General features: G+C 56.1%; 15 protein-coding genes and 5 long non-coding RNA genes across 43 annotated transcripts; 12 read left to right on the top strand and 8 right to left on the bottom strand.

The window, feature by feature from the left end:
* Positions 1-12,932: 12,932 nt before the first annotated feature.
* MAP3K14 (mitogen-activated protein kinase kinase kinase 14) lies at positions 12,933-41,265 on the top strand. Of its 3 annotated transcripts, XR_014685500.1 has the most exons (17): positions 12,933-13,017; positions 19,610-19,882; positions 20,459-20,528; positions 22,406-22,616; positions 22,739-23,347; positions 24,361-24,498; positions 26,899-27,028; positions 27,735-27,866; positions 28,281-28,385; positions 29,101-29,264; positions 29,647-29,797; positions 30,474-30,824; positions 31,956-32,062; positions 33,430-33,574; positions 34,164-34,264; positions 35,144-35,526; positions 35,745-35,881. XR_014685500.1 is itself a non-coding variant. In XM_084496122.1 (16 exons), the coding sequence occupies exons 2-16, from the start codon at positions 19,630-19,632 to the stop codon at positions 35,907-35,909; spliced, it is 2,832 nt and encodes a 943-aa protein (XP_084352248.1). In that variant the 5' UTR covers positions 12,933-13,017; positions 19,610-19,629; the 3' UTR covers positions 35,910-41,265. The 3 variants fall into 3 exon arrangements, 2 of the variants coding, with proteins under 2 accessions (XP_084352248.1, XP_084352249.1); XM_084496122.1 differs by lacking the exon at positions 35,144-35,526 and having other exon boundaries at positions 35,745-41,265; XM_084496123.1 differs by lacking the exons at positions 12,933-13,017; positions 35,144-35,526 and adding an exon at positions 13,853-13,872 and having other exon boundaries at positions 35,745-41,265.
* Positions 40,612-61,063, bottom strand: FMNL1 (formin like 1). Its single transcript, XM_084496121.1, has 26 exons — positions 60,713-61,063; positions 52,868-52,951; positions 52,462-52,545; positions 52,305-52,378; positions 51,802-51,885; positions 51,403-51,543; positions 49,807-49,915; positions 49,443-49,519; positions 49,274-49,367; positions 48,861-48,935; positions 48,412-48,522; positions 48,146-48,295; positions 47,934-48,035; positions 47,593-47,812; positions 47,063-47,380; positions 46,815-46,936; positions 46,024-46,226; positions 45,662-45,896; positions 45,490-45,558; positions 45,238-45,318; positions 44,637-44,766; positions 44,362-44,525; positions 43,997-44,098; positions 43,594-43,692; positions 43,249-43,372; positions 40,612-42,194 (listed from the first exon to the last, which is right to left on the bottom strand). Exons 1-26 carry the CDS (start codon positions 60,881-60,883, stop codon positions 42,091-42,093), a joined length of 3,327 nt encoding a protein of 1,108 aa, XP_084352247.1. The 5' UTR covers positions 60,884-61,063; the 3' UTR covers positions 40,612-42,090.
* An 8,550-nt stretch (positions 61,064-69,613) lies between these two features.
* LOC311423132 (myosin light chain kinase, smooth muscle-like) lies at positions 69,614-73,800 on the bottom strand. Its single transcript, XM_084496777.1, has 11 exons — positions 73,769-73,800; positions 73,271-73,362; positions 72,635-72,729; positions 72,181-72,268; positions 71,876-72,079; positions 71,437-71,654; positions 71,099-71,222; positions 70,870-71,022; positions 70,559-70,679; positions 70,378-70,468; positions 69,614-69,999 (listed from the first exon to the last, which is right to left on the bottom strand). The coding sequence occupies exons 3-11, from the start codon at positions 72,648-72,650 to the stop codon at positions 69,833-69,835; spliced, it is 1,182 nt and encodes a 393-aa protein (XP_084352903.1). The 5' UTR covers positions 72,651-72,729; positions 73,271-73,362; positions 73,769-73,800; the 3' UTR covers positions 69,614-69,832.
* A 3,727-nt stretch (positions 73,801-77,527) lies between these two features.
* LOC311423133 lies at positions 77,528-78,759 on the top strand. The gene is made up of 2 exons (XR_014685585.1): positions 77,528-77,567; positions 78,252-78,759. It is a non-coding gene; the product is annotated as an uncharacterized lncRNA (long non-coding RNA).
* A 5,700-nt stretch (positions 78,760-84,459) lies between these two features.
* On the bottom strand, positions 84,460-85,895 carry HEXIM1 (HEXIM P-TEFb complex subunit 1). Its single transcript, XM_084496779.1, has one exon. It carries the CDS (start codon positions 85,749-85,751, stop codon positions 84,837-84,839), a length of 915 nt encoding a protein of 304 aa, XP_084352905.1. The 5' UTR covers positions 85,752-85,895; the 3' UTR covers positions 84,460-84,836.
* A 1,024-nt stretch (positions 85,896-86,919) lies between these two features.
* Positions 86,920-94,867, bottom strand: ACBD4 (acyl-CoA binding domain containing 4). The gene is made up of 10 exons (XM_084496778.1): positions 94,716-94,867; positions 94,492-94,612; positions 94,309-94,393; positions 94,117-94,237; positions 91,718-91,831; positions 90,408-90,514; positions 89,685-89,844; positions 88,189-88,367; positions 87,790-87,834; positions 86,920-87,437 (listed from the first exon to the last, which is right to left on the bottom strand). Exons 1-10 carry the CDS (start codon positions 94,783-94,785, stop codon positions 87,327-87,329), a joined length of 1,113 nt encoding a protein of 370 aa, XP_084352904.1. The 5' UTR covers positions 94,786-94,867; the 3' UTR covers positions 86,920-87,326.
* A 4,219-nt stretch (positions 94,868-99,086) lies between these two features.
* On the top strand, positions 99,087-110,382 carry PLCD3 (phospholipase C delta 3). 5 transcript variants are annotated; one of them, XM_084496783.1, is made up of 16 exons: positions 99,087-99,258; positions 100,988-101,146; positions 102,127-102,355; positions 102,447-102,576; positions 103,074-103,299; positions 104,162-104,363; positions 104,446-104,590; positions 104,689-104,841; positions 104,914-105,099; positions 105,180-105,206; positions 105,717-105,876; positions 106,340-106,456; positions 106,555-106,703; positions 107,073-107,208; positions 107,941-108,090; positions 108,172-110,382. In XM_084496783.1, the coding sequence occupies exons 1-16, from the start codon at positions 99,156-99,158 to the stop codon at positions 108,258-108,260; spliced, it is 2,361 nt and encodes a 786-aa protein (XP_084352909.1). In that variant the 5' UTR covers positions 99,087-99,155; the 3' UTR covers positions 108,261-110,382. The 5 variants fall into 5 exon arrangements, with proteins under 5 accessions (XP_084352909.1, XP_084352910.1, XP_084352907.1 ...); XM_084496781.1 differs by lacking the exon at positions 99,087-99,258 and adding an exon at positions 99,707-100,219 and having other exon boundaries at positions 104,917-105,099; XM_084496780.1 differs by lacking the exon at positions 99,087-99,258 and adding an exon at positions 99,709-100,219.
* Positions 110,383-110,557: 175 nt separating this feature from the next.
* Positions 110,558-128,517, bottom strand: NMT1 (N-myristoyltransferase 1). Its single transcript, XM_084496791.1, has 12 exons — positions 128,338-128,517; positions 121,433-121,544; positions 120,090-120,234; positions 117,641-117,759; positions 116,864-116,955; positions 116,068-116,184; positions 115,447-115,617; positions 114,914-115,022; positions 113,759-113,929; positions 113,356-113,523; positions 112,711-112,848; positions 110,558-110,890 (listed from the first exon to the last, which is right to left on the bottom strand). Exons 1-12 carry the CDS (start codon positions 128,463-128,465, stop codon positions 110,870-110,872), a joined length of 1,491 nt encoding a protein of 496 aa, XP_084352917.1. The 5' UTR covers positions 128,466-128,517; the 3' UTR covers positions 110,558-110,869.
* LOC311423140 lies at positions 121,555-127,449 on the top strand. Its single transcript, XR_014685592.1, has 2 exons — positions 121,555-126,086; positions 126,305-127,449. It is a non-coding gene; the product is annotated as an uncharacterized lncRNA (long non-coding RNA).
* Positions 128,077-136,931, top strand: DCAKD (dephospho-CoA kinase domain containing). 6 transcript variants are annotated; one of them, XM_084496797.1, is made up of 5 exons: positions 128,077-128,342; positions 131,030-131,147; positions 133,010-133,213; positions 135,292-135,379; positions 135,892-136,931. In XM_084496797.1, exons 2-5 carry the CDS (start codon positions 131,036-131,038, stop codon positions 136,175-136,177), a joined length of 690 nt encoding a protein of 229 aa, XP_084352923.1. In that variant the 5' UTR covers positions 128,077-128,342; positions 131,030-131,035; the 3' UTR covers positions 136,178-136,931. The 6 variants fall into 6 exon arrangements, with proteins under 6 accessions (XP_084352923.1, XP_084352919.1, XP_084352921.1 ...); XM_084496793.1 differs by lacking the exon at positions 128,077-128,342 and adding an exon at positions 128,660-128,895; XM_084496795.1 differs by lacking the exon at positions 128,077-128,342 and adding an exon at positions 129,302-129,385.
* A 7,791-nt stretch (positions 136,932-144,722) lies between these two features.
* C1QL1 (complement C1q like 1) lies at positions 144,723-151,650 on the top strand. Of its 2 annotated transcripts, none has more exons than XM_084496799.1 (2): positions 144,723-145,491; positions 150,901-151,650. In XM_084496799.1, exons 1-2 carry the CDS (start codon positions 144,928-144,930, stop codon positions 151,078-151,080), a joined length of 744 nt encoding a protein of 247 aa, XP_084352925.1. In that variant the 5' UTR covers positions 144,723-144,927; the 3' UTR covers positions 151,081-151,650. The 2 variants fall into 2 exon arrangements, with proteins under 2 accessions (XP_084352925.1, XP_084352924.1); XM_084496798.1 differs by lacking the exon at positions 150,901-151,650 and adding an exon at positions 147,149-147,557 and having other exon boundaries at positions 144,792-145,491.
* An 837-nt stretch (positions 151,651-152,487) lies between these two features.
* On the top strand, positions 152,488-163,888 carry KIF18B (kinesin family member 18B). Of its 2 annotated transcripts, none has more exons than XM_084496134.1 (16): positions 152,488-152,678; positions 153,122-153,473; positions 155,067-155,224; positions 155,710-155,814; positions 156,072-156,182; positions 157,693-157,890; positions 158,125-158,301; positions 158,649-158,723; positions 158,918-159,030; positions 159,342-159,462; positions 159,716-159,831; positions 160,633-160,829; positions 161,612-162,182; positions 162,878-162,973; positions 163,150-163,241; positions 163,458-163,888. In XM_084496134.1, exons 2-16 carry the CDS (start codon positions 153,158-153,160, stop codon positions 163,568-163,570), a joined length of 2,559 nt encoding a protein of 852 aa, XP_084352260.1. In that variant the 5' UTR covers positions 152,488-152,678; positions 153,122-153,157; the 3' UTR covers positions 163,571-163,888. The 2 variants fall into 2 exon arrangements, with proteins under 2 accessions (XP_084352260.1, XP_084352259.1); XM_084496133.1 differs by having other exon boundaries at positions 152,488-152,674.
* Positions 163,889-166,978: 3,090 nt separating this feature from the next.
* Positions 166,979-172,672, top strand: GFAP (glial fibrillary acidic protein; the record flags this gene model as incomplete). The annotated part of the gene is made up of 9 exons (XM_084496776.1): positions 166,979-167,442; positions 168,046-168,106; positions 168,310-168,405; positions 168,495-168,656; positions 169,304-169,429; positions 169,622-169,842; positions 170,016-170,059; positions 170,653-170,738; positions 171,102-172,672. 9 exons carry the CDS (start codon positions 166,979-166,981, stop codon positions 171,141-171,143), a joined length of 1,302 nt encoding a protein of 433 aa, XP_084352902.1. The 3' UTR covers positions 171,144-172,672.
* Positions 171,837-173,687, bottom strand: LOC311423131. Its single transcript, XR_014685584.1, has 2 exons — positions 173,446-173,687; positions 171,837-173,124 (listed from the first exon to the last, which is right to left on the bottom strand). It is a non-coding gene; the product is annotated as an uncharacterized lncRNA (long non-coding RNA).
* Positions 173,688-174,212: 525 nt separating this feature from the next.
* FAM187A (family with sequence similarity 187 member A) lies at positions 174,213-176,314 on the bottom strand (the record flags this gene model as incomplete). Its single annotated transcript, XM_084496039.1, has 1 exon — positions 174,213-176,314. The coding sequence occupies exon 1, from the start codon at positions 175,458-175,460 to the stop codon at positions 174,213-174,215; it is 1,248 nt and encodes a 415-aa protein (XP_084352165.1). The 5' UTR covers positions 175,461-176,314.
* Positions 176,315-177,529: 1,215 nt separating this feature from the next.
* DNAAF19 (dynein axonemal assembly factor 19) lies at positions 177,530-183,108 on the bottom strand. 6 transcript variants are annotated; one of them, XM_084496804.1, is made up of 4 exons: positions 183,085-183,108; positions 182,086-182,351; positions 180,086-180,218; positions 177,530-178,188 (listed from the first exon to the last, which is right to left on the bottom strand). In XM_084496804.1, the coding sequence occupies exons 2-4, from the start codon at positions 182,226-182,228 to the stop codon at positions 177,721-177,723; spliced, it is 744 nt and encodes a 247-aa protein (XP_084352930.1). In that variant the 5' UTR covers positions 182,229-182,351; positions 183,085-183,108; the 3' UTR covers positions 177,530-177,720. The 6 variants fall into 6 exon arrangements, with proteins under 6 accessions (XP_084352930.1, XP_084352928.1, XP_084352927.1 ...); XM_084496802.1 differs by lacking the exon at positions 183,085-183,108 and adding an exon at positions 182,877-182,942; XM_084496801.1 differs by lacking the exon at positions 183,085-183,108 and adding an exon at positions 182,868-182,940.
* On the top strand, positions 183,064-205,068 carry EFTUD2 (elongation factor Tu GTP binding domain containing 2). The gene is made up of 28 exons (XM_084496800.1): positions 183,064-183,194; positions 183,470-183,575; positions 184,480-184,645; positions 185,080-185,158; positions 187,401-187,476; positions 187,748-187,813; positions 188,028-188,063; positions 188,954-189,044; positions 190,167-190,249; positions 190,734-190,900; positions 191,975-192,099; positions 193,769-193,832; positions 194,209-194,299; positions 194,704-194,839; positions 195,117-195,244; positions 196,254-196,447; positions 196,796-196,907; positions 197,122-197,262; positions 197,797-197,898; positions 198,741-198,823; positions 199,962-200,048; positions 200,329-200,455; positions 200,916-201,003; positions 201,505-201,623; positions 202,126-202,220; positions 202,462-202,615; positions 203,609-203,716; positions 204,342-205,068. Exons 2-28 carry the CDS (start codon positions 183,471-183,473, stop codon positions 204,435-204,437), a joined length of 2,919 nt encoding a protein of 972 aa, XP_084352926.1. The 5' UTR covers positions 183,064-183,194; position 183,470; the 3' UTR covers positions 204,438-205,068.
* A 3,202-nt stretch (positions 205,069-208,270) lies between these two features.
* GJC1 (gap junction protein gamma 1) lies at positions 208,271-235,511 on the top strand. Of its 6 annotated transcripts, none has more exons than XM_084496013.1 (5): positions 208,271-208,358; positions 226,965-227,078; positions 227,856-227,971; positions 230,938-231,013; positions 231,149-235,511. In XM_084496013.1, the coding sequence occupies exon 5, from the start codon at positions 231,168-231,170 to the stop codon at positions 232,347-232,349; it is 1,182 nt and encodes a 393-aa protein (XP_084352139.1). In that variant the 5' UTR covers positions 208,271-208,358; positions 226,965-227,078; positions 227,856-227,971; positions 230,938-231,013; positions 231,149-231,167; the 3' UTR covers positions 232,350-235,511. The 6 variants fall into 6 exon arrangements, with proteins under 6 accessions (XP_084352139.1, XP_084352135.1, XP_084352136.1 ...); XM_084496012.1 differs by lacking the exon at positions 208,271-208,358 and adding an exon at positions 210,017-210,207; XM_084496009.1 differs by lacking the exon at positions 227,856-227,971.
* Positions 210,954-212,797, top strand: LOC311423126. The gene is made up of 3 exons (XR_014685582.1): positions 210,954-211,042; positions 211,666-211,908; positions 212,583-212,797. It is a non-coding gene; the product is annotated as an uncharacterized lncRNA (long non-coding RNA).
* Positions 213,926-216,899, top strand: LOC311423127. The gene is made up of 3 exons (XR_014685583.1): positions 213,926-214,810; positions 215,392-215,882; positions 216,412-216,899. It is a non-coding gene; the product is annotated as an uncharacterized lncRNA (long non-coding RNA).
* Positions 235,512-246,562: the final 11,051 nt, after the last annotated feature.

A 246,562-nucleotide genomic window follows, 5' to 3' on the forward strand; every position in this document is an offset into this window, starting at 1 on the left:
CTATTTTTCTTAAGAAAAGCATTCTTAAGAATTTCTTTCCTTTTTTTTTTTTTTTTTTTTTTTTTTCAGAAGTGACTTTTTAAAGGTGTGCATTCATGTTAAAAAAGAGGAACCTATTTCTCATCTTCACAGGCTAGAAGCTGCTTTCCATCTAATATGAGAATTGTTGCTGTTATTTATAATAATTCTTTGATTGGTTAAGACATGTCTAAGCCTGTGTATATGGAGAACAGAATTAGGCTCCCATCTAAACTTGGCAATGCAACAACTTTTCCCCATGATGTCTGTTGCAAGAGCATCTTGGGATCTTGTTGATGAATAAGGCTCTTTTTGCATCTGGTGTTACACGAGCCAGAACAAAGTTTGCCTCTGAGTTAAATAATTTACAGCGTAACATGACACAAGACAGGGATATGATATAATGTTAAGTTTATCTTCTGCTGCACTTCCATGCTGTGGCAAGACCCATTTATTTTAATGCAGGAATTACTGTGGGAGATGGTCAAGCCTGCAGCTCAGACAGACACTTGATTTGATTTTAGGACATCACTGATGGAGTGGTTCAAATGGTTCCAGTGAACCTTTCCCGCTCTTTGTGATAGCCTGAATTTGCCTCCTTTCTCCTCCTGGCTGCTGGCACTCATCATCCTTTCATTTGTTAAACTAAATAACTCTCTAACTTCAGAATATTTGTAGGAGATTGTGATCAAGTCACTCCTTGAACTATTCTTAGTTAAACAAACTCAATACAGCATTGCTTTCATATCTGGTCAGTGGGTTTGTCATACTGCCAATCATTCTTGTAAAGTTTTCTGAACCTTTTCGAATTTGTCTTTTGAAGTGGCAGCACGAGAATCGTACCCTCATTCCCAAACCTTGTGACCAGGTCTGGATAGATCCTTGCTGATTGCAGTGGGTGAGGCTCAAGCTATTTAAAGCATTTGGCAGTAACAGAAGTTCACTTCACATGTTCATCACCAAACATACCCTGGCTGCTTTCTCAGTCCCAAGACTGCCGGCCGCCCTGCAGAACAACCTGCCTTTTTCTATCCGAACAGTGCAGCGACCGGAACTCAGAGACTCGGAGGAAGCCCAGGCCACATGCATGCTACTGTCTGGAAAGCTCTTGGTGACTGCATTTCCTTTTCCTCCAGAACTTCCTTCCCATCTGATCAACAGAAAAGGATGCATGTGTCAGAAAAGGACCGGATCTATCAGCCTGACCCCAGCTGCACCGGGCATTTCTGTTCCACCCCTTGCCTACACGGTGGGATTTGCATCCAGGAAGACAGAGAGCCTCATATCTTGCAAAGGACAGGATAGAAAAGTAAGTTACAGCGACCTCCAGAGTGAGAGAGGGGTTCTCTAAAGCTCGGCTTAAGTCCTGGCAAGTCCAGTTGGTTTACAGGAATTAACCAAATACAAACACTGCCTCCAAACTTTGCCTGTAGGATTGCATGGATAAATCTGGGGCACTTTCATTGAGATTGATGGAATTTAATCTACAGTTCCACTTCTCCATGCTACAGACCAGCAACATTTGCTGTGGGGGCTTCGCCCACTTTTGAAATACTAGTCTTGGAAAAAGGATTCCCAGAGCCCCACGTGGTAACAGTAATCATCTAGGATACTGTAAAGCATCCAATTTGCAGTTGTTGATTTATTTCTCATTTCAGTAAGTGACCAATGAATTCAAATAGCCTTAAGATGACTGATGGTTTCCCTATGGGGAAACAATTGTATGACAAAAGACACCCCCTATGGGAAAAAGAGGTTAGACTAATCGGAAGGATATGGATTTAGGACAACATGAACAGTGTGAGAAGGGGTTGGTTTGACCCGTAATACTGTGTCCACTGAGAGTGTGAATTTGTTTGCCTGGAGATCCTGCAGACCCACCACTGGGTTTCTTGTTGCATTTTTCAAACACTGGACTGTTTTGTTACTCTTGCTACTGGATTCCTCAAGTGAATAGCACACTCTGTTAACACGAGTGCCTCAATGATGCAAAACCCAGTAACAGAAGTGTGCAACTTCAACCGTGTATATGCACTGTAAGAAACCAACAACTGATACTTCAGTTAAAGTCTAGAGGCTAAGTGTTTTGTGTGGGCTGGAATGCTGTAACTTTAACCCTTTAGGCAGTTCTCCACATACACGACTGGCCCCATGCTTCCTCTGGAAAAAATGACAGGTTATGGAACCACCATTTCTGGTGAAATCTTGCAACAAGCACACTTTGATCTTTTGCACCATTAACATCACAGTCAGGCATGTGTTGAGCAGTGCTCCAAAGAGCAAGTGAAGGAACAATTGCCTGAAATTTTGCGAAAACTACGGTGCTGCACCCACCTCGCAGGTACTGATCATGCTGAAATGTGCCCGGGATATATGGAAAATGGTCACTTGTGGAGGGAGAAGTGCTGATTCCTACAAAACTGGAGGCTTGTTAGGGGACAAATTGCCTGGCTCCAGCAGAGTACAGCCACCTTTGCTGCTACGTGACTCACGGGGCCAGGCAAAACAGTGCCGGATAGCCTGGTTGTGGGGGCTGAGTGTGTCAGACCACAGCCCGTGCCATCTCTCTCTGGGTGGAGGCAGCACCACGGCACTGCAGATGCAGAGCTCCCGGCCTGAACAAGGAGCACGAGGCTCTGCAGGGTTCTCCTGGGTTTCCCTTGGCCCCACCAACTCCCTGCCTCCCACGGCCAAACAGCAGCAGGACCTCAGGTGTGGGAGATAGCTCCGTGTTGCCTTTGGCACCCAGCTGGCATGACATCTGTCCAGTTGACGTATTGCACGTGAAGACTTCCTGCATAAAATCTCTGACCTGCAGCATGCTTTAACAGCTCTTGTAATTTTGCAACAGATTAGCGCATAATTAAAGCATCTCATGTATCTTTCTGTAAGATTAATGTCTGGTTCAAAAGTCTGATTGAATTTTTATCCTGTTTAAATTTATATAGTTTTTTACAGTTTGCTTTAATTTGATTAGAAATTCCAGTCCCTGACATTTTTTGCTTTATCATAATTTCATAAGTAAAGGCAGAGCCAGCTGCTTGCCACTTGTTGCTTAAGGAAGAAAGTATTTCTTGTGGGAAACATACCTGTGTAAAGACCTACTTTGTGTTATGCCCCTGTTCAAACTTGTTTTCTGTTTAATGAGGATACTGCCTAATTATTGCCACCTGAACTTCCATGGTGGAAGAGCAGAGGAAGAGGCAGTGTCTGGTTCCTCCTGCAGGTACACGGAGAATGCCCCATGGACCAGCACAGGAGCTAAAGGATCCTCCCAGGGAACAAAACCACAGAGTCCGTATCTGTCACCACAGACATACAGTGCCTACGCTTTCCCAGTCTATTTTGTAAAGGCCCTTCTTGTGTTAGGAAAGCAAAGATAGTCTGGGTGTTGCTTTTGCATGTTTTGCCAGGTCCTAATATTAGCTGTGGTTTGCCTGCCTACAATAAACCCTGATTGATCTGTATGTAAATATTTAGCTAGTCTCCCCCCTACATCTAGCTGTCAAGCCTGGTGAAAGAAATCTCTCTCCTTTTTCGGTATTTTGTTTCAAGAGGAGGAATGTCATCTTCTTGTATGGTCTTGTACATGAGATGACTTCAGACATGTTTGCACCCTGTTTCATGCCCAGCTCTGGGCCCTGGCTGCCTGCTCACCCCAAGGACAAGCCATGCAGAAGGAAACCCAGGTGCATTTCCCTCTGGCTGCCTTTGCACAGTAGCAGGGATGAGGATCATGCCAAGCTGGACTCCCTCTACCAAGACCATCCTTATCCTAGAAAGTTAAAAATGAAAGGAATCACGAAGTGGGAATTAAAGCCCTCAGATTTGTGAAGTTTATTTTAACTTATTGGTATGCCTTTCACTGGGAAATAAAGGTCTCAATGAATAGAAATAAGATGATGAATATATGAGATCAGCAGAGCTGTGGGGGAGGACATCAAGATGGGACTGGGCAGAGAGGAGCTAGGTGAGAGGCCGCAGACATCAGGGAAGGGAGAGAATACCAAGAGTAAAAAAAAAAAATAAAAATAAAGCACTGGAGAGCAGATGTCTCTGGCTGCACTGTGGCTGACCGCCTTTGCTTTTCTCAATGTTTTCTGTTTCTTGGTAGCTCTTCCCACCACATATGAGAAATATGACAAAATATGCAAACACTTCCACTATTTTCTCATATTTCCAATTTGAGAAAGTTAGTAACACATTAGAATTACAACTAGTCATTTTGCTAATTTGTACTAGACCAGTACTGAATAGAAACAGGGAAGTTCCTGTGGTGGGTGGCAGAGGCATTGGGTCAGGATCATGGCCTGAAGCAGTACGAGAGCACTGGTTGAGGTCCCAGGCTGTAGCAGCCATGTGAACAAACCTGCTGGAAGGACACCCAGCTCCTGCTTGGGCTGGGGGGAGGCACAGACATGGAGCTACGTCCACATCCTCGGGCAGGGGGACGGCCACGCTCACTTGCCCCTTTGTGAAAATGGAGCGGAAGTTGCCACACAGCAGGGAGCAGCTGCTGGTTTTTAATTCAGACCATCTGAATGCCTGTAAGAGGAATGAGCTTATTGACTGCTCGGGATTTCTGAAGGTTCAAGTGGAGGACAAGGGCTGGGATCGCGTGGGACATTCCAGAAAGGAGACTGCAGAACAGCCGCCGACAGCTGAGCCTCCCCCAGGTCTCCCTGTCCTGACACCACCCTCTTGGGATTTCCTCCTTGCCCTTGTACCACATCCTAGATCTGCTCCTGTCACAGGAAGCCCATCCATGCTCACTCACGTGGCCTGTCAGTCTCTGTGAGATGGCTCTGAATGGTCCAGCTTCCCGTAAGGCAGAAAAAGGGCTTCATGACCACAGCACAAGACCACGCACAGGCAGGAGAACCCTGAGAGCCTTGCTGACACAGACCTCATTGAGAGGCAGGATATTTCATAATGAGACTCCATATTATGTCATTCAACAGCAATTTAAGACTTCGAATGCCTGAAACAGAGGTTCAGGCTCAGACCTGTGCTATTTGTCCATTTAAACGTTTGCTCCAAAACCTTTGGTCCTTAAAGCAGTGTCTTGTAACATCAACAGCAGACGTGCTCCCAAGTCCTTGGACCCAGAGTAAGCCCTTAACCTTCCCCAAGGCCTGGGGGAGACAGCCACATTCAGGCTGTCAGGAAAAGAAACCGCTGTGCACAACAGGAAGAGGCCTCTCTGGTCATGGCACCCATGGCATACCACATCAGGCAGCACACACGTGCCCTGCCTTCTAGGGGCAGCCCGGGCCTGATGTCCACCTCCCTCTGTCCCTCAGAGGAGGCTTTGCTCCAGGTAACATACTGACCCTACACACCCTGACCCTTAATAAAGCGCATAATCTACTTAGCATCACTTGGCTTCACTGCCCAGCTGAGAACAGCCACAATTTGCTGTCAAAATCTCTGCCAAGATGGAGGAGCACAGGTGCAATGTGCACTTCTTGCTCTACATACTGAGGAAACAGCACAACGAACATGGAAGTGGTCATTTATAGACCATTGCATTTTGGGGAGGAAGAATATTGGGTTGTGCCCAAGAATATTCAGTTGTGCCCAGTGACAGGATGAGAGGCAACAGGCACAAACCGAAGCACAAGAGGTTCTGGCTCAATATGAGGGGCACTTCTTTACCAGGAGGGTGACAGAGCACTGGGACAGGTTGCCCAGAGAGGTTGTGCAGTCTCCTTCTCTGTAGATATTCAAAACCCGCCTGGATGCCATCCTGTGAAAGGTGCTCTCAGTGATCCTGCTTGGCCAGGGGTTGGACCAGGTGACCCTCGGAGGTCCCTTCCAACCCTGCCCATTCTGTGATGCCGTGTAATATATACAGCAACCACTTTGAAACCCAAATAAAACGCCCAAGTAAGCCAAGTCATCAGCCATCAGTCCGTGGGCTCTGGACAAAACCTATCTAGATTAACTCTTGTAAATGAACACGCTGGTATCTAGACTGCCCCATCTGGGGCCTGTGGCAAAAGCATGCCAGCAGATATACCAACACAGAAATGATGCTATGAAAGGTGAAACTGCAAAAGAGCACTGCAAAGTGCTGTAATGCTGCAGTGAAAGGTAAGCCACCAGATCGCTTGGCTGAAATGTAAAGACAGGTTTCCAAACTTTTCCAGCAGTCATGCTTGCAACAAGCTGCATGTTGTTTTGGAGTGACCTGCACACCACGGCCCAGACACCAAGCAGAGTCAGTGTGGCTTTTGGAATCTGCATGACACTTCTTTGCTTGGGAGTACACAGCATTACTTGCCAGGGTTCTAATAATAATTACTAGCATTTTATCTGCATTGTGTAACAGTGAAATTATAGTGGGGTGTAAGAAGACTGGCTATCTAATAACAAAGTGCTCTTTATATGCAAAGCAAAACCTGCACAGGAAACATCAGCTTCAGCTCCTCCTTCTGCTGAAATTCTTCACTTGGTTACTGATCTCGTCACATTATCGAAGACAAAGATTCCAGTCAAACCAGTCTGGAAACCCTGAACATTCTTCCCATTAAAGAAGTACTGGATATGTAGAACTAAGTTCTAAATGAATAAAATTTATCTGAGATACATTTTTGACAAACTTGTCAAAAGTTTGACAAACTTGTCAAAAACTTTTACAAGAATCTACAAGAAGCTGAATTACAGCAGCTCCCTCTGAGGAAGCTGCTGCTCCTGTTGGGTTGAGCAGTTAAAGCAGAGTACTCAGCTACGAGCAGTGCTGCTGATCTCACCACCTCTTAGAACTGATGAGCTAGTTCTCTCAAGGCTATATAAAAATATTTTTTTAAAGAAGCAATATTTTTCATTTACTACTTAACCCTCTGTTTAAAAAACACACAAATACTGTAATATTCTTACAAACATTTTGTGCTTATTTTCCAATACACCCTCAGACATCTGAGGTGCTGTAAGGCTTAAGCAAGTAGCATCTCTCCTTCTGATGCAATCCGTGACTCTCAAAAAAGAAAAAAGATTTTTAGGGAGCTGAGTTTGGAAACCCTTTAAGTGCCCTGCCAAGAATTTAAGTACTCATCACTTCAATGTAAGTCCTGTAATCTGCAAGAAGAACGGTTGAGTGTCCCTGAACTGAGCAGCCAAAAAATTGAAACTCCCAGATCAGGGGCTGCTTTTAATAATCTTAGCTTTATCTTTCTAGTGCTCATTTCCTCTTTTTATACACTAGAAATAGTGCCTCTGCTGAAGAATCTGACAAAGATAGAGTTTCACGAAAGCTGTTTTATGGAGTGCTGAAATCCTTGGATGACCTTCACAGCAGAAGGTAAAATCAATGTTTACTTGATCCTCCTAACTATAAGTGAACAAACAACAGCTCGCCCCAGCTCTACTCCATATGCACCCAACTCAGATCGAGAGCTCATTCTGAACAGGACACACAGCTGTTAAAATGCTGACATGCATTTCCTGACAATAGACCAGAGCCAAAAAGCAGAACTTGTTCAGAAAGACAAGCAATTTGATCATATTTTGGCAGAGATAAGAGGAAGCCATACAGAAGCGTATTCCCTGCAGGGGCCAAACTCCGATTAATTGGAACTGCTTAGTATTCAAAAGAGCTGATGAAAAACTCAGGAAAAGACTTCAATGCATTTCAAATTTCTCACTTACACAAGCCATTCAACTGGAAGGAATTACATCAACATAGCGTAACTGAGATCAGAATCAGACCCATCCTACAAAAGGCTTATGTTTGTTTTCACATCTCCCACCCAAATGAAATAAGCAGAATGGCTTTTTTCCAACATTAGGTTTAATTTCTGTGACCCTCTTCTGCAAATTCTAACACTGGAGAAACAGTCATATGCCAGCATTCTGTAAGCAAAGACTTGTAAAACCCCGGGCCCCTTTTCCCTCGGAGGTACAGCTGCTGTGCTAGACTGCTTTGCTAATCTTGCTCAAGTCTGGCTGTGATACATGGCTTACTTGGAGTTATGTTATACAAGAGCATGAGATAAGTTACCCATTACTTTTTAATTCTACTAATCTAGGCATCTTCATCTCTTTCTCAATAAGCAATATTACAGACCTGCTGCTGATTATTCTTATGTATAGGATATTTATAAGACACTGTATCAGCTCCTGAGCACTTCTGTCTGTGGTACACCCAACCAAGACAGAGCCTCAGTGAGTTTCTCATGTGTATGTACATGCAGCATGAAGGACAGAAAAAGCTCTCAGTTACTTCACCTGGGACTGAAACTACAAAGCCAAGAAATTTGCCAAGGATCATAGAGCAGTGGCAGAACTGGAAATTAAAGCATACTACCTTAAGCACCTCTTTTGGTTTGGGGAGGAACATGCTTTGAGATTTTTTGATAGAAGCGCACTGTAGACATATAAAGCATTGTTATTCCTAAAACAGCATCTTTTGGTACATGATATCCAAAGAGTTTAAAGAAGTGAATTTTTCCACATATAAGTGCAATAATTCTAGGTACAACTGCACTCCCATTCAGCCCACCAGCTCATAGGCTGCAACATGACTGTACCCTGCAGAAGAGGAGCGCTCCTCGCCTTGTTTTTAATCCAAGAGAGCTCAAGGGTTAAGGCCTGGAATATGCAAGTTACAAAGCATGCTGTGCCTCATGTGTGGGAGTAAATGTCATATCCCACTGCACAGGGTATTTATAGAACAGCACTATTTGGGAAGTGAAACTTTTCAAGTTTTAGACCAGTTGCTTCAGGTTTAAGTTCTGAAGATCAAAACAGCTGAGAACCCCATTTCACACATTCTGCTCTTCAGTTGGCTCTGGACACTGCAACGAAACACGTGGAGCCTGAATCTGGTCACCTTTCGTTTAAAGGCTCGGATCTCTCCCACTTGCACTAGAGGACCATTTGCCTGAATCCTGCAGCTGACACATCAAACTTGGGGCCCCACAGGAGGACAGAGCACTGCTTTGTCAGGACTACCTCACTACCTGGTGAAGGAGCCGTTTCCATGCAGGAAGAAACGGTCCCAGTCCCAGAAGGGTCAGCCTCAGGGCTCCTGGGGGATGCTGTTCTGGCAGCCCAGCTTGGGGGACACCCCATCCCCTCCAGCTATTCCACATGGGTGCTCCAGCACGGCTGCCCACAGCTGGGTGACAGACTTCAGAGATGGAAGCAGGGGATCCTTATTTCAAGGAGTGACCTGGAACCAACAACAGCTGCTCTGGAAAAGCCAGCAGTAACCTAAGGCAACAGCTCCCATACCTCCTGTGCTGTGAGCTCAGCAGCACCCTAACTCCTAGAAAGGGACTGGGATGAGATAATGAAAGGGACTGGGATGAGATAACAGGGAGGGTGAGGAAGGTCAAGTGGTCAGAATTCTTTGTTAAAATGGTGATGGGCCACAGGGACTGCAGGGTGAGGCGGAAGCTCAGTCAAGGTGGTATGAGCCAAGTCCCCTTGAACTGCCAGCAGCCTGCCTGGTTCGAATTCTTGCCCAACTCCCCATTTGTCACACGCTGCTCTTGGCTCACACATATGCAGCCAGCACCAAACTTGGAAGGAGGGACTGAAAATTCCAAGTTAAAATCTTTTTTTGATCAGTGGTCCCTGGGTAGTTCACTATAATCAAGCCAGGCAGGAACAAAAAGGCCTTCTGTGAAACTGTCTGTGCTCTCTGAGCTGGAACTGTAATCACAGCACATGTGCTGAGAAGCAGGGCTCAGCATTATTGGGTCACCCAAAGGAAGGGCTATGTGTATCTTGCACCAACTATTAAAGTAGCCATTTGAATTAACCCTCCAAACTGAGGAACTAATACACCCTGAGCAACATACATAAATAGGAACAGAGTTATATTTGCATTCGCTCTATTTGTACTCACTCTGATAACTGCTTGTGGGTTTTATTGCCGCAATAGAAACCAGAGCTTGATTGTACTTGTCCCTCTAAGTAAGGAAAGGACAGAGCAGAGGTCAGGCGGCCACTGCCTGTCTCTCAGTCTTGCCTCCACCAGCTGAGAGGTTTCTGCTTCGGTGGGTCCGACGCGCTGTGCTCCCATCCCACCCCAAGCACACTTATTCTGTTGGAGAGTTGTCAGGAGAGCTCTGATAGATCAGTACGTGCTCATGTTTCTTCCAGTTAATGGGACTCTTCACATCTTCAAGCTATTACTGCATGTCATGAATGCTGCTTGCTTACTAGAGCAGTCATTATTACATTATTTACACTTTGTTCATGCTTTCAAGACATTCTTTATAGCTTCAAGGGTTACAAACTTCTCTGCCAGTAAGCTGTTTGATACCATTGATTCATTTCACATAACTTAACCACAAGACAAAAGCAGCAATCTGGGCTTTAGCTTGAACCTGGGCTTGTTATGAGTGCCACATGTGCTCCTCAAACTCTCATTACTACATACCTCCTGCCCACCATCTTCAGATAGCAGTTTCCATTTAAGTTACATTTTGTAAGTGTGGCTTGTTCAAAAAAAAAAAAATCATAAAGTGACTATTCAGGTCCATTGTACTGTCAAAAGATCTTTTTATATATTTTTTTCCCATTGTACTGTCAAAAGATCTTTTTATATTTTTTTTTCTTTCCATTGTGATAAAAATGTCAAGGTCATAAATACCTCAGAACACATCATTGTATCACCTCAGCTACTCCAGCAAAAATAGCCTTGCAAATATCCCCTCAGATTTTTCAAAGGCAGAACTTTTATCAAATTACTTCAACTTCTGAAGAGCATTGCCATATTAAAATTTTTTCTAATTCTTCATCTTGACCAACTGACACAACACATTTTTCTTATGCTCTTAACATCTGGAAAAGATGTGACTAGTCACTAGCACAACTCTCTGCAACTCTTTCCTTGCTTGAGGTTTTCCTAGTGCTTGGATGCAAAGATGATTTTTTACTCAGGGGACATTGGACTGGGTGGATCCGGTTCTGTGACTAGAGCACGTAGTGTAAGGAACACAGGAAAACACAGCCCTATCCCTGCAGCTCCGTTTTCTCCATACACCCCACGCAGAGCTGACTACAGCTCAGTTCCTCCAGGAAGGACTGAAAGCCACCTGCAATTGCTGGCTGCTTCCTTGAGAAAACAGACCTGACACCATCCCCACTTCCAGTGCTTTCTGTTTCAATTTTAATCATTTCCAGAAGTATTGCAGTAGTATGCAGAATTGCCTCTTGACTATTAAGAGACCATGTTTGATAACAGCCTGCTGTGACTCTGGTTTTGTACTGTAACTGGGCAACAAGGGATTGTTTCTCAATACTGTTTTGCCCTTTTTCCTTAGTAAAGGGCTCTCATGATGGAAAAGCTCTCTCCAAACTATGTGACATGTCTGAGCAAGAGGCACCTGTATTGATCCAGTACATACTGAGGGTGAGGGATTTGGGGTTGCACTCTTGAAAGTTTCAAGACTGCTCAGAGCACTATCACACAAAACCTATTTGCTGCTACCATGAGCTATCCTTCTGCATGGGGCAAAGCACGCTGTATGTCATACAAGGAGGCCAAATCCTGCAGAACTAAGCAAATATATTACTATTTTTGAGAGGTCCAAAATTATTACCTTTATTTTCTGTGGCCCCCAGCCCCCCAAAACAAAGAACAGAAGTTACCCAAAGTGACCCTTACCATCAAAGCAAAGAATAATGCTGCTTATACAGGTTAGCATTGAGTGTAAACTATCAGAATCACAGGGTCACTCAGGTTGGAAAAGACCTCTAAGTTCATCTAGTCCAACCTTTAACTTGGTGCAAATAAGTCCACTGCTAAACCATGCTACATCTACACATTTCTTGAAGACGTCCAGGGATGGTGACTCAACCTCTTCCCTAGGCAGCCTGTTCCAATGCTGCACAACGCTTTCAGGAAGGAAATTTCCCCTAATAGCCAACCCAAATCTCCCCTGGCACAACTTGAGGTCATTCCCCCTCATCTTACCACTTCATAAAATTGATGTCTCTCACAGCACAGTTTGGGTTGGAAAGGGCCTTAAAGCCCACCCAGTGCCACCCCCTGCCATGGGCAGGGCCCTATCCCACCAGCCCTGGCTGCCCCCAGCCCCATCCAGCCTCACCTCAGGCACCTCCAGGGACAGTGCACACACGATTAAACAAACCTAAGATTATCACAAGCTCAAAGCACTGAGAAATAGCACGCTCACAGCAGCTCTGCTGCCAGACGGTGACCCCCCTCCTCACAGACCTTCTCCTAGCACCTAACGGGCAGGAGCCAACAAAGCCTTAGGGTAACAAAGGAGCCAACAGCTCCCTCAGCCAAGCATAACGAGGGATTTTACCACATAAGCAATCCCCCTGACAGCCAGCCCACCTTAGGGCAGCCCCGACCTCCGCACCCCACAGCCGCACCCAGAGCTGGGACCGGGGCAGGAGAACACCACTTACTGAGGTCCGTTAAACAAAAATAGCAATAATAAAAAACGACAGCCAGCGGCACCCCCTCTCCAAAGCCAAAGGGCACAAGGAGAACCCGCTGCCAGCAGCCCCTCCCCGAGCGGCAGAGCGACCCCCTCAGCGCCCACCCGCCCCCTCCGCGGCCCGGGGCCGTTTAACGGTCACTGGGCGCACGCGCACCCTCCTCTCCCTCCCCACCCTCCGCCCCATTCCCATGGCGCATGCGCACCGCGCATCTTCCCCCCCTCCCCGTGTAGCCCGCCCTCCCCAAGCCCCGCGCACGCGCAGCGCTGCACCGGCCCGAGGAAGCTGTGGGCGGGGCCGCTTTGCAGGAAGCCCCGCCCACTTCTGGGAAACCCGAGCCGCCCCCGGCCTCCCCGCCAAGCCGGGCTGGGGGCGTGGCCGGCGGGAGGCGGCGGGCGGTGGTTGGGCGCGGGAGGGCGGGGGCGGGAGCGGGGGCGCCGTCACGCGGGCGAGGGGAGCGCCGATTGGTTGGCGCCGCGGGGGGGGTGGAGCCGCAAGCCGGCCGCGCCTGTCAGTGTGCGGGAGCCGCCGACGGGGACGGAGGGACTACGGCGGGCCCCGCGCTCCGCGGTAGGTTGCCGGGGGAGGGAGCGGGGTGGCGCTGGGCGCTGCTCGGGGCCGGCTGGTGGCGGGGGCAGCGACCCTGGAAGCAGCCCCGGCAGGGCGTGGGGCACCGAGTCCGGAGCTCCCCGGTGCCCCCTGTTCTGCCGGGGCTGCTCCCGGTTCGGCAAAATGAGGCCCGGTCCCTTAAACCCCGGGGCTGGATAAAAAGGGAATTACCCGCCCCTTGGCCCTTTTTTGGGGCAGGAGGTTCTGGTGCTGCTCTGCTGATGAATCGGTCGCCGCTGTGGTTGAGCTCGGTGCTTCCTGTCTGCCTGCTGGGGACGCGCGGGGGGCAGCACCCAGCAGCCCCCGAATTTCTTTCACGAGGTGTTTATTCGTGCTCCTTCACGGGCAAGAGCTTGCACCTTCTGGGCCGTGACAGTAGCGATAAGAGCAACCGGGCCGGACTTTGAAATGCGTGTCTGTAGCGCGCCGCTTTATTGCCTTTTAACCACGTTAAAATCTGTTATTGGCACTGCCACCAGATTCCTCTGCAATGAGTCATTTGCTATTAACTATTAAATTTTAACTGTTAAAAGAGAGACCGAACCTTCGCACAGCATGCTGTGAAGAAGCGATATAACAAGGGAGCCTGTGGCAAACAAAAAACCTGAAGGATTTGCAGGGCCTGACCCGGCATCGCTGGGCTTAGCGAGCTCTGCCGCTGTCCTGAATCTTGTTTCAGCGCTCACAGCGGTAACAGGCAGAGCTGAGCCCTTGCTGTGGCAGTGATGTGGTCCCTAATTATCCCTCTGGCTGCTAACGGGAAGGAGCCAAGCGTGACCGTGCTGTCCCTGTAACTCGCCTCCTGCAACTTTTGAGGTCGGTGGCAAGCACCAGGCAAACCTGGGAGAGCGGCAGGCTCCGAGGAAAAGGGACGTCGGTCTGCAGAGGGTCTGGAGGTGCTGGGGAAGAGGGGGTGTGAGGGAACCACGCCGTCAGGAGGGTGTGTGGGGGACCAGACGGAGGCCTCGGCACGTGGGGCTTGGAGCTGTAGGAAGCCGGGCTTTGCTCGTCATGTTTCAGCAGCATCGGAGCACAGGGCACTGAAGAGGACAGAGCACGTCTTGTCGGAAAGGTGCTTCTTGCACGCTGTAGTTAAGATGGAATTTTGCTCAGGATGGGCAATTAGAATTTGCTGTGGTCAGTTCCTACTTCTACTTTATCATATGATAATAGTTAAATTCACAGGACTGATTGTAAATTAGGATTGCATAGAAATGCTTCTATGCTAAATTTGACGAAGCTTTGGGTTTTTGTTTTTTTGCTTAACATTTCGTCAATGGTGCCTTACATAGCACTACAATTATAGCCTTACATGACGTTTTTATAAATGTGCATTGAAAATTTCAAGCCACAAAGCAATTATAATTGTAATAACTAGTAAAAACCTGGACCTGCTGACTCGGGCAGAATTGATTTTAATATATGTCTGTGGTTAGTGCTGGAGGTTGTCCATCTAGGTGCTTCGTATACCTTCTTGCTGTAATTTAGGAAATAGCTTCACTCCACAAGTGGGTCTTCAAAACCAGGCTGTTGTTAAACGGTGTCCTGAGTCTGCCAGGCCAGAGTTCGTTCGGATGCTTTCTGTAAGACTTGTTTGCAAAGCAGCTTGGAAAAATTGGGCACCTTGAATGAATGAGAATGCAGTGATGTTTATAAACTCTGGGTAAATGGTGTTATTCTTATCTTTGTTTAAGAGCATGGAAAGAATTGTTAAGGGGTGAGCTGTTCTCAAGCTTGTACTCGAGGAAATGAAGATAGATGTGTTTAGATACTTACAGAAATTCTGCTGATGGTTAAACCCAGTCAAATATTTTTCCTGCAGACTTTGGAACCAAACTATTGCAATATACTACTGTCTGGCAACTAAAAAGAAGTCGAGGCTCATTATCGTGCTGTTTACAGTAAGCAATATAAATGGCTGAAACGGGATTTTGAAATATTTACTATCCAACCACTTTAAAGAATATGTTGACATATTTATTATCGTTTGTAACATAACTTAAACGTAACGCTGATAGTGAAATCCTTCAGACCGAGAGTTCTGCGGTGGTTTGGCTTTACCTGGTGGCCTTCAGGTGCAGGTGTATGCTGCAGCACCTGGCAGCACGTGGGACACCGAGAGGAACCAGGCAGGTTGTCTGGAAGCCTGCTGGACAGGCAAAAAGATAACGCTGTGTAGAGCAAGAGAAGGGAAAGGCTGTGAGCATCCTGGAATAGTAACTGCTGCTCTGACTCACCAGCAGTTTAATCAGCCAGACGCTCTATTTATTTTTACTTTGGAACTCTTAAATACTTGAAGTAAGTCTTTTCCTCTTAAACATATTACCTTACAGTGGCATTAAGTGTGTTTTAAGATAGGGGTGTGTGTTGATTACTACAACTTTTTTCTTTTAGTCCCTTCTGAGACAAATTGAAACCTCTCCCTTGCTGACAGCACTGAGCTTGTTTAAATAACAACCCCAGGCCCATGCTACAATAATATGCCTTAAACTGACACAGCCAAAAACGGAACTGTCTTAATTTCAGTTCCATCTGAAACGTGGCAGGCAAGGAAGCTCATCTGCAGCATCCGAGAAGAGACAGACAGCAGCGAGGAGGCAAGAACGAATGGAAGTGGTACCTCGGGTGCAAGAGTGTTGTGTGTGTTTCCATTCCTTAGGTCCCAAACCAGATCTTTAGCGTGATTGATTTATTAACAAGCGTCATCTATTCTTCTTTTTTCCCCAGTGAAAACTGTTTTTTGGTAAGGCGCGATGTCTTTGACTGATGATTTTGTAGCTAATACTCCAGACGGATCTTTTTGGTTGCAGACTTGGCTCGCTCTTGACTAACCATAGCTCCACCAGCAGGTATTGGGACTTGCAGGTCCCCGTGTGGTGCATGCTTTTTCTTTTCAGTTGCTCTTCCCTGCTCTAGTGATACATGAATTCCTTGCTCTACCTTGCTGTTGCTTTGTGGTAGTGGTCAGCAATGCAACGTGATTTAAAATGCTAGTTGTGTTGTTTTAATAAACCAATAGCAACTGCAAAAGAGAGGATTAGCCTAAGTTAATATATTGTTCATCAAACTCTTCTCAGTAAGGAAGTGGGAAACCTCACTGAGACAACTTGATTTTTTTTTAAAACTAAATGTCAATGTGAAACTGCTGCTGAACGTTCACACTCAGACTAGGAGAAGAAATCTACGTACTTAGAAGCTGACCTATGAGGTCTAATGCATATTTTAAAGCTCTTTCCCAAGTTCTTCTTAAAACTATAACAAAATGTTAACCGAAATTCTCCAAAAAGCTGTTGGCAAGGAAGATTTGACTGATGCAGACCAAGCAGGATTGCGTATTATGGTGTGCTGCAGGGTGCTTTAGAGTTGAAGAGGTATTTGTGTTATTTTTTTTTCACCTGTGAGTCTTTCTATGTAGAGCGTAACTTCATGAAACACAGAAATGTACTTTTAAGGTCCCTGCTACAAACAGCTTCCAGCAGAAAGGCCAGTCTTGAGATGGAGGAGCCAAAGAGGGTGAATGGGGACTTGGTTATGGACAGGCAGGGGAGGGAGGAGACTTTAAAGGAGCAGAAAATGTATGGTTCTCTCGTGCATTAATATTGCTGAGTGTCTCCTTCGTTCTGAGTCCGTATAGGCCTTGGGTGGCCTTAGCCAGGACACCAGTTTCTCACAGGCAGTGCTGGAGGGAGGAGTTGCCGCTGCCATCGGGCTGGTGCCTCCACAACACAACTGATACCGTGTTTGGCTTTCATTCTGTAAAAATGCACTTTCTTTTTTACAGCAGTGAGAACTGACATTAGTTAATGAGATGCGAGCTTAAATCTTAGTGAAGTTAAGGAGCAAGGGGCCTATCAGACAGCTAGCAAAAGCCCTTTGTGGGCTGGGGGCGTAGCATGCACGTTTATCTGCTGTATCATTACCTGACTTCTCCTTTCTTTTCTCCTTGAAAATAACGAGCCCGTACACATGTCTAGGAAGGAAGGAAGTTGGGGATATTGAAAACAAAAGTCACAGTTGAGTCTCAGTGACTTGGATGAGTGAGACGAGGCCTTGAAAACCAGAGAGGCAATTCTGGGGCACGAGGCAGCGGCGACCCCCCAGCCCGGCAGCGAGGCTCCTGGTGCTGCACATCTGTAGCCCGTACAGGAAACCCTGCTCATCCTGGGTGGTGGCGAGTTCACAGGCAGCCGAAACCACAGCTCCAGCGTGTCTCTTGTTGGGCAAATCCTGTTCTTAATGGTCTTGCTGAGGAACCTCGGTACCCGCTCGCTGCATTGAAAGCTCCTGCCTGGAGCTGCACTGTGCAGAGCTACACCTGTGGGGCTGGGCGCGGGGACCGAGTGCCCATGTCCAAATTGTTGGGGCTTATCTCTGCGGGTTGCACAGCGATGAGTCTCGCCTGTTTGGTTCTGAATATGTAGCTCCGAGAGAAGTTATGCTTCAATAACTATTTAAAAGTTCTGGTTTGGTTTTCATCCCAACTTCTGCCAAGTGTGCTGTGCTGTACGTACCATCAGAACAGTTGGGTTTTTGGTCCTTGCAGGGTCCTGCAGACTGTATGGCAATGGTTAAACTGGGCTGGGCGTGCAGCTTCTGTGCCTACACAGGCTTGCAGACCTGAGTCACACATTAAACTGTCTGAGCACCGGCTGTTGCTTACACTAGCTACCTCCTATTTTTTTTTAGTCGTTGGGTGAGCTATGTACTTTGTTGACTTCAATCTCAGTGAAGTTTCCTTGTTATTCTTTTCCATTTCAGAGGGTGGCAAGGACTTACAATTTTGTTTCTCCCCTCCCTCTGCTGTCTTTTAACTAAGCTGAGGAGTGATTTGGAGGATTACAGGTTTTCAGAGATGGGGATGGGTTTGCACTGCGATCTTTGAAGGTCCTTGAAGGTGAGGGGAGGTTAAGGAGGGACAGAGTTAATGCAAATCAGGAGAGAGTGAGTGTAAAAATAGCTCTGAACTTGTCAGTTTGCTCACTGGTGGCTTGGTTAGTCATCTGGCAGGCTGGCTTTCTGCTGCTCCAAGGGATTATTTTACAGCACTGAGATTTGACATAATTTCTGTAGAGAAGAGGGAGAGGGATGGGTGTAATGAGTGGGATACTGTCATCAGCACTTCTTTTGCACAGCAGCTGTTCTCTGTTTAGCCGCTGAATGTGGTCATTGTTGACTTTCCTTGTATACCTGCCAGGTTGTTAGGTGACTCATTTACAAATCACACCAAGGTTTGTGCACTTGGCTCCCAGGCCATTCCCTTCCCCTTCCCTCGGTGGCCCTGTAGGCACTGAGCTCCCGCTGGTGCTGCATTTGTCACCGTCCAGTGACAAAGAGCTTGTCTGGGTGAATGTCTTGTTGCCCCAGGCAGCTATTCAGGGGAAAAAGGGGAAAGAAAAAAAAAAAAGACAAGAAACTCTGTGGTGTAGATTTAAACTGAGGAGCCTCAAAGACCTGCTCCTGTAATAGTTCTGTGATCTTGTTTTGGTTGGCCTTTGTTCAAAAGTCCCTGCTTCTCATCTCATATTGGGTTTGTGGTAGTTAACACCTGTTAAGGTTTCTGAATTTCCATGGGTTGTTTAATGATGGAAATAGTCATTTTAAGATTTTACACTTGAACCGTGGGAGAACAGAAGAAGGAAGCAACCTGGGTGGTTAAGGGGTGATCAAGCATGCTCTGGTTTCTGGGTTAAACTCTGGTTTCTGGGTTAAAAGAAAGCTGCTATGGCTTAGCTTTTCCAGAATCCAGCTTGGGGGTAGCGGGGGCCAAACCAAAGCTGTGTTTGTGCTCCCTGCTCAGCCCCCTCCCTGCCGTGCTGCTCAGCTATGGAGCTGCTCCCTGCCAGCATCTTCTCCAGCACCGACTCACGTTGGTCCAACAGGCTGCAAGAGCCTTTCTTTTCTCAGACTCGTTTGTGGTTGACCAAGGATTTCAGAAGTTATTGGCAATTAAGGGGAAGGAAGGTGGAGAGGGAGGAGTTGTGTACGGGCAGGCTCGTTGCCTAACCTTTTTCATTGGAAGGAAAAATGGGAAATGGATTCCAGGGCAACTGAGTACAAGGAGGAAAGCAATTAACAGGATTTTATGACCATTTTGTGTGCTGCTAGGGCTTATTGTAATTTCTCCTAGTACACTCTAGGAGAAAATCTCCCATGTCTTTGCTTCTTTTTTTTTTTTTTTTTTTTTAATGTATATTCTTCCTGTTTAGTGATACAAGAGTTCCCTCTACTATATGGTTTCATAGTTTGCATTTAAGCTGAGGGAATATACCAAAAAATAAACTTCCCTTTGAAGCTTGTATAGCCTCAAGTACTGAAAATAACATTGACTCTTCAGATCTTCAGTGGTACAAGTCAGGGATGGAGCACTGGCAGTCTTGGGTTCATTTTCGGTTCTGTGCTCAGAGGTTGGACAGGACCTTGGTTTGGTCTGCATTGTGTGTTAATTCGATACCTGCAGCAGGCTCCTGTTTCTCTTGAACCTGAAGCTGCTTCTGCCTGTGAAGTTAATAATTTTGACAAGTGTTTTGCTTTGTTTCTTTTTGTTCTCTACCAGTGACTCTCTGAACCTGTGAAATGGCAGTGATGGGAATTACGTGCCAAGGAGCTCCTGATCCAACTGTCAAGCATAAGAAGGAGCTCACAGCTACAAAGGGACTGAACAAGACAGTGAGTGAAAAGCAAAGTAGTGTTTGCAAAGTAGAAGATTCGAAGAAGGGCATCTTTCATAGTCAGTGGAAAATCCTGAATGATGTAATCACCAAAGGAACAGCAAAAGAAGAAACAGAAGGAGGCTGTGCATCAATTTCTATTATTGCCCAAGCAGAATGTAAGTAGCAGGGAGGTTTGCTGTTCATTGAGAAAAAGGAATGTGTAACGCGGTGTGAGATTTCACTCGCTTTGCACTCCTGGAGAGTTGAGCTGAAATCTATTTGTAATCCCATATGGGGTGGAGTTGATGACACATCCCAGTCTCTATTTAGGAAGCTCATGAAATCTCTTAATAATGTAGCAGCATCCACTGAATAAAGCAGAAAGACCAGCATGTGGCCATTGCACCTAGCTTTGTTGACTAGAAATCTATGTCCTTCATTTGTTCTTGGCTGACTTCTGAAGGGTGTTCTTAAAAAAATAATAATAATAAAATAAATAAATAATTAATAATAATAATAAAGGCTTTTGGGTTGGAAATAGCTGGGGGTCAGGAGATCACAATGCTGGGGAGCTATATCATTCCAGGGAAGAAGGGATGTACTGCAGGCAATGTGGCACGCCTGTGTGATGATTTGTATAGATCACTGTTTGGTTTAGCAAGTTGGGAAAGGTGTTTCTTAGTTCGGTAGTTAACAGAAGAGGGCTTGCATGATACTGAAGATGTGTGATGATCCTGTTTTCTTTCACACAGGTGAAAACAGTCAGGAATTCAGCCCCACTTTATCAGAGAGATCTTTTATTGCTCATACTAAACGTTACAGGTGAGAGATCTCTTAACGTGAACACCCACCTTCACTGTTGTGTGTGTTACCTTGTCCAAATCACACTGGCTCTGTGTGCTTTCATTTATGTTTCTAAAAGAGACCCTATCTGGATTGGCTTTAGTGTCTGAGGCTTGGGAGGAGCATGTCTTTCCTGAAGCGTCTTCCTCAAAGCCTTTCTTTATATATTTGAAGAAAATATAAGTTTAAGCACAAACTACTCAAAAAGCCTTGCAGTGTCTCATTGTCAATGCCAGCTGGTTTACTGGCCTTTGTAGTTTTCTGCCACTTTATCCAGGTTCTCAAATTTGTTTTGAAATCATGGAGTGTTTTTTGAGGTTCATGGGCTTGAAGTAGAAGGATTCAAGGGACAGTTTTGGTCTTTTTTTAACTGAACAGCACTGATGCTTTTGAAACTTCGTTACACCATCCTCTTTAAAAAGTTGTGGGAAGATTAGACTACTGCTGGGAGTTTTCATAAGAAAAAGGAACTGCTGCTTTTCTGGGGAGGATAAACAAAAGAGGATGAGAGAAGAGCTTTTGCTTAGTAACAGCATCAGCAACGGAGTTTTGAAGAGAAGCTGAAACAGATAAAAGGGGAGTAACCATTGCAAGAGAAAAATGGAGGTCTCTGGGACTTGCTTGTCTGAAGTCATCTGGGCATGAGCTGCCTTTTCTTCCATATGTGCCTATTAGGGCACAAGCTGTAGCTTTATTAAGCCCCAGCGCTCTCTTAAGTGGGTAACTGGGATATAGAATTAGGTTCTGCCTGTTCTCTGGAAGTTTTCAGACGCTGAATCTGACCTTGTGGTTTGACACATGGTTTGACACAGCACACTGACTTTGACGTTGTCCCACGAACCATCTGAAAAAATGCAGTGTGAACCATTTCTTAGGGGTTTGATGTGGAATGCACATCATGAGTATGTTCAGGTTCAAGGCAATGTGGTAATATCAGCACCCAGGCCTCTGGTTATGGGATCTGTTACCATTCAGTGGTGCGCTGAGACAATAGAAAAGATGGAGAGAGCAATGGTGGCTGTGAGCTGCATTGCTGTTTAATAAAAACAAATGAATATACCACATGGATTAAAAGAACAATAATAATTTCTTCATTTGGAGATCAAATATCCTGTTTTCTCTTACAACTCAATTAAAAAAAAATCCAACTACCATGATTGCTATTGAATAACTGTGGGCATATTTTCCTTCTGAGAACTGCATCTATTTGTATTAGCCCTCAGCTGTTATTCTGACCAGTGCTGTTTTATACACACACGTGCACACATAATGCTAGAAATGTTATTGTAGTATTATAATAATTAAGTTTTACATGCTAGAGTTTTCTAGCTTCTTGTAGCTGTTCCATTTTAGTGCCCTTCATCACCCTTTTTCTCTGCTGCAAAACCTATTTTTCTTTCAAATAGAGAAGACATTTATATTATGAGCACTTTTGTTCATTTTAACAAATATTTAAATATTATGTTTATACTTAATCTCTGTGTTCACTATAAAACATACACATAAACTGTCTCAGAGCAACCTGGAGACATTCGGTGCTTTTTGCTGTCTACTTTGCCCCTTAGTCTTGCTGTTCCTTGCAGAATTTGCAAAAACTGTGAGCCTTAATGCTTTGCTTCCATCCCCACAGCCCGTATTTCTTCCTTGCAATGCCAGATATACTACTGTGCCTTGATTCTGAAGTTACAATTGCTACATATTAGAAGGCAAGAAGCTATGTTACAGTTCTCTATTCTTGACATCTCAGAAGGCAGAATTGCTATTTCTTGTTCTTGTTCCATCGGTCGTAATTGTTAACTGAGGGTGTGCTTTCACCATCAGATCTAAGAGACTTCATGCATTTTGGTTTCCAATAGCCGCTCAGACAGTCTTGATCAAATCCCCAACAATGTGGCCCACGCAACAGAGGGGAAAATGGCACCTACCTGTTGGAGAGGGAGGCATCGTGGTAAAACAAGAAAGAAACGTCACAAGAAACGATCCAAGCTGAAAATACAAACAGTGGCTGCTGGCAGGCGAGGTCCCAGAACTCCAGAACAAGAGAGCTGCACCCCAATTCCAGTCCAGGTGAGAATCCTTAGACCTTCCTCTTGCAGGGGTGGGACCCCTGCGAGCTCCTAAAAATTCTTCTTTGAATTTTGGGTAGCTATAATGAGTTTACTCCTCAGCTGTTGTGGTTTGTTTTCTAGGAGGATGAAACACACCAAAGTACTCTTCTCAGAAACAATTTTTGGTTGTCAGAACTTAACAAGGATTTGATTTATGATCCGCTGCCATTTGAGAAACCTGAGAAAGTTCTGTCCACAGGCAAACTCCATTTACCAAAGAGCCAATACAAAACAGAACTGCACAAGCTGATAAGCCCTGTTCAGTGCCTTAATCACGTGTGGAAACTGCACTATCAAAGGGACAGTGTTCCACAGCCTGAAACTCTCCATCCCCTTCCATACAACATAATACCCCCTCATTTCCCACATCTGGACAGTCCTCTCCATCACATGAAACTGAATGCTCTGGAGACATATTTCCATGGCAATCTCAACTATCAAGACAGTGAGCATCGCTTATCTGGGCTAAACTTGGAATATAGTTTCCCCAACTGCGTCAACCAGTCCATGCAAAACAGTTCGGACAAGATTTCTGTGGAAGAATACTTGGTAGACGCCTTGAAGGGGAGTGTGAGTCTCGGTGAACCACAAAATTTAGCCAGCCTAGCCAAGACGTGGAGAGGAGGCGGTCTGGACCTGAAGGAACAATTTCAAAGAGCAGATGAAAACGAAGGCGTGCTACTTACTGAGGTGATCTTCTGATCCTACATACTAGTGTTGTGGTAGGCAGAGTTTCTCTTGGGCTTCAGAAGAGAGAGAACCTACATCCATGTATTGGCTTCTGTAACATGACCATGTTTTCTGTGTGGGTATTGATATGGTTGAACACTGTCAGTTAGAGGTAGATGCGACCTTGTTATTTGAAGGACATAAAGCCCTGTCTTACATTGGTGTCTCTGATTTGTTTTCTCATTCACAAAATATGCATGCTTATTTATGAGAAGTATTTCTGTGCATAGTCAGTCTTCAAAAACATCTTCTCTGTCTGTGAAAGAATCCAGTCCACTGAGGTGAACAGACAGCAATATTTTATTGGCTATAGTTTACCTGGATTGTGACACAGACAGAAAAATGTACCATGGACCTATAGATTGCCAAAAGCGTGTCTGCTGCCTGTGGTGGTAAACCAGTAAGTTACCCACTATCCCTTGCCAAACACAGGACATGAGCACTACAAATGCATGAAAATCTTACAGACATGATTTATCTCTTACAAGTTCAGATCTTAGCCAGCTCCTTAAACTCCTATTAGAGCACTCTTCACTGGAATCAGTGATGACCCTATCAGTACAGTCAATGGAGTTCAGGGTGTTACTTACCTGCCTGAAAATGTTTACGTTGAGATGTAAAGCACAATCTCAGTCAAGTGAATATAAAAAAGGTGTAGCTCAAACACAGATGCCTCAATTTAGTCAGATTAACCTTGTTTTGTTTGTAGAATTTATCTTCATCTTCACAGTCTTGCAGGTGAAGGGAATAGTTTGGAGCTCCAAAACTATCCAAACACGGGTGGTCTTTCTTTATGACAAAGGTGAATAGTCATTTAGGTGAAATAGGGCACACACAAAAATCTGTCAGGTCCTCCCATATTGTGTCATCTCAAGCCAGTGGCAGAAGTAATTTTATTCACGGATTTTTAAAGAGTTAGGGTATTATGTGTTTCCTTGCTTGCTTCATCTTGTTTTCTGATTTTTATCCCCTAGAAACTAAAGCCAGTGGATTACGAGTACCGAGAAGAAGTTCATTGGACCAAGTGTCATGGTTCCTTGGGCATTGGTTCTTTTGGAGAAGTATACAAAATAGAGGACAAACAGACAGGATTTCAGTGTGCTGCCAAAAAGGTAATCTATGTGTGAGAAAGGGGGGGTTGTCTGATATAAGGAGACATAGGAGATGTGTACTGGATGTTAGGAAGAGTTTCTTCACAGAAGGGATCGTTAGGCATTGAACAGGCTGCCCAGGGAAGTGGTGGAGTTGCCATCCCTGGAGCTATTTAAGAAACATGTGGGTGTAGCGCTTAGGGATGTGGTCTGGCAGGGGACTTGGTAGTGTTACATGGCTTGGAGGATTGTACCTGAAAATATTAAGGGTCTTTTCCAACCTAAATGATTCCATAATTCTGTAAAGAGCAAGTGTCTTCTAATTCCACAGACTGTACAGTCACAGTGCAGTGGTTATGTCCAAGGGAAAGCTTCAAGGTGGTGGCATGGAGAGAAGCAGCAGACAGAGGTGTGCATAGTAGGGCAAGCTTAGCAATAAGAAATAGGCTTATTTGGCTTCCAAGTGTGATAAAGGTATCTTGGTTTTTGCACTAAGACAGGCCAAAAGAGTAGAGATTTCAGGAAGATCTTAAGTGTGTTCTTAGTGTCTGCAGATGGAAAAAAACCAGCTCCGAGTTGCATGCTTGTCTAACTATTCCCATCTTAAAACACACCCAGTATAAATGGAGACATGGCAGGTGTTTCTCTGTTGGCAACAGACTGAAGTAGGAAAAAGATCAGACAGTTGATAGGTACTCAAAAAGGAGAGAGCTTTCTCCTGTTCAGGGACTGTCATACCCAACACTGGCATGTTGTAAGGAGGTGATTCTGTTACAGGTGCAGCAAGGATATGTGTTTTTCCAGGAGTTGGCATAATAATCTATTGTACACCAAGTCATATGTCACTGTCGTATGATGCGTGATGTGTGTGTAACTTGAATGAGGGTATTGATTTGTAGGCGGCCATGGGGTGCCTCAGAGGTGAAAGCAGAGTTATAATGGAAGTAGCTGATGAGAACGCAAACTACTTAACTTGAACTTAACACTTGAACAGTTTTATCACCTCTGTAGAACTGTTTCTCACATTACTCCAATAGAAAACTTTGAAAAGTGTGTGGGAAGTGAGTACGAAAATGTTATGTGAGAAAAGAATTGGAACTTGTATTTTTCAGTTTTAAAATGTTCGCTTTTTTTTTTTGTTTACACTGGCATCAACTTGATGTATTGCCTGGTGGAAATACAGAAGTGGCAAGACTAAGCCAGCTTGTCCAGGTTTTTAACCATTTCATTTTTCAGGTGGATAGAAACAAACATATTTAAAGCAAGTAGAAAATTATTTCTTGTTCTTCATCTTTATACTTTACATGTGGAATTTTGTGGTACCATGACCAGTTTTTTTTCTGACAGTATGTAACTACTGAGTTTTATTATCCATCATGCAATTACGCTGTCTCAAGAGAACTAGCTGTTAGTAGTGGGGTCTGTTTTCAGGAAGGAGAGGTGGTAGTGCTGAAAAGAAATGTATGAAGGTAGGAGATTCTTAAGTCTTTCTAAATGGCAATTACTTTTTTAATTCCTAGAGGATTTCAAAGGGTACTTCTGTAGATAAGAAGTGTCTTCTCAGGCCAAACTCTTAACCAGTGAGTTCTAATGTGCAAGTTGAACATTAAACTATGGTGTATTTCATTTCACATAAGTAATTGTCTGGAATTACTGCTGTCTGCCCTTGTCAGAAGGGGACTACCTGACCTTCTTTCACCATACTTGGTGTTGCAAGCACCTGCTCTCAATTGTTGAGATTAAAGCAAACTGGCTATAGCTGGATTGCTGACAGTGAAGAAACATGATACATCTTTTTCCCACCAAAATCGTAATGACTCATGTTTTCCTTCTTAGCAAATTTTTGGTTTATTTTATTTGGCCAAACTCAGTGAATGTTTTTTCTTTAACCATTTTTCTGTGCAGGCTGAACACCACTAAAAAGGTGGTAGTGTATATCACTGCTTCAGGCATATTTCATATTCTCTCATATTTCACAGGAGCTGTGTCTGCCAAGTACTGCACCATCCTTAGAATTTTTTTTTTCTTCTTTCAGATCTCATGAAAGCAGAATGCTTAAGTTGTCAGTATTATCTTCTTAACTGAGACAGAAATTACCTTCCTCCTGAAGATTGCATGTAATCTGTAACCAAAAGCCAGAGGAATTGCAAGCTGGCATCTTTTTTTATTATTACTTTATTATTTTATTTTTTTGATAAATCTTCACTTGGACACTGAGGATTTAGGGACTCCCTTTGTCCTTGTTCAGAGTTGATCTGTGTGTTGCCACTTAACTGCTGTACCCACCGATTTCTGAAACCAAAAGCTGTCTGTGAGTTTCTGCTGCTAGGCAGTGCAGGGCTCTCTGACGCAGGCACTGGGGAGGGACAAGTCTGTCAGGATGTGTCATGAAATTTGTTTGGTGTTTCTTTGTCACTCCAGGTACAAGTTGAACACTTCCGTGCAGAGGAGTTGACAACGTGTGCTGCGATAACCAGTCCTAAAGTTGTCCCCTTGTATGGAGCTGTGAAGGAAGGACCTTGGGTGACCATCTTCATGAAGCTGATGGAGGGTGAGAAAGGAACAGCCACAGTGGGAGCGTCACTGTAGCTGTCAAATGCAGGGGACATTGATCTTCTCTTCCTCCTGCCCCAATTTTAAATTCTGTTAATTCTCCGGTGTATCTAAGTGTTCCTAGCATTAACTCCTGAGTGGGTTGGGATAGGTTTCTGTTACCCCTGCTGGTGTCTTTTTTTGGGGGGAGTCATTTCTAGTCCAGCCCCTCTTCCTTTCAAGATGCGTATCTCTCAAACACCAGCTGTAAATTCTCACTAAACCACATAGTTGGTGCTGTTTTTTGCTTTCACTTTTATTTGCATGGCACCATGTAAAGAACGTTGGACTAGAACAGGAGATGCTCTATAAGCAAATATAGATGGTTCCATGTTGCCCAAGGCTCCTTTTTCCAGCCAGGCCCATGGTAAGCACAGCCTGTGAAGGATGGCTGATGATCAGGAGCACCTAGAAGTGTCTGATCACAGAGTAGTTGATTTTAACACGAAGCACTACTGTTAAACTGATGCTAAGCAAAAGGATTCATGAAAGAGGCTGGTATCCACAGGCAGTAAGACCTCTGGGTATGAACAAAAGGAATAAACCCATGCGTGTAAGACAAGGGCTGTCAGGCCTGGCAGTTTTCATTTCTCCGTCAGAAACAAGGAATGTTGATGATGCTGAGAAGAACTTAACAGATACGGACTCTATGGATTCCTTTCTAGGTGGCTCACTAGGTCAGCTAATTAAGCAGAATGGCTGCCTGCCAGAGGACAGAGCCCTCAGTTATTTGGGCCAAGCATTAGAAGGCTTGGAGTATCTTCATGCTCAGAACATTCTCCATGGAGATGTAAAAGGTAGGATGCTATTTAAGGTATCTTGTTCTTCCCTTTTTCTTACAAGGTGCAAAGGGCTTGGAAATTGAGTTACTGTGAGTGTCTAAAGTTTATTTACTACATTTTCAGCTCTGCATTTGAGATTGGAGCTTAACTTAGTTCTATACAGCTGGGCTTATTGTGATATTTGTCACCTCTTTCTGTTGTCCAGTTGGTCTGACAGGCTGTTTGCCCAGGCCACTTCATCAGTGGGATAGAGGATAACTTGGATAATTAGAGTTGTGTATGTGCTTGAGCCAGTGACACTCCATAGGAATAACAGACCTTGGTTTGGGCTCAAAAAAGTACCTCTGTGGGCTTTAGGCTTTGTATTGTGGCCACTCAGAGGAGGAAAAAAAAAAAGGAACTGACCAGTTAAAAACCTCTCGTTGGCAGCGGAAAATGTGCTTTTGTCTGATGATGGAAGCAGGGCTCTTCTGTGTGATTTTGGTCACTCTGCTCACCTTCATCCAGATGGCTTGGGAAAGTGCTTGGTCACAGGTAAGGTTTTTCTGGTGTGATTCTAAAGAATTGCCCTGCTGACTCATTCTTTCTTTTTGAGCATTCATGCTTGGCTAATCTGCAGGCAACCGTATTTTCCAGACTTAACATTTATTGACTCTACTGTGAAGTATGTCACTGACAGCTAAAAGGAATTTAGGTTTGGAATTCAGTCCTTATCTTCAAGTCTATAAGGTTGTTGTGTTTATGTTGTTGTTAGTATTATATTTTTATTGAAAATTAAGTCAACCTACCCCCTTCAGCATTTTGTCCCTGCTGGACATCACATCCAAATTTACACGACAAGTCAGAGTTAGATTTTTAACTTCATTAAACAGCTGGGGAAGAATCCTGACCTCCACCAAAGGAAAAAATAATTGCTGACTTCTGGCAGTGAAACTTTACTTTGCTTCTTAATGCATCTGTTGGAAGAGATGGATATATTTTCTAATGCTGAGTTCACCAATGGCATTTGCCTCCCAAAAATGCTAGGAAGGGAAGTTTAATACATACATCTGCGTATAAGGGATGAGACTAATGGGGGCATGTAGCTCTTGAACAGCTGACAGGAGTGCTTGATGCTGCTTTTTGGGTGAAGCTGACTTGTTTCTCACTTTAACTGAAAAGACAAGGAGGCTGCCTTAGGCTTCACAGCAGTTGCACTGGAACAATTGTTTAGTTTACGTGCAGTGAATTTTCATTTAAATGGTTTTAGGGAACTATGTGCCTGGCACAGAAACTCACATGGCTCCAGAGGTGGTCATGGGAAAACGCTGCGACTCCAAAGTGGATGTCTGGAGCAGTTGCTGTATGATGCTGCACATGCTTAATGGGTGTCACCCTTGGACCCAATATTACAATCATCCTCTCTGTCTGAAAGTAAGTAATTCAAAATATGTCGAGTAAAAGGTACTTAGGCCTGTAAAATCCCATTATAATTAACTAAACAGCAGTCATTTTAGGAAGTCTCTCTGAGAGACAGTTCTAAGATGATGCTAACCTTGCTATGGCAGTTAATAATTTCTTACTCCATTTAGACTGTTGCATATTATACATTCTAGAGCTCTTTCTTTCCTATTCTGCTCATGACTTCGGTGTGAATTTTGAGTCATTCTACTCTAAAAAAAAAAAAAATATACTGCTCAGGCCTCTCATGCAATGGTAATTTCAGTTGGAAGCTCTCTGAGGATGGGAAGAACCTTTCTGAAATCAAATGAAGCCTCTCCGGTCTAGCCTCTTTCACTTCCTGTTTGTTTCACAGATAGCTAAAGAGCCACCTCCTCTGAGGGAAATTCCACCTTCCTGCAACCCTCTCACTGCTGAAATTATTAAAATGGGTCTGGAGAAAGAGCCTGTTCAGCGAGCATCTGCATCTGAACTGAAAACCAAGACCAGTGTTGCACTTGAAGAAGGTAGAAATGTCCCATATATAAAGCTTCTTTCACATGCTGGTAAAGTGACCGGTTGTGTTAGAGTGGTCCTGTAGGGACATATCAGTGTGTTTTACCGATGTATTCTGGTGTCTGTTCAACATATCACTTGCACAGGCTTCAGCACTGATGTACATTTTGGGGTTGATAGCTTTTGCCCACATCCCTTTCTTTGAAATTACCCTGAAGTGACTTCTTTATGTTTCTCACCCAAATAAATTATTTCCTGTGTGCTGTCACATGCTCCTTCTTCCTTCTCTACTTGAAGCAGATGATGTTTTGCTTTACATGGGCTTGTTAAGGTGTGTGCTGTGGCTTGGCTTGTGCTCAGCTGATGTATCAAATGCATCTAGTGTGCTGGAGCCTGATATGCAGCAAAACTGAAAACAGAGGTTTATTGCATCCTCAGCTGTAACTTATAGTTGTGATCTGGTCTTCCCTCTAAGACTATCCATGATTTATTTCAACTTAATCCTCCTGAAAAGCTCTGTGATACAGTAAGAACTTGTGGAGATGATCTGGCTCTGTTTTCTGAAGAAGCTAAATTTCACATTTCACAGCATTTCACGGCAAGATACAGTTCTGAAACTTGTATTGTGAAGGAAAACCTTTACCTCTTTTCTCTGTATGACAATGTTTGTGTTCTCTGTTTTTGTAGTGGGAGGTGTGACAAGCCCCTGGAAAGGTGAATACAGAGAGCCTAGACATTTATCTCTGAACAAAGAAAACAATCCACAGACATCCCTGTCCCCCACAGTGAGCCCAGTTTCTGAGACTCATTCTGACCCAAAATTGGCAGACAAAGTTTCTTGTGTAAGCCCAGTCTTACCACCACCACCTCTGGAACAAACAGAGGAGGTTGAGGGAACCCCTTGGAACGTGTGCAAGGAGTTATCTGGGATCTGGGATCCACCACCTCTCTCCTCGACTCCTCTCCCCCTGAAGAGTTGCAGCCATGTGGAGAAAGCAACAACCATTTCAGAACAAGAGCTTCAGCAGCTGGAAATAGGTAAGTGATGAGATACGTAGGGAATTCAGCTTTTTGCTTAAGAACATGATAAAAACACAGCTGCTTTATTTTGGCCTTTTGGCAGTTATTTTATTTCTTTGGGAATGTCATTTTGTTCATAGTGCATCTCTTGTTATATGAATGGTTTGCCCTTCCTTGAAATTATCAAAACTAGTAGCTCTTAAGCAACTAAACATGCCATGAAGGTAGTGGTCAGGATTTCCTTCCACTGTCTGACCAGTGTAGTGAACTTCTGTGGGAGGTGTGGGAACCTCTCAAAAAGCATCCAGTTTTCAGATGTGTGCTTATGTGCACTATATAAACAGTCTCTGCAGTTCTAGTTTCAGATGAAGGTTTGAATACTTCAAAAATAATTCTTTTAATAAAGGGATAAGCCTTTTGAATGGGAGATTTCAAACAAAGCAGTGTAGTTGAGGTCAGTCTATGGCATTGGAAAAGCTATACCCACCAGCCAACAATACAGAATCTGAAAACATGAGATTAAGTTCAGAGTGAAAAATCAGTGAAGTAATAGTCCAGTTCCATTACCTCAACCTTTCAATTCTTTATCCCATATTTTCTTGTCTTCATAACTGAATTGAAAAGTTCAAGCTAGAAAAAAAGTGTCTTGAAATGTAACTTGTCAGAGAACTGAGGAATATCATTGTAGGAGTTGCTGAGGGCTGTCTTTTTTCTCAGATGGCTTTGGACCTCCATCATCCTTGTCAGGTCTGGATATCATCAACACAAGTTAGTGCAAGAGCAGAGTACCTCAGATTGTCCCTTTCCCTGGTATGATGCAGATGGTCTAGAGTGAAGACTGACAGGTGGCACAGTAGGCAAGAACTGGGAACTCCTGGGTGCAAGCCCTTTCTGACTTTTTGCATGTCACTGCACGATTCCTCTGTCCTTTCTGGCTCAGTTTCCCTATTTTCCCCGTGGTAGCAATACCAGAGGAATTATGTGTCAGGTAGTTTACAGACACCAGTGTCAGTGGTCATTATCTAACACAGAAGATTATTAAGATTATTGAGATTATTAAGAGTATTAATTGTTATAACTGGGATTGGAGCAGGAACTCACAAAAGGAATAACTTTAAATGTTTTCCTTCCCTTTCTTTCTGCTTGCAGAACTGTTTTTGAACAGCCTTTCACAGCCTTACTCGCTGGAAGAGCAAGAACAAATGCTTTCATGTCTCAGCATCGACAGCCCATTTGTGTCAGATGCCAGTGAGAAGGTGAATATACGTGGATGCTAGTTGTGTTACTGGGGGTGTGGAGGGGTCACAGGGTAACCGCCTCTGGAAGCTGTGACCAGTGAACATCTGGAGCTTTTCACATTTCTTGTTGCCTTTGACATCTGTTTTTCTGCAGCATACTGGAGGGATGAAACTTTGTTCTTAGGCAATGGGGTATTTAGGATTTTAGTTGTTTTTCAGTTTGTTGTTCCACGATGATCCCTCTCTCTTCCAGTTGCTCTTCTGGGCTGTGTGTTCACAGTAAGCATCAAGTGTGTGGATCTGGAAAACATCAGTGGCCTTGATCCTATTTATGTAGAATCAAGGAACTGAAGAAGTAGGGGTGAGCGAGCATAGGAACTGTACTGAGTTGGACCCAATGGCCGAGGATCTTCTTCCTGGCCACTGGAGGGATGTTTAGGGAAGGAGCAAAAGAATGGGGCAGAACAGTAACCCTTCTCCTGGATATTCACTCCCAACCTATGGATCTGATCTCCACAGATCTGTTTTAACCTACTCATACTAATGACCTGTATATTATTTAAACACTAGGTTTAATTAATCGGTTGCTTTAACTCCGTTATTCATAAGATAGGGAATACCAGTTAAAAACAAACAAACAAAAACAACAACACAGAATAAGCCTTGTTGTACCAGGAAGGATGTAATTTAATTGTAAGCCTTCAATCGTTGTTTTCAGACAGAGAGTCCAAAATGGTGTAGCCTGCCATCTGCAGGAGTCATTTTTGAACGTGATCGTCTTTGCTTCCTATTTCTGTTCCTCTTCTCAGTATTGTAGTGCTTTCTGAGGAGAGTTGAGCACAGTTCTTTGCAGTAGTTCAGATGTTGATACAGCATGGGATGTGACTCTGCTTTTTTTCTCTATTTCTTTTGCCTAGCTCATAACCCTAACAACTGGTGTGACTTTTGATGGGTCTTTACCCATAAGCTGTTGCTGTCAGATTGACCTCCCATGACTCTAAGATAATAGAGACTTTTCCAACAAGCACAACAATGCAGTTGTTTATGTAGAGTTACTGTTTTTTCCTGTGCATTGTCACTTAACAACATTAGATTTATCTGATGCTTTATTCTTCTGTCAGTATTATGAAACCCTTTTTTTCTTTTCATCCAACTCTTCAGCTGATAACTGATTTGATTATTGAGAATAGCTTTCTGTGTCTGCAAACTGTTGCATTGTTATACATCCCCTTTTCTAGATGGCAGGTAAATGCTGAGTAAGTCAAGGCCCAATCGCACATCCCTGTGGATTATTTTTTTTCCCTTGAGGTTATTTTCATGTTTGGTGTCTTGTGGAAGCTTATGTTCTTTAGGAGCCTTTGACAGACTTGTGCTTACTTCTGCAGAACTCCATGAAGGCTTCGCATAGCTTGAGGGACACTATGAGCTCAGGGATTCATTCCTGGAACAGCCAGACAGATGGACAGAGCTTCAGCTTTAACAACCTACTGAATCGCAGCCGTCACACGGACACTCCTAGCTATTTCAATGGTGAGTCCATCTTTGTGAAGTCTGGATAAATGATTGGGTACAGCCTTCTCAGTATCTAGCAGATCTGGGGTATGGAGTCTTTGAATTCTTCATACCCTTCAGTTCCTGTGTCAGCACAGACCCTCCTGAAAGCATATGGGCTGTCAAGAGGCCAAGTCTGCTCCAGTCATAGGTGGGTGGAAGTCAAGTCTATATAATCCAATAAAAGCCAAAGAAGCTTCTGAACCCACGGAGTCTGATTCAGCTTTGTGCCTCGCCTTGTGCAGCTGCCATGTGCAAGACTATATGCCTTATAACCATAAATTTCTACGGAGTAATTTTGAGGGCATGTTGTACAAATCAGTATGTCTCTTCAGCTGCTTTCTTGCTAAATCCAGCTCTGCTCTGTGAGTCATTGTTTTCTTCAGCAATCCTGTGTGCCCTGCCAAAACCTACATAAATGAAATACTTGATGACAAAAAAAAACCACAACAACACCACAAAACACTGGTCTTTTGATGCCTGTGTATTGATAGTCAATTCTCCAATGTGGGACTGCGAAGTTGTTATCCGTACAGCAGAAGTTAATGACTTCTCTTTCACATTTCAGGAGTGAAAATCCAGGTCCAGTTGCTAAGTGGAGAAAATTTACACATCAGGGATTTCCAGAGAACAAAGGTGGGAGACATTGCCACTGGGATAAGCAGCCAGGTAAGACACAAAGCTAGGAGTTGTTTAAGTATGGCATTTTGTCAAAATGATTTCTTCTATCATGCAGCCTCATCCTGCCTTAAAATCAGCGAACCAGAAGTCCGTTCAGGGACCCTAATGATGTGTTTAGTTACATAACTTGAGTGCTGTTGTTTTAAGTGTGATACCAGAAGATACTTTATGAACTACAAACCATTGGAAATCATCGTAGGTATCATAGTTCATAGAATCATAGACTGGTTTGGGTTGGAAGGGACCTTAGAGATCATCTCATTCCAACCCCTGCCATGGGCAGGAACACCTCCCACCAGCCCTGGCTGCCCCCAGCCCCATCCAGTCTGACCTTGAACACCTCCAGGGATGGGGCATCCACACCTTCCCTGGGCAACCTGTTCCAGTGCCTCACCACCCTCTGGGTAAAGTAATTCATCCTAATAACTTACCTAAATCTCCCTTCTTTTGGTTTAAAACAATTCCCCTTTGTCCTATCACTATCTGCCCATGTAAAAAGTCGCTCTAAGGCTGCAATGCAGTCTCCCTGGAGCCTCCTCTTCTCCACGCTGAACAACACCAGATCTCTCAGTATTTCTTCATATCTGAGGTGCTCCAGCCTCTGAGCATCCCTCATGGCCTCCTCTACACCCCCCTCTAACAGTTCCACATCCTTGTTGTGCTGGGGGCCCCAGACCTGGATGCAGCACTCCAAGTGGGGCCCCACAAGGGCAGAGCAGAGGGGGACAGTCCCCTCCATCCCATGCTGGATGTCCAAGATGCAGTTGGCTTATAGTTGTTGAGCTCCATCTTAAAAAGTACCTGTGCTCCAGTTTAAAAATCCTTCTCTTTGACTAGAAAGATAACTTCTTTCCCCTCTGCTTATAGAAGAATCACTCTGACCTTTTCTTCAAGAGCAGTAATACCAGCTAAGGGAAACAGGCTGTGTTTGGCTGTGATGCTTCCTGCTTGTTAATGTGGAGGAGATGCTGGCAGACTCCAGTGAACCCCACTATGGGCCTTTTTGGCAGGACCTGAAAGAGACTATGGGTGTCTGTGGGACCAAGACTCATCCAAGTGTAAAATGTGATCATCTCTAAACAAAGAGGTTGCAGACGTCCAGAATGTGTTTCACTGCTGTTGGTTCTCTTTGGAGTACATCATTCTTGTGGACATCACAAAGCAAAAGGTTACCAGCCCACAGACGAACTGGCAGTGCCCAAATGCAGCCAGTTCAGAAAACACCTGCAATGGCCAACGACCTCAAGGAGGCAAGTTAGCAGCAGGTTGAATGCTATTAGTCCAGTTTCTGAGATACTTTCTAATGAGATAATCTATTTCAGGATCTTTCTGCCAGTCACAAGCTTCTCTCCTGCAGCTTTTCTTGAGTGGTGATGTCATTTGCCAATCAGGCTGGGTTAGTTAATGGGTTATTATGCTCTGAAAGAGGCTTGAAGTGGCATTCAGATTAATTTGTTCTGCTTCACAGGTACGGGTCCCTGCCTTCAGTCTGGTTACCAAAGAAGGCCAGCCAGTGCACTACGACATGGAGGTCCCCGACTCCGGTATTGAGCTGCAGTGCACCCTTGCCCCTGACTGCAGTGTCAGCTGGACGTGGAGAGTCAAACACGGTCAACTGGAGAACAGGCCGTGAGGCTGCTTCTGCAGTGGAGGTTTTTACCTTGTTGAAATATGGAATTGCAAAAGCTTCCAGCCACCCCTGCCATCAAGCACCACGCACAGTTGCTGGTGTTTTGTGCTGAAGTAGGATAGCAGTTCAGCAGTTCACTGCTCTCGGGCCTCACTTCTGTTGTCTGCTCTGATCCAGTTCCAAGACATGTCCTGAAGCTTAAATGTTCCCCAGAACAGTGGGAATTACTTGTTTTGGGTGCGTGAGATTGAGCTTGAGAATGGTACACGAAAATTCCTGCTTTTCAGAGGAATGTGATTGTGCTTTTCAGGAGCATATGGGGATTGGATGAGAGCTCCCGTTGCTCAGCCTCTGAGGTGAAGCTGGTAGTTCCTGGGCTTGCTCAAAGGAGGTGGAGGTTGAGTATCTTCAGTGCAGCTGTGGTTGTTTGTGCTGAGGGGAGCTGGCTAACTTCCTTCTAGCTGGAGGAAAAACTTAATGTTTCTGTAGGCTTTGGGTAGCATCATCTCTACCTCAAGCCTTCTACATGGGGAAAATTGACAGCAGTAACTAGCTGGGTGCTTGGTTTCACCTCCCACCCTTCCCCGCAGACACTTCCTTCTTGAATCAGAAAAGAACTTTGTTCCCAGAAAGAGCTTTGCTTGCAGCTCTCATCTTCTGAATCTCCTCCCTGACATAGGAGCTGGTGCTTCCCACTCTGTTGTTGCTACCAACGAAGGGAGTACACGGTAGGGCAGGAGGAACGTGTTCCGTGGTGGGCAGGGTTGCGCTCCTCAGCCCCGTTTCCACCGCTGCTGCTGCTGACTTGCTGCAACTTCACAGGAGCTGTCCTTGTCCGCACAGCTCCCCCTGGAGGGGGCAGGACAGCAGCTCCATCAGCTCAGGCAGTCTGAATTCTGCTGCAGAACTGTTTTCTTAGATCCCACTCCCAGCTACCAGTCCTGCCATCCGCTCAGCCCCTCCGCTGGAGATCAGTGTCCCAGTGCTGCGTGGCGTTAGCTCAGCCCGTCTGCACCAGCACCTAAAGGCTGGTACCAGGCTTCGTATTCCTCCCCTCACGTCAAAACATGTTAATAGAGCGGGACGGGCAGCTGGGCCCACAATGCCTTAATCATTGGTGAACTTTTTTTTGGTGATTATTTTTTTGTAAAGTATACAAAAACTGTATGTGTCAAGTTCAGACGGGCGGGTGTTGCTAGCCCTTCTGTAACCCAGAACAAAACCAGAGGGAGGCGTAAGGTACTTGGGTGCACTCATTCAGGGCTGCTCAAAGTCCTTGTGTGTCTGCAAACAGCAAACCGATTTGCTGGTGTGCTGTGCCTCTTCCAGAATGCTGGAACCACAGCGGCCGCAGAGCCGGGGCTGCTGACACCCAGGCATAAGAGAGGAGCAGCTCCCAGGGAGCAAGGTCAGCCGTGCCAGATCCAGGCTGGTGTTGGGAGATGCAACGAGGCAGGAATGTCTGCAGGTTTCTCAAGTGAAGTTCACTTAAAACAGCTGGGAAAAGTTAAGCTCTGGACCTCCCATTCTGAGGACTAGTGACCTGCAATTGATACTCTTTCCCTTTGGTCTCCCAGAATATTGGCTGGTTTTGCTACGCTAGGTGTTGACATCCTTAACCAGGAAACTGAAGTTATTATGCAGTAGAAAAGTGGAACTCTTGAAGAAGTTAAACCTGTCACCACTGTGCGTATAGTCTCTTATAGCACTTTTTTGTTCTAAAGCACTTAATGAATTGTCCAAAATAAGTATATCTGAAATGCAGCCACATTAAGAGTCTTTTTAGTAAACAGTTAAAACATTATGCACACCTTTTCCAGGCAGGAGTGGGGAGGAATAGGGAAGTTGGCACAATTTTTAGCCATAAGCTACTACAAGTTCTAGGCTCTGGAGCAACAGGGATCGAGATGCCTTGCAGCATTCCCAGGAGCTCCCAAGCAGGTGTTGAGTGCAGAAACCAAACTTCCTGCACTTGGCACCCTCCTCGGGCTTCCTCTGAGGGGGAGAGGAGAAAAACCTGTTGGCTGCTTCTAAGAAGAGTCTGTCATAATAACTGTTGGTGACGTGTCAGTGCAAAAGAATAGTCTGTTCCCTTCCTGAAGGCTGCACCTCATGGCTTTCACTGTCGTCCGCAAAGTGCCTCAATGTACAGGTGTGCGTTTTTGTACGTTGGTGTTAGACCCGAGTTCTGCCAAGCAGTAGGACAGGGTACAGCAGTCCTCTGCTTGCGGGACCTGTGAGCTTTACACTTCATCTATAGCATTAACGCTAGTCTTGGGCCACCTGAGTGGGTGGGTGAAAGGCAGGAACCCTTGTGAAGCCAGATCGTCTTTGCTGGGTAGGTGGAGATGTTTACGTTCTCCTGCGCTCTCACACCAGCATTAGCCAGTATCTCCATCCTGTTCATTTTGTCCAAAAACTTCAATCCTATTTTTCTGCCACCTCAAGCAAGAAAGTGAGGCTGCAGCCCTCCACGTAACAACCATTTACAGGGCAGCTGCTCAGAGGAGCAGGCTGGGGCGTCAGCTCTCCCTGCCGCGTGGGAAAGACGCTCCGGCTGATACCACAAACCATTGGTGCTTTTACTGTCCTGAAATGTGGTTCTGCTCTCGGAAGTATCTCCAGGGTTTTAATGTTTTTGCCACCTACCAACTTGGGATCTCAGCTCTCTCCTGCTGCTGGGACAGTTTCCTGTTAATTTGGCTGGTTGTTTTTGCTGTGACAGGCAGAAAAAGCCCAGCTTGCAGAAAGGCTGGCTGTGCAATACCAACAGGCAAGAAAGTCAGGAAAGTTTTTTTGTTATCCCTGTTAACATTTGTCTTAAATTGTGTGTAATAACATAATTAGGCTTTAGGACTGAATCCCAGTACAAGTTAGGGAGGGAGGACAAATAGTAATAAATACAGATGGTTCTTGTCATATAGCACCTTTCTTAAGGTCTTTGGGAGAAAAATCACCTTTGGCAAAGCAATACAAAGCTTTGGGATGGGCAGTACAGGCATGGGTGAAGATGATGGAATGACTAGCTGGTATTGAATGAATGACACTTTATAAAACTGTGATTTCTTGAAATTAACATTTCAACCTGTATTTTCACAGAAAAAAAATAAAAGCTGGAAAAAAAGGATTCTTTGTTTTCATGGTCGGGGGTTTGATATGTTGTACCAGAGAACATGAAGACTACTGAGTGTGGTATTTTTTTAAGAGGAGCCTGGTTTGAGTAACCTTCACCCTAGATTTTGGGGGGATGCAGGGAAGAGTCCTTTGTGGGTGTGAAGAGGCAGCAGTACCTTTGGCAGATCTGAGCACAGCATTTGCTGAATGTGTTGATGCTGCTCTGTTTCCCAGTTAAGCACATCGTCCCCTTTCCTCCTCCTGTTCCAGTTCTACGTCCTTGGCTCCATGCCCGAGCTCCCTGGTGGTTACAGGGCTGCCATGAGGCTTCCCAGCATGTTCTCAGCCATCTAGCTAGCTGGCATTCACATAACTTTGGATCGAGGCTTTCCTGTCTGAGAAAACAGGCTGATTTGCAAAAACTGTGGCTATTTGTGTCAAATGAATGTGTCCCTGCACCACACTGAAGCTTTGTCAGTGAAATGATGCCCCCTCGATTTCCAGCTATCCTGAGTGCATCTCCTGTGCTGTTTTGACAAGGCCCAGGTTCAACTGATCAAGGGAAAGCAGAGGGCACTGCTCGCTGTTGCTTTATGTTCCAGGCAGGGGCTTTTGCTGTACAGGGGGCTGACACATCTTCCCCTCAAGAGTGAGAGAAATCACTCCAGGATCCTGAGGAATTGAGGTTAAGCAGACGATGCCGGAGGTTTGCCCACACCGTGCAGCATGGGCTTCGGCTCCCTCTTGGTGCAGAAGCTGCCTCCACTTGCACGGTGCCTTTCTGTCAATGCGGTGGACTGGAGGTGTGCTCACGGCCACGTCAGTGAGCGCATGAGATCAGCTACCTGAAATGGAAAACCCAAATTCCAGCCAACGGGTTGGGAGGCTGACTTTTGCTATCATGTACCTGTTTGTACAGTGAACACAGAAGTCAGATCAGCTGTCCACAAAAAAAAAAAAAAAAAAAAAAAAAGGTGCATTGATTGCATTTGGGATTTCCTAGACTTCCCTGTAAAGACATGGGTCAGCTTTGGGAAGCAGCCCTTGTCTCTGAGGACAGCCCAGCTGAGAAGCCAGGTTGTGCCCTTGTGCAGGACTGAGCCTCGCCCAGGGCTGTCTGCAGCTCCGTGCTGGGGTTGGCGGGGGCGGCGGGTGCCTTCCCGAGCATCCTGGTGACAATGCGCACGTGCTCATGTGGGTGCCAGGGCCTGACAGCCGCCTCCTCAAGGACAACGCAGTTAAAGATGGGGGACTGTGCCTCTGAAGTGTCACAAAGCCTGGCTTGCCCTTCCTGTTGTCCCCTGGCACTTACTTTCTCGTGTTTTCATCCACTAAATCGCCCCTGCTGCCAGTCCTGCAGGCATGGGCAAGTCAGAAATACATCTTCCACTTGCAGCAGTTCAAAAGAGCGGGGCCACCACTCCCAGCAGCAGTTCCTTGTGCAGTTCATGTCTTAGTGTTAGTAAAGCAGCAAGCGGCAGCTGCTGCATCCAGCCCGCGAAGGCAGGAGGTAGCCTGAGCAGCCTCAAACACTGGGACTTGCTCAGCACCGGCCCACACGCAGAGCTCACCCCCACTCACAGACACGGGCTTTATCCATAGAGTTGGTTTATTACCAGTTCTGCTTTGGATTAAACAGGCCCTCAGTATATAAAAATAATGTATACAAATTAGCAGTTAATGTTTTACATTTCTGGCTTAAAGGCATTTATAAGTTACACATTCATTTCCCTTCCCTCCCTTTGAGCTTGGCGCGATACTGAGCCGGTGGCGCTTAGCATCGTAATTACAGCAGGAAGCAGTCGCTGCTCTGGCTTGTAACGAGGACTGACCCTGGTCTAAAAGCTGGGGCAAGCGAGAATGTACACGGCAACCACGAGTCCTCGCAGCAGGGCAAGCAGGGGGCGTTGGTGACAAAGTCAATGCATTAACGGGTTAACTGCAGCAGTGCACGGCTCTGACTGATCAGCAGCAGGGTGGGGAGGAATAAAGGCCAGTGCTTCAGTCACTATTTGTAGGCTGATGCAGCTCTCTGGCTACATCCAAGCCCACCCCTTTTCTGTCCTCCTTTTCCTGCACGAGTTCAGCTGTGACCCTGCACTGTTTGGGGATATCGCGGTGTTTGCTGCAAGGGCTGGAGGCTGCCTAGCACCTGCTGCGGATTGCATCGTGCAACTGCTGGCGAACGGGAGCAGCCTCGTGGTCCCCGCGGGCCGATGGGCACCGGTGTCTGAGAGGCTGCAGCCCCAAGAGCAGAGGTGGGTGCTGGGGAGGCAGGAGGGCAAGGCCAGGTACCACCACGTAGCGATTCGGGGATGGTGAATCCTTGATCCTGCTGATTGTCATAGACCAGCACTGTTCGCCCCAGCCTTAGGCTCCTGGTGAGACCCTGTGGAACCCATGGGTGTCCCAGCCCCTGCTCCCATAGCACAGAATTTTTTTTTTTTTTAAGGAAGACATAGAAAATGACTGTAAAATAGCACCCCTGCCAGCTCCTGGGGTACATGAAGTGCCCAGGGTGGGATCTTTGCAGCAGGCTCCTTGCTGGAGAGGAGGCAAAGCCTGTGCCCGCCCCACTCTGCAGCAGAGGAGAGCATGGCCTCGAAGGGCTCTGCACCGACGGGAGATGTGGGAGAAGCACCAGGAGCACTGTGGCCCCGGCTGCCAACCCTCTGCCCCTCCTGCAGTGGGAGATCGAAGGCACCAGCAAGCTGAGGAGAGGGGCACACCGTTGTGCAGGGTTGCCCCGGACAGCAGGAGGGCAACGCAGCAGCCCTGGGCAAGGGGCAGGGCAGCCCCTTTCCCTATCAGGACAAGGTGGGGGGCTTCCTGTGCTCCCCCCATCCCTGCCGGCTCAGAGGAGAGGAGCTCAGTGTTATCGCTAAGCAATTGCTGGGGGAGCCCTGCGTCAGACCCATGGGCACGCAGGGCAGGGGCAGCAGCGTGGGCTGGCACACGAAGCAGCTTGAGCAGCGAGGAGTGGGCACCGTCCCCCCACCGTGGGTCGGCCCAGGCTGGCGGGCTGACGCCCTGCAGTCCCATCTGCATGTGCAGGACAGGCCTGCCCTGCTCACAGCGAGATGTCCGGCGTCGCCTGCAGGCTCTGCCCCACAGCCCGTTTCTTGGCGCTGCCGCGGCCCTTGTCTGCGCGCCGGTAGGGGTTGTTCCGCAGATCTGAAAGGGGAGAAGGCACCGGCTCAGCAAGCCACCAGCCCGCCCGCCCCAGCAAAGCCTGCACCTGCAGGCAGGACCCTTCCCTCGTCCCCACCACCGCCCAGGGTCAGCCCGTCGGTTATGGGGATGCTTGGGAGGAGCCTGACCAGCAGCACAGAGGCAGGAGGGAGGCAGCTGGGAAAAACTAGCCCGTGGGACCCACTCCTGCAGCAATTCCAGTGCCCAGCCTTGTGCCACGGTGCTGGGGCTGATGCTGGGGCGGCCCGGGGGGTGGCTTTCAGCAGAGAGCTGGGCCCAGCCGATCGGCCATAGAGCCAGAATGGTGCTGGGCAGAGAAATGCAGGAGGAGAGCCGCAGCCCGGCAGCCCCCCTGTGCCCCTCTGCCCACCCAGGCTGTGCCCGTGCCCCCAGCCCGGCTGCCCCCCATTACCTACAGGCAGCCACTACAGGGGACTCTCCTCGTTGAAGCTCGCATCGCAGAAGAGCCGGGACGAGCGCTTGCCCGTCCGGGCCGTGAAAGGAACAGTTTTCAGAGCTGAGCAAAGTGATCCAGAGAGACAGCGGAGAGGAGGAGAAGGGAGGAAGAAGCAGAAGAGGAGGAAGAGCTATGAGACAGGGCAGAGAGCGTTCGGCGGCTTTGCTGTGCAGACAGGGAGGTGCTGCAGGTGGCTCTGGGCTCCCCAGCAGGGCTCGGTGGCTCCCTGGCTCCGAGCTGTGACAGCTCTCAGAGCCCCCGCCAGGGAGGCTCTCCCAGCTGCACCCACTTGGCTGCAGCGCTGTCTGTGCCGAAGCCCCATGCGTCGAAACCCCGTGCAGGGGCAGCAGAGCTGGGAGCCCAGCCCTGAATGTCCAACTTCCAGTGACCCAGCAGCTGCCCGGCCCTCACTGTCTCTGGATCTCTCCCAGCACTGTGCTCCCTCCCGGCCATCGCAGGGCTGTGTGACAAGCCGTGGCACCCACCCAACGGACCTGCACCCCATGGGGACTCTGTTCTGGCACAGCCTGGCCAGGGACTCTGAGCGCCAAGCACCAGGGGAGACACCCTGCCCCTCACCTGAAATAATATCCTCGATGGCACCGTCTTTTCCTTCATAAATGAGCGGCTCCTTCACCATTTGCTTCTTCTTCAGCTCAGCGATCATATCCATCTGCTGCCGCCTGGCTTTCTGCATGGGTGACTGTGGTGGAGACAGAGTGGGGTGAATGGCACATCCCATCTGGAAAAGCTCCTTTGCCCTTTCCCAAATTCAGCCCGGACAGAGGGCACAGTGATACCGAGCCAGGCTGCTGCCTCCTGGCCTCATCCAGGAGAAGCCGCAGGGCAGCAGGGTGGGATTTGCTGGGGAAGGGATGCTCAAGAGCCTGCACCAGCACAGGGAAGTGTCCCCACATCGGGTACCTTCGTGTCGAGCTGGTCCTCGCTGCCGTTGGGGCTGGATTCTGCCTCTTTGGCCGCAGCCTCTTGTTTCTTCCACAGCTCGATGTCCTGCTCTGCTTTCTTGGGAGAGGTGCAGGGAAGGCACGCTGAGCTGCAGGGTTCTGCTGTGGTGCTGCAGGAACGCCCTCCCCCCCGCTTTCTGCTCCTCGGCAATCCCAAGGGGGCTCTGGCAGCCCCTGCCTCACCCCAACCCAGTGCCTGCACCGGCCCCAAAGGGCAGCTCTGTGTGCCAGGGTCTCTCTGTCCCACAGGCCCCCAGCCTTGTGTGTGGCTGTGGCCAGTTACCCCAAAGTGGGGTCAGACTCCCCCCTAAAAACCAAGTCCCCTCCCAGCCCCCAGAAACAGGGCACCCCCGGCCCCCTACCTTGTAGGCTCTGATGAAGCGCATGAACATGGGGAAGAAGGTCGTGGGGGGACTGTTTTTGGGGTTCTCCCCGAAGTACTCCACGGCTGACTCGTATGCCTCCTGCGGGCAGAGACACCCCAATATGGGGGGCTGGGGTCTGGCAGCAGAGCCCAGCCACCCACTGTCCCCCACCCACCCTCTGTCACCTCGGTGCCCCCATCCACATCCCCCATGGCTCTGGCAGTCCTGCTGGAGCCACATCCCACCCAGAGCCTCTCCCATGGGGCACAGGCATCAGACATCAGATATCACCCCAGGGTGACCCTATGCAGCAATGGGGACCCAGTCCTGCCCCACCACCCTGCGCTGCCCTCAGCACCCACCTTGGCAGTTTTGCTGTCAGCCTGCAGCTTCTCCATCACCTCCGAGTTGGCCTTGAGGAACTCCTTGAGCACGGGGCTGTCATCCTGCCGCATGAACTCCTTGCGGGTGAGCTCCATGCCCTGCTGCAGGCTCCGCACGTCCTGCAACACGCTGTCCAGGGACACTGCAGAAACGGTGATCAGTGACCAGTGCCAGGGTCAGGGCAGGCTCTGAGAGTCCCCACGTGGGGGCTGCAGCCTGCTGTGGTCCCCAGCCCAGTGCCCACGGGTGCTACCTGAGCCAGCCTTGTCGAGGAAATGCAGCTCGGTGTGGAAGCCAGTGAGCTCGGGGTACTTCTCCGTGATCACCCGCACCAGGTAATGCAGCAGTGTCTGCTTCCTGTCTGTCGACTTCATCTCCAGCAGCTGGGAGAGAGCAGTGTCAGCCCCATCCCGCATCCCACTGCCCCACCAACCCCTGCTCAAGGCAGCCCTCTGTCCCCGTGACTGGTGCCTGCACCCTTCCATTCCCATGGCTTCCCCCATTGCTGCAGCTGAACTCTCTCTGTCCCCTCAGGTACTCCCAGCATTCACCCACGGCCACAGCTGGTTCCTGCACCCGTCCATCCCTGTGCCTGTTTCCCACGTCCCTCTGTGCCCAGGGCTGCTCCCTGCGTTCCTCCATCTCCATGCTTGGTCCCTGTAACCCTCTGCCCCATGGCCAGCCCCTGTGTCTCTCCATCCCTACAGCTGCTTCCCACGTCCCTCTGTCCCTATACCCGGTCCCTGTAACGCCCTGTCCCCTCGGCTTGTCCCCGTGCAGTGACAGTGCCTGTGTGCACTACGTCCTTCCCTACAGCACAAGGGACCTGCAGGGCAGCCCCGCACCAAACCTACCGCATCGAGGCTCTGCAGCCGAAAGCCGTAGGCAGCCCCGCGCTTGCTGCTGTTCATGTAGTTCCCGAAGGCCAGCACGATCTGAGGAGGTGCAAGGGCTCAGGTAGGGCCAGGGGCTGAGCCCAGCAGCGGGGGCACGTCTGCACCCCACGCCCCCACGCAGTCAGGATGCATGGGGCAGGTCAGCACTGCCAACGTGCACCCGGCCCGGCCAGACATCCCCCCATGGGGCCACGGCCTCGCACCCCTCACCTCGAGGATGTTGCGCAGTTTGCTGGAGGACTTGAGGGACATGGAGGCGGCGATGATGGCATTGAGTTGCTGAGGACAGCAGGGGAAGTGTGTGAGCCCCGCCGCAGGAGGCTGCCCACCCTGTGCCGCCCACAGCCGTGCTGTGTCCCCCCACCCGCGCCCCCACACCCACCGGCATGAGCAGCTGGGCCGTGTCGTTGAAGTTGCCCAGGAAGATCATGACGTTCATGCGCTCGGCCAGGCGCGGGATCTTGCTGAACCTGATCATGAACTGGTCCTCGTCCGAGAGCTCCTCCGGAGGCTGCTGCTCCCGCTCGAACTTCCCGATCAGCGTCCGCTCGTACTCGGTGGGCAGGAAGCGCAGCAGCAGCTCCAGGAAATCGAGGCTCAGGGCTTGCTGGTCGTACCTGCAGGAGCAGCGGGTGGTGGGACGCCCCCAGCACAGGCAGACCCTGCAGCGGGTCCCTCAGCCCCCTGCCGCCTCCCTCCCGGTGCCCTGGCTCGTCCTTGTCCCACTGAGGAGGGGACACTCACGTCTCGATGGCTGTGCAGATGTCCTGGATGCTGCGGCCACCCTTGCGGAGGGTGATGGCCAGGTTCTTGGCCCGGTTGGACTCCATGAGGGTGACCTTGCTGGGGGCCTTCTGCGTGGCCTTCACCTTGAGGGCGCTGATGTCCAGGGCAGGGCCCTGGGCCTTGGTCTTGAACTGCTCCTCGAAGTCACTCATGTCCAGCTCCTGCGGGGGGACAGGGCTGAGGGCACGGCTGGGAGCTGGTGCAGGACGGCTGGGATGAGGATGGGGCCGGAGGGTTGGGACAGGACAAGGGGGAGAGGGGCGAGAGGATGAAGATGGAGGGAGGAGGAGAGGACAAGTTGGGGGCTGAGGATGGGGAAGGGGATGAAGACAAGGCAGGGACAGGGCAAGGAGGGGCTAATGAGGGGACAAGGTGCGGGGAGAGGGAGGGAGGGAGGGAGGCAGAGAATGAAGATGGGGAAGAAGACACGGCTGGAACAGGAGAGGCTGAGGGTGGAGCAAGGGGACAGGGATGGGGTGAGAGGAGGAGGGCAGGGCTCCGCGTCCCACAGACCCCGTATTGTCGCTCTGCACGGCGCTGGCCTCCAGCTCCTCCAGGGCTGCAGCCACGTGAGCCAGCGACACCACAGATGGGTGCAGCGTGGGCAGGGGTGCCAAGCCAGCACGGGTGCAATGCGGGTGGGGGTGCAACGAAGGCCGGGGTAACGTCAGCACCGGTGCGGCATGGGCGCAGGCACCGGCCCCACCGAGCCCCCTGTACTCACCCCCCAGGTGCCTGCATGGCCTCACCTGCAGCACCTTCTCGTCATTGAGCTCCGTGAAGACGGTGCCGTCGATCTGGCTCGGCTTCAGCGCCACCCAGTTGAAGACGGGCATGCGGAACTTGGTCTGGATCGGCTTCTTCACCTTCACTGCGGGGTGAGAGGCAGGCAGCGTCACCGGCGGGGGCCCAAACCCACCCCAGTATGCCTCTGGCGCTCGAGACACCCCAAGGACGTCCCCCCTGTCCCTGGACCCCATTCCCTGGCCACACTCACCTGAACCACCGGCAGCAGGGGGCCCGGCGGGGGACTCCCCGCCAAGCGGTGGGGGCGGTGGGGGGGGTGGCACAGGGCCCTCCAGCCCCCCGGGGAGCGGTGGGGGCGGTGGGGGCACTGCGGCACCTGGGAGCGGAGGGGCTGGGGGGGGCGCGGCACCCGTGGGCAGGGGGGGCGGGGGGGGCACGGGGGGCTCAGGCTCAGCCCCAGGCAGGGGTGGAGGGGGGGGCGGTGGGGGAGGTGGTGGGGGGGCAGCAGGTTCAGGGGGAGGAGGTGGGGATGGAGCCGGAGCCGGAGCCGGAGCTGGAGCAGGAGCATCTGCAAACGGAAACGAGAAGTGGGTGAGTTGATGCATCAGCAGGACACGGTGCCGCTGCCAGGACCACTCTGCCACCGAGCGACTCCACGTCCCTGGGCACATCCCTGCGCCCCCTGCCTCGGTTTCCCTGGCTGTGCTCAGAGAACATACTGCCACCCCTCCCCGGCGCCAGCTGTCCCCAGCAGGAAGCGGACCCCCGCACCCGCGGTACCTGTGCTGGCGGCGGTGGCCTCTGTGGTAACCACGGGGGCTGCTGCGGTCTCTATGACGACGGGGACAATTTCGATGGCGACGTCTCCATCGGGCCCACGCAGGATCTGCACTAACCCCTTCTCCTCCAGCTCCGCCAGCCGCCGCTCCAGTGCCAGCCGGTAGCACTCCTGGGGCTGTGGGGCTGGCGGGCTGGGTGGCCGCGGCGGGCTGAGCTGCTCCTGCGGCGTGACAAACCCCGGCGTGTCACCGGTGTCCCCCAGCACCCCCTGACCGAGGTTCCCCACGCATCCGCTTCCCCCCCTCAGCCCCGGCAGCATCGCAGCACCCGTGGGTGCTCACCCGCAGCGCCTCCAGCTCCCGCCGCGCCTGGCTCAGCTGCTTCTCCAGCTCCGCTATCTTGGCCATGGAGTCGTTCTCCGCATCCTGCAGCTTCTCCGTCAGCTGTGGGGACGAGGCACCGGCGCTCAGCCGCAGCCGCCGTGGCCCAGCCCTGCCTCCCGCCCCACTTGGGGCTTGCGTCAGCAGCCCCTGCCCACGCGCCCACGTCCCACCTGGCTGACGTGCTCCTGCAGCTCCTCCATGTGCTCCAGCACAGCCGTCTTGGTCTCCGAGTCCTCCAGCATGGCCCCCACGTCAAAAACGTTGTCCAGGTAGGCTTGGATCTGCACCTGCAGCTTGTCGCTCTCGGTGAGCCGCAGGTTCTGCCACGGGACAACCGGCGGCACCGTCACGGGTGGTGGCAGCCACGGTGCCCACCCACCACCGAGATGGGAGCCGCAGCCGCAGCGGGGGCTCGGGGCGGCGCAGGACCACCCACCTCCAGGTACTGGTCAAGCCCCAGGTGGGTGAACTCGTACTGCAGGAAGACACGGAAGTTCATGTTCTCCACCGAGTGCACCACGATGTTGATGAACTGCATGCAGGCGACCTGCGGGGACAGGAGCAGGCTCAGCACGGCGGTTCAGCAGCCCTGGGGACGCAAGTCCCTGGGGACAGCACGGAGGTTTCACGGCCCTGTGGACACGGGGATCTGGGAAACAGCCAGCTGCTCAGCAGCCCTTGGGACACAACGCCCTGGGGAGGGACCAGCAGCTTTTGGGGGCACGGCATTTTGGGGACTTGGCAGCCCTTGGGACATAGCCAAGGACAGGCCTGGGGGGACCACGGGAGCTGCCACCAGGGCAGGAGGCTGTGGGTCCCCAGGTGTCTCCAGCCCAGCGTGGGGCAGGGGGCACAGCGGGGGCCCCAGCCTCCCCCACCGCTCACCATGAAGTCAATGTTGCTGTCCTCATTTCGGAAATACTCCATCAGCTTCTCAAAGCGGTTCTTCTCGCCACAGACCTGGGGTGGGAGCAGGGTCTGAGGGCTGGGAGGGGCACGGCCAAGGTGGGCACCCGTGGGGATGGCAGGGCAGGAGGCACCCGCTGCCGATGCCATCCCAGCCCTGCCGGGTGCAGGACATCCCTGCTGAGACGTCCCCGTGCCATCCCAGCCCTGGGGACATGTGCTGGCATGGGGACATCAAGCCCAACAACTGGAGCAACCCCAGATAAGTTATGCGACAGGCATTTTTAGGATCAAGGGTGTCTCAGTGGAGCAGGACTCTGCTGCACAAAGAGAAACTGAGGCACGTGCACAGGGGTCAGCATGGGGACCGTGTGTCCCTCCCAGAGACTCACCTCCTTGAAGTTGTCAAAGGCAGCAAGGATAATGTCATGGCCACCTCGGACCAGGCAGACGGCAGCCAGCAGCTCCAGCACGAGCGCCTTGGTCCTGCGGAGGCACAGGCCATGAGGGGTCGTGGCCGTGGCGCAGCTGAGGGGACAAGTGAGAGGGGACAGCCCCTACCTGGCGTTCTTGTTGTTGAGGCTCAGGGTGATCTCGTTGACACAGGCTGGGTGGTTCATCACCAGGCTGAAGCCAGACTGGGGGAAAAAGGAGCATTAATGGGGTCGCTCATACCCCTGCCTTCCCCAGGGATGCCCAGGGACCTAGTGCTATGGCCCATGCCATGTTCCTGCTGAGCAGGTGGCTGAGCAAGGACATCTGAGTGCAAAGTCTGGGTGTCCCCAAGCCATCAGAGCTGGGGGGCAGCAGATGTGTGCTCCTCACCATACCCCAAAGCCAGACTCTGACCCTGATGGGGGCAGCGCAGGGACTGGAGGCTTTTGGGGGTCTCCCAGGGATCCCGGAGGACGCTGCCTGCTCCCACCTGGTAGTTCATGATGGCACGGAGACACATGATGCAGACGTGGACGTCGTCCTTCTGGCTGACAATGCGGGAATTCCTCAGCGCCTTCCTGCTGTGCGAGGGGTTGAGCCTGCACGGGCAAGAGGGCAGCTGAGCAGGGGGCTCGGGGGCAGCCGTGGGGCGCAGCGCAAGCAGGGGGTGGGCAGCGTGAGGGCGGGGGGGGGGACAGGCGGTGGCCTCGGTGCCCCTGGGCTCACCAGCCAGCAAAGGAAAACCGGGGGACCCAGCAAGCTGCATTCCCATGGGAGAGAGCCCCGATGTCCAGCCTGGTGGTCATCCCCATCTGCAAGCCCAAGGGACGCCAGGCGCGGGGGGTGGCCGCGGTGGGGCTGGGGTGGCAGGGGGGGGCCGCGTGCCCCTCGCGCATGGGCAGTCTCGGAGGCTCACCGGGGCGAATAGGAGCTGCCAGGTGACCTGGGGCAACTGTCCCCATCGCTGCCCGGGGCGCTGCAGGGGACGCTGGGGTGGACGTGGTGGAGGAGGGTGTGGATGTGCTGGTTCGAGAGGCAGCAGCTGGAGGCGCGTTAGAGCCTGCAGGACAGGAGGGAGAAACGGGGCTCCCGCGCGGCCCGCGGGACAGCCGGGGTGTGGAGCCAGGGGCTGGGGGAACGTGGGCAGGGGGCAAGCAGGGCAGCTGCTGCCGCTTGCAGGGGCTGGTGCTGAGCACCGGGCGGTGCTGAGCCCTCCTAAGCCTGCGACCAGGCTGGGGTTGGGATCCCGCGGGTGCCACATCCGAGCCATTGCTCCTGACCTGTCCCTGGGGCACGGGGGACGCCGGCTCCTCTGGAGGTGCTGGCAGGGAACGAGGGGCCCCGCGGTCCCAAGGGAGCCCCCAGCCACGCTACGGCAGCCGTCTCCCTTCCCAGGGTGGACACAGCCGGGTGTCCCCTCGGACCGCCCTGCCCGTCAGGGACGACCACAGGGGCCATCCCCACGCTGGGGCCAGCAGCGAGTCAGCGGGGGCTGCATGGCCCCTCCGGGGCATCTCCACCACGCCAGCACCCCAGCCCCGTCACCTACCGTAAGCACATCCCCCGGCAGCGTGCAAGAGAAGAGCGGGGTTAGAAGAGGGCTGCAGGGTTAGCAAGCGAGAGCCGCCGGCTGCTGGGACCGGCTCAGAGGGCGCAGGCCCGGTCATCTTCAAACCCTCGCTGCTTTTAAACCCTCGCCGGCAGCAGCCCCTATGTCTGATGCAGCAGCAGGGTGGGGATTTGCTCCCAAAAATCTCAAGCAGCTCTGATTTGTGCTCATTTCCCTGATCCTCCCACCCCAGTTTTGGCCAGGGCATCCCACAGCAGAGAGCTGCAGGGACTGCAGAGCTGGGCGGTGGGAACTGCCCCAACCTTGCTCTTTACCCTGGCTTCCAGCACTGCTGAGAGCACATGCGGCTTTGTCTCCCCCTTGGTCCCCAGAACAGCACCGGGGACCCATATCTAGGACCAGGCTTGCATCTCCCTGCCGAGCCCCTCTCTGAGCCGGCACAGCACGGCATGGCACGGCGGGGCCAGGGTGCAGCGAGGCGGAGAGTGGGGAGCGGCGCCAGGGTCCGCGTGTTACCTGACGGTGAGGTGCCGCACTTTGGAGACGCCCTGCGTGGGGGACGAGGAGTTGCTTTTGCTCAGATCCTCCAGCGACCGCTCCAGGGGCTTGCCCTTGTCGGAGCCCGGGCTGCCATTCTCAGTGCTCTCCATGTCGTACCTGGTGGGGTCGGGGAGAGGTGAGCAAGCAGCACCCCCGATGCCAGCAGGCACGTGGGGACCTCTGCGGTCCCCAGGGCTGGGGACAAATGGGGCGCTGGTTTCCCCCAGACACGGAGCTCTGCAGCTCTGGACCCCCCAGCTCCCCCAGCCCCTCTGAGCTTGGGGGGAGGCTGATGCCAGCCCAGCGACCGGAGAGCCAGGAAAGGGTCTCAGGGGAAAAGGGGCACCCGGGATGCCAGTGGCAGTGGGGACGTACGCGACGGAGCACTGGGCGAAGGCGAGGTACTCCAGCAGCACATCCAGCCCCTTGTTCTCCTCGTTGAGAAACTCCTGGACCCAGCTGGGGAGCACAGGGGTTAGTGGGTTCCACAAGCCCTCCTCTTCCTCCCCTCTCCCCCTCCAGCCCAGAGGTCCCCAGTAAGGTGGGGACATACGGGGGACACGGCACCGCTGTGTGGTGCCACCTCTCTGAGGGACGCGGGTGCCACAGTGACCCCAGGCCCTGACACCCAGAGGGGACAGCCCCCGGGCTCTGCTGCCACTGCAGGGGTTCAGGTCCTGCAGCACCCAGGGCACAGCCGGCCGCCGCCTCGGCCCCTCCACCCTCCCATCAAAGCCACCCCAGGGATGAAGCCACCAGCCTCCACCCCCTGCCTCCACACCCCGCTGTCACCCCCACAGCCAGCAGCCACCAGCACACGAGTCTCTGTCCCAGCAGCGGCCGGATGCCACCAAGGACCCCCTGCTCACCCTCCTTACCCGATGTAGTTGGTCCTTAAGGAAATCTCCAGCTCCCGGAGCACCTGTGTCGACTCCTGCACTCGTCGCTTGAACTGCGGGGACAGGGAGAGCCGTTGGCACCGGGCCTGGCCCCGAGGGACAAGGGCGGACCCATGGGGTGCAAGGAAGCCCTCACCTTCCTGCTCACGCCGCCCGTGTCCAAGTAGCTCTTCAGCTTCTGGATGTAGGCAGACGGTGGGTTTTTCACCTGGAAGCGCTCCTACAAGCCACAGAGAGAGGCTGAAGCCACCTGCCTGTGGCATGGGGAAACACTACCCTGCTCTGCACCTTGTCCCTGCTCCGCGCACTGCCTGGGCACACTGCAGCCACCCGTACCCCGTGCTGCAGATGGTCGCACTTCAATGGTTAATCAGGCTAATAAGCTGCTGTCTCGCTAATGGAGATGGATGCCAGCACCCAGATCCGCTGCTTCAGCCACATGTGCTGGGCTGATCTGAGGCCAGCGGCCACCAGCCCTGAGTAGCATTTGGGGACAGGGCCAGCAGTGAGGCCAGCAAGGCGTCACTGCACTTGGACCTCACCTGGTCGCAGACGAGCTCCCATTTCTTCTCGTTGTCATACTGGCTGAGCAGCTGCATCTTGTCGGGGGGCAGGTTCATGGAGTTCTGCGGGGAGACAGGGGTCAGGGGTGTCCCCAAAACCCCTCTGTGGGCTGGGGTACCCCCCATTCACGCGGCACCCGGTGTCCCTGCTCACCAATGGGACCACAGGGACATTGCTTTCCCCAGGAACTTTCACACCACCACCCGGCACCATGGACCCGTCAGCAATGTCCCTGTCTGGAGGTGTCTGGGGTCTCCATGGCAGAGGGCGCTGGGTGTTAGTGGGGGGCAGGGCAGGACGTGGGGTGCTGGAGGGAAAAACGGAGCCACGCACCCATGTCACCAGCACACCGTGCTCCCAGCCTCAGCCAGCGCAGGTGCCATCCCCAGCTGAGCCTTTTGGTCACTGCTCAGCCACCCCACATGGGGACAGGGGCTGGAGACACGGCCGAGTCCCCACGGTGTGATGGTGACGGACGGCTCCAAGCCATCCCTGTGGGCACGCAACGAGCCCAGATGGTGAAATCAGCGCTTCTTTGGAGACCCGACCTGGGGGCAGGGTGTTGCGTGTCACCCCCCTCCTTTCGTGCCAGCATTACACAACCTGGCCGCCACCTCCCCACCCCACATCGGCCTCTCCGCAGCCGCCGCCAGCCCCTGGAGCCGCCTGAGCAGGACGTGACGTGGTTTCCGCTCCCCGAGCAGCACGAGGCAGCCACCGAAACTGCTCCTCGCTGAGGCTGGGGGCTCCGGGGCACCCTGGGCTCAGCTCCTGCCTGCAGGGTGCTGCGGTGCACGGGGTGGGTCCCAGAGGGACACCACGGGTGGACCTGCAGAGCCTCGGACAGGCCGCCTGCTGTGCCAGGTGCGTTGCACGCACGCCTCAGCCATTCAGGGAGCTCAGCTTGGGTCATGGATGATTTAATTTCCCAAAAGACCGATTTCTTGGCGATCCAGCCCTAAGGAAAGCAGGAGCTGAGGCTGCTGCTCGCCCGGAGAGCCTGCAGCCTGGCCACAAGGAGCCATGTGGAGACAGTGCACAGCCCCAGCCCTGCTCCGAGTCACCTTAACCTCCAGTTTTGGCTTCCCCGGCACAGGGATGCGGGGTGCAGGCACCACTGGGGACTGCCCTGGGACACCCACGTCCCTGGGGAAAAGGCATCCTGTGGGGTTTGGGGCGGGATCAGAGCTGAGCAGGGAGGGACGCGGGTAGCCACAGAGGAGCCCGTCAAGAGGAAAGGTGCCAACACGCCGGGCAGGAGCGGAAACCTCAGCACCCACCTCCACCAAGTACCCGCCAGGCTGCTTTTGCAATCAGCCAAAACAGGGCGATACGGGTGGAAAGGAGCCCGCACGGAGGCTGAAGCCATGGTCCCCAAGCTGCCTGGGGCCCCACGCCACCACACCGAGCCGGTATTCGGCTGGCTCTGGCCGGGCTGCCTGGAGCCTGGCTGCTCCCTCCCAGCTGCCCGCAGCAGGCAGCTCGCACAGCAGCACGCAGGACAAAGGCAATGAGGCTAAAATTAGGCTGCGAGGCCAGAAATAGCCTCGCTGCGAGACTGCATCGGAGTGGCCGGACAGGTCCTGAGGCAGCCGAGGTGGTGGCAGAGCCAGGACACCCAGAGTTGTTGCTGCAATAACACTTCCTGGGCTACTGCACGCAGGATCCACCACGGGCAACTGGCACAGCCTGGTGCCATCCCCGGTGCCACTTCTGCTGGGGGAAGCCCTGTCCTTGCGGTCCCCATCCCTCCATGGGGATGGATAAAACCCTCCAGAAGGGTCAGACCGATGCCTGGTGGCTCTCCCAGCCCCAAGAGAGCGCCAGGTGGGACCACTCACCCAAGCAGCCTTCACAAAACACACTTTGGCCATCGGTGCCATCTGCAGAAAAGGGACGGTGGCACCTGCTGCACAGCCCAAACCTCTCCCACAGGGACCCCCAGCCCGTGGAGCATCAACGAACTTTGTGCTGGGTTATCCCAAAGGCTGTGCACGTCACAGGGACTCAAATTATCACGTGTAGGACCCTGAAAACCCAGGAACAAGCATCACTGGTGGGACAGGGCCTCCCACGGGCCGAGGATGCTGACAGAGTGCGGGGTGCCAGCGATGCCCCCACGGAGGTGGCTGTGCTGTGACAGTTGAGTCCATCTGTCCCCGGTGAGGCTGGCACGACCCCATCCTTGCAGGCAGGGCCGGGCCTGGTGGCAGGATGTGGCATCGTTTGGGTTTGAAACTGGGTGGTGGCTGCCTTCCCCCGCGGGGCACGTGGTGCAGGCGGAGGAAGTGGCCTCCCACCCCGGGCGCCCCGCTGTGGTCCGTGGCGTCAGTCGGGAGCACAAAGAAACCGGTTCTCGCTTCCTGCTGGGGGCCCTGGTGCCACCGGGGATGTGGGGCAGGGTGGCCTCACAGGCGGTAAACAAAGGACTTGGTCCTTCCCCTCCTCCTCAGGGGACTGGGATGGCAGGAACGAGATGGAGAGGAGAAGGGGACTTACCCCAGCAATCACAACCCACCTCCAAGGCCAGCACCCTCATCGCACCCAGGACCTGGCGTCGAGCCCATCCCCGTCCTGCCGTGCCACGGGCTGCGTCAGGACCAGACCACACAGCCTGCGAGGGCGGGCACAGACACCGAGCAGCGTCACGGCCCGCCACGCTCCTGTCAGCCCAAACAGATGGCACCAAGGGTCTCCCACACAGCCCACCGGGACAGGAGGTCCCCAGCGCCTGCGGTGACATCTCAGTGACGCCCTGGGACGGGAGGTGGCTGGCCGGGACCCTGAGCTCAGGCAAAGCCAGCACGGGGAGGGCTTGCTGGAGGTTGTGCCGGGATTTACCCTGCACCTAAAACCAGACGGGGGGAGGTGAGGCAGCACCTACATCATTTCCCGCTACGAAAAGGCCTTTTCTTGTTGCACCAACCGCAACACCGAGGCTGCGCAGAGGGCTCCTGCCTGGCAGAGTTATTTTGAGTGTCAGGCACCCCGAATTTTCATTCCACACACAAGCAGGGGCTGCGCACACCGCGAGTGGCCTCTGAGCAGGCGGAGATGAGCAGGGCCAGTCTCTGCACCCAGCCAGACAGAAAATTAAAAGCATCCGCCACGGAAGCGTTTGCTCTGCAAAACACATGCGGCAGCGCCGTCATTGCTGGTTGGCTGCTCGATGGGCTCAAGTGAAAACCAGACCGAAACGAGACGGCCGTTGCTTAGGGATCGTGGCCGAGCTGCTCAAGCATCTTCTGCAGTTTCTTGGCCTGCGCAGGGCCGGGAGGGAGCCACACGCAGCAGCTGGGAGCGGTGGCACTGGGGTGGGAGAAAGCAGGGAGGAGAGGGGCAGCGTGCGGGGCCGCAGTGCTCCACTGCGCTTGGCAGGGAGCTCCTGTGGAGATTTGGGTGAGTGCACATGGATGCAGGACCACGTAACGGACGAGAAGCTCTGGTCCCAGTGTAAAGCCTCAAATGCCAGCCAGCACGTGGAACAGGGCAGCCCAGCCCGAGCATCCCACGGCCTGGGAGAGGCTGGGGACACCCTGCTGGGAGCTGGGGGAGCCCCGTGGCTGAATCTGTCGTGTGTGGTTCCTCACAGTACACAGGGGGAAGGTGGCAGCCGCTGGCGCGAAGCAGCAGCCCCTGTCTGCCACAAGAAAGGAGCTGGAGCGGACCCAAGGTGGCGGCTTGGAGGCTTTCACCGACCGCTTGGCCGCAGAAAGACTGACGGCACCGGGTGGCTGGGCTGGCAGCCCATGGGACACGCCGGCCCCGGGCTGCACCGTCCCTGGTGGCTACGGGGCGCGATGCTCCTGCCTGCGTTCCCGTGCTGTCCCCTTCAGCAAGCGTCACCAGAGCCATCCCCGCTGCGGGGAGCACATCTCTCCTTCCTACCCTCACCTGGCACGGAGGGAGGCCACAGCCTCTCCCCGCGGCTCAGCGCCAGGCACCCAGCAGGACGGGGACCGCCCGGGCTCTCCCCGAGCCCAGCACGCCGCAATCAGGGCTGGGCAACGCTCCCGGGACCGGCTCACCCTGTGAGGGAGTCCCCGGAGCCAGCCGTGGCTGCGTCCCAAACCCACCACATGCCAGAGGGAAAAGCTGGCAGGGGGAGCGGGCAGGACCCCTCCGGAGGCCGGAGCCCACCCCGGGGGAGGCGAGGAGTTGCTAAGGGACAGGCGCCTGCTAGCGCACGGCTGTGGCCAAGGCCTCCCCACCGCCTGCTGCTCCCGGCTCTATTTTAAGAACAAGCAGAAGCTGCTCTCAGCGCACGGTGGGGAAATGAGACTGAGCAGCCACGCTCGCCTCGCCGCCGAGCGTTTGCCCGTCCTGCGATGGCGGGGTGGGGGGATCCCCACATTGGGGACACCCTCCCAGCTCAGCCAGGACCTGATCCAGCCACACGCAGCAACCTCAGCGCAAGGGCTGCCTGCCTTCCCATCTCCGTGTGGCACAGGCACATGTCCTGCAGGGACACCGGGGACACCAGGGACACCAGCAGAGCTGCAGAGGGTTCCCCGCTCCTCTCAGGAGCCCATCACGGAGCCGGCTGTGCCTCCCCGCATCCCGCCGAGCTGTGCCAGCCCCGTACGCCGTGTGGGGACGGGTCCAGCACAAAGCCGGGCATCGTTCTTCTGCCCTGCCCGTGATTCCCCCAGCTCGCGGTGTGGCCGCAGCCAGGGCTCGCTGGTGACCGGCCTCACCGCCGCGCTCTGGCCAGCGGCACATCTGCAAACATCTGCAGCGGTGCCGGCTGCCAGCTCACCCGGACAACTGCAAACACAAAGCTGCGCCTCGTGGCCACCCGGGGCCCTGCGGCACACAAGGAGCTTTCACCAATGTGAAGTTTTGAGGTCTCCCAGTTTTAATCCCTGTCCCGCAGCCTGCCCCGCTTTCGCAGAGCACTTGCTGCTTTTAAGTGACACCAAGGACCTAAGCAAGGGCTCGGGGGGAATTTTCCACCCGGCTCCTCAAAGGCTCAGAGTTTTTAGGTCTCTGCCCTTTCAGCTGCAGCTGATCTCTCTTCCAGGTCCCGAGAGAGGCCAAAGCAAAGCTCTCGCCGCCCCGTGGACCAGCAGAGCGAGGAGTTGCCATGGTTTAGCAGCAAAACCTCACAGCAGGGCCACCACGGTCCTGTCTGCTGAGTGCCACCACCCCAGAGCCCTCCCAGCTGTCTGCGGATGCTTGGGCAGCCCAGCTGCTGCTCACCTCCACCACGCCCTTGGTGCACGGTTTCATTTTGCCATTCCTGAACCTTTTCTTTTCCTCCTTTGTAACAAGAGGTAACCAGGCTGCCCTGAGCAGAAGCACATCCCCAGCCCAGCAGCCAGAGGCCGTCTCCTTCCTCTGCTTCTCCCCACATCCCCAAACTCCAGAGCCGCACCAGCACGTCCCAGGTCACTTGGCACAGGGACAGCCCTGCTGTCCCTCTGCCAAAGCGGCATCTGCCACGGTGCCCTAGCTGGGAATAAGCCAGAATGCCTGGAATAAAACCAGATTCCCCATATCTGAGCACACAGTGAGGTTTGTTCCTCACCTCCCCACCAGCAGTTTGAACCCCCAGGGCTCTGCTACTGACCCGACAGTCCCTCGGGCTGCCTTTCAGCCTGGATTTTTCCCATTATTTCTGCCAGTTTAGGATGTCTGGCCAGGAATTGGTTTGCACTGACATGGCCTCGTGGCACTGGGGTGCAGCAGCCCTCCCGTGGTATCACTGTACCAAGACCATGTGCTGGACCCAAACCACGTCCCAGCAATAGAACAGGAAGGTTTCCAGCCCACCAGCTCACACCCCAGTGCTAAACTCATGCCCTTTGCAGGTGAGAAATGAATCCATGAACACTGCAGGTCCCTAGAGATGATTAAAAATACAATTAGGGTGGCTGGAGGCAGAGCAGCCCTCCATCCCTCCGTAGTGGGGATCCTGCTGCTCCCCCCACCAACGCTGCCATGAGTAGGGATGATGAAAGGAGGGGGAAGGGAGCCCGTGAAAGGAGGAAGAGAGATTGGGACATCCAATTTCACAAGACAGCCAGTTCCCGTGTTGCCAAAACCAGCACACTTGTCCCAGTAGCTCCCTGCCAGGGCTTTTCCTTGGGATCAAGGAGGCTGGGGTCACAGGGAGAGTATGAATCACCACTTGGCCCTTTTTGATCACTTTTCAGTTTAGGATTTAGACCCCTCCGGAGCACACCTAGGCCCCATCTCACCAGCGGAAAGTGACACTTCCTGAGGCCTCGCAATCGCAGCCACAGCACCCCAAAATCCCCAGCTGCCAGCCCCCTTCTGCAACCACGGCATGCGTGCACCCCAGAGCCATTACAGGCACAATCTCAACCTCGTACTGCCATCCGCACCCAAAGCACCACACCAAGAGTCACACAGCCACCCCCGGGGGACAGCAAAGCCCCATCCCGGGGCTCTCGGCAGCACCACGCAGCCCCGGCATTGCAGAGCCCTTTGCAACGACCCCCCTGCAGTCCCAGCGAGCCGAAGCAGATGCTCTCCGCGGCAGAGAAGTCACAGCCTGTGGCTGCAGGCAAAGCAGGCACTTCAGCTGTGCTGCCTGTCCCCAATAATCCTCCCGTAATCGCAACGCGACGGGAAAGCTTGTAAATCATCCTGGGCTGGGGCCGGGCGGGCCGGGGCGGCGGGTCCTGCCTGCTGCGGGGCCGCAGGAGCTGCGGAGCGACTCGGGTCACGGCACCGGCACTGCTCCCGACCTCGTTGTGTAACGGCAGCCGCAGGAGCCGGGAGCTTTTGTCCACAGCTGGAGCCCCTGCCCAGGCTCAGGTTAGCGTGGGCTCTTATTTTGTGCAGGGGATGAGGGGATTAAAGCAGCAAGCATTTCCCTGCTCCCAGTGGGCTCCCAGTCTGCCCTGGAGCTTTTTTGGGGAGCGTGCGGACGCAGGACGGCGACCTTCAGAGCGTGTCCCAGCTCCGTGGTGCACAGGGCGGCTGCGGAAAGGGCAGCCGAGCTGCTCTCGCCTCCGCGCTCCGGGGCTGCGGGGGGAAAGGACACGTCGCTGAGCGCGGGGGAAGGCACATGTGTGGGGACTGCATCCAGCACAGCTGGACAGTGAAGGTCACGGCCATCCGCCACCTCCCAAGGACGGAGAGGAGCTTCCAGCAGCTCAGCACGGTGCTGCCGGTGACCAGCACTCAGCTCACCTCCTGCTCTGCCTACCTGAGCTTTTCCCAGAGCTGCAGAGACACCCGTGAAGGGCTGGCGGGGAGCTCGGCCCCACGGCACAGGGAAAGCGAGCAGTTTGCCCAAGGCCACGCAGAGAGGCTAGGGCAGAAGCGCCCCATCCTCACGCCAGGGCTGAGATGCGGAGAGCAGGAGGGAGGGAAGGGAGAGAGGGAGAGATCCCGGAAAGCAGCAGCCGCTGGGACGTGCGGGAGAGGAGCTCCAGGCGGACGGGAGGAGGTGAGCGAGGCAGGTTGACATTTGCAGCACCGGCTCGCTGCAGCGTGTGCGGCTGGCACTGCTCGCTGGCTACACGCCGCCAGCTCCGGGCCTGCCGCCGGCTCCTCAGCCCCATCCCAGGGGGGTTGGAGCTTCCTGGGGGGGGGCCAGGAGCCCGAGCTCAGCCTCACCCAAGCCCTTTGGGACCACTGCCCCCCAGCAGAGCGCAGCCGGGGGCGAGCAGCCCCGAGTTCGGGCATCCCCGGGGCATTCCCCGGGAGCAACGGGAGGAGACGGCCCACGCCGCGGGGCCGGGAGAGGGAGGAAAAAAAAAAAATAAAAGAAACGATGCGATTCGATAAAATAAAGCCGGCAAAGCTCGGGCAGGATGGCTGCTTCTCCCGGCAGGGCCAGGACTCACCAGGACGCGGCTGAAGCGCTCCTCCAGCTCGGCGGCGGCGGGCATGGGCTGCCGGGCGGGCGGCGGCGGCCGCGGCGGGGTGGCGGCGGCGGCGGTGGCGGGGCCCGGGGCTCGGCTGTCGCGGTTCTCCCGGCCCGCAGCCCCCTCCATGCCCCCGGCCGCGTTGCCCATGGCGCTGCCGCCGGGGGTACCCGGGGTACCCGCGGTGCCGGGGGTGCCGGAGGTGCCGGAGCGGGCGCGCTGCAGCTGGGCTGGGCAGGAAGCGGAGCTGCAAGAGGGATGGGGCGGGTGGCTCGGTGTCGGGGTGTTTTTCCCCTTCTCTGTCTTTTCGCCGTTTGCAACTTCTCCTGGGCGTTATTGAGCCGCAAACGCCACCCCCCCGCCTCCACCCCCGCCCCGGCGGGCAGGGCTCCGCCGCGCCCCCGGTCCCGGCCGGCCCCGGTGCCCCAGAGGCGGCCCCGGGCTCGGCGCTGCATCCCCGGCACCTGCCGCCCCTCCGCCGGGCTCCAGGGTCCCAAAGCCCACGGCTGCGCGGGGCTGGGTTGCTTTTTTATTTATTTATTTATTTTTAATGGTTTGGTTTGGTTTTCTTCTTCTTCTCAGGAGGGGAGGGAGGCGGGTGGGGCTGCGGAGGTTTGGGGGCCCTCCCCTCTTCCTCTTTTCCCCTCGGCTGCCAAGGGAGGGCGAGCTGAGGCTGAGCAAACTCAGTGCACCCGCCGGACTCTCTCGTCCCCACCCTGAGCATCACCAGCAACAGCGGATGGAGCCCTTGGCAGGGGGACACGGGCACGCCGCCGGGCCGGGGGATGGATGGCAGCAGTGCCTGCGGGTCGGGGACGAGCGTGTGGCACTGCCCAGGGCTCCATGCGGGGTCTGGGGCACCGTGGCTGGACCTGGGAGCTGCCTCCCTGAGAGCTGCCAGCAAGGACAGGGGGTCCTGGAGGGGACACGTGCCAAGCGAGGGTGGCTGCCTGTGGCAGACACCTCTGCTGACAGCGGTACCCATCGCCTTCGGTACAGGATCCCGGCCTCCTCAGAGCAGGAGAGGATGAGGCAGCTGTTCTCGCCCTGTTAGCATGCAGCTCCTGCCTCCTGACGGCCCTGGTGGAGCAAGGACCAATTCATCTCCTGGCTCCTGCTGCACTGGCATCAATAAGCACAGCTCCAAATCACTGCCATTACATGCGCATATTATTCCCCAGTGCCAGATAAGAGAGGTGGAGATAAAGATCTGATGAGGGCCATGCGAGGACAGAGCCAGATCCTGGGACCCCCAGCCTGTGCACGTGTTGCTGAGGTCCAGAAGCCCTGCGCAGCCCTGCTCACCCGCCTGGGGCAGATGCTGGCACCATCGTGTCAGTCCGGCTCTCGCAGCACCTCCTGTTCTGCAAGGTGTGCTGCTCCTGGTCACCCGCTGCGGTGTCGGGGTAAGCCACTTGTCACTCCAGAGGCCTCGCGTGCTGGGGGAACACGCCAGACCTGTTCTGCCAACCTCTGCAGCAAAAACAAGGCAAAGACCATTAACAGGCACCCTCATCACGCGGCCCCAAACCATTCCCACCCTCTGCAAACCTCAGCTCCCACATGGGGATGCACGACGTGTCCAGTGGGACCCTGGCAGGACGCAGCTGCCACAGATTCCTGATCCGACCTTGGCGTGTTGCTGTGTCCCCCCCGCACTGAGTGCCGAGCTCTGTGCCTGGGGAGGCCTGAGAGGAGCCGCGGGCAGCTCATGGGCACAGAAATTGGGGTCACCCACATTATGGTATGTTCTGACTTTCCAGGGCTTGACTTTGCAGTTTAAATACCTTCATTTCATTAAATATTTCATTATTTAATTAAATATTTTGCATTTAATTCCCTAAGTTCCCTTTTTTTTTTTTTTTTTTTTTTTTTTTGTAAGGGAAAGCGTTAAAGCGTTGCAACAAGCGTAGCTACAGCCAAACCACCCCCATGAGTCAGACACTGATGGAGCTGTGGGGACGGGGAGAGGGGACCGGCCACCCTAACGCCTGCCCCAGGGCAGGGCTGTCACAGGGGTGTGCCTCGCTCTACCTGATGACAGCTGTCCCCAGCTTGGATGTCATCTACCCCATCTCCCAGCAGTGTGGAGCAAGGTCCAGGAGGGCAGATGTCACCAGGACCATGTTCAGGGACCTTCTGGACCAAGGCTTTGAGGACAGGCTCTACTGAGGGACAGGGGCTCTGTGGGGGCGCTGGGTCTGTCACCACCCAGTCGAGCATCCTGCCTGCATGCCAGGGGAAACCTGGGTGCCGTCAGAGCACACATGTTCAGGTGCCCCCTTTCACTCGGGGTGTTGTTTCACAGGCCATCTGAGGGGATCTCGGTCCTGCAGCATTGCCATCAGTGAGCATGGTGCAGAGCTTACATGGCAGCCCCTGTTTGGAGTGCCACGGGGGGCTTGTGGAAAGTTGTGGGGAGCTGGGGGTCGGCCTCTTCTCACAGGTAACTAGTGATAGGGCTAGAGGGAACAGCCTCAAGATGTGCCGGGGAGGTTTAGGTTGGAAATTAGGAGAAATTTCTTCTCAGAAATAGTAGTCAGGCACTGGAACGGGTTCCCCAGGGACGTGATGCTATCACTGTGCATGGGCGTGTTTAAGGAAAGGTTGGACGTGGTGCTTAGGGACATGGTTATTGGGTGACATTGGTAGTAGGGTGATGGTTGGAGGGCTCTTCAAAGCTTAATGATTCTGTGATTCTAGCTTGGACATGGCTGCTCCGGCTGTGGAGCCAGAGACAACAGGAGGCCGAGTGGGGTGCGCTGCCCACCCCGACCCTCAGCCCCCCGCCCCGGCTCCAGCCGGCTCCCTCGGAGAAAGGCAGGCGCCTGCTGCCCCCGCTCGGCCCCTCATGCACAGTGCAGCTGCCACCCGGGCGGGCTGCCTAGGGAAATTGTGTGGAAAAGGCTGGGAAAATGTGTGGAAAAGGCTGGGAAATTGGGTGGAAAACTGACAGGTTCTGGACCAAGATGGCGGCGGAGCCGGGTGGCGGCACCACCTCGGCTCGAGCCCGCTGCCTCAGGCAGCCGCCATGGCGGCGCTCGGTGCCTGTAGCACCCTGGGCACCCATGGGGGCGAGGAGCACGGTGGTGGGGAGATGCTGAGGAGGCCATGGCAGGACCGGGGGCTGCCGGAGCTGTCCCCCTGCGTGCTCCTTTGTAGGTGGGCACCAGGGTCTCTGTGGAGCTGATGCTCAGAGGCTGCTGGAAGGGTCAGGGCTCGCTCCTGACAGATCTTCCCTGTCGAAGGGAGGGACAGATCTCTTGTTTGACTTGAGCTTAACTTAATAAAGAATTTCAACAACACAATTTTCTCGTGTGTAATTTGTCTTAAGGATGAGGCCTGTTACAATAGTAAAACCGATCTGGAGAGCTGTGTGTCTAACATCTTGGAAAAAGATGGCAAGTTACAGCTGTGCTGTGCTGAGAGATGAGTGTGTTGTGATTCAGGTATTACTGATGTTCTTATCTTTTTCATAAACACCTCCTTTATTACTTACATTTTCCGTCTTCATTTAAGTGTCTTTGCATCTGTTGCTACCAAGCCCTCATGCTCCACGTCTTCTCTCACCAGTCTTCTGGTGTTTTATTTGTGATGCATGAAGGCTTTTATCTGACAATCCAAATTACTTGGTAGCTGTTCACTTCCTGGTGTAATAGTCCTTTAAAAAAAGCATTCTAGAAATGACACGTTCAAATAATCTTCTTCAATACTTGCCTGATGCTAATTTTTTGCATTCAGGTTGACTTTAGGCTCAGGTTTGTTTTCTTGATTGATTTCAATTCACAGAAAAATACATAAGCAGGAAATCATACTCCTATTCTCTTTTGTTCCCCCACCTCCCCCAAATTTGCAGGAGGGAGGGATTCCACAGAGAAATTTCTCTTGATGTTTTTCTTGATGTATTTCTTGATGTTAGTGCTACCCAGGGAATATTTGCTTGTCCAAATAATCATGCCTAGATTCTGCAGCCCAAAATAAACATGAGATATTTGTGATAACTTGTCACGGAAGGATCCAGATCCAGAACTCTGAGGGTATTCAGACAGCTAACTGTACCTCACATACCTCTGGGGAGCAGGACACAAGAGTATTTGTGATACAGAACAGAACCATTTCTCGAGGTTCTCCAGCTGCATCGCTTTTCCTTTCTACCTTACTAGAAGATATCTAATACTTTGTGTAGGTACACAAATCTGTGAAGTGGTGTGGCTGAAGTGAAGGTGAACTGGAGAGAGAGTCGGTCTTGATCAAAGGATCACTTACTAATTCCTTTCTTCACAAGAGCTGAAATTGGATTTCTATTTTCAGTGCTGCTGAATTTCTCCATGATTGTAATGAGTTCCAGGTATAACTCCACTCTTCATTTAGTCTGTTGCTTCCTCTGACAAGTGTTCATTGTTCTGTGTAAAGCCACGGGAAGCAGTGGAAGAAGAAATGTGTGCTGAGGGACACAGGCTTCTGTCAATAACTAAGCTTCTTCTGTAGGTAAATCAGTATTTGCAGTGTAAAGTACAGGCAATCCTGAAGCAATAGGCAAGATTATAGAGAGAAAGCTCACGTCTGAACACTTTGACATGGATTTTCAGGGCTGTGGGCAGTTTGAAAAACAGACTAAGATAAACATAGTTCCCAACCAGAAGTATTTTGGTCATGTCACATGGTAAATAGCTCATCAAGGGATTGATTATATGTAACTTGGTGTTTGCTTATCATCTGCAGCTTGAAGGCATTCTGCTCGGTTCCCAGGGGACGTGTGTGAGTTCAGATCAGCCAGAGTCTGTATAATGAAGAAAACACGGAACAGATGATACTAATGGGTAGAAATTAGGATATGATGTGTGTGAGTATCAAGCAAAGCACTTAGAGTAGTGGAGGAAAAGAGGGTTGCTCAGTGCCCTCAGTGCCTCTGTTTCCCTGGGAATGGAAGACAAAAACTGTGGACAGAATATGGAATGTGTTTGTGTGTTTCTAAGGAGCTGCTTCTCCAACTCAAAACCAGCATGACTTGGGAATGCAGCCAGAACCCATCATTGGGAGTGAGAAGTGTGGTTGTCACAGCTGTCTTCATCAGGTTCTGTATAGTGGTGAGTTCACTTCTGCTGCTGAAAAAGTCACTTATGGGAAGAGACAGCAAGTAGATGGACTCTGTCAGGAGCTGCCTGACACAGCCTCTGAAGAGCCATGGTTGGACCCTGCTAGGAACATCCTACAGCAATGATAATGTTAATTTGCATCACAAGGGGAGGACCTGGGGGCTTCCTGAGAGCACTGCCCAGTGCTCTGAGTGGAGGTCTGCACACCAGCTCCTAAGTCAAGTTCCTTCTGGATTCCCTTTCCTGCCATACATCCCCGTTTCCAGCAAAGAGAAAGAGAGAGCCCTGGGCAGAGCACGCTGCCGCTCCACAATACTGCAGCAGTCTCCTGTTTGCCGGCTTCCCGTGGTCAAATGTACCCAGAAGCAGCCGTCAGCAATTGACATTATTAACAGGAACAGGCTCTTGCCACAAAAAATATGAGCCGGGCCTGGGTGCTGATAAGGCCTCGTCAGCAAGAGGGTCCACACAGCGATAGCGAGACAGGAAGGTCACGGCATCCTTCCCCGTTAGGCCAAGAGAAGAAGAGATAAGAGCCATGAAATCCCCGACCAAGGGACCACTGACACCTGGGCCTGGCTAACATTTTGGGGGCTGCAGCAACGTGACACGTTCTGCTACAGAAGGCTCCTGCCATGGTGACCATCAGCTTCCCGCAGGGAATAACGAACTCTCTGAAAGTGGGTTTGCTGCTGTCAGCCCAGCAGCAGTCCCCACAGTGGTTGTAAGAGTGGGTGGATTTAGTTCTGTTTAATAAAAATAACACTTTCCTCTTACCCCCTCACAGCCTCACCTCCAGCTCCCAGGAGCGCACAGCAGGGAGGGCCTGAGGAGAAGCAGCTGGTGGATAAAGAGGAAGGTGCCAGAGGAGGGTCCCACGCGTGCCTCAAGCATTATTTTGCACAGCCTTAGCCCAACAGCAGGCATTGGGCTGCACCATTCAGACCCCAGTGCCTTTCACAGAATCGCAGGGGTTGAAAGGGACCTCAAGAAGACATCGGGGTCCAACCCCCTGCCAAAGCAGGTTCCCTAGAGCAGGCTGCCCAGGTAGGCATCCAGACGGGCCTTCAGCATCTCCAGAGGAGACTCCACAACCTCCCTGGGCAGCCTGTCCCAGTGCTCTGTCACCCTTACCATGAAAAAGGTTCTTTCACATGTTGGTTCAGAACTTCCTGTGATCCATTCTGTGTCCATTGCCCCTTGCCCTGTCCCCACAAACCACTGAAAAGAGGTAGGCCAAATCCCTCAGCTATTTATACACATTGATGAGATCCCCTCTCAGTCTTCTTTTCTCCAGGCTGAACAGACCCAGGTCTCTCAGCCTTTCCCCATAGGGGAGATGCTCCAGGCCCCGTATCATCTTTGTGGCCCTCTGCTGGACGCTTTCCAGGAGATCCCTGTCTTTTTTGTACCAAGGAGCCCAGAACTGGACACAAAGGAGGGCTTTTTCACAAGCCCTCCAGCTTCAGCTGAGAAAGAGCAGCCTCCAGCCCAGTTTAAACACAAAAGGTGGGTTTATTGCAGCAAGTAAGCTGCAAATAATAAATAAACTGAACAAATAGAGTGAGTGCAGCCACCAGCTCCTCTCCAGAGGCTGCTCAGCATCACTGAGGGCAGGGAAAGACTAGGACAGACCAGACCTGGGCTCCTAAATCCTGATTTTGGCCCAAGCTGCCTCCTTAGGGTAAGGTTTGAGGTCACGCTGCAGTTTCTGGGCCCTCTCCAGCCCTGCTGGTTGCAGAGTTGGTATAGGAACTAGGAGACCAGAGTCCCCAGGGATGGCTGGATGCAAAAGGAGGGCTTTGAAGTAAGAGTAAGGGGAGAGAGAGCAACCAGCAGCTCTGTGAGGGAGGGACGGGCAGGGTTTCTGAAGAGAGGGCTCGAGGTGATGTGACAGGGAGGGATCATAAAATCAGCAACATAAGGCTCAAGCAGGGTCACCTCCAGCACTTCGCTATTAGCAAGGAGGTGCCCACAAGGCACCATTACAGAGAAACCTCCCACACCATTTCTAGGAACTCAGTGTCCTGGGGAGCCTCTTTCAAGTGCCTGTACACTAATGCATGCAGTACTGGGAATAACCACGATGCATTTCCTGGAGGGAAGAGGGGCCTGAAAAAAAGCTGGTTCTGATTCAAGGATCACATCCTCCAAGCTCAAGGTGCAAGCAAGGACAGGTAACATGGAAGGAATGGAGACACTGAGCAGCCAAGGATGAAGTTAAGAAAAACTAAAGCTCAAATGGAATTAAAGCTATACAGAAATGTCAAGGACAACAAGGACAGCTTCTGTAAGTACACTGATGACAAAAGGAAGGCTGGGGAACTATGGGCTCACTGCTGAATGAAGCAGGAGACCTGGTTACACAGGACAGGGAGACAGACTGAGTGCCTCAGTCCTTACCAGCAAGACTGGCCTTCAGGAATCACAGGTCCCAGACAGCAGGAAAAACTGGAGCAAGGAAGGTGCATCCTCGGTGGAAGAGGATCATATCAAAGAACACTTAAACTGGACATACATAAATCCATAGGCCCTAATGGGACGCACCACACAAGTGCCAAGGGAACACGCAGATGTCACTCCGAGACCACTCCTGATAATCTTTGAATGATCACGGTGGCTGGAGAAGTGCCCAAAGACTAGAGAAATGCAAGTGTCACTCCTGTCTTCAAGAAGGAGGACCTGGGGAACTACAAGTCAGTCAGCCTCACCCCAGACCCTGGGAAGGTGCTGGGGCAGCTAAACCTGGAAGCCATTTCCAGGCCCAGGCACACAAAGGGTAAGAAAATAATCAGGAACAGTAAGCATAGACTCACCACAGGGAAGTCATGCTTAACCAGCTTGAGCTTCTGCAATGAAACGGCTGACCTGGCAGACAAGGAGAGAGCAGTGGATATTGCCTGCTTGGATGTTCACAAGGCCTTCAACACTGTCCCCATGTAGACAAGCTGGTGATGCGTGGGCTGGATGGGCAGATTGAGGGGCATCAAAAACTGACTGAAGGGCAGAGCCCAGAGGATGGCCATCAGTGGTGCAACAAGTGGAGGCCAGCAACTAGCAGAGTACCCCAGGGGTCAACGCTTGGACCAGTCCTGCTCAACACCTTCACTAACGATGTGGGTGAATGGGCAGAGAAACCCCAGCAGGTTTGCAGCCCAGCAAATGGCCATGAAAGTGAAGGGACTGAAGGATCTCTCCTGTGGCAGTGTCAGAGCGCTGAGCCTCAGATGGTCTTCATGTGAATGCATATAGATGTAAGATGTGTGGAGGAAGGGTGCCGTGAGGACAGAGCCAGCACCAGGCACAAGCTGGTATGCAGGAGGCATGCTCTGAGCACCAGGAAGCACATCTTTACCACACAGGTGACTGAGCCCAGAGAGGCTGGGGGTCTCCCTTCCATGGAGGGATTCAGGATCCCCAGACACGGTCCTGGACTACCTGCTCGAGGTGGCACTGCTTGAGCAAGGGATTGGACCAGATTGACCCAGAGGTCCCCTCCAAGCCCATCCCTGCTCCTCCCACCCACCTGGGGTTTAGGGCACAGTGCCACCCCCCCTCAGCCCCCAGGGGAAGGAGGATGCTCCCTATCAAGGGACTTCACCTGCAGCCGTCCCCTCTCAGGCCCAGTCCCCAGGGCACAGTGCCAGGCTCCCTCCCAGACAAGGCAAAGGTGGGGGCCCAGCCTCAGGAGAGCTGGTTGCTGACTCCCAAAGGGCAAGGACAGCTTGGGCAGCTCTTTGCCACCCCTCCCAGTGATTTGGGGAGAAAGGAGCAGCACAGGGAGTGCAGAGATCCTCGGTGCTTTATTGTGCTCACAAGACATGCAGTGAGAAGAGCCAGGCTTAGCTCTAGCGCAGGTGGCCATGGGGGCACTGGTTCCTCGCTTGGGACAGCGAGCAGCCCTGTCCCCACACCAGCACAGTGGCACCGGGGGTCTGGGCCAACTGCAGGCTGGCCAGGCCATGGTGCAAGCTGCTGTGACAGCAGAGAAGAGTCACCAGCTCTAGGTGGCCCGTGGCTGGGGGATGCTGGCACTGCTCTCTGCCTGTCCTGCAGCCGTGATGCTCCCACCTTCCACCTCTTCTTTGTCCATCGGTGGCTCAGAGAAGCTGGGACCCTGCTGGGGCAGAGACTCAGAGGCTTGGTCCTCCTCTAGGCTGCAGCACGGGTCTGTGGGCAGATGGACAGAGGGCACAGTGAGGAGTCACCCGCATTCAACCCTCTTCCTCTGCTGGAGGAACGTACGTGACACCCAAACATCAGGCCCTGTAGGGATCAGCTCCTGATCTATGGGATCTGGAGCACATTCAGATCCCAGCGCTGCAGAGCAGTATGCACTGCTTCCAAGGCCACAGCAGCATTGGCCCCTCAGGGCTGAGGACAGGGGGCTTTGGGGCACAGAAGTTGCCCCAGAGCAGAAGCACCACACCAGGGACATGCCCAAGGCGCTTGGTGGCACCGAGGCAGGTCAGGGCAGAGGTGGGGGTGACAAAGCATAGGAACAAGGATTGATGGGGTGCATTGGAGCCAATGCTTCAGGGCCATCACCTTCCTCATCCTGAGCCTCTGATGCTCTCCTCTCTGTGCTCTGGGACAGCAGGGTGAGCCTGTTGAGGGCCAGCAGGGCTTTGCCTGTTTTCTGGAGAGAAGGGAAGAGCACTGAGTCCCACCACAGCAGTTCCCAGCCTCATATCCACCACCATCTCCCAGGCACATCCCTCCCATGCACCTGCCACTTCCGACGAGCCAGGAACTGCTTCATCCGCTCCTTCGGCAGCGCCTTTGTGCTGCTGGGCAGGGGCTGCTGCAGCCAGGGGTGCAGCAGAGCCTCGGGGCTGGAGAGCCGGCGGCTGGGGAGAGGGCACAGTGGGGTCAGGGGCTGCCATCAGGCCCTTGGCCCCAGGGAGAGGCTCTGGGCACTCCACGGGCAGCATTCAGCACAGTAGGGCTCACACCTTCCCCTCTTCGTCCCCCTCCCCACACACCAAAACCCAGCCCGGCTCTGTGGGGACGCACCCAGCGCCCACCCCCAGCTCCTACCCAGGGTCCTTCTGCAGCAGTTGGCTGATGAAGTCTTTGGCTTGCTGGGAGATGTCTGAGAAGGTCTCCTCTTCAAACTCCCACTGGGCAGCAGTGACGTTGCTCAGCGTCTCCATGTCAGTGTCCCCCTGGAAGGGGGACTCCCCGCTCAGCCTGGAGAGGGGACAGAGGCTGTCAGCAGCAACTCAGCCCCTTCCCGACCAACTGCCGTCCCCCAGCAGCCACTCACAGGATGTAACAGATGACACCGATGCTCCACATGTCTGTGGCAAACCCCACGGGCTCGAAGGAGACCACTTCTGGAGCCATGAACTCGGGGGTCCCATGCAGCACCTTCACGGGGGTGTCTGGAGCTGCAGAGAAGGTGGGGCTGTGGGGCAGTGCCTGGCCAGGACCTCCCCAGGGCACCCCAACACACGCCTCTACCTGGGGGTGTCGGGGGCAAGCCCAGGAACTGCCCTCAGGGCCCATCTTGGTGCTGGGCACCCATGGGTGCAGGGTTCTCCAGGCTGCCCACCTCACGGGTTTCCCCGCAGCACCCTGTCAGCAGGGACCCCCCTCACTCACCCAGCTTCCGTGCCAGGCCAAAGTCGGCGATCTTGAGCCAGTGGCTGCTGGGGCTGACACAGACGATGTTCTCAGGCTTGAGGTCGAGGTGGACGATGGCCTGGCCGTGCATGTACTGCAGCCCCTCCAGGATCTGCCGCATGTACTGGGTGCTGCTGGGCTCCGTGTGCTCAAAGTCATCATCCACGATGCGCTCGAAGAGCTCCCCGCCGGCCACACTGAGGAGCAGGCAGGGCGCTGGGGGACCCCGCTGGGGTCTGCCAGCCCCGAGGAGGGGGAAAAACCCCCAGAGAGCCTGGACCCAGCACTCCGGGTGCATCTCAGTGCCCAGGTCCCAGGGTCTGCAGGCCCCCAATCCACCCTACACCCCATGCCAGGACCCCGGGGTGCAAGGACCCTCCCCAAGGCAGCGGGTGTTCCCAGCGCGGCCCCCACTCACTACTCCATCACCATCACCAGCTCAGCGGGGCCCTGGAAGGCGGCGAGGCACTGCACGAGGCGCGGGTGGTGCAGCAGGTTCATGAGCTCCACCTCAGCCTGAGCCGCCTGCTTCTCTTTGGCTGTCCGCGTCCGAAAATACTTCCCAGCCCGGATCTTGCCGCTGGCTTTCTCCCGCAGCCGGTACACGGTGCCAAACTTGCCCCTGGGACAGAGCGAGCACGGAGGAGCCGTCACCACCACCCCGACCACATGTTGTCAGATCCCATAGCTCAGGGGTGGTGGGGATGCAGGACCCTGGCTTACTCTCCGAGCTTCTCCAGCTGCGTGTACACGTCCGAAACCTTCTCCCGGGTGTTGATGACAACATCGCAGTGCTCAAAAGCCTCCTCACCTGCTGGCAGGGACATGCACAGATCCTGATGGAGCTGAGCCCAAGCCTCACACCGCAGGGACCATCCCTTCCCCAGCGGTGCTCATTTCTGTACCCCAACATCCCCAGGTCCATTCAGGACCATCCAGCTGCCAGCCCCAGGCACTGCAGCCGCAACAGGGGTTCCTGCAACTTGCACCCCCAGAGCAGCCAGCACCACGCAAGTCCCAGTGCCTCAGTGGTGCGGGACAAAGGTGCCTTTAGGATCAGAAGGGCTGCAGGACCCCAGTCCAAGCAGGAAAGGGGATGGGATGGGAGGTGAGCACTGATGTGGGGGGCAGACTGGGGCCGCGGCCATCCCAGGGCAGCCCAAGGACTGTGCACTACCTTCTGCCTGAGACATGGTGCTGCTGTCGGCTCCTTGCCAGGTGCTGGCGTGGTCAGGACGGATGCTGGATGTGGCCCCAGGAGTCCTGGCAGCCCTGTGTTGGGACAGGGGTGCAAGGCAGATGGTGCCTGAGTGCCTGGACATGTGGGAGCAGCCCCACAGCACTGCACAGCCCCAACACAGCCCCCGCTGTGCCCCAAGTGCCTCCCCTGCACCTCCATCCCACAGAGCCCCGCGCCTCCCCCACAGGAGACCTCGAGCACCCTGCTGCCTGCACCAGCCCCACCTGATGCCCCCATCCTGCCCACGAGCTGGCACCTCGCTGGGCACCAACACCAGCAGGTACATGGGGTCAAACCTGCTGCTTGCAGAGGTGGGAGGCAATTTCAGAGCAACACCCCCATTTCCTTCAAATCAATCTCTTTCTAGGACCACTGATGCCTTAGGCAAGAAGCTGCAGCCTTTCTCAAGCTCCATCTTGCGACAGCCAGGAAATCCCCAGGAAAAGCTGCATTTCTAGGGCAAAGGAGCAGTTTCCTCAGCTCCTTCCCCTCCCCAACCTGCACACGAGTAGGGGAAGAGGACAGAGCATGAGGCAGGGACGCCCAAGCCCCAGACCAGGTCTCAGCACTCACCTGCCTCCGTCCAGTCCTGTCCTGGCCCAGGCCACCAGCACAGGTCCCCAGTCCGTCCCTCTCAGACACTGTGGAGCTACTGGAGTCACGAGCTAGCTGGGAAGGAAGGGGTGATGCTGGGGCTGGCATCAGGGACCACGGCGGCCACACAGCCCGGATGGGGACGTCTCAGCCCCGAGCGCCTGCCCAGCTCCAGGAGCAGCCAGAGCATCCCTCCACAGCAGTGTGGGAATGGCCCAGCTCTCCCCTCCCTTTCCTTCCCAGCACACGGAGCATTTCTACGTGTCCCATTTCCGGCCTTGGGGACAAACAACCACCAGCATCACTGCTAGGCTACCCCACAGCCACTGCAGCCACCCCCAAACCAGCAGCGTGCTCCCAAACTTAGCCCCACGCAGGGCTCAGCTGGAGGAACCCCAAACCAAAACCACCCCGGGGTCTGCAGAGACCCAGCACGCTCCAACACCCAGCAAAATCCCCATACCAGCCAACCCCCACCTCTGGGCCCCTCTCTCTGCTTGCAGCCAGCCCTGCTCCCTCTCAGGGCCTAAATCCTGCCCTAGCCCAGCCCCGCCTTGCCCCCACCCATGGGTGGGGGCCCACAAGGGCACTGAGTTCCTGCACCTGCTACCCCGGCTCCCCCTGGGGCCAATATCCCACCAGAGCCATCGCCCGCCCTGAACCCCCCTGGCTCTGGCCGCCCCCCTGTCCCCAGCTGAGCTGGGCTCTGGACTGGCCTCGGGGACAGGGAGGTGGCTGCGGCAAAGCCGGGATGAACAGGAACGAGGTTTTGCAAAATAACTCGCTGCATCTGAGCCCTGCTGGTGTGGAGAAAAAATGGGATTTCCCAGCCTCTCCCCCCCAGGGCAAGGTCTTGCAGGCTGTGTGGCTGCTCTGAGACCAGGCAGAACACCGTGCCTCAGTTTCCCTGCTTTAAACCGGGAATAACTCGGTGATATCCTGCAGAGGAGCCTCCAGACCTGGGGATGGGACAGAGGGCCCCATCCCCTCAGGCAGCCCCCTTCCACAGCCTCCCCACGGCACAGGGACATCACCCACGTTACCTGCGGTGCCCCTGCGGGGTCGCAGCGCTGGTCTCACCGCAGAAGCGATGTGGGGCTCCGCCAACACTGGCAGCCGCACCGCCACCACCGCCACTCCCGTGCTCAGCCCAAAGTCCAGGAGCTGAAGGCCGGCGGGAGGCGTGGGGACGACGTCCCCAGCACCAGCGGGTGATGGTGGCAGGGGACACCGCGGCCACGCTCCGGCATGGAGCACAGCCTGGGGACGGTGGCTCGGCCTTGCCGCTTCCCTGTGACCCCGCGGGTGGCTGGGGGGAGCTGGGTGCAGCGGGCCCCACGGGGGTGGGCGCTGTGGCTGTGGGGTCCCTGCTGGCCCCCAGCCGCGCGGCTGCTGCCGGCTCGGTGACGTGGGCAGCGCGCGGCTCGGCCGGGCCCTGCTGGGATATTGACCCCGCCGGGATGCGGCAGGGCACGCCGGGGACGTGGAGGACGCACAGGGGAGGGCAGCGGAGGAGAGGCCAGGACCGCCAGCCTCACCCTGCGGGCTGGGGAGAGGCGGTGGAGGCCCCACTCGTGCCCGGCACCACCCCAGTTCCTGCAGCATCCTCGGTCGGGCCCTGCTCAGGAGGGTTTTGGGGTCCAGGCCTTGTTTTCCTGCCTGACACGGCAGTCAGCTGGCTTCTTGCATCTCAGCACAGTGCAAAATGGGGCAGAAAGGGACAAAATGGCAGGCTGAGGTTGTGGGGTGCATGGGTAGGGGAGGACGGGGGCTGTGTGGGTGATGCAGCTCCCGGGGAGCAGGATCTGGCCCCGCGTGTGAGGGATCCCAGCAGCCACTTGATGTCAGTGTTGTCCCGACGCTCGTCCTGGCCACGAGCAGCAGAAATTATAAAACAAAAACGCTCAGAAAAAGGCCCAACCGCCTCGGTGGCGTTGATCAGCCCCTCTGGAGCCCCACAGCTGGATCTGCCCCTGCACCCCCCCTTTACATCAACACCAAAAACCCCAAAGGCAATGCTTTTGGGGCACATGTGCCGGTTCTCGGTGCGCTGGGCAGACCCGAGCCGGGAGCTGTGGCAGCGAGCACGGAGCCTTCTCCCCGCAGAGCTCCGTTGGCCGACATCCACCGACGAGCAGGGGCTTGACTCCTTCTCCTCCTCCCTGCCATGTGCCCGGCTGCCGTTGGCTTCCCGGGCAAACCCCGGTTGTGGAGGGGCTTCGGCGTCTGATCATTCCCTCCGAACAGCTGCCGAGTGCAGTTCGCATCCCCTTGCTTACATTTTTCCTTCCTTTTGTGCCTAATTGCTTTCAGGTCTGGGAAAGCCCGTCTGAAATGTCAGGCGGCGCGTTACCGGCGGAGGCCGGCCTCTGCTTGTGCGTTAGAGAAGTAATTAGATCGTTATCGCCCGCGCCCCGGCAACCATTAATTCCTACGTGGGGGATCGGGGATCGATGTGTCTCCAGCTGCCAGCAGGCGCCGCGGCCTCGCCCCGAGCAAAACACTGCAGGAAGGGCCCGGGTGCAAGATTTGGGGGCTTGGGCCCGTGGGGAAAGTTCCTGGGGTGGGGGCTCCAGGCCGCGTCCACGCCACCCCTCCTGCTCCCGGTGGGAAAGCCACCGTGTCCTGTCCCTGTGTGTCCCCGTGTCCCCGGGGTGGTTTGCAGCCCGCTCCAGGTCGCCCATTTTTTGTGGGACGCGAGGCAGACAATGACAAGCTGCCTGGTTTGCTGTAGGCCCTACAAAAACTCCTCTGCGGGGCTCTGCCCGCTCACCCCACAGTGCCCATGGCCGTAGCCATCAGCCCGGGTCCCACGGGGACACCCCGCGGTGTCGGGGTGCAGCCACCGTCTGTCATCGCGCCCCCACTGCTGCCACCCCCCCTTGGCCACCCAACTGCAGCCCCTGGGGGCTGTGGGCAGCACGGGGGGGACGGTGCCACGTGGGGGGCACGAGGGGAACGTGGAGGGGACAGAGGGGATGTTGGGGACACCGGGCACAGGGTGGGGACACGTGGGGGCCACAAGAGGATGTGGGCCATGGAGGGCGTGTGGGGGACACAGGGGATGTGAGGGACATGTGGGGGACACGGGACATGGTGGAAATGTCGGGGGACATGGGGGACATGGGGGGGGACACAGCAGACGTGGGGGCCGTGGGAGCACAGGGGGGACACCGAGGACCTGGGAGGACCCAGGGGCACCTGGGGGACCCTGAGACACAGCGGGGGGGACACGGGGCTGGGGGCACCCGGGGGCAGGGGGGTGCAGGGGGGGCCGGGACAGGTCCCCCGGGGGCGGGGCTGGCTCTGGGCGGGGCCGGGGGCTGGGAAGGGTGGGCGGGGCCTGGAGCGTTGGGGGCGGGGCCTGGGGGCGGGGCCACATGAGGAGGGCGCGGGGGGGAACTGGGAGGTGGGGGCTGGGAACTGGGAGCTGTTAATTGGGAACTGGATACTGGGAGCTGGGAACTGGGAGGTAGGGGCTGGGAGCTGAGCTGGGAGGTGTTAACTGGGAACTGGGAGCTGAGTACTGGGAGCTGGAGGCTGGGAACTGGGAGGTGGGGGCTGGTTACTGGGAACTTGGAGTTAGGAACTGGGGGTTGGGAGCTGTTAACTGGCAGCTGGGCTCTGTTAACTGGGAGCTCTTAACTGGGCGCTGTGCAGCCACCACCGCCTGCACTGGGTGCGGACGCCTCGCTGGTGGTGCCTGATCCGCGGCAGCCTTGGCATGAAGCGGAGCAGAACGCACGGCGCGATGCGGGGTCACGGGCTGGGGCTTGGGGTGTGCAGGGCACGAGTCCTTGCAGCAACCCCCATGGATCATCCCCATGAGGAGCATCCAGTCCAACGCCTGGCTCCGCACAGAACGCCCCAAAATAACAAATTCTGGTGTGGTGTGGCCCCGAATTGTGGTTCCCCAGCCCCCGCTGGGCACAGGACACACTCAGGGCAACACATGCAGAGCTCTGGCTCTGGCTCACCGCCTGTGGGAGCGAGGACTGCGTGTGTGGAAGCTCCCGGTCCCAAAGCAGGGTGAGAGCCCTGGGAGGGTGGCACACACACAGCTTGGCAGCAGCAGCTTTGCAGGCAGTAACAAGCACTGCAGCCAGTAACGAGGCTGCTGGCTAACGAACCCAGGTGCAGCTGCTGGGAGAGCCCCCCCCCCATTTATCTGAGGGACTTTTTAGCTCCTCATTGTGATGGCAAGGGACAAAAATAACCGCACGTGGCAATGGCAACCTCAGAACCAGGGTCAGCCCGGCCAATGGGACGTGTGAGTGTCGCCACAGCTACCAAAACCGTGTCCCCAACACAGGAAAAAAGCATAAAGTCCTAAAGAAGGGGGTCCTCGGGCTTGCAGGGACGGACCGGCACGTGGGAGCGCGCTGAAACACCCCCCGTGAGCTCGGGGTGTGCTGAGGAGAGGCGAGGAGCAATGAGCCCATCCCAGGGATGGCGGCTCTGCCTCCCTCCTGCCCCCTGAGAAGATGCCAGCGACCCCTGTGCTAATGCTGCTGCTGGGGCCGGGGACAAAACCTCAACTGTGCCTCAGCCGGGGCTGTGGGGCTGAGCTCGGTGCTGGGCTCCCAGGGCTCCTCCTGCCCCAGCACGGCGCTGGCCATCGCCACCACCCAGCCACGGAGCCCTGCCAGCGCTGCCTCCCCGGTGGGTGCTGCCAGGGACATGGGCAGTGAGCCGGCCGAGGGGAGCTGGCACTGCGCCGGGGAGCTGCCGCGTGGGGTGTGGACGTGGCAGCAACGCTGCCAGCCTCAGGCACAGCCACAACGGGGTTCTGCAAAAGGGTTTTTGCTCCCTGCTTTTTCCTTGTACCTGCAGCAGGGTCACACTGGGACAGACGCAGCAAGAGGGGGCATCTGTCCCCTCCTGCCCGCTGAAATCCTGAGGCTGAAAGCAGCCCCAGCCCATTTCACTGCCACCCTTCCCCTTTTACCTTCGGGAGCAGGCCGTTTCCAACGGCAGCCCTCCAGCAGGAGAGATCAGCACGGTTAACTCAGCAACAGCACAAACAAAGAGGGTGGCAACGCCGGGAGTCCTTTAACCACAGAGCTTGTCACCACCTGCCCTGACAGCGAGGGGCTGCTGTGGGGGCAACCGTCAGGCAGGCAGCGCTCCTGTCCCGTTACCGCACACCTTCACCCGCACAGCCTCAGAGAGGTGCCACCGAGAGCTGAGGGCAATGCTGCTGCGCTGCTCAGAGATTTTAATTCACCAGGAACCAGCTCGCCAGGAACCCTGCTCTGAATCCTCCCCTGAACGCCAGGAATGGAAGCAGAGATGGGGTTTGTGGAGGCTGCCGAGGAAGGGAATTTGTGCGGCACTTTGTCCGGAGCCACTCACCGCCCTGCCAAATGGTTTTGTGTATTTTGATACGTTGGCAGATTACTTCCGAGGAAGAATCAAACTGTCTAAATTAAATCTCAAGGAGAGCCTGTGATCTTGTGGTTTACCAACCCAGAAAAGATCTCTTTACTTTTGTAGCAGCAAAATTTGACTGAAAAGGTTTCACCGGGCTGCACAGGCCGACTCCCTGCACCATTCCCCTCGTTCCTCCCAAACTGGCACCGGGACACAGCCTGGGCTCGGCCCGCTCTGTGCCTCCCGTACGGCCCAAGACTTCTGCACGGCTTTTTGCCGCCCCCTGTGCCGTGCCGTGTGCCCGGACCCCCACCCGTGGCCGTTCCCTGAGCGCCTGCCGGGCCGAGCCCCCCCCGGCACCACCCCGGGGCTCGGGGCCAGGCCCCACGCGGGGAGCTCCCGGCCGCGCCCCTCGGGCCGCTCCGTTCCTGGACACCCAAGATGGAGCCGGAAGGAGGAGGCAGAGCCGGGGTTAATTAATTGAGAACTCCGTTAATGGACTGGGATCGCACAAGCCGGCGGCTCCCGGGGAGCTCCCCAGAGGGGCGCGGGGTGCCCGCGAGCGGTCACCGGGCACGAGAGCGGCGTTCGCGGGGACGGACCCGGCAGTGCCCGGCCCGGGTCACAGCGGGGGGGGGCAGGGCCCAACCCCCGGCCCCGGCGCCCCCGGGCGGGGCCTCAGCAGGCCGCACCAGGCCCCAGTAGGCCGCAGGCCCCGCACCCGTTGCCATGGCAACGCGCCTCGCCCAGGTGCGGGGCCCCCCGGGAGGGGCCGCTCAGCATCACGGGACAGCGAGTCCGCAACCGCCTCGCCTTCGTCCCCGCGCTGCGGCGGCGGACTACAACTCCCACAACCCCCTGGGGGGCAGCGCAGCCCCCTCCCCTTCCTCTCCGCCCCTCGCTCCCATTGGCTCCGCCGCGACGCCGAGCGGCCGCACGGCGCCCTCCGATTGGCGGCAGCGCGGCGGGGCCGAGGCGCTGCCTATGGCGGCCGGGCGGGCGGTGAGGGGGGGAGCGCGGCCGCCATTTTGTGTGCGCGGAGGCCGGCGCCGGGTCCTCGGTGCCCGCCGCGGCGGGGCCGGTGAGGGGCCGGGGCCGGGGGCGGGCCGGGGGCTCCGCCGCGGCGGGGCCGGGCGGGGAGCCGCGGGGAGGCTGCGCCGTGGCCTCGGCCTCAGCCCGGGGCGGTGCGGGCCCGGCCCGGCCCCGCGCTGCCGGTGGGGGGGGGGCTCGGGGCTAGGCCCCGCTCGGGGCCGCTCCGGGGCCGCTCCGGGGCCGCTGCCCGGGGGGTGCCCGTGGGGGCGGCTTCGGGTGGGGTTTGGTGCCGGGACGCGGCTCCCGGGGGGGCGGAGGCCGCAGGTTGTCCGCAGGGGCTGCCCCGCGCTGCCACCCCCAGGGCCCGGTGCTCGCTGCCTCACGGCCCGGCCCAGCGGCCCCGGGGGAGATCGCAGCTGCCGTGGGCTCCCCGCAGCAGTGACACCGCGTCGCTTCCAGAGACTGCAAAATAAACGTGCTCCCCGTTGCTGGGCCGCCTGGGGAAGTCTTCAAGCCGATAATAAACTGCAGCAAACATCGCCCGGTGCTAAACGCCGCTCCTCTGGCTGGTGGAGACGAGAGCTGTGGAAATAACTGGGTGTTCTTGGGCAAGGAGAGGAAAAAAAAAATAAATAAAGCGTGGCTGCGTGGAAGCCGTGCTGGGGAGGTTTGAGGCAAGAGGAGCCCCTGGAGTTTGGCTTCCCGGGGAGCAGGGAGGCTGCTGGCAGCCCCTGAGCGGTGAGCGCTGGGGGTGCCGGGGCTGCTGCTCCCAGTGGGCCCTGGGCTGAGGCCCTGGCTGTGGTACAGGCACAGTGTCTTTAAGCAAGTTCCTCGGCCACGTTTTTTCTTCCCTCTGCACATTGGAGGTAATGCCAGCTTATCCCCTCGGTATTCATGGGGCTTGGTTCAGAGGCAAAACAGCGAGGTTTTGGAGGCTTCTGTTTTAAGTGCAGATTGTGTCGTGTGTGGAATCTTCCAGTCGTAAACCAGATTATGTTTATGTGCTTAGAGATTTTTTTTTATTTTTTTTTTGAAGCTGTTTTGTTGAAATAACTGCTGGCAAATTTTCAGGCTGGCTTCCATGTTGCTGTACTAGTTCCTGAACTCTGAAGCTTTGTGTTTTACATATTGCAGCACTTCTAAGCTGGGAGGTTTGTTGTCGTGTGTGTCTTAGCGCACACAATAGCCGAAGGTCTAATTTTAAGTTGATTTTGCCAAACGAATCAGAGTTATATTTAGTTTAAGCCGCATGCCTTGCACCTCTCCGGGTTGTTAGAAGGTTTTTTTTGGGGGGGAAGGGTGGGAGCAGAAATGAGAGAAACCACAGAGGGCCTGATCCTAACAGCCAGGCTTTGGTATGTTGCAGATGGACCAAAAGCTGCCAGCTTTTTGGAAGGCTGTTGGGCACTGGCCTCATCAGTGAGCGCTGTAAAAACTCTTCCTTGTACTGGGTTAACTCCCTGTTACGCAGCTTCTCCTTTAAAAAGAAATACTGCTTATATTGCAATACAACACGATCGTCGGGATATCCAGAACAGCTGTGTAAGTATCCTGCCGTAGCTTAAAGCTACAGAAATCCAATGAAACTGGTGCAAGGGAAGTCTCGGGCAGGGTAACGCTGCGTTGCCGGCGCTGTACCCGTGTGTGGTAAACTGGGAGATGTCAAGCAGCAGGGCTTAATGGGCAACGTAAGGCAGATTGCAGCACTCCAGGTGATCCCAAAGTCAAGCCGGAATGAAAAAGGCGAGGATCGGCCTTTGGGCAGCAGGGGAACGGCGGCGGCGAATCGTCCCTCCCTTCGCTGCGGGCCGGTGCTGGTGGAAGGTTGCTCAGCACCTCCTCTTCTGCTGGTGTTACCGGGCAGGATCTGGGTTTCGCTTCGCATGAACGTTGGCTGTTACAGGGTGAGCACGCTGTTGGGTTGGACTGCTTCCTTTTTTGTCTTCTTGCAGCGTTTTCAGGGAACTGGCCTGCTGTTGCACTGAAGAACGGCTGTGACTGAAGGTGGGATATTTCAGTCCCCTTTTGTGGTTGTGCCTTAGCGCAATAATTTCTGCCTCGTCCAGCTGGGCTGGGGAAAACCACAGGCCTTTCCTCAGCGAGTTGGAAAACCCTCGCGAGGGAGGAACGGTGAAAGACCTTTAGCCAAGAGGTCCTTGCACGGCCGCGTTTCTGAGGTTGCTGCAGCGCTGACGACCCGCCCCGCAGCTGGCACAGCAGCAGCAGGCGGGGCAGCAGCGAGCCCCAGAGCCGTGATGGGCAGGAGCCCCAGCTTGGCAGGTTCCTGCTGCCACCGGCTCCGCGCCGACGTGCAGCCCATTAGGAGCGGTGTCAGTGAAGCTGCAGAGGCAGCAACATTCCTGGGCAGCACAGCTCACTGCTCGAGCAGCACGCTTGATCTCAGCTCACCCAAGGAGCCGGAATAAAGGCCAGCTGGCTCCAGCAGCCCAGGAAGGACCAAGCGGTGGTAGCGAGAGCAGGGATGTACTTCAAAGCTTTGGCAAACGCGGCTGCTTTGCCCTCCAGGGAGGTGCTTGCCCTCGACTAGTTAAGGCAGTGCTGCCTTATTGTCAGGAGGGACTAATTGCTGCCCTTTGATACCACATCACTGCCAGTGCTGCAGCACGATTAGCTTTGCCGAGCTCTAAGATTTTATTTGTTCCTCTCAAACAATCTTGTCACCTCTGCACCAGCTCCGAGCTCTCCCCTGGGCCGTGGCAGCGGGACGAGCTCCTGTCCCTCACCAATCCACAGGGAGGCTTCAGAGGCCCCCAAGTGCAGTAATTCTGTGTCTGCTGCGAGGGACAAATGCAGGAGCTGGAGTAAGCCCCTGAAAGGAGGCACGCTGCTCCAAAACGCCTTCTGCAGTGGGGATCTGCCTGATACATATTAAGACATCGTTAAACCAGAGCACAGCACGGCTGTAGAATCAGAGTCGATCCCTGCGGTGGGAGCAGTGGTGCTGCAGGTGCGGGGGCACTCCCCTCACTTTCCTAAGTCCCATCAGGTAAAGTATTTTTGCAGGTTGGGCAAAAAGTTGTGCCTCTGCATGAAACGTAACAAAAGTTGGGGGCAACTGGATGGGGGGCAGCGGGTCTGGGTTCCTGAACATCATTGCAGATGTCGCCTTGTAACTGTTGCTGCTACATTTGATTAACGCCGTTTCCTTGTGCTAAGTTTTTCACCTTAACCAGGTGCTCAGCTCCGTGCTGGGCAGGTTGGTGCTGCCTCCAAGCGCGATGCCTCCTGCCGGACTCGGTGCTGTCGGGCAGTGCCCTGCCCCAGAAGAACACGGGACTGCCCCTCGCAGCACAGTTAGAGGAAAAATCTTATCTGGACAACTCCAGGTGCTGGAGAGAAGAGCCCGGGGTGAAGGCAGGGGGCTCAGCAGCTGCTGTTTCTCTTCCCGAGTGATGGATCTCTTCCTAACGAGCAGGATCCTGATTAACTCGTTGCCTCTCACAGCACCTCACCCTGGTCCGACTCCAGGAGCAGCAGCGGAGCCTCGCGAGCGCCCGGCTCCCTCCTGCAGCCAGCGCTGCTGCACCGGCGCTGGCTCTGCCCAATGATGTCATAGCAGAGGGAAGGGAAAAAAGGCGACTGCGAGGCTCCTGAGCAAGTAAACCTCCGATAGTTTTCCTTTTTAAACCTCCGATAGTTTTCCTTTTTTCCTTTCCCAAACTAAGAATTGATGCCAGTGTAAACCCCAGAGCAGTTTTTTTTTTTTTTTTTTTTTTTTTACCAAGCTCATGTTAAAAACTTCCCTCAGTCCTTAAATCTCCTTCTCTCAGTGACAGCATCGCTGTGCTGCTTCAAATCCCCCAATTCTGTAACAACTGCTCTGAGCAGAGGAGACCCTTGCTGGGGGAACCTCGTCTTCCCCCTCACCCCTAGTTTAAACCCTCTGTTATTTTATAAAGGGATGTTTCCCCCCACAGAATGACAGGTAGTTAAGCAGCCCGATTCCCCGTTCTGGAGGTACAAGTTGCATTCTGTAACACACATTCCCAAACTTGAGCCTGCTGTCCTTCGATTACACAACAGCACAAACCAGAGCAGGCTCAGCCCCTCCGCTGCTCTGCCCTTTAACTTACCTGGGTTTTCCCCACAAGAAAAACAACAAATCCCAAACCAGCAACCACTCAGCTGCTTGGCACTTCACCTGCCTGCTCACCTTCCATTTCAGGTACAGCGGCAAGAAACGAAAAGGTTTGGCCATCACGTGCAACTTCCACCAAGCTGCCTCATTTGTCAGCCATTTCTGAGGCAAAGTGCTGATGACCAGAACTTTTCACAGGGCCACTGCAAAAACTTTAAGCCTCACTTGTAGCATTAAGACCATTTCCAGGCATTTTTGCTGTGATTTCAGCTAACTGGCCCAGGTTCTTACAGAACTAGAAGGAAGCAGGAAAATTAAGTTTAACTGAGCAAATATATTTTAGCTTATTAATACATTAGAAAGGTATAAGTAGTGACCATTATACAAATTATATTAAGAGCACAGGATGTTATCCCTCTTCCAGGTATTTTAAGAGTGCCAGAGCATAAAATCATTTCATGGGATTAGAAGTGAAAAATAAGGGGGGTGGGGGGGGCATAAGGGGGCGGAACCAACTATGCAAAATTGCTAAGTGAGAAATTCCGGCTAGTTTTAATCGAAAAAACTTCATAGACCAGTTGTAAGATCATGAAAATGATTCAAAATGTATTCCCGCATGGGAGAATGACATTTTGAATATTTTCTAGAAATCACACCAAAACTGTTACAGTTACAAGTAATTAAATTTATTAGACCTCTATAATTTTTATAGTCAGTTTTGGCCAATTTACAGGTTTCTTGGGGATCATTTTTGGTTTAAACACACACACACACAAAAAAAAAAAAGCATCATAAATCAAGTTCACTTATACATCAACCCCTCCCCTAGCCCCGTCACAGCCACCTAAAAAAGGGGGAAGCCTCAGCTGCACACAGGCCGAGCAGCACACACACTACACTACAGCGAGAGCGTCAAACCGATACAAGGCTGTGGTTTATTCCGATTACGCGTCGTAAAAAGGGTCCGCCGGCGTCTCTGTACACATGTATATAATGTTACATCCCACCACTGTAAAAAGCCCCCCCGTCCCCCCCCCAGTGTCACTCCCCCAGCTTGCTGGGGGCTTTCTCCTGTCTGTGCAGGTCCTTCTCCTTCAGCAGCTGCAGGTTCTCGGCTCGCAACCTGTCCACCTCCAGCTCCAGCTGCCGCACCCGGGCCGCCTCCGCCGCCTCCCCCCCGTACTTTTTGCTCTCCATCCTCAGCCGGTTGTTCTCGTCCTCCATGCGGGAGAGGCACTTCTCCAGCTCCAGGTACTCCTTGACCAGCTCCTGCTTGCTCATGTTCTGCAGGCTCTCCACATGGTACCGCTCGTAGGTCTCCGAGAAGTCCCTCTGCAGAAACTCGCTGCCGTCGCCCCCCATGCCGTCGCTGCCGCCGTCCTCCTCGGCCGCCTCCTCCAGGAAGTCCTCCTCGCTCGTGTCGTCCGACTTGGCGGCCGCCCGCCGCGGGTACAGCCCGGTCTTGAGGTCGGGCTCCTCCTGGTCGTGGTCCTCCATCAGGAACTGCGTGGTGTTGTAGGGGGCCACCGGCTGCCCCTTGGCGAACATCTCGGCGCGGAGCCGCGAGGCGCGCAGGCTCTGCCGCTCGTCGAACTGCTGCTTCTCCTCCCAGCTCAGCTTCGAGTAGGGCTTCCAGCGCCGCTTCTTCTTCGACGGCCGCCGCCGGTGCTTCTTCTTGGCCGGCCACTCCTCGGCGCGCCCCACGGCCGCCCGGTACCGCGGCCCCAGGCCGGGCCGCGCCGCGCCGCCCTCCGCCGGCCGCCCCTCGGCGCCGCCCGCGCCCTCCGCCGCCGTCGCCGCCTCCTCCTCCTCCTCTGCCGCCGTCGCCGCCCCGGGGGCCGGCAGCCTCCCGGCCTCGCCGTCCGCCGCCGCCGCCGGCTGCTGCTGCTCGCCCAGCTCGGGCTGCGGCTCCGCGGCGGACGGGGGCTGCGGCTCGGCGGCCGTCGCGTCTGCCATGGCTCCGGGCTGCGCTCCCGGCCGGCGGCCGCTACCCGCGCCGCATGGGGGCCCCCTCAGGCCGTCGGGGCCATGGCACGGGGCCGGAGCCCGGGGGTCGCCGCCTCTGGTCGCCGAGGGGTTAACGCCGCTGGGCCCGCCCCCCCGCGCGCATGGCACGCGCCGCCGCCGCCGCCGCCTCCTCCCCCCTCCGCGCCCCCGCCCCTCCCCGCACCGCCACCCGCCGCCGCCGCCGCCAGCTCCCGACTGCCGCTCCCCGCCCGTTTCCCCGCCTTATATAGCCGCGAGCGCCCCGCCCCGCCCCGCGCAGGCGCGCTGCTCGCCCCGCCCCCGCCGCGCGCCGCGCCCCGCCCCCGCCGCGCGCCCGCCGCTGCCACCGCGGCTCCCCGCGAGCCGCAGGCCCCGCCCCGCGGCCAATCGGCGGGCGCGGGGGGCGGGACCTCGCTCGGAGCCCCTCCCCCTGGCCGCACGGACTAGCGGGCGACGATTGGCGGGGCGGAACGTCACTCACGAGCCGCTCCACCAATCGGGGAGGGCGGGGGGCGGGGCCGGGCCGTACCACGCGCGAGGAGGGGGGGCGACCTTCAGGGCGGCGCTGAGGGCAGCGGCCCCGCCCCCCCCGCGCCCGGCGGGTGGCACGGCCCGAAAAGAGTCCCCGCGGCGCGGAGGGACACACGGGGGTGCTGCGGCCCCGCCCCGCGGCCCGGCCCCGGTCCCCCCGGGGCTGTCGGGGGTCGGCGGCGGGGCCCGAAGGGGGAGGGCGGTGGGGAGAGAAACGGGGGGGGGGGGGGGGAGAGGGGGAGATTGCGGGCGGAGGAGTCCCGGGGCCGCGCTGGGTGATGCGGTCCAGAGCGCGGAGGGAGATGTAAACAAACCGGGCGGGGACGAGGCCCGGCTTAAAGGCGCCGCGGCCCCAACCGGAGGGGCGGGGCCGAGAGGGGAAGGGACGGGGGGGGGGGGGGGCAGCACCCCCGGGGACCCCCCCAGGGACCCCCCAGGCCTGAAGGCGCGGGGCCGGGCCGGGCACACCCCCACACACCCCCCTCCCCCCCCAGCGATGTCCCCGCCACCGGGGGGCACGGGCACAGCCCGGGGCTGGCGGGGCCGGGCCGGTGGTCGCGGGGTGCCCCCCCCCGGGGTCCCCGCAGAGCACGGAGCGGGCGCCGGGCTGAGAAGGCAACGCTTTAATGGGGCCTCGGCCCACGGAGCTCCCCCGGCTCCCCGCGGGCCCCCCCGGGGGGCTCCGGCCCCGCTCCCCGCTGCGTGATGGCGGCGCCGCTGTGGGTGCGGGCAGCGCTCGGTCGCCCCCGTGCGTGCGGGGCCGGGGCCCAGCGGCTGGGAGCGGCGGTGCGAGGCGGCCCCGCCCCGACCCGAGGCAGGCTGCGAGGGGGGCCCGGGGGGGTCCCGGGGGGTCCCGGGCTCGCAGCTCGGCTCCCTCGGGGCCGGGGCCGCCGGTGGCAGGAAGGCGGCGGTGGGGGGTGGGGGTGCGGCGGTCCCGGCGCTTTCCCGGCTCGTGAGAAGCGGATCGAGGGCGGTGGCGGTGGGGGCGGGCGGAGCGGGGCCGTCCCGCGGCGGTCACCTCTTGGTGCCCTGCCAGCGGCGCAGCAGCCACTGGGTGACGAAGGGCCAGGCGATGAGGAACAGCAGCGTGCGCGGGGACACCGCCAGCGGCCACGGGGACGCTGCCTGCTGGGGGACAGACGGGGGGGGGGGGCACAAGGGCTCGGTGTTAGCGCTGAGACCGAGCCCCCCCGGCCCCTATCCCAAAGGGCAGCGGGGGCACCGTCACAGCCCGGCCGTCCTTTTGGTGGCCGTCATCCCGCCGAGGTCTCCTCGTGCTGCCACCGCATCGTCCCTGCTGCCCGGACACCGGGGACACATCCCCAGGGCTGCTCCTGCTTTCCAGCTGGGGACCGTCCCCCCGTCTGTCCCCCACCACCCCCAGAAACATCAGGGTAGGGGCTGTGGAGCCAGGCCCCACAGGGCAGGGACACGGAGGGGCCAGCAGCAGGAAGCGCCCTGCCTGCCTCCAACTCACCTGCGGTGCAAGCAGCCGGCCAGGTTCAGTCCCAGAGGCGTCCCCCTGCGAGACAGGAGAGGTGTCAGGGCGCGGCCAGGGCCAGGCACCCCCGCTCAGCCACCGCATCCCCACAGAGAGGGGCTGGGAACAACCGGGCCCAGGCAGGGCTCTGCAGAGCAGCTGGGCCAGGACCCGGGGCAGTGGGGATGGCGGGGATGGTGGCTCCCTGCCCGCACCTCGGGGCAGCTCAGAGCAGCATCCACAGCCTCCACCCTGCCAGGCCACGACGGCAGCCCAAGGTCTCAGCACCTGGGCCAACCCGGGCTGCGTGGGCAGGGTCAGGGACCAGAGACACCTGGGGGGCAGCACAGCCCCACCGGCCAGCACCCCCAGCTCTCTGCGTGGCCGGGCACGTACCTGCGCAGAGGTGAGCGTCTCCAGCTCACTCAGGCGCTGCAGCACGCGCTGCATGTCATCCTGCAGGGCCCGCACGGTGCCGGCCACGTGGGCGTCCACCTCCAGCAGCAGCCCCTGGCTCCCGTGGGCAAGCTCAGGGGCGCTCTCGGCATCCTGCGCCGCCCCGGCGAGCTGTGGATCTGCAGGGTGCAAAGACGGGCGCTGCTCAGACAGGAGGCGGCCGGGCGCTCGCACGGTGCACGTGGCGCAGGGGCGATGCCACTCGCCCGGGCAGGCCGAGCTCCCTGAGGACCCGAGGCCGTGCGCTGCTGCTGACGGATCTCAGCGGGTGCCTGCGTCCTGCCCCGGGCTGCCCACACGGCTCTGCCCAACCTTGGCACACGCAGAGCTGGGAGCTCCCAGCCCGGCCCAGCAGCTCTGGGGACAGGGACTGGCACCGTGTCCCCCAGTGCAGCAGTGGCTGTGCTGGGCAACCTCTGCCCCACTGACACTGCACCTGCACGGGCACACGCGGGTCACCTCGGTTCACCAAGCGCAGCAGCGAAGGCCAGGAGGGTGCCTGGCCTGTTTGCTGCCACTCTGCCAGGCCCCGGGGCTCAGCAGAGCCCCCAAACCTGCCTCACCACAGCCTGTGCGACACCCAAATAATCCTCACTGCAAGTGGGGGACAGGCAAGTGCCTGCAGTGGCACGGGCTGCTCCTTGGCCCCTGCGCTGCCCACTCGCTGCGGTGCCCCGGGGACAGCCCAGGCTGGCTTTATCGGCCTCGTTACAAGTTAACTCCCAAGGTCAAGCAGCCTGGGAGGGTTTACGGAAACATTAATGGGGAGATAAGCACAGCGGTGGGCCGTGCTCCTGCCCCTCCGCAGACGGAGCTCTGCTGGCGAGGGTGGTGGAGCCAGCCCCGAGCACAGCCCCTGGATGTGTCCGGCAGGACGGGGAGAGCACGGGGCAGCAGCAGGGCTCCTGGCTCCATCCCTGCAGCAGCACTGACACCTGCAGCACCGGAGGCTGGTGGCACGCGACTGGCACCGCAGGAGGGCTGGAGCAGGGCAGTGGTGCTGTCCCCTGGACCAGTGCCTCCAGGGGCACCACGACCAGCTTGGCCCACCCAAGCCCCGCGGCGAGCTCCCAGCTGTGTCCCACCACACCGAGGTGCTGCCGGTGGGGCCGTGTGGTGCTCGCTGCGGGGCTCACGCTGCCGGGGAGCCGCGCTCTGAGCCAGGCTGCTGGAGAGAAGCCACGGGCACAGCAGCGCAGGGCAGCGGGCACAGCTGTCACACAGCCTGGGGACAATAAAGGGGATCTGTCCCGGCGGGGTGAAACACGGAGCTGCTTGGGGACCGAGGGATGAAGAGAGGGGACGCACGGGACGTGTGGCTACTGAGCCAGGCTGCTGGTGGTCACAGCCCTCACCTCTCTGCTCAGCCCCTGCACGGGCACCCCAGGGTGAGGAGGGAGCAGCGGGAAGGCGCCAGGAGCCCAGCGCTCACCCACCTCTGTCAGAGCCCGGGGCTGCGAGGCCAGTGCCGCTCCTCCCCGCTCGTCTTCTGCCTTCACCCCGCTCTCCCCGCCCAGCGGCACGGGGCGCTCGGGGCTCAGGCCCGGCCTGGGCGCTGTTCAGGGAGAGCCCCTGCTTGCCCAGCGGCTGCCCAGCCTGTGCGGGGGTAGAGAAGAACGGCCCTGAGACCCCCCTCCCTCCCCGGGGGACACGGGAGGCCGGGGCAGAGCTCCTGGGGGACCCAGGCATGCGGGCGGCCTCGTGCCTCCTGCCCAGGGGCGCTCGCTGCGGCACTGGAAGCGCCTCGCACTGCGGGTGGCACCGCGCTGCCTGTGAGCACAGGGACGAGCAGGGAGCAACGAGTGAGCGGCGGGGCCACCGGGCGACTGCACGGCTCGGGGCCAGCCCTGCTCAGCCACCGGGGCTGTGCTGCAGCAGCGAGGGAGGCTGCAGGTGCTGCCGGGGCACCTGAGGGCTCCTCAGCCTGCCCTCGGTGACGGGGACCAGGCTCCAACACACAGGGACTCGGCAGGGCTGCTTCACCGGGGCCCCTGTAGATGTTTGGGGTGTTGCAGGGCTGCCAGGAAAGCAGTGCGGAGGTGACAGCAAGACGCAGAGAGCTGCCTGTTTGGAGCAGGGCTGCCGGCAGGGGAAGTTTCTGCCACGGTATGGAGGGACCCCAGCCCTCCTCGAGGCCGTCCTGCCCCGGGAGACGTTACCTGCTCGGGCTCCATCTGCTCCAGGGTGTCGCAGAACACTTCCCCCTCAGAGTCACTGGCCACCTGGCTACCCTCGCGCGTGTCGGCAGCAGGAGCCAGCCCTCCTCCTGGAAGGGAAGCACACGGCTCAGCCGCAGGCGGTGCTGGCGTGACAAAGGCGTTTCGGGGCAGCAGAAGCCCCGCGCGGGCAGAAGGCAGCCGGGCTGCAAGCGGGCACAGAGCCGGTGTCAGCGTGCACAAAGCAGGGGGGCAGCAGGAGGCCGGAGCTCTTCAGCGGGAGGCTCAAAGCAGCGTGAACTCCACCCGCACGAGGCAGCAACGCATCGCTCACGCTCCTGGGGAGGAAACCAAGGCACAGAGGGCGAAGGAACGGGGCTGCTGCTGGCTCAGCACCGCGGCTGGGAGACTGAATTCCCCGTCCCCTCCCTGCCCAATGTATTGCTCACTCACAAGCCCCAGCACGGGGCTTTCCAGGGCAGGTCTCTGTGCACGTCCAGCTCCCCCCAGGAAGGAGGCTGCCGTGTCCTGACAGCACAACCCCTGGCACGGGGCACTGCAGCATCCGAGGCCCCAGGGAATCAATCTTCCTCCCCTCCCACCCCAAGTCCAGCGCTGCTGAGGGACAGTGCAGCGCACCCCGTACGTCCCGCGGCTGCCACCAGCGGGTGCCAGCTCCCGGCTGCGCTCAGCCCCAGCCCACGCTCGCTCCGTGACCATATTCGCTCCTCGAGGGAGGGCCAGGCACGACTCCTCCCTGCAGCACGAGGCCGAAGCAGGGGCCTCTTTGGGCGGGGAGAGCTGCGTGTGTTGCCACGGGGGGGGCACAGGGAGTTTGCTGTCCCCAGCACAGCGCCGGCAGCGGGTGGGTGTGCTGGGGCCATGCAAATCCACCACCAGGGCACTGACAGCCCCACAGAGCCCCACCGGCTGGGCAAACTTGGCTCGGGCCGAGGGAGCACTTCCCCTCCCAGAGCACAGACCTCTCAGGGCATTTTCCCCGTCCACGGGAGCACGTCACACTCCCAGCCCTCAGCCCTCTGCGGCAGGCCAGCAGAATCAGGCCCCTTTGCCCAGACACGAGCAACACGAAGGCACCCAACGCGCTCAGGGTTATCCCAGCACCGAGAGCTGCCCCCACGAGAAGCTCCGGCTCTGCGTGACTGGGGCGGTGCCCGAAACACAGGCAGGGTCGGACCACACGTGCCTGAAGCCAACAGCTCTGCGGAGAGGTGGAAGCCCAGCCCGGCTCTGTCGCCGGTGCCTCCTCCGCGGGGTCTCTGCCGGGTGCTGGCCACGCCGGGGAGACCAACCTGGCGCTCGCTGCCCGTCCTGCAGCTCCTCGGGCAGCACGTCCTCCCGCTGCTCCGGGGCCGGGCCGCTCGCTTGCTCGTCCTGGCTGGGGTCAGCCGCCTGCTCCTGCCCATCTGCACAGAGACAGAGAGAGGGAGAGCAGAGTGAAGGCGCTGCAGACATCCCTGTGGTGCAGCCCACCCTGCCCGGCTCTGCGCTGGGCTCCTCGCAGCTGTTTCACTGCTGGGCAGAGCGGGGGACATGTGGATTTGGGAGCCTGGTGCAGCAAGGATGTGCGCAGCAGCGAGCTCGATGGCTAACAGGAGCGGAGGAGAGGCTTCACCCGGGGGCAGGCAGCAGCCAGAACGTGTCTGTGCTTATAAACCAGCTCCCGCCATCTTCTCGGGTGCCCGGTTGGGCCCACGGGGTTAAGCCAGCCACGCAGCCCTTCGGCAGCTGGGACTTTGCTCCCTGCTCCTGGCCATGCGGGGATGTGGCAACGCCGCCCTGCCGGCGCCTTGCCCACACACCTCTGCGGGGCTGCCGTCCCCAGCCCGCCACCACGCCAGGCTCCCAGCTGCGGGACGGGACCACACAGCGCAGGAGTGAGTGTGAAGGCTGCTCCGAGCCCAGCACCCCAGGCCTCTGCTCAGAGCAAGCCCTGTGCCTGCCCCGCCGGGCAGGGTCCCGTCACCTCCGCCCCGAGGAGCCGAGCTCCACCAGCAGCCCCCGTGCGCCTGCGGGGCCGGGGGAGCAGCACCGCCTGGGCGGCAGGATGGAGGTGCTTAACTGTGGGTCCGGGGTTGCTTCAGTCTCGGCCTGTGTGTGCTAAGATGTTTGGGAAAGCTTTGTCGGCTCGAGACCTGCTGCGACCCTGCGCCATTCACAACTGGGTTCCAAGTCGTGGTTTATGGTGCGCCGGCTGTAAATAAACAAGAAGGAGTGTGGCTCGGCCACCGCACGCACCGCCTCTGGCCTGCAAGGCGAGGGAAACCACGCAGCTCTCTGCGGGCCGGCACCTGCCACGTTCTGACCGTACCTCAGGCACTGCTACCAGCGCCCACCCACCTTCCTCACCTGCATCATCACCAGCAGAAGTTGCAGCAGCACATCTCAAGGCAGGTTTAAGAGCCTTTAACACAAATGACTCAACAGCTTAAGAAGCTCAGACTTTTAAACCATGTTTCAGGCACCTGGGGTTCCTTTGCTCTGCAGACAGTGCCGGGTTTAGGCACAAACGAGGCTGTCATTTCTACGTGTCACTATGCAGGGGGACACACTCGAGTGAGAAATGACAAGGAGGTTAGCCTCAGCTTCTATTTACCAGTGAAAAATAAAGTCTGTTTGCATTTTAAAGGAACTAGATTTGGTGTCAACATAGAGAACAAAAGCATCTGGGCACCACAGGAAGGAGCAGCCCCTGTAAGGCCAGGAGCAGCCCCTGTAAGGCCAAGCCATACAGGAGCGTGCTGTCCAGGAGACGTGTTTGGGCAGCTCTGCAGACACAAGGGGTGACAGTGGCTGTCAGAGTGGGGACAGATGCCTGTGGACAGGCAGAGAGTGAGGCTGTTTGCCAGAGCGCCTCTGACATTAGGGAAGCACTGATGGTTTATACCTGCTGCAAATATACCCCAAAGCTCACCTGCTGCCGAGCTATCTACTGGAAATTAGGCACAGGAACACGTCCGGATGCACAGCCTTTCTGTGGCAGCCTCCCCTCTGAAACAGCACGGCTGGCTCTCGGACAGCCAAACCCAGCCCCTCACTCGCTCAAACCCTTCTCGCAGGAACCACCCTGCTCCAGGGGTGAGAAGGGTCCCCAGCAACCCCTCAGCGTGAGACAGCAGCCACCAGACACATGTGGAAAGGGCTGGAAGAGGACTTTTTATAGTACAAGGCTGTTCCAGCATCTCCAGATCCCACTAATCCCCTTTCCCAACCCCTGTTTCTCCATCTCCACTCTGCTGCAAAAACAGGCACCTGTTTCTATCGGATGACCCTGGCTCTGGTTGGCAGCCCGCCCTGCCTGGAGGCGTGCCCGTGCCCAGGCTGACCAGAAGAAAGGAGAGCCCCGTGGCCAGGATGCTGAACCTACACCAAGTCCCCGGCTCTGCCTTTGGCTGCATATGGCCTTGGGTTGTTCGGAAGCCAAAGCTCAAGTTTTCTCCCCAGAACTTTAGGGCAGAGAGAGCCCACGCTGAGGAGGCACCTGCTGGAGAGCGGTGCTCAGACAAGCACCTCAGCAACACCTCCTTGGGAGCTGGGGAGCCAGGCGGGACGTGGTGTGTCCCCTGTGTCCCCTCTTGGGGAGCAGAGCCTCGAGGCGATGGCCGTGCCGGGACAGCAGCAGCAGGGGGCCAGGCGTGAGGAGCGAGGGGCATGCGGGGGGGCAGCGGGGGGCAGTGGGGCTCCCACTCACCCCCTTCCCCTTTGAAGAAGTCCTCGGGGGGCCGCGGCATGTCGCGGATCACCTCGTAGAGCGGCTCGAAGTACTTGAACATCTCCCGCGTCGCCTCGTCCATGGGCACCGTGTCAATGACCTGGGGACGGCCACAGCTGCGGCAGGGCCCGGCGGGAGGCACCGGGCCGGGCCCGTCCCGCTCCCCGCTACCTTCTGGGCCACCTTCTTCATCTCGGCCACGTACGCGGCCATCGCCTCCTCCTTGGTCATCCTCCCCAGGCTGTGCCAGGCGTCCCTGCGGGGCGCGGCGCCGTCAGGGGGGGCCGGGCCGGGCCCGAACCGGCCCCGGAGCGGCCCCTACCCCCCCCCACCCCCCCCCTCCCCCCCGCTTACCACTTGTACCGGCCGATGGGGTCCCAGAAGCCGGGCCGGGGGCCCTGGCAGCGCCCCGCCGTCGCCTGCTTGTAGTAGCTGTAGAAGCGCAGCATCTCCTCGTAGGACGGCCGGTACGAGCCTGCGGCACCGCAAACGCCTCAGCGCGGCCGCCGCCGCCGGGCCCGGGAACGAGCGAGCCCCCCCTCACCCCCCGGGGCCGGTTCGGGCCCGGCCGCACTCACCGCTGCGGGGCAGCCCCTGGATGACGCGCACGGCGGCCCGGAACTGGGCCCCGCAGCCCGGCTCCGCCATGGCCCCGCCGCCGCCGCCGCCCCGGGCTCCGGCCCGGTCCCGGTCCCGGCCCCGCCGAGCGCCTCTCCGTGAGGGGAGAGCGCGGGGCCAATCAGCGCGCGCCTTTCATCATTACCTCGGCGCCGCGCCCAATCAGCGCGCCGCTTCCGAAACGGGCCGCGCTGCGCCCTCCCCTCCCGCCCCGCTCGGTGAGCGGCGCGGCGGAGCCAATGGGAGCGCGGCGCGAGCTCTCCCTGCTGGAGGAAGGGCGCGCGGCAGCCAATGGGAGCGCGGCTCGGCCGGGGAAGCGACGCCCCCTGCTGGCCGAGGGCGGGGCTGCAAGGTGGCGGGCAGGGGGCGGGGCCCCGGGGCGGGAAGGGACGGGGGGATTTAAAGGGACAGAACCCGGGGATAGTGGGGGCGGATTTAAAGGGACAGTGCACAGGGGGGGACACTGGGAGCACTGGGAGACGCGCTGGGGGCACTGGGCAGGGCGGGCATCATGGGGGGGGGCTCACTGCAGGGTGGGTGTCACCGCGTGGGGCAGGGGACTCACCGCAGGGCACGGGGCAGCTGGGCCTGGCGAGGCGACTGGTTGGTTTTGGTCGTTATTTTGGTTAATTATAAAAATCGAATTTAGGTCAATATGAAAAACGAACTGGGGTAACGGCTGTGGGGAGGGGGGGGCGGAACCGGGCCCCCACCGTGAGGGCGCAGGGCGTGGGTGTGCTGCGGGGGGACGGGGGTGGCAGCGGGGGGCACCCCGGGGCCGGGGGCGTTGCGGTGACAGCACGGCCTGGGGGGGGCACGGCCAGCGGGGGGCCACCACGGGCAGCCCTGCGGCCACCTGGGGCTGCCTGGGCCCGGCCCTCGGCCAGGGCTGGGTGCGGGGACGGGGCCAGGCCACGGCCACATGGCCCGCGCTCGGTGCGAAAGTTCAAGACCCAGCAAAGCGAGGCAGCGAGGGGGGGGTTTCCATCCTCCCGCCACTTCGGAGCTCCCACGGAGGGTTCCTGCCCCCCCGGGATGGCGGCCGGGCTCTGACTCACTGCACAACCAGCCCCGGCCGCGGCGAACGCCCCGGCTCCAGCCATGGCCTGGGCCTGGCTCACGGGACGCGAGCTGAGCCCGACGGGGCCGGGAACGCTGCCCATCGGCTGCCTCCGCATCGCGGCAGAAAACGGCAACGCTGAGAGGGCCGGGGTGGGATCTGAGCCCTCAGGGCCCGGGGTGGGATCCGCTCCCCCAGAGCCTGCAGTGGGATCTGCTCCCGCTGCGGGCCGTGAGGGACTTCCGAGCCATGCCCCCCCCCCCAGCCTCGGCCGTGTTTATTTTATGCAATAAGCCATTCTTTCCCCGCTCGTAATCCTGCTATTAATAATATTGGTGGTGGTGATGTGTTGTTTTTTTTTTTTTTTTTTTTTGCTGGGTTGTGGTTATGCAACGTGTTTTGATTCCCCAGCGCGGCCCAGGGCTGGTGCAGGACGGGGAGGGGGGGGGACGGGACGTGTCCTACCCCTGGGGGCTGGTGGCTGCCGCCGCGCTCACGGCACCGGCACCGTTTCACGGTTCGCTTCTCCCCAGGGATCTTCCAAAACTCGCTCGGTGTTGGCAGCTGAATTCCTGCCCGTGCAATTCCCCTCGGGGGCCGAGGGCTTGGAGCGGGGCCAGGGCAGAGCCCGGCTATCCGGTTGCAAGTGCATTTCGGGGTGGATGCAGCTGCTTTCCAAAGTTTTCCAGCAGAGAAAGAGGCGTTTTGCATCAATACATCAAATGCCTTCATTTTTGCATAAATAACACCAAATGCCTTCATTTCTGCATAAATACACCAAATGCCTTCTGCAGCTCCTGAATGGGTAAAAGTCACGGGCCAAGCACAAGGGGGCACTGCCCTGGGCTCTGCTGCCCCTGTTTAAAATTCCCCAAGTCCACATGTCCCCAAAGGCCTCAGCACCTCAAAAACATGCCCGAGGGGCTGCCCAGATGTTCCCCCCAGCTGCCCTCATGTGCCCCCAGCTCACCCAGGTGTCACACCGTGGTGCCCAGACTCCACCTCACGCTGCCCAGGTGTTGCCCTGGATCCTCAGACGTTGCTCCAGGATGCTCACAGACCATCCAGGACACCCGAGTGTTGCTCCAGGGGCCTGAGGGTCTCCCTTGACATAGAGGTGTTGCTCCAGGATAACCAGAGGTGGCCTCGGGGATGCCCCGATGTCATTCTGTGTTGCCCTGGGTGTACAGATGCTGCCCCAGGGTGCCCAGAGGTCACACCAGGGTACCCAGATGTTGCTCCAGGACAACCAGAGGTTGCTCCAGGGATGCCCAGATGTTGCCCTAGATTTACAGACGTCCCCCCAGAGTGCTCAGAGATTGCCCATAGTGCCCAGATGTCACCCCAGGGTGCCCAGATGTTGCAGGGTGCCCTCCGGTCCCACATGTGGCCGCAGTCACCCTCTCCCTGACCAGTGATGTTCCCCCCCGCCCTGTGCTGTGGTTCTCATTTCTCATCCCATTTCCTTGCTTTGTGCTGCAGCTCCTGGTCCCCACGTCCTGGTCCCCATGTCCCGGCCTGGGACAGCCTCTTGTCCCCCTGTGCTGGCAGTTTTGGCAAGAAGTGGTGCCAGCCAGGTGGCGGCAGCCCTTGCCACCGGCACAGGGCTTGAAATCAATGCCCGGTTCGGGTGGAGGGGCTGGGGCCAGGGAGCCTGGGATGGGGCTGGGGGCTCTCCCTCTGTGCCCACCCACCCATCTATTCCCCCCAACCTCACCTGAGCAAGGAGAGAGCCTGCCACAGCCGGGGGAGAGGTGGAAACGGGTACAAATGGAGTGAATTGGGGTAAATCCCACATATCTGCACACACACACGTGTATGCACAAACACACACGCACACACGTGCACAGCTGTGCACACAGCCGTATGCACACGTGCAGGGGTGCACACACGTGCCATGCACACACGTCCTCCGTGGTGTCATGTAGGGGCGAGGGGACGCAGTGGCACGGCTCCTTCGCTGCAGGCCTTGGTGCCAAAAGCTTTGGTGCCAGGCTCCAGACCCCAGCTGCGGCGTGACCCCAGGCAAGGCCACCACGTCCCGCACCACCGACACGGCCGTGTCCCCGTGTGCCACCAGGCTGCCACCACCCCGGTAGGCCAGCACAGCGTCACCCAGCCTGAGAGCACCAGGTGCCACCGGGGCTGGGACGAGGCTCTGTCGCTGTCCCCAGGCGCGGTGGCACAGGGGTGGCCCACGGGTCCCTCCTGGTGCTGGGCACCAGCTCCGGCACCGGCAGCCGTGTCCCCGGGCAGAGCGGGGGCCTGTGCCGGAGATGGGGGGCCCCTGGTGTAGGGCCCTGGGTTCAACCCCCCCGGTGCTGCTCCCCCCCGGTACCGACCCCCTCTGGTGCCACCCCACTCCGGTGCTGACCCCCCCCGGTACTGACACCCCCGGTGCTGAACCCCCCAGGTGCAATCCCCCCGGTACTGCCCCCCCCGCCCCCCGTACGGATCCCCGCCGGTACCGCCCCCCCTCGGTGCAATCCCTTCGGTACCGCCCCCCTCCGGTCCCTCCCCCCCGGTACCGGCCCTCGTCGACACAGACCCTCCCAGTGCAGAATCCCTCCGGTACCGACCCCACCCCCCCGGTGCAGAACCCCCCCGGTGCCGCCCCCCTCCCGTAACGAACCTCCCGGTACCGACCCCCCACCGGTGCCGACCCCCCAGTAACGACCCCCCCGGTGCATCCCCTCCGGTACCGACCCCCTCCAGTGCTGAACCCTCCGGTACCGAAGCCCCGGTGCCCCCCCGGTGCAATCCCCCCGGTGCCGAATCCCTTCAGTACCGAGCCCCCAGGTGCCCCCCGTTACCGAACCCCCCGGTACCCAAGCCCTCGGTGCCCCCCCCCCCGGCGCCGCCCCCCCAGTACTGAATCCCCTGTTGCCCCCCCGGTGCTGAACCCCCCTGTTACCGACTCCCCCGGTAACGACTCCCCCGTTTGCAATCCCTCCGGTACCGACCCACCCAGTACCGACCCCCCCGGTCCTGAATCCCCTGTTCCCCCCCCCCGGTGCTCCTCCCCCGGTGGCGAACCCCCCCCGGTACCGACCCCCCCCGTTGCAATCCCTCCGGTACCGACCACCCCCCAGTACCGACCCCCCCCGGCACTGACCCCCCCCGGTACTGACCCCCTGGCCCCCCCCCGCTGCCCCCCCTCCCGGCCGGGTTACGCCTCCCGGGCCCCTCCCGGCCCTTCCCCGCTCCGGGCCCCGGTCCCGGCGGGGCCGCCCTTCCCCTCCCCTCCCGTCCCGTCCCGTCCCCTCCCCGCCGCCTCCGCCCAGCCCGGGGGGGGGAGCCCCGGGGGCCCGGCGGACACCGGCAGCACCGGGCCCTCGCCATGATCTGCGGGCGGAGGGCGCGTCCCGGCCCCGAGCAGCCCCGGCCCCCCCCGGACGGGGCCGGTGGCCCCCGCCGAGCCGGCAGAGCCTTCAGGAAGATGGGTGAGGGCCGGGGGGGGCAGCGGGGGAGGGTCCCGTACTGTCCCGTACTGTCCCGTTATCCCCCCAACCCCCCGTGGCAGCGAGGGTCCCCGGTTGGGCGGTGTCCCCAAAGGTGGGCGAGGTCCCCGCGGTGGGGGGGTCACCGTGATTTTGGGGTCCCCGCGGTCGGAGGCTCCCCATTGCCAGAGGTGTCCCCATGGCTGGGGGGGTCCCTATTGCTGGGGGGGGTCCCCACTGCAAGCAGAAGGGGACAGAGCCCTCGTCACCCCCGTGCCACCCCCTCTGGGTGACCAGTGCCTGTCCCGTGGGGTGCAGGGGGACAAGGGGCTGGGGGCTCGGGGTGGCGGCAGGGGGCTGGGTATGGCCCCACATGGGGGGGGGGGTCCTGGTTTGGGTCTTGTCGCGGGTGTCGGGGCAGGAGCTTGGCTCCAGTGGCTTCAGGCGCGTGTCCGTGCGTCCTGGTGCCCGGCTGTCTGGATGTCCCTGCATCAGTGCACCCGTCCGTCCGTCCGTCCATGCGTCCGTGTGTCCTCGCATGGCTGCACCTGTATGTGCAGGCGTCCCTGCAGCCCTACAGCCTGCAGCCCTGCCCGTCTGTATGTCCCCGCACCCACGCGTCCTCCCACGGCGTGGTCAGCTCCTGGCCCCCGGCTGTGGCTCATGTGCGGGCTGCCGCTGCCAGGCGAGGACGTGGCCCGATGGGGACAGGGACAGATCCCCCAGGAGGTGTCACAGGAGGTGGTGGCAGAGATGGTGGCCGCGTCCCCGAGGCTGTGGCCAGCTCAGGGACCTGAAACTGCCGTTTCCCACCCCAGGAGGAGCATTCCTGAAGGGCGCGGGGGCACAGTCACTGGGGCCGTTCTCCAAGAATGGTTGCAAAAAAAACAAAACAAAACAACTGAAAAAAAAAAAAAGGAGGAGGAAATAACTTTCATGGAGAATGGACGGAAAAGTCCTGGTGGTGAGGCTGAGGGTGTGCAGGTCCCCCGAGGCCACCCCGTCATTGTGCCCAGCTTGGTCACAGCCCCGTCCGGGCAGGGACCGTCACTGCCGCGTGGTCCCTGCCAGCCCCGGGGGTGCGGTTGGGGCTGCAGGGGACGGGTGAGGGCCAGCTTGCTGCCAGCAATCCCACACCGGATTTGGGCAGCTTTGCTGGGATCCAGCAGCCCTGGCCCGAGGGCTGGGCTCCGTGACCGCTGCCGTGCCCTGTCCCGGCCCTGCAGTGCCCAAATTGGGCTGATGGCAGTGGCTTGTCCTGTCCCATCCTGTCCCATCCCGTCCCGTCCTGTCCCGTCCTGTCCCATCGTGTCCAGTCCCGTCCCATCCCAGCCCATCTGTCCTGCCCTATACTACTCCATCCCATCCTGTCATGTATGTTCCATCCACCCTTTTCTATCCCATCCAAACTGTCCCATCTTGTCCTGTCATGTCCTATCTGTATTGTAACATCCTGTCATGTATGTCCCATTCCATCCCAAACCGTTGTCCTGTCCTGTCCATCTTGTTGTGTCATGTCCCGTGCCATCCCATCCCATCCCATCCCATCCCATCCCATCCCATCCCATCCCATCCCATCCCATCCCATCCCATCCCATCCCATCCCATCCCCTCGTGTGCCCTGCACCGTGCACGTACCCACACTCTGATGCGCACAGAGCCCCCCCCCATTCCCACCCGGTGCCCCCGGTGCCCCCACCCCGGTGCACCCACGGGGCCGGTCCCCTCGCAGGGCTGACGGAGGATGAGGACATCCAGCTGATGCTGCGGGGCTCGCTGCTGCGCAAGGTGAAGTCGCGGCGGGCGAAGGAGCGGCTGTACCGCCTGCAGGAGGACGGCATGACCGTCTGGTTCGAGCGGCGCTTCAGGCGCGCCCCCTCCAAGCAGATCTGTAGGTGCTGGCGCTGGGGGGGGCGTCCCCAGGGTCCCCGGGCTGGGTCCTGCTGGCCTCGAATTGCGGGGAGCGGTGGGGAGGGGGGCAGAGCCCCAGCCCACGTGGGTGCGGGTGGGAGCCGGGATCTGGACCCCAACTCAGCCACGGCCCCCCCCTCCTTGAGCTTGCTTTGCCCCCAGCCATGGACCAGTGCCTCCCAGTACATCCCATTCCACCCAGTGCATCCCAGTGCCTTCCAGTACATCTCAATGCATTCCAGTGTGTCCCAGTGCACCCAGTGTATCCCATTGCCTCGCAGTGTACCCATTGCCTCCCAGGGCATCCCATTACATCCCCGTGCATCCCAGTGCACCCCCTTGTGACCCAGTGCACCCGGTGTATCCCATTGCCTCTCAGTACATCCCATCACATCCCAGTGCACCCAGTTTCTTCCACTGTGCCCATTGCCTTCCACTGCCCCCAGTGCCTCCCAGTGCCTCCCAGTGCCCCCCAGCCGAGCCCCCAGAGCCCACTCCCTTTGCTCTCCCCCTCGGGACTGGCGCAGGGACCCGGCTCCATCCTGGCCGGGCTCTGTCCCCGCTCCCTGGCGTCACCCAGCTCTCTCCACACTCACTGGGACGTCTGCCCAGTGCTGGCACTGCTGCGAGACGGCGCCATCCCCCCGCTGGCGTCACCACCCCCATCCCCGCAGGGGACAGTGGCCTGGACCCGCTGGGCCCCGTCTCGCCTGGGATTAGTGGCTTCAGCACTGCTGCAGCGTCAGCTGCACCGAGAGCGCCCGGTCCCTGCCCACAGCACCCTGGGGAGTGGAGGGGACACCCGGCACTGCCATGGGGACACCGGGGGTGGCCGCCAGCGGGGTGCTGGGGCACAGTGGGCGGGGGCGATCCCACGGCCGTGCTGAGCCATCGGCTTGGCTGGGGACCGGTGGCCGCCTCCACACGGGGTGGGGACCGTCACGGCGCGTGTCCCCGCAGTCTCCGTGATGCACATCGAGGGCGTGCGCCAGGGCCACCAGTCGGAGGGGCTGCGCAAGTACGGCGGCTCCTTCCCCGAGCGGCACTGCTTCACCATCGTCTTCAAGGGCAAGCGCAAGAACCTCGACCTGGCAGCGCGGGGTGAGGAGGACGCCCAGCACTGGGTGCAGGGGCTCACCAAGCTGATGGCGCGGCTGCAGGCCATGAGCCAGCGGGAGAAGCTCGACCAGTATCCTTTGTGGGACAGCGGGGCACGGTGTGGGGACAGCCCACGGACAGCCCGGGGCTGTGGCCAGGGTGCTTTCCTTAGCACGGTGCAGCTGGATCCACGGCATCCTGCAGCGAGCCGACAAGAACAAGGACAACAAGATGTGCTTCCAGGAGGTGAAGAGCATGCTGCGGATGATCAACATCGACATGAATGACATCTACGCCTACAAGCTCTTCAAGGTACCCGCCCTGTGCCCCGTCACCCGCTGTCACCTGGCTGAGGGCACCCTGGCTCCTTCCCTGCCCAACGCAGAGGACTGTCAAACTCGTGGCACCCTGAGCGCTGCCAATGTCTAGGTCCTGTCATGATGGGAGCTGTCCCCACGCTGTCCTCACATGGCTCCATTGGTCCCCAGGGTGTGACACCTCCCCAGGTGGCTCTCTGGGGACAGCAGCACCTCCCCAGGGCCCTTTACCCCTAGGGAAACTGAGGCACGGCGCTCTGCTTGGCTCCATCCTGAGCTTGGGGGGCATAGGGACTGTGGGGACACAGCGGGGATGTGACCCGCGTGCTCCAGGTGACAGAGGGCAGGTGGGGGACACAGAGGGGACACCCACTATGCATCCCCAAGCCCCCTGGCAGGTAGCCGAGACCCCCAAACTCATCACACAGACTCCCAGCCTGGGTGGGTCTGGTCGAGGGGACGGTCCCTGAGGCCGGGCCGTGGTCCCATCAGGAGTGCGACCGCTCGGGCGACGAGCGGCTGGAGGGCCGGGAGCTGGAGGAGTTCTGCCGGCGGCTGCTGCGGCGGCCGGAGCTGGAGGAGCTCTTCGGGCACTACTCGGGCGAGGACTGCGTGCTGTCGGCCGAGGAGCTGCGCGAGTTCCTGCGTGACCAGGGCGAGGAGGCCACCCTGTGCCAGGCCCGCGCCATCATCCACGCCCACGAGCTCAACGAGAAGGGTAGGGACGGGGATGTCCCACGATGAGGACGGCAAGCTTGGCGGGTGGCCTGGGTGTGGAGCAAAAGGGGTGGCAGCTCATGGGGGGGACGTGGTGGTGTCCCCCAGGTGAGCACAAGGCTCTCCAGGGCTGGGGTGCGTGGCTCTGTGTCCCTCTGGTCCTTCCCTTGTGGTGGCACCGGGTGGCAGTGTGCCAACACATAAGGGTGGAGGTGGACACCAAAGGGACCTCCACGTCCTTAGGGTGCCATAGTGCCGGTCCCACGGAGAATGTGGCACAGCCCAGGGACGGGGGACAGCAGGGCGGGGACAGTTGTCTCCATGTCACCAGCAGGACGTGGGACATCTGAGTGGAGGTGGGACATCAAGGGGACCTCCACATCCCCTGGGTGTATGACGCCAGGTGGGCATGGTGCTATCAGGACAGGGGACATCTGGGTGGACACAAAACCTCCATTTCCCACGGGAGCTGAGATGCCAGCCCCAGGGTGGATGTGGCGCTGCCTGGGGCTATTGGGCAGCGATGGGACACCAAGGGGACACTTGTGTCCTCTGGGTACTGCAGTACAAGGCCTGGGGGTGCTATCAAAATGGGGGACGTTGGGGTGGGGACAGGGAACTTCCATATCTTGTGGGTGCCACCATGCCAGGTCCAGGGTGGTCGAGGCAGAGGCGGAGGACATCAGGGTGGGCATGGCACACCCAAGGGGACTCGCATATTCCCTGGGTGCCACAGCGCCGGGCCTGGGGTGAACATGGCACTGCCAGGAGACAGGGGACACCCACATGGGGACAATGCATGCGGGGCCACCCTGCCGGCTGCATGCCAGCCCTCTGCGACACCCCTCTGCTGCGTCCCTCAGCCAGGCAGCAGGACCTGATGATGCTGGACGGCTTCATGATGTACCTGCTCTCGGCCGCCGGTGACATCCTCAACCAGGAGCACACCAAGGTGCACCAGGACATGAGCCAGCCCCTGTGCCACTACTTCATCTCCTCCTCCCACAACACCTACCTGACCCACAACCAGATCGGCGGCACCAGCAGCACCGAAGCCTACGTCAGGTGGGTGCCGTGAGGCGCCCGTGGGCATGGCGGGGTCACTGTGGGTGGCGCAGGGACTCACCTGGCGGCGGCGCGGTGGCAGGGCGTTGATGACGGGCTGCCGCTGCGTGGAGCTGGACTGCTGGGAAGGTGCCGACGGGGAGCCCGTCATCTACCACGGCCACACGCTCACCTCCAAAATCCTCTTCCGCGATGTCATCGAGAGCATCCGCGATTACGCCTTCAAGGTGAGGCCGGCGCTGGTAGCCCCGGGGTGGGTGCTGGGTGCCAGGTGCTCAGCGCTGCCTGTCCCCGTCCCCGTTCCCATCCCTGTTCCCGTCCCCAGCGATCGCCCTACCCCGTCATCCTCTCCCTGGAGAACCACTGCGGGCTGGAGCAGCAGGCCACCATGGCCCGGCACATGAAGGCCATCCTTGGGGACATGCTGCTGACGCAGCCGCTGGACGGGCAGGACCCCGACAACCTCCCGTCCCCAGAGGTGAGGCCACCCCGCCTGCCGCCGCATCCCCGTGTCCCCAGCCCGCCCTGAGCTCGGCCCTTTGTCCTGCAGCAGCTGAAGGGGAAGGTCCTGGTGAAGGGCAAGAAGCTGCCAGAGCCGTGGGGTGAGCCCCGGGGTGTCACCACCACCCCCGACCCTGAGGAAGAGGAGGAAGAGCAGGAGAAGAAAGAAGAGGAGGAGGAAGTGGAGGAAGAAGAGGAGGAGGAGGAGAGGCTGCAGGAGAGAAGCAGCCAGCGGGTAAGGGGCTCTCCTGGGGCTGTGCTGGGCAGGCGAGCACTGCGGTGTCCCCAGCACAGCCTCGCTCTCTCCTCTTCCAGTCGCTGCAGGAGATCCAACCGCTGCAGGTGGGTCGGGTGCTGGAGGCGGGTGGGGGCCACGGGGGGCGAGCGGCTGTCACTGCCCAGCTTGGGGAACCCCCGGTGGTGCCTCTCTTGCCCTGTGGGGTCTGGTGCTCAATTTCTGGGATGTTCTTGGGAACACCATGGCCTTGGGTCTCCATCACCTTGGGGCGTCCATCACCTCACGGTCTCCATTGCCTTGGGGAGGGTTCTCCATTGCCTTGGTTTTCCATCACCTTGTGGTCTCCACCACCTTGAGGTCTGCATCACCTCAAGTTCCCCGTTGCTTTGGGCTGTCCATCACCTCAGGTTCTCCATCTCCTTGGGGTCTCTGATATATTGGCTTGTCCATCGCTTTGGGGTCTCCATCGCCTTGGAGGTCTCCGATGCCTCAGGTTCTCCATAACTGTGGTAGCCTCCATAGCCTTGTTGGTCTCAGCGCCAGTGGTGTGGGGGCTCTGAGGACCCTCAGGCAGGTGGCTGCTGGTGGCCCTGATGCCACGGTGGCTCCTGCAGGCCAAGGACGCGTCGCAGGTGGCCCCAGAACTGTCGGCAGTGGTGGTGTACTGCCAGGCCGTGCCCTTCCCTGGCCTGGCCCAGGCCTTGCAACACCCCCGGCCCTGCGAGATGTCCTCCTTCAGCGAGAGGAAGGCCCGGAGGCTCATCAAGGAGGCGGGTGAGGGCAGTGGGATGGGGACGGGGATGGGGACAGGGACATGGACGGAGCCACACCAGGACACGGGTCAGGGCTGGACCTGTGGGGATGCTCTGGGCCCTGCCATTGAGGTGGCTTCTTGGGTTGGGGACACACCGGCCACAGCCAGCTCAGGACTGGTGGGGCTGGGGGCTCTGGTTTGAAGGTCAGGGCTTGGGATGTGACATTGGGGGAGTATCTGGGGCTGGGGCCTGGGCTTTGGGCTCAGGCTCAGGGCCTGGGGTCTGCAGCCAAGGTCCAGGGTCAGGATCCGTGTTCAAGGTCTGAGGTTGGGGTCAGGTTTTGGGGTCCAGGCCAAGATTTGAGGTCTGCGCCCAGCTGGCTGGGCAGGGTCTGTGAGCGTCCCCTGGCACAGGGGTGTGGGCAGGACGCGTGGCACCCATGGGTTCTGCGGCCCCTGCCCTGCTCAGCTGGTGCCCTCCAGGCCCGGCGTTCGTGCGCTACAACGCCCGGCAGCTCAGCCGCGTCTACCCGCTGGGGCTGAAGATGAACTCCTCCAACTACAACCCCCAGGAGATGTGGAACGCCGGCTGCCAGCTGGGTGAGCCCCCAGAACCCCTGGGCACCCCCAAACCGGCACCCCTGGGCCCAGCATCCAGCGTGATGCCCCTGTCCCCGTCCTCGTCCCTGTCCCCGCAGTGGCTCTCAACTTCCAGACGCCGGGCTACGAGATGGACCTGAACGCCGGGCGCTTCCTGGGCAATGGGTGCTGTGGCTACGTGCTGAAGCCCCCCTTCCTGCGCAGCCCCCACGTCGAGGGCCCCCGCTGCCTCGTGCTGCACATCAGGGTGAGCGTCCCCCCCTCCTGCCAGCGTGGGTGCCACCTGCAGCCCCGCTGGGTGATACCAATGCCAACCCCATGCCCAGCCAGGCGCTTCCCAGCTCCCTTCTCCTGGGTGACACCAAGCCCATGCCCGGCCAGGTGCCACCCACCTCTCTTCTGGGGACACTGGTGCTGTCCTTGCATCTCTCTGAGAACCACCCACATCCCTGCCCCTGCGTGGCGCTGACCCCATCCCAATGCCCACCCAGGTGCTGCCCATCTCCTGGGGGACACCAGCCCTGTCCCCGCTCCCAGCCATGTGCCACCCTTGTCCCTTCCCCCGAGGCCACCGTCTCCGCCGTGCCGCCAGCCCCCTGCACCCTCTGGCCCGCAGGTCATCACGGCCCAGCAGCTGCCCAAGCTGAACCAGGAGAAGCGCAGCTCCATCGTGGACCCCTTCGTGCGGGTGGAGATCCACGGCGTGCCGGCCGACTGCAGCAAGCAGCAAACCGGCTACAGGAGCAACAACGGTGAGCGCGGCCGGGCCCCGGGGCACCCAGGGGTGGGGGGTCCTCCAGGCACCCCATGGCCCAGAGGTCCTCTGTGCGCCCCAGGATGAGCTGGTACCCAGGGCATCCCAGTCCTCCCAGTGCTGCTTCCTCCTCCTGTCCAGTATACTCCAGTCTGGTCCCGGTGTCACTCCCATTTCCATCAGCACTGCCTTGCTGGTCTCCCTTGTCATCCCCATCCCACCCAGTACAGCTCAGCCTGCTCCCAGTATTGCCCCCCCTTCCTGCCACTATACCCCAGCCTATCCCTATTGTCACCAACATTCCCCCTGTGTACCTCAGCCTGTTCCCAGTGTCACCATCACTCCCCCAGTATACCCCAGCCTGGCCCAAATGTCAGTCCCATTCCCCTGGTATACCACAGCCCAGTCCCAGTGTCACCATCATTCCCTCCAGTACGCGCCAGCCTGCTCCCATTGTGATCCCATTCCACTCAGTACATCCCAGCATGAACCCCATTCCTTCCAGTATACCCCAGTATGAACCCCATTCCTTCCAGTATACCCCAGCATACCACCCCCAGTGCCTCCCCCATTCCCTCACTCCCCCCACACCCCACCCTGGGGTGACACCCAAGCCACCAAAGACCCAAACCCAGTTGGGGCGAGCGCGGCGGCGGTGTGACGAGCCGGTCCCGTGCCCGGGGTGGCCGTTGGCCGCGGTGGCCGTGCCCACCCTGACACGGTGCCACAGGCTTCAACCCACGCTGGGAGGAGACGCTGACCTTCCAGCTGCAGGCGCCCGAGCTGGCGCTGGTGCGCTTCGTGGTGGAGGACCACGACAGCACCTCCTGCAACGACTTCGTGGGGCAGTTCACCCTGCCCCTGGCCAGCATGCGGGAAGGTGGGTGGGCGCCTGCGCCCCACTGCTGGGCTTTGGGGGGAACGGCCCCGCGCCCCCCGCTCAGCCCAGCTCTGTCCCCAGGGTATCGCCACATCCACCTGCTCTCCAAGGACGGGGCGTCCCTGTCCCCCGCCACGCTCTTCGTGCATGTTAAATGCAAGCGCCACTGAGGTCCCCGTGGCTGCGGTGAGGGGGGACGCCGCGTCCCCAGCCCGTGCTGCACGTGGGGTCAAGGTGCCCCGGTGTGGGGCTGGGCACCCGCCCGCGCCGTGGATGCCCCGCTCCCTGCACGGGGCGCGGAGACAGGCTGGGGACACCGCTCGCCCATGTGTGGGACAGGGTGCCAGCTGGGCAGGGTGCCAGCAGGGCGGGTTGGGGTCCCTGTGGGATTCGGGGACCCTGTTTGGGTCCCATGGTGCCACCCCATCTGCACACCCCGCTCTTCCCTTGTCATGGGGACAGGGACACTGTGACAGCCAGGACAGGGTGGCCAGGCCACCACCAGCCCAGCACGGCTCTGGGGGCACGAAGAGTGACAGCAACCCCCCCGCAAACATCACTAGCCCCAAACACGCTTGATCCTGGCCCCTTAGGCTGCGGGGGTGGTGCCTGCCACCACGAGGTCCCCAAGGGGACCCTGACACTGCCACCACAGCCGTGGTACTGAGCCTCTGCTTGGCTCAGCGACGAACACAGGGCCGGCTGCGTTCGGATCTGTGCTCGAGTACTGGCGATGGGCAGAGATCAATACCCGGCTGTCAAGCGAGTCGAATAAAGGTTTATTTTAACAGAGCCTGCCCGGCATCCTTGTCACCTGCTGGCATCTGCAAGGGTGGCTTTGGTGGCCATGGGCAGCAGGAGGAGATGGTGGGAGCCGCCTTTTCTGATGTCCTCCCAACTAGGAGCTGGTTGGAGCCAGGTTTCGCTCGCCCCATGGTCCCACAGCCCCCAAAAGCCCCATGGCTCCTGGCTCCACTGCCCTCATGGTTGGTGTCCCCCTGTCACCACCGTGGGGTGGCCCCCAGCTCCGTGGGGAGCAGGAGGGGACTCAGAGGTGCTTGCATAGGCGACAGGACCCTGGGCACCGGGCTGCAGCAGTGCTGGCAGCAGGGGCATGGTGGCTCCTGGTCCACCACTGAAGCCAAATCGGCCCAGGCTGGGGTAGGCAAACAGATGCCCATGGGGCAGGGACGTGCCATGGGGCACAAGAGCCACAGCGCGCAGGGGGACAAGGACACTGGGAGTGCATAGATGGGCGTTGGCTTTGCGTGCAGCTTTGGAAACCTTTGGCATGGAGATCAAGAGCATCTCGGAGCGATGGAAACAGGCGAGCTGACAGTACCGGGGAGCAGAGACAAACCACAAGGGCTGCACCATCGTGCTGTGGTGACAGCGCAGCCACCGCTGGCTACCAGCAGCATGGGGACAGGCAGCCTACCCCGCTCCTTCCCCACGCTGAGTCCCAGTGCCTGCAGCATTTCCTGGAAGAGGCAGCGCTGAGCTTCGCAGCAGGGCTGGGGTTTGCAGCAAGCTTCTCAGGGGTTGGTTTTCAAAGATGTCTTACGGTCTAGAGGGTTTCCATGGAAGAAAACATTCCCTTCACCTCTGAGGCTCCCGCAGCACACAATGATGAGCCTGGTGGAAGAGGCACTGGGGTGGTTGGAGAGGCTGACCCCCCAGGGAAGGCTGATGGCACGTCACAGGGCAATCAGTGGCATGCGCGTTGCATTTCAGCGATTCAGAAAACCAGCGTGGACAGCACAGCAGCCGAGCGGGGCAACCTCGAGGTGCGGCAGAGGAGATGCAGCAGGCACCGTGCGGCCCTGGTGCCACCTGGGGCGGCAGAGGGGGAGCACCCCGGAGTTCGAGCAGAGCTGGGTGCACAGGACATGCTCCGAGAGTGGCAAGGATCCGGGTCCCCCAGGTCTTTGGGAGTTGCTGCTTCTCCGTTTAGCACTTGCCCCATTGAGCAGAGAGGTTTTGAGTCTCCAAGGCTGGGGAGAAGGGACAAGGCATTGCTTGCACAAATAGCCCTTAAAAACAAATATCGAGGTGCTCCCAGGACTGCAGGGAGGGACGGCACCATCCTCCCTTTCCATGCACTTGCGGCAGAGCTGGGCCAGCAAGGACCGAGTTAAACAGAGGAGGGAGCGGATGGAGACGGCCGAGCACGGGGACAGAGCCGCAGGAGAGCGCTGCAGCCCTGCCACGGCACCGCGCCGATACCAGCCCAGTGCTCCGCCGTGTCGGTGCTGAAGCGGTGGCAGCGCTTCAGGAGGAAACACCTCGCTCATCTGCTGGGGCGGGACGCGCACAGCTCTGCGCAGGGAAAAGCCCGGCAGGCCAAGCATCTACCTCCATCAACCCGGCTTCTCGTCGAGAAAAGTCGCGGTCCAGCGACCAGGTGGTGACCTTCAGCAGATGAATGCGCTCGTGTCAGTTTGGAACAGGAAAGATTTAAAATATATATAATATATACTTTTATTATTCACCCGTTAACTCCATTATATGCCAATCATGAGCTAGTTTCAGCAGTTACATTCCCTTGATCACGTCTTTACGAGGATGCAATTAAATCAAAACAAAGGAGACCACTGCCGGCGCTGGGGGAGCCGTGGCCGGCGCTGCGTGATGCAGTCGTTAAAATCAGCCGGTGTCTGCGTGGCTGGCTCGCTCCCACCGCTCCGCACGCGGCTCCGGTTTTGGCAGAAGCAGCGAGGGCAGCCCCTCTGCTGGGCCAGGCTCCTCCGCGGCGCTGCGCTCTCCTCGTCGGGTTCGCTTACTGCAACACCAGTCCGACCTGCGGAGCCAACGGAGGAGACGCGGGTCAGGAAGCGCCCGAGCACGAGTGGCTGCAGCCCCACACCCGGCTGCGGTCAGATGCAGCTCCCTCGCCACGCCTGCTGGGGGGCTCTGCTCCGTTCGCTACCAGCGCTAGGAGATTTGAGACCAATGAGAGCTGCGGGCAGCTCCCTGCTGGCTAGCCGAGCATGCTGTGTGCGCACAGTCCCTCAGATCTGGGGAGGTGACCAAGGCCAGGGGTCTGCCCCAGCTCCGCAGCTCACAGCTGCGTGACAAGCCCGGATGGTCTGCGAGAGCGAGGACAGCAGAGAGCTGTACAAAGCACAGAGCTCCAGGGCTCCAGCAGCTGGGGTGATTTGATTTGCTAGTCAAGGTTATCTCTAAGCTAATAACAATAGATTTGGGAGAAGCTGCTTCCTGACAGGTCCCTCTGCAGGCAGCTGGCACGCTGGGCGCTCCCTGGCTGCCGCAGGACGGATGAGCTGGTGGCTGTCCCAGGGATGTGCCTGCAGCGCAGGGTCGGGCTCAGACCCAGGCTCCAAACCCATCAGCGCTCTCGGCGAGGGGAGGAGTTGCTTAAGCCTCCCAGCAACCTCTGAGAGCTCTTCAGAAGGCTCAGTGACAGAGCAAAGCTGCTTTGAAGAGCGTGGATTTGTAACCTGCGGGTGCTGCGTGACTCAGAACCACTGGGACAGCAACCGAGACACCTCAGCTGGAGAAGGCCACAGAAATACTTAATTCCAGGCATTAGTCAACCTGTCGGACCTCACACCTCTGGCTACCTGTCTGCAGGGCTCTCCTGCTTTCTGCATGACATAGACAGAAACTGGCTTCACCAACTCTCCCAGAGAGTGCCAGCAGTATTCGCCTGCTGTCGCGATGCAGCACGGACACGAGTGCTGCAGCTGCTGGCTTTCAAGCTCCAGCCTCTCCACAGCTGTGAATGGGACAGATGCTGAGCCACAATGCCTTCAGGGTGGAGATGCTGCCTAAAATGGCCCAGAGCAGCCATGAAGTCTACGGACAGAGCTACAAGCACCTGCAAGTGCTCAGAGTGGCGAGGCGGGGAGCAGGCTGCTGGCTGTGGGGGCAGTGCAGCACCCACGCTGTGGGTGACCACGCTTGCAGAGCCCCCATCATCGTGGGGTCCCTCACAGTGCAACCCGACGGCCCTTGGGAGCGCCTGTTCCCTCCAGGGGGCTCTTGTTCGTTGTGTCCCTCCGTGCCATGGCAGACAGACTGACACAGGCTGCAGGAGGACACCCAGCCCTGCATGGGCTCAGGGGCACAGCAACCACCTGCAGGCTATGGAGAAGTGACTGCTGCAACCACTGGTGTTACACCTGTGAACCTGCAGCCCTTTGCCCCTTCACAGCCTTAGCTCCCTGTTTCCTCTCTGTACCTTGCCTCCTTGTACAGAGGTCACCAGCGCAGACGTGTGTGGGGTTAAGGACCCTGAACCACTCCGGGGCTGCACCAGTGCAAACGTAAAATGGGCCTGGGGAGATGGGTGCTCTTCTCCAGGGCCACCCCGGTGCAGACACACTGGGGACGGTGGAGAGGAGCACATGGTGTCACGAGATTCACGTTACTGAGTGCAGCTTTGCAGCAGACAGCAGCTGGCCTGGGAGCGGGCGTGTGTGAGGGCAAACCCTTGTGCTCGCACGGCAAGGATGTGGCAGCCCGCGGGCAGGATCCCAAGGATCCCTGCAAGGCGAAGAGGCAGTGCCCAGCACCGGCAGCCCATTCATCTCCCTGGGGGCTCCGTAGGGATGAGACCCCGTCCCGCATGCTTGCCGGACCCCACAAGGCTCTCACCTTCTCTGGTGCCATGCTGGGACACTTCCAATTGTACAGGTAATACTGCAGGTTCCCGTCCCCGATCCCAAACTTCAGCTTCTCCAGGAAGGTTTTGTTTTCCATGAGATCCAGTGCATTGAAGACGTCGAATCCTTTCTGCAGAGGCAAGACAAGGCCATCAGCCCCACCTGCTTACACGCTGGGCAGCCTTCCTCCTCTGTGCGTGCTGCCTGCCCCCGCTCTGGCCCAGCTCTGCGCCCCCAGAAGGAGGGAGTGAGGGTGCTGGGGATGAACGTGGCACTGGTGTTCCAAGTTATATCTGTACCTATTGCCATATATCTGTAGATATCAGACATACTGTACGTATCCGTAGATAACATGGCAATATTGTTTGCTCTAAGAACTGAGTGGGCACCCTGAGCTCAGCTCAGTGCCAGCTGTGTGCCCTGACCTCACAGGCTCAGGCTGTTTGGGTTGCAGACATTGCAGGATTTGGCTTTGCACAGCCCTGGGGGGGACGTACAAGCCCTACCCCACTGCCAGCCCTCCCCACAAACCCAGGAGCAGCCAGGCGATAAGAAATGCTCGTGGGGAGCTGCCTGGTGCTCCACGGCCCCGCTCCCAACCTGCCCAGCCCCACCACGCTGCTCCGCCAGCGCTCACCGACTTGGCGAGGATGAGAGCATCGCTCATGAGGTCAATGAGAGGCGTCTTGGTGTGAACGTTGTAGAAGGAGTAAGCAGCTTTCAGACTCTTGTGAGTTGGGTGGTTCATGATGGTGGAGGGCAGTGTGTAGAAGCTCAGGAAGTCCGTCACCTCCCCTTGGGCGCTCTAAAAACCAAAAGTGACACCTCTGTGACACCGCAGCCCCTCAGAGGCACATTAAAGCCTGCTTAGAGCCTCTGAGGGGCTTTGCCAGTGTCATTGTGCACATGCCAGTGCCACCAAGAGCTCCCTGCGAGCAGGCTCGGGGCAGCCCAGGATGGAAAGGCACCACGCTGCAGAAGCTCCCACCTCCCACCGTCCTCCCAGAACCTCCCCCCCAGTCTTGTTCCTGCTCCCTCACCTCTACCACAAAGGTGTCGATGATGTTCTCCTGAGGTAAGAACCAGTGCTCCACCTCCTCTCGGCTCATGATGGGTGTCAGGTGGAAATGCTTCAGGTACTCGGTCAGCAGCTTGTGCACTGCAGAGATATCTTTGTGCTCCATTGGCCGCAAGCCGGGAGTCTTGGGAGTCTACAAGAAGTGGGACAAATCATTTGCACTGCTTGTAAGGTGGCTTTTCCCTCCCCAGGACTCAGCTGCCTCAGACAAGCAGCACGGAGCTGCTCTGTGCTGAGATCAGCCCACCTGCAGTCCCACAGCCCCTGCCGAGCCCTCTCCCTCCAGGCACTAACGACACAAGATCCCGGCTTTCCTCCAGGTCTCTGCTCCCGAGCACAGTGGGGATGGGCTGGGAGAGGTGCCCCGGGCATGGCAGGGTGCTGCACGGAGCTGCCGTTATTTCCCGTTTGACTCAATTCCTGCTCTAGGGTTGGGATTGCTCAGTGAAGCCCAAATGAAGCGGCACAGGCTGTTTCTGGGTCTGGGTTCCTGCACAAAAAGTAGCCACAAAACAGCAGCTGCTGCCTTTGCTGACACGGGAGGCAGCAGACAGGAGCCATGTGCTGCCCAGCGCTAAACCAGCGTTCTCCAAATGAGGCGAGCAGCTCCGACCGACAGAAGGAAGCAAACAAGGTCAGGGAAGGTGGTGGCAATTTTAATGCTTTGTTTTTCTTTTCTCCCATATCCAGCTGGGGAACTTCCCCAGCAGGACAACTGCAGTGACAGAACCGATCAGTTTGACTGAAGAATGAGGGACTAACCCAATTCAAGGTCACTCTGGGGCTGTGTTTGGACAGATGAAGGCCGTCATATCTGCATTCTTGTTTTACTAGGACGACAGGGTATGACTCACCACGAAATAAAAGATCACAGGGTCCTCTAGTTGCAAGAATTTTCCCTTAAAATGCAGGTACCCAGGCAAGATAAATAAAAATTAAATAAAGCCCAGTGGCTTGACAAAGCCATTTACTACATGAAAGAAACCCCAGTTCTCCAGGAAGAGGGCTGAACCTCAGCTGAGGTGGTTGTGTGCCTGATTCAGAGCCTCATCCCTTGCTCAGCAAGGAGAAACTCACGATCTCTGCCTCCGCAGCTCACAGCCCTGCTGCCACCCACCTCGGGCAACCGGTAAAGCTTCATGGTACGTTGCATAGTCATGTTCCTGCTCAGGTGGGAGAATTTGACCTCGATGAGTTTCCGAGGGTTCAGGGAGCGGTGCCAGTACCTGCAGAAACACACTCGCTGTGGGAGACTTGTTCTTGGACAGCAGCAGGCTGCAAGAGCACAAGGTTCTCGTAGCTGCCATCAGAGGGCAAGCGAGAACGTTGCAACAGCTCACCGAGGGGCTCTCACAGGCCAGGAGCTCCTGCAGAGCAAAACCAGGGCGGCCTGAAGAGCATGTGCTACAGACTCTGCTGCCTTGTGATAAATGAGCAGCTTAAGCAAAGCTGCTGGACTTAATCCCTGAAGGACACCACGGGGAGGAGAAACCTGGGCTGGAGTTGATCTGTCCTGCCCTGGGGAATCCCGCACCTGTAAGCGCAGCCGTCCTGGCGCTCTGCAACATGCCACGGAGGGATCCCAGCACGGGACGGTCTGCAGAGGTTTTCGCTAGCCCTAAATCTTTTTGGAGAACTGAAGACACTCACCTGCAAGTCCCCACAGGCTTCGGCAGCACCACTCCCGCAGTGTAAACAGCCTGAAATATTCCCTCCAGATGAACCCGCCGCGTGATCTCACGGATCAGAACTGGAGCCACTCGTTTTGAGCGCAACTTTTTGTGGACGCACAGGAAGTTTATCTCCACCATCTTCTTCTCTCTTGGGAAAGAAACAACGCATAGCATGAAACCCAACTGTCCTGACCTGGGAGGATCAGCCCAACGCCCTGGGCAATTTACTTCCAGCCTCTTCAAGACACAGAGGACTCAAAGCTCCAGGGAAGGCCAAGGGGTAAGGTCTGGATTTGGAGAACTCTCATTTAAGCTATTACCCAAGATTTTCCCAGGAAATACAGTCTCCATCCAGCCGTGGAGGATTTCTGTAAGCCAGAGCTCTAAGCTGACCTCACTCGCTGGTGAGCCAATATCCCCCTTCGTGGCTCTCAGCGCCAAGACATCCTTGCACAGAACTTTGCCGCCCATCTTAAACATTCCCCAGCTTCTCCTCCAAGCAGCAAAGCATCTCCATGGCTGAACAGCGTAGAGCTGGCTCAGTCAGACCTCCTGGGAATGCCATCAAGGATGAGAAATTCAACTGAGCAGCACTTACGTGTCATAGATGTGGATTGTGGCTGGAATCGCACTGATAAATCCAACCAGCTTCTTGCTGGAGACAACTCTGACACCGCAGTGCCACTGGGGCAACCAGCCTGGGGGACGCAGGGCCCTGGAAAAGAGGCGGTGGTCACATCCCACCTAAGGTCCCCCGTGCATCTCCTTCTGCCTCCCACCTCCCTGCCTGTCCTGGGACACTCTGAGTCCTGCTCCAGGCCACCGAGAGCCGTGGGCGTGCAGGCAGGAGGACGAGAGGTGACCACGGTGTCACAGGGCAGGACGGCTGGGATCCAGGGACATTCCTGCACTCTGTGGCCGAGGCCAGTTCTCACTGGCAACACTGGAGCAAATCTGTGTTCCTCGATTCATGAACGCCCTGAGGAAACAGCAGCTCAGCTGTAACAGGTCTCCAAGTGTTATTGCTGGCAGCATTACTTGGCAGTCACCTTCACCCTACAGCTCTGGGTCACTGGGAAGCTCCTCAGCTACCAGGATTTTTGCAGCACTCGAGGGATGAAAACAAAGAGGAAAAAAAAACAAAAAAAAACAAAAAAAAAAAACAGTTTGGGGCTCCTGTATCTGAAAGAAGCCAGAAGCAGGCAGGACTGGGAGAAATCCCTCTCGCACGGTACCTGGGACGCAGCTCCCAGACAGACGTGTGGTGACAGATGGGAAAAGAAGATTTTGGAAGGAGGTGAGAAGGGATGAGCAAAGGCAGCTGCAGTGCTATCACCGGGATCAAGCTCGCTAGCATCCAACACCCTCTGCTCCGCGGTGGCAGTGCCACTCACCACAGCAGGAACTCAGGAGAGTAGTCGAAGCGGAACATGTTGTCGTCGTCTTCCACGTAGTTCTCGTTGAGGAGTGTGTACAGCTCTTTCAGCTAAAGCAGGAGAGATTGAGCAGGTCAAGCGAGTCAGTCACCCATCACACCCCCAGCTGCCCTGAAATGGGACCCAAACGTTGTGCGGCTGCAGAAATGGAGTTCTTGTTCTTCCCCATGAAGAAACCAGGCAAACCTGGCCAGTGTGGGACGAGAGCGAAGTGCACGCTGGGGGGAAGTCAGAGTCACCCAGCTCTAAGGAGGTGTTGAGATGGAGAGCTGCTCGGAGCGGTGAAAGGTATGTTCCAGTCCCCAAAATCACCCCCAGCAGTCCAAGCACTGAACTGCTCACCATGCTCCAGAGACACCCACCCAGCGTGTGCGGGGATCTTATCAGTGTGCACAAATACCTCAAGTGGGGGAGATGGAGGGATTTGGCCAACCTCTTTTCAGTGGTTTGTGGGGGCAGGACAAGGGGCAATGGCCATAAAATGGAGCACAGAAGTTCTGCACCAACATGCGAAAGAACTCCTTCACAGTGAGGGTGACGGAGCACTGGGACAGGCTGCCCAGGGAGGTTGTGGAGTCTCCTTCTCTGGAGGTATTCAAGGCCTGTCTGGATGCCTACCTGGGCAGCCTGCTCTAGGGAACCTGCTTTGGCAGGGGGTTGGACCTGATGATCTCTGGAGGTCCCTTCCAACCCCTACAACTCTGTGATTCTGTGTGCTGAGCTGCCTCTACTCACCACGCCTCTATCCCCAAGGTCCAGGGCGTCCCAGGTGAAGCCCTGGGGCAAGGTGTATGGCTCCTGACGGATGTTGTCTTTGTCTGGTTCAACGGGACCGTGGGTGTTCACCACTTCTCCTGCAAGAGAGCAGGGAGACATGGAGACGTGCTCTGCTCTTTGAGGTCAAGTCTCCATGACTCTCGTCTGACCAACACGCCTCGCTTCCGCAGTCCCACCCTCGCTGCTGCTGTTTCACCCGTCCGTTTTGGGACGTGCCACGTGTTCAACACAACATGGGCAGAGACTCAAACCTGCTCTTTCAAGGGCAACGGCAGAGCAAAGCAGGCAGCAGAGAGGAAGCGACCGAACTGATCAGAGCTTCAAGGCCACAGCAACATCGGCTGTGCCCACAAGCACCACCATGGTGCCCCTACCTGCCTGCCTGCTCGCCCTGCAGCAGGGGAACTCTATGCAGAGCTGTAAGCACCCCGTGCACACGCGCTGAGGATCCCACAGGCTTGCTCTTCGCAGACTGAGCCAGCCCAGCCTTTCCTAGCCGAGCAGAACTTCAGCCTTCAGCCAGGCAAAGCAACCACAAGAGCACGGCCTTCCCCTTCTCCAAGCCCCAGCACCAGCCAGCAGTTTCCCATGCTCTGCTCCACCTTCCCCGCAGCCTCGGCCGGTGGCTCTCTCCCTGCCAGCTCTGGCCCTGCCATTTGGCAAGCAGCAGGGCTTCCTTCCCGCTGCGCTTAAGTGAGAGCTGCCGCGAACAGGACAACTTTTGTTCAAAAACACTGACTCCTGAAGCGCTCGATTCAGCCAAGAGGTGTTGGGTAAAGCACCAGCTTTTTCAGAGATGTCAACACAGCTCTGCAAACAGCAGCATCACTTGAGTGCTGCCAAGAGAAGCACACCCCCCCGATTAGGAATTCCCTTAAAAAGGGATTCAAAAAGGTTTCCAGGCAATGGGGAAGCAAACAAAACCCGGAGCAAGAACTGCCCCCGTCACAGCCGAAACAGGACAGGTTCCTGAAATGCTCGCCCATGGCAGTGCCCTCTGTTTTGAATAGGTGCTGAACGACTCTGAAATCTGGCCCCAAAATGCTGCAGCACTTTTGCTACCAGACCCTAAATAGCCTCGTGCATGTAACGCTGCGTGCCAAAGTGCTCCTGACCAAGTGCCAAGAGACACAGTGTGACCGTCAGCCAGAGCGTGGCCAGCAACGTGCTGCACTGTGGCTGTGTTGTGCCTCTTCCTCTCCACCTGTTTCAAGAAACAAAATGTTTTTGAAATTTCCACCTACCAGGGTTTACCGAGGCAGAAATGATGTTTGCCACGTCAGGATCCTCTGGTGAAAGGGGCAAACACAAGATCAGACTTTGCTGCCTCAGTAACCCCGTGCCCGGGGTATCTCACAATGGTCTTCCCAGCATGAGCACAAAGAGGGACCAAAGCTGAGTGTCACTTCCAGCAAACGGTCCTCTGAGAGCAAACAAAGCCTCAGACTGGTGCTGACAACATGAAAAGGGAGTCGGTCGTGGTGTTTGCAGCAAGAGGGGCCGGACACAACCGTGCCAAGTTTGTACAGCTAATTGCAGCCACAATAAGCTTCGGGGAAATCTGGACACCGTGGGCTTGGGCTCGTTCGCTAGTTCTCTGGAGCTCTGCATGGATTTTGCTGGGAGATGCAGGGGGAGAGAGCAAACAAAACGATCCCAGGCACCACAGGAGCGCTGCAGATTTGCTCCAATTAGCTCGGGAACGAGCTTTCCAGCAAGGCAGCTCTGCAGCAGCCCACCCCTCTCTATGCTTCTCTCTTCCTTGCAGGTCTGCTCAGCTGCTAAGCGCTCCTGCCATGCCGAGAAACACCTCGTTACCGACAGCAAATCACTCTGACACACGCTGAAATCACTCTGACACACGCTGACAGAATCAAGAGCGGATGGGAGGAAGGGCTGGAGCAAGTACTAGAGGCGGGAGGTGCGGTCTGGCTGCTGGCAGGGGGAGGAGGGCTCGGGAGGTGGGATTCCCCAAACTGGGATGCGCACCACAGCTTGGAGGTGCTGGTACTTGCTGTGTCTGCCCCCCTCCTCTCCCAGCCTGGGATTTGGTAAGAGGAAGACCGGCAACACTTCACGTGAAACTCTGCCACAATGGGCTCAGAAGGTCCATTTTAAGGCTAAAGAATGAGACTGAGGGATCCCAAATAGAGGAGGCACCAAAGCAGACATCTGAGGTGGCTGCTTGTCCTCCCCCGTCCCCCCAGCCATGCGTGCAGCCCTCCTGCAGCAGGGTCTGCAGGTGGGGGATCCGTGCTGACCAAAGCCCAGACACAGCAGTGAGGGGCCATCCAAGGACTCACTCGCTGGCCATAAACCCTCATAGCTCCCACGAGGGCTTCTTCGGACAGCCTGGGGACCACAAGGCAGGACCACGGGGTACAGCAGGGCGAGGGGTTGCACGTACCTAGCTTGGGCACCGGCTGCGTGTCCCAGAACTGGTAGCTGCGCTTGCTGGCTTCCTCCATGGTTTTGGCAGGGCCCTGACCTACAGAGAAGAGCTCGATGGCTTTTTGAATCTCCTGGATCCTCTCAGCAGGCAAAGAGTTGACCTGAGGGTAGAAAAGGGAGATGAAAGGACAAAATGAGGATGCTGAGCTAGCAGGTCTGTGATTCAGCTCCTCACACGGGGAAGCTGGGGCTGACCCTGCCTTGGTGCGCTGCCAGGAAGGGGAGATGAGCCTCCCTTTCCTGCATCTTCTCCTAACCCCCTACCAGATGGACAAACCCTTTTGGAAGCCACCTGCCACACACCTAAACCCAGCTACGGGGTGCCCCTGGGGCAAAGGGGATAGAAGATGAACCGCCTTAAGACACGTGGTGCTTGAGGAAGGTGCTGTGAGCACACAGAGCAAACAGCTCTGCCTCACAGCCACGCAGACCCCCTGGGCCAGCCCACACGTGGCATTTGGGCTTTCTGCAGTCTCTTCTCCCACTGCTTCAGCCCGTGACTTCCAGGTGAGTCACTGGGCACCGCGGGCCAGGACAACACACGGCGAGGCTGCGAGGCCCAGTGCGGATGAAGGACGCGCTCCTCTTCCTCCTCCCCACCCAGACCTCCAGCAGCTCTGCGCTGCAGTCGCGACCCCAGCTCCTCGCTGATTCCCCAGGAAGAAAGTCTGAAACCCTCAGAAAGCCCAACTCAATCCTCTGCACAGGCAGATAGACAAGATATAAGAAATATTTGGCTGACGGGGCTGACTTCCCACACTGGGGGTGCCGCCACAGCGGGGACAAACCGTGCGTGCCCCGAGTTCCCCCCCCAGAGCACCGGCTGCTAGCCCAAGAGGAGCAAGCCAGCCCCTGCTGTTCTTATGTTAATTAAGCAAAAATCAACAACATCGGCCGTGGTCCAAGGGGGAGGAAAATGCGCTCCTTGTGCCGGCCGCGGGCAGCAGAGGAAGCTGGCAGGCGGTGGCCGGGCTCGGTGGCACAGAGCGGCGGCTCCCGGCCGAACCCAGCTCATCTGGGGAAGGAACAAGTCGGAGGCGCCGGTCGGACCCCTCCACAGCACCCGGCTGTGACAGCCACTGAAGGGCAGCATTCACCCCGCAGCCCTCCCCTGGCACCTCCCGCGGCGCTGGGAATTCCCATGCGCCAAGCCAGGCCGGGGAATTGAATCTTGGGTCTTTTGAAGAGCCAAGTGGCTGAACACAACAGGCGGTGTCAGCCCTGGGAGGCTCCTTCCTCGCCCTGAGCCACGTGGGAGAGGTTTGGGACACTCTTGGCCACCGGGAAGGGGTCGGTCACCTTCACTGGCTGGTCCTGAGCCTGCTCAGGTTGGTCTCCTCCTTTCTCTTTCTTCCGTTTTGGTTTCTTTTTCTTCTTTTTGGCTCCGCTGTCATTTGCTGGACTCAAGCCACTGGGGAACAAAAGAAACATCATTGCAGCCTTTTACGTTTATTTTTAAAGGACACTTACACGGTCCTTACACGGTCTCTGAAGCTCTACAAAGAAAACAAAAGCTCCCTGTTCTGAACCCAAGCAAGCCGCCAGGACAGGAGGACCCCGTGCACGAGGGGTGCAGCCACACGCACTGTGCCCAGGATCCCTCGAGCCCAGCTCTTGCTCAACGAGCTCCCAAAATGGGACGAGCAGGAACATCTCCTGCCCCGGGGGTTTGCTCGGCTGCCCGGCTCCATGTGGGTCCAGCCCCAGGAGCAGGCACTGCAGCAGGTCCTGGCTGAGCCCCACAGAGGGACCGTGGCCAAGGAGGCCGCAGCAAAATTCACCCCACCTGCAGGGGCGACGAGCTCCGGAGATGGGTGGTGCTTAAATTGGGAAATTATTTTATTGTTAGACTGGGGCTGGAAAAACGAGCCAGGGCAACAGCTTCTCTTTGGGAGCAGAGGGTGGGAAGCGCTCAGGCCAGGGCATTGCGGCTCTCTCCAGGGATTTAGGGCAGGCCCTGGCCGTGCAGCCAGCAACCACCCCAAAGCCCCAGGTGTGAGCCCCTGCTCTGTGCCGGCAGCAACCCAACGTCGTGTCGGGACAAAGCACAGGGAGGCGCCCGTCCCCAGCACGGCTCCGTGAGCAGGGATCCAGCTTGGGAACACGCCCGTCAGCTCGTCCCCGCAAAGCCAGCGGCGGCTCTTCCACCACTCTCCCGTCACCCTCTTAAGAAACTGCGGGGTTGAGCAAGCAAGTTGCAGCAAGGGGAGGTGAGGGGGAGGCGGGCAGGAGGGCAGGCAGCGGATTCCCCCGAAGCTTTCGTGTCCTCGGCTGCACGGACGAGCTGCAGGGGTTGGCTGCAGGCGGCTCCTGCCCGATGGCAGCAGGACAGACAGGCAGTGCCGGTGTCCCCCTGCCAGCGGTCCCCAAAGCCAGGCTGCGGCCTTGGGCAGGGCCCAGGTGGGAATTCTCCGGTTGAAACGGCTGCAGAGGGAGCGAGCTGAAGCCACACCGCCCGCAGCACAGGGTGGCACAGACCAGGGCCAGCCACACCCAGCGGGCTCCGCTGACCCACGTGCCCCAGCTCTGCCCCATCCCCACGGCCTTACTGAGTTTGTCTGGCTAAAAAACGCCTGCCCCTTGGCTTTTCCCTTTTCACAAAGGACATCAAACCCTCGAGCGGAGCTGGAAAACCCAACCCGCACGGAAAATCCTCGCTGAGGAGCGCGGAGGCTTCCTGGAGAACCTCAGCCCGCTCACGGGCACTGGGGCTCCTGCCTCCCCTCTGTCCTGCAGGAGGTCTCGGGGCCACCCCACAGCTGCTGCCGAGGTCTCTCCATATGTGGCCACATCCTCCCTGGGAGATCATCTGCCTGCTCCCCTGTCTGTTAGGATCTCCCCCAGGCACAAAGCCCCATCCCGTGGCACAGATCACCACAGGGGACGTGCGGTGGCCTTCAGCACGTTGTCCTGCCCTCAGGGAGCCTCGGTGTCCCTCGAAGCACGCCTCAGACCCGCTCCTCCTTCCTCTTCTCTCCCCAGCTCCTTGTGCAGGTCTCCAGGGACCCAGCCCAGCACATTTTTCACCCTACAAATCAGAGGCTGCCTCTTCCTTGCAGCCCCAGCGCGACCATAGCGCTGACCCGGCCGGGCGGTGCATGGAGAACCTCCGGACACGTGGAAACCCCTCGGTGCGGCTGCTCCCGGGGCTCCTTAACGACTTCACCAAGCAGCAGATAGCGGTGAGCAGGGTGGAGCAGAGAAAGGAAAGAAGAAACACACTGGAAAGTATGCTGCGGCACCATCCAACTATTTCTTTCAGAAAGGCCAGGAAAAGGAGAGAGCCAGGAGGGGGAATAAGGCTTAAAAAAAAAAAAAACCTGGACGGAGCAGCAGGGGAGTTTTGAAACCAGGGGAAAGGGGAGCGAGAGCTGGGTTTTGGGGATGAAACAGCCAGGGCCGGGCGCAGGGCTGACTGCTGACAGCGAAGCTGCTCCTGCTGAGTGCTGCAGCACCCGACGTGCTGTGGAGCCATCGCCCCGGCGAGGCAGCGACCTGTGGCTCCAGGATGTCTCTGCACCACCGAGCAGTGACCGGGGCCGGGCTTCCTCCACACGCCTGCAGGAGGCATTTCCCTAGGAGATGATTCCTGCCCACTGGGATCCTCCACGGCCAGGCTTTTCCACATTTCCCCTGACGCTGCAACGCCCCGCGGGCCTGCTCTCTGTCCTCCTCATGTCCCGTTCGTGCTGCTCCTGCGGCACCGCGACCGAGCCCGAGGCTGAGGGGAGCCGGGTGCTTTGGAGCCGCCGCGCCGGTACCGGCGCCTGCTGCCGAGGCCCCTGTGAAACACCAAACCTAACGGCACCGCGAGCTGCTCCCAGAGCTCAGCACCTCTCAGACCGCTCTGGCAGCTCCTCTGTGTGCAGGGCAAGTCCCGGCATGGAGAGCGAGAGGCCGTCGGTGCTACCTGCGTGGAGACGGGCAGTGTTGGCTCGTGAGCACGCAGGGCAATGTCGCACCCGGCCGCTCGCTGCCCTGCTCAGGGAGCTCTTTGGCAAAGGCAGCTCAGCTCGCTCAGCGCCCCCGATCCCTGCAGGACTGTTTCAAGCACTTGCTCTGGCAGCTGATGAGGAAAAACCGTCTCTTCTCTCTGCAGGGACGGGCGGCCGGGGGCTGTGCGCAGCGGTGCCCGCAGGGGACGTCTCAGCTCTGCTCCCGGCGAGGGGAAGGGCTTCGACTTCACCCCGGGACGCAGAGGAACGCGGTCTGACATGACAGCACGAGTAATTACAGCAAAGCGGCCCTGACACGGCTATTGATTTTGGTGGCAGACGCGTGATGGGTTTTTTAACTCCCCGCAGAAACCCCGGCAGAGCGGGGAGGTGCTGGCGGAGGGGCAGGAGGCAGGACGGTGCCGTCCCCACACAGCGTCCCCTAGGGCGGCAGCAGCCGGGTCCTGAGCTGGAGGGAGGAGTGAAACCAAGCACCATGCAGACACCAGGGCTGCAACAGATCATTTCAGGGATTTCTTACCCATTTTGATAGCCCAAGCAGCAAAAGGGGGAGGTGTGAGCGCATCCCAGTGACCAGGGAGGTGGATGGGTTCTCCCAGCTGAGCGGTGCTGCCCTCACCTCGGGATGCTGCGGGTGTCGGAGGCGACAGCCAAACCCCTCCTGCCTTCTCCAGCCCCACCTGCCCGTCCCTGTGCATGCAGCCGGCGTCGCCTCGCTTCATAAATCAGAGCTGCCAAGTCCAAACTTCCCGCTAATGAGTCGAGCCCAAGCGATTTCACTTTACCGACACGTTAGGCTTTCAGGTAAAAGCAGGGAGAAAATCCTCCCTGATTTATGAGCAAAGCTGTCGTGACCAGGGAGAAATCGGGGTGGGCAGAAGCCCTGCCAGCTTACCCCCAGCAACGCTCAGAGGTGTTTTCTATTTTCACATCCACGTAGCGCACCCAATGCCCTCCTCTTTACCCGCCAGGGTGCCCAGTCCCTGCTGGTGCTCCCCATGCCGTGCCCTGCCACGCGCCCTCCCCTCCCATCTGCCGAGGAGCCGATAACTGTCAGCCCCGCACGGAGCCCGCGGCGCTCCCAGCTGTGCTCCCAGCCTCCCTCCTCTCCTATCTCCTTTTTGACCCGTGCTGCAGTGACAGATACAGTGGGTGGAGGAGGGCAGGCTGGCTGCGTTAGGGGCTATCTGTCTGGCCCCGACTTGCCAAGCACCTGCAGGATCTCTTCTGGGGGGCTCCACCACCCCCGAGCACAGAACCTGGTCATTCGGTGCTCTGGGCAAGGCGCCCTCAGTGTCACCTCCATCGCCTTTTCCTGCACTTTCCCCTGGGAACGGCTCCTCCAGCCAGAGGAAAAGGAGCCCACATGATTTTCTGCACAGTACTTGAGGCTCACAGCCCGAGCTATCTCCAGAGCCGGCCCTTGGAAGCCCCTCACCAACCTTCACCCAGCTCGGGGCCGCTGTCTGCGCAGCCCCGCTGGAAGCCGGCCGACATCGGGTGCACCAGGAAGGTGTTCCCGCTGCGCTTCTGCATCTGAAAGCTTTATTTCATCACACAGCAGGAGGGAAGCCCAAGGGGGAAGAGCTCAACGCTCAGCCAGGCCTTCTGACCATGCCTGGGCTGCTGCTGGCTGCCCGCAGCCCCCTCGGCTCCCCAAACCCAGCGGGAGCTCCCAGCCCTGAGCCATGAGGGGGGCTGTGTGAGTGCTGCTGCCATCAGAGCGCTTCTGCCAGCACACAGACCGAGACGTCGCGCTCGTGCTCTCAGCCTGCTTCACGCCTCGCCTAAGAGAGCCAAGAGGCCCCAACTCTGCTGGTTGCTCCTCAGGAACCAAGCTGGAAACGACAGCTTTGCTCGACGTACGTCTGCAACTCCTCCCGGGCACAGCCTCGCAGCCAGAAAGGCGCTGGGCGAGGAACGGCGTCTGTCCCGCATTTAGCTGCTGGCAAATCCTCCTGGCAAACCTGCGGCTAATCGGGCGCAGACGTAGGCAGGTAATCTCGTTAGGCTGCGGGGCGGAGGCGAGGCTGGAGCAGAGGGAGGCCCCCAGACAGCGGGGACGTCACCAAGCGGGGTGCGAGGGCAGCGGGGCACGGCGTGGACACACAGAGCGCAACGCCGTGCGCCGAGCTCGCTTCTGCCTGTCAGCCCCGGGGGGAAAGAGGAGGCAGCGGGTGCGAAACCAGGGAACTGCCCGCGGGCTCTCCACCAGCAGAGCGATGGCCCCGCGGACATGAGACAGCTGGGGCTGCCGAGACGTCCGCGGCACAGAGCGGTCAGCGGGATGTGTTGTGCCACAAAGTGACCCGCACGCTGCCTCCGTGCGACGGGAAGCCAGAAACGAAGCTGAGGCTTCAGATCTGGAGCGCCCGCGAGCGCAACGCCCCTCTCGCGCGCAGGAAATGAGGACGAATACGAAAGCTCGAGCCTGTGCTGGAAAATAAACTCAGCCGGCTTCGCCAGGGCCGGGCAGCCACTTCCCAGCGCTGACACGGGCCCAGGGCGGAGGAAACTCAATTCCTCTTTCCTGTCCTTAAAAGGAAAGGAAGTATTGCTATTGCTCTGCAAGATTTTTGTGTTTTTAAATCCCAGAGCCAAGGTCTGGTGACTCTCAGCACGAACTGGGCACTGGCAGGGGCAGGACTCCAGGCAGCGCTCTGCACACCCAGCTGGGAAATTCCTGCTGAAATCAGAGCTCCCCGTCCCCTGCTGTCCCCGTGGGCTGGGACAGCGCTCGCCCTGTACCAGAAACACGTCTGCACCTCAGCACAGCGGGGAGATAGGAAATCCACAGGACTGATACGCGTCGAGAAAGCAAACCACAGCCTCTCCTGCTCGGCCTTTTCTCCCCTGCGCAGCCCCGCAGCCAGAAGCCTTGGTGGGGGACGCAGTTGCGAGCGCCAAAATCTTCCTGGCCATCACTAGCCCTGCCATTTTAAGGTTATTTCCCAAGTTATCTGAGCTGGGAACTCCACAAGCGTGCTTGTTACAGGGCTGTCAGCTTCTGGTGCTCCAGCCCAGCCCTAGCAGGGGCAGGAAGCTCCCCTCAACTCCCTGGGGTCGCAGGGGGCGCGATGCCCGCAGCGGGGCACTCCGAGCGCTCCAACACACCTCTTCCTGGCAAAGAGCAGCCCAAACAGCTGGGCTGGGAAATAACGGCGAGAAAGCTCATCCCGTAATAGTGATTAAGTGCCGTGTCTCCTCGCTGCTTGGATCTGGTTTCCGCAAACCTAATCATGTCAGGGGGAAAGAAAAGAAAAATCTCCCCAAGCATGGCTAAACCTATTAAACCGAGACACTGTGCCACACCCGGGAGGCAAATAAAATACAAATGCACATCTGTGCTGTCACAAAGAAGGCCCCTGTCATATTTCTTGGGTGACCTTTTATTAACTTCGGTTATCGGACAGCCGACGTCAGCTGCTGACGGGGAGAGAAAAGCTCCTTGGGCAGCGGGGCCGGGCGAGCGGCAGGAGTGGGGCAAAGGCACAAAACCCTCAGAAGGCGGGGGGTGAAGCTTCGGGGCGCTCCTGTGCCCGCTGCTATGGGGCAGGGACGGGGACGCCGCCTCCTGCACGCCTCGGGGCAGCTCAGCACCTCGCGGAGTGCCACGGGCATGGGGTGGGGGTCTCACAGCTCCCCTCCTCCGGGCTCTGTGAGCCCCTCACTGCTTGGTTCAGCCCCTGGCCAGCTGCCTGCGGCTGCCCCCATGCCCTGGGCTGTGTCCCCGGCACTGCCCCGGGGATGCGGGGGACAACAGGGTGACGAAGGGCACCCCAGGGACGGCAGCGCGAGGCCATGGGGTGGCGGTGGCACCGTCGCAGGGTGACAAGCTGCAGGCCCCGGTGTGGCGCTGGGTGACACTGGGTGACACTGGGTGACACCGCGAGGGGCCGCGGGGGCTGTGGTGGGGGCAGGGGCCGCGGGGTGGCATCGCCCCGGGACCGGCACTCGGCTGAGGGTGGCCCCGAGGCCGCGCAGCCCCATCCCGTCTCCCATCCAGGCCACGGACGCGGCCGGCCCTGCTTAGCTTCGGGACACGCTCCCGCAACGGGAGTGAATGGGAGCCAGACGGCCCGCCCCCCCCCCGGCGCGATCGACAGGCGGCTCGGCCAATCGCAGCGCGCGGTGCTATCCGCCGACCAATCAGCGCGCGCGAGGGGCGGGGCACCGCTCACTTCCCGGCCGCTGCCCGCCTCAATGGGCCCGGCAGGCACCGCGGAGCGCGGCCCGGCCGCCGCTCACCCCCGGTTCGAGCCGCGCTCCGCCTCGTTCTCGCAGTCGCTGCAGTGCTCGCGGTCGTTTTCTTCCGCCGGTGGCCGCTGAGGCCTCGCCGGCGGCCGCCTCGCTGCTGTCTCACTGTCGTCCGCCATCTTGAGACGGGGCCTCGGCGGCTGCCGCGCCCCCGCAACAACGCGCGGCGCGATTGGGCGGCGGGCCACGGGGAGTGCCGGGAGCCGTAGTCCGCGCGGGCAGGCGGGGACGGGGCCGGGCGGAGCTTGGAACTACAACTCCCGTCAGCCTTCGCGCGGCTCCGGGGCGGGGCTGCGGGGCCGGGCGGACACGGCGGCGGCGGAGGCCCCCCGCTGCCCGTTTGGTTCCCGCGGTGGCGGGGAGCCTCCTCCTCCGGCCCCTCCGCCGCCCGTTCCTCGGGAGGGGCTGCCCACCCGCTTCCTGCACGACGGGGCGGACCGAGACCAATAAGCGCGGCGCCGATTGGCTGGGAGAGGGACGGCGCTTGGGGACAGCCAATGGGCGGGCGGGACACTGCGCAGCGAGTGAAGCCGGGCAGGGGGGCAGCGGGTGAGGGAACGGGGGGCTGCGGGCGGGGCCTCCGGGAGGGACCGGGGGGGCTCCAGAGGGCCCGGGGGGGTCCCGGCCCCGGGGGCTGCCCCCTGCGCCTGCCGCTCGAGCCGCTCGGCGCAGGCCCCAAACACCCCAAAACCGGTGAATTTGGGCCAAAAACTGCTCCTGGCGCTGCCGGTGGCCCCTGCGGGCTGCCTCCGGGGGCGGCCGGGATCCTGGCGGCAGGGGCCGGGCCCGCAGCCGCCGGCAGCTCCCCGCGGGGCCCGGGCCCTGGCGGGGCAGCGAGGCCCGGGGTCTGCGTCCGCCCCTCGCGAGGCGCTGCTGTGTCCGCACCGCCCTGCCGGGGGCCCTGTGAGTGCCCCCCCGGTGCTGCTGGAGCTGCCCCCGGCTGTGTGCTGGGGTTTTGGAAGGGGAAGGTGCCCGTGGTGCTGCCGTCGGCTCCCGGCAGCCAGGGAGCGAAGCCGCTTGGCGACGCTGCTGCTGGCAGGTGCTGCTGGCGGCCTCGCTGCGCTCCCACTCCTGGTTTTTCCCTCTGCAGAATTGCCTCCAGCTGCCGCAGAACACATCCAGCCCCTGTGGTGGAGCTGGGTCCTCTTTGTAGGACCGAGTCACGACAAAGGTGGCGTTTTCCTAGCAGCAAGGAAGCAGTGCTGCGTGTCTGGGATGCTCCACTCATCCCCAGCAGTCCTGCACACCCACGGTCCTGCCCTTAGCATGGTCCCAACAGCCTTTTGTGGGGGCCCACGTGGGCAGTAGGTACCTGGTAGCTGTGTGCTGAGCTCTTGGAGCTGGTGCTGAGGTGTATGGAGAGAGGTGTGAGATAGGAGCCAGGTTAGGCAGAACAGGGGCTGCCGTCAGGGCTGGGGCAGGCGGCTCTCCAGGAGAGGTGGTGGGAGCTGGATTTCCTTTGTCTGGCCAAGAGGAGGCTGAGGAGTGTCCAAGAGCAGACGGGAAGGGCACTGCCAAAGACGTGGAGCCAATTCCTGCTCAGCAGCACCAGCAAGGAGCAGCAGCCACCGCTGGGGCTTGGGAGGCTCCGGCTGGGCACGAGAGCTCCTGGCCCCTGAGGGCGTCATTGCCCTGGAGAATGTGCTGTGGAGCTGGGGGCTCTGCCCTTGGGGGTTTGCAGGACTCAGCTGCACCAAACCTTGTTCCCTGCTCTGCTGTGGGTGCCCTGGGTGCTGCAGGATTCCTGTGTTCCCAGCCCTGTGGTTCAGACACCACCTCGCTCACAGGACTCCCTACTTCTGCCTAGAGCCGTGCCTGTGCTGCTCAGCCTTTTGGTGAGAAGGTGAAAACCAGATTTAGGGGGTCTCAGGGTGTGGATTGAGCAGGGAGAGATCTCCCAGCGAGCTGGGACCTCAGTGCAGGAGCAGCGAGAGCTGCCGTGGGTCGGCAGGGTGGTTGCAGGGCCCCCCCCAGCCTCGAGGCTGTCGGCAAGCCCAGGCTGTGGGCGCAGTGCTGCCGTTGGGAGCTGACAGACACGAGCCCCATGCACGGAGCCGTGCCGCCTTGCATCTGTCGTGCTGTCCATGCAGTGCGTGCTGCCACAGACAGTTCAGGCTTCCAGGTAACGTGGGGATGGGATTTACTCGCTGGCTGCCGCGCTTTGCGGCCCGATTATGTCAGAGGTAGCTCATCTCTTACACCCCATCTGCTGAGATCAAGCAGCGCTCTCGCTATCAGCCCTCGTGTTCGTGGGCTGAGATGTTGGGGAAGTTCTTCCCGTTTGTCCCTGATTCTCGGTCACCCTCAGTAGCCCCGCCGGAGATCTCAATGTCCTGGAATTTGGGGCGCTGGAGGTGAGGCTGTGGCTTGATGCATGGGTGCTAAATGGGAGCAATCCCAGCGAGTCTCAGGGAGGTGCAGGAGCTTAGAGCTGGCTCAAACCACGCAGCCAGAATTTGCAGGGCCTCGGGAAGCCTCATTTAACCCAGCTGTTTTTCAGCCCGTGGAGCAGGGGCACCCAGCGCAGAGGATGTCAGACGTGTAATAGGGTCTCGGTGCCTCCCTGGAAGCGTGTGACTGAGCTCTGAATGAAGTCGCCTGTTTGCTGTAAATGTTTGATGGGCACAGCATGAACAAAGCAGCTGTGGCCCGGCGTGTTCTCAGCTCTCTCTTTCTGTTTCAGAGCACGATGTTCCTGGTCGGACTCTCGGGTGGAATCGCGTCGGGGAAGAGCACGGTGGTGGCCGTACTCCGGGAGCTGGGCTGTGCCGTGATCGATGCCGATGTTATTGCCAGAGAGGGTGAGTTGTGCATGGCTCATCTCTCCCCGAGGTTCCCCTGACGACTGGGATTGATGTGCGGTGAGGCGCAGACAGCAGAGGGTGCTCTGGGTACATCAGATGCCCGTTTCCCTCCCATTCCCCGGTCGATGAGGATGTGCGGAGCGGCTGTCTCGGGGGATTGGAACTGGGATATATTTCTAATCAAAAACAAAAAACCGGATCGTGTCCTAATAACAAATGCCCTGGGGACATCTTGCCCTGAGTTTCCCTCTCCTGGAGTGCAGTGCAGTCAGCGCTTCCTGGCTTTGAAACCAACTCCTGGCGAGAGCAATGCGCTCCTTACAGCGAGTCCCCTCGGCTCATTCGACTTCCTCCCTCAGCCCCAGGACACGCGTCCCAGACCTCGCTTATGGCAGGTGGGATCGCTGGTGCTGGAGGAGAATTTCCCTCTGTGCTGGGCGTTGCTTTCTTCTTCACACAAAGATCAGTCACAGAATTACTTGTGCCTTAACGTGCTCAGAAAAAGCAGCTGCGAATATCTCAGATCAGAGGGAACTGGGTCTGTGCTTCCACCCAGCACATCTGCATCTTGCTGCTCTGTTTGCCTGCCTACAGCAAAGACCCAGAAATCCAGATCTGCTGCAGCAGTGGGCCTGGAGCAGAGCCTGCTCTCCCCAGGTGCGACGAGGGGCGAGATGTCAGTGCCCCCGGGGAGAGCAGCGCTCGCTTCCACGAGGCCCCCTCGTTCTGTATGCGCGGGGCCTCGGGTCTGCAGCGGAGGAGTGGTGCCGGTTGTGTCACGGCCACGCCTGCGCCGTGCTGTTTGTCGAGGAACTCACCTTGTAGCCACTCGGAGCTGTGATGCTCCTACATCTTGCTGCACCGTGATTCCCCTCGAGGTGTGGAAGATTTGCTAGAGGTGCTAAAAGCCCTCAGAGACCATAGGAAAACACCCCAGATACTCGGTGTCTGTTTTCTGCCAATCGCTTCCTTTTCCTCCGATTCCCTTTTTAGATGTCTGTTTACTATGCGGATTTCACCCATACTGAAACTGCCTCAATGTGGAATTCAAATAGAGAAAGAAATCGGCCCTAAAGCCTTTTATTAGGTTGCCCTGAGGTTACAACCTGTGGCAACGTTCCTGGATTTCTGAGAGAAAATTATATACAGGCTGTCGTTCTCTGTGGTTAGCCCCAGCTTGATCTTAATTCTGGTTTTTTATTATTTCATCCTGTTCGTTGGTGATTTTGATGGCTCTAAAATCCCGTGTTTGTGTGATGTCAGAGTCCCTGCACATACCTGCTGTGAACGGATCTGTAGAAGGTTTCTGTTTGTGCTCACAAAGAATTTGGTGACTGAGGCTAACGACAGTGGAAAAAAAAAACCCTTAGTAACAGCCAGAGCCAACCACCAGCGTGCAGCCAGGCTGCGTTCCCCTCGTGTGAAGTTTCAGCTGAAGGAAACCAATCTCTTTAAGATCCCCCCCGCTCAAATCCTTGCCCTGCCTGCGGTGGGAACAGGCTCGGTCTGTCCCTGCTGTGACAGCAACTCCCTCGCCCGGCCTGCTGACTCCTCACCCGCACGTACGAGGCGGGTCGTGGCGCTGAATTAATGCCTCAGGGCGCTTCGATCTCTCGGGCGTCAGACCTCGAAGGCACCTTGGGCTGGGAGCTTTGCAGATGGGGCTCGTGCAGCACCGCTGCCAGGTGGCTGCGAGGCTGCAGTGCCGGGCTCAGCGTGTGCTGGCAGCCAGATGCGCTCTGCCGAGGAGAACGAGCACGGTTATTTAATGAACAAAACCCATTTGAGGCCGATCGCTGATGCAAGTGCTGGCGGTGCCGTAGAATTGTCTCTAACCTCCGGCTGTTTCGTGTTATCAGTGGTGCAGCCCCACTTGAAGGCCTATCAGCAGATAGTGCGCCACTTCGGCACCGACATCCTCCTGGAGAGCGGCGAGATAAATCGCGAGGCTCTGGGAAGCATCATCTTCTCCCAGCCGGAGAAACGGCAGCTGCTGAACGCCATCACCCACCCCGAGATCCAGAAGGAGATGCTGAAGCAGGTCTTGAAGTACTTTGTGCTAGGTAAGCGATGCGGGCCGTCCCCGCTCGCGCTGGCTTCGGCGTTCAAGTGGGGAGAGGGATGGGGAAGAGGAGGGAGCCGGCGCTGAGTGACGGCCTTTGTGTCTGCCAGCCCTGGCCTTTAGCGCCAGCGCTCGGAGGATTCGTTCCTGCCCTCCCTGCCTTTCACTGCTGCCCTTCACGTTCTTCTTCTGTGGTGTAAAGTACATCTGGAGGGCCTGAGAAAAGCATTGTGAGGCCTCTTCTGAGATTACGTGCTGGATAATGTCATACCTTCCGAAATGGCCAAGTATTATCCCCCGCTCCCGGCCTCGCTGGGCTTCGATGAAAGCTGCAAAACGCTTTGAGCCCCGATAAGGTGAGGAATGGGCTGACAGCTGTGGTTTCCAAAGTCCCGCTTTTTCCCCTGATAAATATAACAAATACAGCTGTCAAACTTGGTCTAATCAAATGCCAGATAAGATCACCAGCTGTTTTGGAGGTCTCCGCGTAGACAGAAGGATGTCTTAATAGAGTCAGACTGGTTCTGCGCAGCTTATCAAAGCTGAGCCGTGTGACAGCTGAATGGGGCCCCGCTCCCCTGGGCTGAGGAGGAGGAGGAGGAAGGGAGAGGAGCCCCAGGCCGGGAAGCTGGGAGCTAAACCGTGCTGGAGGTTCGAACCCAGGCCGCGGACGCAGAAGGAAGATGCTGTCCTGCCCCTTGGCGAGAGCGCTGTGTGTGTTCAGCAGGCTGCTTTGTCCTCATTAGTCAGGCTTTAATGATTTGGGATAGCTGGATGCTGTCTCTAAGGATTGCTTTGTAAGGAAGGCGCTATTGATCAAGCCATAGGGCAGCAAGAAGTCTCTCTATCTAGAGATGCTGGTAAAATGGTGGTTTGCTGGATGATTACGCCTTCGTCAAGGCTTTCGTTGCTGTGGGCAGGTCAGTTTGGGAGCGCTGGCTTGGTTTGTGAAGCCGAGACCCCAGTGAAGCTGGAGATGTCCCCGTGGCCGGCTGTGTCCGAGCAAACGACCCGGGGAAGCGAGGGCCCAGCACATGGCATTGTCCCTGCCCTCACCATCTCATCCAGGCTGTGCAGCACTGCCCCAAAAGCTGCTGTAGGAGCTTGGGTTCCTGCAGGCAGAGGAGCGGAGGCACGTGGAGAGGTTGGGATCAGCTGCAGGGCCCCAGAGGATGGAGGCTCACGGTGACGGACTCCTCCACCAGCTGCCCCTCGCGGTCACAGCACCACAGGTGGAGAGGAGGGGATTTAAAGCTTGCCCGCTCCAGCCAGCCCCGAGGCAGGCTCAGCTCTCCTCTGCCCGTGCTGTCCCCAGCCGTCCCCGTGGCTCTGTGCAGGAGGAAGCCCAGTGCTTGGTGCCACCGACACTTTTCATGCCCAGCCCTGTCCCGGGGTGCAGCCAGGAGGGGTCTTGGGGCTGTGTGCGTGTTTTGGGGGTGTTTTAAAGAACCTTGAGGGATCCTGGTGAGTTCTTCGGCCCTGGAGCTGTACCCGGAGGCATGCGCGTGTTTCAGCTGCGAGAGGTTTGCAAGGATTTCCTTGCTCCCCTAGGGAACAGTGGGACTGCTCCGCTAAAGCTTTCCAAAAGGGAAAAAAACTAAGTTGAGAAATGAACTGGGAAGCCTTGGCTTAACTGACTGCAGCCTGGCAGAGACTTGGACAGCCAAAAGAGAGAGGAGCAAATTGTGCTGTGGGCACTGCTCCCCGCGAGAGGCCGGCGAAGGCGCTGAGGCTGCCGCTCTTGCCAGCAATGCACAGGCGCTTTCATTTGAGCTTCTTGTTTCAGCTCCTCATTATATTTCTGCAGCTTCACCTTTGGTCTGAGATCATCCAGGTTAGGGTTGTTGGTTTTTTTTTGTCTTTTTTTTTTTTTTTTTTGTCTTTTTTTTTCCTGTGGAAGCTTGGAATTGAACCGTTTCCTCCTTCCAAGGGAGGAGGGAGGAGGGCAGGCGCGCTCTGCTCTTCCCTCCGGAGCAGCTGTAAAGCTCGAGCAGCTGTGGCTGCGCCGCACGTGCGGGGCGAGGGGTTGGGGAACGCGAGCGAGACTGCTCCTTTTGGCGGGGGCTGTCGTTTCTGCAGGCTACCGCTACGTGATCCTCGACATCCCCCTGCTCTTTGAGACCAACAGGCTGACGAAGTTTATGAAACACACGGTCTTGGTTTACTGGTAAGTGCCACGCGAGCCACGAGAGGCCCAGGGCGCTGCCACGTCTCTCGGGGGCTGGGGGCAGCTGTGCCATCCCTCCCCTGCTCTCCGGGGAGGATTTGGCCGCAGCCTTGGCGTGAAGCTGTGCAACACGGCTCTGCTCTGTGGGTGCTCACAAGGAGCAGCACCTTCCTTCATCCTAGAGGAGGAGTGCCACAGTCTTCCTATCAAGGTTTCTCTAAATGTAATGGCAGTTGCTGTCCCTGGGGCTCGCACAAGCTGTGTCCTGTTGTTCTGGGCAGGCTTTTGGGCACCACCCTGCTCCTGTGGGCCAGGGGAGTGCCAGAACCATGCAGCCGGGTCCACCTGGGCAGCGGGGTGGCAGTTGCTGTGTTCTGGCACATCTCTCCCCCCTATCCCGGCCATTTTCCCTCGTGCCCAAGCCAGACGAACCCCGTCAGCGCATGGGGTTGGCCGCAGACCCCTTTTCCCTCCCATACCCCCGTCTCAGCGCTGCCTTCCCACCCTGACAGCGACCCGCAGACCCAGCTGCTGCGGCTGATGAAGAGGAACGGGCTGTGCCAGGCCGAGGCCGAAGCACGCATCGCCTCCCAGCTGCCGCTGGACGAGAAGCGCAAGCTGGCGAGCCACGTCATCGACAACTCCGGGGACCGCGAGAGCACGCGCCGGCAGGTCCTGAGGCTGCACGCCCGGCTGGAGGATTCCCTGGACTTCCTCTGGGCACGGCTGGCGCTGGGGGCGGCTGTGGCTGGGCTTGGAGGGCTGCTGTACCTCCTCCTCCAGCACTTCATCTCTTAAATCACCTTTTTTAGGGGCTTTTTTTTTTTTGTCTTTGAAGGGCCTGGATTTCCAGGTTTGAAAAGGGCAGCGAAAGGCCACCTGTTTTAATGAGCTTTGCCAGCTGAATGCAGACAGGGGGTGAGGCGTCTCCTTGCAGCCTTCCCAAGGTGAATACGAGTTTTCTTCCAGCACCGTCTCCCATCTCCTTTCTTTAAGTTCCTGCTCAGGTAGTTGCCCACCCATCTGTGGGGTGGGGTGGCTGCCCCTGGAGGGGATGAGGTTCTTGTTTTCCCCCTTGTGGACCTGAATGCTGGGACTTATGCGGTGAATTCAGGCATTTCAGTGTCTCCTGGGGCAGCCATGGGGGCTCTCAGGTCCCGGGGCTGCTACCGGTTGTCCCCAGGTTGGACCCCTCCTAGTGCACAGCCCCAGCTAATCGGAATTCAGGTGTGGGATTTCCCCTTATTCCGTGTTAAATGTGTCCCTGCACACGGGATAGGTGCTCAGCTGGCTGCTCGTGGTCCCTCTGCCCTGTATTTCTGCAGCATCAATAATCCTGTGGCCATTCCTGGTGGGTCACCCCTGCTGAAGGGGGGGATGCTGAGGGTCTGGGGTCTGGGACCTACCCTGCAGGGGTCTGGGACCTGCCTCAGGAAATGCGATTGCTGCAGTTGGAGTTCGCCTTCAGCAGCTCCCTGGGGGGGGAGAGCACGAGTCTGGGCAAAGCGGGTGCTGGTTCCTGGCGTTTGTTTTAATAAAGCACTGAACAGCAGCCGGCTCCCCGTGGCTCTGAAATCTCCGGGCTGCGAGCGCTGCTCTTTTCCTGGCCAGCTCCCAGGTTGTTCCTTTGCCGGGGCACGGCTGCGCTCTGTAAAGTTCACCGCGTGTGAGCAAAGCTTATGAGTGCACTCGTGCTTTCGTGGTGCTGAGCCCAGCCCTGGTCCCAGGGAGCTCCACGGGCAGCAGCCGCAGCATCAGCTTCCTCGCCAGGCTCAGGGCTCAGCCCCAGCTCAGCTCTGGGCTCTGGGCCATGGCCCCGTGTTGGCTCAGGGGCTTGGGGCGTTTTGCTGAGGCTGAGCTCAGTGCTTTACCCCCGGGGAAGCTGCGTCCTGCTGCCACCAGCACGTCTGGGTGTTGTGGGGAGAGGTGGGTGCTGAAGTTCTGGGCACTCGAGGCTCTTGCCTGCCCTTGCTTGTGTGCGGTGGTGTTTGGGCTCGCCCCAAGACCCTGCAGGGTGCCTGGGCTCTGATCCACCGATCAGCTCAGGGCTGCAGAGCAGCAAGGCACCATGCCCCCCATCCCCAGCACCAACCTCTGGCACGGGCACCTTTCCCAGCTTGTCCCAGCCCGTGTGCGCCCCCGTTCCCCTGTCCCCAGCCCAACACCTCACCCCCCCCAAGCCCAGTGGTGTGCCCGGGGGCCTGGCTTCTTTGTGGGGCTCTGCTGGTCCCCGAGCCACAGCCCTGGCACCTACGGCTGTGGGAGAGCGTCCCCAAGCTGGGGCACCTGGCCAGGGCACTCAGGCTCCTCGGGCAGTGCTGGGAGGAGCTGGTGACAAGCAATAACCCTCCGACACGCCACGCTCCTCACCCAGCCCCTCGCCTCCTTTTTAATGTGCCTTTAATTGCAGTGGGAACATCGGGGCTGGGAGTCCCTCCCAGCAAGCCATAAATCAGGGCTGGAGCAGGACGGTCTAAGCCAGAGATAAGCACTGATTGCGCTCCTCCCTCCCGGCTCGCTGCCTCCGCGATAAATGGGGCTGCGATGAGGCCGGGGGGAGCGAGACCAGCACAGTAATCACATTTGGCTCTTCGTTCCTGCCCTGCTGACGTTTCCCAGCCGCTAATGAGTTTAGCAGGGCCGAGGGAGGGGGGATTTTCAGGGGGACTGCGAGGCGCAGCGCTCCCCCGGTGCGGGCTGGTGGGAAGGGGCTGGGGGCGGCCACGGTGCTGCGGGGTCGGACCTCGTGCTCCCTCTTGGTGCGTGGAGAGGGCGTTTGGGACCCCTGGGGGGGCACCAAGCCCAGTGCTTGGCCTCAGCAGCAGCCCACCCAGTGGGCACCCAGCTGCTGCTCCCCCTGTGGGTGCCCACCCATGGTTCCCCCTGCTGTGGGTGCCCCAGGACACATCTGTCCTCCCCGAGGTCCCACGTCCCCTCCTGCAGCCACCCCGCCCAGGGGACAAGCCGTGAGGACACCCGTGTCCCCATCCCCGTCCCTCTTGGGGACAACTGTCCCCCTGCGCTCGGCGGTGGCCGTGCGGCTCGGCCCGCAGCCGGTGCTGGTGACGGATGGCCCCGCTCTGCGGGCTGGCAGCGCTGCTCCGTGACATCGACAGCTCAATCGATGGCCCTGGAGGGGGCCTGAAGGGCAGCGCGCATCCAGCCCGGGGACACGGCCCGAGCCCCGTGTGCCCGTCATGCTGGGGGGTCACCCCGGGGACCTGGCTCCACGCAGGCTCCCGTCACCCGTGGGTCACCCCGGGGTGCTGCGGGTGGGAGGGAGCCACCAGAATGGGGTGGGCAGGAGGTGGCCACGGGGGCTGGTGGTGGCCCAAAGGCGCCGCGCCGTGTCCCCAACGTCCTCCAGCCCGCACGCTGAGGCCGGCCCAGCTCACCGCGCCTCACGCCATCGATCGGGCAGCGTCTGAGCAGCCGCTCGCCCCTGCCCACCCGTCTCCTCTCGTCGGGCTCTGTTTGAGCAGGGAGCCCAGCGGGCTCGGCGCGCAAGCCAAATATTTGGCTGCTGCTAATTGGCACCTGGATCAATTACGCTGCGGCTGGTGGGGGCAGGGACCGCCCCCTCCCCGTGTGTCCCGTCCCAGTGCGTCCCCTCCTAGGGCAGCACGAGCTGCACCGGGGGTCCCTGCCTGGGTGAGGGGCTTCAGCTGTGCCCTGGGGACAGGGCGGTGTCCCCCAGTGGGGACAGTCCCCGAGCATGGGCTTGGTCTTGGCCCCAGCGCCCAAGGGAGCAGCCCCCAGGGGACAGCTGGAGGAGGCTCAATGGTGGCACTGGTGGCACCAGTGTCAGGAGTCTCACTGTCACTGCGTGTTCCCCAGTGTCACACGGCGTCGCTGCATGGCCCCTGGGGTATGGCGTGGTGTCGCTGTCACTGCGTGGCCCCCACGGTGTCACGCGTTGTCACCGTCACTGCACGGTCCCGCACACGCCGGGTCCCGCACGGCCCCGAGGCACCGCGTGGCGTCACTGCGCCTCCCTGCTCCGTGGGATGTCACACGGCGTCACTGTCACCGTGCGGTGCTCAGGGTGTCACTGTCACAGCGTGGCCACGGGGTGCCACACAGTGTCACTGCAGCTCCCATGGGTTGTCACACGGAGTCACCGTCAGTGCCGGGCGCAGGGGGTGTCACGCTGCGCCATGTCACCGCATGGCCCACGGGTGTCACGCAGCATCACCGTCACTGCCGTCCCGCAGCGTATCGCACAGCGTCGCTGTCACTGCATGGCCCACGGGTGTCACCCAGTGTTGCTGTCGCTGCATGGCCCACGGGGTGTCACAGTGTCACCGCACAGCGCAGGATATCCCCCACAGCCACTCCCCTGCACGTCCCGTGGGCTGTCACCAGTGTCACTGCACGCCCCTGGGGTGCGCTGCGCCCCATCCCCATCCCTGCCAGCCCTGGGGACAGCCTGGGGACAGCGTCCCCGTGACCGGCTACCCAAGGGCACAGCGGGAGGAAGGTCCCCAGCAAATACCGGTCACTGCGTGGCATCGGTCCCTGTGCCACCGCATGACGAGTCACCTCAGGGACACCGTGTTCACGTGCCCAGGGGACAACGCTGAGGTGGCCGAGAGCAGTGAACTCTGGGCTCAAACCAGCCCTGAACCCGCCCTTCCCGGCCCCACCAGCGGGACATGTCCCCGTGGTCCCTGAGCCTGTCCCCTCCGCCCACCCCATCCCATCCCCTGCTGCCAGGCGAGCAGTGATTTTCCGTCAGTCACCGGCTGTCCCAATCAACCAGGCTCTAATTAAGTGTCGGTGTTGGCAGCCCTTAATTGCCAAGCAGTGGGAGGGTGGCGGCCCTGCTGTGCCCGCAGCCTCCGTAACGAGAGGCAGCGCGATGTGGCGGGGTTGGGGGCTGCAAGGGGGACGTGGTACCTCCGCGTCGCCCCCCCAGCCACAACGGGGTCACCCATCAGGACGAGGGACAGTGCCGGGCACGGGGCTGGGCGTGCTGCCACGGCCCCATACCGGGGCTAAGCCAGCTGGCCAGCTAGCCCATCAGCCAGCCAGCTAGCCCTCTAAGTCAACCATGTAGCCTGCTGGCCAACTGATGAGCCAGCTAGCCAACCAGCCTGTTGGACAACTGGCCACCTAGCCAACCAGCGAGCCAACCAGCCTGTTGGTCAGCTGGCCAGCGAGCCAACCAGCCAGCCAACCAACCCACCGTCTGGCCAGCCAGCCACCCGCCTAGCCGTCTACCAAGCAGCTGACCAGCCAGTTGGCCAGCCAGCTAGCCACTTGCCATCTGGCCAGTGACCTGCTGACCAGGCAGCCAAGCAGCCCCCTAGCTGTGTGGCTACCAGGACAGCCGACTGACCAGCTCTCTCGCAGAGCACGCGACCAGCCAAAGAGCCATCCGTGCATCCAACTGGCCAGCTAGCCACCTGGCCACCAGCCACCAGCCCAAAGAACCAGCCAGCGGTCAGTCAGCCTCCAGGTCACCAGGCGGCTGGATGAGCAGCGCTGCCAGTGCAGTCGTGGCCCTGCCCCGTGCCTCAGTTTCCCTTGTTTCATGCCCCCAGAGCTCCACTGCAGTGCCCAGGCTCTGTGCCACATCTTCACAGGCATCACTGGGCTGAAAAACTCATTAACAGCCTTGTTTAATCGCCTCTGCCTCCTAGCAAGGCTGTCATGGACCCTTGGTGCAAGGGACGCTGTGTGACTGTGGGTGGTGGCGCCCAGCGTGGGCGATGCAGGCGCTCACCTGCGTTTGCAGGCACCCGTGTGCAACGCCCTGCTGGCACAAGTGCACCCTAAAGACACGCACACGCACACGCGTGCCCCTCTGTGCACACACACACACACAGCTCCTCTCCCCCGTGTGTGCCACGCATGTGCCATGCTCAGCTCTGCAGCACCCCATGGAGATGGGGCTGGGGGCTGGGTGCCCTCCCAGTGCCACCCCACATCCACAGCACCCCCACCACGTCCAGCTCTCCTCATCAGCTCCTGAACCCGCTCAGCTGCCACGGGAGGGGAAACTGAGGCACGGAGCAGCTCCGACCCCACCACGCGGCCCCGGCACCGCCTGCCCTCTCCCTTCCCCAAATCCTCCCTAATGAGCTCCCGAGCGAGCAGCGGGGCCGTGGCCGCCCACCACCGCCCCTTGCCCCCGCGCCGTCCCCCGCGCCCCCCGAGCATCGATCGGGCCCCCCGCCGGCAGCGGCCCCTCTGCGCCCCCCGGCCGCCCACCTCCGCCTCATTATGCAGAGCAAACAGCCGTGGGCTCGGCTGCGCATCGATTCTGCGGGAGCTGCTGTTTGCTTAACCTTTGCAGAGAGCGGCGGCTGCTCGCGTCGAGCGGAGCCGCAGCCGCTGCCTCTCGGCTTTGTCCTTCTCCAGCCCGCGCCTGCCAACGGGGCCCTGCCAGGCTGGCTCCCGGCGCGCTCCTCCGAGGGGCTGCGGTGGCCACGTGTAGGGGGTGCGGATGGGGACACGCTGGGGGCTCCCTCATGGGTCACCCGGGATGTTGTCCCCACCTGTGCAGCTCTGCGGGCACAGGGCAGTGCTCCCCGTGCTGGATCTGCAGGGACGTGGTAGCGAGGGTGGTGGCAGCGCCATGGGGACGTGTTGGCCGGGATGGTGGCATTGCCACGGGGACTTTGTGGTTCAACGGGGGGGATGTGGCCATGGTTGTCTTGTGGGGACGTGGTGGCCCAGGGTGGTGGCAGTGCCATGGGGACGTGGTGGCTGGGCTGGTGGTAGTGCCATGGGGTCCTTTTGGTCTGGGGTAGGGAGGTGGTGGCAATGCCATGGGGACGTGGTGGCTCAGGGTGGTGGCAGTGCCACACAGGGATCTTGTGGTCTGGGGTGGGGACGTGGCTGTGGTTGTGCTGTGGGGACCTCGTGGTGGCCCAGGGTGGCGAGGTGGGGTGTGGTGGTGGCCGTGCCATGGGGACACGGTGGCTTGGGGTGGTGGCTGTGGTGTGGGGACGTGATGCCCCTGGGCTGCCCCCCCATAGGCACGCAGTGGGCAGGGACAAAGATGTCCCTTGTCCCTTGTCCCCTGTCCCTTGTCCCTCAGCATTAGATGAGTGCCCTGCTACGAGCAGGGGTGCCCTGCTGGGATCCCTCCACGGCCACCCCATCCCTGTCCGCGTCCCTGTCCCCATCCCCACGCAGAGCCCCGTGCCCACCCGCGGCAGCACCGTGCCGGAGGGTGACTCACGTCACCGTGGCCTCGCCGAGGCGTATTTTTAGGAGCTCATTAGAAAACGAAAAGAAAAGGGGGGGAGAAGGAGAAAAGAAAGGGGGAAGCGGCGGTGGAGCAGGACTTGTTCTTCCCCTGGTGACAGCTCGGAAGGGGACACGGAGCCAGTGGGGGGGGCAGCACCCCCACACCACAATACCTACAAACCCCAAAAAGCCCCCAGAGCCAGCGCCTTGTTAAACCACCAGGGATAATTGCCTCCTCCTCGGGAGCTTCTTATGAAACATGATTTTTTTTCTTTCGGGGCATCTCCATCCTGCTCTCCGGCAAGCAGCGGCGCGGGTCGGAGCTGGCTAATTGATTCCTGCTCGCTGATTAAATTCGGGGCCCTTTGTGGGAGCGGCGGGGGGACGCGGGCACCTCTCCGGCTGCCAAAGCCCCCATGGCCCTGCGTGGGGATGGTCCCCGCACCCCCGGCTTCATTAGGGGGTTGGGCGTTGTTTTTGTCCCCAGTGTGTCCCCACGGAGAGGAGACAGGCGCGGATGCACCCCCTGTGGGGTGCCACCGGGGGTGCCACCGGGGCTGATGCCACCACCACGCTGCCACCCGCGGCGAGCAGCCCCAGGCCACCGGGGCGGCCGAGCCCTGCGCGTCCCGGGACTGCGGTGTCACTCGGGCGGGTGTCACCGGCAGCGGCCCCGGGAGCTGCTCTGCTGCCACGGTCCCTGCGTCCTCGTCCCGCTCCCCGCCGCTGCAGTTGGGCCCCGGTGCCGGAGGCGGCTGTCACTTCCCATCGCGTCGCTGGCCGCTGCGGCCGCCCAAGATGCCAAGCGATGACGAGCGGGCTCGCGGCCCCCAGCCCCCGGGTCCTCGGCACGAACGCGGGGTGACAAGCGGCAGAGCTGGGCCACCGAGCCCCGGGGCGCAGAGCGAGCTCTGCCGCAGGGCTTTGTCCCTGCTGCCACCGCCACGGCCATGTGCACGCGTGCGCCCGCTCCCCCAGCAGCGCTCCGGTGCCATCTGGGGGGGGGCACACAGCCCTGTGGCACGGCCAGGTTGGGGACACCGTGCTCAGCCCTGATGCCACCAGCGGTGACATCCCACCGCATGGCCCCATGTGGATCTCCAGGTTGGGGTGAATGTGTGGGGCTGGGGGAGGATTTTGGGGTGATGGGGACATGGCAGTGGGACAGCGAGGACCAAGGTGATGCTGGAGGCACCAATGCAGGACAGGGAGGGACATCTGAGGGACCACCGGGCACCCGCCCACCTCCCACCCCTCCATCCTGGTGGCACACCGTGGGGACACGGGGATGTGGCCACCAGCGGGGACTGGGCTGGGGCTCAGGGTGCTCAGAGCAGTGAGGCTGTCCCCAGGTGCCCTTCTGGGACAGGCACCCAAGGGACAGGCAGCGTGGCACCGCGGGGTGCTGGGGCTCCTGCGGCCTGCGTCTGTCCCCAGCCGTCTGGCTGCTCTGGCTGCCTCTGGCCCTGCTGGGGACACCGCGGGTGGCCCTGGGGACGTCCCCTGGTGTGGCCCCGGGGGCTGTGTCCCCTGTCCCCAGGGTGTCCCCGGGCTGTGGGTCCCATGGGTGCGGGTGTCCTGTGGGGGGACAGCTCCGGACCTGGCGGGGCCGCACGGGGTGGCCAGAGGGGATGCGGGGGTGACACGGGTGACACCGGGAGGGGGAGCTGCGGTGGTGTCCCGGGGGGGGCTACCGGGGGACTGCGAGGCAGGGGGGGGGTGGCACAGCCCGGGGGAGGGGGCGTGGTGGAGGGGGCGTGGCCTCGAGGGGTGTGGCGGGGGCGTGGCTCCCACCCGTGCACGGTGGGAGGGGGTGAGTCTATGGGGGAGTGGGCGTGGCTATGGATGCTGTGGGCGTGACCATTAAGGTTGTAGGCGTGGCCATGAAGGAATGGGCGTGGGGATGAAGGGAGTGGGCGTGGTTATGGGGTTAGTGGGCGTGGTTATGGATGGACCGGGCGTGTCTATGGGCGGAGTGGGCGTGGGTACGGAGGGAATGGGCGACCCCACAGCCGTTGGGGGCGTGCCCAGAGCGGGAGGGGGCGTGTCCCGAGCGCCGGGTGGGCGGGTCCTCGCGGGACGTGGGCGTGGCTTCCCGGGAGGGGGCGTGTCCGGGGCGGGCGGGCGCGGAGCGCACCGGAGCCAGCGGAGCGGAGCGGAGCGGCCAGCGCCGAGCCCCCGCCGCCGCCTCGCTGCCCAACGCCGCCGCCGCCGCCGCCGCCCTGCCCGCCGCCGCCTCGCCCCCCCCCGCCGGCACCATTCCCCCCGGCGGGCGGCAGCGCGCCCCGGCCGGGCGGCGGCTCAGCCTCGGCCGCAAAACTTTGCTGGCGGCCGCGGCGGGCGTGGTGATGGTGCTGGTGCTGGTGGTGCTCATCCCGGTGCTGGTCAGCTCGGCGGGCACCGACGGCCGCTACGAGATGCTGGGCACCTGCCGCATGGTCTGCGAGCCCTACGGCACCGCCGGGCCGCTGGGCGAGCGGGGCCCCCTCCCGCCGCCCTCCACCTTGGTGCAGGGGCCCCAGGGCAAACCGGGCCGGCCGGGCAAGCCGGGCCCGCCGGGCCCCCCCGGGGAACCGGGGCCGCCGGGGGCCGCGGGGCCGCCGGGGGCGCGGGGCGAGGCGGGGCGGCCGGGCCCCCCCGGGCTGCCGGGGCCGGGGGCCACGGGGGCGGTGAGCACGGCCACGTACAGCACGGTGCCGCGCGTCGCCTTCTACGCCGGCCTCAAGAACCCGCACGAGGGCTACGAGATCCTCAAGTTCGACGACGTGGTCACCAACCTGGGCAACAGCTACGACGCCGCCTCGGGCAAGTTCACCTGCGCCATCCCCGGCACCTACTTCTTCACCTACCACGTCCTCATGCGCGGCGGCGACGGCACCAGCATGTGGGCCGACCTCTGCAAGAACGGCCAGGTAAGGGCCGGCCGCTGCACCGGGCTGCGCGCTGCAGGGATCGGAGCTGCCACCGCCACCTCCCTCGCCCCGCAGAAGGGCTCCGGGGCCTCCCCGGGGTGCCCTGAGCTCTCCCCGGCCCTGGAGATGCACCCCGGGAGTGCCCTGCCCGCCTGCTGCTGGCAGTGGTGTGCTCCGGGTGCACCCTCGGGGTGCTCTGCCCTTCTCCCAGCCCCGGGGACGTGCTCAGCATCCCCCCCAGGGTGCCCCCTCTCCTTCTCCCAGCTCCAGGGATGCGCTCCAGGAGCACCCTGAGGTGCCCTGTGCTCTTCTCCCACCCAGAGATGTGCCCTGGGTGCCCCCCCAGGGTGCTCTCTCCTCCTCCCAGCCCCACAGACAAGGCTCTGGACGCCCCGTCCCTTTCACAGCACTGGAGATGTGCTCTGTCCGTGCACCCAGGGGGCCCCGATGTGTCCCCGAGGGTCCTCCTTGTCCTTTTCTTGGCCCTGCAGACGTGCCCTGCCATGCCTTCAGGGTGTCCTCGTGGTCCCCTGCCATGTCCCTGAGGTCCCTTGTCCTCCCCGGCCATGCCAGCATCCCCATGGACCATGCAGGCTGCCCTGCCCTGGGGACTCCTCCGCAGGGACAGCATCTGTGGTGGCCTCGAGAGGGGCACCGAGGGGGCTGCGCAGCCCCTGCCCCGCATCCTGGGCACTGCAACCCTGGAGCCGGGTCCACAGTGCCCGGCACCTGTTTTGGGAGCGATGTCCCCATCTGTGGCCGGCTGCGCAGCCACGCACCCGTGGGACATCCCGCCTGCCCTGGGGACAGCCCCTGGGGCACCCTCGCAACCCAAGGATGGGACTGGCTTCCCGGTGCTGGTGCCTCCCCCTGGTGCTGGTGGCCCCCCCATGCTGGAGGGCAGCTTGGGGCCGTGGTGGTCCCTGCGTCACCCTTGAAGGACATCTGCGCAATGGGGGGGGGGGAGGGCAGAAGCTGGCCCTGTCCCTGCCACCCCTGCCCTCCGGCAGCCCCCCCAGCCCTCTCCATCCCCAAATCCTCCAAATCCCAAGCTGTCCCCGAGCACCATCCCCAAGATTTTCTGGTGATGCCCGGAACGGTGCCTCTTCCCCCCGCCGTCCTCCCCACCCGCGACTCGAGGCACAGATCCTCAGCCTTTGCTGGAGCCTTGGCTGTCACACTCGAAATGTCACCCGAGCTGAATTTCCTCCGGTGTCACCGTGGCGGCTGCGGTGCGGTCGTGCTGCTGCGGCCGGGATCCATCCCCGGGGAAGGACGGGCAGGGAATCGCGGCAGCGCTGCCGCTGCCCCCGGCTCCTGCCTGCCGTTGCTTTTGCTGTTTTGTCTTCCCCCCACACGAAGCCCCGCTCCTGGCACCCTGATGCACTTCAGCACGCACCCGAGTTTAAGCCTCTAGGCTGCCAGATTAAGCCAAGAGTGAGTTATGAACCCAAAATCATCCTCAGGCTGTGATCGCTGGGGAGCCGAGCACCCCCGGCACAGCCGCTGCGCTCCAGCGCTTCGCTCCGAGGAGCTTCGGGCTCGGCAGGGCAGGAGCCCCCAGCATCGTAACCGGGGCTGCTGTGACCGAGCAGTTGGATTTTTCTTTTCTTTTCTTTTTTTTTTCCCTCCCTTCACTTGCACCTGCTTTTTACAGCCCCGAACTGGGGGATCGTGGCGATGCCTGAGCACACAGGCTGCTTTTCCCCATGGCGACAACTCGGAGCATCACCCGCGTGGCATCCCCTGCTCGCGGGGTGAGCATCTCCCACGGCACCTGGATGGCTTTTTCCTTCCCTAAGAAGCCCACACAGCGATTCGGGAACCCGACCCCCCCGAAACCGAGCTGGAAGGGGGGGGCACGACCCCCCCATCCCTTTCCGCACCCTCGCCGTTCAAAGCTTGGGTCGCCGGGGCGAGCGTGAGCCTCCGGTGAACCACGGGGCCCACGCGCCGTGGGCTTGTGCCGGCGCGGCGAGGCGCTAACAGATGCGTTTCCAGAAGCTACAAAGCCCCTGTCAAGAGTAAATAAAATCAGTCGGGCGTGCGCCTGCAATACAGCTTAATCATCGTAACGGCGGTCCTCGTCGGGCGCCTGAATCGCAGCCATCTCCACGCGCCGGGTACTAATTACCAACAAGATATCACCGCTCAAATATTTATAAATAAGCAGCTCGGGAGGTGGCTGAGTGCTTTGGGCGGGAGGGAGGGCTGGCACGGGGCTGGAGCGGAGGGAGTTTAAAAAGGTACAAAAAAAATGCATAAAAAAAGCAGAGGAATTGGGCTTTCTGCTCTGGAAACACAGCCCTGTGACAGCCAGGCGATGCTCAGCCGGCCCGGGGTGTGCTGTGACCAGGGGGCTGCACCCCGGGGGGTGCAGGGGGCACCCGCTGAGCACCCCTGGGCACCGGGGCCGGGGCCACCGCGGCGCCTTTCAGGCTTTTGTTGCTGCCAGGGCTGCGCGGGGCGAGCCGGCGCCGGCAGCGTCCCCGCGGGAAGGCTGCAGATCACCAGATCACCCTTGGACTTCTCTGCAGTCCTCGTGCCCGGCTCGGTGACCTGCTCCTCGCAGAGGTGATGCCCCGGGGGACGCGGTTGGCTTCCCCATGAATAAATGTCACTCCCGGCATCGGACGAGCCCCCAGCCCCAGCGGCAGCCCCCGCGTTAATTTTTGCGCAGGAATCAGCTGCGGGGCGGCGAGCGCTGGAGGATGCTGTGGTTTGGTGCAGCCCCGGCCCCGTCGGTCCCGGGGGGCACACGCCAGCCCCCCCCGGCCCCTGCCCCGCTCCCACGTCAGCCCCGGCCCTGGGGAGCACAAAGTCCCGCAGCCCATCGCCCCCGCACCACCGCCCCGGTGCTCGAGTTAATGAGAGCCAGGGGAGCCCCGGTGCCGGGAGGGAGCAGCTCCTGATGATTAATTAGCATTAATTATTCTTATTTGTATTAGCTTGTAGCTGTTCCGGTGAGCGGCGAGGAGAGAGCGGGGTGATGAGCTGGTCTTTGGGAGAAAGGCGAGCGGTGGGGACGGGCGGACGGACGGGGCGGCTTGGTTGGGTTGGAGCTGGGTGGGGGTGGGGGCGCGGGGGGTGCCACCGCCGCCTCGTCCCAGCCTGTCCCACCCCCACGGAGGGTCCAGAGGTGCCGCATGTATGCGGGAGCGGATGTCACCACGGTGTCACTGTTGCAGGGCACCGGCTGTCCTCGTTTTGTAAGACAGCGCCTGATTTGTGGCTGTGCCACGTCCCGTGGGGTCACAGCAGGTTTGGGGTGGGATTAGGGACCCCGGTCCCTTGTGGCTGGCAGCAGTGCCAGTGCTGCTGGGTGTCCCGGCACAGGCACCGTCCCCAGCGCTGTCTCTGGCCGTGTGGCTGTGACAAGTGACGGCTGGGCTGCGACGGAGCTGACGGTGGTGAGAGCAGGGTGCAGGTGACTCCGTGGGCACCACGGGGACAGCACGGGGACTGTCCCCAAGGTGGGACAGAGGGAGAGGTGTCCGTGGGTCTGTGGGGACATGGGTACCCGCTGCGTCCTGGGGTGCCTGGATGCGCCCAAGGGCTGCGTGTTTGGCCCCAGGCGTGTGCTGGAGAGACCAGTGTCCCCAAGGCATGTGTCACAGGGTGTCCCCAAACACCCCGTGACGTCCTTCCGTGGTGGGGGACAACGGGGGTTGGGGCATGGCTGCAGTGAGCGGGGTCTGTGGGGCCATGGGCTGCCTGCATCCCCTGAGTGCAGCCCTAGGGTCACCTGGGTTGGTGACAGTGGCCAGCCCCCCCCTCAGCTGGGTGCCATGTCCCCACTTTGAGCTGCTTCTCCCTTCCCACCCCCTCTCTGGGGGCTGCGCTCTTCCCCATGGCACTGCCATGGCACTGCCATGGGGAAACCGAGGCACAGAGCAGTGCTCAGCCGCCTGCACCACCCCGGAGCTCCCCGCTCCCTGTGTCCCCCGTGGTCCTGGGGACGAGGCCGTGGGGATGAGGTGGTGGCACCCCCGCCTGCCCTGCCGCTGAGGAGCTGGGAGCTGCTCAGCCCGGCCCCGGCGCTGCCATTTATCTTCCCTGGTTAGCGAGGAGGGCTGGCGGGCGCGCGGTGACGAGGCGGCTCCTTAACGAGGGAAGACGGATGGCACCGCGTGGCTCCCGCTGCAGCGGGGACAGGGCTGGGGAGGGGGGGGACAGAGCCGAGTGGCTCTTCCTGCCTCCCCTTTCCCTCTGCTGCTTCCCACCCTCCTCTTCCTCACCACAGCCCACGGGGTGCAGTGGCAGCGTGTGTCCGGCCGCCAGCCCAGCTGCGTCCCCCAGGGAGCAGGGTGCTGCACCTGAGAGGAACCCCCCCGGGACGGGGGTGCTTGCAAGCTGCACAGTGCCACGTGGTGGGGTGGAAATAGGGTGAATTTTATTGTGGCGACGGTGCTGGTGCTTGTGACAGCATGAGGGGTCTGTGTGTGTGTGAGAGCCATCCCCGGGGACTGTGCTGGGCCATCAGTAGGTTCCAGAATGATCAGCTCCTGGCTGGAGGGGTTCTTCGCTCCTGCAGGCTGGGGAGATGCCTGTAAAGGCTGTGCTGCCTTTACACCCAAAGGCTTTTGGGGTGGCCTTGCTTTGTCCCCAGAGGTGGCCACGACCCTTTGCTGTGGGTGCCGCGGGTGCCTCCCTCCTCCTGCCACCGCTTTGGGGCCCCACAGCTGCTCAGCGGAGCCTCCCCGACCAGCACCAGCCAATTTAGAGCCCATTCTTGTCAGTTATAATTAGGAGCCACTTCTCCCCGGCGCATCGCTTTGTATTTCACACGGGATTTTACCTGCCGTCTTGTCACTGTCACCCGGCGCTGTGAGATCTCGCTGCAAGGCTCCGGCACCGGCTTAGATTTGATTACCCAAATCATTCTGTAGCAGCAGCAGGCTCCAGCCGCGGCGCTGCTTCTCCAGGAGGTTTTGCGTCTGCTGGGCAGGCGCGGGCTCTGCCGGGTCCTCGCTCAGAGGCAGCAGTTGATGTGAGCGTCCCCTCCTGCCCCACACCCGGGCTGTGGCCCCGTGTCCGAGCCTGCCAGGATGGGAGAGGCTCAGGGTGCTGCTGGGTGCCACCGTGGTGGCAGAGCCCTGCCAATATCCCCATGCCGGCGCTGTCTCCTCTAGCTGGGTCCCGGTTACCCCTGGGTGTGGGTCCGAGGCAGCCTGGAGGGAGTGGAAACCGTGCCCCCGGGCACCCATGGGTGTCCCACGGGCGTGCAGGAGCTGCACAGAAGCTGCTCTTCTGCATTCCCCGCAGCCAGGGCCAAGGCAGGGACATCAGGACCCGGGGCTGGGTGTCCCTCGGGGTGGCTGAACGTGGGGTGAAGATGGGGCCATAGGGACCTGCAGGTGAGGCAGGGCCGTGGGACGTGGCCAGGCTAACGCCGTGTCCCCTGCGCAGGTGCGGGCCAGCGCCATCGCACAGGACGCGGACCAGAACTACGACTACGCCAGCAACAGCGTCATCCTGCACCTGGACGCGGGTGACGAGGTCTTCATCAAGCTGGACGGGGGCAAAGCCCACGGCGGCAACAACAACAAGTACAGCACCTTCTCGGGCTTCATCATCTACTCGGACTGAGCCTGGACCCGCGGCATCGCCCCGCGGCCGTCCAGCCCCACGGCATCTCCCCACGGCACCCCCCGACGCCCACCCAGCCCCACAGCATCCCTCTGCCATGGTTTGGACCCATGGGATCCCCGTCCTCCGTCCAGCCCCACGGCCTCCCCCCAACTGCTGTGCAGCCCTACGGCCACCCCCTGCTGCTGTCCAGCCCCACGGCGTCCCCTTGCTGCTGTCCAGCCCCGCGGTGTCCCCCCGCTGAGGTCCGGGACGTCCACCCCGGCTGGCTGTGGGGCCCCAAAACCCCGCTCCCCCCCGCCCGCTCACCCCAACGCTGCTAACTCGGGGCTGGGGGAGCAGAGGGGTGGCGGGCAGGCAGGAGCCGGGGGATGCCCTGCGCTGCCCCTTCCCACCCCGTGTCCCCTGGCTGTGACCTGCTTGGCCCCACGGTCCCCGCCGCGGGCGCGCCGGGCTGTAGATATGTACAGGAGCCCTATGGGTGCCCCCACCCCGCGCTGGGGCTGTGCTGGGGGGGCCACCGCTGCCCGGTCCCGGGCGACTCCACGGTAAAGCAGAGCTGTGACCTCCCCCGTGTGCTGTCTTTGTCCCCGCGTCGGGCACAGCCGTGTCCCCAGCCCTGGGGACGGCATCCCGTGGCCTCGTGGCCTTCCTGGGGCATGTCCCCAAGAGCCCCGCAGAGGGAAATGGGGGTGCCAGGAGGGGCCCACGTCCCCTCTGGGTGGCCGCAGCCTGTCCCCGGGTGCCGGTGTCCCCGTGGGAGCCAGGCTGGGGGTGATGCGGCGATGCCACCAAGGTGTCCCCAGAGGGTCCTGCCCAGAGGCAGGGTCCCGCCTGTCCCCTCGGGGGGCTGCCAGGATGTCTGACCCCTCAGGGGCTCGCTGTCCCTGTGGTGGGGTCCCACGGGAGTGTGGTTGACGGGACATGGGGACAGGACACGGGGACACCTCTCGAGAAGTGGCGGCGGGCGTGGGGACATCGCCCGGTGGACCCTGGGGACATGGGGTGGCTGCGGGGACGGGCTGGGGACCCCCAGTGCAACTTTCTCAGCCCCCACGAGCCGGGAGGGGAGGCGGGGAGCGGCGACCCGGGGCTGCCGCCTGGGGAAGGGGCGAGCACGGGACGAGCCCCGGCAGCGCCCCCGGGACCCCGACATGGCGGCGCCCCGCGCCCACCGGGACGGGGCACGGCGGGACTACAACTCCCGTGAGGCCCCGCGCGGGAGGGAAGGGGGCACGTGGTGCGGGGGAGCCAATGGGAGGCGGCGGAGCGAGCGGCCAATCAGGAGGGCGGGCGGGGGTTGCCGGGTGGTTTGAACGCGGAGGGGCGGAAGTGGCGGGGGAGGGGGGCGGAGGGGCCGGGGGCCGTGTGTGGGGCCGGGGGCTCACAGCGGGGCTGGGGGCACCCAACGGGGCGGTGCGGGGCCCCAAAGGGTCTGTACAGAGCCCCAAGGAGGGCTGTGGGGCCCCAAGGGGTCGTCATAAGGCACAAAGGGGTGGGGATAGGGCCCCAAGGAGGGGCTGTAGGGCACAAAAGGGGTCGGTGTAGGGCGCGGAGCCATAAGGCCTAGAGGCGCCGCTGTAACTCCTAAAGGGTAAGTCTGGGGCCCGGGGGTCGGTATCGTGCCCTAAGAGGTCAGTACGGGGCTCGGGGGCGGGCTATAGGGCACTGAGGGGTTGGCATAGGGCCCGGTGAGGGGCTGTAGGGCCCCACAAGGGGCCATACGTACATACATGTGTTTGTGTTCCGGCCCTATAGGGCCTGAAGGGGTCAGCATTAGGGCCCAAAGCAGGGGTGGGGGTTTGGGGGTCACAGGGCACCTGGGGGGGGTTCGGAAGGGCCCTGGAGGGAGGGGACAGTGGATGGGAGGGGCAGACCCCATAGGGCCCTTGGGGGGGGTTAGGCCCCAGCTGTGTGAACGGGGGCACCGGGGGAGGGGTGGCACTGATGGGGAGGAATTTGGGGAGGTGGGAGCTGGGGCTGCTGTGTGGGCGTCCCCCCACTCTGTCTTTGCCCCGGAGCTGACCCCTTTCCCCCGCAGCGTGTGGCCCCCCCGGGCTGTGTCCTGCCCGGCCCCATGGCGCTGGGACCCCCGCCCGAGGAGGGCACCGTGGCTGTGGTGGTGCGCGTGCGGCCCCCAAACCCCTGCGAGCGGGAGGGGGCTGCGCGCGCCGTGCTGCACGTCGTCGACCAGCACATCCTCGTCTTCGACCCCGAGGAGCCCAGCGGCCCCCCCGGCACCGCGCTGCCCGGCCGCGGGGCCAAGCACCGGGGCAAGGACCTGAAGTTCGTCTTTGACCGGGTTTTCGGGGAGGGGGCCACGCAGGAGGAGGTGTTCCAGCACACCACGCGGGAGGTGTTGGACGGCGTTCTCAATGGCTACAACTGCTCCGGTAAGGCCCGTCCAGCGCCTCCACCCTGGGTGATGCCACCTGGGTGGGCTCAGCAGGGCCAGGATGTGGCCCTCGTGCTGCTGGTCACCACGCGGGGACGTCCCCAAGGGGGCAGGTGGCTGCTGCTCTCTTCTCACACCTGGGTTTTTTGTGGCTAATGGGATAGCCCAAGCAGTGGCGATGAGCTGGGGGTGGTTGGAGGCGTGGACTGGGGTGTTCCTGGCACAAAAGTGTTGAGTGGACTCCTCAGGTCAAGGAGGATAAAAGAAACTTGAGGTGTAGTGGGAGATAGTTTGTGGAGTGGGGGGGTTGGGTGCTGCTGGTGGCTGGAGTAAGCTGTGGACACAGCGAGCCACGTGCTGCGTGGGTGACAGGAGCTGTGTGTGACCAAGGGATGGCCGTGCTGCTATGGGGGGCAGCAGCCAGGGCTCTGCGCCCTTCTGGGGCCACAGCCAGCAGAGCTGTGAGGGCCACGATGGGGCTCAGCACTGTAGGAGATGCGACATGTCCGAGGGAAAAGGGCGCTGCTATAGGCAGTGAGATCGGGCAGGCATTTCCCAGGCGTTTGTGGCATTTTGGGGGCAGACAGCCTGTGCTGGGGCTGGGACAGCAGCAGGAGGTGGAGCGGACTCACAGTGCAAAGGCTGCTTTGGTTTTGCCCTCCTTTCCCATCCCAAAAGGCTGCGATGGGCAGAGCCCTCACCCCCCAGCGGTGCTTGGGGGGCACCCGCTGAGCGTCAGAGCAGGAGCCCAGGTGAGGCGCCCGCATGTCGGGGCTCGGGGGGGGGCTGCCGTGCCCCCTGCACGTCTCCCAGGCTGGCAGCACATAACGACCGGCTCTGCAAGCTCCTCGCCCGACGCTGCGGATCCTCGTGCCGTTCTCGGGCTGTCAGAGGAGCGGCGTAACGAGCATGTCACTGCTGCCAGGCAGGCACCGAGCGGGAGACGGCCGCTCTCCTGTCTCATCATGCGCCGGGCTGGGCAGCGGGACCGGAGGATGCTATTCCTGGCTCCCCGGCGAGCTGCTGAAGGCTGCCTCTGTCACCGTGCCCACCTGGCAGGCATGTCTCGCGTCTCTCTCTGCATAAAACAAAGCCCGGATCCTCAAATGAGGCGCTCACAAAGTGTCGCTAATGGGGGAGAAGGGCCGAGGCTCTCTAGATTAGTGTGGCCTGCTCTGATGTTAATGCTTCAGAAATGGTGTTGAAAGACCGGGGTTAAAAATGAGATGAATTGCAAGGTCTGGAAAAAGAAACACCTTCCAGCGAGAGGCAGGGAGCTGGGGCTGCTCAGCTTGTTAAAGGGAGGGTTAAAGGGTGACTCGAGTATGGCCTCAAAGTGTCTAAATGGGTGACGGTTTGGGGACTCGTTCTGTCTTTATCTGCTAAATTAGAGATGCTGACAGCTGAAACTAGGAAGAAATTGCACTAGAGGATAGTGCAGGCAGTGCTGAGGATAATTAACTATTGAACCGCTCTGCCTGGTCTCTCCGAAGGCAGGGAGTGACCCCAGCCCTGCTGCAGGGGCTGCTGCAGGAACGTTGCGCGGCTCCTGGTAACGACAGCTTCAAACGTCTGCCCTTCCTCTTCCCAGTGTTTGCTTATGGGGCGACGGGAGCGGGGAAAACCTACACCATGCTGGGCTCGGAGCAGAGCCCTGGCATCATGTACCTCACCATGGTGGAGCTGTACAAGAGGATCGAAGCCAGAAAGGACGAGAAGAGCTGCGAGGTGCTCGTCTCCTACCAGGAGGTACGCCGTGCCCGTACTGCGTCCCCTCCTGCCTCCGAGGCTCCCCTGCTACCAGGCAGGGCTGGCGCAGACCCCCAAGTGCCCCCGGGGCCCAGAGAGCTGCTGGAACCAGGCTCACCTGAGCAGCTGGGTGAACTGGTGCTGCTGGTTCCTCCCTGCCTCTCCCCCACCTGGAGCCCGGGAAGTTTCTCTTGCTCGCCGACACGCCGCGCTGCCTGCGGTCTGCATAGCAATCTGCTCCTCCCGGCTCTGAGGGCTGCAGGGGAGCGCTGGCATGGTGACTTGCAAGCAAAGCCCTCGAGAGCCGTCCTCTGCATTTAGAGCACCCTTGGCTGCTCCGTGTCAGGCCTGGGAAGTGGCCTGCAGGGTGTTGCAGTGGGGGGGGCACGTCTGATCGGGTCGTGTGTGATCCTGATGCTTGGAGCTTCTCTCTGCTCGCTGCTGGGGGAGCAGAGCTCAGCCTCACTGCAGGCTCCCCCCTCTAGGTCTACAACGAGCAGATTCACGACCTGCTGGAGCCCAAGGGCCCCTTGGCGATCCGGGAGGACCCAGAGAAAGGAGTCGTGGTCCAGGGCCTCTCCTTCCATCAGGTGGGTGTAAAAGATGGGCACAGGTTCTGAGCGGTGCTGCGGCTAAACCAATTCTGGAAACAAACATAGGGAAGGCAGAGGCTGTGCTTTCTGTGCAGCTCCTAGCAGCAAACATGACCCCGAGCTGAAGCGAACCCCGCAGAGCAGTGGGTTGCCTTTCATCTGAGCCATTGCCATTGCTCGATGTCAGGTTGTCTCAGTGCCTGTGTAGGGGGCGCCCAGCCTGCTGATCCCTGCCTCTCTGTGTTCTCCTCCAGCCCAAATCGGCAGAGCAGCTCCTGGAGATGTTGGCCAACGGCAACAAAAACCGGACGCAGCACCCCACAGACGCCAACGCCACCTCCTCCCGCTCGCATGCCGTGTTCCAGGTGAGGGCTGCTGGCTGAGCAGGCTTTGTGCTGAGCGGGAGATAGGAGGCAAGCCCAGCAGGGTCGTTATCGCTGCTCCTGGTGAATTGCAGGGAAAATCAACACGGCTGTGGCTCTGAGAAGAGGGGACACGGGGCTGGGCAGGCCTCTTAGCCTGCTCCTCGCTGGGACAGAGTGTACTGGTCGTGCTGGTGGCTGCACCCCCCAGCCAGCAGTCCCAGCAGGTCCAGCTTGGTGTTACACCCCCCAGGGGCTGAAAACCCACTTGCTGCTTTGGACTATAGCAGGCTGAGTGTGCAAGCTGCAGGCAGATGTACCCAAACCTGACCTAGAGCAAGGGGGGGACCTGCCTTGGGGCTGTGCCTCCCTGCAGGTACGGGGGCAGGCACGTTTTCTGCCCCGTCATCCCCCTCGGCTCTGAGCCAGGAGTTCCGTTCCCTGCTCTGTAAGTTTTGCTCCTGCTTCCTCGGTGCTCTCCCGCACAAACCTGCCGCTTGATTTCAATTCCAGCCAGGCCCTCCCCTGAATTAGCAGGGCCGTCACGGCTGCGTGGGGAGACTGAGGACTCTGACTGTAATTTCAGTGTGAACCTGGTGCCTTGCCCGTGGCTGCTTGCAGGGGAAGTCCAGGTGTCTGGATGGCTTCCCAGCCGGCTCCCCAGCTGGGCACGGCGGTGGGCGCTGGACTCCTGCCTGCTGCGAATCCATTAGTGGCACTGGAAGGCTGCCCTCCCGCTGCCAGCTCTGCCTCCCGGCAGCTGGAGCAGGGGCCGTGGAGGAGCTGGGCTCTGCGTGAGGACGCACGACTGGTTGCCATCAGTGGCACCTCCAGCGTGGACGTCTCTTGGCCCGTGGCAGGCAGCTGAGGATGTTATGGGGTGGTGGGAGAGGTGTCTGCTGCTCCTGGGGGATCTCTAGGCCTGCAGAAGGGGAAGCTGTGGAGCAGCGCTGCAGTCTCAGTGGCTGAGTTCTGCCTTGCCCACGTAAGCCAGGACCTGGGCTCAGCACTGAGAACCCTGCCTGAATGCTCCCAGGGGCTGCAAGGCTGTGCCTGGGGGCTCGCAGCCCCTGTCAGCTTTGGGTTTCCCAGCATGTACCGTGGTGATCATCTCCAAGCAACCTTCTGGAGGCAAAATCCACGGCCAGATTTGGGGCTGAGGCTGAGATGCTGCGAGCATTTCCCGGGTGGCACCAGGGCTCCCCGTTGACTGTGTCCTTTGGGGACCCGACCAGCTGTGCGCTGCTCACACACACGGAAATGCCGATCACTTCCCATAGCTCTGTCAATCCCTGTTGGATCCCTCCTGTGGCTTTGCTACCCAGGCCATCAGAGAGTCTTGGCTTGTCTTCTCAGTGTGCTGGGATCCTCTTTGAACCCTGCCCCATCTCCTGGCCTTTGTAATCCATTTCACCATCCTTTTATACACGCTGACACCTACGGGTGAAGCTGCCTCCAGCTGGTAGCTTCACCTGCCCTGTTGAGCTGCAGCCTCGCGGTTCTTTCTTCACAGATCTACGTGAAGCAGCAGGACCGTGTTGTCGGCCTCGCTCAGGACCTGCAAGTAGCCAAGATGAGCCTGATCGACCTGGCAGGCTCGGAGCGAGCTTCGGTCACCAACACCCGGGGCGAACGGCTCCGGGAAGGTGCCAATATCAACCGCTCGCTGCTGGCCCTCATCAACGTCATCAACGCGCTGGCTGACGCAAAGGTAAGGCTGTTCCCTGCATGGCCCCACTGGGCTATGGCTCTGCAGGGCAGGTGGGTGCGAGGGGGGTCCTCAAGTGCCGGGGCTGATGGCTCTGCTGCTGTGGTGGGGCTGGCAGCCTGGGCTGGGCTGTGAAAGGTGCAGTGGGATGAGCGTGGCCGTGCCCTTGTGGTGCAGGACTTGGGGCTGAGCACGCAGGTCCCAAAAGCTGAGCAGCCCCTTGATCTCTCGGTGCAGAGCAAGAAGACCCACATCCCGTACCGGGACAGCAAGCTGACGCGCCTGCTGAAGGACTCCATCGGAGGGAACTGCCGCACCATCATGATTGCTGCCGTGAGCCCCTCCACGCTGGCCTACGAGGACACCTACAACACGCTCAAGTACGCCAACCGGGCCAAGGAGATCAAGCTGTCGGTGAGGACCTCGTGACCTGCTGGGGTTTGGGGAGCTGCTGGGGGTGGGTGGGAAGGAGCTGGGTTTTGCAACGTGCCCTGGTCCCTGGGGTAGGTTAGGAGGTGTCTCCGTGCTCCAGCATCCAGCCACGGGGGCTGCTCCAGGCAGGATGAGGCTGAGGACGCTGAGTGCCTGGTCTTGTGATAAAGCCCCTCAGCCTAGAGCCCAGGGCTCGTGGCTGGCACAGCAGGTCCCTGAGCACTGGTGGTGCCCACTGCAGCCACTCGGGAGCAGGCTTTGCTCCAGCTCTGGTTGAGGGGTGCGTGCTGCCCAGTGCTTTAACCTCCCACTCGTCCCTGTCTCTGCAGCTGAAGAGCAACGTCCTCAGCCTCGACTGCCACATCAGTAAATACGCCGTGATCTGCGAGCAGCTGAAAGCAGAGGTGAGGTGCTGGCAAGGAGCGGGGGCGCTGTCCTTAGCCGTGGTTTGCTTGGGACATGCGCCTCTGAGCTCTGTGGTCCTCTCTGAGCTGTGTGGCAGTGCTGCCCACTGGGAAAGTGGCGTCAGCTTCTCGGGGAGCTCTGAGCTCCCTGGGCTTACAGAGCCAGCTGTGCAGCAGCTGATCCCTCCCTGCAGGTGGCAGATCTGCGGGCGAAGCTCCGTGCCTATGAGGACACCGCCCGGGACGCAGAGAAGCAGCCACCAGCACCGCTGGCTGCCCCTAGCTCGAGCCCAGCGGGGTTGCCCAGGTGAGGCAAGGAATTGGGGCAGAGCTGCTGGGTCCTGGCATCCCCTGTGCCAAGTAGGGCTGCACAGCTCCAGAGCTGGTCACAGCCCAGGTGTCATCCCAGGAGCTTCTTCCACCAGCGTGTGTCGTCATCCTGACCACGCTGAGGTGTAGTTACAGGCCTGAGGGACCACAGCGTGCAAGCTCCAAGGGAAGCTGTGCTGCAAAGGCCGTGTCTTGTCCTGGTTGATCCATGCCCAAACTTCTTAGTCAAACGTGATGGTTTTCTCAATGGATCTTCTGGCTCAGTGACTTTCTCTCTGACTGCTGTAGGTTGGAGGAAGCTGTCCCAAAGATGTGCTCAGCCCTGGGTGTTCAAGGGATGAGCGATGGAGGGCAGCAGGAGCTGGGAGCTGGACAGGCTGCTCAGCCACAGCTGGAACGGGAGGAGGAGGTGAGAGAAGGGGAGTGCAGCATGCGAGGGCTTGGCACAACAAGCTGGGGGCTCAGACACACTTGGGGTACAGCTGGCGTGCTTGGAGAAGGCAGGAGCTCAGCTGGGCTGTGGGGTCCTGGCTCAGCGTGAGCTGCAAGTTGCTAGCAAAACCCCGTAACTTCCCACATAACAGTTTGTGGGGGTCAGACTCAGTTGAGATATGAACTAATCTTGGGCTAGAGAAGTTCTCATTTCTGGATGACTGCTCCAGGCTCCAGAGGAAACTCCTCCCAGGAGTCCCAGAGCAACTGATGGGACAGATCTCCAGCCGGGAATGAGGAAACCAAGCTGCCTTCTGCAGAGTTTGTCCAGCAGCCAGACAGAAACGTGAGTGTCCTTGTGCTGCCCCCACGTGCCCCTTCCTGCCTGCGGGTGCTGTTTCCCACACAGGATGTGTTGTCCACCCTCCCGCTGCATGCAGCCCCCCCAGGGACAGCCCACACGGCTGCAGGAGCAGGTCTCTGCTTGCAGACACTGCCGTGTGTGAAGGAACAGATTTAGCTCCCAGGGATCTAATCCCGTGGGATGATCTCCTGGAAATGCCATTTCCATGGACAGAGGGAGGTTTCCAGGCACAGCAGCTGCGGGAGCCTTAAGTGCAAATTGTCAGTCCTGAAATTACCTCTGCAAAGTCTTTTTTTCCTGCCTTGGCTCCCCAAGGTCCTGCCCTGGCAGGGCTCCCGCGGCACCATCTGCTGATGTCTCTGCCCCAAGCATCTTGGCAGAACGAACCTCTCTAGAAAGGTCTCTTGAGGGAGGCTGGCCTCAGCGTGTGCCTGGATCTCTGTCTGCCTCTATCTGAGCTAACGAGTGCCTGAAGCCTGGCAGAAAGGGCACGGGTGCCGTTGTGTTCCTTGTAACCACCAGGTGAATGCGCACCTTGCGGCTCCGGTCCTCCGCTAGATTTACAGCTTTGGTATCTCACAGCCTCAAAGTTTGCCCATCTTTGCCCAAACCTGTACTAATGGGTTCTGCCCCGCCTCAAACAGGTCCCTGAGGTGATGCTGGTGGTGCTGAGCCTCTGGTCTGGGTGATGCTGACCCAAGCTCAGCTGTGAATTGCTTCTTGGGTCTGGGGTTGCCTTGGGCCGGGTCCATTCACCTGACACCGTGTCCCTCTCTGTGCCAGGCTCGTGGCTGCTATCCTGAGTGTTGCCCGAAAGCAGTATTCCCTCCTGAAGGCCGCCAACCTCCTAACTCCTGACATGGTCTCTGAATTCGAGGAACTGGAGCGCCTGGTGCACCAGGAGGCTGGTGCAAGCCTGGAGCAAGCCCCGCTGCCGAACGGACCCGCAGATGCCCAGGGGGCACAGCAGGGCTGTGACAGTAAGGATTTGGGACAGTTGGTGCTGTCCCCGCTCCCGTTCCTCGGGGCACAGCATGTGCTGGAGGGATGCTTTGGAGGAGATGCTTGTGGGAGGGTGCAGCTCCCAGCCGTGGGCACAGGCCGAGAGCTGAGTTTCCTCCTGACACGGTGCCTGGCGGGGAACTCCGAGAGCAGCTCCCAGCCCTGCTGCCGAGCGTTTCAGGCCAGCCAGCATCTCTGGCAGCCCGGGGCATGGTAGGAGCAGTGAGCAGCACTTGTCCTGGGGGAGTTCAGCATGTGTGCACGAGTCAGCTTAAACGTGAGCGATATTTCTGTCCACGAGACTAAAGCAGCAGCTCGGATTCTCATCTTTTCTAGTCTTGTTTACTCCTTGGTACGTTTGCCCAAGTCAGCCCAGCTGCAGTCTCCCAGCTGACAGCCTGTGTCTGAGCAGCGCTGAGCTCTTCCTCCACACCCTCAGTGCCACGGCAGGAACCCAGCAGTGAAGCTGTGGACTCTGCAGACCCCGTTTCTTAGGGACAGACAGGGCACTGCCACGGGGCATTTGCTTTGGAACCAGTCCGGTGCCTGTAGTTTGATGAGACATCGGGCTTTACGCTGCCTCTCCCTCTGGGTTTTGTGTGAGTACAGTTTGATGGCAAAACCTGCTGGCAAACTGCTGCTGTTGGGCTCACAGCTAGGGCTGGGCAGGCACCTCAGAGCTGTGCCAGGGGCAGAAGGAGGTGCTGGGGATGCCTGGGACCTGCTGCGGGCACGGCTGACTCTTGCTTCTCTCCTTTAGCCATGGCAGCAGCCACCACGCCTGCTGCTGAGCCCGGCGTCCCCTTGACCAGGGCAGCTCTGCGGCGCTTGCAGCAGCTTGCTCCGCTCTCCAGTCCCACGCTGGCAGCTCCTGGCCTGGCGAGGAAGAGGAGGAGGTCTGAGATGAGCAGTGCTTCCAGGCTGGAAACTCCCCACAGCCTCAAAATGCAGGCGAAGCGTCAGAGGAAATCCTCCCCGCCGGGCCTACGGAAGGGCTTCAGGAGAGAAGCGGAGGCTCCCGAGGCGATGCAGAGCCCGCGCACGCCCTGCTTCAAAGAGGCCAAATCCTCCCAGCTGCTGCGGAGTTGCACCCCCAAAATCTGCCCGCTGACAGTCACCAAAAGACGCGTGCCCCTGATGACATCGGCTGCCCAGAACTGCTGCACCCCGACTGTCCTGGCTGCCCGTGACCTGAACAGGACTTTTGACCTCTCCGAGGACATCGTTTCACCTGGCGTGGCCAAGCCAGACACCTTCAACCTGCCCGAATTCCCTGGCTGGGAGAATGCCCAGTGCCTCTTAAACAAGCAGGGTGGCCCCTTCGTGCCCAGGTTAGTGCTGCTGTGCCCGGGCTCGTGGAGGGGCTGCCTGCATGGCTGGGGATTTCCCCCTCCCTGATCTTGCTTTCTGAGTTAACTGCACCACAGAGCCTTTGTGGATCCCTGCAGCTGGGCTAGGAGGGGAGATAGAGCAGAAAACAGGCTGCAAGCAGTGGGCTGAGCCTGTGCATGAATGGCTTGCTCAGACAGAAGTATTCCAAAGAATCTATTCCTCCTTTTCCTTTTTCCCTTTGGACTGGGAGAAGTATCCTCCAGGTGGCTTCTTGAGCCCGAAGTACTTCTTGGGAAGCAGGTGGGGCAGTGCCTCTACCTAAGGAGAGGTTGGGGTGAGGAGTGGGGCTGTGCAGCATTGCCTTGATTGCCAGTGCTTCTGCTGAACTGGGTGGCCGGCTGGGAAGAGGTCGTGATGCCTGAGGTAACGTGGGAGACCTGAGGGAACTTTTCCTGCAGAGGGCAGCTGGGGAAACTGAGGCACAGGGGATGGTGCGACCATGAGTGTCTCGGGGAGCAGTGGTGGTGGAGCTGCTGCCTCCTCCTGTGCCGATCTTTTGAGGTTTTAACTGTGTTTGAACCATTTCCCCTGGGGCTGCAAACTGGGCTGCTGTCCTGCTTGTGTGTGGCTTCTGCTCCCAGCAAGGCGGTCAGGTCAGGCCCCCCAGTGCTGACCCTCTCCTCCCTGGCTGCAGGGCCTCCGTCCCGGTGTTCGCCGCGAGGGGCTCCTCCATCCCCAAGCCCTCCTCTGTCTCCAAAGCATCTGCGCGGAAGCGGAGGCGAGCGGTGAGGTGAGACAATAGATGGGGGCCAGGAGCGCTCTGCGAGGGCTGGGGGCTGCTCCCCTTGGGGGCTTGGAGCCCCCTCCTTGCCTGCGGCCAGCTGGGGAGGACGGGGGCCAGCCAGGTTTGCCCTGAGCCTGGCATTTAAGACGGCCCTCCCTTTGTGTCCCCTTTTTCTTTCACAGCACCACTTCGTGCTCGCTGGGCGGGCTCCAGAGCAGAATTGGCCAGCTCTCCAGCAGCAGCCAGAGGTCGGCGCAGCCCCCGAGCATCCCAGGTGAGCCCCCCACCCAGCCAGGCACCCCTCTTGTGAAGTTCAGCCTGCTGGGGGCAATATAATTTATATTCCCTGGGGGAAGGGCAGCGGGTGCTTGCAGTGGATTGTAAAGGGGGACAGAGCTGGCAGTGCTGGGATCCCCTTCAGGAGGGGGCCTGGCTTTCAGGTTTTGCCCCAGAGCTGCCTCATCGCCTCCTCTCCTGTTTCTCTCCTCAGAGCATCCTCGGCGTGGTCTTGGCTGGAAGAGCAAGCACAGCACCAAGGAGCTGACAGCGCGCGGCAGCGCCTCCACTGCCCCCACACTGCCAGCCCCAAAACTCCTGTGCTGATGGCTCCCAGTATGGCCCAGTCCTCTCCTGGGGGCCCAAACCCAGCTGCCAAACTTCTTCCTCTGGGCCCCATCATCTCCTCCCTCGCAGAAGGGCCACCTCCCCTGCCACCCTCCAGCTCCCCCCACTGGGGGGGTCCCAGCTGCCTCCTGCCTCGCGCCTGCTCTCCCCGGGCGCAGCGCCGCGTATTTTTGTAGCAGATGGATTATTGCTGTTCCCTCTCAGCCCCTCTCTACTCCGCGCCGGGGTGTCGAGTGCTAACAGATGGGTGATGCTAAGAACTAACACGCTTTTAATAAATCTTTAAGCTTAAAACCAGAGGGGCGCGGGGAGACGTGTGGCTGCTTCTTCTCGCCTCCGCCTCGCGCAGGGAGCAGTGGTTGGGTTTTGGCTCCTTCCGAAGTGGGCCTGGAAAAGGCTCTGGCCCCCAGGGGCAGGCTCCCCGTGGCTTCCCCCTTCGGCCCCAAGGCTTCAGCCCATCTCCCATCCCTGCAGGGGAGGTGCCGGGGGGGGGGGCAGGCCCCTACTCTGGGCCTTGGTGTGGGGATGGGTGGGGGGCAGCTTCTTGCCCTGTCCTTCCTCCCACTTTGAGTGCTTTCAGGGGCGTTTCTGCCTTGTCTTCCCCCTGCTGAAGCTCCAGCCCTGGCTCCTGCTGGGTCCCTCACTCCTGCTGCTGCCGCAACCCCAGCTCTGGGGCAGAACTCAGAGCATCGCCCCTGCAGCTGTCCCCCGTGCCCTGTCCTACTTCCCCACCCTGCCACGACACTGCTGGGCCCTGTGACGCACCCCGGTGCCTGCTCCAGCTCCTTGGGGCCACCGGCAGTGGTGAGGGCCCCGGCAGAGGTCACAGAAGCCGCGTGGGCTCTGGGCCAGGCGGCTGCGTTTAACCTGCGGCCCTCGCCCTGCTCCAGCAGCACCGTCCTGCGCAGGCTGCTCCCCGTGGGGACCGGGGTCACCGGCTCCTCCTGCCCTACTTTGCTCGCTGGCTGGCAGCCGCAGCTCTCGCCTTTGTCTTCTCGGAGGCTGGAAGCTTCTAATTAAAACTTCCAGCCCGCTCTGAGTTCGTTCTTCTCATTAAGAGGGGAACGGGGAGGCGGGGGGAGAGCCCAGATCTGCATCCCCGCAGCGCTGGGAGTGACAGCTTTCCGCAAGAGGCAGCAGCGCTTTGATCCCGGCTGCGTAGGAGCTGGGAGAAAATAAATCTCCGGGGAACCGAGTGGGGGCCGGCCGGGCACCCTGCGCTCTCCCAGTGGGTTTGGGAAAGGCTGCAGGGATGCAGAGCCCCCCCCCAATGCATGTCCTCAGGGGGGTCCCTGTTCCAGCTGGCTGGGGACAGCAGGCAGCTCCCGGCACCTATGGGGTGCGGACGTGCACCACAACGGTTCCGTGGGTATAAAACCCATCCTGATACCGGCAGCACCTGACCGAGGATCCTCAGTGTGGGACCAGCATCGGGCTGGGAGCAGGGAGCTGTGGGGTGTTCGGGGCGGTGGTGACAGGAGGCTGTCCCTGAGCATGCCACCGGTGCATCTCCCCATTCCGTCTGGGACATGGCCCAGTGGGACCTGGCACCGTCCCCACCCGGCGGGCCGGGAGCTTTCCCGGCCATCGGCTGCCACCTAGCTGCCAGCCGCCCAGGCCTGTCCCCACCACTGCAGTGTCCCCAGCCAGCACCCCAGGGACCCGCTGCCTCCGGCCACCCTCGATGCCACCACGTGTCCCTTACATCCCCAGGTCCCCAAAACACTCTCCAGCCCACCCCTTGCACCACAGTCCCCTCCAACACCGGCTTGTCCCCAGGATGTCCCCAAGCCCCGTAACCCCACTTTATGGCCACACCGCAGCAGCTCACAAGGGCTGAGGTCGGCAGTGGCCCTGTGCCCGTCACTGCGGCCTTGAGCCCCGCGTTTCCCGGCAGGGCCGGGCTCGCACAAAGCCCCCTCATTGCCATGCCGGGCCTGTGCCCGCCGGCACACACAGCCCCTTTCATGCAGCCCTGGCACCCGGCCGCGGGGACCGGTGCGGGGAGAAAGCCCTCCCTCGGCCTTGGCGCACGTGTGAGCACCCCGGTGAGGCCAGTGCAGGGGGTGGCGGCGGGGACAAGGCCGTGCACACGAGTGTGCAGGATCAGGCCCGGGGCTGGGAGCAGGATGCGGTGCCCCGAGCCCCAGCCAGGCCCCAGCGAGGGGCAGGCACTGCCCAGCCCCCTTACAGCCCCACTGGGCTGGAACGCACTTGGGAGGCTTCAGATGGCTAATTAAAAGCAGCTTTAATTAGCAGCCTACCTGCGCTGCCAGGCGTCCCACGGGGTGCCTCAGCCATGGGGAACGGGGCTGTGGCGCCTGGGTGCTCAGCCAGGGCTTGTTCTGGGGGTCAGCACGGGCAGTGTGAGGATGGGTGTGTGTGTGTGTGTGTGTGTGTGTGTGTGCACGGCCAGGTGGGCGTGCACGTGCTTGTGCACACATGTATGTGCACATATGGGGTGGCCATGCACGTGTGTCTGCACTGCACTGCACACCACATGCATGTGCTTGGGAGGAGCAATGTGTGTGTGTGTGCACTGCTAAGGGCGTGCAACGTGCACGCGTGTTCAGGGAAGCAGCACGTGTGTGTCTGTGCACGCTGTTGCACACTCATGTCATGCATGTGTGTAGCTGCATTGCACGTGGTGTGTGTGTACGTATGGGGGAGGACGTGCAAGTGCACCCCTGTGCGTGTGTGCCTGGCCATGGATAGACACGCGTGTGCGTATCTGTAGGTGCACAAGTGAGAGGGAGTTGTGCGTGCATGTGGGTGCCTTTTCATGTCTGTGAGCACATCCGTGTCCTGAAAAGGCGTTCACAGGTGTGCACACGTGGCTGCGTCTTTGTGCGTGTGGGTGTGCATGGACGTGTGTGTGTACGAGGATGTGTGTGCAGGTGTGTGTGCAGCTGTGCACCACACACCTCAGCCCATTGAGCACCTGGAGACACAGCTGGGTCAGTGGCTGTGGGGACAGGACCCAGGGCGCAGGGACACCCCGTGCCCTTGCAGTGAGCACTCTCTGAAACAGCACCCAGCCAGCACCCACAGTGCCCCTGGCACTGCACCAAGCATCAGCGGTGCCCCACGGGTGCCCATGGCCATGGTCCTGCTCTGCCTCCCGCCCCAGGTGCTGGCAGTGCCCATGGGACCGTGGAGTAAACCCTGGGGCGGGGGGGTCTGGGCAGGGGGCCGGAGGCCTTGCTGTGACGCCCGGGCTGTCTGCCAGAGCTCATCCGTCCCTGCCGGGCGCCACAAAGGCTGGCTTTTGTGCTCGCCCTGTGGCTCCTTGGCCCATGGCCAGCGCCGGGGGCGGCTGGCAGGGGTGGGAGCCCCCACACTCCATAAAACGCCCGGGGCCAGGACACATTGTGCCCAGCCCTCAGCATGGAGAGCCAGCGGCTGTCCTCCTACGGCCGCCGCTTTGGCTCGGCCACCTCCGTGCGCCGGGGGCTCCCCGGCAGCCCCCCGGGCCGGCCCCGCATCCTCAGCGCGCAGCCGGGCCTCCGCTGGGCCCCCCGCCCCGGGCCGGGCAGGATGGACTTCTCGCTGGCCGAGGCGCTCAACTCAGAGTTCAGGGAGACGCGCACCAACGAGAAGGTGGAGATGATGGAGCTCAACGACCGCTTCGCCAGCTACATCGAGAAGGTTCGGCTCCTGGAGCAGCAGAACAAGATGCTGGTGCTGGAGCTGAACCAGGCGCGGGACCAGGAGCCCTCGCACCTGGCCGACGTCTACCAGGAGGAGCTGCGCGACCTGCGGCGCCACGTGGAGCAGCTGGCCACCGCCAAGGCCCGCGTGGAGATCGAGAGGGACAACCTGGCTGAGGACCTCGGAAATCTTCGTCAGAAGTAAGATACTGCCCCGCTTGGGGTTGGCCTGGGGACCGGGGCGGTGACTGGGACTGGGGGGGCCACCAGGACCAGGTTGTCCCCAGGGATCAAGGTACCCACTGGGGCTGGTATCAGGGTGGCCACCAGGACCAGGGTGGCTACTGGGATGGTGATCAGAGTTGTCCTGGGGACCAGGGTGGTGACTGGAACCGTGATGGTGACAAGGACCAGGGTGTCCCCAGAAGGGCATTGGGGTGACCTCAGGAGGGGATCAGGCTGTCCCCAGGCTGGTGACAGGGCCGAGAACAGTGACTCCATGGGACACGGGCCGAGCTGGGGGCTGGTAGGGCTCTGGGCACAGGTGGTGGGGATGAGGGCGCAGGGCACGTGCTGGGGATGCAGGACCAAGATGGTCACGTGTGGGGAGCATGTGTGGCACACGGGGGACACGTGAGGGACACGTGTGTGGCGTGGGAGACATGGGGACAGGGTGGGTGCAGGCAGCACCACGGAGCTGCATGGACCCAAAGGGGGGGTGCCTGTGCCTGAGCTGCAAGCAGCCACTGCGAGTAACGAGGAACGGTGTCTAATGAGTAACGGTGCCTCTCTGCGACACTGCAGGCTGCAGGAGGAGGTGACCCTGCGACTGGAGGCCGAGAGCACCCTGGCTGCGTACAGGCAGGTGAGGGCGAGGGCTGGATCCTGGCTGCATGCTGCCAGCCCCAGGGCATGAGCGGGGCGGGGCTCAGCCCCCCCCAGCACCGGGGCTCCTGGTGGGACTGGGCAGGGCTGGGATGGGGACAAGTGGGGCTGAGGGGTGTGGGGCGCAGCGCCCCGAGCCCACCCTGGGGACGTTCCTTCCTGTCCTGTTCCTTGTGGTGGCAGGATGTCGATGCCGCCGCCTTGGCTCGCCTCGACCTGGAGCGCCGCGTGGGGTCCCTGCAGGACGAGCTGGCCTTCCTCAGGAAGGTGCATGAGGAGGTAACGCCACTGACAGCACTGACACCACCATGCCGTGGGGGAACTGGGGAGGGGGAGAGGGCTCTGTGCTGACCCCCGGTGCCCCACAGGAGCTGCGGGAGCTGCAGGAGCAGCTGGCCCGGCACCGCGTGCACGTGGAGGTGGACGCCAGCAAGCCAGACCTGACGGCCGCCCTGCGCGACATCCGCACCCAGTACGAGGCCATGGCCGCCAGCAACATGCAGGAGACCGAGGAGTGGTACAAGTCCAAGGTGCGGGGTGGGACCTGGCTGCCGGGTGGGTGCCGTCCCCCTCCTGGGATGTCACCTTTGTGGGGAGGGGGTCAGCCTCTCCCGGGGCTGGGTGACTCTGCAGGGTGGTGGCACCGGGGGGTTGGCATTCCTGCTGTCCCCACTCGTGTCCCGTGTCCTGGTTTGGGCCCTGGGGGAGCAGGGACATGTCCCCATTGGTGAGTCACAGTCCCTAGAGAGGTGTTTGCAGTGACAGGTCCCATGGGCACTGTCTCATAGGAGCAGGGACGCGTCCCCGTTGACATCCCACACCACCATCCCTCCCTCCTGCAAGAGCAGGGACATGTCTCCTGTAACACCTGCCATCAGGGATGGGTCCCACGTCCACCACCCCAAGGGATCAGGGACATGCCTCCATGAGGTGCCCCACACCCACTGTCCTGTCATCCCATGGTAGCAGGGACATGTCCCCAGTGACACATGGCGCTATCCCACCATCCTGCAGGAGCAGGGACATGCCCCCTTCTCCTGTGTCACCGTGGCCACATACCTCCTGTGGGAGCAGGGACAGGTCCCCCTGGCACGTGCCACTGGGGCCATGTCCCTCCTGAGGAGCAGAGCAGGGTCGTGTCCCCATGCTCCTGCCCCATGATATGTCCCCCCCCCAGTTCACAGACCTGACGGACGCGGCTGCCCGGCACGCGGAGGCCCTGCGTGTGGCCAAGCAGGAGGCCAACGAGTACCGGCGCCAGCTCCAGGCCCTCACCTGCGACCTGGAGGCACTGCGGGGTTCGGTAGGTTCCACAAAGGGGGGGACACAGCCTTGGGCAGGGGCCACCACCATGGGGATGCTGCTGAGGAGCTGTGCCCCGGGCTGGGGGCACGGCCAGTGGTCAGGGGTGGGAGCTGGGTGGGCACTGTGGGGAGCCCCTCGCTCCGGGAAGGAGGTGGGCGCTGAGGGCACCGCATCCCCTGGCGGCCCCCAGAACGAGTCCCTGGAGAGGCAGCTGCGGGAGCTGGAGGAGCGCTACGCGCTGGAGACCGCTGGCTACCAGGACACGGTGGTGCGGCTGGAGGAGGACATCCGCAGCCTGAAGGAGGAGATGGCGCGGCACCTGCAGGAGTACCAGGACCTGCTCAACGTCAAGCTGGCCCTCGACATCGAGATCGCCACCTACCGCAAGCTGCTGGAGGGCGAGGAGAGCAGGTGATGGCAGAGCGGGGCCTCATCCTGCCCCGAACCATCCCCACGTTCTCCTGGTCCCTCTGGGGGTGGGGAGCAGCCCCCAGCCCTCCTGCCCCAGCCCTGGGCAGAGCGGAGCTGCTGTGTGGGGCGGTGGGGACATGGTACTCTCCCCAACGTCCCCGTTGCTCCCACAGGATCACCATCCCCGTGCAGACCTTCTCCAACCTGCAGATCCGAGGTGGGCAGGATGGTGGTGCTGTGAGTGGGGTCTGAGGGCCGGGAGGGCCTAGGGGCTCCTTGGGAGGAGGTGTCATCCTGGCCAGCCCTGCCCCATCCAGAAGCAGTGGGATGTTTTCCTCCGAATCTCAAGGAACGAGGATTCCAGGGTCCTGTCCCTGGCACAAACCTGCTGCCAGGTCCCTGTGCCCCAGGGGACCCCAGGATGGAGGGGAGGAGTGTGCCGTGGCTGCGTCCCCAAGGCCAACCATGTCCCCCATGCCAACTGTCCCCCCAGGGTCAACCCTGTTGCCAAGGCCAACCACATCCCAAAGCCCAAACGTATTGCCAAGACCGATCCTATCCCCAGTGCCAGCTGTGTCCCCAGGGCCAACCACATCCTGAAGCCAGTCACATCCCCAGTGCAAACCATGTCCCCAGGGTCATCCATGTCCCTGAGGCTGATCACGTCCCCAGGGCTGCTCACTGCCATGGGTTTTTCCACTGGGGTTTTCCAGCCCAACACATTCCCTTTGGGCCCCTACACTTGTGCATGGGTGGAGGGGCCGCACGCGGGACACTGGGTCACTGCCGTGTCCTGCCTGCATCCCCCAGAGACCAGCCTGGATGCCAAATCCCTGTCAGAAGCTCACCTGAAGAGGACCATCGTGGTCAAAACTGTGGAGACCAGAGATGGAGAGGTGGGAAGTCCTCATCCATGCCTCCCACACTGCTTCCCCTCCATCCCCATCTGCCCGCAGGTTGTCCCCAAAGGGAGCTGCTCATCACGCAGGTGGGGCCACCATCCCTCAGCCCCAGGAGCAGCCTGGGCAGGGAGCGGGGCATCCTGGTGCCCTGCCAGCATGGTGCAAGCTGGCTCCAGACCGTGGTGGAGCTGAGCCTGGCAGCTCTTAGAGAAAACTATCCTCATCCCTGTCCCCATCCCTGTCCCTGTCCCCGTCCCCGTCCCAGTCCCCAAGCTCGTTCAGAGCCCAGGAAGGCTCAGGAGGGGAGGAGGGCCGGAGCTGGGGTGACGGTGGCGGTCCCTCTCTCTCTGCCTCCAGGTGATCAAGGAGTCCAAGCAGGAGCACAAGGAGGTGGCGTAGGGCAGGCGAGCCGCAGCAGCCACGCTTGTAGCCGTAGCCCCGTAGGTGCCATCCGATGCTGCGAGGGACCCCGGTGACTGGGCAGGAGCCGTGGGATGAGGTGGGGGTGCTCTGGGGGGCACCTCCCTCCTGCCCACCCTCGCCTCTCCCACTACCCTGGGACCCCCTGGCTGGGGCCAGGCACTGTGTGGGGAAGGGATGGGAGACATGGGGGGAGGTGAGTGGTACTGCGCAGAGTCCGGTCCCACAGCACGGCAGGGCTGGCATTTTGGGGGCCATGCCAAGCGTGCGCCCTGGGTCTCTGGCTCACTGATGTCTGTCGAGGAAGTCCATCCTGTTTCGATCTCTGCGTGACAGTTGGAAAAGGCAATGGTGCAAAGAGCATCTCTCCCTGCATCCCACCCCACTGCCCACTCTCTGCTCCAGGAGGCCGCCCTGAATCTGCCCCTGTTCCTGGGCCCTGAACATCCTGGGGGGGCTGCAGGGGGCAAGGTACCGGCTGGCCAGGGGCATTTCCCATCCCTGAGCATTGGGTGGGCTTAGCCAAGAGGCACGGGCAGGAGGAAGAGGAGGATGGAGCTGTGCAGGGAAGCCAGGTGCTGCTGGGATGGTGTGAAAGGTGATGGAGTGGGGATAACAGGGGGTGCCTGGGGGCACAGGGGGGTGTGGGGCTGGAGCAGCGATGGGCACAGCAGGCGGGGCGGCCTCATTTGCTTTTCCAGGACACAGAGCCATGGGGCTGTCCCAGCCCCGAGTGGGTGCCCCCACCAAGGTGCCCCCATCACCATGGTGGAGGAAACAGTCCAGAGGAGCTCATGGCAAGGGGGGACCCATGGCCGTGTGCTTGGCCCCTCACCTGAGGGGTTCCCATGCAGGTGAAAGTGGAGATGAGGGTGAGGGGAGTGAGGACAGAGGGAGGAGGAGAAGGAAGAGGAAGAGGAGAAGGAGGAGGAGGGTGTTGAGGCACCCATGGGTGCTCTCAGAGCAGAAGGTGCCTCCCGTGATCCAGGAGTGCTGGGAGAGGACAGGCAGCCCTCCCTGTCCCAACCAGCTCACAGTACGAGTCCCACCACCGCAGTGCACCGGGGCTGCCCACATCAAGCCCTGGCCATGCAGGAGCCTGAGCCCGGCTCCTGCATGAGAGGGACTCGGCAGAAATTCCCTGTCCCGAGGCTCCACGTGGCCTTGGCCCCACACGCATCTTCCCTTGCTTCCCCTGCCCAGACCAGCACGTACCACCCAGTTGGGGCCATCACCCAGCCTGGTGCTCACCCACAGCCCCCGTCCCCAACCTTTGATTTAGCCACTACCAGAAGCAAAACCTGCCCCACTGCCACCTAACGTAGGAGCAACCACCCAGCAGCGCTTCTCGTACCCCATAAGCCTGTAGGGATGAGCACACGGATGCCACTCCTTTGCCATCCCTCTCACCCCCTTCATCCCCTGTGTCTCCCAGCTCTGTGAAAATTAACGTCCTAATGTCTGCGGCAGCATGAGATGAGAAATAAAGCTTACACAAGTGCTACTTCGATGGTTGTGCCTGCAAGCTGCCTCTCTGCGCCTGCCCAAGCCGCAGGACAAGCTGCCGGTGCCATGGGTTATTTAGGATTAACCAGGGCAGAGGGGCCCTTTGGGAGCCCAAACCCACTGCTGGCAGCTTCCTTGTGGGGGATGAAGGCTCAGTCCTGAACCCCAGGACATGGCCAATGCATTTAAACGTTTGTGTGTGGTTTGAACACCCACAAGGGCTTGTGGCGTGGTGCAGGAATAACCCCCAAAGCCAGCAGTGTGGCAGGAGAGATCCCCTTCTCTAGCAGGAGGGAGGGGAAGTACGGACCTGTTCTGGGGGTCTTCAGCCCCAAACCCGGCCCCTGGGAGGAGCCCTGGGTGTCAGCTGCATCTCTGAGGACCAGTGGTTAATTCCTAATGACTTTGTGAAGGGCCGGTGAGGATGGGTTGTGTTGGCAAGCAGCAGAAAATGCTGTGGGAGAGTGGGGATTATACAGGGCATTGGGAATTTGGGAGTCGAGCCTGGCCCTGGGTGGAAGGATGAGGCCAGTGCATGTAGGCTGGATATAGCCACTGGAGAGGGTGCCATGAGACCCTGCACACTGGGAAAGCAGCCCAGGCTCTGGGCACTGCGGGACCCTCAGTGCTGCCTGGCCACCCAGACGGCCGGTTTCTCCTGAAAAAGAAAGGAAAGCTGAAGCCCCCAGGTTACCTCCATGGAAAAAGGACCAGAGATGAGCCCAGCGGAGAAGTCGTGCTCCACACTGAGGAGGAAAGAAGAGGCCACCTAAACCCTGCAGAGATGCCATCCTCTTTGGAGGACATCTTTTGCAATGCATAAATAATGGCTAATAAAAAGCCAAATATCTCACAGGTCCATGCTGAGTTGGGCAAATTCAAACATCAAACCACCACCACCAAAAACAAAATGCAAACAGGAAAATTTCTAAAGATATCCTCTGTTTTCATTTGGATTTTTTTTTCTTTCGAAATTATAAATGTTTCAACTCAAAATTTTAAAGACAGGTTTGCTCCAGCAAGGATTTCAAACAAACACTGGATGTTTTGAAACGTTGGCAGTCAAAGTTTTCAGCAATGAAAAGAACTAAAAAAAAAAATAAAAATCTAAGAAAAAGCCAGAATTAATTGGAGTAAAACAGTTTGGTGGATTACAGTGGACTCTTAGAAAAACAGCCCTAATAAATCACTGATGTGGTTTGAGAACTCTGTAGCGCTTGGCAAGAAAATACTGCAACAACTCCAAGTATTTATTCAAAAAGGATTATATTGAGCTTAAAAGCCTACTGAAACCCGCACAAGGGGCCAGGAACAGCCCATGGTGGTGTGAAATCCCCTCTGTCCCACCACGCCGTACCGCCCAGCAGCACAGGGACTTTTCCATCTCAGTCCTCACTGCTGCGCTCTCAACCCAAAATGGAGGATGAGTGGGCGCTAGCAGCATTTCGATCCCATTTATTTTTAATGGTCCAAACATTATAAATTTCTCATGAAATAATGGCCCAAGGTGTAGGAGTGACCTGTCGGGGCTGCGTGGGGATGCTACGTTGTTCCGGGACACCTGAACACCTGCCGGCAGCAGCGGCACATGTGGATACCGACGAAGATGATGCTGATGAGGACGTAGCTCATGCTGATGGCCTTGACGGCGTAGATTGTCTCGGGATCGTCGAGCGTCCGCCTGCGCTGGCGCTGGTGGCCCACGCTGAGACGGAAGCCGGCCACCAGCTGGCCCTCCCGCCAGCAGAAGTAGGTGCCTTTGTCGCTGAACTGGACCCGCTGGATGTGCAGGTGGTTTCCGTGGTCAATGAAGACCCGCATGCTCTGGTTGATGCCCACAAGGAAGTTGGAGCGGTAGAGCCGGACAGAGTCCTTGTCCCAGGCCACAGCGTGCTCGGGCCGGGCTCCCGGGCAGGCGATGATCAGATCTCTTCCTACTGGATGCTTGTGGAACTGCGTGGGGACGTGGGGCAGCCAGGGCTTCTGGCCCAGCTTGTAAATTATGTTGGAGATGGCCTGCACCCCTTCCTGGGGGTCCTGCTCCTTCACGCAAGGGGCCAGGCAGCTTCGGATGGCCACCTCGGGCTTCCAGCGGCGGCCGCGGCGCTGAAGCCACGTGGAGACGGCCCTGGAGCCGCAGGAGGTGACGTTGGGCAGGGCGGTGCGGTAGCGGGGGTGCAGCTTGGCACTCCGCATGTAGCACAGCCCGATCCGCCGCTGCTCGCCCCTCACACCGCAGCGGTCGCACTTGGTCCAGTCCCAGAAGGTGGTGAAGAGACTGAAGACTTTCCCTGTGTAGTCATCCTGGACATGCTCGCCTCTGTCCACAAAAGCCACCGTGATGTGCTTGGTTGGCTGCACGTCCACATCGTAGCCGTAGAAGAAGTCCCCTTTCTTAGTGCCGCACAGGTAGAGGCCCGAGTCTGTCACCTGGGCCCGGAAGACAATGAGACTGAACATCCGGATGCTGAAACGCTTCAGCACATTGCTGCCCACGTGGATGTGGCCCGAGTCAACAACCACGTTGCCAGCAAAGTCGGTCAGGACCGTGGTTTCCTTGCTTCTCATGGTCTTCTGGAAGTACCAGACAACATTAGAGACCTCCTCGGGCTTGCAGTTGCAAGGGAGCTCGAAGGTCATGTCAGCCAAGTAAGCGGCATTGTCAAACATCAGGAAAGCGGGACAAACCATTCGCTTGAAGACATCTTCTTTCTCTTCAATCGCAAAAGAGTGGAGCACATCTACCATGCAGAGGAGAAGTACAGCTCTTGGCAGCCCAGTCTCCATCATGCCCAGAAGCCTCTGCCGTCAGCAGAACGAACCCAGCCACCACGTCCTTGGTGTGGCACGGGGTTGGTGGTGTCGGCACCAGGGCAGGGACCAGGGCACGCACACCAGCTCGCTCAGCAGGGATGAGGCTTGTAAGAGACTTTGGAAGGTGGACGCCCAGCCTGTGGCTGACAGCAGGGATCAAATAGTAGTTGAAATCTTTCATCCCAGCGTAACAACTGCTGGGAATCACTTGCATGCATCTGTTGTTGCAGCAGAGAATGTTTGTCCTGCCCTATGGCAGCCTGTCCCTGTCTGGGATGTGGCCTGTCCCTGTCCCCACGTGTCTGGGAGGTGGACTCTAGAATGTTTCCAGCTGCTCTAGAGCGCATTGTGCCACTGGGCAACGAGCAGAGATCGCTCCTGTAGCATGGCTGTGGAGGAAAAATGCAGCCTGCGTGGTGGGAAGAAGGGAACCGCTGCTGTTTTCTTGAAAGACGTAAACGTTAAGGATTGCACTGACTCTTCTGAGTGCAGTGATCATGGAAGAGAACCTCCCCTGATGGCAGCTGACCTCTGTAGCCCAGAACCAGAGGTAACAAACACGGTATTTAGACTTCTGCATCCTCCCTGTTGGCTGTCCAAGTGTGTGTGCTGAAGACCCACTGCACAGGCAATGTTTGAGACTCCCCCTCTTGGAGTGATCGAGGGAGGCTTTTCATTCACATTCTCCTTGCCTTGGCTGATGCTGGAACCAACCCTGGAGGTTTAAATGCATCTCTCCTATGGTAAAAGTGAATTATTTGCTCCCCACTGACTCTGGCCAGACCTTTAGTTCAGGTTCTGGCACCTCCTGATCAGACCATGACTTCTTGGGAAACTGATCCCAGCCAGTCCAGCAGCCCTTCCTCCTGCTGACATTCACACAATCACTCCTTTGAGGAGGAGCTCAGTGCTTGTGCCTGCATTTCATTTCTCCTGAGTCTTCTCACCAAACAACAGGGATTTTGCTTTTCCCAAAGTGGTGGGGATGCAGCAGGCTGCTTCCATCCTTCACATTGGATGTAAGTGCAAGCCCTGAGCTGCAGGACTGCTGAAAGCACCGGGGTATTCCCACCACAGCTGAAACTGCAGCTAGTGCAGGCTGCCATTCCAGGGTCATTCCTGCATCAACATCCTGCATCCTGACCATTGGGCCATCCAGGATCTTTTCCGTTTGAGATATCAGTGCTTTGCTTTCTGTTAGCCATCAGGTTTACAAGTACTGTGCAAAGGCAACAGGAATAGCACCTACAGCAGATCGCAGGGACACACATGTCCCCATGGTTGATGCCACAAAGCCTGAAATTAGGGGCTTAGTGTTTTCTACAGAGAAGGTGGGAGAGGGTGAGTTGTAGTCAGCCAGGGGTGACTCTACCTTTTTCTCCTCTACCTGGATTTTCAAACAAAAAGGAATTGTTAGTTTCTGAGCTGAATTCAAAGGAACCTGAGCAGGCACTAACATGCACTGGGCTCCTCAGCACCCTCGGGAGAAGCTTGAGGATCTTCCCAGACCAGAAATAAAAGTGAACTTGGTGGGTAGGTGCTGAGCTGTACAGTATGAGAGTCTTCCTGAAGCCTGCAGCCTAAACAGAAAGGCTAGTCAGTTTAGACATAGTATTTGCCAGCACCGGAGAGTCTCTTTGTTGGACTGATGTTGGTCAGTTCCTTTTGAATTTAAATTTACGTAGAATTTAGGCAAACCATATAGTGTCCAAGATCATAGGACAGTATCTCAGAGGTTTACCTCATGACATGCTTAAAATAGCTGTTGTATCAGCCCCAGATATACCACCTCACACAGTATTTCCACTCCCATCAGCCTAATTTCAGCGGCTGCATGGTTAAGTCTGAAGTGCCACTGATTGTGTTTCTTAAATCCTGAGTGACAATGGCAGAGATGGAAAAAGGAGGGAACTACTTGCTTTTTGGCTTCTCCTTCATAAATGCCTGCCTAATTTTTCTTTCTCTCGTTTGTTCTCCCCATCTAAGAGATTCTCACAGAATTGTCCTGTGAGAACACTGCCCCAGAGATCACAACGTACACAGAGTCCTCTCTGTAACTAACTTTTATTTGGCAGAACTATTGCTCTGGGTGGCTCCCAGGTACAGGGAAATGTACAGCAACACTCCAGAAGTATCTGAATTATCCTTAACTGTCTCACACAGTATCTGATGCTAATGCCAAGCTGTAAGCCTCTTTTCCACTCTCCTTCTGCATGACCCTGGTGCTTCTGCTCCTTCAGCTGACTTGGTAACATTTCATCAGCTCCATCATCCTTTCCTCAGCTTCCTTTTGTAAGCTGGTGTCTGTGAGGTGGGATTCCCTCTCTGCTTTGCAGCTGGCTGGGCCACTAAAGTGGCCAGGGGTCCAATAATCCCTGCTCATGCTCTGCAGCTTCCTAAACAAATCCCTGGTGCTCTCCTTCTCCGACTCACTCAGAAGATCCACGTTTAACCCAAAGCGCTTGGTGCCAGAAAGGCTCTGTAAGATCTGAAGGACAGCATCTCTGTCTTCATGACAGATGTTCTCTGCCAGCACAGCAAGGAATTCACCCAGGAGGCCAAAACCCAAGTCAGCCTGAAAGATTCTGCCCAAGGCCTTCCCTTCGAGCTTAAGCAAAAGCTGGTATTTTTCTTTTCCACTTTTTAAGCATCTGCGCCAATCTCGGTAAAATTCGGCAGAGGTTCCAGGCAGTTGATCCAGCTCCTGAAGGAAAAAAAATAAATGTCAAGTTCTTTCTGTTTTGTTCCCACATGAAGATTTTTATTCCCCCCTCATCAGTCTGTGGGTGTGTCTGACAGATGCTTTTAATACAGGCTTTGATAGCACAAAGGGCTGCGTAAAGCTTGTGAGGTAGCAAAACATGCAGAAAGATGAAGAAATATCAGGTTCATCAAGCCCAGAAGAAACCAGAAAAATTAAGAGGAAAATAAAGGAAGAATAGGTGAGACCTGAAGCACAGTGTAGATGAACACAGACCATCAGTGGGGTAATCCAATCCCTAACCAAAACCAAACACACTAAACACTCTCCTGGAACTGCAGTAGTTCAGCAAAAAACCTGTCTCCATCTTGAGCACCATCAGGCAAATCAAACAGGTGAGCAGATAAAAGATAAGGGGCATAAAACCCATAAAATACACTGATGACTCTAACATACTGCCTTGTAACATACTGCATTCATACAAGCCTCAGACTAGAAGAGAGAGCCAAGCTCAATGTGGCATCTCAGATAAAAAGAAATCCTGTTTTATACAATATGTAATTGAACTGCTGAACTCATCACTGCTGACTTAACTGATGCACAGACTGAAGAAGGATTAAAATGTTTAGGCTTTTATACAGATAGTGAGAACAAGGCACAGCAACATCAGGCTGTGTCTAAACACAAAATGCAGAAGCCCTGGAGATCTGAGCCCAAGCACTAATGGGATTAGGAACAGAGTTTGCTCTGGGGAGATCTCTGCTCACTCCAAGCAAATACAAAGCTGCCTAGAAGAGCTGCAAAAGGATGGCATAATAAACAGGCAAATGAAATTCACTGTCAAAAAATTCATGCAATGCTTGTGAGAAACATCCACGCAAAACATCTCTGGCTAGGGAAACGTCCAGTGACAGACTCCACTGTAGCTCCCATCAAGCAGGTGAGTCTCACTGTCATCGTGTCACTGGGCTAGCGGGAGTCACCACAGATACTCTTTTGCAAACATCAGCTCATTCTCAGCAGCAGTCAAAATGGCAAAGCCAATATTGGGAGCTAATAGGAAAGCAACTGAGAATAAAACAGAACGATTGTTTTATATCTCTATAAATCCAGTGGGTGTCTGAGCCTTGGATGCTGACTGCAGTTGGGCCCCTCTTATCCATAGGAGATAACACAGCACCAGGGAGGAGAAGGGAAACAAAGGCAATGGAAGTGTAAAATGCCTTCCATAGCAGAAGACATTCAACTAACCAGGACTCTCCAGCTTGGGAAAAGTCCGCTGAAGGGGGCAGGAAAGACGTCAGTCAAATCACAAATGGCCTGGATATAAAAGGTTTTGTCACCGTTTTCCACAACCGAAGAACTAAGGGGAGCACCCAATGAACTCATCAGGCAGCAGGTTTAAAACGAAATAGCACTTTTCTGTATCATGCATAATTAAACCGTGGGGTGAAAAAGAATTGGCTACATTCACAGAAGATGCGTTATCTGCATCTATTAAGCATGATGATCCAGATGCACAGCCTGGCTCCCGGGCTCTAAACTGCAGCCAGCTGGAGGAGAACGGTCAAGGGAGGGCACTCTTCCCCAAGAATCTGTTACTGGCCACCGGCAGAGGCAGGGTATCGGGAGCTCTGGCCCGACGCTGTGCAGCTGGTCCAACATTCCCACAGGGTTGAAGCAGCTTTTCCTTGAAGCAGCTGGTGCAAGCCCTTACCAGCCACAAAGGAGGGGCCAAGACTGAGCCCTGCGGTTATCTAACTCAGTGTACCTGGGGATTTTGAGGGCTTGTTCACATGTAGAAATCATTCTGAATAATTCTTGTGCTTTAAAATAACACTCAAATTATTTTGGAGTAATTTTTAGATGTGGACAAAGTCCCAGAAAGCATCTCCCTTACCTGGGGTATCTCCACGTCACCGGCTTGCTGGCCCTTAGTGTGGCCTGCACAAGGGTTCCACAGCACGTTTCTCTTGTTCCCCATTTTGTCCTTTTTCTCTAGAGGCTTCAGGTGTGATGCCAGCACGATGTCCCTGCAGGCAACAGGAAGGGGGACAGAAGACCAAAAACTTGGAGGCTGCACTCCTCCGCAGTGCCTCCTGCCAGGCAGACCATTCCCGAGCTTGCGCCATACACAGCAAACGAGACCGGCGTTCACTTCAGATCATGGGGCATCAGGGAGGGATCAGAAGAAAAGAAAAGACAGCACGTGGGACACTTGGCAGGCACATCCTCCTCACACACTCCATATTAACCCAGCCATCAGGCCCAACGAGGCAGGAATTGCCCTGTAGGCTGCACTGCTGCTCAGCACCGTGGTTCCTGCCCGACACGGGCAGGGCGCTGCCAGTTCAACCCAGCAGCTCCTGTCAGAGCCAGGGCTCAAGGAACTGGCAGGACACTCTTCTCCTGCTCTTTTCTTATGGTACAGTGAAGCTTTTGTGGTGTTGGGCCCCCCACAGGACAGGCCCTACAATCCTACAGGCCCTAAGGATTGTTTTGTAGCTTGCAGAACGCTGGACGGGTACATGTTTGTGGATTCATTTGAAGCGCCTTATTACACTGATGCCTACGACTACCTACAGCAGCCAGGACTCAGTGGCTCACTTCGTTCTTCTCACCCCATGGGATGAACATCTGAGCCCACAGCCCTCCCAGCGACCAGCGGGAGATCTTTGAAGGAGTCCAGGTCCCTGCTGCTACACCAGCAGCCTTCACTGGTGAAGATGCTGCACCCACAGCGAGGAGCTGCTCTGCCGCCTCCCTCGGATGGCTCCTAGCTGCTAACGCTACGGTTGCATTGCAGATTTTCTGTACTGAGCAGGAGTGTGATCTTTGATTGTGCTCTAGCAGCTACACTGACAAAACTGCAGCAGGGAATCCTTTTACAGGGACTGGGGAGAAAGTAACAGGAAAAAATGCCATAAATGCCATTTTAAACTTTCTCCCTTTCACAGATCCGACAGTGTGACCAAATTCCAGCAGGATGAGGCCATGAATGCAATTTGCTCCACTCCTGGATAAGCCTGGTCAGAGCCCTGGATCTGTCTGCAGATCTTTCTGCATATGTCAAGGGATGGGGACATCCCCAGATCATAAATCTGTTCCCAAACTGCCTCAGATGACGGGTCTGGGAGCAAGAACGCGCCGAGCTGGGTGCACCGCCTTGTCCTTCCACACCACCACCACCGACTGGGGCTGGAGGAGTGGGAGGGGAGGACGGGAGGTCAGGACGGGCTGCCAGGGGCTGCGCTGCACCAGGGAAAGCATCGCAGTGGGGTAAACCCAACGCCTTTGGGTAGCTGGTTTTCCACAGACCAGTGCCTCGGACTCAGCACAACGCTGGTGACAGCAAGTTGGCAAGAGACTTCTAGGATGAGATCTTAGCAGGCAGGAGTTAAGCTGCCAATTTTTTCAGCCACCCTTAAACAAGACCAGTTCTGTCAGATCGGCGCTTTGTGTCACGGGGGCCACAGAGTTTTCAAGCCCCCTGGGAACCCTGAAGCCAGGTTTACTGCACCGTCAGGCCATGCTCAGAGCCACCCAGGGCATAAAGCGCACACAGGGAGCTTGGGAGCGAAGGGTGCCTTTTGGAGCCTTTTGGAGCCTTTTGGAACAAGGCGTGAGCTCAGAAGCAGCTGGGTGACCCCAGCAGCCTGTGGTGAGTTTACATCTGTGCTACAAGAGGTCTAAAAATTCACCACCACCCCCTGGGGGCTGTGTCAGCGCCGTGTCCGGAGCACCCGGCACCAAGCAGAGCCTTCGTGGTGCTGAGACATGACACGACCCCCTCGGTGCCAAGGCCAGGGACCACAGCTGATGGCACTAACGAATCTCCACGGGGTATGGAACAATTTGAATCCTCCCTCAAGGTGTTCTGGGGATGGCCCTTGGCCGGACCTGAACTCCTCGTAGGAGCCGACCCGCTGGCGCACGGCGCGGAACTTGGCCTCGTCCTCCCTCGCGTGCTTCTCGTCGGCCGCCAGCGCCGCCCGCAGCTCCCGGTGCAGGGCGCCCAGGTCGAGGGCTCCGTCTGCCTCCATCGCCCTGCGGCTGCCGGCACGGGGCTGTGGGCACCCAGAGGGGGCAGGGAGCTCCTATCGTGACAGGCACGACTGGCCAGCTGTGGGGGCAGTGCCTCCTGTTGCCGCAGCCTGGCTGAGCACCTCGATGGCAACACGGATCCCTGTTACTATCGCAATAGAGCCCTACCAGGCACGTGGCCGGCCCCAGAGACCCCACTCCTATCGCGACAGCCCCATGAGACCATGCACAGACAGCAAGGGGGACCCCACTCCTGTTGCGACAGCCCTGCAGGGGTGCACGCACGGCCCCCCTCCCTCCCTCCTGTCGTGATAATCCTGCCAAGCTGCGCACCCCAGCACCCCCACTCCTGTCGCGACACCCTCGGTGGGCACTGCACCCCACCGCCCCTCCCCCCTGCCTCCCTCACTCCTGTCTCGGCAGCCTTGCTGGGCCACGCAGCCCGGTACCCTCACTCCTGTCGCGACAGCCCCACCGGGCTGCGCTCCCCAGCACCCTCACTCCTATCGCGACAGCCTCATCGGTCTCTGCACCCTGCCACCCCACCCCCCTCACTCCTATCGCGACAACTTTGCCAGGCACTGCACCCCGGCACCCTCAATCCTATCATGACATCCACGCCGGGCTGCACACCCCACCCTCCTCGCTCCTATCGCGACAGCCCCGCCGCCCGGGCCGAGCTCTCTCCCGTTGCCATAGCGCCCGGCCGCGTGGCGCCAGGCCCCGGCGGGGCTGCCCGGGCCGCGCCTGACACAACCGGGCCCGGCCCCCCCGGTTTCCCCCGTTCCCCCCCGGTTCCCCCCGGTCCCTCCGGCCCCTCCTCGCCCCGCGCTGCCCGCGGGACCCTCCCGGTACCGGGCTGGGCCTGGGCCGGTGTTTGCAGGCGGCGGGGGCAGCCCCGGGGCCTTCTGTGGGGCTGGCGGCGGCGCCAACGGCCTGGGCGGCGCGGCGGGGAGAGACGGAGGGTACCGGGGGGAGCGGGACGGGGGCACCGGGGGGACGAGGGGGGCCGGGAGGGGGGCACTGGGGGTATAGGGCTGGGGGTACCGGTGGGCAGCGGGGTACCGGGGGTACTGAGGGCATAGGGCCGGGAGTACCGGGGTACCGGGACAGGGCTGGGAGCACCGGGGGCACTGGGTGCTGGGGGTGCCGGGACAGGGCCGGGCAGGGCCCCCGGGGGTCCCAGGCCGTGGTCCCGGGGCTCCGTGTCCCCTCTCTGAGCCCGTCCCTTCGCCCCCAGCATGGACACCGACCTGTACGACGAGTTCGGGAACTACATCGGGCCGGAGCTGGACTCGGACGATGAGGACGACGAGCTGGGCAGGGAGGCCAAGGACCTGGACGAGGTGAGCGGGGACCTGGACGAGGCGGGGGGGGTGCCGAGGCCTGGCCCTGCCCCTCGCTGCCCGTGCTGGTGCCGGGGGGAGCCGCAGGCAGCGGGTGCTGAGCGCCCGGTGAGCCCGGCCCGCACCGCGCTGTGCTGCCCGCGGCTTGCTGCAGCCACGGGGCTGGCTCTGGATTTGCTCCTGAGGATCACAGTGAGGTTGGTTTTGGAAAGGTCCCGTAAAAGATGTCTTGCTGGTACCGTGATAAGGAGAAGGAAACGCTGCTTTGGCATGATTCGCTGCCAGAACTGGGAGCTTTGGTAGTTCGAGTCACATTTGTTTTTTTTTTGTGTGTTCAAAGGATCCGTGTGCTTTATGTAAGGTCTTTATCTGACCCCACTATGTGCCAATGCCGCTGCACTGTTGCGAGTAGCTCAGCTCCCTGGTGGCAAACACTGTAAAGCTCCACAGATGTAGCAGTGAGGGATGTGGGCAGCAGTGAGGACAGCAGGGGCTGTGCTGTGCTGTGTGACACCAGGGAAGGCAAGGAAGGACAGCGGGTGCCCCTTCTTGTGTTAGAACCCTAAAAGCGGGGTTTGTGTGTGTGGGGGTTGTGTTATGTGTGCCCGTGTGGCTCTGTCATGTCTGTGAATGAAGGGCAGAGCTGCTGCCTGTGCCATCTGTTTGAAGTGGGGCCGTCAGCAGCAGGCACACGGTGGGGGGATGTGTGCTGCTTCCCGAGGGCATTTCTGCAGATTTCTCCAAAGCTGGTTGTGACGTGCCGGGGCCACCACATCTGGTGATTTCCTGGCTGCCTGTGGGTTTATGGCTCTCTGGATATATGATGCCAAGCGCTTTCTGGGGCAGTTAAGGTTTATAGAGTGCTTCGGTGCCGGCAGTGGCTAAATGTGAACATTGCTTGCAGCTTGAGGATGATGACGACGATGATGATATGGGGGACCACGATGAAGACCACCCTGGGATGGAGGTGGTGCTTCACGAGGATAAGAAATACTATCCCACTGCCGAGGAGGTCTATGGGCCTGAAGTAGAGACGATAGTGCAAGAGGAAGACACGCAGCCTCTCACTGGTAAGTGGTGACAAAGCAGTGAGGTGGGTATGGGGTGAGGAGAACTTGTCATGGATCCTTGGAAAAGGGAAAATAACATTCCCTCTGATTCTCCCAATCAGTTTTAATGTTCCTTCTGAATTTCCTGTCTGCCCCAGGTCAAACTCTTCTGTTTGTCTAGCGATGCCCACATTTTAGCACTCTGGATTATTGCAAAAGCTAAGCAAACTGTCTTTTGAAAGACAGATATTGACAGATGCTGCAAAGATATTTAAAGAGAAATGAAAATGTGTTTAAGACATCTTGTTTGATCCTCATAAAAAAAATAAAAGAATCTGTCAGCTTTAAAAATGTGTTTCTATCTGCAAATATCCCTCTTCAGCATGACTGTTTCTGAGAGTGCTGGGTTCAGGTCACTGATAACAGCACTGCATTGTTCTTTCTCTTGTTTTCAGAGCCTATTATTAAACCTGTGAAAACCAAAAAGTTCTCCTTGATGGAACAGACGTTACCGGTCACTGTCTATGAGATGGAGTAAGTAACATGTAGAGTTTTAAGCATGTACTTTGGATAAAGCCATCTGTGCTGCGATTTCCTCGCTTTTTGTTGTTTACAGGCAAAGGTAGGGAGTCGAAAGGCTGTGTACTGTATGGAGGAGGAAGCTTACAAGGGGCAGTGGGTTTGTTTCTTACTAACACCAGCAATGTAATGGAGTGCAGCTGTTTACCAGAATTTGAACCGAAAAGAAGAGGAAGAAAGTCCAAGGCTAAACATTTTACAGTTAATTTGCCTCCCCAGCAGGCAGCATAGTGCAGTTATCTGACGCTAGAATGTAAATCTTTTCTCATCTCAGCAGCTGATAGAAAGCTTGGCGGTTGGAAACCTTTGTGTTTAGATTTGCTGAACACAAGTTTTCCTGACTGGCTCAAGAAGTATTTATTCAGTCAGCATGGGGCACGCCTCGTCCTCCTACAGCCAAAAGGGACGTTTTGATTTCATCCCAGTGCATGCAGGCCTACAGCTGTCTCAAATTCATTCCTGTCTCTCCTGGAGGAGTTTCTAGGGAGAATTTGTCTGCTGCTGGTTGCACAAAAGCCACTGCCAAGCTGTGTGTGGGTCAGTGCAGGCTGCTCAGCCAAGCTGCACTGCTGTGCTTGATGGTGTCTGCTGGTTGTACCCCACAAAGCAGCCCCTGGTACACCAGGAGAAAATCTTTGGGGTGGGAGGGGAGAGAAAAAAATCCAAACAAATTTAAAAGCTGAGATTTTGGTAAAGAATAAAAACACTTGTTTACCTTGTCTATGAAAATACACGATCTTATTATTGATGCCTAGGCACTGCGTTCTGCTGATGGGTGGAGGGGTTCTGTATCCTCATGTTTGTGGTGTTTCTGTGTGCTGTTTTCTGTTTGAGGATGGGCAGAGTTGCGCAAGTGTTTTGCTAGGCTGGTGTTTCAACCCATGCACTGCTTCGTGGGTACTCAGAGCCGTTTCCAGTCCTCAACAGCTGTCTTCAAGTGTTGATACCAAATCCAGATGCAGGCTTAGTATCAGTTCCCGGTATGCTGAGCAGACACCAACATGTGCGGTCCTTTATACCTCCAAGGATCCTGTTATCTTTTGGCAGCAAAATTTCCCTGGAGTTCATATGCAGATGCCCAGGACCTTTCTGAAACGGGCTGTCCCCTTTGTTATTGGTATGGCTGTGTTCATTGACCAGGGAGATTTTCAGAATAGCCAGATGTAAAGCAAACAGTGTGCTTGGTCTTATTTTTCTAAGCAGACGATTTTGCACTTGGTCGATGGCCTGTACTCTTCATTATCTGCTGCTTTTCTGAGTCCTGTGTCCTCTGCGTGTTCCTTCAGTAATGAATTCTTCTTCTTCTGTTCGTTGATATAAATGGTGACGATGGGGCCAAGAGTAAGTCCCTGTGGGACTTAACCAGAAACCTGCGAGCTTGGTATTGATTTCACATTTAGCCTTGTTTTAAGACCAATAAGCAAGCTTTTAATCTGTATTGTTATTGATTTTTGTATTTTTTTTAGCTCTTAATCAAAATCTTGTATGCTAAGAAGTCTGCCGCATCAGAGAAAATTAAAGGAGTTTTAAAAAGGAGATTATTTGACAGGACTTAATATCTACAAACCCATAATAATTGATACTTGTTTTATAGCTTCCCGTTATTTTTTAGAGTAGCTGCTAATTTAGGATCTCAATTATATTTTGGGCAGGATGTATGCAGAAGTGACCAGTCCATCATTCCCTAGCTCAGTTGCTGATTCTAAAAACATTTAAATTCCATTACTGTTTCCTTGAGTCCCTGGGGTTGTCACTGTTCTAAGACCTGAAAATCAGAATTAATCGTCTGTGGAGCCCTGTGGCCATCTTTTAAAAATGTGTGGGGTGCTTGTTATCCACCCCTGTGATTTAGTTGACTACCTGCCACTATTTGAGCGGAAGTATTTCATCATCCGCGTACATGGATGTGACTTTTGCTCTAATACTGACTAGAAGAGAAGGAAGATATTCAGTAATATTTCATCACTGGCAGTTTTACCAGCTCTGTCTCCTCCCACCCACTGCCATCTGTCTAGCATTCCAACTCTCTTGTCCTCCCCATCTGGAAAGTGGGATTCTTCCTCCGCAGGGCATTGGCAGAATGAAAGTTTGGAGAAGATTTGGAGGGACCTCGGATAGAAAGCATAGCTGAAATGGCACCTACTTTTCTTAGACGCAGCAGAAGCCTCCAACAGTCTTTTGTGTTTCATTTCCCCAGTTTCCTGGCAGATCTGATGGACAACTCGGAGCTAATTCGAAATGTGACTCTGTGTGGGCACCTTCACCATGGCAAGGTAGTGTGAATATCCAAAGTTTGTTGGGTGGTACTAACGATCTCTCTTGCTTGCTTTTGCTGTTGCTCTTTTGACCCCCTGATTTCTGTGGCAGCATTCTCATTCTCTGGCTGATCCTGTTGCTCTGCAGTTATTTGTGGCTTTTATTTCAGCCATGTGGAAATAGTTCTGTACTCGCCTTTCTCTGTACCGCATAGGAGTGATGGGCTCATTTGTATTCGTCTGTTTGAACATGGTCACCTCTTTTTTCTTACAATCTGATATTTTTCAGACTTGTTTTGTTGACTGCCTGATAGAACAGACGCACCCAGAAATCCGGAAGCGCTACGACCAGGATGTAAGTGAGCTTTCAGCATGTTCCTGCCTTTGGATCATATGTGGGGAAAATGTGGTTTTGTGATCAGAACACAGGGCTGGAAAACCAGAGTACAGTCCTAATTCTGGCTCTATTTTTGCCATGCTAACCATGTATAGAGAGTTATCACATCCTGTTTCAAACGTAGTTTTTGATACAAAAATGTGATATTCTGACTTTTGTTTTGTATTTGCAGCTTTGCTACACCGATATATTGTTCACAGAGCAAGAGGTAAGTGAGCCTTGCAGAACAGGCAGTGATTTTTTGCAGTTGTCTTATGCTTTACTCACAGTTAATTGCTGTAGACAGTTTCTTCCTCTTTCTTTTATCATCTTTATATGCCCTCTACATTTAGATTATTTTCTTTATCAGTGCCTTACTTTGCCTTAGTAAGGTCCCTGGTCCAACTTTCTTCCAATTCCTGCAACCCTCATCTCCGTGTGTGATTTTATTTATCTACCTGTGTAAAGCTGAAGATCTGCGCTGGAGTTATCCCAACATACCTGGTTGTAGGCAACTACAACCATTTTCTTTGAGGGAGAGAGGTGGAAAGGGTTTGCAGCAGTGGTGGATAAGGATTAAAACTGAAGTCAAAATACACATTTCTCCTAGGTTTCTTTTGATGGGAAATCTTAGCTGGGTGCTCTGATTCCATGTGGTGTGGCATGGATAGGAATTTTATTTAGTCCTGCTCGCTAGATATTGTCATGGCCAGAACAATCCTTTGAAGCATTGCTTTCTCTTCACCTTACTGCTGTGCTCTATACTCTGTATGATTAAATCTTGTGCTTTGAGGTATAACTTGATAGCAGAAGAAGGGTGAAAGCACAGAAAAATATGGATCTTCTGTCTCTGGCATTGCATATTATAACTCCTTAGCTGGAGTCTGCACAGCCTGTGTGGCCCAGGAGTGGTAGCTCACCAGTCTGAGCTGGTGTGGGTGGGGGTCTGGGCTGGGCAGTGCAGTGATCTGAGGTTGCTGCTCCCTCCCTGTATGAAGAGATTGTGCTGGGTGGATGTTTACTTCTTTCAGTCCTTTTGATTAATTTATCCTTGTTCATCTTTTACATGGTGATTTTTCTTTTTCTTTTAATTGATAATCCTGTTTTCCTGTCTTTCAGAGGGGAGTAGGGATCAAGAGCACACCAGTGACTATTGTTCTGCCAGACACCAAAGGAAAGTCTTTTCTCTTCAACATCATCGACACTCCAGGTGATTGTATAATCCTGAAAATCCTGTTTTGGGATGCACTTAGCTGAAGGCAGCTTGATGTGTGAGGCAGATACATGACCATGTGACTCAAGGTTTCTCTCATTAATGAAACTCCTTGGTCCTCTGGGCAGTGCCATGGGTAGGAGCAGAACAGCAAAAACACATACAGCGCAGTGGTTAATGAGAGCCTTCAAAGAACTGTTATGTTGGATTGTGGTGGGTCTGTGTAGCATTGGCTCTCAGAAAAACAAGGTGAGAATCTATACCCTGAAACTTCACTGATCCACCTGGAAATGGCACTTAAGTGCAATGAAACCCTGGGAAGCTTTTTAAGACGGAACCCTGTGCTTTGTTTTGTTTTTGTAGATGATTTCAGTCCAGTCCTGGGACCCAAGTCTTTCACTGAGTTCTTTCTTCAGAAATCACTTCCAGCCATAATGACTGAACTGCTGGCTCGTAGCTAGGCTTGTGTTTCTGATTAGTGGGCACAGTGAAGGTTAATGGGGCTGAAAATGTTTGACTCTCTTATATGGGAAGCACGTGTAGAATTGCATTTTCTAGGTACCGGTGTGCACAGTGGCTTTCTCAAATGCTGTTGCCCACTGTTCTTTCAAGGAGTTCTCTCAGTCCTCTGACAGGTTCCTGTGGGGGGATGTAATCACAGATCAATGTGCTGCAGGAAGCTGAGGCAAAATTTTAGGAGGGTCCTGGGACACATCTGTTGAATTACAGCTAAAGCTAAGAGAAGTTAAAACACAGGAAGATGGGAGAGAAGAGCCTCTGTTCTCTGGTGGAGAGCAATCTCCCTCCTTTTCTTGAGGTACTTGCACAGGGTTGTGAGAAACACAATAACAAATGTGAGGAAAAGAACTTGTTCAACTAGTCGTTGTGGTTAGTCTCAAAAAATGACATTAAAACTGAAGCAAATCCCTATGCAGAGCTCTGCAGCCACTCCTGAGTCACTGTCCAAGGAGGAAGCACTCTTTGTTCTGCCTCACTGGATACTGGTGACCAGAGCAAGCCACAGAGCTGAGGGGTGGCTTTCCAGCCTCTCTGATGCTGGGATCAGGGTTGAGCTTACTCTCATTCTCACCTCTGTTTGTTTCTTTTTTTTTTCTGAAGGTCATGTGAATTTTTCCGATGAGGTGACAGCAGGCCTTCGTATCTCAGATGGTGTTGTGCTTTTCATTGATGCAGCTGAGGGGGTGAGTGTCAAGTTCTGCCAGAGGTTCATTTCAGACTCTTACAGTGGAGTCCTGGATCTTGCTTTATCGTGAAGGCCCGGAATGGGTTCTGCTTTCGGTACTGAAGGGTTTCTGAAGGACAGTTTGAGAAGGAAATGTTTTTCAGCCAAATCAGGGAGTCAAGCCTCCAGCTTCTGTTGCCAAGTTGGGCATGACACATGTGACCTGTAGGCTGATTCCCTAAGTTGTTTGCATCTCTATCTCCATAATATCTAAAAGTGAACAGGTTATTTATATCAGAGATGTCCAAGGGGCAGGATTCAAAGAATTTGGTTGGGTTAGCACCTACTTCTAAATCTCAGGAAGATCAGCTCATCGCTGATGGCTGAGCTTAGGCTTTTCTACAGGCTGCAACCCTGCCTGTAAGGGTCACTGCCTGTCATGCCCTAGATAGCATTTTGTGGAGGGCTTTTGCTAGGGTGTTTGTGCTCATTGTTCCCTGCAGGTGATGCTGAACACAGAGAGGCTGATCAAGCACGCGGTGCAGGAAAGACTAGCAGTGACTGTGTGCATCAACAAAATAGACCGCCTGATCCTGGAGCTGAAATTGCCCCCTACAGATGCCTATTACAAACTCCGGCATATTGTAGATGAAGTTAACGGTCTGATAAGGTATGTGCTTGGGATGGTGTGTTACTAGCGCTTGCTGTCCCTGTTTCACTGCAGATGCTTTTCTTTGGGAGCCCTGTGTGTGTGAAAAGTCTCACGAGCTTGTCTCGTAATATGTTAAATCATAGAAAATGGGACAAGAAGAAGCAGTGGAAGTTCATCTCAGATTAGGCAGGATTGGCTCCTGTTGTATGGCTTCTGATAGGCTTCATAGGATCAGCACTTTTTTCCCTATTACAAAGTATGGAAAGTGGATGTAGGGCAAGAGGGGGGAAACTTCCGTGTTCCCAAATGTCTCAAATACCCTAAGAAGTCCAGGCAGTATCCCAAACAGTAGGCTGAAATGTCTCAAAGCTCCTAAAAGTTATTTACAAAAATAAAGCGAATTTGCTGTCCCAACCCCTAAACAGAGGCTATAATATTGCTGTGGTCAAATCTCCTTGCAAGACCCTCCTCAGAGAAGGGAGGGTCATCTTCTCTAACCTTGACAATTGCAAGACTTCGTTTCTGTGGGTTCTTTTGCCACTCAGGTGGCTTTCTTAACAGTATTCAGTTTGTGTTGGCACTGTAGCTTGGATAACCCCAAAGTGAATTTGCACATGAGCTCACTTGCATGCTTCTGTTGAGTCGCTACTGGCACGATGCAGCTCGTAGCAGGATAATTCATCCTGTTTAACATGCCTGTGAACTCATTAAAATTGTTTCGGTTCAATTCTGTCCTTGTTATTTGCCTTGTATTATCTTTTCCCTTGGTTGACTGACTTTGCTGGCTTTTTAGGGGAAGAAAAACTCTACCTGATAAACAATACAGAGCACTTGTGCTGATAATTTTTTAGTTCTAGGTCTTTAAATATTTCTTTGTATGCAAATGTTTTGAAGTTCATAGTCATAATATGATACTGATCCTGAAATTCCAACAGGTGAGCATGTTGCAGCTGGTTTTAAGCCACTGTTTGGCAACGTAAAATCCTTACCTATCACATACTGCTATTTGATGTGGGAAATAGACTTAAGTGTCTTTCTTAGTTCATAACACTGATGTTTTTTTTCTTGTCTCTAAAAACTGTCTCCTCTCAGCATGTATTCCACCGATGAGAACCTTGTTCTGTCTCCCCTTCTGGGGAACGTGTGTTTCTCCAGTTCACAGTACAGCATCTGCTTCACACTGGGATCTTTTGCAAAGATTTATGCAGACACATATGGTGAGGATTATCCAGAAACCTTGTATGCTTTAACATCTCATTTCCTAGCCTTTTTTTTGTTGAGGTTTTCTGCTTCAGCTTTCACCGCATGTAGATATGTATAGCCAATATATGCACTCTTGAACTTCAGAAATGGAAAAGTACTGCAGATCTGAGCCCCAGATAACATTATTGCAGTCTTTCCAAAAATATAATTCTAACTTATTTTTACGCAAATGGTTTCTCCTGACAAATATTTCTGGAGTCAGAAGTCAGTGTTTTATATGTACTCTTAAGCAGAAAAAGCAACTCCTGCTTTGGCAGTTGAAGGCAAATGTATGCTTTGCACTCTGCCTGCTTATCAGAAGAGCTCAGAAATGAAGCAGTTAAGCTCTGCCTGCCTTTCCCCTGAAGTCTCCAGAGTCTGAGACTCAGCTGCAGCCAGGCGCAAGCTTGGCCCACAAGGTTTTGCACTCTTGCCCTTTGGTCTTTTTTAAGAAACTGCCTTTTTTCAGCCTTTGATTTAATTTTCTGTTCCCCAGGTGCCCACTCAAGGCAATCTGCCACTTGTAAAGTGGGCCTTTTGCTTGCATTTGCCAGCTATAGAGCCAAGATTTTGAAGTCTCACATTGGGAATTTAGGGTGATCTGTAGGAGCAGTGAGCAGGGGACAAGGATGTTGTAGAGCAGCTGGCCTAGCTCTTGCAGAGAAGTTGGCCCAAGGGAGGAAGAAGTTGTAGAGGTCAGAGACTGATGCGCCAGGGCTATCATGCATCTTCATGAGTTTGGAGAAATAAATGAGCTCCCTGGGCATCACAGAATTAACTCAGTGCCTGCTAGGATGATACCCCTTCTTTTGGGGACTAATAAAGCATGCAGGCACAGTCGGTAGGAGATGTCATCCATGTGGGGAAGACATGAGCTGAATGGTACCTGAAGTCAGTAACGTTTGATTGTGGCCACCAGGGATTTTATGTACAGCCACCACACTTCAAATAACATGAGTTATAGTAGTTTAACTGTCAAAACCGCAGCCACCATGAAATTTCTTATGCTTGCACATCTGCCCACAGCAAAAGCTTGTTTGGAAACTGCTGTAAATTATCACCGCTGTCTTATTATTTGTAAATCCACCATGACAGCCAAGCACTTCGCTATTCCTTCCGCGCTTGGGTATTTGGCTATGCACTTAACGCATCAGCTGAAAGAGAGAAAAGAACCTGGAGATGTTCAGCAAGGCAGAAAATGCTTGTGATAAGCCTGTGGGGCAGATGGGGTGTGAGCCATCCCAGCACCTTGGCACTACATAGTCAGGTTGCACTGTTAACGTTTGGAAAATGAAGCAGATGTAACTGGGTTCCTGCAGCGCAGAGTCTGTCAGGCCAGCTCTTCTCAGCTCTAACTTTGTGTATAATCAAGACAACTGAAATGCTCCTGGGAAGCAAATGAGTGAGCCCACGGTGTACCTGGGCTGCTGGTATGGTCCTTGTTAGACTGTTTTCTGCCCATTTATCTGTCTAATCTCCCCAGATCAGTGTTCAGTCACTTACTCAGAATTGGTACCAAGTGTTTGTTCACCAGCATTGCATTGAATCCTTAGGGTTGTTGTAAAAGGCAAAAACCAAAGATTTGCAAAATGAGAGAAATACAGTGTTATTTAAAAGTCTCTTGTCATTTGCTTTTTCCTTTAGGAGATATCAATTACCAAGAGTTCGCAAAGCGACTTTGGGGTGACATCTACTTCAATCCAAAGACGTAAGGAAGCTGTTTAAATGTCTATTACCTTATTGCTGTTTTATTTTTTTTTTTGTCTCCTTCCTCTGTAAAATGTGTTTTAGGTGACCACCTGAGGTCCCCCACAGCTTGAGTTGTCCTATGGTCCTGTGATGGAGTAGTAGGTGGGAAGGGTTGTCAGGCCTCCTGCTTGGTGTGAATCCGTGTGGTAATCATGAGTGGGAGCAGAAAGCCTCTTCTGGTCTTCCTTGGGAGCAGGCACAACTCCTGTATCCATGACTGCTTCCTGGGGAGATTGGGAGGGAGAAGATAACCTGAGAGGAGCAGGGGCTGTGTGCATGTCGGCAGTAGGTGCCTGCAGAGTGCTCTTCATTGCCCTCCTTTTGTCTCCCAACAGACGGAAGTTCACTAAAAAGGCCCCAACTAGTAGCTCCCAGCGCAGTTTTGTGGAGTTCATTCTTGAGCCCCTGTACAAGATCTTGGCTCAGGTATGTGGTGATTTGTTCTTCCTGCAGTTCCAGACACGAGTGTTCAAGGACTGAGCACTAGGTGGTGGTGTGTCTGGTGCCTGTGGGACTCTGGTCCCATTAATGCAGTGTGATCTTGTGTTCCTGGCTTTGAGCATACAGAAATGATGGGCATACCCTTGCAGTTGTTTCTTGCAAATATAACCTTGTGTTTGTACAGTGAGTAGAACAGCTTATGTTCTTTGAAATGTGCTCTGGTATCAGCCAAGTGATAATACGAGCCGGCCAGGCAGTTCTCACGTGAGCTCTAAAGCAGAGCAGCTCAAGAGCACTGAGGGTGACGGGCTGGTGTGTGAGGGTGCCCCTGGGAGTTTGTGACTTGGACACCTGCAGCGAAGCTAACAGCGCTGCTCGTTGTCTTGCAGGTGGTGGGGGATGTGGACACGACCCTGCCTAGGACTCTGGATGAACTCGGCATCCACCTGACCAAAGAGGAATTGAAACTGAACATTCGGCCGCTCCTGCGGCTTGTCTGCAAGAAGTTCTTTGGGGAATTCACAGGTAAATGCTGTTTGTCGTCTCCTCTGCAATGTTCCCAATAGCTTAGTCTCACATGGGCTGAATTTAAGGGCTGTAATGCAGCTATGGAGTGTCCACCTGCACAGATCCCTTCTCAGCTTTGCTTTCTCAAATATAACCATTTGCCCAAAGGGCAGTGGGCAAATCCCCTTTGCCGTGGGTGCAGTGCATTAGGAAAGGATTTGCCTTGTGTTTATTGGAGTACATTTCTTTCCTCTACCCTGCTTAATCCTGTTCTCATGAAGTATTACTTTTCCAGGCTTTGTGGACATGTGCGTGCAGCATATTCCCTCCCCAAAGGTGGGAGCCAAGACGAAAATCGAGCATACCTACACTGGTGGCGTTGACTCTGATCTAGGGGAAGCCATGAGTGAATGCGACCCTGACGTAAGGAAACTTCTGTTTTGCTCTGAGTGTCCAAAAGTGTGGCAAACACGCACTCCTTTCACTGACTTAACAGAGCAGCTGCCTCCTAGACAGCCATCTGCACAGATTTGACTTCCAGCGTTTTGAAACCTCTCATCTGATAGTGAAACAAATTTCTTCACTCTGAGAAACTTTAGCTGCCTGCCAGGGCAGCCCTTGAGAGAGAGAATTGTTTGACAGTGTTCAGAGAAGATCAGAGGCTAGGTCAGGACTTCAGAGCACGTGGGAACTGCAGGGTGATTTCATGTCCTTCTGCTGTCTTTTTGTCCCTTTTCCATGAAGTTTGATTCACTCAAACTCTGAGAAAACTGATGTGAATTATACTGATAAAATAAGCTTACCTTAGTTAGTCGGCCTCTTTCCTGCCAAAGCCTTGCAAGAAAATTCCTCTTCAAACCTAGTTTGCATTGAGCTTATGTTTGGAGTGGTCAAGAACCATCAAAGGCCAGCCCAGCAGCTTAGTGAGGAACTTGTGACTTTTTCTCTAGAGTCTAGAGAGAAAATTAATCTCTTATTTTAACGAGCTGTGGATTAACCTCCAAAAATAATACAGTGGTGGCTCTTGCCAGGTCTTCAGTTGTGGGGTGCCCTCGTGGGACTTAAAGCTGTGATCTGTGGGGGCTCAGGTGCTCTGCCCAGCAGATAGATGGCACTGGTTTGCAGGCCAGCAGCTGACATTTTTGTTCTGTAATCCACCCAACTCATGGCCTTGTCCCAACCACTATTCACTGTTTCACAAGAGGAGGGAGGAGAACTTCAGAAAAGCACACCACAGTCATCCCAGGGGTCTCTGTCCAAGGCAAAGAGATGTAAGGCTTCCAGGGGAAGGGAATTAAGTTGAAAGTGGCAAGTTGAAAGAAGTATTTCTAAGCTCCATCCCCTGATTGGATTTGTATCTATAAGTTCTACCATGCATGTGTCAATTTCCTGACTGTATTTTGAAAGGGTCTTCTTTCTCTTCCCTGGGAAGGGTCCGCTGATGTGTCACACAACAAAAATGTACAGCACAGATGATGGCGTTCAGTTCCACGCCTTTGGCAGAGTGCTCAGTGGTACCATCCATGCTGGCCAGCCTGTGAAGGTCCTAGGAGAAAACTATACCCTGGAAGATGAGGAGGATTCACAGATCTGCACTGTTGGACGCCTCTGGATCTCGGTGGCAAGGTATGGAAAACTCTTGGCAATGTTTGTTTTTGAGAGAGGTCACCTGGAGTCATTGCTGCAAGGGGCCCGAGGCTGACAGCAGTGAGCACTGCCGTGATGGAAGGGTAGATTTAGGTTAGATGTGAGGAAGAAATTCTTCACTATGAGGGTGGTAAGGCCCTAGAACAGGTTGCCCAGGGACTGTGGATGCTCCTTCCCTGGAGCTGTTCAAAGACAGGTTGGATGGACCTTGAGCAGCCTGATCTAGTGGAAGGTCCTTGTCTTGTAGATGAACAAGAAAGATGACCTTTAAAGGTCCCTTCCAACTCAGACCATTCTATGCTGCTGTCATGCTCCCCTGCCTTTTAGGTATCACATTGAGGTAAACCGGGTTCCTGCTGGCAACTGGGTGCTGATAGAAGGAGTGGACCAGCCCATAGTGAAGACTGCAACCGTCACGGAGCCTCGAGGCAATGAGGAGGTACTGTGTGTGGCTGCTGTTTCTTGGCTTTACAGGGAGTCAGGGGGCTGGAGTGCATCTTAAAAGCTCCAGTAGTGACGTTAAATAAATTTGGCCTGCCAAAGGCCAGGGCATGAGAGCATCTCATGAAAGGAGAATAACTCAAATGCTGTGTCAAACTCCATGGCCATCTAATGATGTAGAGGTTCAGCTCTTTGTCCTCATCTGGTTTCAGGCTCAGATCTTTCGTCCTTTGAAATTCAACACCACGTCTGTCATCAAAATAGCTGTAGAGCCAGTCAACCCCTCTGAGCTCCCCAAAATGTTAGATGGTCTTCGCAAAGTCAACAAGAGTTACCCCTCGCTTACAACTAAGGTATTTTGGGTGTATGTGTGCTGTCTGTTTTTAGCTTATGTTACGGGATGCCTTGTAGGCTGATCTTAAAAATTATTTTTACTGTGGGTTGGTTTTGTTTGCTCTGAATTTTTCATGTGGTTGGAGTCTATCTCGTAAATCATGTGGAAATAGCAGAAAACTGTAAATTTGGCAGAAAAGCTCACACCTCGCTGTGCCCAGGAGGCAGCTTTCTGCAGAGCACATTAGCACTTTCTGCTAGAAAAGGCTGGAGATCAGTTTGCCACAAGTGTGGCCATGGCCTGGCAGTTATGATGGTTACTGGTAGTGCTGTTGCTGGGACTGGGGTGCATTTGGGTTTTGCTCCTTCCACGCAATGTTAAGCCACTCCGTCTACTTGCATTGTTAGGGATCGTGCCTGTGGGAACTTTTCTTGGGTGCTCTGATCCCAGCTGAATTATTTACAGCTGATAAATCCTCAGGCTTATATAGGACTGGAAAGCAAGCGCCTGTGAGCAATAATGCTGTAAGTTGAATCCTTTTCATATTTTTCAGGTGGAAGAGTCAGGGGAACATGTGATCCTGGGGACAGGGGAGCTCTATCTGGATTGTGTGATGCATGATCTACGGAAGATGTATTCGGAGATTGATATCAAGGTGAGGAAATGAGACAGGTGCCTTCCCAGCTAGGGAGGGATTTTGTTCCCCAAACTCGGAAGGACAGGAAGATAAACCTTGCAAAATGTACAAGGTGATTGTCTTCCTCTGATTCTTCCCCAGTGTGGGTTGAAGGGTTTTGGTGAGGTTTATTGCAGTAAGTTTCCTTGTGGCTTGCAAGTTGTAGAGAGGCTTCTCTGGTTGGTACTCAGGAGCTTGTTCCTACCTTGGCTCTGCCATGTGTAGGCAGCCAGTCCTGTGGAACCCACTTGTACAGGAGGCGGTGAGGTTTGGCATATTCACAGTCCTGTGATAAGAGGACCAGGATGGGGGTAAGGGTCCCTTCATTGCCAGGAGTTGAGACTCTGTCATCAGTGCCAAGATCTGTTGTGCTGCAGTCAGGGTCCCTTTCTCCACTCGTCAGCTCTCCGATTTTTGTCAGCTTTCTTTAAAATAAAAAGGGTTCTTAGGGTGCAGAAATAACTTACACTGGTATGACACAGGCTGTGACTGAGAGCCTGAAAATTGGTGTGCGGAGGGGTGTGTGACTGTGTTCCAGCCCTTTCCTGCACCTCAGCCACTGCCTAGCTAACATCAAATAAATAAATAGAGTGGTTTTTTTCTACCTGGAATTAGATGAAAATATTTATTGTTTGGAAGGAATTGCTAACACTTCCTGTACAAGCCTCAGCATTTCATATAAAATGCTGATTAAAGTACTGCCAGATTTATTTTTTTTCTTGGAGGTGTTCAAAGGTTTTGAACAGCCCTTTAAAAACATAAAACATACTGGAAAACTGAGTAAAACAAACACCTCCACAAACCTGTTGCTGTTATTCCAGGTCGCTGATCCAGTTGTGACGTTCTGCGAGACAGTGGTGGAAACGTCCTCCCTGAAGTGCTTTGCTGAGACACCCAATAAGAAGTAAGAGCCCTTGGCACCCCTGGTGAGCTGGTCACTGGGGACAGGCAGATGGAGGGGTTTGTTGGAGATTGGGCTTCACCCCCCTCCGAGGGGTCTGTTCTCAGCTCCTGTTGGCCAGACAAGTGGCACGTGCTTGAGCTGGCAGCCTGCTGAACCTCTCAGTAACACCCTGAGTCCCAGGGATGTTTCTGTGCTTTTTTTTTCATAATAATTTCCTCATAACGGAGGGAATAAAATAATCCTCCTTTCCTTTAACTGAACTTCACACCCTCTCAGCAGTTTTGTGTTGTTTCCAAGACTAAGGGGTGTACTGGGATCCTAGAGCAGGTGCCAAAGAGTCCAGTGCTGCCTTCAGCAACGCCTCAAACTTCACAAGCAAAAGTTTTGTCTTCTTATCTGTTCTTAATCTTGAAATGAATCTGTTCCTTTATGGTGGTGCATTGGAGCCTTACAGTTTGGTCTTGTCTTCTTCCTGCAGCAGTGTGTTATGAGAAGTACACGTTAGAGGGAGGTCTGGTGGGGAACGTAGGGCTGAATGACCAAATGAGTTTTCATGGCAATGATGATGTCATGCTGAAGATAGTTTTCCTTTGTTCCACTGCGTTTTCTGGTTCTTCTTGCCCTCCTTTGTTTTGATGTAGACTCTCCGTGGTTGGCAACCTTGTTTTTGGGAACAGAAAGGTTCTAGTCTTAGGATAGTCTTTGAAGTGCTGTACATGTGGAATGACTTGTTCTGGGAGCAAGAGCACCCATTTGAGTGGGGTTCTCCAAGGCAACATCCCTTGTGTCTGATACTTCTCTGACACAGCTTATTCTGGCTGCTAGAGGCGTATTGCTTGCGCTATTGGCCTGCTTGGGCTTGGCTGTGCTTCCTTCCACAGCCTTTACAAGCGCTGGACATCTGGCGGGGGGATGGAGCAGTCCTGTCCTTTAGCAATCTGCTGCTGGAGAGGAGCAGGCTTCAGAGAGCAGTTGTTGAGAGTGTGAGCTGTCTTTACAAGCGAGACAGTAACACTGAAAGACACGGATGGCTTCCTCTCCCTGGCTGCGTTCAAGGCATTGTGCAGTCCCTTAGGTCCTGCCAGTTACTGCCATTTCCATCATTCCGTGGACTAATTGCAACTGTCTCTCTTCTCAGGAACAAGATCACGATGATTGCTGAGCCTCTGGAGAAGGGACTTGCGGAGGACATTGAAAATGAAGTGGTCCAGATAACGTGGAACAGGTATGACCAATTTGGGGAGAGCAAGAATCCTTCTAGAAGGGGATAATTGGGGAGATGGGGAATGCTGGGATCTACAATATCAGACAGCCCCTCAGCAGGGGTCCTGTGTCCAATATTGTTACTGCTAGTCCACAAGCATCCCTGCCCCAGCAAACATTTTGCATTCAGGTTAAAAAAAAAAAAAAAGACCATTTTATGCGCAAAGAGAACAGGTTTATAAATATGTTGTGAGTGCAATGCAGAGACCTGTTTCCTGAACTGCCTTCTGTTCTTCTATCAGAAAGAAACTGGGTGAATTCTTCCAGACCAAATATGACTGGGATTTGCTGGCTGCCCGTTCCATCTGGGCCTTTGGGCCAGATGCTACTGGCCCAAACATCCTCGTAGATGATACGCTACCCTCAGAGGTGAGAAACACAGGCACCGGGGTTGTATTTCAGTGAAACATTTGTCCTTTGGTGTCCAGAGGTGACGGTTTCTTCTAGGACCTGCAGCAAGGTCCTAAGGCTGTTGGAGTACTTGATGGTTTGCCATATCATCTCAGATCTGTTGGACTTCTACCGTAGTCATACCATAGGCTACTAAACTTCCTTTTTACTTTTCAAGCTCTGCTATTTGGGCCAACATCCTCAAAACTGGCAACTAAACAGCCTGTCTTTTGGGATTACCAAAACGTGAGCTCTTAATTTATAACTATAGATGCCAAACTCTGAAAGTGGTGATGTTCCTGAACTATGAGAGAGAGTATAGGGGGATATGGCTGCTTCTCTAACAACTGACTTTTAAACACTGGGGTCTGTCTGTTACTGCCTCACGATGCACATTTGGTCTCTTAAGCAGTCATTCCGTCTGTCTGTCTGTCTGTAGGTGGACAAGGCACTGCTGGGCTCTGTGAAGGACAGCATCGTGCAGGGATTTCAGTGGGGGACCAGGGAAGGGCCTCTCTGTGATGAATGTAAGTAGAACCTGGGTAGAAGTGGAGCTAACAAGATCAATAAATTCTGCCATCTGTAAGCACTCCAGTGATTTTGCAGTCCCTCAGTGGCCGTTCCATTCACACGCCACAGCTGGGGACAGCTCTGGGAACGAGTGAGGGAGATAACAGAACCTCCCCCTTTCTCCCTGCTGTAGCTTCCACCTGGGCACTGACACTTGGTGCCTATTTGCAAACCAGGGGCTGCTAGCAGGCAACTTGACTCTGCCCTCATACAGTTCTGGTGCAGACAGCTGAGCACCCTGCAAGATTAGCTGCTGAACTGCTTCTCTTGCAGTGTGCAGGGTTAGGACGTGGTCATGCTTTCCCTGCTGAAATTAAACTTGGGAGAACTTTCTCTGGTGGCTCTAGCTCTATACTGGGAGCTGTGGGGTTTGTGTCTCTGGGGATGCATGGCTGGTGCTGGTATGGCAAAGAACATCCCCCCTCGAGTCACTTGCTGTCATTTTTTCCCTTCCTCAGTGATCCGTAATGTGAAGTTTAAGATTCTGGATGCAGTGATTGCTCAGGAGCCCTTGCACAGAGGCGGAGGACAGATCATCCCAACGGCACGGAGAGTGGTGTATTCTGCTTTCCTGATGGTGAGGACTACGCGGTGTGTGACAAAGACCGAGCTTCGTGCTGTGCTTGCTCCCATGGGGTCTGGCAGGGTGGAGGCTCCAAGGACTGCAGGGTGCACACGTGCTGCAGTATGTGCCCCAAGGATATCGGTTTAAACTGACTCATCCATCCATTAATGCTTCCTGTGCCCTTTCAGGCTGGCAGGCAGGTTTTACAACTGTTCATGTTGAAGTCTGGCTGGAAACCTGGTTGCATCTGCTCTGCCTCCCATTTCCCTAGTGTTAGACATGTAGGGGAGGGTGGCCGTGGGGGAGAGGGAAGCACACCAGTCACGAACAGAAAGAGAACAGTTCCATTCAGTGTCTGTTTGGGGTTTGTTTGGGCACCCCTGGGACAGGAGGAACCCTTTCATCCCCAGTCAGGCGCTGTGTTTGACCAGAGTGTGCCAGCCTCTGACTCACATGAGCCACATCATGTTGGTGCTGCTGTAGGCTCAGGCGTGGTGCCCTTTTCTCCCCACAGGCCACCCCTCGCCTGATGGAGCCCTACTACTTCGTGGAGGTGCAGGCCCCTGCTGACTGTGTTTCTGCGGTGTACACGGTGCTGGCCCGGCGGAGGTGAGCTGCTCTGACCAGTTACCATCAAAAAAACTGCTTGTCTGGGATCTGGGTTGCTGGAGACATTTACAGTCCTGGCACATGCTAGTTTTAAAGTGAGAGGAGAGGGTGAAATCTATACAAAGCAATAGCTGAACGTTTTTCCTTGGCTGATCCCAGCCCCATACTGTGGGATGGGGATGGCCAGGATCACAAATAGCAGGGGACATACAGGAAGACTGATCTTTTGACTTTTGGGCAGAGGCCACGTGACACAGGATGCTCCGATCCCAGGTTCCCCTCTCTACACCATCAAAGCCTTCATCCCAGCCATTGATTCCTTTGGGTTCGAGACAGACCTGAGGACCCACACGCAGGGACAAGCATTCTCGCTGTCGGTCTTCCACCACTGGCAGGTGAGTCCATGCGCTGGTGAGATGGGGAAGAGCAGCGTGGTAGGACCAGGCACCAGGTTGTGCAAGGTGCTCTCAGCAGAGCTTAGTGCCACAGCGTACACTGGGTAGGTGAACTTCTCTGGAGATTATTCTCAGACGATCTCAAATGCAGGCATTAGGGAGCTGGTAGAGACTTTGTACACCAGCTGTTAAGTGTCTGCCAGAAGCCAGCATCTTTGTTCCAGGTTACATCTATTTGCCCTAGCTGGGCAGTGCAGAATGTTGCTGCGTGCTGAGCATAAAGGTCCGTTAGTGCCTGGGGACAGGGCATCCTCAGCCAGCAGGAGGGAGCTCTTTGGGTGCACGCAGCTCTCTGCAGCTGGGGGAGCAGGGCTTGAACTTGTCTGTCTGCCCTAAGACAGATTGCCACAGTTCAGTTTCACCTTTCAGAGAAGGCTTTCTAACCCTACAGAAGACAAGGTTTGGGACAGAATACTGTGGTGTGGCCTCTTCCCTATCTGGGGCAAACCGAGTTTTGTGGGAGCTACCACACTGAGCCTGTGAGACACACAGCTACGTGTGGTGCATCCAGGTGGGAGCAGCAGCGTTCTGAGCCCCAAGGCTGGTTTGAATGTCAGGATGTAAAAGCCAGAGGCTTAGCTCTGATGAGGTAAATGTGCCTGGTTTCTTGAGGGGGGAGCACTGATGGGGACCCATGTGGGTTATTCTGGTTAGCAGGTTTTTAGAGGTCTTAGAGTACGACGGCAGGCGGAGAAGGTGGGATGTGTTCTTGGCTTGGATTAGCAACACCATATTAGTGGCTCCTCGCAGGAACGATCGCAGGTGGTGATGTGACAGTTTTCTGTGCCAGGAGAACAGATGCCATGTTGGGGCTTTGTAACACCAAAGCTGGAGGTGTCTGTGGGACCCAGGGGTGTTTCCTCTTATAGTTCAGGCTCTCCTGGAGATAAAACCAGCCTCCAGCATTGCTCTCGTGCCCTGGTCCTGTTTCAGATTGTGCCTGGTGACCCCTTGGACAAGAGCATCGTCATCCGACCCCTGGAGCCACAGCCAGCCCCACATCTGGCCAGAGAGTTCATGATTAAGACCAGGCGCAGGAAGGTATGGCTGGGCGTGATCCCTGGAGCATCCCTCTGTCCATCTGTAGCAGCAGCTGAGCTGTTGCAGTGTTGGACATGCCACATCCCCTCTGTGTTCCCAGAAAGGACCGATGTCCTTTGTGCCTTGGGACTTCCCTCACTCCACGCCCTGTGCTGCCTGTTGGTGCCTGTGATGGCCCCATGAGCGCACTGACCTGACACCAGCCCCAGCCAAAGCGGGGTTGCACAGCATCCACTGAGCCCTGTTCCCTCCCCAGTGTTCTGTGTTGGCCTGAATTAGCCTATTAGTCCCGCAGAAAAAGGAGCAGCTCTTTTCTCTGTGCTGGTTTAGTGAGTGGGACTGCAGAGGGAGCAGAGAGAATCAAGTTCCAGCCGGGGCGGGCAGTGAGCTGCTGTGTGTATATGCTCAGCAACAGGAACCGCCTGTTGGCAGCTTCCTGAGAGGGGAGGTGTGTTTGTTAGGTGTTATCTGCTGAGTAGCACCTGGCGCCTTGCAAATACTCCTGTCGAGCCTGAAAAATGCTCTTACTGTGGGACGCCAGGGCCTTTTGATGGGATCTCTGCCAAGATGGTTGCACGGGTGCAGGCATCCAGAGGAATAACCCAGGTTTGTGGTTGCTCTGCAGGGCTTGAGCGAGGATGTGAGCATCAGCAAGTTCTTCGATGACCCCATGTTGCTGGAGCTGGCCAAGCAAGATGTTGTTCTCAACTACCCCATGTGAACGTGCTGCATCAGCTGCTGCCTTGTGAGGGCTGACATGAGTCCTGGCCAGCATCTGCCTGTCCTTCCCTATCCCCACTTGCCCAGCCCTGGCTCCTGGATGCTTGAGGCAAGCGGGCAGCTGCCCCTCAGGTTGCTCTTTCACAACTGTAGAAGTTTTCTAGGGCATTTGTGGACTGTGTGCTTAGGGCCTGTTCCATACAGGGATCAGCCCAAGGCACTGATGCTTTTTGTATTATTAGAGTTCAGCCATTGTGGCCTCCAGCAAGATTTTCCCTTTGGATTTGCTCTCTCCAGGCACACACGTTATCCTTGTGCTGCAACAGAGCAGTTGGAATATAGTGTTAACCTCAGTAGGGGCTGAGTGTAAGCATGCGTCAAGTATTTGTGCTGGGGTCAGCTTCTGGCTGTGCTTCTGATAACGCTGCCCCCCTCCAGGTTGCTGTCAGGATGTTTTTTTTTGTTTTTGTTTTCCTCTGAGCAAATCCTGTCTTTGGGCAGCTGAGGAAGGTAGAGGTATGGGGAGGAGGGGGTGTTTCTACCAGCCTCTCCAGGAGAAGCAGCAAGTGTGGATTTTACCTTTTTTGTACATGTTTTTTTGACCCTTATAAACATTTAATACAAACTTTAAACCGGAGCTCAGTCTGATCCCTTCCACAGGAGGGAGAGCTGGGAGAAGCTCTTCCTTCCCTGGTGCTTACAGCACCCCGTGCCCCAGTTCCCCACAGCTCGGTGCTGATTTCTCTGCCCTTGGCACTGTCCCCTCCTCCCCCCTGCAGGCCTGTGTGTCCCCCACCCAGATCTCACGTCCTGCCTCCTGTAGCTAATTAGCCCAGGACAATCCTGTCCCACCCCAAGCTTTTCTTTATTTCTCTCTGTTTTGGGCTGCTGCTGTATTTTCGGGGGATGTCAGCAGTTGTCCATGTTGCTTTTGGTGCTCCCTGCTCAGACCCTTGTCCACTCCTGAGTGTGTGCTGGGCAGCTGGGCCTAGTTTACATCTCGCTGTGTCATTTACAGCCTATCTGCCTCCTGGCCCTGCTCTCATGGAGCAGATGCCTGGTATCAGCCCTCTGGGGCCATCTTCGTGTGCCGCTTGTGCGTCGTGTGAGCACAGGCTGGGGCTGGGACCATCGGGTGCTCAGTCCTGCACTGGGGACTGGAACTCAGCAGGGCTCACAGCTCACCCCAGATGTGTTCAGCATCTCAGTGCTGTTAACTCCTGTAGGGCCAAGGGAAGTCATTTATCCGTGGGCAATCCTCTTGTATGCAAGAAAAAAACAACAGGAAACACCAGGAAAAAAACAACACCACCAACAACGAAAACATTTCTGGGTACTAGTGATGTTTTGGGTGTTGACAAAGCTACATCTCATGTCCTGCCACCATCCCTCTACCACCAGCCCCACCTTGTTGCTCTCAGAGCACAATTTGGTGCTAGCACGGTCCTGGGAGAACCTGGGATCTGGGTCTGGATTTGTCCACAATACCCAGCCCTCTTTCCTCCTTCCACAGTGTTCATAACCCTTCTTAGGGAGCTGTGCTGAATTTGGCTGCAGCAGCCAGTGTGGTGGCAGCATGCACCTTGTGGTCCAGGCCAGCAACCCTGCCACAGAGCATCAGCAACCCTGGGAGGCATCAGGACAGGTCGTGGGAGCACACAGCACCGGAGGAGCAGAAGGTAAAGCCAAGGCAGCTCCTAAACCCCCTCCCAGCTACTGGTGGAAATGGGAAGGCACTGGACTGACGTAGGCCCAGGGAAAGAGGAAGCAGTCCTGTCAAAGAGCATCCAGGCATCCCGCGGTGTGCTGGCTCTGCGGAAGCTGAACAGGGCAGGGGGTAATGGAGGGCTGGGCCTGGGAGCCACCAGGTTTGGAAAACACCGGGAAGGGTTTCCTGCAACTGCTGGGGGCCAGGGGCATCGCCCACACACTTGGCAGGCTGCCGTGTTGGGGCTCAGCCGTCCCACCCAGGCAGTGCCAGGAACTGCCCCATCACCTCCCATATAGGGCCTGGCCCCATGGCCTTGCTGCAGTGCAGCCTCAGCAGAGAGGTCCCATGGAGGATGAAGGCTCCTGCCTTGTGCTCCTACCACCTCCTGCAGTGCCTGGTGGCCTTGTGCCTACCATGAGGGCAGCATGGGGAGCAACCCAGTGCCCAGCTGGGCCCTGGGGGCCAGGTTCACCATCTCCTGGAGCTGCTCAAGCCCTGAATTGATCAAGCCAGGGGCCCGGGCTGCAGCAGGCTCGGTGCCTGTGGGGCTGGCGGCATGCTCGGCGCAGCACCGCACATCCCAAGGCTTGGGGGCTGCAGCCTCAGCTCTGGAGCCAAGTGCTCGGCCGCTCTTTCACAGCACAGGGAGGGCTTTGTCCTAGGAAGGGGACATCTGTCAGCCCTCTGGGGTGGCTCCATTCCCAGCTCCAGCCTCTCCAGAGCTGGGTGTAAAGGCCAGCAGTCCTGCCGCCACAGTGGGCACACCTGTGCACTGATGGCCATCAGCATGCATCACCCCTTGCCTGCCAGAGAGCAGAGCCTTGGGGCTGCTCTGCCAACCGCTCTGGTCACTGTGGGCACGTCCCTGAGCCGGGCACGTCCCCCAGGCTGTTTACCCGCAGGCCGGGATGCAGGATGCGGCCCAGCAGCGTGGGAAGGAGCCAGTTCTCAGGCAGGCCGATCCCAACGGGGAGTGCAGCTGGAAAACGCTGACCTGTGGCGGGTCCGGGGCTATCATGCGAGCTCTTGGAGCCATGGCTGAGCACGCAGCCTCGTGCACAGGCTGGGAATTTTCCACGGAAATGGTTGTTCCCTGGGAACAGGGAATGTGCACAGCTGGGCCTGACCCTGCTCCCTGCAGAGCGGCTGGAATTACCCCCCAGAGGCCTGGCCACGGGGGCAGCCGAGCTGTAGCAGTGGTGCAGCGGGTAAACTGAGGCACAGCCACGATGGTGGGGACTGTGGCTCCATCCTGGGCACGAGTTCATCGGGGCTCAGCAATGGGGCTGTCAGCCAGGAGAGTGATCACAGCCCAGCCCCTGCATCATCCCCGTTTGTCCCCATCCCGCCTGACTCCCAAGGGGCCTTGGAGCATTGAGCAACAGGGCCCCACTGGGGTGACCCAGCCCTGCCCCCAGTGTCCCTGTCCGCATCCTGCTCCTGGTGTCCCCATCCCTGCCCTGTTCCCAGTGTCCCTGTCCCCATCCCCAAAGCATCTGACACTGTCCTGCGTGACATCCTTGTCTCCAAGGATGTGATGGATGGGCTGCTCGGGGGATGAGGAAGTGGCTGTGTGGTCATGCTCAAAATGCTCAAAAGTGCTCAGCTCTGGGCCCCCAGCACCAGCAGGACATGGAGCTGCTGGAGAGGGTCCGGGGCAGGCCGTGAGGATGCTCAGGGGCTGGGGCAGCTCCGCTGTGGGGCCAGGCTGAGAGCTGGGGGGCATCAGCCTGGGGAGGGGAAGTCCCCGGGGAGAGCTCCCAGGGGGCTGTCAGGGCCTGAAGGGGGCTGCAGGAGAGCTGGGGAGGGACTCTTTGCTGGGGTGCAGTGACAGGGTGAGGGAGAATTAAACAGAGGGGGGCTTGAGACGAGATCAAAGGGACAAATCCTTCACTCTGAGGGCGGTGAGGCCCTGGCCCAGGCTGCCCCGAGGCGCTGTGGGTGCCCCATCCCAGGGCCGGCTGGGGCTGGGGGCAGCCAGGCCGGTGTCACCGCAACATCTTCACGGTCCCTCTGCCCCCAGCCCGCCTCAGCTCCGCCGTGGGTGGGTTCATGGGGCCGGGGGGGGGGGGGGGGTTGGTTACGGGGCTCCGCGCATGCGTTCCCCGACGCCCCCTTGCCCGGGCTCGGCGAGCCCGCCGCGGCGGAGCGAGGGGGAGGCTGCCGGGACCGCCGCGGCCATGAGCCGGAGCGGAGACGGGCGGCGGCGGCGTGAGTGAGGGGAGACCGGGGAGGGGGCTGAGAGGGGACCGGGGGCTGAGGGGAGGCTGAAGGGGTCGGGGGGCTCCTCGCTGCACGCCCGCAGCGCCCCCGGCGCCCTTCGTGCCCCGAGGGGGGGACCCGCGGCTGTCCCCGCGCTGGGTCCTGCCCGGAGGTGGCTTTTAGCGGCGGGGGCTGGGAGCGAGGTTTTCCCCAGGGAAGGAATGGAGAAGCTCATCGCAGCGTTTGGTGTTGGAGATGTGCTGTAGCAGGCGGACTTTGAAGCGGTTTCACGGCCCTCGGTGGTAAATGTGGCTGTTTCGTGCCGTAAGAACTCGTATGGAAGGCGGCAGCCCCTAGGAACAGGTATTTTGATTCTTTAAGAGGCACCAGCAGTGGCACCCCGGGCATTGACAGCACCCAGAGGTGGCCGTGCCACCCACGGCTGGGTCTGGGCTGAGCCGAGCGCTGGGTTCTCCGTTACGGCTGCTGTTGTGTCTCCAGAACAAGCTACGAAATGCACGGTGCCCTGCAGTCCTTGGCCAGGTAGACGCTTATAACGCTGCCGCCACGCTTAGCCCCGTCTCAAGGTAGACTTGTGCAGCGGTGCTGCTTGGCGTTTCTGCCTGGGCAGTCTGAATGCAGGGTGCCAAGAGAAAAATTCAGCCCCTGCATCAGCTAACGATGCTGTTGTTATCAAAGTTTTGGCCTCTGCTAGGCCTTTCACCTGTTGTTTGAAAATTTTGCAAGGATCACATCTGTATGGTTATTTTTAGTATTTTATTTTACTTTTTTTTTTTTTTTTATCCAGTTCCCTTTGTGCTGGGAGGAATCCATTCTGACTTTCTGGCTGTTGAGACCTTGCTTCCTAGGGAAGTGCTAATTTTGTTCCACTATCCAATTGATTGCAAACAGGAGACTGTGTATAGATTTAATTAGGGCATGTACGTCCAATATGGATTCTTGAGCAACAATTGGTAGCACTGGATTCAGCTCTTTTACTGGATGTTTAGTTAGCCCTTACCAATAAGAGAGAAAACAAAACACTTGTGTTTTATAGGCAATTGTTCTTGATATTTCCGTGTCTCATTTCCATGCTTTCTGCACTCTGTAAGCCAGGGATAATTGGTAGAAAAAATTCCTGTTCCTTTTCTGTTAGAAAGCTGTTTCTCAGTGACGTTCAGCAAGCCTGCTGTCAGTGCAGTTACCCAAACCCACCTTTGTTGAGCTCATTGCAAATGAGAAAAAACGACATTGTTGTCAAGAGTTGTGGCTAGGAAAATAAAAGGTGCCCTTCTCCTTGGTTTGGATTCTTCTGAAGAATGCACTGAAGTTATCCGTATGCTTTCCTGGGGGAACAAGAAAGCTCTGCTCTGATATATGAAGCTAGATAAGTAAGACTTTTCTTTTAAAGACAATTAATATACAAATACAGAGGTAACTTGAGCTTTATTATACCGTTCCTCGTTCTTCCCACACAGCTGAATGGAGCTGAAGGATCTGTGTTTGCAGCAATCCTAAAATCCACTTCGTTGTTTGTGGTTCCGAGGGAGCATGAGGACAGCGTTTGCGTTCCCTCTGCTGTCGCGCTCGTGACTGAGGCAGATCCCGAGGGCGTGACCGTGGGTGGGATAACTCTTGCATATTTTCTGCATCTGACGGATGCGCAGGCTGCTCGCCGGCCGTCCTCTGCTCGCTGGTCAGCGGCCAAGCTGGTACCTAGCGGATGGCCCCGGCGTTCCCGTAGTTTGAACGCGGTGCCTCGCTGAGTAAAGTGTTGGCAGCCAGGATCTGAGAGCAGGCTCCGACCCTCCTGCGGCCGCCGGCTTTTTGCCATGCCTGCAGCTGTGACACAGCCGCGGTAAGGGAAGCGCCGGGCGCGGAGCAGCGCTGGGGCTGAGCTGATGCGCGGTGGGGCTGGGCACCGTGGCTGCGTGCTGCCGGTCACTCGTGTTGAGCTTGGTGTCAGGCTTGGGAATATTTCTGTGGTTCCTCGGAGGAGAATCACCCTTCTGCAGTGTCTTTTCCCCTCGGAAAACAGTGCCCAGAGTAATGTTTCTGAATTGAACTGGCAAAAGGATGGGGCAAACCAGAACAAGGAAAGTATTTTGTTATGCTTTGACGTACGTTTGAAGGCTTATATTTAAGATGAAACCTATTTTATGAGACCATCTCTCTTTTTTTTTTTTTTTTTCCAACTGTCAAAGACCTGTGCAGTTAGTATTCGTTGTGGTACTTGTCTTTATCGCCTGCCTTCTCTCGGCATTGTGTTTGCTTTTAAGACTGGCTTTATCGAGTTTCAATTCAGTTCAAAATGTGAAAAGTCATTAAAAAATGTAATGACTGGCTGTACCCCTTCCAAAGTGCCTACCTTTAGGACTTCAGGACTTAAGACTAAAATTGCAAGTTTTTGTTATCAGTGATGGAGCAGACTTTGGATTATCGGTAATAGAAAACATTTCTATTTAAAAAAAGCAATGTAACTAAGTGTTTTTTAAATTGATGCAGCAGCACTGAGTGGTGTGTGAGTTTGAATCGACTTACAGGTCTGAATGCATGATTACAAATGAGGAATTGTCCTTTTCTGCCCATTTTCTAGATGGATTCCGTCAGTACCCATTCTTAGCCCTTCATAAGTGAATATTCTTGTTTGTTGCTTGGAAGAAAACATCCCAGTCATCACAGATAACATGCAGGTGATGCAAATATCGGTAAATAACTGAAAAATTAGGGTCGTAGATTGAGAGCGCTGTGGCTCACTTGGACCGAGTTAGAGAAGAGCCCAGAAGGGGTCAGGAACCATCTGACATGAAGGCTGCCAGCGGGTCTTGTCCACTGCTCAACAAAGGGAAGGCTGAAAGAAAAAATCTGGTAACTGTGTTTGTGGGGAAAACAGCTGGAGCAGCAGAATGGGCTTCAGACTAACATAGGCACAGCAAGGCTCTGGGCAAGTTCAGACCAATTTAAGAATCCAGGAAAGATTTTAGTGCGTGCTCCATGGTTTTAATTTTAGACACTTTTTTTCTAAAGAATTTTCTGTGGTTTAAAAAGATAATTAATTTGGGAATTGTGCTGCATAGGTGAAATATTAAAAGGATTTTTCTGGCTTTGCATAGTTTTATATCTGACAAGGACAAGATTCAAGGGCAAAAATCTTAAACTAAAATCTACTTGGTGGTGGAAAGTTTGCGATGAGTTTTTAATGTACAGAGTTGTTCACTTAGTAATGTGTTGACTGCCAGCAACTCCTCCAAGTCCCCAAAATTCCCCTAAAACAGCCTTTTTTCTTTTTCTTTTTTTTTTTTTTTTTACCGTCCAGAGCAAGCCAAGGGTGAGATCCAGAACATTTCTTGTGGTGCCTGGAATTGTCTGCGGGTGTAATTCAGACACTTAAGACCAACAAAGTAGCGTAGAAACTTTATCAGGAGTAATTTTCTCCTGACAGTGGCTCTTTTGGTGGCTGCGTTACGGACCGAGCGCCTGGGACATGCGTGGGTCGGGTCCTGCTGCTCAGGAGCCTCAGTGCACCCTGCGCAGCTTTCACTGAGCAGCCCCGCTGGGGGTAAGGACGTGTTACGGTGTGGTGACCCCTCAGCTCCTTCTAAAAGCAAAACGGGGTCTGTGGAAGATGGGAAGGGAGAAACCCAGGCAGATTGTGCTCATCCCCTGACTTTTGGTGAATGTTCTTGAATCCGTTCACCAGTATTGCCCCAGTGGTCACTTGTACGCAGCCACAGGTGCACGGTGCCCCGTCCTCTGTAGCTGTACAGCTGTAGTTCCCGTTAATGCTGTGCTTTGTCCTCTTACAACAGCTTTGACAGAAGCTGGGTTCTCCCATTGGCTTCACCAACTCATCGTGGTTTCGCTCACCTGCTGTGAGGCAGCGCAGGGCACTCGTGCCCCGATTTTCCCCGCTGGGAAGCGTTGCGGCCGGGCTGTGCCTCCCTCCTGCGTGGGAGCCGAGCGTGGCCACCAGGGCTGGGGAGCTCGTGGTTCCTTCTTCCACCAGCACGAGGGGTTTAATGCCACAGCTCTTCCTTCGCAGCAGCCTGTCCAAAGTACCACGCTATAGACAGTGACGGGTGATGAGCCATCCTCTGCTGCTCCTTTTGAGGCTGGGACGAGCAGGGAGATTACAGACTTGCTGTCTGCGCTGTGCCAGTGGGAGGGAGGCGATTTGGTGGCTGTTTTTCTGATACCGCTTTGGATTTTCACCAGCCTTTTTCTCGCATGTAGGCAACCAACGCGAATTACAACAGGTCTCTTGTTTGTGCTTTAGCCTGATTGCTCAGACGGACCCTCTGAATGGTGACGCAGACTCAGACAATGGTAACGATCATTAAACAGTTGGAGTAAAAAGTTGGGCGGATAATGGGCCCCTTTGTTCCCCACAGCTCGACGGGCTCTGTGAGGAGGGATGATGTCTCTGCTGAAGGTGATCCTTTCTTCCCATGCTGCTTCCAGGTTTTGCTTTTCATCCAGCAAACACCTTTGGAGTGTCTCCTAGATAACAGGAGTTACTCCAGTGAGAAACATTTCATAAATGCTTCCCACTTCTTATATTTTTCCCCTTATGCTCGCTCTGGCTTTACTGCTGCTGGCCTGCGTGAGGATGCAGGGACAGCAGCTACAGGTCCCCGTGTTATGGGTGTGCTGCTGACAGCAGGTCCCTGCTCCACGGCCACATCCCCTTCTGGGGACCAGCCCTGTTGGCTGCACTTTGTGCAGTGGTGGAGGTGCAGTGCAGGACCCCACCTAATTATTGCAGGACCCCAACTAATTATCGGCCATCCCATTTGCTCACTGGGCTTCCTGTGGGCAGTGGGGCTGGAATTGCAGCACCTCGTACTTGTGCTGCGTTCGCTTCTGACTGAAGCTGTGGCTAACAATGGTAGAATGATAGGAATTCAGATTTTACTTACTATTTTACTTACATTACTTACATTTTACTTACTTACATTGCTCGATGTTTAAATTCTGCTTCTGGAAAGAATTACTCTTTAAACACCTAAACAATCTGTTCGCTCCCCAGTGTTTATCATCTTTTTTGATTGACTGTTCACTTTCTACTAGAAGCCACAAAAATGAGTTTATCATCAAATCCCTTCTTGGAAGGGAAGGCTGCATTGTTGGATTTCCTTTTCTGTGCTACTCCTACAATAAACACAAATCCTTATCGCTGTGTGGGTAGTAACACAGGTCAATCCGAATTGTGGACTGTCTGGAAGATCTGGTTGGGATTTTTAAAAACTTGGGTTTCTCTGAAATATAGTGCACCTTAGTCCGTCATTTTGAGCTAAATTGGTCTACGGCTACGTGTGGCAGGGCAGGTAGGGTGCTACCAAGTATTTTCTGGGTAACGCGCTTCTGAAGGCAGTACTGAGAATGGCAAATAGTGCAGGAAAAAAAAAAAAAAAAAGCATTTTTCCTTCTGCAAATGTAGGTAGCTTCGTTCCATACCTCCATAATAATTTCTTAATGATTACATTTCAAGAAAGAACCCAGGGGTTATAATAACACGAGATACAGGGCATTCTTACTCTACAAATAAAAAGCTATATTTGGAAAAATAGTGTATTTATGAGCAAAAGTGTATCAAGGGAAATGCGATGGAAAATTTGAGTCAGATGAGCTGATGTACGAGGCATTTTCCTATGGAGTCATTGGACTGAAAAATGTTTTATATGCCTAAACTTGAACAGATGTGTGCGCGCACACAGCCCCCCGCCGGTTTAATATTAGCCGTTCTGTTTGGATCCCTGTGATTAATTTAGAAACAGAGCTGGTTTAGTCTGTTTTCCGGGGGCTATGGGGTATTTCCAGATCATCCAGGTACTTAAGCCTGTGCCTAGCAGTAAATATGCAAGCAGCCCGGTTATTAGGAGGATCTCTTTCAAGCTTTAAATTAGGCATGTGCTTAAATGTCTCGCTGAACTGGGATTTGTGCTTTGCAGAGGAGCGAGGGGTTTCTCCCTATTAGCTTTCTTAGATGAAAATCGTTGGAGCCAGCCAGCTTTTTGCCTAAATAAGGACACGATACCAGCTTTCCGCTCTTACGGATGTTAGTTCCACCTTTTTAGTTACACGTCTGTCAGAGGACAGCCAGGATTGCATATACCTGACCCTGATGCTGTTGAGGTATGGAGAGGAGGCGTTTTTTCTAGGTGATGGGCACATTTTGCCTGCTGTGCTCCTCAAGTACAAATACAGCGTTCAGCGGTGCCAGAGAGGTGGATGACAATAGTATTTCATGATTTTCCTTTGAGTACCTTTTACCGTGTTCCTCTCAGCCATTAATGTGCCTCTGAGGATTGTTGGATTTGCCTTGCAGGTGGCTGTGCACGCTGCTTCCTCTCTCCTAAAAATCCCAGAAGCCCTCCCCAAAAAGCACCGCGACGCAACCTCATGGTTCCACTTTTTTTTTTTTTTTCCGATTGAGCTGAACTAACGAAGGAATGTGAAAGGTGATTTGTGGTTTTCAAACCAAGGATAGCTACGGTGTGCTTCTGAAGTAGGTGGTGTGCGGCATGTCGGGCAGTTCTTGGGGCATAAAGGTGTGTTGGGTCCTGCGGTGACATCCCGGGGCTGGACAGGCTAGTCGAGCCTGGAAGGGGGATTGTACATGTATTTCTTGTGCATGGGGATGCTTCCCCTGTTACCTTGAGGGGGAGTTTCTGGCTCCCTGGGTGCTCTGGGAGCCTTGCTGTTATGTTACAAGGGTGGTGCTGTGCAGGTCGGGGGTTTGGGGTGGGTGGCTTGTGCACACCGGGCTGGTACAGATGGTAGGGTGATCCTAAATGGTGTAAAAGACAAAATTATGTATGAAAAATGCGTGTCTTGCTGTTATGCTGTCATGGATGCAACATTTACTCCTGATTGTACTTAAAAATAGAAAAAAAAAATGATTCTCCCACTAAATATGTTTTTTTAGGTGATTAACAAATGCCTCAATTTTAAATAAAGCAGTCAGTCGTGTACAAGAGTTCCTTTGGCTTTCAAATGCATAGCTGAACTATTTTTAAAAGGAGGAATATTTTCATGTTAGAGACGGATTCCCAGGATATTTCAAAACCCAAAATTGAAGCGCTCGGGAGGATGTACACATCGACGTCCCGTGCAGCCATATGGCAGTGATCTTCCGAAGTCCCTGGCTTGCTTGAAGTCTTCACTCCCACTGCACTTGGAATCTGCACCTCTCCAGCAGGATCCAGCTTGATTTGTATTCCTCAGCCTGCTCTTGTGCTTTTTGCAGCCTGTAGCCAAGCCCTTATTGATCTGGATGTCTGGAAGGCCTGATTCCCTGGAGTGCTGCCTTGCGGAGCTGCTGGCAGAAACAAATCGCGGCTGCACAGGAACAGCCGCGCCGGGGTGGCCGCCTGGCCTCGCGTCCTGGTGTGGCACCGGCCCGCGGTGGGGGCTGAGACGAAAGCCCAACAGAAGCATCTTTGAAACCCCTCGCAGCATTTTGACTGCTTTGTGCTTGGAGACTCACCCACTGCGTGAACAACTGTCCCTTTCTTTGGGTTTGAAGGAGCAGTGAGTAATCGACTGCATTCCACCTCCAGGCTACTCCGTTCTTTGCAGCTCCCTACCCTTTTGCCCCTTTAACCTTTTTTTTTTTTTTTTTTCCCCTACTGATCTTCCTACATCAGCCAGCGTGTGCCTGTGGTGGGTTTTGTCCTTCTCTGAAGCTGTTTGCTTCTGCTCTCTTGTTTCTGTGGTGGGGACGGCGTGGGTGATGCTGTGTCCGGGATGTGGGGAGCCACCAGTGCTCATGGAGCCGCAGCAGCATGCTCTGAGCTCCCTGCCTTCCGTCTCCAATACTGGTCAAGTGCTGGTTGCTTCCTGGGACGTGCTGAGCAGCGCTGGAGCTTTTCTGGAGCAGCCTGTCAGCCTCAGCATCTCTCTCTTTGCGCTGAGGTCAACTCAGGGCTCATCCTTTTTAGTGGGAAATGGGATTTTATTACTTACTGGTGTATGCCTCACTTTATCTACATGCAATTTCATCTACCACTTTACTACCAGGTTACTTACAGCCATAATATTTTTCTGCTATTCTTCACAGCTGCTTGACTTCCTTGCCTGGGGTATTACCATCAGCGTACGTGGTCGCTGCCCACCCTCCTACTGTCCCGTTGACTCAGATAATTGCCTGGTCCCAGAAAAACTGCTGTGACTCCCTCCCTTGCTGGAAGTGACTGTTTACTCCCACCCTTGTTTGTTATCTCTTGCCCAGTTGTTTATCCCTGCGGGGACAGTCCCTGTTCCGGTTTGGCATTGTGGATTCCTTGTGAGAAGCCTTTGAGGAAGCCACAAGTTTTGAAAATTGAAGTGGTCTGCGCTGCCTTCTGCGAGGCTGGGAGTCCCATTACAGAAGTTTCAATGATTTTCTTTTTTTTTCTGGTGTATCATATTTGTACAGATACATCAGTAGTCTGCTAATTCTTGTCTGCATTTTAAATATTGTCTATTTTTCCTGGAAGAGTGCTGGGTTTGGAGGCCTACAAGTCACCAGGGTTTCTTTGTCTTACACAAGTGGCATCACGCTCACCTCCCTGCTGTCCCCAGGTACCAAGGCAGTTTTAGGAAGGCTGTAGCTGGCTTGCAGGTTTCCTCTTTGGTGAACGCCACCCAGGGCTGGCAACCCGCTGCTCCTCGCTTTGGCTCTTTGTTTTGTGACCTCTTTTTTTTTTCCCAGCCATTTCAGTGTCAGCCAGTTTGCCAGAGTCCCCAGAGGAACAGATGGGTCTGGTTTTTGTACCGTGAGTAGAAATGCGAAGAAGGCGTTTCACTTTTCCTGTGAGCCACTGTCCCTCTGTTAGCAGCACGAAGAAGCGAGCCTGCTCCTGCTGGTGGCTTCCTGCAGGGAGGCTCCCCTCGAGGGACGCCCAGGTTGCCTGTGGCTCCAGCAGTGGTGGGACAGAAGCTGCGGTCATCATGGGTGAGCCAGATGGCAGCAGCGTGGGGCAGGTACCTTAGGAAGGGAATCCACCAAATCATTGGCAGTTCCTTGCTTGGAATTACCTCGCTTGGCAGCTGATCCCCTGTTTCTCCGAGGGAGTGAGAAGTGATGCAGCTCGAGCTGCTGGAGCGTCCTTTGTGGTGAGGATGTTTCCCAAGGCAAGCTTGCCCCTCTGCGAGAGCGTGGTTGGGCCGCTTGTGCCTGCCAGCGGTCAGCACACTGGTAAAGCAATCACAGGAGTAGTTTGTGACACATCCTTAAGTATATGAGGCTGTGCCTGCATTTACCTCCACAGCATCCAGTATTTTCACAAGCTTGTATATTCCCGTGCCTGCATTTACCTCCACAGCATCCAGTATTTTCACAAGCTTGTATATTCCCGTGAGTATTTTATTCTTGTAATGTCACTGGGAAATTAATTGTAAGCGAACTGATGGTGAAGCCTTAGCCAGACTTGGGAGTAAAATGGTTGTCCAAAGACTGCAGAGGCCTCCAGCCGATGGCTGAAAGGAGGCTGTGTTGGTAGAGGGTCTGTTCTGATATGGTCTGCTTTCTGTTTCTCTTTAGCTATAAAAGAAAACAAAAATAATTTTCATAACCCTTTGCTGTTACAGGTAACTGTCTAAGCAAGGTCTTCTAAGGCCAAACCGCTAACCTGGCCAGCGTGCTGCAGTCCTGCTGCTGCTGCTGCCCACCTGGTGTGGAGGTGAAGCTGAACATTGGGTCTCGGTGGCTCTGTAGCCTTGCTAAATGGCAGCTGTGTGCTGTCTCCCAGGCAGAGCTCAGAACATGTACAACACAGGCAGGAAGCTCATTCGGCGACTAACAAGGTTAGGTTAAGAAGTGACCACCTGCCTGGAATCCTGAAAGCTCAGAAATAAGAAGCTGGGGGAAGTTCTGCATTGTTGGGCGGTTCTGGCAGTAGTCAAGGTGCTTTTCTCCGTCTCCAGCAGTACCAGAGAGCAGCAGGGACCGTGGTTTGTCTGAACTCAAGTGCCAAGCTTTTCAGTATGCCGCTACATCTCCAGGTCACGTGCCTGATTTAAGCAGTTTCCCTGCATTGGGGAGGCTAATGTGCATCGCAGGTGCTGCCACTTTTAATGATCCTTGTTAATAAGGAGCCTGGTGCAGTGTATGGTGGGGTAAAGCAGGCAGTTGACATGAAATGAACTGTCTGCTGCTTTGTGCTTGGTTTAGTGCATCCTCTTCCATGAAGCACAGCGGGAAAAGGGCTTCTAGTTCTTCATAAATTAAAGTTATTTGTGGCTGTTTTCAGGAAGGCAAAAAAAATAAAGTTGGTATGTGTGTTTTGGCAGCTCATGGCTGCTGTGGTGGTTGTGTGAGGAGCAGCGTGGAGGGCACAATCCATGCTTCAGCTTCCTTCCCAAGGGGTCTGTAAACGTATTCAGGTCTTTCAGGGAAAATGACAATTTGCGGCTTCTTATTTCACTCTAGGAAATAATTTCCAACAAAAAATTTCACGTAGTAAGTTTCTATCCACATTAATATTCTGTATTTTTTATCTTTGGCGAAATAAAGCTGTTCAAACTCCCATTGAACTCAAGCCGGAGTAAAATTTTAATTACAGTTCAGCAATCTGCTCGGATTCACCGCACTCCTTTTCCTCAAAACAAATTGTACTGAAAACAGATTAAGTGAAACAAACTTCTCAATTATTTCTGCAGTTTAGGAAGTTGCCGCAGCAGGCAGTATATGACAGAAGAAACAGTTTGCCTGACAAGCTTGTGTTTCTGCCGTTACCTTGTTCTAGCGCAGAGCTTCCTCTTCGCGTGGCACTCTGGAAGGAGCATCTGTGTGATCTGTACTGCACCCAGCCACGTGCAGGCTGGATACCTGGTCATACTGAAAGTGCTTTTGGAGGTCTGGGGTTCTCTGTCCTTGGCTGTCGGTCAGCATGACCCTTGTGCATAGCTGCGGTGTGCCAGTAACTTGCAGTAACCGACGGCGAGAAGGCGGCCTCCTGGCTTAGCTGGCTGCTGACAGCTTCCATCTTCCTGAGGTTAGTGCTTTCTGTCTGAGGAGCCTCACAGTCGTGTGAAGACACAGAGGTCTGGAAAGCTGTCCTGCCTGTCTGAACAGGTGGGAAGTCCTGACCAGGTTTAGCAGAGCTAATTTAAGTGCGGGACATCTTGTGAAGCGGTCTCTGGTAAGGATTTGGAATACACGTTCCATTGCAGGCTCCTCTTTTGCCTTCAGAACATCCTTTTCTGTACAGTCAAGTCACAAAGCTGCCATTGAGGAAACAATTACATGGATTTGAGTGATGCCGTTGTAGGGAGAGGTGGCATCTCTTGCTAGACCAGCTGACAGAGCTGGGAAAGAGCAGTCGTCTTGGAATCTGGGTCACAGTGAAACCGCGGCCATTCTTAAATGTTGCAGAGTGACTGATCAGGGGCGTTGTGGCAGACAGTGTCATGGCACAGGGTGTCTGTTGTATTTGTGTGTCATTCACGCCAGTTTTTGAGGCTTCCTTATGAAGCAAGCACTAGCAGAGTTCCTTTTTCCTGTCATAATACGGTGCTGGGTGAATTAGGTGTTCATACCCATTCCATTGTCTCCAGCTGAGAGCCTCTGACTTACAGGAGCAGACAGAATTGCTCTCTTTTGGCTTCTCTCTTTTTTCTTTTTTCTTTTTTTCTTTTTTTCCCCCAAAATGGCTGTGAGAGTGATATTTGGGTCAGCTGCCTCGCGTGTGTCATTTTCTTTTGACACTCATCCCTCTGAGCGTGTAAGAGGAGCCTGGTGGGGAAAAGCTGTGGTGCTGTTGGCTGCAGTGGAATTAGGAGTGGTTAGAGGGGTTTTGTGGTTATTTGAGTCACTGATCACGTCACGATGGGGAAATATCTCTCATGCCTGCCTGAAATGGTGTGCGGGTGAAGATGGCCAACCTCAGACCTCGCTGCGAGGGAGGCAGAGGGACCCTGTAAGTGCTCACACGCCTGGGCACGTACAAAGGTGGCTGCTCTGCAGCAGCATGTGTCCATCTTGCAGGGCTGTTTCAGGTAGGGCATTGTGCTCCGATTTGCATCCTGAGCGTGCAAACTGTTGTGGTTCACCTGGGGTCTGCTCTTCACTTGTTTGCCTCCAGTGCAGTCCCAAGCAGTGGTGCTGGGCCTGTCGGAAGATGCTGTTTTTCCCTCTGAAAGGAGCTTAATGTCCTGAAGTGTGCTGAACCTGTAGGATTAGTCAGCAGGTGTGTACAGTAACCCAAGCCTGCTGTCACTTTGGAGTGCTGTTTGTCACTTGGTACCTGGCTTTTGTGCTATGCCCCATTGTATTGCCTTTCCATCTTTACCCTTTCACTGCCCATAGCTGTTTATGCTAAAATAACTGCTGAGGACACAGGTGTGATGGGCTACTAAATGTTAAAAATACTGTACTGTTAGGTATTGTTTATATAGCACTGCACATGGCGTGTTGTGGGTGACTGCACACCCAAGCTTATATGGGCATTCAGCCTGCGCTGTGGATGGAAAAGGTTTTATGACCCAATATCACTTTCCTGTGTATTTCAAGTCTCTGTATAACCTTTCCTCTCTGTTACATTCATTCTTAGAGGAAAAACAGCTTTACTGCTGTGGTCCCAGCCTCTTCTCAGTGACACCTAGTGCAGGGACTGCAGGTGATGGACACAGATTGAAATGCAGGAAATTCCACTTAGAGGAAGAACAACGTTTTTCTGTGAGTGTGGGCAAATGTCGGAGCCAGCTGCTCAGGGAGCTTGTGGATTATCCATCCTCGGAGGTATTCAAAGCCCGACTGGATGTGGTCCTGACTGCCCGCTCTGATCACTGCCACTTTGAGCAGCATGTTTTGCTGGGCATCTCTAGAGGTCCCCACCACAGACTCGATGAGCCTGTGAAAGGCAACTCCCCAAAAATGCATCCTTGGAGCATAGGATGTGTCTGAGTCTATAGCCATTGCTCGGGAGCCTGCCCTGGAGTTCTGTTGAGGTAGTAGGCTGAAAACAGCAGATAGAATTGGTAGTTTCAACTGCAAGTTGGCAGAATACTGTAACTTTTTAGGGTAATGCGTATTGGCACAAGGAAAACCAGAGGTTGTCGAAGTATAAATGAATGACTGAGGTGAGTGGGTGCTTCTGTTGCTTAAAATGAAGCTGTCACAGCGTTGGACTCGTTGGGCGTTTGGCATGCTTAGCTCTGAAGCATTTCATCAAGTGGTAGCACTTCGTGTCCTGAGCCAAGGAGCACGTGTTATCTCATCGAAAGGATATCTAGTTGGGAGCAGCTCCTGGCGAGAACTTCTTGGTATCTGGAAGATGAGTGCTGAGTATCTCTGATCATCTCTCAGAAAAGCCTGCAGAATCCATTTCGTGTGGAATAAAGGGAGCCAACAGCTCAGCCAGGAGTATTTAGTAGTCCTGAATCCATCATGGCCCAACTCAGCAATTTGGTTAGTCATTTGTGTTGGTAGGAACAGTCGTTCCTGAGGACACACTGCTGACCTTGGATGTTACAAGGGTGAGTGTAGCAGTCCCTGGCTGTGCTGTGTGCAGACAGCCTGCTCTGGGTCAGGTTTTGGTTAAACACTTGGCCTTGAAACACCAGGCTTGGCTGTTTCCTCTCATATGGCTCGAGGTCCAGATTCAATCTTTTCTCAAAAAGAAATTGCCCTTTCAAAACCCTGTAATGCCTTGTGTTCAGTGTCTGACACAGGGAAGGAGCTGGTGTACATTCCCAACTCCTGTGCAGAGAAGAGCAAGCACAACAATGCTGGGGCCCAGTGCAGGGCACAGCCCGAGTCAGTAAATGGTGGTGGGCCTCTGCCAGTGCTACACAAGGCCAGCTCGTATAGGAGCTGTTCAAAGTCACCTGGGCTTCACGAGCTTAGATTACATTGCAGAGAAATGCTTTGAAGTGTGTGAGACTCAAGAGGTGTTCAGACTAAAGAGAGAGCTGTGGAGAGCTTGAGCAGAGTGAGCCCGGTGGCTGTGTGAGCTCCAGCAGCAGTTCTTCATCCGTGCGAACTGTGTGAAGGGAGAAGGCTTACTGGCATACAAGCCTCAGCCCAGTACCATGCTGCTATAGCCCAGGTTTGGTCTGAGGCTGTGCCTTACTGCCCTGAGGATCGAGTGTTTCCTTGCAAAGACTGTCAAATATGCCGAGTCTCGTTGTGTAATCTGCTGACCCCTTTATTTTCTCCATTATTATATTTCACATCAGAGCGCCAGCGTCACCTGGGGCTTGCTTCTGAAGTTTCTTGGTGTCTTGAGTCAGTAGGATGGATCTGAAGCTCAACTTCCTTAAATTTATTGCACGTCTGACAGCTCTGTCCCGAGCTGCTACAGAAATGCCCAAGTTGGGAGCTTGCTGTACCACTCTGCAGCTGAGCCACCTCTTCCCTGCTGGTTTGAAGGGCACTGGGTGCTGAGCCTGTATAAAAGGACACAGGCTGACAGGGACCCAAAAGCAGGACTCCAAAAATCCCTCGACGTGACAGAGACTCGACAGCTCAGCCTCTGTTTTTGATGAAGGTTTCCAGTCCCCAGTGTACCTGAGTGGGGCTTGCAGCTTGTCCTGTCCTTGTGCTGGAGCTGCCCCGATGGGCGCTGCTCTTCGGAAGGGATCTCGTGTACTCCGAGGTGTCTGCCCTGGAAACGCCGCGTCCTGGTTGCTGTAGGTGAAGTAAATGCTCGTTCTGGCCAGCACAGAACATGCAACAATTTTGTTTGAATTGTGTCACTGCGGGGGAGTGTTGCTAAAATTGTCACTTGGCTTTCCATGTTAGCACTACCTAGAGGGCACTCTGAGGCTACTGGAGGTTCATGTCTTAGCTGCACATTCCACTTTATCTTTAAGCTGAATGCTTGGGTGGATATATGTGTGTTGATTTTCAAAAAGGTACGTATTTGACATCTTTATTTTTCTGACAGCACAAGAATCTTATTATATCTCTACCTCCTACCCACATTTCAGTATGCTGTTTATATTCCGCACAGAATCTGCGGTCTGATCGTTCGACGAAGGGGTTTTTAGGCTCGGGGGGGTTGGTCTGGGGATCAGCAGAACCTTGTTAATGTGCCTGGGATTTCAAGGCGCTGCTCAGAAGCTGTTCCCAAATTGACATTGATGCTGTGGCTTTTTCAGAACTGCTCTCTCTGCTTTGCCACCATGAGGCTTACGAGACGACTGGGTACTTCCAGTTACTCAGGAAAGCATTCATTGTGTTTTGTCCGAAAAGTACCAGGCTTTTAACTCCAAAATGTTACATAATACAGATTTAAAAATAAAAATAAAAATCAGTACAGTTGTTTTCATACCGTTTTTCAGCTACACGGTGCTGCAAGCACTTCTTTAAAACACAGGAATAAAGGTAATAATGATGACTGGAATAATGGTGACTGAGCATGCCTCCTTCGCGAGTGAGGGAAGCGAGGAGCTGCCTGGGCTCTGTCACACAGGAGGATCCCCTGGTCCTTCCCCTTGTGCCCCCGGGGAGGACGGGTGCTGGAGCTGCTGGGAGCATGCTGCCAGCCTAGGTGCGTGGTGGGCTCATACTCTGCCGGTGCTGGGTATGGCCGAGGCTTTCTCCCTTCTTAATAGTGAGTTCTGACTCATTTTCCAGGTTTAAAAAAAAAAAAAAAATGCAAAAATGCTGTGCTTCCTCAAAAATTGTAAATCATGCAATTTCTTACATTTCAATGTAAATGAGATTTGAATGAATAATGCTAATTATTCATTCATCCTAATTCAAATCCTATTTTAATTAGCCTCTGGGCCTAATTTCACTTTCATGCAGCATGAAACCTCTTTTGATTATCAACAGAATTGCCATGCATTTATTCTTGATTTTTTTTTTTCTGATCAGCACACATCTTTTTACACTGCTTAAAAACAAAACAAAACAAATATTTCAGCAATAAATTAATCAAATTTAATTAGGATGACACGGTAGGATATGTTTTAAGAAAAAAAAAAAATGCTCTTATAAAAACATTCCCGGTTATGATCATCTTTTGGCTTCAGAGGCTTTCTCCTATGCCTGCTGTTTAAGCGAGGTGCCGGTGTCGTGCTGAGGGTCGGTGGCATTGAGAGCTTCGGCTCCTGCTCTCCCCCAGGAGCTGGATCTCGGGGCAAGAAGGAGCGCGGGGCTGTGCCGTGCCTCAGGTACGTGCAGGGGAAGCCAAGCTGGGAGCTGAAGCCCCTACTGGGGTTGTCTGTGGTCGGGGGAGGGTCTCGCAGGATTTGCCTGTGTGCCCTGGCAGCAGCCCGCCAGCCGTGGCCAAAGCTGGGTGTAGCTTCTTTCTGCCCAGCCCGAGCCTGGTGTCGGACATCATGAAGGCATTTTGGATTCGGAAGGGGTTTGGGTTATGGAAGGCTTTTGGGATTCGACAGCCTGTTCTTCAAGCCTGGCTGTCGCACGGCGCACCGAGCTGTAGGTGCCGTATGTCACAGGGCACGGAGGCATCGCAGGGAGCGTTTCCCAGGAGCTGCTCTGGGCCAAGCTGCCTCCACTCCTCCTGTCCCTGCTGCATCTCGGTCACCTCACCTGGAGACAGGATTTTAAGGTAGCTGAGTAATCTGCCATTCAGAGGCGTGTTTTCTTCCCTGACCGCAGGGAGGCTATTACAGCTAGACTGGAAAGCTGGAACAAGGTGAAATTAATCCCGTGTTTAAACACATTCAGAAGCACACACGGGTTGGACAGGAGAAGCTCCACGCAAGGGGCTGTTCAGTGCTTGTGTCAGTGTTTGAACAACAGGGATGTGGTAAATCAGCTCGGAGGTTTCCTGCAGTGAAACTGTTAACTTGAAAATGATTTTTTTTTTTCCATGTACCTGCTCCAAATTCTTCTTCTTCTTCCTTTTTTTTTTTTTCTTTTTTCTTTTCCCTGTCTGGATGTCAGTATCTGCAGGGAGCTGGTGCACAGAACTTTAATTCACAGGAGCCAGCTCGCTGTCAGAGATAGCATCGTGCTGCTTGCATCCCGCGTCCTGTCTGCTCCAAGGAGCTGCCTCTGCTCTAAGTGCTGGGATGAGCTTATGACAAATACAAGGAATGAAAGTCTCTCTCAAATGCACTTTCTGGCATGACTTAAATTAGCTGAAATTGCTGACATTTTGCCTTTTTCAGATGTGTGTCAGTGTCCATAGACTTTTGCTTCAAACAATGGAAAATTATTGAGTTAAATGTTGCCAGAACAACAAATCTAGGAGACACTAAGTGTACATTAGGTGAAGGTTACTGCAGTATATCTGGTCCTGCAGTACACATGTTGTAGAGGCAGAAATATGTGTTCTCTAGCCTTGGCTGATCTCATGAAACTCAAGAATTTTAAGTGCCTAATCCTGTTTATAACTTTTTTTCCAGTTACTTCCCATTAGGATGGGCCGAGCACCTCAGTAGAACAGCGGGTTAATGCCAGGTTGTTTCTCTTGAGCCTAAAGGTTTCCTAAAAGACAAAGAAGGTGCCAAACATTCTTTGCCAGCTGGTGGATTTTCCCATATTTGTATCAGCAGCGCTGCTCTGGACTGAAACTAATTTTAGAATAAATGGCACTTGCTATCAAAGAGAAACAGAGCTGTTCAGCAACTTCAAATTGTAGCAGTAAGAGCTCTCTAATCAACAGAAATCTTGGTTAGTAAATATATAGCTGATATGGCTTCCTCACTTGAAAGCTGTGGTTAATCGAAATGTAAATGTCTGCGTTGTTAGTGTCTGTGTGCATTTGTGATGCCGTCCTCAGGTAGAACACACACCTTGAAAAGGCTGACGTGTACCTTGAAAAACATGGTGCCATCCCAAGGTAGCAGCTCATCTAAAGCTCAAGATTCAGATTCCTCTCTCATATGGATACTGCTCTAATTTAAATCTTCTCTGCTAGCAGCCATCCAGGAATGAACACTGCCACCTGAAAAGTTAAAGGCTGGTTCCTGACGTTAGTCCAAATTAAAACTGGCAACAGTGTTTGTTTTTGAGTTTACTCAGTAGCTTCCTTATAGAAAAGAATTTGGCCCTAACATTGTCAGTGAGTGAAAATTAACCCCTTTTTAAACTTTTTTTTTTCCTCATTGCTAAGTTAAAACACATCAGCTAGCAGCGTGCACGTGCCATTGTATGTTCTTGTTTGGTGCCTGGATTGATAAAGCATCTCGGTGCGAATGGGAGTGTTGTGGCTCTTAACTCTGTTCCCTGGGTTTGGACACAGGTGTTGCTTGAGCTCTCTGTTCAGCATATGGGAGTGTCCTCAAGCACACAGTATCTCCAGCCTCTGCTACCCATGTTGAGTCCTAATCTAAAAGAGCCACTGGAAAATGCCAAGCACAGGGGTCTGAAGCAGCCTCTCACATCTTGCTGTAACGTAGAACGCTGAAGTCAGGGAGCTTTCTGAGACAAGGGGTCAGAGCCTGAAGCTTGGGCTTGGACCCCTCTGGTCTCTTTTGCCCATTAAAATGCTTTTTTTTTTTTTCCTTTTTTTTTTTTTTTTCAGCCAGTTCTGTCTATGGCATAGTGGTAGTATAGTTGCCTACTAAGAAGAGCGTCGATTATAAGCCTTAGGTTGATTGCATGCTCAACTGATGGACACTAGGTTAAGTGAATCACCAGTAATCCATCCCTTTCTTCCCATGTTTCCCAGCTTAACAAATTGAACTCTCTAAATCTTTCACTTTCAGGCATCCTCCCCATTCTTCGGATGGCTTTGAGACTGCTACATTCACTTTCTGACGTTTAAGCAACTGTTGAAGGATGCAGGCACGGACATTGTATGCTGTCTCGCTAATAAGGAGGTAAGGTCACCCTTCTTGCTCCTGTTTGCATGTTACACTACCAAGGATTGCATTAATCACTTTTGTTCTGTTGCCAGTACTCGTTGACACCCTTGCCCATTAGGACCCTGACTCCCTTTCCTATTAACTGCTGTCCAGAGTAACTGCTCTCTCACTTGTTCTTCTGCTTAGCTCTATGTCCTTGCATTAAGCTTGGCTAAAGCATTTTTTTTGTTGTTTCGGTGGACTCAGCCTCTCAAACAATGCGTTTTTTTGCATCACCGATATTCTTATCTTTATTTATCAGTCTGCAAACTTCTGGGCTGTTTGTGGATTTTGTCAGCAGCCATTTTCTGTTCAGGGGAAAAAGCAGACTGGTTGCCAGACCTGTTTCAAGTCTTTGTAGGACTTGCTGTAATTAAGAGTGATTGATCTTTGTTCTAATGTGGGAATCATTATTCAAGATCTGTAACTTTAATTCTCTTAACGTGTGCTTTTTTTAATACTCTATCATGCTATCTTTTTTTCTCATTGTTATGAAGTAATAAATCAAATGTTCTGCAGAGCCCAACCACATCATGCCCATGCTGTTGCCTTTTCAGTTAAAGATTTTATTCTGCATTGATTGCATCCCTTCAAATTTCGTTACATTGCCTGTGAACAACTCTGTAGTTGTGTGAAAGAAGTTGAATAGATGTAAATCTTAGTTTTCTTCCAGTCTCCTCAAATTTCTCTGCTTTGAGACCAAATAAATTTTAAGATTAGAAATACCAGAGATTTATCCAGTTCTGGTTTTAGGACCTTTCACAGAATCACAGAACGGCTGGGGTTGGAAGGGACCTCTGAAGATCATCTAGTCCAGCCCCCCTGACAAGCAGGATCACCTAGAGCACATTGCGCAGGATGGCATCCAGGTGGGTTTGGAATACCTCCAGAGAAGGAGACTCCACAACCTCTCTGGGCAACCTGTCCCAGTGCTCTGTCACCCTCACTGTAAAGTGCCCCCTTTTACTGAGCCAGAACCTCCTGTGCTTCAGTTTGTGCCCGTTGCCTCTTGTCCTGTCACTGGGCACAACAGAAAAGAGACTGGCTCCATCCTCTCGACACCCTCCCCTCAGATATTTATACACATTGATGAGGTCTCCCCTCAGTCTTCTCTTTTTCAGGCTAAACAGGCCCAGTTCTCTCAGCCTGTCCCTGTACAACAGATGCTCCATTCCTCTCATTATCTCCATAGCCCTTTTTGAACTCACTCAGTAGTTCTAATGTCCTTCTGCTACTGGGGAGCCCAGAACTAGGCACAATACTCCACATGTTGCCTCAGCAGGGCTGAGCAGAGAGGAAGGAACACCTCCCATGAGCTGCTGGCAACACTCTTCTGAATGCAGCCCAGCATCCCGTTGGCCTTCTTGGCCACAAGGGCACATTGCTGCCTCCCAGTCAGCTGGCTGTCCACCAGAACCACCAGGTCCCTCCCTGCAGAGCTGCTCTCCAGCAGGTCAGCCCCCAGCCTGTACTGGTGCTTGGGGTTTTTCCTCCATAGGTGCAGGATACTGCGCTTGCCCTTTTTGAACTTCATGAGGTTCCTCACGGCCCAACCCTGCAGCCTGTCAAGGTCCCTCTGAATGGCAACACAGCCCTCTGGGGTTTCAGCCACTCCTCCCAGCTGTGTGTCATCAGCAAACTTGCTGAGGGTGCACTCCGTTCCATTGTCCAAGTCATTGATGAGTAAGTTGAACACTGGGCCCAGTACTGACTGCAGGGGGACACCGCTAGCTACAGGCCTCCAACTAGAATCTGTACCACTGATCACAACCCTCTGAGCTCTGCCATCCAGCCAATTGCCAATCCACCTCACTGTCCACTCATCTAGGCTGCACTTTCTGAGCTTGTCTATGAGGATGTTATGGGAGACAGTGTCAAAAGCCTTGCTGAAGTCAAGGCAGACCACATCCACTGCTCTCCCCTCATCTACCCAACCAGTCATCTCATCATAGAAGAATATCAAGCTGGTCAAACATGACTTCCCCTTGGTGAATCCATGCTGACTATTTCTGATCACTTTCTTATACTCCACAGATTTGGAGATGACCTCCAGGATGAGCTATTGAATCGCCTTTCCAGGGATGGAGGTGGGGCTGACTGGCCTGTAGTGGCCTGGGTCCTCTTTCTTGCCCTTTTTGAAGACTGGTGTCATATTGGCTCTCTTCCAGTCCTCAGGTACCTCTCCTGTTCTCCACAACCTTTCAGAGATGATGGAGAGTGGTCTAGCAATAACAATAGGGATTGATCTTCTTCGGCCAAGGGAAAGTCCCCCTTTCTCTGGACTTCCTCTTTTGTCTCCAGCATCTGAGATTCCTGAGGGCTGATTGTAGCAGTAAAGACTGAAGAAAAAAGGCATTCAGCAACTCTGCCTTCTTCGTATCATTTGTCACCAGGGCACCCGCCCCATTCAGCAGTGGGCCGACATTTTCCCATCTTCCTTTTTCTACTGATGTATTTAAAGAAGCCCTTCTTGTTGTCCTTGACATCCCTTGCCAGATTTAATTCCAGCTGGGACTTGGCCTTCCTTGTCACATCCCTGCATACTCTGGCAGTGTCCCTATATTCCTCCCAAGTGGTCTGTCCCTTTTTTCACATGCTGTAAACTTCCTTCTTCTGTTTGAGCTTCACCAGGAGCTCCCTGCATACCCATGCAGGTCTCCTGGCCCCTTTGCTTGCTCATAGGGATGCACTGATCTTGAGCTTGGAAGAAGTGATACTCGAATACTGACCCCCCTTCCTTCCAGGGTGCTAACCCATGGAATTCTTCCAGTTAAATCCCCGAAGAAGACAAAATCTGCTCTCCTGAAGTCCAGGGTCTCAATACTACTTTTTGCCCTGCTTCCTCCTAGCAAGATCCTGAACCTTTGACCAAGTGTTCCTCATTTTTTTCTGACTTGAAAATTTCTATTACTATTACATCTTTAACATCATCAGAGGACTGAAAGATATCGCCTGTGCTACAGCAATGTCAAATGTTTCTTTCTATCCTTAACGTTTTACCAGGTTTACTACTTAAAGCACCAGGTAGGCCCGTAGTGTTGCTAGGTTTTTGTTCATTATAATACTTTGCAGTGTCCCAGCTCTGAGTTTCCACTGATAGTGTGTTTTTGTGTGTTTTTGTTTGTTTGTTTGTTTTACTGTTAAAATGACAAACTTATATTGGTTGCTATCTAATAGGTATCTTTAACTAGATTTTCCTTCCACTCTCCCAGTGGCACTACGAGATACATATACTAAGGTCTTCTGTGCCTTAAAGGGAGACTGTTGGCCTCCCTGAGGGATTGAGCCAAAATACACAGAATGAGCACTTTGACCATAAGGTTAGAAGTGAGATGTCACTTGGGTCACACGCTGTCTCTGGCTTAGACCTGCAGGACAGCATTGGTCAGGTCACAATCTATATAAGGTTGTCCTGTCCTTAGAACAAAGATAATAGCAGTTGCGTGCCTCTCAGGCTTTGGCTGGGCAATTCGTTTCTGCCTTGCAGCAGCTGGCATTGCTCCATAGATAGAACTGTTTCCACTGTCTATGGTGGAGGCCAACATTGCCAGCTCAGACTTCAACAGCTCTTGGATGCCTTCACGCAGTTAAAACAAATCCTAATTTCAGTGGTGGGACATAGCCAGTGGTGCCCATAAAATTTCACAGGAGCTGAGCTTTTGTTCCACTATATTTAGGAGATTTCAGCCTGAAGTGTAAATGTTATTTTTAACATTTGAAATACAGAGCAGCTGTGTCTTTCTCTTCTGCTTGGAAATAGCTTTGAATGCAAGTTTTGTTTGTGAAATGGCAGATAACTCTTTTTTTTTTTTTATTTATTTATGTATATGTATAGTGGACTTCTCAAAAGCCTGCAGAGGAGACACAGGATCTTCAAGCAAATCCTGGCAGCTGGAGTTTCCCGGTAGCAGGTGATAGCACAAACAAAAGTTGTGTGTTTGGTTGTAAAATTCTAGTCTAATTCTCTTAACCGAATATTTGTGGCATTTAGGCTTAAGCCGATAAACTCAAACATCTGGGGATTTTGTTTGTTTGTTTCTTTTTAGATAAAATTATTTGACCACCATGAGTTGGAGTTTTCTGACCCGTCTGTTAGAGGAGATCCACAATCACTCAACCTTTGTTGGCAAAATCTGGCTGACAGTGTTGATTGTATTTCGGATTGTCCTAACTGCTGTGGGAGGAGAATCCATTTATTATGATGAACAAAGCAAGTTTGTGTGCAACACAGAGCAGCCTGGCTGTGAGAATGTTTGTTACGATGCTTTTGCTCCTCTTTCACATGTGAGATTTTGGGTGTTTCAGATCATTCTTGTAGCCACTCCATCTGTGATGTATTTAGGCTACGCAATTCACAAAATTGCCCGGATGGTGGAACACAGCGAAGCTGACAGAAGAATCAGAAGTAAAAGCTTCTCAACGCGCTGGAAACAACACCGTGGCTTAGAGGAAGCTGAAGATGACCACGAGGAAGACCCAATGATGTACCCAGAAATAGAGCTGGAAAGTGAACGGGAGAACAAAGAGCAGCCAGCCCCTGCCAAAGCTAAACATGATGGCAGGCGACGAATTCGTGAAGATGGACTAATGAGAATTTACGTGCTACAGCTTCTGGCAAGGACTACGTTTGAAATTGGATTTCTTGTGGGTCAGTATCTTTTGTATGGTTTTGAGGTCAGCCCCATATTTGTGTGTAGCAGAAAGCCGTGCCCGCATAAGATAGATTGCTTCATTTCAAGGCCAACTGAAAAGACCATTTTCCTGCTAATAATGTATGGGGTGAGCTGTATGTGTTTACTTTTGAATGTCTGGGAGATGCTCCATTTAGGATTTGGCACAATCCGGGACACATTAAACAACAAGAGAAAAGAGCTGGAAGATTCTGGTACTTATAACTACCCTTTTACTTGGAATACACCATCTGCTCCTCCTGGCTATAACATTGCAGTCAAGCCAGATCAGATCCAATATACTGAACTGTCCAATGCCAAAATGGCCTACAAACAGAACAAAGCCAACATAGCTCAGGAACAGCAGTATGGAAGCAATGAAGAAAACATTCCTGCTGACCTGGAAAATCTGCAGAGGGAAATTAAAGTGGCTCAGGAACGCCTGGACCTTGCGATCCAGGCTTACAACAACCAAAACAATCCCAGCAGCTCCAGAGAGAAGAAGTCCAAAGCAGGCTCAAACAAAAGCAGTGCCAGTAGCAAATCAGGAGACGGAAAGAACTGTGTCTGGATTTAACGTTGGCCGTGTTTATATATTGTTTTTTTCTCCTAGTTTATCATAACCAGCAACCCCTTGAATAATGGCTTCCATTAAGTAAATATTTGGTTCTGCTTATTTTCAGGGATACCGTTGGCTAGTGATTCAAGCTCTAAGAAAGTGTTTATATGCATATTCTAGGATTATAGAACTTTATTCTTCTGCCTTCCAAGCCAGGAGACAAATAGGTATATTTAAATCATTCTCATTGAACGGTTTATGCTGTATGTACAGTATTATAGTACATTTATTATGCACAATTTTTGTATTTGTACACTGGATATCTGAAGTTACACATTTTTATATTAATAAGGAGAAAACAGTAGGTAGTTGTTAGCATTTTGCTAGTTTTATTACTGTGGTCCGCAGGTTTGTTGTTGTTTTTTGTTTGTTTTAAATGTAAAAACTTTCTATGCTGCATTTCAGAAGTGCCTTGAACATGCACACAGCACAGAGTCTCCAGTTATCCAGGCAGCCCATGGGTGCCAGTATCTTCATAGCAGGGCAGAGAAAGATTTGGAAAACATCTGCTAATGGTGCTCTTGACTGTATCTTTTACAAAAATGATGTGCTACTTACAAAACGGAAGTGTCAAACTATAGCTATTATGTGCTACATTTTTTGTCCTATGGAAAATGGGGGAAAAAATGCGTGTGTGTTATAGTACTTGTTCAGAGCAAGCCTGCCAGCCATAATGCAGAGTGGGGTCAGACCTCCCTGCAAGCTTTATTCAACAGGAGGGAAGAGAGACTTCAAACTTTTGTAAAACATTCAGTTAAAGTAAGTAGAAACTACTGTATTCAGTAATTCCACATATTTATGTGATATCTACGGAAAGATGTTTCTGAGGTCTCTTGTTACATAACACCCCACTCCCCAAGGGCATCACGTTGTTACAATACCTTTTGGGTAAGATTTTTGTATTTTCCAGAGTAATCTGATTAGATGGAGTCATGTTAATTTTGTTTCTCGATGCATTACATTGAAGAAATAACCTTCCTTCCCCCACAACTCTGTACACACAAGCTGTCTGCACAAGTTCTGTTACAAAGCCCATTCCGAATATGAATGATAATGCCTTATTCCAGACCCCTCTTCCTTCCATTATGTCCAAGGAACTTAGTTCAGACAGAGCAATATGTATAATTTAGATTTCTGCTTGAGAGACCAGTCAGATTTGGCATTCTGTGGTTTTGGCATTAAACTTGAATTTATAATTAGAAAAAAGGGGAATGCGGTATTCATCGCCTCTGGCGGTGTCTTTTTGGCAAGGATGAGCATTAATATCTGAGGGATGCTGGTAAATGTGTATGCTTTTTGCTATTATTTATAAAGTGTTCAGGGCCTTGCTCTGTTTCCTCTTCTGTTAGTTTTTTTGTGTATTTAATTTATTTTGGGGGCCTGCTTCCAATGGGAAGGGGACTGTTCTGTTTCAAGGCTACCTCAGTCTGTAGTGCCCTTGTTACAGTCTGACCAGGAGCAGGACTGAGAAGTAAAGCTACACAGAGAACGTGTAAACCTGTACTCCATTCCTGTCTGCAGAACAGCTAAGCATAGGCTTTATGTTAAATATAAACTAAGGATAAACAGGCGTGTGCTTGCAGTTATCATCTACCCAAGCACTTGCTGAAAATAGATATTTTGCTGAATTGTTCTCCGTCTGTTTTTGCTCTGGGACACCAGACAGTCGGAGTGTCCAGGCATAGATATCTCTCCCAGCTATCTCTCAGCTCTGCCTTAGAGAGATGTAAGTGTGCCCAGAGCCAGTGCAACCCTCCACAGAACGTCAGCAAGAGCTTCCCCAGTTTGCTGCCAGCAGAAAGGTTTGGAAGAAAACTTGTTTTCTGGCTTTTTGTTTAACAGAACATCCTGGGCTCTGTGCTGGAAGAGGAGTAACCTCTGAATTTAACGCAGAGAAGTTTCCGGGTGATGTCTTTTAGATGATAAACTCAGTAAGTATATACCCACTTCTAAAAGCTGAAGTGGAGTTTCAGGCAGGGATGGCTAGCTGGTGAGATGGGACTAGCTGTGCGGGGTGAGAAAGTTTATTAATAGTGTTTCTCCAGTTAAACAGGAGTCTAAAGAGAAGTGTGCTGCCTGAGGATGGGCAGAGAGGCTTTGCCAGCAAAGAGCTGCATGTAATGGAGAAGTTGGGTGAAAAACATGTTGTCAGAAAGTACTAGGGAAAGACGTTTGGAGCCTGGAGATAAACACAGATTCATGGCTACATTCCACTCATTATCCTGAGCGCTGCATCTCAGTTGTTCTTTTCAGCTTCCCAAAAGGGTTGTGTTGCCCTTAACCCCTTGTGGTGGTTTCAGAACTCCCTTTCATCAACTGAACGGCAAGAAGCTAAAATTCTTTCCCCCTGTTGCTCTCTATGCAAACTGCATCAGTGCAGCCATTTCTTGTTAATGGCATAAAACCTGTTTGCAATCAGTTCACAACAGCTGCTTCACCTGTTGTTTATATGAGCCCTTTCCTAATTCATGATCTAAACCATTACCTGCATAAAGTTACCGTCTCAGGTCAGTCCTGTGAGCTTTTGTCCAAACCACTAAGTAATTCTCTTAGCAAGCAAAGTGTGTAGAGTATTTCAATCCCAACACTAAGTTCATTCCAAAAATGCAAAGTGATGGATCTGTTTTTATTACTGTTTTATTTCCATTTTAATTGTGTATAAAGTGCACATTTTCTTTGAAACTGTTTGTTATTAGTAGAGGATGTATGTTGAAACTCTAACTGTTCATGTCTGTGACTGTATTCAGTTTCAAAGTATTGGGTTGGATTTTTTTCCTTTTGAAGAAATGATACATGCATTACTTGAAAATGCTCTCTTGCTTTGGCTTAATGTAGCCATTCTGAAATAAATATTCAGAACAGTCTTTTGGACAAAGAAAAACACTGAACATAACTTGAGTTTGTGTTGTCGTTCTCTGGTTTTGGATGCAGTTTGGAAAAAAAAAGTATTAAATCCAGTGGATTACTGAACATTGTCTGAGACGACTTCTTTTTCCAACAGTGAATATGCTTTGGATATGAGAGTGAAGAATAGGGGTATTTCAGTGATTTGTATTGGAATACAGCTTGAAGTTTTTTAAAATTTGACCTTGTTCAGTATAATAAAGAGTGAGTTTCTAACTGCCATTCTGCATGTGAATTGATCTTCAGTGACAAGAACAACTGAATTTAAAAAAGAAAAATGTAAACTTTGAAAGTCAGACCTTGGAAAGGGTACCACTCATGAAAACACAAAAATCTGCATTTATGCATATGAATGAGCGTGCTGATATTGTCCAGTGAACTGTGCTGCATTAGCTGCCCTAATTTAGCTGCAGTTTTTGAAGGAACATAAGGGAACTGGCTGCCCAGCTCCTTTTAAAAATTGCAGCTGAATGCCCGTCTGTTTTGCTGTCACAAAAGATAGCTTTTGTAAGTGTCCCATGCTTTCCCCTTGTTTGGCCTCATTGAAAATTTGGCCTCAGCCTTGGAAGCGTGCATAAGGTGGCATTAACCCATTTGCCATGTCACGTAGCTACAGGAAAGCGAGGAGTGAAGTGGATTTGATGGCGTGGACCTGAGATAAAAAGCTGCTTGTTCCTCAGAAGGGTTCAGCCTCGGCCTCCCACGCGCCCCGTGCTGCTTCGGCCTGCCCTGCAGCCTGCCAGCGGCTGCGACCTCCACAGCCAGGCTGGGAAGCGCTGGCCACAGCCACATGGCACAGGTTCGGCTGTGCCATGGGTTTGGGTTCGGCTTCAGCACAGTTGGGCACAGATAATGGGGCCTGGGCTCCCACTGCCTCACCTCTGCAACTCCAGCCAGATGCTTGAACCCGCAGTTATCTTTAAGCACGTGATTATCTCTGTGTGAGTCAATGCAGCCAGCTGCAGGCATCCAGTTAAGCACATGCTGAAGTATTTCAACGTGCAGAAGCCTTGGTTTAACATCAAATTGGTGGCGAGGAATTCTGAAGTGCTTCAGGCATTTAAATATAACTGGAAAAGAAGGGTGTGAGAGCAGCGTGCTGTGCTGATGGGGTGTGTTGGGAAATCACCTCATGGAAACCATCACGCGGTGGCTGCGGTCGGTGTTGTGCTCAGCACAGGGAAACGCAGAGGTTGGGGCTGGGATCCTCTGCAGCCACCCCAGGTGTGGTCCCGCAGCTCTGTGCAGATGCCTGGTGCTGTTGGAGATGCTCCAGTGTGCTTCACGTGGCCACCAGCTGCTGCTGCCAAGGGACAGGTCCCCCGGGCTCCTGCAATGCATCTGCTAGCCCTGTGCCGGTGCCTCAGGTACGCGAGGACATCTCAGCACCATGCCCCCAGATGTGATCCTGACCGACCCTTCACACCTCTAGGCAAGTCACTGACCATGTCCCCCTTATTGTCCTCTGCTATAAAGCAAGGATAGCATGACATTTTGTACCAGGTATTGTAAGTATAAATGAGATCATCTCTCCCGAACAGTTTTCCTGCTGGAAGCAGTGGTTAGGGGGTGAATATTGTTAGCATTAAGCATTCCTGTGGGTAGTTTAGCTACAATCTTGTCACAGCTACACAATGCTCGTAGCTTAATCTGCTGATAGGTGAAGAATTCTTGCAATCAGGTGCACACCTTGCCAGCTACGAGGTTACTCCTTTGTAAAGGAGCTGTTTATTGAGACACGCATGGTTGCTCTCAGAGCGCTTGTGGCGTTCCTGATTCCTGTGAATCAGACGTGCTGTGCTTTGCACGTTGTGCAGTTACCATGAAATAGTTCCTGAAAGACCAATCTGTGTGTGTGAGTTAAATTATGTTTTGCTCTTAGTGGTGTAGCTAGACACAATCCACCTTTCCACAGCAGCGTGGAAAGGAGCACGGGGACTTCAGCTCCTTCGGGGCTTGCCATTCATTTTCTCTGTATTAGAGGAGACTTAAAATACCAGTTCATCATTGCTTGGAAAATGACATTTTGCTTTCTACAGAGTGACATTATAGTTGTTGTTTCAATTCCATGGTGATAGCTGAGGAAAAATGCCTCAGAACGGGGATTTAGAGGCACCTGATCAATGCTAATCAGTGGTATGGAACAGTACCTACACTTCAGACTTTGTTGTCCTCCCTTTTATTTTGCTATTGAACGGGGTGTTCTCATTCTTTGGCAAACGAAGAGTCTCATGTTTGCTCATGGAGGACCCAAGCCCACCACTTCCCTGGGAGCAGAACCAAGGCTCCCATGGCTGCATCTAAATTGCCTCGCGGTTGTACACCCCAGGATCTGTGCACGTTAACCCTGGTTCAGGTCTGAGAAAAGCACCTTCAGGACTTCTCCTGGTGTACCTGGGTTTCCTTTTTGTGTCCTGGGGTTCGAGGTGGTGCAGGCCCGTGCATCTTCTGTGGCATGCTTTGGCTGCAGGTTGGTCTTGGTCTCCAGATAGAAATTAAGATCTGAATCTCTCGCCATCAGTGAAATTTCATGTCAGCAAATAAACAGTGATATATTTCCACTTTGTGGAAATATTGGAAGACACATGAGTAGTGTGTTGTGCCAACTCCTAAGCTTTTATCTTGCCCTTACTTAAAAACATTGTGAGTTGAGTGCTTTTTTTTTTCTTGCCCTTTATTTCTTCTGTCCAGAAATTCAGTACTGCCATTAATGACTGCTTGCCAGGCTTTGTATCTTTTTCCATGAGCTTTAAATCACGTGAAATTCCCTTGTTCTATATGGAAAATGTTTCTGGTCACACATGGATATGGGCAGGTGCCAGGACATATCTGTGTATCAGAGTTTTGAAGTCACCTTTGGCTGTTACTCTCCCTGACTTTTTGTGCAGGGAGGAAGGGGAGGAGACCAATTGAAGCTGAATTTAAATGTAATGGGGGAAAAACGCTTTTGCTTTATTTTGTTGATAGCAGTATTTTTTCTTTTCCTCTGAAAGTGGTTCTGCAATATTTAGTGATTTGTTGCTGCACATGTTCTCATGTTGTACACAGAAAATTACGACAACAAATGATGGAGATCCTTTGGGTGTTTGTATTATGTCCTCTGATTGTTTCCATTGACTGGAATTAGACCACAGACCGCAGTAAATGCCACTGGTGTGTCCTGGTGAAAAGCTTTGTGAAAGTACCAAGTTACAAAGAAAAGTTTTCCATGGGACTGGGGCCTGCTGGCTGGCAAGCAGCTTGACTGGTGTTAGAAGCCCAGGGAGGTCTCCCAGCCCTTGTGTGTTAAATGCTCCCCCGCAAACAGCTGTTTTGTCTGGTTTAAATGGAGGGTGGAGAGACACATGAGAGATCCAACTGCTGCTTGGATCAGCTTCATTGCAGAGTGCCTGCCTGAAGGAGCGCGAGGAGCGTGGGGAGAGAGGCAGCAGAGGGACAGCCATCAAACCGCCTGGGGTTTGCTCAGCAAAGCAGCACGTTTCATTAATCGGTTCCAGCACTAATTGAAGGCCCATGTGGTCAGTGGTCTGGTCCCCCAGGTATGTAGGACGTTTTATAAGCTGCATAAAGAGTAGCCTCTGTTAGCTGTCCAGCCCGTTGGAATGAGCTGGGTTCTGCTGCGCTGAGTGACCCTCCAGCACAGACAGAGCCCTTTATCTAACATGTAAAGCATGAATCAGAAAATGGGGCTGATTAGTCAACCATATTTGGTAATAAACTTGTTAACGTTTCAAAAGCTCTTTGAAGGAGCTGTTGAAAAGTCAGTTTGATTACATCAGCTGCATGCTGAATCTCTATGGGCGTGCAGCTGGAACGTGTTCAGCATGTGCGATTAACACATAGGTTCCCTGGCAGCGTGTGCTTTCTGTAAGCTCCAAGAGAAGGCACATAACTGTGCTTGTATGAACACACACCACTGTGAATGGTCTTAAAATGAGGTGAAAAGACAGACATGAAAATATACAGAGTGGGTTTATCAGAATTAGGGCTGCTGGATTGACATGGTAAATTTTGTGATAAGGTGAATGACTCAGAAGAGAAAATTGGTAAATATAAACTCTGTGTCTGTTACTCCCAGTCCTGTTGCACTGCCACATAAGACATGGTGAGAGCTGAAAGGTGCATTGTTCCTTGGAGCAGTGCAGCACATGATGCAAACACAGGAGGGAGAATGGGGAATTGCCCCCCTGAGGGCAGGAGCTGTGCTCTTTGTCTTTAAAAGAGCTGTCGTGGAACAGTTCCTCATCGATATTTTTCATTGATTTTTTTCCCCTGCAAATATCAAGTGTACTAATAGAATTTACTAGTACCGTGGCACTGAGAAGCATTTTGTAAAGTCAGTGAAGGTTTGGTTGATGTTTCTGTTATCCATGCTACAGACCTGGTGTGAACCTGGATGTATGGTTCTCAGTCTCTTAAAGCAAATCTGCTTTCACTGTGGAAACGTGTTGTCTTGCCTTGTTTTTCAGTATCTCTTTTTAGCCCTCCTGCAGGTGCTGGCTGACTTAAAGCAAATTAAAGAGAATCTCAGGATGTTTCCAGTCCCATAAAACAGCAATAACCAGAAATGCTTCTGCTGAAAACCAGAAGAATATTAGCAAGGACTTCTGTAGCATGGCTGGGCAGCTGCTAAGATGAGGTAGCAGATCACGTAGCAGCAGCTCCAAGCCTTCCAGAAGCACCTGCAGGCTTTGGTCTTACGGGCACACAGTGGAGGATGCATGGCCAGGAGCCCCTCCGTGGCAAGAGCTAAAATAAGAGAAGACGTGTGACTATATCAAACAGAAAATGGGTTTATTAAAGGAAACGCAGGGAGCGAGGTGCAGCTGGATGTTTTGCCTCTGTGCATAGAGCATGAACGTGATTCACCTGGCACAGTTTAGATGATGTACAGTGTCTGGCACTCCAGTCAGGGAAATCCTGGCTGTTAGTTGCATAGAATAGCACCTAGATACTGCAGGGCAGGCTGGAGACCATGGAGCTATACAGGTATAAAAACAGCCCCTTCACCATGCGTGTTACATGTAGCTAGGCAGAGGAGTGCCATGTGCTGCAGATATTCCAGAGAGGAGAGCTGAGATCTTCTGGAGCTTGAGAGACTTCAAAACTAATTTAATCAATTGCTGGTATGTAGTTACAAATCTAAATTTTTAAGAAAAAAAAAAAAAAAGGAAAGAAATGCTGGTAGACCTGTGGAGGATCTAGAGTGCAGGGGAGGACCACAGGAGGCCTGCACTGTGCGTGACAGTGCACTAGAGAGCCCTGTGAGGCCTCCAGAGGCCTCTAGATTCCAGGAAGAGTCCTTATTTTGCCTCTAGGGTTCAAGAGGAGACCTGTAGGGCACCCTAGAGTGCCCTGGGAGGCCTCCAGGGCATCCTATAGGAAACTGGGGGTCACAGGGAGGCTTTCTGGGGCAGCTAGAGAGCACTGGAGCAGAATTCATGTAACCATCTCCTTAGGCTGGCTTCTACCATTTTTCTGGGATCTTCTTTCTTAATCAGAATTTCCTATTTCCTTACTGGACATCAGAACATACACACTAATAGGAAATGCAAAAAAATCCTAACATTATAGAGGATCATAACTTATTATTGTTGTTGTTGTTATTATTATTATTATTATTAAAAGCATAAAAATAAAAGCAGGTCGTTATATAACACTGTAGCTCCAACCAGCTCATCAGCAAAAAAAAGGGAATAAGTGATGAAAAAACAGACTTCAGTGCCACTCATTAACCTCAAATTTCACCTTACAGCCTTGTGGCATTCTCTGAGCTCCTCCCCTGCCACGATGCTCCAGCAATGAGCTACTCTCCCTCCCCTGGTATGTCAGGGAGAAATATTCACGGACAGTGTGCTCTAGCAGACGTGCTGATGAAGGAAACTTCAGGGCAGCTTGAGAATTCTTGGAAATGCCATCTTCTGGGCAAACCAGAATGTAAAGCTTTCCTGCTTGCCCTCTGTCTGGCATTAATCTCCTATTATCTTCAAGACTAAACATAAAAATATCAAGCCTCTAATGTGGTGACAGGCCATAAGAGACCTTCCCTCTGACTAGTTTGATCTGTTTATATCTCTGCTTAATTAAATACAGAAAACTCCATATATATGCATTTGGTTGCAGTATTCTTGTGCCACGTTTCCTTTATAGCATCTCTGCCAGCCCAGTGAGGAGCCAGGAGTGGTGCTCCCCCAGAAGGTCTACCAGGACCCCCCAGTGCCCTGGAGGTCTCCCAGGGCACTCTAGAGTGCCATACGAGCCTCCTCTTGAACCCTAGAGGTAAAATAAGGACTCTCCTGGAACCTAGAGGCCTCTGGAGGCCTTGCAGGGCTCTCTAGTGCACTCTTGGGCACACTTTAGGTATCCTGTAGTCTTCTCCTGCACTCTAGATCCTCCGTAGGTCTACAAGGGCCACCCAATGCCCTCTAGCTCCCCCGGAAAGCCCCCAGAAACCAAGACCATGGAAAGAAATGCTCAGGAAAACAGGAAAGTCAGCCTTTTCTTTGTCAGGGGCCAATTTAACTCAACAATCTCTGGTCCCTAGCTCATACAGTTTAATGTAAAGGTAATGAGGGTTTAATGCTTAGCTTGGGACTGCAGGCAGGGCCGGCAAGCTGCGGGTCCCGGCGTGTTGCGCCCTGTGCTGAGACACGATGGCCTGAGCCTGTGGGGTGGGGAGTTCAGCAGCTGCCATCTCTCTGTGCTCTGACAGCGCCGACAAGGTGAAATGGGCCCACTGGGTATTCTCAATTAAATTTTGCTGACCTGGATTTGAACTGCTGAGCTGTAAAACAGGCTGCACCTATCTTACGCGCACGGTTCCAGAAGCAATCAGGCGTTGTTTTGAGTCATGCCAGTGTCTGCCTCGGCTCCTTATGGGTTAAAGCTCACCAGCAGCAGAAATGTGAACTCGAGCGTTCAGAGGGCCGTTAATAAAGAGCAGCAGCGAGGCTGGCCAAAGCCTGGAATGACATAATCTTTGAGCTGGAAAAGACCTATAAGGCAATGCAGTCGGCATTCTGGCCAGCAGAAGACTGCTTCTTAAAGGGCATTGGGAAATTTCTTGTACAGCCCAGTCATAATAGACTAAAAGAATTGGGTTTCCCCCATTGTCCCCAGGATATTTGTCCGTCCCACCCCCACTGGAGCTGGCAGCAGCGGCGCAGCCAAAGCAGAGAACAAAAAGCCTTCAATCACATTTTCAGGCCACTGGCTGTCTTCTGGGCTAGCAAAATCCCTTCCTTCTCCATTCTGAGCGCCCTCAGTGGGCTGTCTGCATGCCGAGGGGCCGCTTTCAGAGGCGAGCAGTTTCTGATGCAGCAGCTCAGTGACACATGAGCTGCCGATTACCTCCAGTGTGTGCGCGCCCCATTTCGGCATGAGGCATGCGTGGGGTCAGGCCCCAGCCCCTGCCTTGGCAGCAGAGAGGCTCCAGCCCCCCTCTGCGAGCAGTAGCCCCGGTCATGAGCAGCTTTGTCTTATTATTAGTATTATCTGACCTTTGGCTTTTCCCTTTGGTGGCTCCGAACTGCTCTCACCTGTCATTTCAGTGGCTAAGCTGGCTTTGGAGACTCAGCTCTTCCCTTCTCACCCCTCACCGCCCTGAAACTGAGAGTTTGGTGCTGTTGTAGGGGCTGGGGGGTGAATACCAACCCAGCCTGCAGTGCCCTGCGTTGGGACCTGAGCCACCAGGAGCTCCCTCCACCTGAACTCATTAACCCTCAAAGAATTATTAAAAGAGATTTTGGATTTGGCATGAGCCTGGTTTGGGTACAGGTGTCCCTCTGCTGCTGAGGGTTCCTTCTAGCCATTAGAAATCGAGTCGCTGGTGACTCAAATGGGTCAGCAGAAGGTTTTAGCATGGATAGCTTTGTGTTTACTGAAAAATTGGGATTCAGCTTTCCTGTGCAAAATGCTTTAAGCACTGTGTAGTGCTGGGTGTGTTTACTACCCTCAAGGTGCTCGGTAGCATGACTTAGCAGGAGGGAGCCTGAGGGGTGGCGTGGTCTCTGCGACCTGTTCACAAAGCTGCGACAAGCATTTTCCAAACCATGTGTCACCCTTCAGCCTCACCCATTTCAGCTCAGCACCTCCGGAGTGGCCAGCTCAGCCTGCCCAGGTCCTGCTGCTTCACCTGACGCTGGAGTCACCTCCGCTGCAGGCGCAGTATGCTCGGCAAACCCTCAGTGGCTGGGAGCGCTGCTCCTTCCCCTGGAGCGCGTGGTCTCTGATCAGCGCACCGGAGTGCCATTTGGACTGACAGCGTTGTGTAAGCCATGCGGAGCCGAGGCAGCTCGGAGACACTCACTGCTTTTTCCCTGAACTGCCTCTTTTCCGCGCACTGATTTGTTTCTTGTTTCCAGCTGGGGCCTAAATAACGAAATTCCCACAGCAGGTGAGACAGAACCAAGATCTGCTTTCACTTGATATGCGCGTTCTCCTTTATACCTTTTATCAGATGTTTGCCTGCAGAATTTCTCTGTGGTCGCATTGAATTTTCCTGTGACAAAAAGGAAATTGTCCTAAAATGTCCCTGTGCCAAAGGAGAGCCTCAGCTCAGAGAGGCAGCCTTGCATAGCTGAATGGGGCAAGAATTATGGGGCAGGACCGCATCAAATTCTTGTTGGCCCGGTATGGGCACCGTGCACCAGTGAGCCTGGGGGAGAGCCGGATCAGGCGCTGCCCTCACCAACCCCTCTCTCTCCAGACCCCAGTCTCCCACCAGGGAAAGGCGTTGGCACAGCCGAGCAGCATCTTCCAGGGTGTGAAGTGACTAGAGCAGAAAGTGCCTGCTGCTCGGGGTGTGGGTGCAGGTAGCGCTGCAGCTCCTGGTGGGCGGTGGGGCATGGCCAGAGGGCTTCTGGCAGGGAAGGGGCAGATGGGCAGAAGACATGGCTTCAGTGTGAGCGTGCTTCTCAGCCTTCAGCGGGCTTCCTGGATGGAAAACACATGTACTGGTTTGTGGTCAGAGTTCAGCTCTGTGCCTCCAGTTATTTGCTGTATCTGCATGGAAACAAGGACAAGGATTTTGAGCTGCGTTGCAGTGTGTGAAGCCAATATTTGGCGTATTGCTTGCTTTCGCCTTTTGATTTACCCCCCAACAAAAACTCCCTTCAGGGTGTCATTTCTCCATTTCGTTTCACACAGCAGCATTGGCTCATGACCCTCTGACATCTCCCTCTGCTCTCTAAAGCTGACCAAAACATCTTGACTTTCTTACGGGTACAAAAGCTGAAAAATCATAGCCTCCGTCTGCTTGTGCAAGCTGCTGCTCACGTGGCACTGTGCCATGCTGTGGCCTCTGCTGCAACCATATTCCCGAGGAGTCCATGAGGATTTTCTTCCTTGTGTGTACCCTAAAAGCAAGGTCTGCCTCATTAGATTATAGCTGAAAAGTCACAGCCAGATGGTCAAACATCAGTGTCTGCAACCAAAGGAGCAGAGAGATTTTTAGGTTCAAGGGTTCCCTATTATGTAATGGCACAGACACAGAGGAGGCTGCAGAAGACTTGGCTTCTTATTTCTTTAGTTTTACTAATTATGAGAGGATTTTTTAATTTTTTTTTCCCCAGCATGGACTTTGTGATTGGCAGGATCCACCCTTAAGAGGCTCATTGCTATTTTCAGTGAAAAGACAGGGAAATAACTTTGATTTTAGCCCTCTAAGCAACAGCTGCTCTGACAAACACACCCTCCGTGCGTACCCAAGCTGTTACTCCCTGCAGGCTGTCAGGTGTGCTGTGTTACAGGAGGACACATCACACCGGGATCAGGGAGAGGGCTCTGCAAGTGACCTCTGAGGGCCTGGAAAGCCAGCACTGGCTGCACAGCAAGGACTGCCCTTGTTGGAGGAGCGTTGTGTTGGACACAGTGCCAGCAAGCCCAGAGGTTGGTGACAGCATCTCGGCATGCAGCACAGGCGTGGAAGTCTGTGGCTTCTCTCCTGGCATACGGTTAACTTTTAGTAAGTGTTGCTGAAGTGTCTTCTGGCTGGGGATGCTGAGAAGTCTGGCTCAGAGCTGCCTGTGACGACTGGGCTTTAGCCTAAACCTGGTGAGTTAAAAGTAGGAGAAAATTCTTGAGAAGGACAGGCAGCAATGGGGCAGCATGCAGCTGGCCGGTGCTCTGCGACGGCATGCTCTGGGGCAGTCCCTGTTCAAGGCAAAGGAGGGGGGTGCTGTGGTTAAAACAGAGCTGGAGAAGCCCATGGGGCAGAGGATCTGCATTGGGTACACCTGGGCGCTGGACCCTGCTGCCTCTCACAGATTTTATTGTGCTGGGGAGCTCCTCCCTTGCACCACACACATCCAACCCCGCTGCAGCACCCTCCCTGTAAGCCCCGGCCAGGAGCCTGCTCTAAGCACGCTGGCGGAGCTGGGGTGACTTTAAGCCTTTTTTTTTTTTTTTTTTTTTTTTTTTTTTTCGTGCTCCTGACCCCGAGGGCATTCTGTAACTCAACATTCAAAAAAAGCCTGTGGGTTATTTCTCATACACGCATCACAGTGGTATCCAGACACCAGCCCGACATTGCAGGGGGGCACGGAGGAAGATTCTCCCACCACCACCAGGGCCAAGGGGACGGTGGCTGCCTCCCCCTACTGTCACCTCGAGCCTGTCTTTGTGCCCACATTGTTGGGGGTGTTACTGCTGTGCTGTCAGGAAGCTGGGGTCTGGGCGCTGGGCACCATGCTCTTTGGCCTCCCAGCGGAGGGCTGCTGGGGCTGGCCATGGTTCTCTGAGCCGTCCGGTGTGGGGCTGGCTGGCAGCAGTGACAAACATGTCCCCTGTCCTACCCATATGGCTGAAGGACATCAAACAGCAGCAGCATGCTGCAGCCCTAGCCCTGGTCTGTGCCTTCATCCTCGGCCTCCGTCCTCCCAGAGCTGAGGCCCTCAAAGTGCATGTGGCCCAGCAGCGTGTCAGGGATGCCAGCGCACTGCTCCTGCCGTCCAGTCCAGGCGTGCAGATGCTCATGGACTGGACTGGGGGAGCCCTCTCGTGGCCGATGTGCCAAGGAATATGGCTGGAATGAGGAGTCTGGCTGGAATGAGGCTGGCTGGGCCGAGGAGTCTGGCAGGGCTGATCTTTGCATGACAGGACCAGAAGCCAAATCCAAGCCTCGCTGTAACCCCGGGGCCAGCAGCTCTCCCTGCTCCCAGGGCCAGGTAGGACGCTGCTGCCTCCTTGGTGCTGCTCTCCTGGGGGCTACCCCAGCCCCTTCCCCAGGGTGCAGGCTGCAGCTTCCCCAGGAGGCCAGCTGGGGATGG

Source organism: Aythya ferina (genome assembly GCF_964211825.1).
Source record: "Aythya ferina genome assembly, chromosome: 23".
In the NCBI taxonomy this organism is placed as follows: Eukaryota; Metazoa; Chordata; class Aves; order Anseriformes; family Anatidae; genus Aythya; species Aythya ferina.

Coding starts and splice junctions, on each gene's coding strand:
- LOC311423132 (XM_084496777.1), bottom strand. Junction 71,023..71,098: donor GGTGTCATCTGTTACATCCT/GTGAGTGGCTGC, acceptor TCCCCTCTCCAG/GCTGAGCGGGGAGTCCCCCT. Junction 70,000..70,377: donor AGAGGCTCAGGATGAGGAAG/GTGATGGCCCTG, acceptor ATCTGCCCACAG/ACCCGTGCTGCAGCCTAGAG.
- DNAAF19 (XM_084496804.1), bottom strand. CDS start 182,228: ATGGAGGCAGACGGAGCCCTCGACCTGGGCGCCCTGCACCGGGAGCTG. Junction 180,219..182,085: donor GGCTCCTACGAGGAGTTCAG/GTCCGGCCAAGG, acceptor TGTTGCCTGCAG/GGACATCGTGCTGGCATCAC. Junction 178,189..180,085: donor GTGACGTGGAGATACCCCAG/GTAAGGGAGATG, acceptor TTTTTCCTTCAG/GAGCTGGATCAACTGCCTGG.
- ACBD4 (XM_084496778.1), bottom strand. CDS start 94,785: ATGGCGGAGCCGGGCTGCGGGGCCCAGTTCCGGGCCGCCGTGCGCGTC. Junction 94,238..94,308: donor TGAAGAAGGTGGCCCAGAAG/GTAGCGGGGAGC, acceptor GGCCGTCCCCAG/GTCATTGACACGGTGCCCAT. Junction 87,438..87,789: donor GCCGGCTGCTTGCACCGCAG/GTGAGTTGGAGG, acceptor GTCCCCCAGCAG/GCAGCGTCCCCGTGGCCGCT.
- NMT1 (XM_084496791.1), bottom strand. CDS start 128,465: ATGGCGGACGACAGTGAGACAGCAGCGAGGCGGCCGCCGGCGAGGCCT. Junction 121,545..128,337: donor GAGCGCGGCTCGAACCGGGG/GTGAGCGGCGGC, acceptor TTTGTTCCCCAG/TGGCTTGAGTCCAGCAAATG. Junction 112,849..113,355: donor CTCTCATCCTCGCCAAGTCG/GTGAGCGCTGGC, acceptor TTGCCTCTGCAG/AAAGGATTCGACGTCTTCAA.
- HEXIM1 (XM_084496779.1), bottom strand. CDS start 85,751: ATGGCAGACGCGACGGCCGCCGAGCCGCAGCCCCCGTCCGCCGCGGAG.
- MAP3K14 (XM_084496122.1), top strand. CDS start 19,630: ATGGCAGTGATGGGAATTACGTGCCAAGGAGCTCCTGATCCAACTGTC. Junction 29,265..29,646: donor ATCATCCTCTCTGTCTGAAA/GTAAGTAATTCA, acceptor TTTGTTTCACAG/ATAGCTAAAGAGCCACCTCC. Junction 32,063..33,429: donor TGTCAGATGCCAGTGAGAAG/GTGAATATACGT, acceptor TTACTTCTGCAG/AACTCCATGAAGGCTTCGCA.
- PLCD3 (XM_084496780.1), top strand. CDS start 99,736: ATGTCCCTGCATCAGTGCACCCGTCCGTCCGTCCGTCCATGCGTCCGT. Junction 104,364..104,445: donor AGCACCGAAGCCTACGTCAG/GTGGGTGCCGTG, acceptor GCGCGGTGGCAG/GGCGTTGATGACGGGCTGCC. Junction 107,209..107,940: donor CGGCTACAGGAGCAACAACG/GTGAGCGCGGCC, acceptor ACGGTGCCACAG/GCTTCAACCCACGCTGGGAG.
- KIF18B (XM_084496134.1), top strand. CDS start 153,158: ATGGCGCTGGGACCCCCGCCCGAGGAGGGCACCGTGGCTGTGGTGGTG. Junction 156,183..157,692: donor GCTCGCATGCCGTGTTCCAG/GTGAGGGCTGCT, acceptor CTTTCTTCACAG/ATCTACGTGAAGCAGCAGGA. Junction 159,031..159,341: donor AGCCCAGCGGGGTTGCCCAG/GTGAGGCAAGGA, acceptor TGACTGCTGTAG/GTTGGAGGAAGCTGTCCCAA.
- EFTUD2 (XM_084496800.1), top strand. CDS start 183,471: ATGGACACCGACCTGTACGACGAGTTCGGGAACTACATCGGGCCGGAG. Junction 187,814..188,027: donor GGAAGCGCTACGACCAGGAT/GTAAGTGAGCTT, acceptor TTGTATTTGCAG/CTTTGCTACACCGATATATT. Junction 197,899..198,740: donor ATTCGGAGATTGATATCAAG/GTGAGGAAATGA, acceptor CTGTTATTCCAG/GTCGCTGATCCAGTTGTGAC.
- FMNL1 (XM_084496121.1), bottom strand. CDS start 60,883: ATGGGCAACGCGGCCGGGGGCATGGAGGGGGCTGCGGGCCGGGAGAAC. Junction 49,368..49,442: donor CTCAACAACAAGAACGCCAG/GTAGGGGCTGTC, acceptor GTGCCTCCGCAG/GACCAAGGCGCTCGTGCTGG. Junction 47,813..47,933: donor GGGAGCTGGAGGCGCTGCGG/GTGAGCACCCAC, acceptor GTCACGCCGCAG/GAGCAGCTCAGCCCGCCGCG.
- C1QL1 (XM_084496799.1), top strand. CDS start 144,928: ATGGTGCTGGTGCTGGTGGTGCTCATCCCGGTGCTGGTCAGCTCGGCG. Junction 145,492..150,900: donor ACCTCTGCAAGAACGGCCAG/GTAAGGGCCGGC, acceptor TCCCCTGCGCAG/GTGCGGGCCAGCGCCATCGC.
- GJC1 (XM_084496013.1), top strand. CDS start 231,168: ATGAGTTGGAGTTTTCTGACCCGTCTGTTAGAGGAGATCCACAATCAC.
- DCAKD (XM_084496792.1), top strand. CDS start 130,391: ATGCACGGAGCCGTGCCGCCTTGCATCTGTCGTGCTGTCCATGCAGTG. Junction 131,148..133,009: donor CGATGTTATTGCCAGAGAGG/GTGAGTTGTGCA, acceptor TCGTGTTATCAG/TGGTGCAGCCCCACTTGAAG. Junction 133,214..135,291: donor CTTGAAGTACTTTGTGCTAG/GTAAGCGATGCG, acceptor TCGTTTCTGCAG/GCTACCGCTACGTGATCCTC.